We start from the raw sequence: 273,344 nt of genomic DNA on the forward strand, positions 1-273,344 counted from the left end.
AGAAGGGATGGGGAACATTATCTCATTGGCATGTGTGGAAACTGAAACCCAAAGTGGCCAAGGTTGAGTGACCGACCATCCTAACACCACCCTCAAGATGTTGAATGCTTTGGAACCTCTCTCCCTAGGAAAAAAAAGTACATTCTCAGAGTTCCAACAGCACAGTAAGAGGTAGTGTAATAAAAATAATAGAATAATAGTTAACACATACAAAGTGCTTACCATGTGCCAAGCTCTACTCAAAGTGCTTTGCATATATTAAATCGTAAATACTCATAGCAAACTCATAATAGGTACAATTATTTTTTTATATTTTGCAAATGAGAAAATCAAGGCATTTGAGTGAACTACCAAAGTCCTCTAGATAATAAGAGACAGAACCTGATTCAAACCCAGAATCCTAAAGCTCAACCACTGCAGCCTACTGAGTTATAGAGAGGTTATGAAATTTGACCCCAATCCTCCCCACACATGGCCAGGTAGGCATGGAACCAGGATCCAAATCCTGATCTAACCAACTTAAAGGACTTTATTCTAAAGAACCCAAGACTCCCTGTCATTGTAGATAGTGGCCTACAATGCCAGGATTTAAACCCAGATCTTCATATTCTCAAGCTAGTGCTAATGCCTTCTTATATACTCATTTAATACATATTTAATGCACACTTACTATACGTCAAACCCTTTAGAAATTGTCTTGGGATGAGGAATGGAAATGATGCACAGCGTGACTTACTGAATTACCAGTCTATTCTTATCCTTGATGAAGATGAGATTCATACTCAAACACAGCTTTGTGGATTTAGGAGCTTGCAGAGGAGAGCCATCTGCATTTTTATTAGAGGACAAGAAAGCTTCCTTCATCAACCTCAGAAGTCAAGTTTAAAATATGCTAGTTCACAGTTCATAGCAAAAATTGGACCCATCACACCCAAATCCTTTGTGTTGTAGGAGCACGTGAGGTGGGGATGGTGAGACTTGTTTATTTTATGGGTTACTCGGAGTAAATGTGGGCTGAGGGGTTTGCGTCTGTCCCTTTTTCTATCCTGCCACTAAAACACATACACACACACACACACACACACACACCCCATCTTTGGGTTCAAAAATGATGGCTTTTATAGAGATGAAGAATTTATGTATCATTATTTTTACAGAAAAAGACAATATTTAAGGATGAAATGAATTTCAAAATCTTTAGAAATATGATAGGAGAGAAATAAATATAAAATAAAGATTATTTCAAAGCTTTCACACACCTCAAAATTCTTTCTGGATCACCTTTATTTCTCAAGGCTTCTGAATTTTTCGATGTGGATTCTCAGCAGGAGTGTCTCCACCTCTGGGACCTTCACATTGTAATCTGTCATTTTGATATTAAGATGAAGCAGAAAGAACATCCCACATGACACACATGAAACCCAAGGGCCAGTCCTACAGGTGGGGGATTTCCCGAGGCTTAAGATGACCAACAGAAGCAGAACCTCGGCTCAGAAAGGAACATTTGTCAGCTTTCAGGATAGAAGTTCGTTCGTTTGTTTCCTTGTAGTTACTGTGAAGAAGGTACAAATGGAAAGAGTTTGATAAAAGCAACACCTTGAGTTCCTTGAGCAAATTTATCTTTCCCCGAAAACTACTCATTATTTTCCCATCCTCAAGTGAGATGAGGAAGTTGAGGCTCAGGAGATTAAATCATTTACCCAAGGTCAAAGAGCTGGTAATTGATACAGCTGGGAGGATGAGTTTTCAGCCTCCTCAAGGCACGTCAAGTTCATTGTTCCTAAAGCTAAGCATACCGTCTTCCTCCGAAGTGGCCACCCCTCATGTGCCCCCTGTTTTGTGGTTGGCAGCCACACCTACCAGTCATGGTGGTTAAACACCTGGGATGGCTCATCTCCCTGTGTCAGTCAAGCACCAACCCCTCCCAGATCCCATTTCCATACTCGCCTTGGCACCCCCAAGAGCCCCATTCCTCCTAAGAGCCTACCTAGAATACTGTTAATACCTCCCATCTGGTCTCATCTTGTTCCCTCCTTCATGCAGTCGTGAGAGCAGATGAAATGTTAAATCTCCAGTGTCATTACCTGCTCAGAGCCCCTCCCAATCCTCACACCAGAGACTACAGGATAATTTGCAAGCTTCTTGGCCAAGCACATAAGACCCTATTCCTTCTGGCCCCACCTCACCTGCTCAGCTCCTCTTTCCCCACTCCTCTCTGCCTCGTTGGCCTCCAGGATCACAAATTGCTTGTGGTCTCCCCTCGTGAATGATGGTGTTTCTCATCTCTGCCCAGGTTGTTCCTCTACCTGGACTGCTCTCCTCCAGGCTCTTCCTCTACATGGTTGACTCCTCCTCATCCTTTAAGGCTCAGCTTAGCTATTTCTTTCCAATGTTGTGTGTGTGTTTCCGGAAAGTTCTCCTTGAAGCCCTACAAGCTCCATCTTGAGGATCCAATACTAGCCAGTACTCCTCATTACATTTACCTTGTTGATTATTCTGATCTCTTTTTGCATCTGTCTTCTCAACCAGAATGTTAACTCCTTAGAGGCAGCAATGATCCAAATGCTTCTAACAGAATAAACCCATCACGAGATACTGAGAATTGCAGTTTGTCCACTGCTGAAATCTCTCCTGTGTTTGAAGCAGTGGCAAGTCATGTTCTATGTGAATGGGAAAAAGAAAAGATAAAGTGGCAGGGACACCTCAGCCTCTAGCACTTACTTTAAGTATATCTTTCCTAAAGTCACTTAGGGAAAAAAAAAAAGAATTGCCAAGAGAGATCTTTCTGGATTTTGCATTTTTCTGAATCTCTTTGCCTGTCATTCCTTAAGTAAGAGCTTTTGCAAATAAAATGTCAAATCCATTTTACAAGGTTCTCTATTTTTTATTCTCTCTGGTTTTAACTTTCTATTGCCTAAGAAATAAAATGCAAAACTCCTTAACAGGTCATTCAAGGATTGGCAGAGTGTGACTCAAAGCTTCCTTTCTAGTCCTATAATCTGCCATTCTTTCCCTAGGAATACCTCATATTGTCCCAGCCCTGTGCTTTTGCTTCCAGCCTCCTTATTCCCTGCTCTTATGCATATACAAATAACAGAGTTGTACAAATAACAAGACACCTTCCAGAAGCCAGGTAAACTCGGGGGAGGGAAGTCAGTCCACAGTCAGAACTCATCTGATGATAGTATCACTCTCGCCTTCCTGTAGGAATAGATAAATAATTCTCCTCCACATAGCATTGCCCAGATTTTAAACCTTAAGTCCTTTCTTATTATAATATCTATTATATGGCTCAGGCTAAGCTTATATAATGCTTTGTCCTCCTTTCCCCATAAATGTATAAGAAAAACACCACTCTTACATGGGGAAGGAGAACCGAGATTTACCCTGTCCTACTATGTGTGGATGCAGCAAGTACCTTGTGTCATTTAATATTCCTAGCAATCTTTGGAAGTAGTTATTAGTCCTCTTAAAATAGAGGAAAGTCAGGCTCAGGGGAATTAAGTAGCTAAATTTTTTCAAGTTAAATTACAGTTAGGATTTAGATATGATTACTTGAATCCAAAAACCTGTTCTCCTCCTAACAGTGTGTCAAAGAGGTTGTAGATGAAAAATAATTGTGGCTGTATGAAATTTCACTGTCACTATTATAACAGGGTGCTCTTTACACAGTAGGATCCTAGGAGAAGAGCATAAAAGTTAGAAAGAGATTCAGGGACCTCCATCCTGCATCAGAATGAAGGGATGAGCAAAAGCAATGGAAAATGAAGAAGGAAAAAACTGAGTCCGGAGATGGGACGTGTCGAGTCATGGCGTTCTCTTCCCAAGGAAGGGGGTGATGACACGTGGGGCAGTGACACATGGAGAGAGGCAAGCCTGCAGGAACAGGGTGTGGCTGCACAGCAAGGGGTTTGGCAGGGTGGTCTGAGGAGCAGCAGATGTTGTAGTAAATGGCTATGTTTCCAAGTATCTGAGCCATGGGATCATCTGTCCCAGAAGATGTTCTTGGAAGCAGGGACTGCAGAAAGAGGCAAAATAAGGAAAAGCTAGAATAAATCATGGGCTCCCTGTGTACCGGCTTGCAGGAATGCTTTGACTTTGGAGCCACTTTTCACACTGGCATCAGAATTTTCCACCAAAGTCCTATCCCAAGCTGCAATTTCTTACTCAAGAGTTATTGGGAATCAGGCTGGAAATGGGTTACAAAATAGGAAGACTGTGTTTTGCCACATTACCTTGGAGGCCAACTCTGCTTAGTCTCTCCTTACTGGAAGAGTCTATGTCAGTTATTTACCCAGTGTCTCTCAGCCTCAAGGCTCCCCACCCTCCTCTACACTCTGTGTTGCTGGAGCTGGGAACTGCTCCTGCAAACTACATTTCCCAGACTCCTTGATGGCTCACTTCCCATGAGGGTTCCTCAGCCAGGAGGACTTGACAGGAGACTACAAGGTGGCAGGATGAAAGAAGACTCTTCCTATTTCCAGATCCAGCCAGACACCTTCCAGAAGCAAGACAGCTGAGGTTCCAGCCTCAGCCTACTCCAGCACTCCCGGTACCCACCATGAGATGCCTCATTAGAGGTACCAGCGCTGAATGGCCCATCAGGTCTGAGCTCAAGCGCTGAGTTCACACTCCCAGAGTCCTGGCACTGGCCACAGTGTACCCCCCACTGAAATCTGAGTACCAGCCCTTGGGGCACCTCCCCAGATGTCTAAGCATTGACTGCAGGGTGCCCCCTCCCCAGAGGTTGAAGCACAGTTTTAAGACACTCCCCCCACCCACCCAGCCCCGCCTCAGAAGTATGAGAATCAGCCATGCAGGCTTCCATCTCCTCCTTCCTAAGTTCTTCTAATACTATCTTTCCATTTTTGTTTTCCCTGCCCGAGGGGTAGTAGTTACTTCCTGCAGTTACAAATGTCTGGATTATCTCATGTCCTCTGTTTGTTAGTTTGGTTTTCAAACACATGTGTAGTCAATTTCCTATATTAAATCCCTCTCTTTGAAATTCCTGATATGCTTTCCGTTTTCCTGACTGGAACCTGATGGATACAAAGGGCATCCATAGCTTTAAATGTAGTGTTGTCAAATCTCTTACAAGGACAATTCTATAAAAAACAATATGTTAACTGCTTGAAAAGGAAACTACTCTGTCAAGTGGTCATCTCTGTCAATAAGAAGAATGTACTTGCCCTGTAGGTACAAGGGTTCTAATTCTTCATTCACCCTTGAACAAACTTGATCTGCATCCCAGCAGTAAACCAGATAAAGTATCCTAGGCTCTAGGGACCCACCTTTGAATGAGTTCTGATCTCTACCCCCTGGAACCCCCTCAGGGGAGGAGAGGTCAGTTACAGTGCCATAGAAGAGGAATCCACTAGAGCAACCAGAGGCCAAGGAAGGACAAAGGTGGAAGCCTGTGAACTTTGCAGGGAAGGTCACTGCTTATCTGAGTCTCCAAAGATGTATCAACCTTGTTATTGCTGTTGCTTTTCCATTGCGAGAAGCAGAAGCCCATTTTGGATGAGAGTCTCAAAAAGCATATGTCAGGAGTGTAAGCGTAGACTCTGAGGTCAGGGGAGAAGGCTAAAGAAAGACACTGGAATAGATGGAGACTGAAATTGGGACCTGGAACAGCTGCTGGAATGAGAGAATCCATACGTTTCATGCATTCTCCTGGAGAGAGAGTCCAGTTGGCCTAGAGTAAGTCAATGCCCATTCCATGACTGTACCAAATAGGTGAGATGAAGGACCCAGCAGGGCATTCCTGCCTGCAATAGGGGAGATATAATTCCCCAAAGGGAAATCAAGGTGCTCTGGGAAGAGGAAATAGAGGAAAACTAAACAAAAAAAGGGTGGGGGGAATAAGACAGAAAGAGGTCCATTACAAAGAAGAGTAGGAATTTTCTACTTGGACAAGACAAAGACGGTCACCCAGGCAGGAAGAGCAGCATGAATTAAGGTCTGATGGTGAGAAAGACACACTAAGGGAACAGAGAATCCTGAGACAGCAAAGTGGGGGTAAGACTGACGGCATAAACAGACACCAGAGAATGAAAGGTCAGGTGCACGGCACTCAAGAGCCACCTTACAGTCTGCAGGATCCAGGAGACAACACCAGATGGACATCAGCAGCCCATTCTACCACTTGATGTTGTTGAAAATGTGCATTTTTGCCCTTCTCTTGTGGAACGAAAGACCTACAGCATTGTAACCTTGACAAGAGAATTTTCAGTGGAACGGAGGGGACAGAGCCTGGTTGGAGTGAGCTAAGGAGAGAATGGATGGTGAGGAGGTGGAAACGGAGGAAGAAGATGCTGTATGGTTTAGTACTAAATTATTGGCACAAACGCGGGGCTGGGTAGGAGTTCAGGAAGGGTGAGTCCAGTGCGAGCACTAAGGAGAGGATGTCTCACTGAAGAGAACGTGAACGATACACACTTCGTCATGAGAAAAGGAGCTCCAGTGCCCTTTCCACGTATCAGACACGGAGGCAAGCCAGCCTCAATGCAGAGTAATTACTTTGTGAAAAGCTTTTAAAAATAAATCATAAGTCCCCATAAACTCCCTAGACTTCAGACCCTGCAGGACAATGATTCTGTTTTCTTTATTTCTGTATCCCAAATGTCTGATATCAAGTAGGCCCTTGCAGCCTTTGGAATGAATCGATTATTTAGTGGAACGATCAACTTACAAAAGATTACTTATAATAAGTTGTTATTTTAACTTTCCAAAACAACACATGCAATGCAGACATATGTATTTAAACAAATGTGGGATACTTTGATGACTGTTTTCCATCAAAACAGTCTTCTTCTACTTAATATATGTTGGGCACCATCCCCTGTCAGTTCAGAGTGGCTTTAAAATCACACAATTAAAAAGCCAGAGGGGGCACTTGAGATAAGATTACACTGCATAGCACTACGTAGCTGAACCATTCAGTTAATGGTTCAGTAAGCTGTTGTTCAAAGAGGTGGAATGACTTTCCCAAGGTCATGCAGCAAGTTTATAGCAAGACTGGGTCCGCCAGCTGGGTGTCCAACTTCCACCGAGGGCCTCTGATATATGTCCCATCAAGGCTGGGAAAGGAAGGGCAACTGCTTGTAACCATCCAAGGGTCAACTCTGTGGAAGATTAGGCAGGCCCTTCTAAATGGTGTGTATAAGAGGGCTCACTAAGGCAGAGGAATCTACTCTGAGCTTTCCAGAGGAGACTGAGGGGAGACAGAGCAGCTCTTTCATGAACAGAAGTCCAGCTTGTGGAGCTTTCAGTTGCCCAAATAGTTTTGGCTGTGGTTTTCCCCTAAATCCACTGCAGTGAGCTCTGAGGATGCTAAGACAGGGTAGTAAGTGACTCTGCAAAACCGTAACTGCTGAGACGGTAGGTGACGGCATATGGAGATCAGTCAGCAGCCCCACCAGCTACCTAAGTGCCAGGGTGGAAAGAACCTGGCACCAGTGCACCCAGGATTTAATCCAATACCTTTTTATTTTTTCCCCAAAACAAATCATCACCAGCCAGTCATGAATGTCCCTCTATTTCCTTTCTTATCTAACTATCGGCAGCATCGAATCGTGTTGCCAGGAAACACTGCTCAGATCAGACGTGGGTGATCTCAGGAAAGGGAGAAGATCAACACTGAGGCTTAGCCAGGTAATAACACTGGCTTCCGTCAGCCGCTTCCCCAGACGATACCTGGAACCAGAGCCTCAGGGTCTCTTCCTCTTCTGAGGCTCGACTTCTGATTGTGGCCTCCTTTCTGGGAGGTCAGAAGGGAAGCTGTTAATTTGAATATGGCCAATAAAATTCTCAGGGGATGCCAGCTGCGTGTCCTGCACCGTTGCTGTGGACAGGTGTTGAAAAGAGGAGAAAGTGTAGAGTGAGGACAGAACACTTCTTCTGTCTTCTCAACTTGACCAAGTCACTGCTCTCTCTGAGCCTCAATTCCCACACCCAGAGAGTGGAGTCAGCATTGATTCCTATTGAGGGCTTTCTGAGAATAAGAGGAGAAAATGTAAGCAAAATATCAGCACTTAGCAGGCACTCAGCTAGTGCTTCCTGTGATGTAATTTATAAGATGAAATTTATATTTGGTCTCCATCTTCACTTCTGGCACAGAGCTTCTAAAGCCTTTGGAATTTCCTAAGTGATGAGAGCATAAAGGTGTCTTTTGTTGCGTGACTGAGGTGATTATTGGAAAGCATCTAAGGTTGGAGGATGGTTGCCAGGAGGACCAACCATGGGATTAGAGTTTTAGAAGGCAGTTTCACCTCCCTGACCTCCAGGGAAGGGAGAGGAGCTGGAGATTGATCTCAATCACCAATGGCCAATGATTCACTCAATCATGCCTACATAGTGAAGCCTCCATAAAAAATCTGAAAAGGGTGGCCTCCAGTAAGCTTCCAGGTTGGTGGAGATTTGGGGAGAGTGGCATGCTTAGAGAAGGCATAGAAGCTCTGTGCCCCTTCCCCATGCTTTGCCTGATACATCTCTTCCGTCTGGCTGGTCCTGAGTTATATCTTTTTATAACAAACTGATAATCTAGTAAGTAAAATGTTTCTCTGAGTTCTGAGATCTGCTCTAGCAAATTAATCAGACCTGAGGAGGAGGTTGTGGGAACCTCTGATTTATAGCCAGTTAGTCAGAAGAACAGGTAACAACCTGGACTTGTGACTGGTTTCTGAAATGGGGAGGGGAGCCGTCTTACAGGACTGAACTCTTAGCCTGTGGAATCTGATGCTATCTCTGGGTAGATAGTATCAGAATTGAGTTGAATTCTTGGACACGAGCAGGGTCCAAAAATTGCTTGCTATTCTGTGGGAAGCCCCCAACACATACACATTGGAATTGGGTCCAGCAACCCCAAATAGTTCCTCATTCTCATCCTTGAGTGAATTAACCCAGAGGACAGCAGGGCGACCACCTAGGAAGCACCACACAGTTTTAGCAAAAGAATACACAGTTTATTCTGTGTTTTTAAAGCCACTGAACTATTCACAAGTAAACTAGGTATGGCACGTGGCAATGTACAGGTTAGAGGTTTTGCCCATAAGAACATAGTCAAGGGAAGAATGACAAGTTAAGAGGCAATGAGACTTCAGCATCATACATCCTCTGTTTCTCAAAGTAGCAACTGCTAAGGGAACACAGATGAGGGCCACCTAGCTCATTTTCCAGGGTCACAGAACTCTTCCTGGAGGAGATGATGTCTAAGTGAAGTTAGACACATGAAAGAAGGGAAAGGATGATGAGAGATGTTCAGGCATTCATTCATTCATTCATTCATTCAACAAACAAGTCCTGAGTGCCTAATATATTCTGGGAACTATTCTAAAAATTAAGGATACGGTACTGAACATGACAGACAAGGTCTTTGATCTTATAGAGTCAACCTTTCAGCTGGTCAATCAACAACAAATAATTAACAAAACATCAGGAAGTGATCCATGACATGAAGACTGCAATGGAAAGGAGCTATTTCAGACTTGATTGACGTAGAAGACCACTCCAAGGAAGTTCCATTTCAATTGAAACCTGAGAGAGGAGAAGAGTCCAGCCATGTGACCATGCGGACAACTAAAGTATAAACAGAGAGAAGCACTAGCACCAAGGTCTTAAATTCAGAGCAAGCCTGGCATGTTCTGGGCACATAAAGAAGGTGATCATGGCTGCCTTAGGGAGTAAAAAGAAAACAGGAAACATAAGAAAGAGGACAGGGCCAGATCTTGTAAAACCATGTAGGGAACGGTAAGCTGTTTGAATTACATTCTAAGTGTGATGGGAAGCCATTGGAGGTTTTAAGAGGGGAGGGTTGTGATCTGATTTACATATGTAAAGATCACTCTAGTTCTTGTAAAAGCAATACAGTTGACCCTTGAACAATGTGGGGTTTGGGGCTCCAGCCCTACACGCAGTCAGAAATGCACTTACTTCTCTCTCTGCCTCAAAAACAAAGGAAGTGATAAAGGACTCACCCAAGGGCAGAAAGCTAAAACAGTTTGGATAGAATCCGGACTAAAACCCTAAGTTCTTTCAATTCAAATATTGTGATCTAACCAATCCACACTTACTTAATTCAAAGATCTGTAAAATGAAAATTCAGCTACTGTATTATTGAAAAAAATCTGTGTGTAAGTGGACCCGCACAGTTCAACCCCATGTTGTTCAAGGGTCAACTGTATACGCAAAAGTTCCAGATGAGAGAGGACATGGTCTATAGAAGAAAAAAAGAAAAAAGGGAAAGAAAATCACCTAGTCCAGCTGAGGGACGGAGTAGCCAGGGATGATCCTGGAGAGGTTGTCTGGGACCCACGCTCCGGGGTCTTGGGGGCTGCGACAAAGATTCGGACTTTAACCCAGTGCAATGGATGCTATGGAAGAATTCACAGAGGGACGTCAGATTTCTGTTTCAGAAACACATCAGTGACAGTGATGGCTCCAGACACCGGAGTATGGCTAAAAGCCCTCCTCCCTCAGGCTCAGCATCTTGGTTGTATAGGTAACACGTGTACTGTAGGAGAGCATGAGTGAGCAGAGGAGAAGCTCAGCATGTAGAAAGAGGGGGAAGCTGAGTGCACACAGCAGCAGGAAAAAAGTCAGAAACCCCCCAGCAGGAACCCCATGGCAGCCCTGTGGCCCTCTCCAGGCTCCCCTAGGCCCTGGGGGCCCTGGGATCCCACATCCCCCTCTGTAGGGTTTCTCAGAGAAACCACGGGGCAGAGCTAGGAAGGAGAAGAGTGATTATTATCTCATCCAGGCCTATCATTTTACAGATGAAATTAGCCTCCTCATTCCCATCAGCCATATGGCTCTGAGGTTATTTTCTCCAGGGCTCAGCCACAAAGACTGGCTAGACATTTTTTTTAAAGTCTGGAGATACTGGCTAAAATGACTGTCTCTATTCCCACCACGAATAATCTGGTTTTGTCCCTCCATCTGTGAAAGGCTACAGGCTCTATATTTGATTTCCCATGACATGACTTTCCCCTGCAGCAAACCCAGATCCTGGAAGGCTGAGTCTCTGAAAGGCCTTACCTTTGTGCAGTGGGGGGCAGGCGGAGGCAGTCTGCCTGCACGAGGTCATACCTTTTTCCAAGAAGTTAGGCTGGGAAACAGGTCTGCAAGGCACAGTTTCCTTGGATGGATCTACTCCAATTCACTGTTGCTCATATTTTTTGGGGTGAAATTTATGGAGTATTGAGTTCGCATGTTGACACAGAGCCTAGAGATCAGTTTTGACACCTTTTTATATCAAATACTGTCTATGTAGTCATCTGCAAAACAATAATGAAGCACATTCTAAGTGCCAACCCCTCTGCTTGTCACTGAAGACACGATGATAAAGATACAGCCCTGCCTTAGGAAACTTGAGATTCAGCGATTTTTATTGAAACTGAGAAAACATGAAACAAACACTAAAATCCTAAAATACATGAGCCTCAACCTCAATCTTTCCTCAGATATCCATAAACTTTTTATAACTAATTGTATATCCAGGAGAACAAGTGTAGTTTCTTTTAATTTCAAAAGAAATGAAATTTTACTTGATACAAAGAAATTCTTGAGCAGTGAGTCCTTTACTCTTGGTTACTGGTACATTTATTAAATGCCCAGTGATTGTCTATTGTTGCAATATGTACGGCAGGCCTGGCAAAGGAAGGTTGCAATGGGGAATTAAGTTTACATATAGGAATAATGATCACATCCCTGATTTCATTTTAACCATCACTATTAGCCCTGTTTTATTAACAAAGGAACTGAAATCCAGAGAGAGTCAGAAACCTAACCAAGCTCAATTAAGCAGTAATTTCCATCATCCTCAATACTGTCATCTCCATCATAATTAATGTAATAGTCAATTATTGCATATTATTATAGTAGTACTATACTATATTATAGTATAGTAGTAGTAGTCATTCATTTACTAATTGACCAAACATTCACCTAATACCTGTTATGTATAAAACATCGAATAAGACACAGTTCCTGCCATGAGGGAGCTCCCAGCTCCATAAATTTAAAAATCCATTCATTAATTGCACAACACTGGGTTGTTTCACCTTTTGGTTATTATGAGTAATGTTATGCTATGAACATTTGCACACAGGTTTTTGCGTGGACTTGTTTTCACACAGTGGAATGTCACTGAGCTATGAAAAAGTACTGAAGTACTGATACATTCTACAACATGGAAAAACCTTGAAAATGTCATGGTAAGCTAAAGAAGCCAGACACAAAAGGGCATATATCATATGGTTCCATTTGTTTAAAACATCCACAATAGGCAAAATCTATAGAGTTAGAAAACAGATTACTGGATTGTCAAGGGCTAGAAGATGACTAATGGGAGTGACCGCTAGTGGGTACAGAATTCCTTTTGTGCTAATGTAAATGTTCTAGAACTGGATAGTAATAATGGTTTCACAACTTTGTGAATATGTTAAAAACCACTGAATTGTGCACTTAAAAAGGAAGAATTTTATGGTATGTTACTTGTATCTCAATGAAACATGTAAGTACACTTTACAAAATAAGTGTGCTATTGAGTTGAGCTCTTTACATGTTTTGGATACTAAGCCCTTATCAAAGACATGGTTTGTAAATACTTTCTCTCATTCCACAGGTTGTCTCTTCACTCTGTTGATTGTTTTCTTTACTGAGCAGAAGGGTTTTAGTTTGATTCAATCTTACTTGTCTATTTTTGCTTTTGTTGACAATGTGCTTTTGGGGTCATAACCAAAAAATTCATAGCCCAGACCAACGTCAAGAAGGTTTTTCCCTGTTTTCTTCTAGTAGTCTTATAGCTTTAGGTCTTACATTTAAGGCTTTAATCCATTTTGAGTTGATTTTTGTCTATGGTGTGAGATAAGGATTCAATTTCGCTCTTCAGCAATATGGGTACCTAGTTTTCCCAATACCATTTATTGAAGAGATTATCCTTTCCTCATTGTGTGCTCTTGGCATCCTTGTCAAAGATCAGTTGACCAGAGACGTATGGATTTATTTCTGGGCTCTCTATGCTGTTCCATTGGTTAATATGTCTATTGTTATTCCAGTATCATACTGTTTTGACTACTATAGCTTTGTAGTGTATTTTGAAATTAGGCAGCGTGATGCCTCTGGCTTTGCTCTTCTTGCCCAAGATTGTTTTTACTATTCTGGGTCTTTTGTAGTTCCATACGAATTTTAGGACAGCTTTTTCTATTTCTGTAAAGATCATCACTGAGATTTTGATAGCGATTTTATTAAATCTGAAGTATGGACATTTTAACAATGTCCATACTTGTTAACAATGTCCATACTTGTCCATAATTCTTCCCATGCATGAATGTAGGATGGCTTTTTATTTATCTGTATCTTCTTTTGTTTCTTTCATTAATGTCTTAGAGTTTTCAGTGTACAAATCTCTCACCTCTTTGGTTAAGTTTGTTCCTAAACATTTTATTCTTGTTATTGCTATTGTAATTGGGAATGTTTTCATCATTTCCTTTTCAGAGCATTCATTGTTTGTGTACAGAGTTACCACTGATTTTTGTACGTTGATTTTGTATCCTGCATCTTTACTGAATGTGTTTATTAGTTCCAACAGTTTTTTGTTGAATGTTTAGGGTTTTCTACATAAATAATTATGTCATCTCCAAACAGGGACACTTTTACTTCTTCCTTTCCGGTTTGGATGCCTTTTATCTCTTTTATTTTCTAATTGCTCTTCCAGTCCAATGGTGAATAGAGGCTAGCCAGAAATTATTAAATCTATTTTTATAGGTAAAGAAAATGAGACGTTCAGATGTTTAGTAAGCTCAAACATTTAGTGTAGGTTGAGACTAGAATTTACACTAGTCTCTGTCTCAAACTCCAGGGCTCATCAAACTTAATCCACGTTCCACTTCAATCCCATTAATAGATGAGACTGCAACCCAAGCTCCAACCTTGACTGGCTCCCCAGTCTACCCACTGAGAGGATCCATTTCTGCTCTCTTCCTCCTCAAGGACATTGGGCAGTCCCCCTCTGTTGCCATGGCAAACCCCATGCGGCCCCACTAACAAAGGGCTGCTGTGCCCTCTGACTAAATCCTGCACACAAGGTCTGATTACCACATGCAAACCCAGCTTGGAAAACCTCCCTCAGAACGCAGCTGGCGGTCTTCTTTTTAGCCTTCTAATTTAACATTTTTTTCTATTACCAAAAAAAAAAAAGGCAGGGGGCATATTTCCATATTCTGGTTCTCATTGAAATTCTCTTAGAGAATATGCTTCCCTCAGCTCTGTTCTCACTTCCCACAATCTGCTTTCCTGGCCATGTGGTACCAGCCCCTGTCATCCTCCCTAGCCCTTTTCTGTGGCTTAAGAAAGATATAAAGTTGGCATACTTAGGGAGACAGGAAAGTGACAGGAGGTTGTGAGAAATGGTCAGTGCAGGATATAGTTTGCTGGTACAGCGGCCAGGGCCTGTTGATGGAGTGGATGTGGGTGAGGAAAGTGAGCAACCAGGCGGAAAGAGACGCCAAGTCCTGATAAAGGAAAGCTTGGGAGAAGAGGAAGTTTGGGGCTGGTAGGAATCAAGAGATCTGTTCCGTGCAGGTTAATTATGGCCTACTTATTAGACATCCAAGAAGAAACATAGAATAGACACTCCAGGTCTATGCAGCTCAGAGTATCGTGTGAATTAAAGAACATCGTCATGAAACACATGCAACTTTGAAGGATTATAAATATTTTGGTATGCCAAAAATGTAAGGTGTATTATAGGAACCAGGGAGAGACAAGGCAGAGACCAGGTTACAAATAGTCCTCCGTGTTCAATGGAAATCTACTGAAGGTTACTTTTGAGTCAATTTGTAATTACATCTGCAATTCACAATTATATTTTCTTTGAAATGGTCTAAAACATCTCTTCTTTGTCTCCCTAGAGCAGCAGGGCTTCTCAGCCTTGGTACTATTGACATTTGGGGCTGGGCAGTTCTTTGCTAGAGGTACCTGTCCTGTGCACTGGAGGATGTTTAGCAGCATCCTGACCTCCGCCTGCTACGTGCTAGTAGCTTCACTTATCTCCTAAATCAGAACAGACAAAACTGTCTCCAGACATTGCCACATGTCCCCTGAGGGTAAGACCACTCCCAGGTGAGAACCATGGACCTAGCAGTAACCAGTGTTATCTATTTGCTGTAGAAGTTCCTGGACCTATTTCTATAGACTGACCTGTGCCTGTATTTACCAATAGTACATGTTCTTTTTATCTTTTTCACATACATTCTTTTATGTTATATGCATCGACTTTTAACTTGCTTATTTCACATGCCTTAGTATTTGGGATAAGCTAACTATGCTGGTACATAGGAAACTGCCAGGTTTTTTTTTTTAATATGACATAGTATTCTGTAGTGTATGTATATATATAAATATATATATATATATATATATCACAGTATATCTGTATCTATGTTAGCTAACCTTGAACTTGTTTTGTATTTCAAACAAATTTGCAATGAATGTCCTGACATATATTTCCTTATGCACATGTGTAAATTGTCTCTCAGGTAGACAAACGTGGAATTGTTGGGTCCCAGAGTATATGCGTTTTTAATTTTAATAAAACTGCCTCAAATAGATTGTTTCTAAAAGTAGTGGCAAAAATTCCCTCCCTGTATCCAGGCTCCTTTGCAACATGAAATCTGTGGCTCCTCCCCTCGTAAGGCAGTGTCCTTTTCTCCACCTCTTGAGTTTGAGCAGGCTCCATGACTCACTGATCAGTGGAATGCAGCACAGTACACAGAGATGAGAACATGAGGCTGCCTTAGATACAGTCTTGCCCTCAAGGTATTGGAGTCTTGACCCAAGGGATGGTCCAGAACATAGCAGAGGAAGCAGTAGAGGTTCTAAGGTACACAGGGAAACTTATTATAGAGGGGAGAGGGTAGGAGGTGCTAGGGTTTGGGAGGCAGCAAGGAAGTGAGTCAGGAGGGCAAGGGGGTTAAAATATTTCCCAGGGGAAGCCAGGATGGGAGGAAGATCACTGATCAGGCATGTCGAGGGCACATGCAGAATGGGAATCTTCAGCTTCAGCTTCTCCCAAGACAGAGCTGATTAATCCCAAAGGCTCTGGCCCTCTACCCTTTGGATAAATTACAGGGAAGGCTATCAGATACTGAACACCCACTCATGCGGTGAGATGAACAAGGGCAAGGTTATGAACTAATCCCCCTTGGAGGAGTCCAGCCCAGTGCCAGCCTATCAGCCCACGAAGGAAGGGGTCTATTAAAAGCACATGATATTTTTTCAGAATATAAAACATATCTCAGATAATTGGCTTAAGCAGGAATTAAAGGGACACATTTCTTTGGGATAAGGAATATGAGAGGCCTGTTGGTTTTGGCTGTGGGTCAAATCAGAGGCTGAGAGGCAAAGTCTTGTGAAGCTTTGGGAAAAATCTGGAAGCATCATTTTTCTTCCTCCCTCCTGCTGCACCAGGATGTCTCCTTTGACATTTGAAATACCCTGTCGTGCTATTCATCTTCTCACCAAAAAAAACTTTTTTTCTGAACTAATGCTCAGTTCTAATCACTGGAGTAGCCGGGAAACCCTTCTTTGTTTTCTTCGCCCTTACTCTCTCCTCCACCCTTCTCTTCTTTGCCCCCCTTTTTCTTTTCCCTTTAGGGCTGTTTCCAATAGAAAAGAATCATTTCCCTAAGAAGCACAGAGATCCTAGTTAATGGTTTAGTCATTTTGGAGATGAATAACAGCAAGGCTGCCTTGTCTTCCTGGTACAGACTTCTGTGTATATGAGGTAATATATTAGGACATTCATCGCCAAATTGTTTGAAATACAAAAAAGAAAAAAGAAAGAAAGAATAACAAACTAAAGATCCAATAACATAGATACAGATAAATAAACTGTGCTATAACCTTACTACAGAATATTATGCTATTAAAAAAACCCTGATAGCTTGCTATGTACCAGCATATACCTAGGTATCAAAAAACACAAAGATGTATGAAATAAGCAAGTTAAAAATTGATGCATATCACATAATAGCATTTGTGAAAAAGAAAAACAGAACACGTACTAACAAAATACTACATACGTGAAAAAGAAAACACAACAGAACCAGAAAATGAACAGAACATGGTAAATATATGTATAGGTAAATGTATAGAAATAAGCTTTGTCTAGAAATACAGCAAATGGAAGATGCTGGTTACTGCTAGGTCATTGGTTCTCAACTGGGGGCAACTTTTTTGCCCCCAGGGCACATTTGGCAATGTCTCAAGAACACTGGTGGTGTTGGGAGGAGGGATGGTGCTACTGGCACGCAGTGGATGGAGTCCAGGGTGCACAGGACAGTCACCCCCAGCAAGGAAATTATCCAGCTCAAAATGTCAGTAGTAACAAGGTTGAGAAGCCCTAGATAAACAAAGAGGGCCTAAGGATGACACAGATGTCAAAGAAGTTTATCTTTCATGTTTAGACCTTTCGATTAAAATGCAATTGTACATTGCTTATGTAATTATAAATTAATTGAAAATTAACTTTCAGTAGATTTCCACTGACAATGGAGGACCCTTTGTTTCCTGATCCCTGCCTCTCTCTCCCAGCTCCCTCTCATGCATCTGACATTTTTGGCATACCAAAATGTTTATAGTCTTTTAAAGTTTCCTGTGCTTCGTAATTGCCCTTTTTTTCCCCACATGATGCTCCTTCAGCTCAGAAAACCTCCCTCCTCCTTCTTTGTCTAGTGACATCCTAGTCGTTCTCCAGAACCCAGCTCAAGTACTATTTTCTCTGCTCTTCCTAGGTGAAGCTGCTCGCCTCCTCTTCTCTGACATCTCTGCAGCACCTAGACATCTGGGATTATCATTAGACCTCAGCACCCTGATATGGGGAGGCTGGCTCTGTAAAGCCCTAACCCAGCCAGTCATGAGGGACATTCTGGCTTCCTACACACCCCATCGAAACACACAAAAGGACAGGTCACACGTCACATGAACTGTATTGTGTGACCCCTACAGAGAATGAGGCACACACCTCACGTTAGCAGGGGTCACACACTCAAACATCCACTGGGGTGTTAGATACTGTGAATGTGTGAGTGGGCACGGAGGGAGCTGGAAAACTGGAAAGAACAGTCCCCGCTAGAGGGGCAAATTTGGCTACCTCCTACCGATTATTTCCATGTAGGCCCCATGTTGCCAGATTTTCCAAGATAAGTTGGAAATTTGGAATTTTATTGTACAATTTCTCAATGCTCAAAGTTTAATATCCAATTCAAAACTCCATGATTATTCTACAAGTGAAACAATAATGCATCAAAGGATTAGATCTGTCGTAATGGCTACTGATTTTTCAACTCTGAATGATAACGATTCATAAATGAAATTACTGAACTGAATAAAAAAAGAAATGGAAATTATAGTCTAGTACAGAGGACAGGCACCAAGACACATGAGAACCTAAGATAGCTCACCTATCACACAATCGTTAACATACAGACCCACCCGACAGAGAAACATCAACCCTTGCCAACACCAAAGTGACACCTTCTCCTGTGAGGATGAGTGAGTGAAGTGGCTGGAAAGAAGAACCAATTCTTTCTCCCTGAAACTTCTCAGATGACAGAGGATCCTATTCTGTGAACTGAGGTGGGTGGGGACAAGAGAATAAGAGAGAGAATGTTTCTCCTACAATAGTGGTAATAAACTAGATTCCCCTTGAATATGATTCGATGATCCCATGAACTGTTTGCAAACACCCAACTCTCAGGTTTGTCGAATGACTAGTAGACAGACATCACAGAGGACAATTATTCCAGGCTCATGCAAGGAGTTCTCTTTGTTACCAGCTGCCTCATGAACTGCACTCCTTGGAGCAGAATCACGATGGACAATGTCCAGATGATCTTTTCATCTCGCGGCCCTCAAAACCCAGCCAAGGCTGGGAGCCAAGTGAGAGCAGGAAAGGGGCCTGGGCCTCAATTTCTGATCTGCCACAACCTTGCCAAGTGTCTTTGGAGCCGACTCCATTCTCCTATGTCTCCAGTGGGATCCATGTTTTAGGATCTTGGACATTGGCCTCAGGCATTTGTCTCTGCATATCACATGGAAAGAGAGACTGGCTCCTGGTGGAGCCCATGCAGACAAGTAGGAAGGAAGGGACACATGATCAGACTTCCCCGACAAGGGGAGACTATAAGGTACAGCCCCTCCACATGCAACACACCGAAACATGCCCCTGTTGCCATGGAAACCCCATAATGCAGGGTGAGTAAATGCAGACTGAATAGATCCCATCCAAAATGCTTGCTGAAGCCGCTACATTCAGCCCCTTTCATCACCAGAGCTGGAGTCCAGCTGGAGCCAGAATTAGTGATGGGTAAAGAGCTCAAAAGGCTGCTGGTCCCCTTCCAGGGAATCTCCGATTTATGTAAAGTCTCTTGGGTTTGGAAGACTTGAGTGGCCCAGCGGTCCCGTGAGAGTTGTGGTTCCCTTCTTTCTCTCATCCGGGGCCACAAACTAGCATCTCACTCTGTGCTGGGGGAGTGGTGAGGAAGCTAATCAAAGCAGCTTTTAAAAGGCTTTCAGAGTTTGCAAAGAAAGGATGTTTTGGGTAGAGACCAGAGCACAGTTTTGCTTCCAGCCTGTTTCCCCTTCTTTCTTAAACACACACAAATTGAGTTAGACTCTACAGCAACGAGGTCGGAACGAGCAAAAACTTTTAACAAAGCTATTAAACATGATTTTCTTTCCACACAATGCAGCAGCAGCTATGGGTCATATGTAAATCCTGAATGCCCAAAGTTCTATTCTGAAGAGTTTACATTAATTAGAGTAAATAAAAACATGCCCCACCCCTCTTTTCTACAGATGCGTCCAATCAAGTTACATGAAGACTTTAATAGCTAGCCAGAGCCCACCTATATAGCTGAACTATATTTCTAGGCTCCTAGGGTAAAATAAATAAATATAGAAGTGGCAGAGGCCATTTAACAGGAAATATCTCCGGAGATTTTATGGACCACGTGGAATGATCCATCCCATGGGGACAGCTAATGTGTCAGATCAACTGGACTCAGAGAAAAGTGAGTTTGTAAAAACTTTACGTCTTCAAAGCTGTAATGGTTTCCCACATCCCCTCCTTTAAATGTCACTATGCTCCTCACCCAGCTCTCACTGCTCCGGCCCATCCGGATGAGGACAAACAAGGGGTAACATTAGCAGAAAGTCAACAATCATTTCCTTTCTCCTGAGATGTCTTACAAATCTTAAATTTATATAACAGAGAAGAGAAAGGAAAAATTCTTTGCTTTTCCCATTTAGAGTCTTAGGGAAGAGGGTATTGTTAAATTCTGGAGGTGTATTTTCTTAATGAGGCTTTCCAACTCAATTAGCTGGGAATAAAATGAGGGGAAATTCATAATAAAGCCAATACGTAGGTGTATGATTTCCCATAGGATTCTGCCTTGACAAGGGCTGTCAAGCCATTCTGGGATCATGTTGCTGGGATGCCAGAAGGAGGCACAGAGGGATAGGGAGCAAATCCAGCTCGGGGCACTGGTGAAATAGGCTAGGCTCATAAGCAGTGTTTTCTGCTCTCCCTTCAGGGATAACTCTCAGCTCCTAAAGATGCTCCACCACTGTCTTTGCTGCCGGGAACAAAAAGCTCAGAGGACTCACCAAACCCACCTACACAGCTCCTCAGCTTCTCCTACCTGGCCAGAGTCTCTTTCCTGGTCCAGAGCCTGGCAAACGGGAGATGCCCAATAGATTCCAGTTTTCTTTTTCCTTTGCATAAATCGCTTATTCATATCTGGTTCAAAGTACTTTCACAGCCGTTTTATTGAGAGACTTTCACCCTAATATTTTTGGCTAAGCTAGGCAGGGATTAGAATTCCCATTTTAAAAGTGGTGATATCAGTTTTTCAATGTCCCCTCAAAACTTCCAGGATAATGTTCATCTTGTTAGGATGACCTACGTATTAGCCACTTCCTGGTCTGGCCTCTGCGTCCCTCTCCAGCTTCTCTTTCCTTAACTCTATCCCCTGTGATGCACTAAAGTTATGTTGAACTACTTGTACTTCCTTGACCTATGGTTTGGTTTCACACCATACCTTGACTCTTGCTTTTCCTGACCCCTGGAATGCCTCAGCCTGACCCTCTGGTCGGTAGAGGCATCCTGTCAACTTCTAGGCATGCTTCAAGATTCAGACCAGGCTTCCTGCAGGGAAGCCTTCCCTGACGCTTTTTCCTCTCCCAGGCTGATCAAAAGTCTCTGGTATTTACCTGCATCATACCAACCACTTTGTAGAGTGTTTGCCTATTCCCATGTCAACTTTTCCCCACCTGACTATGAGTTTCTAAAAATCCAGGAATATCTTGTTGCAAACGATAGTAAACACGAATCAACGTGACCTTACTTTTTTCAAAATAGGAGAGGGAACGTATTGGCCCAGTAACTCAGTGTAGTACTTAGGGCACAGCTGGACTCTGCAGCTCAAGTGATATCCCCGGAATTCTACCTCCCCTAGTATTCAAGCTCTACTTTCTTTCTTTCTTTTCTATATGGACTTTATTCTCAAGAAACATTTCCCTCCACACAGCAGCTCCTAGAATAGAATAAGCAAGTGTGAAGAGGGCACAAATAAGTTTGGAGGGAAAGCCAAGGGCTAGATCAAGCAGACGGTAGTGGTCATGTCAAGGACTTTGGGTTTTATAAATGCATCAGAAAGCCTTGGGGGATTTAAACACGAGAAATAGATATACACTAAGACAGTCACTTTTCTTCCACTGGAGAAAATGAATGGGAGAGGCAGAGCGTGGGACAGGGTCAGCAGCTATGAGGAAATATCTCAGGAGATTTTATGGACCACGAACTAAGATGCTGGCAATAAAGATGGAGAAGAGTGGACAGAGCCAGGATATACTTTGGAAATGAAAATTGGAAGATTTGATCATGGATTGGATGGAGAAAGTGGTTATGGAAAGGGAGAAAGCAAGGATGACTTCTTTACTTAGGACTTGAGCAATTGGTGATGCCAGTGTCTGGATAAAGAGACACTGGTGGGAGGAGAACAGCAAAGAGAGGAGGGGCAAGTTTGGAGGGCAGAGTCAACAGTTCCATTTGGATATGTTCATTGTTCGTGGGACATTTAGGTGGACTTCAGTTTGGTTTGTGCACAGATTGTCTGCCCATACCTGTCCCAGACCTGGGTCTAAAATATGGTATCTAGTAGCTGACCAGGGAAGAAAAAATGTAGAAAAATTTAGGGAATACAGACACTGTGATTGACAAATAGAGATCACCTTTTAAGTCTTGAAATTTTCACTGGAGAAATTTGCACTTACGGTAAGCAGATAACCGGATCTGGGTTCTATTACCAGCTCTGTTACACTCTGGCTGTGTGATCTTGGTCAATTCACCATCCCTCTCTGAACCTTAGCTTCCTCAACTATAAATGGGGATAATTCTACATCCCTCAATTTCAGAGCTTTTTTGAAGATCTGCATGTTAAAAGGTATTGCATACAGTACGGTTCCACGCAGATGTGGAATATAAAAAACAAACAACAAACAAAATGAACAAACCAAACCAAACAAAAACAAACATGTAGTTACAGAAAACAGAGTAGTGGTTACCAGAGGGGAAGGGGCAGGGGGAGGGCAAAATGAGTAAAGGGGATCAACTGTATGGTGATGGATGGAAACTAAATTTTGGGTGGTGAGCAACTTGCAGTGTATACAGAGTCAAAATAGTAATGTTGTACACATGAAACTTACATAATGTTATAAACCAATGTTACCCCAATTAAAAAAAAAAAAACTCATGGTAACAAAAATTTGTTTGACTTAGGTTATATCTACAATGAACTATATTAAAATGTTTTTGACTAAAAAAAGGTATTGCAAACTGTAGAACAATAAATACCTATAAATCAGAATTATGATCATTTTAATATATACACAGACATCAGAACCAAAGGACTTTTTATATGAAAGTGAGCTGTGTAAGAAAAATTGGGTACATTCTTTCTTCAGGCCCTAAACCTTTGAAACAATACCAAGAACAATCTCAGCCTTCTGGAGTCAATGAAACACTTTGCTTACTTTGTGTTTTAAACTCTCCCATCACCCCCAGTTAGTTACAGCTTGTCCCCTGTGGCTGATGCTAAAATGTATTTCGCCCCCTGTATGTCCCAGTTTCTCAGGCTAAATCCATTCCATTTGGCTGAAGGAAGAGGCCAGGCAAGATCCCACATGACTTCCCTCCCCCTGGCCTCCAGAGAGCTGTGAGATGAGCTCCAGGATTTTGCCAACAAAGGACTGCGGCTGAAACAACCACCTGTGAACTGAACTTTGCAGGTTTTATTTCTTTCTTTTTGAACAGAAAAGCCTGGGAATGCCCAGGAAGGGGATGAGATCATCTGTCTGGTCTGTCAGCAGCATGCTCCTTAGGTCTTCTCATTCCACATTACATCATGCTGGAAAGAGAAAGCGTCTGGATATTCCTTACACAATCTGCAGGGGTGTGAAGCCAAGGAGATGCTGCTTGCTATGTCGTGATTCCCCAACTCTGCTCACACAGGAGCACGCACTCCCGTTGTTAACTCTGCCAACAGTTATAGAATGCCCACCGTGTGCCTGAGATTTTCAACATAAAGATAACCTTGCACATTCATTAACTTATTCATTTACTTAATAAACGTTTATTTTGAGTGTTTACTACGTAACAGGTACTATTATAGGTGCTGGGGATAGAGAGGTGAACAAAACACACAAAAATCCCTGCCTTCATGTGGCAGGCATTTTACTGCAAGAGATGGCCAATTAACAAATCAACATCTGACTATATAATACATGGTCAGAGAAGTGCTCCGAAGTAAAAATGAAGCAGGATGAGAAAATAGAGCGTATAGGATGGCTATTTTGGATAAGATAATCAAGGTAAGTCCCTCTAACAAGGTGACGTTTGTGCAGAGGCCAGAATGAATTGAAGCATGTACCGACAAACGTCTCTGGAGGAAAGCAAGAGATCCAAGCAGAGAGAACAGCAAGGGCAAAGGTTCTGAGACTACAGAGTGTTTTAGTTAGAGAGGCTACTGTTTTTCACATCCATTATCTTGGAGCACCTCTATAATCCCATAGCCCCATGCTAACCCCAGGAGAGATTCGTCCCATCATCATACAGTCATACAGGTGATAAAACTGTATATCCAAGATGGTGTCATACACCTTCTCTGTAAACAAGTCTATATATATATATATCTTATATATCGCAGATTCAGCCCTCACTCAGTTCTGCTTTTATTTAATTCTCACATGTGCTTTCTGTTAGACGTTCTTTCTATAGAAGGAAAATTAAAGTAAGAGTTTTGTGATTGAGATTAATAGCAAAGAAAAGCAAGAGGAAAGAATTCTCCCACTTCCTCTCTGGTTTGCATATGAATATTGAAGGTCTTGCTACTTTTGAAGAAAAAGTTCTAGACAGTCTATCTAGCTACGTCTTTGGTCACGTGTAATGCACCAGCTGGTTGAGAGTTATTCCATTCCATTCCATTCCATGCTGGTGCCCAGGATGACAGAAAACCGCCATTCTTTCCGTGGACCGAAGGGATAGGCTGGCTGTTGCTATGGGCACTCGCTTTCAGTGCAAAGAGTTGCTCCAGACCAACTTGTGTCAACCTTTTGTCTTAGCCCTTCATAATCATGAACAGATATTATTACTCAAACTGTCACTGAAATCACTTTCAAAAGGTTCTTTTACAGATAAACACTGGGGAAGCCTTCAAACTCATCCATTTTGCTAATAATGAGGACCCAGTTTCATGAAGCTTAGTGTGTGGAGGCTCTGACTGGGTCTATTTTTTAAAAAAAAGGAAGAAATGGTAACAGAAAGCAAAGGAGAGTTAAGAATGAAGGAAATGGGGAAATGAATTAACATTAATTATGTACCAGGCACATTTAGTACTCATCATAACCATATAAGGTAGATATCTTTATTCCTGTATAATGACAATGTGAAGTTTATGAAGATTCCAGAAAGAGCTAAAGATCAAATAGCTGGTGAATGCCTCAGTTGAGATTCAAACCCAGGTTTAGCTTCTCTCTACTAATCTATCTGCTAAGGCCTTCGTTTTCTCTCTGAAAAGTCAGAGATAGTCAAAAAGTCCATGATTTCTGGTGTCTACAGCTCTATTAAAATTGTTGATCATTAAAAAGTCCAAGAGACTGAAATTTTTGCCTGGTACACCCAAATATCTAGCAGTTCCATCTTTAAACAGAGGATAATATCCCTTTAAAATAAGCATTCCAAAAAGTTCTGGCCCCCAGCCCCTGGCTCCCATTTGAGGATATTCAGTGGGGCTCCCATAATAGACATAAAGAGCACTGGGTAATCCTCAAGGCTCCTCGCCGAGTGACCACTGATGCAGTTTGAGGTTTGGATGACACTGTCACAGGAAGTACTGGAAGCAACTAGTATTGTGACGCTTAGAATGATGGCTTCTTTACAGAGGAAGTAGAACTATTCCCACTAAAATTATTTCACAAGTTACTTTGATTCATCACGTAACTTGTCAGGTGGTGATTATTTGTTTACATGGCTGACTTTCCATTGGGAATGCTGGCTGACCCTGGAGGATGGGTACCATGCCTTAGTCGTGTCTATGTCCCCGTAGCATGCCACAGGGTTGGCACTCCATCAGATTTTAGTAAATGGATGTCAGTTATCAGCTGCTGCAAAACAAACCACTCCAAAACGCTGGGCTTAAAGCAAAAACCATTTCTTTAGCTCACAATTCTGCGGGTCAGCAATTTAGGCAGGTATAGCTGGTGGCTCTTCTGCCGCCCGGCTCCCTCCTGAGAATGAGGTTAGCTGTGTACAGTCAGGCAGTTCAGTTTCTGAGTGTGGCTGCCCACACGTGTCTCTCCCCCCTCCTGCACTCTGGCCCAATTCTGTTCCCACGGCATGACAGGGATGGCAAGAGCAAGCGAGAGAAACAGAAGCACACCGAAACAGAACTTCTTACAGCCTAGACTCAGACTGGCACATTATAACTTCTGTCACATTCTATTAGGTGACTCAAGATACAAGGGCAGCCAGATTCAAAGCCTGGGGAAATAGACTACCCTTTGATGAACGGGAGGCAATGTCACGTGGCAACGGATGTGGGATGAGCAGAGAATCAGGGCCATTCTTCCAACCGACCACAAAATATTTGTCACAAATGAAAGGCACAGCATATCAAATTATAATATGAGATCTGTTTTCTCACCAAAATCAATGCCCCCCCTCATAAATAGTTTACTTTCTAACCCAGAAGAAGGAGATAGAGGTCTCCAATCGCAAACGTGAGATAGCCCATATTCCACACGCAGCAAAGACCAGGACACGAGACACGAAAGGTTTGATGTTCCAGATTAGAAGACTGGAGTTCATGGTTTCTGTTTTGGTTTGGTTTTTTCCCTTGGGAGAACAAGAGTCTCCTGACCTAATTGTCTGCATGGATTTAAGTTAATAGTGCCAATTCTCTGTTTTACCCCGAGAGGCAGTGTTGGATGAGTTGGTGAAAGAACATGCTTTGAAGTCAGGCAGACTGAGTTTCAAATTCTGGCTCCTGCATGGTCTAGTCACATGACCTGGTATAATTTACCAGTGACCTGGTAAACTCACTCTTCCGGGTTGGTTTCTTTATAAGATGGGGATTAATAATAACCACTATGCATGTCTATTATGATTATTAAATGAGATGGTATATGCACAGCACTTAATACGGTGCCAGACACAACATAGGTCACAAATAAATATCAGTCCCCTTCAAAGCTTTCTTCCCTGAGCCTCTCTGCACTGCTGGAGGGTACCCTCCCATAAATCCAGGATAGGAAGAAGCTTCTTGAAACATCGTTCTGGGAATACTCAAATCCAATAGTAAACATTGGGCATCATTTTCACTGAAAATTAGAGTAAGTTAAGTAACTTAACTGAACAGCAATTTAAACAAGTATTTCATATAAAAAACATACGTGTGAATTCGTACCTGGCCAGTATTTAATTAATAAAACATGTGGCTTCAAAGAAATTTCCAATGGGCAGGAGTCCACTTTAGGCTATACTATATATATGTCCCTATAGTTGAGCAGATTTTGGAGGTCAAAGTTTAAGAATCAAATGTAGGGTAATACCCACCCAGAGCCCATCTTGCCATTAGGGATTCTTAGAGATATTGATTTCTCTACTTCCATGCCTGCAACTGAAAAAAATCCCCTCTGCTTTTTCTTCCATTGCCGGTCCTTCATTCCTGAAAAGAAAACTGGCTGACATAAATTTCCCCTTTGCTCTAGTTCATGTTCTGTCTTCCAGCTGAACCTCCCCCCACCTCTCCACTCACACCCAATACTTACTTTTCCCCCTTTTCCCATATTCCAGAAGATTCCAGTGTGATTTGTTCAGCCTTTAGATAAGCTTTGACTACCTGAACACTGCTCATAAAAGAGCCTGGTGGGAGGGGAATCAGCCACAGTCTGTGATGACTTTTCCTGCCTAGCTCCAGCTTTCCGACAGAGCGATATATTTCTTGCGGGTCACCTTCGTGTGTCATTAACACTCAGTCCAAACTCCCAGACATCAGTGCAGATCCATCTCAGTAACTACGATCGCCACTGACATGGCATGCATCACGTCCTGTCCTTTCGACACAATGAGGTCACCAGAGACTAAAAGAACTGGATGAGTTATGTAGTTTTAAATGCATTCACATAGACACCTGTCCAGAGCAAAGAGGTTCTGAAATCAGACAATCGGGCAGCAGGGGGTTGGTTCCAAGCTCTGAGTCAGGAAGCCGAGCTGAACTAACTGATTCACAGTCAAGCCCCCATGCACCACTGACTGTGCGGCTTTGAGAAGTGAGTTCATTTCTCTTTGCCTCAGTTTCCTCACTTGTGCAATGCAGATGATAATGCAACTTACTTTAGAAGGTTGTAGTGGGAATTGAATGAGTTAACTGGGTGTTGGCATACACAAACGTTTGATTTCTGAGATTGACATATACACACTACTATTTATACATAAAACAGATAACTAATAAGAACCTGCTGTATAGCACAGGGAACTCTACTCAATACTCTGTAATGACCTATATGGGAAAAGAATCTAAAAAAGAGTGGATATATGTATATGTATAACTGATTCACTTTGCTGTACAGCAGAAACTAACACAACATTGTAAATCAACAGTACTGCAATAAAAATTAATTTAAAAAATATCTGCAGTTCCAATTAATTGATTGCTGTGTGACCTTGGGCAGGTTAACAAACCTTTCTGCATCTCAGTTTACAAATAGAGATAACATTTGCCTCAAAAGATTATTGTAAGAATTCAAGGTATGGTATGTGATTAGCAATACACTCAGAGACTAGTAGCCCATATTTTTAGTGATAGCGAGAATCACCATCACCATGAAGTCAATAAGCAGGATAATGATTGCCTGAGGCAAACGAGGAGTTATTTTAAATATCAAATCACACTTGAAAATTAAGTCTTAGGAATATATTATGTAGAGAGACAAACATGAGAAGTGAGGGTATTGGAATTGACCAAATGGATTTGAGTTACTGAATTCACCACTTAGCAGGAGCAAGACATGTTATTTGACTTCTCTTTGTTTCTTTTTCCTCATCAGAAAGACTGGAAAAATACCACCTACCTTGCAAGACTATTGTAGGATTAAATGGGATCCTACGTAAAGCACTTGGCACGTTGTCAGAGCTCAATAAATGTTGTCTATTCTAAATCAAAGGTCTCAGACAGAAAAAACGACCTGTAATTTTTATTAATATGAAGTGAATTTTTTAAAAAAACATGATTTATCCTTGTGAACTTGGCTCGGGCTAAGTTAATGAAGACGGAAGAGAGAAGAGAAATGGGGGTTAGAAGGACTAAGTATACAGAGCAGGGAGGGAGTTTCGCTGAGGTTAGCTATAAGGAATTTGTGGTTTGATTCAAAAGACTTCGGCTTTATGAGGTTTGAAGGCCCTTTTCAAAAGGAAAACCAGATGTATTAATGGAAAATTTATGCAAACAGTGCGATCTTCAGCAAATGCTGCTTTGAGTCTAATTCCGTTATACTGGGTAGGCGGTGCAGTGGAGAGGGATCCTGGGGTATTTTTAAAAACTCATTTGATCCTGTCTTGCAGACCTTTGGTGATGTCCTCAAACGGGGCAGGTCATGAGACCAGTACTTTGTAAGCAAAAAGTCCCAGAACCACGAACAGATGAATGATTACACTATAGCCAGAAAGCTGTAGGGTTTCCCAGCTCAGACTCCTGCTTTAAATTGTTGAAGAAAGCCAGGCTTTTTTCCCCAGGAGTCCTGCATGTTCAGGCCCAAGGCTCTCCCAGCACAGTCAACAGGGATGAGTTGCTTTTCAAAGTGCCCCTGTCACTTGCCCCTAAGTCCCAGAGGTAAAGGGGAATCATGAGATAATTAATAGTACTTAAGTTACATTTCTTCGGCACCTAAACTGCAAAGACAATAAATTTTCTACTGAGTTTTTGAGAATTAACTGGCAGGCCTCATGAAAAGGCTCGGAATGCTTGAAAATATACAAGGAAAAATCATCTCAAGATAACGAGACAAATGTATATAGTGTGGGTGCTTACTATAAGGTGTGGTGAGTAAACTGGAGAGGCCAGGACCCTGGAAGGGAGGGGGCATAAGGACATTAGCAGAAAAAGTGAGATACAAAGTGAGAGCAGGTAGCTTGGGGATGATGAGTACTGGGTGAGCCAACATTGGGCATATGCAGGGCTCTTCCTTTTATGGGTCCCTAGACATACTTGCTGGGGCAGGAGTTGATTTTTAAAGGGGCTGCATGGAGGTAGGTAGCCAGAGGAGTGCAGTCAGGGACCAACGTTAAACTCTTGTATCTTTAAGTCCATCCTGCCACCACCTTCTAGGGATACTCATCAAGGCTGCCGAGACTGTTTCTCTCACCTTACTGGAAGGAAGTTTAGGGAAGGGGCAAAAGTAAACAAAATGCCAGAGAGGAGGCAATACAGTATGGTGATTAAGAAGACTGACTCCGAAATTAGACAGCCTGAGACGCTGACCGCAGCAGAGTTTTGAATTTAGTTTTTTGCTTCTGAAGTACATGCTCCTAACTAATTAACTCTGTGAACATCCATAGATAAAATGTACTAACTCTGCTAACCCGAATAATATGTATAGAGACTTCCTCTTCCCTATCCTGGCTCTATAAATGATCAGAATAAGAAGTCTGATATATCCATTTGAGGTCAGAGGTACAGCGAGCAGTGTTTCAAGTCAATGAAGGATGCGGTCTAAACCAGGTTCATATTATGGTCCATTCTGTGTATCCAAACAGGTTTGCCCAACCTTGAGTATGACTCATTTGCTGAAGCAGACGTATATCACCTCTGACTCAACAGTGGGGAAACAAAGGTAAGAGCAATTTCCTTAAATGGGCAAAGCTTAAGTAATTGGGAGCGGGGAGGGGAGAGCATCTCCCAAACCCACTGATGCCCACTGCCTTAGTCCCAAATCTTCGGTCATGTCCCTGTGTCTTTGTCCATCTACTACAAGGATATTGAAGTGATCTCTAAATTTCAGACCTATTTGTAGCATAGATTGGTAAAATTTCTAAATATCCATTCTCCAGTTCTAGTAGAGAAACACAAAACCTGGTTTTTATGTGGGCCCAATGGTTGTCCACGTTAAGATTACATTTTTCGATCTTCTTTGTAGCTGGATATGAACCTGTGGCTAATTTCTGATGGATGAATAAAGTCGAAGTGTGCTGTGCAAGCTTCTGAGACTCTTCTTTAAGAGACTGTTGAAGACTTCCTGCTATGGTCTGAATGTTTGTGCCCACCCAAAAATCATATGTTGAAATCTTAATGCCCAATTTTATGATATTAGGAGGTGATTAGGTAATGAGAGTGGAGCCCTCATGAATGAGATCAGTCTTCTTATAAAACAGACTCCACAGAGTTCCATAGCCCTTCCACCATGTGAGGGCACAGCGAGAGGTCTGCAGTCTGCAACCTGGAAGAGGACTTTCCCCAGAAGCCCATCATCTGGTCACCTTGATTTTGGACTTCCAGCCACCAGAACTGTTTACAAGCCACCCAGTCTCTGACATTTTGTTATAGCAGACTGGATGAACTAAGACACTTCCCATAGTTCTATTCTTATTTATCACCATTCCCCGCTTGCCACCTGGACTAAGAATTTGGAATATGAATCTAAAGGTCAAATACAGGGATGGTTGGAAAGATTTAGATTTCCTTAGAAGAGCCACTATAGCAGTCTTGGACCACTTAACTCCAGACTTTTGCATGAAAAACAGACTTCTGCTGCCTTAAAACCAGTATTAATTTGGAATTTTCCATTACTAGCAATCAAACCTAATCCATAAATAATAGGTCAGTCACGTCACCTATCCATGGTTCCCAACTGATCTCAGAGAAAATTCCAACCCCCTTAGCAAAACAGTCAAGGTCCTAACAAACTGTATATTTTTAAAACTACATATTTTAAGCTTCCCATTTATGTTTTAACAAAGCAGCAATACCTAATGATTTGCATGTCCCTAAGTATTCACAGTTTGTCCTGTGAATGTCTCTACACATATTGTCAACTTCACTCGTTTGACAGAAAAGTGCCACTTTCTCTGACAAACCATCTCTTACCCCTTGGGCAAACATGTATGCTCCTTCTACCTTATTCCAGTTGTACCTAATCAGTCATCCCTTTAACCATCACTTCAACACAAACTAAGAGGTTGTTTTTACATCTGACTCCACCACTGACTGCGTTCCCAGAGGGATGGAATGGTGTCATATGTATCTCTGAAGCCACTTATGCTGCCAGGCACAAATAGCTGCTCAAAAAATTCCTTTTAACTGTGTAAATGTTGATTACCCAGCCATCTGCCAGGGCTGATCAACTGAATGCCTCAATATGACTTTATTGATTCCTTTAAAGGAAGCCTTTGGAGTCCATCTTGATGTGAATTTAGGCTGTACCACCTACAAAAGCTCTGTGACTTTGAGCAACTTTCTGCTTCTGAGTATCAGTTTCCTCTCCTTTTAAACAGGAGAGGGACAACAATCATTGCAGCTCTATTTACAATAGCCAAGACATGGAAGCAACCTGAGTGTCCATCGAGAGATGAATGGATAAAGAAGATGTGGCACATATATACAATGGAATATTATTCAGCCATAAAAAGAAATGAAATTGAGTTATTTGTAGTGAGGTGGATGGACCTAGAGTCTGTCACACAGAGTGAAGTAAGTCAGAAAGAGAAAAACAAATATCGTATGCTAACACATATATATGGAATCTAAAAAAAAAAAAGGAAATGGTCATGAAGAACCTAGGGGCAAGACCGGAATAAAGATGCAGACCTACTAGAGAATGGACTTGAGGATACGGGGAGGGGGAAGGGTAAGCTGGGACAAAGTGAGAGAGTGGCATGGACATGTATACACTACCAAACGTAAAATAGATAGCTAGTGGGAAGCAGCCGCATAGCACAGGGAGATCAGCTTGGTGCTTTGTGACCACCTAGAGGGGTGGCATAGGGAGGGTGGGAGGGAGGGAGACGCAAGAGGGAAGAGATATGGGGATATATGTATATGTATAACTGATTCACTTTGTTATAAAGCAGAAATTAATACACCTTTGTAAAGCAATTATACTCCAATAAAGATGTTAAAAAAAAAAAAAAAAACCAGGAGAGGGAAAAGCCTACTTCATGGTATTTGAGCATTTTTATGTATAACACACTACATAGAACATCTAGCCTAATGTAATATTAACCCTCATTAAATGGCATTAATTATCATCATTCTTTAGAAAAGTTTACTCAGCTAGGAAAAGTCACCCCAAAGGCCAACGGGATTCAAAACAAAAGAGACTGCCCGTGGAGGAGTCCACCACAAAGCCAATGGCACAGGCAGCCTTACATAATGAAATGAGTACTGGACTGAATATTTTGATTTTTGATAGAGCCCTGTCTGAACCACTAGATTGCTACGAGATCATAGGAAGTCACCTCCACACCCCAAACCTTAGTTACCCCTTGAGTACAGTGTTAAAAGTGTTCAGATGGTATCACAGGACAAGTTTGAGTATCTATCATAACTTTGAGCAGCACTTCCTTTGGCCCGATTTCACCATTCTTATGCCTTTGACCCATACAAATTTGACTCTTAGATGGATTGCTCTGACCCATCTCCCCATACCCCACATGCCCTACTCACCCACTGTTTTATGGGAAGCAGGGTGAGTTGGGTGCATCTTCAGACTTTGGCCTGATGATGCACGTTTGTGCAGAGTGGGTGATTGGTTTCATATGGTTGCACGATCTGGCAGCTGGAGACATCTGCTTACACTTAGACACAGGCAAACTTTCCATAGTCAGGAGTCAGCGTGCTCCTGGACGAGCAGGGGTTGGCTCCTTTGGGTTGTATAAGTACGGGACTTAGACTTGTGTCCTGGATTCACACGTCAGGAAGGATAACCTAGACGTGAAATGATGGGGGTGAGAATCCGCACTCTGGCATAAACTGCCTACGGAAATGGGGCAGTTGGCCAGGGAGCAACCCATTACACTAATGAGCATGATTAAGGGAGACCCTGAAGGATGCTTTGTTCCCAGAGGGAGGTGCAGGTCTTGGGGATACTGAGTCACAGAGAAAGGGGTGATTGTCTCAGAAATAGCCTCAGCATGTGGGCCATGCTCCTCGTGGGAAGGGACGACCCCATCTCTAAGATACTTCCCCACAGACCTGGATTTTCATTCCATTGCATAGACAACATGCAGAGAGGAAGGAGCACTGAGCTTGGAATTATCTGATCCAGGTCTGTCTTCTGAGTCTTCCATTCACTCTGTGTAGCCTTGGGCAAGTCATCCGGCTTCTCTGAGTAGCAGCTACTTCGTCCCCGAAAGGAGGTCACTTGGGATTAAATAAGAAGCTCCATGTACGTGTTATGACTAATGTGAGATATTATCCAGATGTCAGGAACTGCTGTTACTATCCGAAAAATAACTCAAGACTGCAAATATGGAAGTAAATATCTTTTATTCTACCCGCCAGAGTAGAAATTATTCTACAGATTCCCTGAGAGATGGCTGTCTACCTCTCACATCAGTGTCTCATCTCCAGGGACAGGTGGCCACAGCCGTGCAGAAAAGTCAGTTCTGTTCTCTGGGAGCCGTGGCGGTCACAGAGTCCTGCCAAAGCCCTTCACCTTCCCAACAAGGGAGCCCCCTGATCTGCTTTCTCTCCTCTGGGGCCAGGGGTACAAATGTGCTTCCTCTTTCACAAGAAACAGCAATAGGAGAGAAAAGGCATGGACTTTGCTGCCAAGTAGACCTGGGTTCATATCCTGTCTTTCTATTCTTCATCTGTGTGACCTTGAGAGTGAACTCAGTCAACCTCAGTGTTCCCCTCTGTGAAGGGGGATAGTAATACTGAGCAGTGAGGGGAAGGGAAGGTTGTCAGATGATGTCTAGACAGCCTGACACTGTGCCGTAGCTTAGACTAGGTCCCCAGTAAGTGGTAACTATTAAGCTGTTGCTCTAGTGCTGTTAGTGACCTACTTTTGCTGTCATCACTGGTATTCCACATATTTAACACACACGGCATTCACTAAATACTCAAATGGGTCTCGCACTGCTTGGTTTGGGTCATTAGCAAGCCAACGTTTTGCATATTTAACTGGGCATCTTCTCTGTCCCAGTCACTGTGCCAGGCACTGCTGAGGATTCAAAACAGAAGTGTTCCAAACAGAACAAGAAACCACGTCAGACCATGGCCATGTTTCCAGGGTAACACATAGCATGGAAGTATAATAGAGAACTTTTCATTTTTGAAGGTTTTTCTCCTTTCCTTTTAAAATTATCTGCAAGATTTTAGGTTGGGATTATTTACTTGATCTAGAAAAGGTCTATGAAAGGGCTACTCACACCGTTAGGACCAGCAGACAAAGAATTAAGTGGCTTCCTCACCCTCCATAACCTGTAACCATTTACTCTAGGCCTCACTCCACTGAGATAATCCTTGCAAAAAAATTGCTCACATAGTAGCAATTATTCCATAAGAGGCCAATGCAATTTCTAAAATGTTGGCCAGATACTTTCAATTTAAAATATGGTCATGGTTCCTTATACCTACCAGCATCAAATCCAAGTTCACTCTAGTGGTCCCCAGACTTCTCATGACCTTGCCCCTGAATGCTTCTGAGCCTCAGAGCTGACCCCTCTTCCCCCAGCCATTCCCTCCTCTCAGCACCTGACCACATATGCAGACTAGACTCCAGCTATGCCAGCTTCCTATGGTTCCCTGGGGAAGTCTTGCTCTTCTACCCTTCTGTGCCTGTACACAGGCTCACAGAATTTCCTCCTCTTGGAGAACTTCTCACCTTCTCTGCCTGAACGATTCCCACACATTCTTCTTCAAGGATGAGCCTCATCATTGATGTTTATGAGAAACTGTCCCCACGCACCCTCATCCTGTGTAAGATCCTTTCCCCCACTGCCAAAGCATCTGATCCCTGCCACCATCTTGCATTTCTCCACTTTTGGGGGGTAATATCCTTTTTGCTTTTTGGTCACTAGCCTGTGAGCTTTTTGGAACAGAGGTCATGACTTACTCATCTCTGTGTCATTCATGATATTGCATAAATACCTTCTGGATGGATGGACAGAAGCATGGATAGACGTACAGGCAATTTCCAGAACAGGTCAAAGGCACATCATTCTTCTCTGAATAATAATTGCAAAAGATCCAGTAAATCACCTAGCACTCTCTGAAATATCTTGGCCATAGCCATAAAGAAACCCAAGATGGTTGGAATTGATCTGTGAATTGTCAGATTTAATCCTGAATAGATTATTCCACCTGACAACCATAAAAAAAAAAAAAGAATTATACATTTTAATTTTTCATTCACGTCTAGACAGTCCAAAAAATCAATATGACAAATGGTCCTTTGCCACTCACCTTATACTATAACAGCTAATCCTAATCGTGTTCAGAATTCTGCTCTGTATTACATTTTCCAAGCAACAGTAATTCCATTCGGAAAAAGAAAAAAAAATAGAGAATACAATGACGAGAGCGGAATATGGCTTAATCTTCAATCTTTTATGGGGATATAGTGTACTTGTCAGACCCAATGGTAATTAAACGCCAACATTAGGTTGGATTCTTATTGGCTGTTGCTGGGCTCATTAATCCCCCTCACTCTTTTATGGAAGTCTGCTCTTGAATGAGCCAAAGGAATGTTCTACTGAAAATGCCATAATTGTCTCTCCAGGTGTAACTGATTCCCGATGTGTGGACACCAAAGGCTGCATTTCCTTATGGCCCAAACACACGCGAACTTCCATCTGGCTACGTCTTGTCTTTTTGTGAACACTGCCTCCATGATTCTCTAAACCTAGCAAAATTTTATTAACATGAAGCCTCCAAATCCTCCTTGTTTATACAACCTAGGCTGACCTTTCCTTGCTGGCTCTGGTCTAGGAAAAAATTTGACCAACACACACACACACACACACACACACACACACACGTCATAGTGTGTGTCAAACGACTTCATGAGGACAACCATGTTCTTCTCCACTTTGAAAATGCTCATTACAAAGCTCTCTTAGCTGCAGAGTTGATGGCTGCTTCCTCATGAATTCATGCCTCTGCTCAGAGGTATCCTTTGTGTAAGGCACCTTATCTAAAAGAGCCCCCCCCTTCAGTCTATATCCATTTTCCCTGCTTTAGTTTGCATCATTGAAGTTACTGGAAAAAAGAGCCATGAGAATAGGAACTCAATCACATATCTTGAGCCTAGAATTCCTGGCACATACTTGCTGATGGAGAGAGACAGAGACAGAGAGAGAGAAAGAAGAAGAAGAAGAAGGAGAGGGAGAAGGAGAAGGAGAAGGAGGAGGAGGAGGAGGAGGAGGAGGAGGAGGAGGAGGAGGAGGAGGCGAAGGAGACAGACTGATGAATATTTATATACTGATGAGAGAGAGAAAAAAATCCCCGTTTGGCTCTTCTGTGCTTTAGTTCTTATAAGCTATGTGGCCATGGAAAAGAGACTTAAGGCCTCCATGACTCAGTTCCCTCATCTCAATTCCCCCCAGAACCCACAGGATTCTATATTGGGTGCCAGGAGGAGAGGCAGGACTCAGAGAGGAGATGTGAATGTCCCTGGTCAATCTGGCCCCTCCTGACCTCATCAGCCTCACTTCTTATCACTTCCTCCACCATCACCAATCACATGGACCCTCTTTCAGCTTCCAGAACATGCCAACATCTTGCCCCCTTCAGAGTTTGGTCTGGGACTGTCTGCAAATTCACCATACAGAAAGATGCCTTCCCTCTGTATCCTATCTGAAGACTCCCATTCCCTCATTACTCTCTTTCTCATCAATTTGTAACAGAATCATTTTGTGGTTAATGTTTTCTCTCCACAAGACTGTAAGCACCATGACAGGGGGGCATATATGTATTATCTAACTTTTTTGGATCCCAAGGGCCTAGAACCACCCCTGGAACATAATAAACACTCAACAAATATCTGTTGATAATAAATGTTTCTGAAGATGATCACAACTACTTCATAAAATTGCCTGAAAGTTTAGACAAAATAGTTTAGAGTTGCAGGAACCATGGAGGCCACAACCAAGCAAAGTAAATTTCTCAGCAGTGTGGCTGGAACATAGCACGGTCTGTGCTGAATAAATGCCAGCTGTTATAAATGTATTATTTTTGTTATTATTACCACCTCTTCATAAATGTCTCTGGTTACATTTAGCTATTTAGCTCAGATATTCATATCTGAAATTGAAAATATTGCATTAAAAATGGTACTCTCAGAATTTTTGCTATTTTTGACTTGGATTGTTACTGACAAGAGCTATTTTTCTTGATATAGACTGTATAATGGAGTAGTTGAAGAAGACCCATACTTTAGGATTTGGCCTGAATTTAATGACTCAACTTTTTCCTCTGATCTATGTTGAGATAAGTTTGTGTCAGGCAAAATGTTATGGTCTGAACCAGCTTTTCTATTGTAAATTGTAAAAAAAAATTACAAGGAATAGTCCCACTCTCATACCCTCCCTCTAAACCATTAACTGATTAAGCATCAGATCAAACCAGAAAGCAGAAGCAGCCTGTAAAAGATGTCCCTGGGTCTTTGTCACTGCTTTGGGTTCTGGGAAACGTGTGCTCATTTGAATTCCACATCGCAGCGTGCCTGGGGTTCTCCTTGCTCACGACCATCCCTGGCTGCAGGTACGGAAGCCCTGCCCCTGCTCTCGTTCAGCCACTGCGTTTTGCTGACTCACTGGGCCTGACACTTGACAGAGCAGACCCATGTGCTGACCCCAGAAAGTAATGAGGAGACTGATAGGTTGCCAGGAATGACCTGTGCCTTTGGGTGCCAGGAGGAAAGGACGGGCTCAGAGAGATCTGAATGTCCCTCTAATTGCACCAGTTAGCATTTGACAGCATCAGCCTTTCCATCATCAGGCCAACTTGCAGAGCTATACAAGCAAGTTGTAAAAGGGATTCAAGTCTGAAGCCTGTAGCAAGTCCTTTTTCACCAGATCTCTGCCTCCCTGGAATATCATTGGTTTCCATACTTGAAGCGGGGTGCAGTGGTGGGGGGAAGCCATTTAGCAGTTTAAAACTAATTTTTTAAAAAAGAGAAAGATATCAAAATGTGCTTTCTTTATAACAATGTGACTTCATTTATAAAATCACCTAGTCCCCCATCTGCTAATGGCTCACTCACTAAGGTGCCTCGTGCTGTGCCTTCGTCCCCGCTGTGCCTTGGTCTCTCCTCTGGTAGGATGAGAAGATCAGCACCTTCCAGTGCTGCAATCCTGTGTTCCAGGACCTGTAAAATGTCTTAGGAAAATACAGCTAATTAGAAGTTCTGACAGTCAGTGTTTAAATAGGACAAAGAACACAACTGAAAAAACAGGAATATTTTTAGATCTAGAATTCGCCACCAAACTATTTCATCAAAATACTTTAAGATGTTTGCTTTCTATCTTGTTTGAATGTCCTGTCACCCCATACTCATAAAAATTCTACTCTACTGGGTAGAGAGTCACAAGATTCCAAGCACTCCTGCACATTAAAATAAACCTTTCTCTCTTTAGTACTGGACAAATCCAAGATGCACAAAGACTCAGAAGTGTTTTTTTAACAGGAATTGAATTCAAACAGCCAAGCTGGGGGGCTGGGGAGTTAGCCAAGGAGTTGAAGAGACTGGGTGTTCATTTGAGCATCTCGTGGGATCCGGAGCATTGTCCGGGGTGCATCTGATACCACGTGGGTATTAGAATGTGTGTGTGTGCCACTCTTTCTTTAGGCCCTGATGTGTTACAGCTGCTCAGGGATCCAGCTGGGGTGCAAACCACACCTGTGAAGAGGCTGGGGAAGTGAATCTGTGTGGGCAGCATAGGGTAGTACAGGGAACACAGGAGTCAGGAGACCCAGGTTCTAACCCAGCTCTGCTAACTCCTAGTTGAGTGATTAGGGATGCACTATGTCCCTTCTCTGAGCTTCCTGAACCGTCACTTTAGAGATGATAATCCTTGGACAGGTCTACTCTCTTGGTTGCTACAAGAGCCCAGTGAATGCCACAGGGATATATAAATGGTACATCTCTCAATAATCAAAAGGTATTACATTAGTAGTAATGCTTAAATGCTGAGGCAGCCCTACAAGATGGTTTGGGGACATAAAGAGAGAGGGCATTTTGACATCAAATCTCATTGTGAGAAAGTTATTTCCTGCTTAGTTTCCTTTCAACTCTTTTGTTTACTTCCAGGAGAAAGTCTCAGTTTGATGCCAACTTGCTTTCAACATCCCTTAAACACTTGTTCATCTCCCTTATTAACAAAGAAACAAGATGCCCTAGGTTTAAAGCTTTCTTCAGGCAATGTTATCTAGACAGGAGTTAGATGGCCTCCCCAGCCTCCAACAGGATGCTGATGCTGCAGCCAATTACCAGCATCTCAGAATCCCCATCTGGGGCTGAGTCAATGCATGTTTCCTGATTTTGAAGACAGATTGTGAATCTAGGGTCAAAGATCATTTGCCCCCGAGGTTGCAAACTGACTGTCCACACACTGTGTCCAGCCCATAGATATGTCTGTTTGACCTAAACAGGGCATTGCTAGTTTGTTCTATTTTTTTAATGAGTTGCTGATTAGATGTGAAATTAGGATATTTCACATAAAAATCTAGATCCGGGGCTTCCCTTGAAATAATCAGAAATGCTGATAATGCCTGGTCTATTTTTCTGCATGGTAACCATGTACCGGGGTTACATTTTGGTTACACATGATTCCTTGTCTGCCAGGGTTCCTGCCTCCCCTCTGCTTGCTTAAATTCCCTTCTTATTTTCCACAAGCCATTTAACTGACTACCCTTGACTTAACCCAACTCTCCCATTTATAGATAGGCAAACTGGGGTCTTGACAGTTGGTGGGCTGACATCTATTCAATGACTTGCCTGAGGCCAATTGGCTGGTAAGTGGTAGGGCAAAGACAGTGGTGGGTTACTTTCCTGTCTCAGTTGACACTCTTCCCAAAACACTCCTCAGCTTCTTTCACGAATAGGCTTCAAAATAACCTCAGGGCATTCGCTTGCTCAGCTCATGTCTCTCCTCCCCTCAACTGCACTTTTAGCCTGAACAGCTGTCTCATGTCCCAAATCAGAACAGGGGATTTCAGGAAAGAGGAACTGGGTAGTTCAATTCCAACCCGTTACCACAGTATGAAGAAGGAAATTTTAAAAATTTACACCTACCTCCATTCTAAAGAAAGATAGCACACGAAGGGTAGCAGACAGAGAAAGTGCGAAGACAAAACAACTCAAGTCCTGGGAAAAGACTGGAAACAATCCCCCAACATCACAGATTTCAACCCATCCAAATACCAGGCTCCTCATCTTAAATCTTTCAATTTACCATTTATTATTTCTATAAATAATTTACTTTAAAGCTTTCAAGGAATTTTTTTGCTTCCCCAGTTCCTGACCTTTGTGAAGTCACCATCTTGGCCTATACATGAAAGGCGAGTGCTTTAACTAAGATTGCATATAAAAATGGTGGAGGAAAGGGGGTGAGAGAGATTTTGGCACTCTAAAGCCTCCCTGTGAGGGAGGGCCTTGAAAGCCAGGCTCAACAGCTGCTCTGACGATTAATACCAGAACTCAGATTCCCCAGCACCACCTGGCTTCAGCCAAGGTCACAAGATTGTGTCCAAATGAACAGAACCACGTCTGCTTCAGAGTGGAGAGGGGTGACCTTGCTTCCCCAGGGCCCCTGAGTTCAGACCAGCTTTCACTTGTGAATCTGCAAGGATCAGCAGGTTCAAGAGGTGGGATACACCCTAATAACTACCACAGAGCCACAAGCCACAGCAGTTCTGGAAAGTCTGTGCGTCCCTCCCCAGCAACATGAAGCAGTGGTGAAGGGATGTCTTTGTCATAGAGCACTGGACATTCTGACTCACCTCCTCTGGACCCTCCCAGTTCCACATCGGAATTCCACCTCTTCCCCCTCCATCACTTCAAAAAGCTCCAGATTTCCTTGACGGAATTCAAGGCTGAATTGTCAGACAGCTGAACTTGTCAGACAGCTGGTGATGTAGATGGAAAGATTCTCTCCTCCACATCGCATGCAAGTCAGGGTTCCCTCTGGACAGCAAGGAAGAAATGAGGTGCATGAAAGAATTGTGCTTCCTTTCATTTATCTGCTTTCCTAACATTTACTGGGTGTCTCTGTCATGCTAGGTGCAGTGGTTAAGGACTGAATGAGAAAGACTCACAAGGAGCTTCAGTCTGGGAGGAGAGACTGATGAAACAGTAGTTACAGGAAGGAGACAGGTGTTATCATAGGGAGGTGGGGGCAGGAGAATGAAAGTATGTGGAATGAGGAATAGTGGAAGAAGTGACATTAGGGGGAGATGAGAAAGATCGGGGGGATTAAATACAAACAAGACAGAGGGTCGAACGTGTATCAGGTGGAAAAACAGCCTGAGTTAAAGCCTGGTGTAAGAGGAACCAAGGTGTATTCAGGGAATTAAAAGCAGCTCCATATAAATAGCAGGCAGAGGCCAGGTGAATAAAGATCTAAAAATGTCTGGTAATGCTTTTTCACTTATTCTACATTTAATGGGGACACAAAGAAACATTATAAACAGGGGGATGACGTGCAGAGAATTTAGGGAATACAATTTGTCCTGCCAGCTAGGAAACAAAGGGAGAAATCCAGGCAAGATGGCATTGCTCCAAAGACACAATAATGACAAATAACAGTCGCAAAGAGAACATTCAAAACACATAGCTGGGCTCAAGCCCACCATAAACATCTCTGTGGATGAGAAACAGAATAAAAACAAGGTAAGGAATGGGGTGAAGCTACAGGCCCCTGGGCTCCCTGTCCAAAGCAGGCAGAGGCATTCAGGATTTCTGCTCCTGGGAAGAACAGGGAATAAAATTCAATTCACTTCACATGAAACAAGGTTGAAGATTCCAGTCAGTCTCCCTGCTGAGACTCAAGATGGAGATTGAGATCCCCTGTTAATAAGAAGAGATGGAAAATTAAATGTTGCTGTGACCACTGTTTGGGGCTACAGCCACCTGACAAAAGAGACCAGTGTATGCAGACTCATTCTTGTAGCTAGGAATCAAGCTAAACCAAGCCATATGCTCCCTGAAGTAACAGCATCAAAATAGTCCCACTGTGCCCATGGAGCAGGAATCTCAAATGGTTGACATAAAACATAGATCTGGATGGCAGACCCAGAGTCCATTGGAGGAAAATATAAATCTTCTAGAGAAGTGGGGAAATATATCAGAACAAAACAAAAGTCCTTCTATGTAAGATTATCCTGCAAAACAAAATGACAAAACACATGAAGAAGCTAATCTTAAAAAAGAAAGCCCACCATCCAAACAAACTGCAAAACCAAAACCAAAAAAAAAATAACATCAAACCATATAAAAATCAGGAATCAAAACAATGATCATGAGATAAATTAACTACAAGCAGAGGAGAATTTTCTAATCTAATAAAAGTAGCAAGTAAGGTTGTAATTCTCAAGGAGATAATAAAGAACAAGAAATTGTGAGCCAGAAGTAGACAAAATGGCAGCAGGAATACTGAAGAGGAAAAAGAATCTCAGAGAAAATGTGTGACTAAAAACTATAATTAAAATAATTTTTAAAAACTCAAAGGATAAATCAATATCACACTAGAAGAGTACAAAAAAGAAAGGAAGAGAGAAAAAAGTTATTATAATGTCTTATCTACAGACTAATTGTAGCATTTCTATACATTAACAACAAAAGATCAAAAAGAGAAATTAAAGAAACAATCCCATTTACCATCACATCAAAAAGAATAAAATACCTAGGAATAAACCTATCTAAGGAGGCAAAAGACTATACTGTATTCCAAAAATTATAAGATGCTGATGAAAGAAATTGAAGATGACACAGACAGATGGAAAGATATACTGTGTTCTTGGATTAGAAGAATCAATATTATTAAAATGACTATACTACCCATGGCAATCTACAGATTCAATGCAATCCCTATCAAATTACCAATGGCATTTTTCACTGAACTAGAATGAAAAAAATTTTAATTTGTATGGAAACACAAAAGACCCCAAATAACTAAAGCAATCTCGAGAAAGAAAAACGGACCTGGGGGAATCAGGCTCCCTGACTTCAGACTATACTACAAAGCTATAGTAATCAAATCAGTGTGGTACTGGCACAAAAACAGACATATAGATCCATGGAACAGGATGGAAAGCCCAGAAATAAACCCATGCACCTATGGTCAATTAATCTGACAAAGGAGGCAAGAATATACAATGGAGAAAAGACAGTCTCTTCAAGAAGTAGTGCTGGGAAAACTGGACAGCTACATGTTAAAGAATGAAATTAGAACCTTCTCTAATACCATATACAAAAATAAACTCAAAATGGATTAAATACCTAAATGGAAGACCAGATACTATAAAACTTCTAGAGGAAAACATAGGCAGAAACCTCTTTGACATAAGTCATAGCAATATATTTTTAAATCCATCTCCTAGAGTAATGGAAATAAAAACAACACAATAAAAACCCACAAATGGGACCTAATTAAACTTAAAAGCTTTTGCACAGCAAAGGAAACCATAAACAAAACAAAAAGACAACCTACAGAGTGGGAGAAAATAGTTGAAAACAATGTGACTGACAAGGGATCAATTTCCAAAATATACAAACAGCTCATACAGCTCAATATCAAAACAAACAAACAGCCCAATCAAAAAATGGGCAGAAGACCTAAATAGACATTTCTTCAAAGAAGACATACAGATGAACAACAGGCACTTGAAAAAATGCTCAACATTGCTAATTATTAGAGAAATGCAAATCAAAACTACAATGAGGTATCATCTCACTCTAGTCAGAATGGCCATCATCAAAAAGTCTACGAATAATAAATGCTGGAGAGGGTGTGGAGAAAAGGGAACCCTCCTACACTGTTTGCGGGAATGTAAATTGGTACAGCTACTATGGAGAACAGTATGGAAGTTCCTATATCCCAAGTCACACAGCTTTTTAGTGATAGAGTCTAACCTCAAACCCACTTGACCCCAGAGCTTACATTTTTAACCACTATGCTGCATGGCCCCTCTACAATGGAACATTAGAAATATTTCCTTGAAAAAAATCTGGAGGAAGCGAAGGAGGCCTTGTCTTATTCAATATTGTCAAAGAGCCCTGGTTAATGCAATAAGAAAAATAAACATGTGATTTTAAAAATAGATAAAAAGAGATTAAATGGTCTCCACTTGCAGACAATGTCATTAGAAAATCCAAGAAAATTACAGATAAAATATTAGAAAAGATAAGAGAATTCTGCAAGTAACAAGATCAATTCACAAATCCATTAGTGCTCCCAGAAAACTGCTCCATCAATTATAAAATGTAGTGAACATTAAAGATAATTTCATAATAGTGAGAAAAACTTCAGGACTCCTAAAAATACTTCTAATAAAAGTGGAAATAAACTTTTAGGAAAAAATTTTAAGAAATTTTTAAAGGACATAAAAGATAGCCTGAATAAATATTTATGGAAGAGAAGATTCAGTTTTAGAGCAGTCTCTGTTCTTCCACAGAGATGATCTATACATTTATTGCACTTACAATTAAAATCTCAATAAGTTTTTCATTGAAATTCACCCGCCAGAGCACATACTTTTCATATAGAAGCATAAAGAAATAAGAAAAGTTTGAAGAAGAGTAACAAAGATTACCAAAACCAGATATCAAGGTTTATTCTAACAGAATATTCAAGACAATGTGTTATTGATATAAGAACAAAAAAGTCAATGTAATAGAACAAAGCACCTTGAAACATACCCATGGAAACTTGGTATAATCAGATATGTCATTATAAATAAACAGAAAAAGGATGGACTGTTCAATAAATGGTACAAGGACAACTGACTTTCCATATGGAAACAAAACAAAATAGAACACTACAGCAAAATAAATTTCAGGTACATTGAAGATCACAATATGAGAAGTAAAGCCTTTTTAAGAAAATGATTGAAAAATAACTCTTTGATCACAGAATCAAGAATTCATTGAACCAGGTAGAAAAGCTCAAATCATAAAAAGCAAAAAGTTTGATAAATTTGACTACAAGACTAAAAATCTTCTACATGATAAAGATACCATAAAAAATATAAACAATATGCCACAGACTTGAAGTTATTTGCAAATTTTTGTCAGTTCTTAACTGACAAAGTATTAATATGCAAACTACACAGGGTAAACATTTCTAAAAAACAATAAACTAAACAATAAAAATGCAAGACAGAAAATAGTAAAGACATGAACAGGCAAAAATTAGTAAAGACATGATAGAGAAAAATACCAGGAGCCAATAAGTACATAAAGAGATAATTATTCTCACTAATAAATGCAAATTTAGGAATGAGACACTTTGTCAAATCCATCAGATTGTCGAATATCTGACAATATCAATTACTAGTAAGGGTGTAGGGAAATGGAAACTCTCCATTCTCCATAAAATGCTGTTGAGAGGGTAAATTGACACAAGAATTTTGGAGAGTGATTTGTTTGATATTACCTAGTAAATATAAATATGTGCATATTATGTGAACTGGAAATTCCATATGTAGGTATTCACTCCACAGGGACTTATGCAAATATGCACAAGGAGATGTGTGTAAGAATACCTACTGCAGTGTTGTTTGTAATTAGGTACAATTGAAACCAACTAAATTCACACAAATAGGACAGTGGAAAAAATTAAATTGTGAGATATTCCCACATGTGTGCTCCATAGAGCAATTCAAAATGAATAAATTTTATCTAACAACATGACTAATTCTCAAAACACAATGTTGCACTGAAAAAAGCAACTTATTAAAGGATATGTGTAGTGTGATACAATTTATGCCAAGTTTAAATGCATGGAAAGCAATACCTTAGATTGCTTTTATGGATGCATACATGTAATTTTAGAAGTTGCTAATTCTAAGTGAATTATAATATAATTCATTATATTACTCAATACTTTTTCATATGTTTGTATTATTTTATAATACAAAAACCTTTTTATATCTGAAATGAATTAGAGGAAGCAAAGCTCTAGGCAGGGAGAACAATCAAGTCATTCAACATTTAGGTGAAGCACAGTGGTAGTTTGGACCATGATGGATGGATGGTGGGTGGTGGGAGTGTGGGGGAGGGTGCCACATCTCAGGGGACATTGAAAGCCAAGACCAAGGGCAGAAAACCCCATCCCCAAACTTTGGGCTTGAGATCACACTGGTAGCAACAGTCAACGTCAATCAAAGTCAGATGGAAACATTTCTGTTCCTCCCTCCATCAAAACCAGGGAAATAAATGCTCAACAAACATTACTATCAATTTAAAACCACGTCCTGGGCCTCGCCGGTACTGAGTTTTGTAAGAATTTGGTCAAAGAGGAAATTTACTCTCTAGTCAAGAGCAGGCAGACAAGTAACTTCTGACTTGGTAAAATCAATGCTATGCTTTTGAGGCGAGGCAGTGGTTACAAGGGATCCACAGACTAGGAATGTAAGAGCACCTTATTTGGAAGGACTCATGAAGATGTATAACATGTCCAATTCAGAAAGATGTAGGGAGCCTTAAACTACCAAAATCTTGGCTTTCCAAAAGATCATTTGATCCACTGCTCAGCCTTTAAGCAAGCAGATCAGTGGCTGAATCATTCATATTAGTTGTTATAAGTTCCCTTTAACAGTTTCACAAAAGTAGTCCAGCATCAAATAGACCTGTATTCAAATTCTGGATTGCATTTATGAGCTATATGGCTCTGAGCAAGTTATGGAAACTTCCTGAGCCTCAGTTTCCTCATCTGAAAAATGGGAATAATATAAAGCCATCCAGTAAATTACAATTGCTCAATAAATGTCAGTTGCCATAATTACCACTGCCTCTGTTCCAGCCAGGAAAGAGCTAAATCCAAAGAGGAGCTATTTTCTGCCCTTGGCAGTTCTCTGTCCAGTATATTCTTACTGCCCCAAGCTTTCTGAATTTTTGGTTGCATCTGGAAGAGCCGAAAGTTGAGTTAAGTCTACTGCTATTTGATTCTACTCTCAAGGTCAGTCTGAGCCAGAAACCAGGGCACAAGACTCACCTCTGCAGTCCCTTTTTCTGATATTCCACATAGAAGCAGTGGCTCCACAATATTTTAGTGGGTCCGAAGCCAGAAGTCGTGCCTTTATCATTTAATACCATATGTCTAAGTCCTTAATAGATCTTTTGAAGATTATAGCAGCTTGTTGGGTTCATCCTTTTAGCTTTTTAAATTAAATGTTTAACATGCATTTGGGTAGCCAACTATAAACCTCCTCTTTGCACTAATTATTTGCAGACATTGAGGCTATGAGATAAAGGGCAGAAGGCACTAGAAAAATCTGTGCCACTTGTTCTGCATCAGGACATAGTTTAATACACATATTTACAAGTGTGTGAGCTCAATATAAAACCTCAACTTTACCCAAAATATTAAAATGCTTCCTGACACCTTTGAAAATGGAATTAAATTCAAAGCATCCTAGAAATGCTAAAGAAATCCATCACAGGAGAATGACACCCAAAGGGAGCAAACACTTTCCATATGCCAGACACTCTGTTAGGAACTTTACATGTATTATCCTATTAACTCTCATCCCCTGATTAAGAAGTTGTTATTATCGGGAGATTGCTTCAAGATGGTGGAGTAGAAGGACGTGCACTCACTCCCTCTTGTGAGAGCACCAGAATCACAACTAACTGCCTTACAATCATCAACAGGAAGATAGTGGAACTCATCAAAAAATACACCCCACATCCAAAGACAAAGGAGAAGCTGCAATGAGACGGTAGGAGGGGCGCAATCACAATAAAATCAAATCCCATAACCATTGGGTGGATGACTCACAAACTGGAGAAGACTTATACCACAGAAGTCCACCCACTGGAGTGAAGGTTCTGAGCCCCATGTCAGGCTTCCCAACCTGGGGGTCTGGCAATGGGAGGAGGAATTCCCAGAGAATCAGACTTTGAAGGCTAGTGGGATTTGATTGCAGGACGTAGACAGGACTGGGGGAAACAGAGACTCCACTCTTGGAGGGCACACATAAAATAGTGTGCACATCAGGACCCGGGGGAAGGAGCAGTGACCCCATAGGAGACTGAACCAGACCTACCGACTAGTGTTGGAAGGTCTCCTGCAGAGGTGGAGGGTGGTTGTGTCTCACCGTGAGGACAAGGACACTGGCAGCAGAAGTTCTGGGAAGTACTCCTTGGCATGAGCTCTCCCGGAGTCTACCATTAGCCCCACCAAAGAGCCTGTAGGCTCCAGGGCTGGGTTGCCTCAGGCCAAACAACCAACAGGGAGGGAACTCAGCCCCACCCATCAGCAGACATGCAGATTAAAGGTTTACTGAGTTCTGCCCACCAGAGCAACACCCAGCTCTACCCACCACCGGTCCTTCCCATCAGGAAGCTTGCACAAGCCTCTTACATAGCCTCATCCGCCAGAGGGCAGACAGCAGAAGCAAGAAGAACTACAATCCTGCAGCCTGTGGAACAAAAACCACATTCACAGACAGAGAGGCAAAATGAAAAGGCAGAGGACTATGTACCAGATGAAAGAACAAGATAAAACCCCAGAAAAACAACTAAATGAAGTAGAGATAGGAAACCTTCCAGAAAAGGAATTCAGAATAATGATAGTGAAGATGATCCAGGACCTTGGAAAAAGAATGGAGGCAAAGATCGAGAAGATGCAAGAAATGTTTAACAAAGACCTAGAAGAATTAAAGAACAAACAATCAGAGATGAACAATACAATAACTGAAATGAAAACTACACTAGAAGGAATCAATAGCAGAATAACTGAGGCAGAAGAACGGGTAAGTGACCTGGAAGACAGAATGGTGGAATTCATTGCTGCGGAAGAGAATAAAGAAAAAAGAATGAAAAGAAATGAAGAAAGCCTAAGAGACATCTAGGACAACATTAAACCCACCAACATTCACATTATAGGGGTCCCAGAGGAGAAGAGAGAGAGAAAGAACCTGAGAAAATATTTGAAGAGATTATAGTCGAAAACTTCCCTAACATGGGAAAGGAAATAGCCACACAAGTGCAGGAAGTGCAGAGAGTCCCGGGCAGGATAAACCCAAGGAGAAACACACCGAGACACATAGTAATCAAACTGGCAAAAATTAAAGACAAAGAAAAATTATTGAAAGCAGCAAGGGAAAAATGACAAATAACATACATGGGAACTCCCATAAGGTTAACAGCTGATTTCTCAGCAGAAACTCTACAAGTTAGAAGGGAGTGGCACAATATACTTAAAGTGATGAAAGGAAATAAACTACAACCAAGATTACTCTACCTGGAAAGGATCTCATTCAGATTTGACAGAGAAATCAAAAGCTTTACAGACAAGCAAAAGCTAAGAGAATTCAGCACCACCAAACCAGCTTTACAATAAATGCTAAAGGAACTTCTCCATCTGGGAAACACAAGAGAAGAAAATGACCTACAAAAACAAACCCCCCAAAATTAAGAAAATGGTAATAGTAACAAACATATCAATAATTACCTTAAATGTGAATGGATTAAATGTTCCAACCAAAAGACACAGGCTCACTGAATGGATACAAAAACAAGACCCGTATATATGCTGTCTACAAGAGACCCATTTCAGACCTAGGGACACATACAGACTGAAAGTGAGGGGATGGAGAAAGATATTCCATTCAAATGGAAATCAAAAGAAAGCTGAAGTAGCAATATTCATATCAGATAAAATAGACTTTAAAATAAAGAATGTTACAAGAGACAAGGAAGGGCACTGCATAATGATCAAGGGATCAATCCAAGAAGAAGATATAAAAATTATAAATATATATGCACCAAACATAGGAGCACCTCAATACATAAGGCAAATGCTAACAGCTATGAAAGAGGAAATCGACAGTAACACAATAATAGTGGGAGACTTCAACACCTCACTTACACCAATGGACAGATCATCCAGACAGAAAATTAATAAGGAAACACAAGCTTTAAATGACACAATAGACCAGACAGAGTTAATTGATATGGACATTCCATTCGAAAACAGCAGATTACACTTTCTTCTCAAGCGCACACAGCACATTCTCCAGGATAGATCACATCTTGGGTCACAAATCAAGCCTCAGTAAATTTAAGAAAATTGAAATCATATCAAGCATCTTTTCCGACCACAACGCTATGAGATTAGAAATCAATTGCAGGGAAAAAACTGTAAAAAACACAAACACATGGAGGCTAAACAATATGTTCCTAAATAACCAAGAGATCACTGAAGAAATCAAAGAGGAAATCAAAAAATACCTAGAGACAAATGACAACAAAAATACGATGATTCAAAACCTATGGGATGCAGCAAAAGCAGTTCTAAGAAGGAAGTTTATACCAATAGAATCCTACCTCAAGAAGCAAGAAAAATCTCAATAAACAATCTAACTTTACACCTAAAGGAAATAGAGAAAAGAACAAACAAAATCCAAAGTTAGTAGAAGGAAAGAAATCATAAAGATCAGAGCAGGAATAAATGAAACAGAAACAAAGAAAACAGTAGCAAAGATCAATAAAACAAAAAGGTGGTTCTTTGGGAAGATAAACAAAATTGATAAACCTTCAGCCAGACTCATCAAGAAAAAGAGGGAGAGGACTCAAATCAATAAAATTAGAAATGAAAAAGGAGAAGTTACAACAGACACCGCAGAAATACAAAGCATCCTAAGAGACTACTACAAGCAACTCTATGCCAACAAAATGGACAACCTGGAAGAAATGGACAAATTCTTAGAAAGGTATAACCTTCCAGGACTGAACCAGCAAGAAATAGAAAATATGAACAGACCAATCACAAGTAATGAAATTGAAATTGTGATTAAAAATCTTCCAACAAACAGAAGTCCAGGACCAGATGGCTTCATAGGTGAATTCTATCAAACATTTAGAGAAGAGATAACACCCATCCTTCTCAAACTCTGTAGGAACACTCCCAAACTCATGCTATGAGGCAGCCATCACCCTGATACCAAAACCAGACAAAGATACTAAAAGAAAATTACAGAGCAGTATCACTGATGAATAATAGATGCAAAAATCCTCAACAAAATCTAGCAAACAGAATCCAACAACACATTAAGAGGATCATACACCATGAACAAGTGGGATTTATCCCAGGGATGCACAGATTCTTCAGTATATGCAAATCAATCAATGTGATACACCATATTAACAAACTGAAGAATAAAAACCATATGATCATCTCAATAGATGCAGAAAAATCTTTTGACAAAATTCAACACCCATTTATGATAAAAACTCTCCAGAAAGTGGGCATAGAGGGAACCTACCTCAACTTAATAAAGGCCATATACGACAAATCCACAGCAAACATCATTCTCAATGGTGAAAGAAACTGAAAGCATTTCCTCTAAAATCAGGAACAAAACAAGGATGTCCACTCTCACCATTATTATTCAACATAGTTTTGGATGTCCTAGCCACGGCAATCAGAGAAGAAAAAGAAATAAAAGGAATACAAATTGGAAAAGAAGAAATAAAACTGTCACTGTTTGCAGATGACGTGATGCTATACATAGATAATCCTAAAGATGCCACCAGAAAACTACTAGAGCTTATCAGTGAATCTGGTAAAGTTGCAGGATACAAAATTAATTCACAGAAATCACTTACATTCCTATACACTAACAACGAAAGATCAGAAAGAGAAATTAAGGAAATAATCTCATTCACCAGTGCAACAAAAAGAATAAAATATCTAGGAATAAACCTACCTAAGGAGGTAAAAGACCTGTACTCAGAAAACTATAAGACACTGATGAAAGAAATCAAAGATGACACAAACAGATGGAGAGATATACCATGTTCCTGGATTGGAAGAATCAATATTGTGAAAATGACTATATTACCCAAAGCAATCTACAGATTCAATGCAATCCCTATCAAACTACCAATGGCATTTTTTACAGAACTAGAACAAAAATTTTAAAATTTGTATGAAGACACAAAAGACCCCAAACAGCCAAAGGAATCTTGAGGGAAAAAAGCGAAGCTGGAGGAATCAGACTCCCTGACTTCAGACTATACTACAAAGCTACAGTAATCAAGACAATATGGTACTGGCACAAAAACAGAAATATAAATCAATGGAACAGGATAGAAAGCCCAGACATAAACCCATGCACCTATGGTCAACTATGACAAAGGAGGGAAGGATATACAATGGAGAAAAGACAGTCTCTTCGGTAAGTGATGATGGGAAAACATGTAAAACAATAAAATTAGAACATTCCCTAACACCATAAACAAAAATAAACTCAAAATGGACTAAAGACCTAAATGTAAGACCAGATACTATAAAACTCCTAGAGGAAAACATAGGCAGAACACTCTCTGACATAAATCACAGCAAGATCTTTTTTGACCCACCCCCTAGAGTAATGGAAATAAAAACAAAAATAAACAATTGGGACCTAATGAAACTTAAAAGCTTTTGCACAGCAAAGGAAACTATAAACAAGACAAAAAGACAACCCTCAGAATGGGAGAAAATATTTGCAAATGAATCAATGGACAAAGGATTAATCTCCAAAATATATAAACAGCTCATGCAGCTCAATATTAAAGAAACAAACAGCCCAATCAAAAATGGGCAGAAGACCTAAACAGACATTTCTCCAAAGAAGACATACAGATGGTCAGGAGGCACATGAAAAGCTGCTCAACATCACTAATTATTAGAGAAATGCAAATCAAAACTACAATGAGGTATCACCTCACACCAGTTAGAATGGGCATCATCAGAAAATCTACAAACCACAAATGTTGGAGAGAGTGTGGAGAAAAGGGAACCCTCTTGCACTGTCAGTAGGAATGTAAATTGATACAGCCACTATGGGGAACAGTATGGAGGTTCCTTAAAAAACTAAAAATAGAATTACCATATGACCCAGCAATCCCACTACTGGGCATATACCCAGAGAAAACCATAACTCAAAAAGACACATGCACCCCAATGTTCACTGTAGCACTATTTACAATAGCCAGGTCATGGAAGCAACCTAAATGCCCCTCAACAGACAAATGGATAAAGAAGATGTAGTACATATATACAATGGAATATTACTCAGACATAAAAAGTAATGAAATTGGGTCATTTGTAGAGACGTGGATGGACCTAGAGACTGTCATACAGAGTGAAGTAAGTCAGAAAGAGAAAGACAAATATCATATATTAAAGCATATATGTGTAACCTAAAAAAAAATGGTACAGATGAACAGGTTTGCAAGGCAGAAATAGAGACACAGATGTAGAGAACAAACGTATGGACACCAAGGGGGGAAAGTGAATTGGGAGATTGGGATTGACATATATGCACTAATATGTATAAAACAGATAACTAATAAGAACCTGCTGTGTAAAAAAATAAATAAAATTCAATTTTAAAAAAAGTTGCTATTATCATTATCCTCAGTTTATAGATGAAAAGTCCTGAGGATCAGAGGGTTGAATTGAGTGGTCTACTGTCATGCAGCTGATGGCTAGCAGAACTTAATAGAAAAGCCAAGTGGTTCTGACTCTAGAGCTGAAGTTCCTTTCTCTACTAGAGCTTCAATAAGAGTGATAGGGAGGCATGAGATGAGCATTTGCTCAGAACTGAAGAGTTACCAGTGCTTTTCTAGCTGTTGTGCAATCCCCATAACAACCCTAGAAGGAGGGCAGTATAATTATCATTATCTCCATTTTATAAGTGAAGAAAGTGAGATTTGCCCACCATAAACGCAACCAGTAGGGGCAGAGCCGGAATTGTAATGCAGAGTCCAGGCTCTTAGGCACTCTATACTTGTTGAGAAAGAGTGCAGCACGTGGCGAAGTTATCTCCATATGCATGCTATCTTTCTGATATTGTCTGTTCCATTGAGAATGGTACCCTTTGGCTAAGCAGTGATACTCTAAATTGTCAAGGAAGAGAAGGCTGCAGACATTTAGTCTAGGGAGGACACAAGACTCAGAGAATGGATCAGTCAAAGGACAGGTCAGTGGTAATGCTGACACAAGCGTCCAGGTCTCTGGGCTCCAGTCTGGGGCTTTTTCCAGTGCCCTGTTCACACTGCTTCTAACTCAGTCAGATGCCTGAGGCTCTATAGTCATGGGGAGGAGGATCAAAGGACGACATTGCTGTTCTCGGCAGAAATACTGTAATGGAAACTATTTCACCGGCTGGGGGAGCGGAATCCTTCCCTCCTCATCACATTTTAGCTCTGGGCAGAGTCTGTGACTCAGCTGGGGCATATGGGTGTGTCTCTTCCACAAAGCCAGGGTATCCTGAGCAGAGTCTCAGAAGAAAGACTGAAGGAATCAGGGATCTCCCCTACTCCAAGGACAGAGAAAGTGGCTATCAAGAAGTACCAAAAGGCCCCTTGAGTATTCCTCTGTAGCCACCAAGAGAGAATGGACATGACATTTCTCGGCATTTTTTGTCTAATCATTTCAATCATGAGAAAGTAACACCTTTAGAGATGGAGTATTTGAAGTTGTAGGGAAAGAGCGACTTTTTTTTTTTTTGGCTGCGTTGGGTCTTTGTTGCTGCGCGCGGGCTTTCTCTAGTTGCGGTGAGCAAGGGCTACTCTTCGTTGCAGTGAGCGGGTTTCTCACTGCGGTGGCTTCTCTTGTTGCAGAGCACGGGCTCTAGGCATGCGGGCTTCAGTAGTTGTGGCACGCGGGCTCAGGAGTTGTGGCTTGCGGGCTCTAGAGCACAGGCTCAGTAGTTGTGGCGCACGGGCTTAGTTGATCCACGGCATGTGGCATCTTCCCGGACCAGGGCTCGAACCCGTGTCCACTGCATTGGCAGGCAGATTCTCAACCACTGTGCCACCAGGGAAGTCCCAAGAGTGACTTTTTAAGCCAGACCAATTTGCACTCAAATCCTATCTCCATCTCTTACAGAAGGAACAGGTAGTTTAACATATGCCACCCTCATCTCCTCATTTATAGAATGGACATAATAAATACCTCTCTTACAGTCACAATGGGGATTCACTTTAAAAAGTATGAAAAGTTTCTAGCAGAGAAAAGGTATACAGCAGGTGCTTAATGAAGGTTGGATTTGTGTCCTCTTGATAAGGTTGAACCAAAGCCAATGAAAACTATTTGGAGGATATAGTACGCTGAATATGTGGCAAAAGGGAGTTTGCATGCGCGATTAAGCTAAGGATCTTGAGATGAGGATATTTTCACAAGGTCCTTATGAAAGGGTGCAGGAGTGTCAGAGTCAGGGGAAAGAGACTGAAGGATGCTACACTGCTGGCTTTGATGATGAATGAAAGGCCATGAGCCAAGGAATGTTGGTGATTGCCAGAATGTAGAAAATACAAAAAAAAAAAAAAAAAAAAAATGACCTTTCCTCTGGAGGCCTCAGAAGAAACATAGCCAGCCGACACCTTGATTTTAGCTCTGTAAGACTGATTTTGGACTTCTGACCTCCAGAACTATAAGATAATAAATGTGTGTGTTTTTTAAGCCACTAAGTTTGTGCTAATTTGTTACATCAGCAATAAGAAACTAATACAGAAGGGTATATCACAAGCAAAACATTCACCCCAAAATTGAGGGCTTACCTGTAGGTGTGCCCCAATGCCTCAGGGTCCAACAACCTGGGAATATATATGAGGTCATACATTCATCAGTGGATAAATGATAATGATTCTTAACTGCTCCCCAACACCACCATCAATTCTTAATAACTTAGTCTTTATCGTTTTGTTTTCTCCTGTACTTCAAATAGCCTCAGGAACAAGCTCACCCAGTCTCTCTTTGAAATCCCCTATGAGCAAACAGTTTTAGGAGGAAACTCATGAGTGCCACAGACACGTGGCACCCTTGGTGAGAGCCCTGCTCCTCTCTCTGACCCTCCTCTTGTCAACTTCGTGGTCCACAAGCCTTGCCAAATACTGTCACTGAGTTCTGGAACCAGCGGGAGGAGAAATCTTTTGAGCAAATTGCCAAATTTGGTGCCTATTCCCAAAGCTGCACTGCTTCTTCCCTGCGTGTTACAATTTTTCATAAACAGGACTCCTGCTTTAGATATCACCCCTCCACATCCCCACACACACACACTCTCTCATGCAGCCAGGCTGAGTAGAAACAAATCATGACATCTCCCCTCTCACCTTTGCCTCACCTTTCTCTCCCCACCCACCAACTCCCCCCCTACCTCCCATCTGATGTGTCCCTTTTCCTCCGGTTAAGAACTGAGGCACCCTCCAGGTATAATAGCAGATGCAAATAGATGCTCTCGGTAGGGAGAGGTATCACTGACTCCACTTGTCAGAAACGTATGAATCCCAGGCCTGGCCTCTGCAAGGCACCCTATTAAGTAAGAATAGACGTGTTCTGCTTTTGAGCACATCCCTTCACAAGGACCCTCTGGATGCCATGTGTACTGGCCAAAATCGGTGTGAATAGTCAGGTTTCAGGATTTTTCCAGAGGGTCTGCTTTGAATGAAAAAGGACAGTGTTCACTACAGATGTCCCCCCGTGGCCATTTCCTACAGTGCTCTGATTTCTGATTGTAAACGAACCATGTTGGCCCAGGGTGAACAGAGAGTCCTTTGTAGAAGACGATCCTGGGGCAGGAAGCAGCATGTTAGATACTGTGTTTCAGAATATCAGTCTTTCTTTCCCCCCTGGAGAAGTTCTTTAAGTGAACCAATATTGACAATAGCAACACTGGAACCTCTCTTCTTGTTCCCGTGTTCCCGGGAATAAACACATCATTTTTGGAGCCTGATATTTCTGCAAACTCAGGTATTGAGGCACTAGAAGAGTCTCAAAAAATTACACCCTCTTCCTCATCCAAACTAGAAACCAACTGAGAAATAGGACAGAGGAATAAGGAGCAGGAAGACCAAAACATCACCTTTGTTACATGTACACCTGATATCAGAGAATGTGGCTTCTACCAATGAATAAACGGGACTTCAGGATTAGACAGACCTACCTACCAAGTCATAGAAACTCTGGACCGGAGAGTCTCTCCCCCGATCCCTGAAAGGGCAAGGTAGAAAACACACGCTCCTTATGGGCAATTCATGCCCAATAAGAAAGGTTGGGGCAGATGCCAAGCTCTGTGGGTCCAGTTCCTGGCTCCAAACCCACCAAGTGGATGAGCCCCCCTGGCACCACCCCAGGGTCAGAGTGAGTGTGGGTGCACAGAGACCCAGAGCATCATGCCAGTAATGCTGGGGTATTACCACACATTGGAGCATTACCCCACTGTAGCAGATTATGTTGTCAAAATACCCACTGTCCCTCTCTACTGGGCCCATCCCTATGAGAGTATTATCTTTCCTGCGGCTGTAACACTCGCTTTGGTCAACAAGATGTGAGTTGAAATGATATGAGCCATTTCTCCCCAGAGCCATTGCGTGCCTCCGCCATCTTTCCTTTTCTTCTATCGTAGACTGTCATGTCCCAGTGACCGACATCAGTCTTGGTCCCAGAATGAAGAGAGAATAAAGCAGAATTGTGATTGCCCCCCAGTGGACACGAGTTTGAATGAGAAACAAATACTTGTTGTTTAGAATCAATGAGATTTGGGAATCAATTGCTATCTCAACCTAACTTATCTTACACTTAGAGATACATGCAGGACCCTCCCTGCCGCACACACCTACAATAGCCAGGAACTTCCCTTTCTACCTGGGTCTCTGTCTTGTCATCTATCCATCCATTTCCTGAGTGCTGACTGAGCACCAAGCCCTGGGAGAGGCATTGGAGCTGCAATAATAAATAAGACATGCCTAGCGGGGGAGCCGGTCATGTCAAGAAATAACTCAAATGGAAAGCGGTGCTATGCTAGAGGGATGTGCAAAGTGCCAAGAGGGCCCAGAGGAGGAGGGATGATTCAGACCAGCTGAAGGGATCAGGAAAATCCACAAGCAATCTCTGCAGGAGCCCTTCACTCCAGGGGCCTCCCCGAAAGTATGGCTGACACAATGGGCCTATCTCCTTATTGTCCCTATTCTCTGGAACACAGACCCAGCTGAAAATGCAACCAGGACACTGGGTGAACTGCCTAACATGTCAAGATATATGCCCAATTCCAAGAAACACACATAGGAATTCAGAGGAGGGAGGGAGTCTTTTCACCCTGCACAGGAGATCTTTGGGGAGGAGGCTGGGTTTCAGCTGATCAGTGAAAGGTGGGTTGAATTCTTCCCAGGGAGGGTTGGGGGCAGGTCACTTCAGCAGAAGGAAGAGAATGTGTGAAGAACCAAAGGCAGGAGAATAAGCTCTATTCCAGAGACAGCGTGTGGAGCAGGGTTCACGAGGGGAGCAGAGGAAAAAGAGACTTGAAGGGGACCTCGGAATCAGATCCTGAATGCGAGACCAAGGCCTACAGCCCTGAGGTGACAGGAGTCACTGAAGTTTTCTGCCTATGGACATGGCACGATAGAAAAGGCATTTTAGAATAGCAGGAAAATGGCCCTGGCATTATGGAGGGGGAAATGGAAGGGCCAACTGGAGATGGGACAACTAATTAGGAGGCTGCTAAATGTCCCCGGCAAGAAGTGAGGGGTCCTGAGCTAGGGTGAAGGGAATCAGACGGAGAGGATGGAATTAAAGGGAAAGGTCACAAAGGAAGGACCCATAATTAATGGTGTAGGGGTGCTGAGAAGTCATGGAAGATGGCCCCAAGGAGGCCAACAAAACTCTGATAAGCTGAAGGGAAGAAGGAGGGCAGTATGAGGAAGTACAGCGCTTCAAGGTGACCAGACACATTTGATACATGGAGGTTTTCTATAGAGGTACTACTGAAGATGAGGTCAGCAAGCTGAAAACGATAGTTCTATTTAACATATACGGCTCCTTTGCCTTCCTTCTTTTCATCTTTTTAGTGCAGAGTTCTGCACTATTAACCCATTTTGCAGATGAGAAAATGGAGGCTCAAAGAGATTGTGTGCAGAATGGCTACATAATTTGCGGGGCCTGGTGCAAAATGAAAACATGGGGCTTCTTCTTCAAAAATTACTAAGAATTTCAAAACAGCAGAGCAGTGAGCCAAGCACAAGGCCCCCCTGTGCACCGGGTCCTGTGTGACTGCACAGGTCACACACCCAGAAACCAACCCGCGTGCTGTGACTGTCCCAGGTTCATGGCTGGAAGTCAAACTGCTCTCGAAGCAGTGGGGGAAGGGGGTTGACGAGGAGGCTCTGGCAGCCTGTGTCCCTGAGTCACTACAGTGCATAGTGCCCCAGATGTAGATGAGAGGGAAACATCTTTTTGTATTAAGACCTCCAAGAACCCATGGTCTTTCCTCCGCATGTATATTTTCCAACTGCAGGTCACGACCTCTTGGGGGTCATGAAACCAATGTATTGGGTCACAAGCTGATTTTTACAAATGAAGTAACTTAAATATAATAGAAACTGTCCTTGGGTATTACACATTGCTGTGGCATTTTCCATGAAACCTTTTTCAGTACATTTGTATGTTTGGAGTCACAATATAAAATTTACCTCTTGCTATGGATCACTGTCAAAAAATATGAAAAGCCGCTGCTCTACATCATGCTTTTCAGCACAGGAAAGGAAAATAAGTCTTCACATGTCACCCCAACGACTTGGAGACTCATCATTCCTTTTAAAATTAGCTCAATGGGAGGAAACTTGGGTCCTATTGCCAACATGGTTAATGCTTTGGATTTTACAGTCTCCCAGATAAGAAACATTCTAGATTTTATCCAGTATGAAACTCAAACTTTGTAATGTGTCCCTTTAACTCCACCAATCCCCCGCCTCCTCCATCCTAACTGTTATTCTGCCTTAAAAGAACCATGAAGTCATCATGTCAGATACAGGCAACAAACCTTCATTGTCTTTTGACACAAGCCGACAAATTCCGGGCACAGATGTGCCCGCTGGGGCAAGTACTAAAAGGCGGGCATAGAAGCCAGGATGTCACCAGCACTGGGCCTGGTGCCAGGCCTCTTCCTTTCTTCCAACCCCTGACGGGGCTTGAGCCCCTCAGAAGTGAGTCATCAAGAAGTGCCAGCATCTGCCCTCAGAGAAAGGCCCACTTACTCAGGGAAAAAAAATCTGCCTGCAGTACTTACACTTCGCTGTGCCAGAAGCTGTCAAGCCGGCTTCTCACTGCTGCAACTGTAGGACCAAACTCCCACTTAGGACCAAAAAATCATAAGAAAAGAACCAAAAATAGCTTATTTTTAATTGCTTACTGAAAACTCCCAGATGTGAGCTACAATGGCTGTGTGGGGTACACATCTGGGTTTTGAGTGTAGATATTCTCCCTAGACGTCTCCTGCTGCCCAGCAAACTGAGGCAGGAAGGACATTATTAATCATTGACTAATCTTTACAGGAACAAGGACAATATTTTTTCACCCTCTGCACCTGTGTCTTAGCACAGTGCCTGGTACATAGTATCTAGTAAATAAGTAATTGTTGAATAAATGCTAAAGCTTCTTGAAAAGAATTCTCTGATATCTAAAGGCTTGCAAAAGATTTCTTTGGCTCAGGAACTGTTATTTTCCTAAGAACAAATGACTAAATCTATCTCCCTTGGATAGATAGATATTTCTTGGGTGCTGAGAAATCCAAAGCCCCCAGTGAAGCTCAAGCATTCCAATCCTGGGGATACATGGGGTTTGCTATTTGTATTTTCTCTTCCCTTGGTCTTGATTTCCTACTTTTTTAAAACCATTTTTAAAGCCGAAGTATAGTTAATTTACAATATTGTGTTAGTTTCAGGTGTACAGCAAAGTGATTCAGTTATACACACACACACACATATATCTATCTTGTTTTTCAAATTCTTTTCCATTATAGGTTATTACAAGTTATTGAATATAGTTCCCTGTGCTATACAGTAGGTCCTTGTTGTTTACCTACTGGGTTGGCCTTGTCGATTATCTATTGGGTTGGCCAAAAATTTCATTCGTAACATCTTACAGAAAAGCCAGAATGACTTTTTGGCCAACCCAATATTTTATATATAGTAGTTTGTATATGTTCATCTCAAACTCCTAATATATCTCTCCCTCCCACCCTCTGCTATCTCCTTTGGTAACAATAAATTTGTCTGAGTCTATTTCTGTTTTGCAAATAAGATCATTTGTACTATATTTTAGATTCCACATATAAGTGATAGCATATCATATTTGTCTTTCTCTGTCTGACTTACTTCACTTAATATGATAATTTCTAGGTCCATCCATGTTGCTTCAAACAGCCTTATTTCATTCTTTTTTTATGGCTGAATAGTATTCCATTGTATATGTTGTATATACCACATCTTCTTTATCCATTCCTCTGTAGATGGACATTTAGGTTGCTTCCATGTCTTGGCTATTGTAAATAGTGCTGCTATGAACACTGGGGTGCATGTATCTTTTTGAATTAGAGTTTTCACCTTTTCTGGAAATATGCCCAGGAATGAGATTGCTAGATCATATGGTAGTTCTATTTTTAGTTTTTTAAGGAACCTCCATACAGTTCTCCATAGTGGCTGCACCAGTTTACAATCCCACTAACAGTGTAGGAGGGTTCCCTTTTCTCCACAACCCCTCCAGAATTTATTATTTGTAGACTTTTTAATGATGGCCATTCTGACTGGTGTGAGGTGATACCTCATTGTAGTTTTGATTTGCATTTCTCTAATAATTAGTGATACTGAGCACCTTTTCATGTGCTTGTTGGTCATCTGTATGTCTTCTTTGAAAAATGTCTATTTAGGTCTTCTGACCATTTTTTGATTGGGCTGTTTGGGTTTCTGTTGATATTAAGCTGTATGAGCTGTTTGTATATTTTGGAAATAAATTCCTTGTCGGTAGCCTCATTTGCAAATATTTTCTCCCAGTCCATAGTTTGTCTCTTCGTTTTGTTTATTGATATCCTAATTTTAATTACATTTTCTCAGGGTGGGTTTTTGCCATCTTATTTCATGGTAAAGAATACCATATGCTACTACTATGGAATATCATTGTAAACCTTCTTGGTAAAATTCAAGACAATAAGGTGCATTGAATTCTTTGAGGAAAGAAATGGAGGCAAATATCTATCTCATAAGTGTCTGAAGACCTTTCAGCTTCAAGGCATGACAAGGGAATAGGCCAGGTGCCATAGAAGTCAGAAGGCCAGGGGCATATGACCTTGCTGCCAGACTTGGGTAGGTCGCTCCTTAAACCCTAGAGTCCTCATTAACAAATGAGAGGAACGCTATTGTTAATACACAAAGCTGATGAAACACTGTGTGACAGCACTTTGTAGTCTGAAAAGCACACACACACACGCACACACACACGCATGCATTCACACACACACACATGAATATATGGCTATGATCAAGGGGGAAAGCTTTGATGAGATCATATTTGATTTCAGGACTGGCGCATGGACAACTTTTCAAGTGAGTCAAGTTTTTCATTGCTACATTCCTTCTCTCCAGCCTCTCCTCCTGCGTCTTACTCAGGAAGTTGTCTAATGCTATCAGGTTCAGAGACCCCCCACTGGGGCACATTTCCTTTCTGCTTTCTACTTCCCTCCATTAAAAGTTGTCAGTCCTGTGAAAGGTTTCTCTTAAGTCTCCGAAGTCCTATAGATGATAAACTCATCTGATAAACTAATTAAAGCTAAAGATGACTGACAATACAGAAAGATAATTGAACAATTAATCTGTAGCATGATGACGGCTAAGACGAGAGAGGCCCAAAGAGGGGATACCTGAGGGTACAAAGGCTTCCCAATGGAAGACGTATGCTGAGCTCAAAAGGGCAGTAGGAGTTATCAAAGGAGAAGAGGAGAAGGAAAAAGAGTCTGTGAGCAAAAGAAAACAGTATATCCTGAAAACTGAAGGACAGACGTTAACTTTGGCTTATATTTCTACCTGGTAGTTCTGAACCACACTGAAGTCCGTATCTCTGATAGCCCTAGAGAGGCTGCAGGATGCGAATATCACAAGGAGCTGCCTGGTTGCCCAGGGAAACATCACGTAGGAAGCATGGCAAGGTGGGGACAATGCTCACGGTATATCCCAAGACCCATGGCTGCAGGAGCAGGAGAAACTCACCACTACACAGAGCTGGCGGGAAAGCTCAGGACTTGTCCAACGCCTCTTTCCTCTGAGACCCAGAGCTTGTTATCCCTCTGCCAGAAAGCTGACAGGGAAACAGTTCCCAACATCACCAGACTGGATCAGGGCAATCCAGCCAGCAAGGCAGATGTTCATTCCTCACTACAAGTCTGTGGGAATAAGATTCTTGCATTTGCTATGTACCAGACAGTGTGCTATGGAGAGAGCATGGCAAAGAAGAAAGATCCAGCCTGGCTCTCAAGGAGCTCACAGCTAGCAAAGCAGCAGTCACATAAAGTTCCAATGACAAAGCAGTGAGTGCGGAAAGGAGGGATGCAGGAAGCATGGACCTGGGCATCAGGGAAGACCTCTCACAGAAGGGCCACCTGAGGTGACTCCTGGGGTTTATAGCAGCTCCGCACTACCAAGATTGGGCGACCTTCCTTCCCCTACGGCAGCTCCTGCGACTCTGCCAGAATCTCCAACAAGCTCCTCAGCCCTTCTTGGAAGCTGTTTTGACCACGTGACCCAGGAATCACTGTCTGTTATGTTTGTGTCCCCCTCAAAATTCATAGGTTAAAATCTTAACCTCCAATGTGATGGTATTGGGAGGTGGGGCCTATGGGAGGTGATTAGGTCATGAGGGTGGAGCCCTCATGAATGAGATTAGTGTCTTTATAAAAGAGACCCCAGAGAGTTCTCTTGCCCCTTCCACTGTGTGAGGACACAGAGAGAAGGTGGCCATCTATGAACCGGGAAGTGGGTTTTCACCAAACATGAAATCTGCCAGCTCTTCCATCTTGGGCTTTCCAGGCTCCAGAGCTGTGAGAAATAAAAGTTTGCTGTTTAAACCACACAGTCTATGGAATTCTTGTTATAGCAGCCCAAACTTTTAAGACACTGTCTGTGATCCTAGGATCCCCTGGGGTCCAGAGCACTCATGCTGTATTTTATACTCCCATCAATCTTCCTGTCCTTCATCCTCAAATAAACAATGAACTGCGACCAAGGATCAGGACATCTACTTTTCTTCATCTCTTACACCACTAGGCACATTACTAGGTCTTCTAAAAATATTTGTTCTGTCTGAAATGAATTCGTTCCATTTGATTAGTCATTCACTGTCTGTGTTTGTCAGGAAAAGTCAAGTGTCATCTGGTCAATATCTTTCTATCAGTAGAAAGATCATCATAGGCGCTGGCATCAAAGAGGCCTCAGTTTAAATTCCAGCTCTGCCACTTACCCCCGGTGACTCTAGGTGAGTTACTTGAACTCTCTAAGCCTCATTTTTCTCACATTCAACATTACGGTAATATCCCATTTGCAGAGCTGTTGTGAGGATTGAATGTGATAATCATGCAGAGGATACTGAACATGGTAGGTTCTCAGTGAGTAACTGTTACTAATAGTAATGGAAGCAGAAGTGAGCTGATTCCTTAGTATGTACCAGGCAGTCGGCTAAAGCATTTACATACATTATCTCATTTAATCCTCCCATTAAAGACTGGGATGCCCATTTAATAGGAGGGAAAACTGAGGTTCAGAGAGATCAAGTAATGCTCCTGATGTCACGCACTGGTCTGTGTAGAGCTGCACTCTAAGCCTGATTCTGTCCCCTGTCAGAACCTGAGCTCTAATCATGACCTTGAGCTGCCTCATATATGGTCTCCACCCCTCCCCACAGCGGGGAACATCAAGATCGTGCAGAGTTATAGACTTACGCAAGGTTGCACCGCAGGTCACTGGTCACCGTGCCATGTTGAGAAACGCATTCTGGTAAAAGGGCGTTCTGAACACTGTGGTTAGGCAACAGGGTCCAACACCTCCACTCTTTTTTTGTAACTGGAAATGATGTGTAATTGGAATTCATGGTAAGTCTTAACAATGCTGACACCATGATTTTTCTGTTGCCGGTGATTTAGCTTTTCCGTTAAGACCCACAAGAGAGGGAGAACAACAAAATCCCCACATGTGCCAGCACCCGGCACAGAAAGCCCATACCCAGGAAGGTTCAGAGGTGTCAGAAAACACATTTGGGCTCTGCAGTTGGCTTGAGAATAAAGTGATGCGTGGTCTGGTTCTTGTCTCACCACATTCTGTCAGAGTATAGAATTTTCAGGTCATGCCCAGGAGGGCATCTGGACTCTGTCACTGCCCCTAAGATCTATGCCAGTCTGGGCCAGCTGTCAGAGTTAAAGAATCTCAGAGTTGAAGTGCAGCTTAGCTGTCCAAACTGATGGAATGAAGGTGGGTAATACAATATTATTGTCACCAAAATTGACTGAGCCTTCCCTATGTGACAGCGCCTCGGGGAAGGACCTTGCATTCATTCTCTCATTTAGTAATCGTGACACCCTCATAGAAATCAAAATATCTCAATTTTATACATGAAAGCAATGAGGCTTAATAATTTGCCCAACAATTCTGAGAGTAATATGACATTTTTCCTGAGCCGGTGGTTCCAACTCCCCACCTTCTCAGTAGATAATATCCATTAACTTTTATTTTTAATCCCCCTTCTGTCTCTTTAGAGTCTTCCCCTGGCAGGGTGGGTGTTGGGTGAAGAACACAGGCACATTTTGGGAGAGTCCATTCTTTTTTTTAATAAATTTATTTATTTATTTTTTGGCTGCGTTAGGTCTTTGTTGCCGCGTGTGGGCTCTTCTCTAGTTGCGGGGAGCAGGGGCTACTCTTCGTTGCGGTGCGTGGGCTTTTCACTGCCGTGCCTTCTCTTTGTTGCGAAGCCCGGGCTTTAGGCATGTGGGCTTCAGTAGTTGTGGCACACGGGCTCAGTAGTTGTGGCGCACGGCCTTAGTTGCTCCGCGGCATGTGGGATCTTCCCGGACCGGGGATCGAACGCGTGTCCCCTGCATTGGCAGGCGGATTCTTAACCACTGTGCCACCAGGGCAGTCCCAGGAGAATCCATTCTTTACCAAGCACTGTGTCAGGTACTTATTATACATCTTCCAAATTATTCCTCACAGCACCACATATTAGCATTTCCTTTTTATAGATAAGGACAATGATGCTCAGTGAGGGTAAATGACTGGTCCAGAGGACACATCCATAAGCAGGAGCACCCGAGCCCCTTGGACTCTATGCCCATGTTTTTTCCACTACACAGGAGAACAAGCTAACAAGACCATAAAACAAAATAACAAGCTAGATTAAGATTAAGGGCCTGGATGATTCACCAATTAGATGATATATCCTAGAAAAATGCGGCAGTCTATTTCTGTCAACGGCTGAAACCAGAAAAAGAGTAACAATATGAAAAAAAAGTAAAGGTCAGAAAAACTGTTGATCTTCCCGAACCTCCACATGGCTTTAGATGGGAGAAAGGGTTGAGCCTGTTTGAAGCGAACCTTTGATTAATTGGTGGGTTCATTCCATCACTCATATTGCTTGCTTTGTGTCTGGCACCCTATTAGGCTTAAAGATGTGAGTATCTTCAGAACACAGTGTCTGACCCAAAGTAGGAACTTGTGCACTACGTAAGGAAGGCAAGAAGTGAGGAAAAGAGAAAATAAATGAGATTTCGTCCTGGTCTTCAAAGAGCTCAAAGTCAGTATCAACCTGAAAAGGAAACACAATGCATAACGGTGAGTCCAATCATTAGATGTCAGTTGTGAGGTAACCTATGAAGGAAGAAGGAAAAGACAAATGTCATGCAAGGCTCCCCAGAGGAAGTTGACTTTCTTTTTTTTTTTTTTTAATTAATTAATTTATTTATTTATTTTTGGCTGCCTTGGGTCTTCGTTGTTGTGTGCGGGCTTTCCCTAGTTGAGGTGAGCGGGGGCTACTCTTCGTTGCGGGGTGTGGGCTTCTCATTGCTGTGGCTTCTCTTGTTGCGGAGCACAGGCTCTAGGTGCACGTGATTCAGTAGTTGTGGCTCGCGGGCTCTAGAGCGCAGGCTCAGTAGTTGTGGCACGCAGACTTAGTTGCTCCGCGGCATGTGGGATCTTCCCGGACCAGGGCTCAAACCCATGTCCCCTGCCTTGGCATGCGGATTCTTAACCACTGCACCACCAGGGAAGCCCGGAAGTTGACTTTCAAGTTGAGATCTGGAAGACACATTTTAGCTGAACCTAAGTCATAATTTATGAGAAGAAAGATGGTGCAAAGGCTCAAGGTGCTGGGACCTCTTTCAAGGGTTTGAGTATCTCAGAGAAGCTGCACGCACGGTTGTGGGTCTATGTGCGGGAAGGCACAGGACAGCACTGCTGGCGCAGGAACAGGTGTGTCAAGAGGTGACCCTGCAGAGACGGACAGAGGCTAGGTTTGTAAAAATATGGAAAGAGTATCTAAGAATGTGGACGTCTTAGAAGAGATGAAATTCATGAGAATGTTCTCAGCAGGAGTGAAATGTCTTTAGACTTGTCTGCTGTACATAGAAAGGATTGGAGCAGTTGGGAGCAGAGAGACAAGAGGCTACTGTCATAAGCCACGTGGGAAATGTTGAGGACTTAAGTTAAGGCAGTTTCTGTGCCAGAAGGTTCATGTTCCAAATTGGACAACTGGAGATTGTTCAGAATATTCTGAAGGCTTAAGTAGAGATTCTGATGCCAGAATTAATGGTGTATCTTCCATAATTATGTACCTTTTGTGGGTACAACTACAATTTTCTCAAATACAGTAACTACAATAAAAATTCCTTACACTTACATAAATATTATAAATGACAATGTGTTCCCACTTAAACCCTGATAAGTCTGCTATCCAGTAGGTATCCAATACATGCAGGCTTTCGCTAGATTCCCCAAATAGTTCTTTGAGGTAAGCAGGAGAGCTGTAATCAGCATCTTTCTTTTACAGATGGGAAAACTGAGGCTTGGAGAAGTTAATGAGCACTTGAGGGTCCAAGAAAATTCCAGAGCTAGGAATGAAACTAAATTTCATGTGGTCTTAGCTACATATTTTATGTACCTCCATGCTGGAGTCCAAGGTCACAATTCTTGGCACCTACGGGCAGGACTCTGAGTTTGTGAGTGTCCTAATAACAATTGATCTTAAAATGTATTGTCTAGACACGTTTTTAAAGGAGGATTTGAATGCAAGGTACACAAATGCAGCTGAGAGGCAGAGGGAAGGCAAGGGAGCTTGAAACACCTTAAGGAGGCAAAAAACCTAAGACAGTCTCTCCTCCAAAGCTGAATCTTAACCTGGCTCTTTGTGTGCTGAATCCATATTTGTGCATGTTTATCCCCACCGACAACAAGTAGGGGTCTGGTCACTGCCCCCATGCCTGGCTCGCTTCCCCTGGCCTCTGCAGACACCAAGCCCCACACAGGCCATCAGACCATCCCCATGACTGGCACTTGCTGAGCCGGTGGTGGCAGCCAACAAAAATTCCTCAGGAGTCTGGGCCACCAGCCTCTATATCCTGGGAGAACTCCCCTCCAAACAGCGATGGGAAAGACAGAGATGGTGAAATCTATCTTTCTACCTCCTGAAAAGCCACATCCTGCCAGGATCTTCTTGACTCTGGATATAGTCTTTTTCTCTCAGTCTCCCTTTCTGGACCAGGTAGAGATGAAGTCAGCCTCCTGGCTCCCTCAGCTCATTCCTGGCCACTCAGCTCAGCCCACACTCTCCCCCACTAAGCAAGCTTGATGACTAGCCGCTAGGAAGAGGAGAAGTTGGGAGAGGTAGACCAGAAGGCACAGAAGGCACATGGTGAGGCCCTGCCCTGGCCCCCTGTGGTTGACAACATTACCGTGCATCTGTCTTGTTCTTCTCAATGGAGGATCATACAACCTTACACTGTTAATTCTGGCAGAGACACGTGACTTGCTTTTGCATGAGCAGAACTGACATGTGTCACTTCTGAGAAGAAGCTTCTAAGAGCCAATGGGGGGTTGCCCCGTTCTCTGTTCCTGCTGTTAATGCTCCAGATAGAGGCTGCTCACTTGGTTTGGGTCCCAGGCTGCAGCTGAGGTGGATCAAAAACCACAGCTGAGAATGGTGGCCATCTAGCATAATGGAGAAATAAACTCTGTGGTTGCACACTGAGATTTACGGGGTCATCTGTTACCTGAGCATAACCTAAACTATCCTATCTCTGACTCCCTTTTTGCCTTTCTTCTCCAACTCACTAACATGGGCCAGGTGCTTCCTCTCCGGGTTCCCTGAAACAGCCCCCTATGTGTTCCTATATCCTCACATGTGCGTATCTGTCCACCGGTCCCCAGGTTCTAAGTCTTGATCTGTACCTATAGAATTCCTAACATATGGACCCCACTTAATAAATGCTTATTGAAATAAACTGAATTTATTTATCCCTGCAATTAATGTTTTGGTTAACCCTTCTTTGGGTATAACACTGTGCTGTACACTTGGGAAAAATAATGTAAATACCAATGTTGCCTTCATAAAGCTCCCAGGAGAGCAGGGATGGTGCGGCAAATATTGTCAGTTAGCTAAACTAACATGCATTCCTGGTGACATTCTCCCTTACTCATCTCCTCTGTAGTAGCTGGAAAAACTACCAAGAATGGTCATGTAACTTGGTTCTAGGCAATGAAATATAAGAGGAAATTTTCTGGGTAGTCTAGGAAAACTTTTGCTTTTCTGATAAAAGGATTGAGTGTAGATAATGCCACCCAGCTCTCTTCTTGCTGATCTGAAGGTGAATGAGACGCCTGGAGCTGTGACTGCCAACATGGTTATGGGAAAACAAACAAACAAACAAAATTTAAAAAGTAGACACCAGCCTTGACATTGTTAAGGCCGGACTTCCTGATAGGTGAAAAAATAAATAAATTCCGAGTTGTTTTTCCCATTGTTAGGTCTTCTGTCACTAGCAACCAAATACATCCTAACTGATACAGGAAATGGGTTGTTTATTTTTGGAACACCTACCTTTGCCATTTGCCTTCATTGTTTAACTCCTACTGACCTTTCAAGACTCGGCTTGGTCATATAGTCCTTCTAAAGTCTAGTTTGTATAGCAAAGCACAAACCCTAATCTATTCTGCCTGGATCAGTCAAACAAGCTCATTTCTAAGTGGATACATTTGCCACGTGAATTTTCGATGAAGAAGAGCTAGTTGTATTATACCTACACTTGTTCCTAATGACAATTCTGCTCAGATCTTTGATGTCTGCTAGGTGTCCCCAACTAATCCTTTCTCTCTGGATTGCACATTTTAGCTGGATAGATTCAGACCTGAAGATGTCCGTGAGGATGGGTCTTAGTTGTGGTACACTACTGGTGAATTCCTGAATATTTCCCCAAGAATCATCTAACTCCAGTTCTTCTTGGCATGGGACTTGGACTAAATGTGCCCCCTGTTTGACTTCTGCAAAGGCTGTCAATTACACTGCTCTCTAGCCCAGCAAACCCTCCCCCAACTGGGTCATCCCAGAAAACCATCACATCTCATGGCGTGAAATTGTCTTGGAAACTCAAGCCCTAGGCTCAAACCCCTACCAAAGCAGAACAAAGAAAAGAGTGACACCTCAAAAAGGGGGGTTGGAGTGTAAAGACATCTTCCAGATCCTTGTGCATGGAGATCATGGTATAATCAGGGCTAAAGCACAACCTGTGGACTTGGATAACCAGGGCTCAAATGTTGGGTCCACCACTTAATAGCTGTGTGACCTTGAAAAAGTATAATAACCTCACTGTAGCTTAGTTTCTCATCTAAAAAGTGGGCATTATAACACCACCTACCTCGCAGATTGCAGTGAGGGTCAATTAAACTAACACATATAAAATGTTTAGCACGTTGTCTGGCACATAGTAATTGCTCAGTAAATTTTAGCTGGCACACTATCAAGCTACAAAGATAGAGGTAAACTAAATTGGTTGGTCTCCAGCACCAAAGCCAGGAGCTTCTGTGAACCTTTGAACATGAAAATTGCATGAGAGTAGACAACCAAGGAAAGGAATCAGAGAAGTGAAAAGTATAATATCAATAAAAATTAGACTGGCCAAAACACAATTCTGAAAGCCAGATTTGTTAACTCATAGGAAATGTCTCTGGCAGGGGACCGAGTAACCCAGTTTGGAGAAATAATTAGACTGCAGACTGGAAACGACAATGACTAAAAGGAAAAGAGTGTGGCAGAGTGTCGTAGCTGAGAGCACATCCTCTCTGCACTGCAGTTTTCCCGGGAATGAGCTCAGTTTAGGATTAAGAATTTGGTCCCCTCCATGGAGATGCTGAACAGCTGCAATTCATTTTCAATTCCTGTCAAGACACTTGGATGCAAGAAGCTGGGGCAGGAATGCAAGGACGTGACATCCAGAGAGGCCACATTCACCAGGGGACCATGGAAATGAGGTAGATACAGACGCATCCATGATTCCCATGCTGAAATGTAAATTAGGAAATCTTCAACATGGTGAGATGAACTTCTCCAGATATGAATTTCTTCTGTTTCAACTTGGAACTGGTTAAGTTGCCTCGTGGTTGTGTTGGCTTCGATGTGTGGGTCTGAGCCCTGGGCTGGGAGCCTGCTACCTCCAGCTAACTTACTAAGCGACCTTGGGTAAATGCCTTTCCCTCTCTGGGTTTCATTTACTTTAAGTGTAAAGTGAGTGAGTTGGACCACTCCAAATCTCCTTCAGCTTTAGATGGACATGACATGTGGCCATAAAGAAACATAAATAACTGACTCTTGTTGTGGGTTCAAGGGATCCAATAAATGACACACCATTCCTCTCCCCAAATTCAGAACCAACTGCACAATTGAATTAGAGTCATATTTAAACAAGGGAATCCAAAAGTCAGATTCATCAGATAAAAGTTTGGTTTGAGAACATAGTTTAGGTCTGTGAAATCATGGGCTTCCTAACGCTGCACCTGAAAGTCACATATGGGCGCACCCAGTCAAGGGCAGCTCTGCATGACTACGTATCCTCCCCAGCCCCATGCGGCCAATTTTTTTTAATCACATGGCAGAAAGCAGACCAGAACATTGCCCGCCTGCAGGCAGAGAGATCCAAAGAGGGAAAGGAGGAATCAGCTAACCAGTGGCTCTCAAACTTAAGTGGGCATCACAACCACCTAGTGGGCTTAACACACAGAAGGGTGGGCCCATCCCAGGAGTTTCTGATTCAGTAGCCTGGGCTGTGGCCTGAGAATCTGCACGTCTAACATCTTCCCTAATGATATCAATGTCGCTGGTCCTGGGACCTCATTGAGAACCACTAACCTAAGCTAAGTATCCTCAAGAAATTCTCTCAAACTCAGCAACCTGATCAAGTCACTGTTCCCCTGCTGGCGGGCAGCAGCGAGCGGGGAGGACATCCAGAGGCTCCAGGGACCCCAGGCAGACAGCTCTCCACATGGAGTGAGGGATGAGTGCCCCCAACACCAACTATTACATCTTTAGTGATTCTTATTCACGGAGTGCTTATTGATTTACTGACAAAAAGAAAGAAAAGCAATGCTGCTATAATTGTGCTTTATTACATTAACTGTAAGAATTGATCCTTCGTAAGAATACCAGTATAATTCTTAAGAATAGTTGTATTACTCTTCTGATTAAAAATAAAGTTTCATAATTTTCAGTGTGTTGGCCTAAAACGAAACAGTATAACGAACAGACAGAGCGGGAGGAGAATTCTTATAATTCTTTTCTTTGAAATTATAAGCAATGGTGAATTAGATATTGCCCTAGACTTTACACTTGTGCTACTGATTTAAACAGTTGGCAGTCTTCATTAAGGAAACATCGAGGAGCTTAGTATCTCCTGCTACACTGCGTGCTGGCAAAAGTCGATGTACTAGGAGTTCCAAGATCAGGATTATGGTGCACCTTGGCTGTTTTTTCAGCTGGGTGACCTTCAGTGTGTCACATCCCCTTTCTGACCCTCTTTCCTCATCTGTGAAAGACAATGAAAAGGTTTGTACCCTCTTACCTTTCTCTGTTCAGCTTTGAGTACTTTCTATTTTTGCACGATACAAGTTCATCTGGTGCTTGTTGATTGAGAGCCCTGAAAATCAAGTAACTCATCTCATTCAGTAAAGCAGAAAAAAATCATGGATACTTAGAGAAGTAGAAGGCTGGTGAAATGCTGGCTGTCAACTTGGCCTTCTTTTCAGCCTGAATTGATTTGATTAAAGGAGAAGATAAGAGTCACTCTCACCCCCAGGTCTAGAGAAGAGCTCTTTATGCTAAACAGGCAGCTGGAAGGAGTTTAAACATTCCTCCAGCTTTAGAATTTCTCCCAAGGTGGAAAAAGCTAAATCAAATCAAAATGTGTCATCATCAAACATTCGAGAGGAATAATTGTCATCATGCAATTACTAGGAGAGCGTGGTCTCTGCCTTCTTAGGAAATATCTGCTAGGAGGATTTGGATACAGGTAAAGAGGAACAAGTAGATGGGTCTACTTTTACCTGATGAAGCTGACATCTGGATTCTCTTGTTTAAATATGGCTCTAATTTCAGTTATACTCTTGGTCCTGAATTTGGGGAGAAGGAAGGGGTATCATTTATTGGGCCCCCCTTAAAACCACAATAGTTATTTATGTTTCTTTATGGCCACATATCAGGCCCATCTAAAGCTGAAGGAGATTTGGAGGGGTCCAACTCACTCACTCTACACTTAAGGCAACTGAAGCCCAGAGAGGGGAACGTATTTACTCAGCTTCACTCAGCAAGCTAACTGGAGGTGGAAGGCTCTTAGCCCTGGAATAGAAATATGAAGGTACATCAGGGGTTACTTTAAAACCCATTCATCAGCTGAGAATGCGGGTTGGCTGAGATTTAGCATTCCAAGCCCACAGATGGGAGTCAGCTATTAAGTCTGGGCAGGGCACAGAGGGTTGGAAGCTATTAGAGCTGAAACCCAGGCATGGCTGAGAGTTAGAGAAAGAAGATGGCGAAGACACAACCCACGGGAAGCCAAAGATTTAAGAGACAGAGAAGGAACAGTCAGAGTTGCCCAAGCAAAAGAGTGGTGCGAACAGATGCCGAAAGAGATGTGAGCCTCAGCAAGGACCAATTAACACTATCCATGTCGGTGATGAGTTCTAGTAAAATAAGAACTAGAAAGATGGCCACTGGGTTTAGTAATATGAAGACTGGCTTGACCTCAGTGGGAACAGACTCAGGGAAGTGGGGGCAGAGGGAGAAGCCTGAACAAAATGAACTGGCAAATGACTCTGAGAAGAGGGGAGGTAGTGAATACAGACTCTGTAAGGACACGTTTAACAGAGCCGGACATACAGGATATGATCAGAAACATGGGAACAGAGAAGAAAGTGATGAAGGTAAAACAGAGGAATGTATATTCCAGGATGAGAAGAAAATGCCACGCAGGGCACAGCAGAAGGATGAGAAGCTAAGGTTTCTGTGGAACTCTTTTAGGTATATTGATGCTTATGTATTATTCAAAGACACACATCTGTGAATTAAATTACAAGCCTGAAGAGACAACAAAGAGGAAGGTCTCTTCTCCTTCTGGACAGATTCTTTGCATCTTTGGCACATCTTCTATTCAGTCTAAATATTTATGGAGAGAGCTTTACTTGGAATTGCACCATATCCTTCAAGGGATGTTAGCAACATGACAAAGAGCCAGAGAGAGATGATGAATGCGGGATGCATGGTGAGGTAGGTGGGAGTGCCCGAGGCAGCGGTTCTGAGTGCTACATTTTCCAGAGAGATGTTTTGATGGAATTTGGCCTTATGGGCAGGAATGCATTAATCATAATCTGTAGGAACATCTCAAGATGGGCAATCAGAATGATTCATTTGCTGTTAGCTCTTATTTTTCTTTGTGTTGATATTGTGATATTGTCAGTGATGCCTCCCAGGAAGGAAAAGATGGAAAAGCCCCTCTCCATCTGACTGCCATCCACTTATCTATGACCTACACAGCCCATGACCTGGTCCTTGCCTACACCTCTATCCCCATCACTTCCAGCAGTAACCCTCACCAATGCCACTCCACTCACACTCGCTTTCACTGTTATTGAAATACACCCAACTGGGCCTGCCTCAAGACATCAGTCCTGTTTTTGCCTCTGTCCGGAAAGCACTTATCGAAGATATTTTCAAGGTTCTTCTCCATTTCTTCTCTGATCAAAAGACATCCCCCTGAAAAGGCCTTCCCGAGCCACTCTTTTTAAAATAAATCCCAAACCCATATCATTTTCTAGACCTTTGCCTTGTTATATTCTCCCACATTACTTCTACTTTGAATACTTATTTATGTGTTCCATCTCTTCCACTAGACAGAGGAATATTTTGCCTTTCTTAGTGCTGTGTCCCCTAATATCTGGAAGAGTGCCTGGCACAGAAGAGGTGCCCAATAATTATTTGGTGAATGGGTGAAATTGTGAATCAGTTTAATTCATTCATTCTCCAGTAAGGCCCTTCTGGGAGCAGGCTCGGGTAGGTGCCCTTCATCTCTGCTTCTACACCTTCCAGGTGTCTATCTAATATGATTATATAATGTATTAGAATAAGAAGTTCTCGTGTCTGGCTCTCCCAGATGTTGGTAAGTTCCCGAAGTTCCTGAGGCATGGCTGATTTATCCTTGTCTCTGGTGTCTCACACAACATCGTTGTTCACTGGACTGAAGGCAAAAGGTTTTACACACTAAATACCAATAACCAAGCAGTGGGACAAAAGGTGGACTCTTGGGATTTAGCAATGACGCGTCTAGAAGAAGGAGAGATGGTGTTGCCATAAATTACATTGAAATCAATCAACAAAATATATTAAGTAACCATTCAGAGTGACGCACCTGGTCAGCAGGCATTTTTTAAAACTTTTAATTTTATATTGGAGCATAGCCGATCAACAATATTGTGATAGTTTCGGGTGCACAGCAAAGGGACTCAGCCATACATATACATGTATCCATTCTCCCCCCAAACTCCCCTCCCATCCGGGCTGCCACATAATATTGAGCTGAGTTCCCTGTGTAGGTTATCCATTTTAAATATAGCAGCGTATACGTGTGGCTCCCAAACTCCCTGACTAATCCTTTCCCCCATCGTTCCCCCCTGGTAACAATAAGCTCATTCTCTAAGTCTGTGAGTCTGTTTCTGTTTTGAAAATAAGTTCATTTGTATCATTTCTTTTTAGATGCCCCATATAAGGGATAACATACGATATTTCTCTTTCTCTGTCTGACTTACTTCACTCAGTATGAGAATCTCTAGGGCAGGCAGCATTTTGAACTGAGGGGCAGCCAACCTCTATTCCAGCCATGGCCTTTATGTGAGTCTGAACAAGGCCCTTCCCGCGCTGGGCCATTCCCATCTGTACAGTGAGAAGATTAGACCACGGGATGGCTAAAGGTGTCCATGGTATTCCAGGATTCGACACACCCAGGATAGTGAATACTGCAAATGGAGTAAGCAAAATATGTAGAATGCATACCCTGCTCTCAAAAAAGGCAACCACGCAGGATTTAGAGTCAAACCCAATTGGGTTTGAACCCAGACGCTGGAACTTACAAACTCCGTGAATTTAGGAAAAATGCATTCATCGGTCTAAGCATCCATAAAACGGAAATAGTAATTCCTAGCTCAATAAACAGTACCTTGCTTTGCCCCTCTTCATATATCCCATGACTAGCCTTTTAAGTCGAGCTGACTTAAGAACCAGATGATTCTTTTATAAACACCACCCGGCAGTTTGGATATCTCAAGCGCTGTTGCAGCTTCAGCCGACCCCGACACAGGAGGAGATGGCCTCCCTCACAAGGCTAAGGTTTTCCAGGACTCCCCTTTGAGGCCTCTGGGCAGACTCCATTTGTATTACCCAGGAAGGTTCTGGAGCCGTTTCTTTTGCTAGAATTCCATGGTAAACATTCTTACACGTGACTTACTGCCTGTCATATCTCTGCAGCTCCCTTTCCAGAAGGGATTCCTACCGAATGAGGTCAGTCACTCACTTTCCGTAACTCCCATTTTTTTTTCACCCCTTTTGGTCTTGGCGTTAAGATGCTGAGCAACTGTCTCTGGCTACATCAAGGGGCTGCTTCCAACAGCTGTGGGAGCAAAACGTTCCAGCAGCCTAAGACAGAGCCAAGGAGATCCAGGGAGGTAAAGCACAGGCTCCAAATCCATTTGGGGAAACTCCAAGTCAGTAGATCTAGTAGTCTTGAAGTACAGGTAATGAGAAGTTCTTAGATATGCTTCTAGAGGATTTGGAAATGGATAAAATGTGAAAGTACTTGTCCTCTCATAGACACCTTCATCCATCAAGGGCCCCCTGATGCCACGAATGATGTTTCTTCTCACTATGCTTCCAAAATGTTGGGAACCCTTAAAAAAACAGAGCTAAGCACACTGTAGAGTGCATGTAACTCCTTACTTGACAGACTGGCAGCAGCTCCCTCCCCGTAGGCATGGGGGCCTTCAGGTGAACATCCCCGCTACTCTCTTCAAGAGGACCACCAACGTCTCAGGGGACCTCAGGCATCTACTCGCCCTTATGTTCTCATACTGCTGAATTAAGAATAAGTTTGATAAATCACTTTATCTTTCATCTCATAGAGCTAATGCTTGATGCGTGATGAATGCAGAGGTAAGAGCTGAATAGATTAAAATAAAGACTCTTGGCCCACCTGACTTAGGAAACGGCTCCTATTTCTCTCTCTAGTAGATCCTAATTCGCCTGTGGCTTCTTATTAAAATAACACTTCAGAAACAGCAATAGAAGAGCTCAATTTGATTCAGACCATGAATCTTCCATCAGTCACTCACCAGGCCTTCGCGGAACCCCTGGAGAAGCAAGGCTCGGAAGCCATGTTACCTGAATTTCAGTCCCAGCCTCCTGAGCAGGTTTTCTAATATCTCTGAGCCTCAGTTTTCTAAATCATAAAATGGCAATAATAAGAGAACCTATCTCCTAGGCTTGTTGGGAGGATTAAGGGTCAACACGTGTAAAGTAGTGGTCAACATTGAGTAGCATCTCAATAGGTGTCAGCCGTTATTGCTGGGAGTAGCAGTAGTAGCATAGAGATAGTGGTTGGACAGCAGTACTGATAGTACTAGTAGTTAGAACTGTACGGTAATAGAGGAACATAGTAGCACTAGTAGTATAGTAGTCATAGTAGCATGACAGTAATATTAGTAGTAGTCACGTTGTAGTAATGGTGCAGTAGTATATTAATAGCAATAGTTAACAGTATAGTGGTGATAGTAGTAGAATGGTAGGTATAGTTATATAGTATTAATGGTAGTAGTAGTATCATACTAGTAAAACACTAGAAATAGTGTTATAGTAGTACTAGTAGAAGTAATTGTATTGAAGGATAGCAGTAATAGTAGTAGTATTTGCTAGGCACCAGACATGGGCCCTTGCACTCAAGGAGCTCCTACTCCCCCAGATTCCTTGACTGTCCAAGATGAAAGTGGGCTTTGGGGGTCATCTAGTGCCCAGCCCACATTATAGAGGTGAGAACACTAAGGTCAAGAAAAGTGAAGTGACCCACGTGAGATCACTTGGAGTTAATGTCAGAGTTTGGGCTCAAATTCTAGTCCCCTCACTCTCCCCCCAGTACTCTTTCCACTGGACCATAGGGCCACTTGTAGCTCATTTACAATCTCCTCTTATCAACTACCCACTCACACCCACCCAAATCCACTTTCCTCCAACCCATGAGAAAGCTGAAGTCCCCCAAACAAGTCATGCTCTCTGCTACCTTTGTGCTTTTACACGTGCTGTTCCCTCTACCTTAGAGACACTACCTCTCTGCTCATCTCAGTAACTCCTATTCATCTTTGGCACCTATCTTCTCTTTAAAACGTTTCCTAAGAGCTCCTTCCATCCTGGTTCCCAGGCTGCATTAGAGCAGCCTTTTTTTTTCTTCTATAATTCCTTACAACAAGGTTTATCCTAGCATTTATTATACAGAGTTCGAATCCATTTCTTAGATACCGGCATTATTATAAGTAGTTTAAAAATATTAATTCTCTTAATTTTCATAAGAACTCCTATGAAGTTCTTTAAATGTATTTGTCTCATCTGTTTTCCAGTCCACTTGCTTGTTCCATAAATAATTATGGAGCACCCACTATGGCCATGCGTTAGGCCATAACGCATACTATTGTTCATAGTATCTGTGAACAAGATATCATTGCTTCTGTTCTCAAGGAGCTAACAGTCTAATGGGAGAGGCAGGCAAGGAAGCAGCTAATTACAATACAATATACTAAGTCTTATAATAGGGGGGTTCCTGAGAGCATATGGAAGGAGAGCAGACCCAAGTTGGGAGGGGGTGTAGGAGAAGGCTTCCTGGGAGATGTGACATCTAGGTTTGGACTTGAAGAATGGGTTATTTAGATGGAGAAAAGTTGTAAAAATGTTCTAGGGTGGAAAGAGGTGCATGATGGAAAGACAGAAGGAGAACATAGGTAGGAAAAGTTGGGGAGTGGGACGGGGAGTAGTACCAGGAGAGAAGGGCCGCCAAAGATGAACTGGAGAGGTGGGGTGGTCAGCAGGGCAGGGCTAGTGTCAGAGCCCAGGAGCTCCTGAGGAAGGGATGCTAGCTCATTTACTACCAAGTTCGTCATACCCAGCACAACATCTAACACAGAGTAAGTACTTAACAAGTATTTGTCAAATGATTGCTTGAATGAACAAGCTATGGATAAAAAACAGAATGCTCTTAGGAATTTGGAGAAACTCCTTTTGTTCCTTTTTTTAAGGATTTCTACTATTTGAGAGGGACAATTTCATCCCCAGATACTCTGAATACAGCCTGTTTGGTCACACTGTGTCCAAAGCACAATTCATAGCACTTTTTCTAAAGAGTTCCCCAAAGATTTCCAGTTTCATGGAGCCAGACTGGGGACATGTGTTTGGTGTTTTATAGATGGAAGAAAAAAAGGGCAGATTCCAGAGAAGCATCAAGCTGAGCCCAAGTGATAAGAGAAATGACTAGAGAAGAAACAATAGTAAAAGAAACTTTTTGAAAATACAAGTACATAAATCATCCTATAGCAATGCTGTCCTGATTAGAAACCCAAAATAGAAAAGAATTATTTTCTTCTGTGCTAATATTTCATCATAACTGGTAGTTCAACACCCCTGGGAGCCTGGAGTTTGTGGTTCTTTGAGCTGGCAGCTGGAAGGACTGACCTCAGAGCACTACCTTGTAGCCAGATCTCGGGAAAAAACACAGCATTGAGTGTGGGCTTCCGGAATCCTACGGAAACCTCTTGTTCCAATACAGGGTTTCAAGAAGGAGACAAGGCTCCCTTAGGGGGTTGGCTGACAGAAGAAAGAAACTATTAAAGCATAAAGTCATACCAGGCATGGTGCCAGACCCCAAGTAGCCCTGGGGGTCACTGGCTAAGGACCAGGAGGTCAGGGGTCTGCCAATCAGTCATTTATGCAGCACCCTCTGTGCCTGTGACTGTACTTAGTCAGCTGAGACCGCAGTCCCTGTTCAACACTCAGTGGCATGGTGGGTAGAAAGACAAGAGGCCCTACAGACATGAAGATGTACCTCAAATGCTGGTCCTACCATTACGCATTGCTTACCCAAGGTAAATCTTCCAATCTTGTCTGGAAATTAAAAAAAAAAAAGAAGGAAAGGATGGAAGGAAGGAAGAAAGGGAGGGAGGGAGGGAGGGAAGCAGGAAGGGAGGGAAGGAGGAAGGAAAGTGAGGGAGGGAGGGAGGAGGGAGAAAGAGAGAGAGAAGAAAGAAAGAAGGAAAGAAAGAAAAGAAAGAAAGGAAGGAAGGAAGGAAGAAAGAAGGGAGGGAGGGAGGGATGGAGGAAGGAAGAAAAAGAAAGGAAGGAAGGTAGAAGGGAAGGAAGAAAGGGAGAAAGAGAAAAAACAGAAAAATGCTGTTGTAAGAACTAAATGAAATCACCTATTTAAGGCACAATTCCGTGCATGCAACGTGACTTTATTAAATATTAGTGCCCTTCCTTATACTTACTCACTGTCAACATAAGGGCTTTTTAAAATCCCCTTGTTACTCAGTTCGGAGGTTCCAAAATTTGTACAAATGCACATAAATTAGCTCTACTCTTGTCCCCAAATGAACAAGGATTTAATAAACAGAGCATTCAGGGACTTGCCCATGTTGGGAGGGCAAGGAGGAACATATGCTCCTGGTGGACGCATACGCTCACCTGGAAGGGTCTTAATGGCTGCACCTCGCATTGCTTGCAAAACCATTAATATTTTTCAGTTTAAACTTTGAAAAATCAGAATCAGGTCTAGAAGATAGGATTGGGGTCAGTCATGCCTAAATGAAAATCTCAGTTACCATTGTGTGGTTCTGAAAGTGTTATTTAATCTCTGAAACCCCATTTCCTTTGTCATAAATGAAGATAATATCTATACCTCATAAGGTTTAAATATTAGAACGTATCATATATATGAAATTGTCTAATACAGGAGGTGCTCATCAACTTCCTTCATTCATTCACTCATTCATGTGACAAATATGCATCAAGCACCCCCAACGTGCCCGGAGGTACCCTAGGGATCTGTGATGCAGTGGTGAGCTAAATGATGCCTCTGCCCTCATGAAGATTTTACTCCAGTAGAGAAGACGGGCAATAAAAAGATAAGCAAATAGATTTCTCCCAGCCATAAAGTGTGCTATGAAGGAAAGGATGTAGAGCAATAGGATGAACAGTGGTAAGAGTGATGGTGCTAGAAATAAGCACAGGATTTTTTCCCCTTTGCTCACACAGTTCTTCTCCTTTTGAATTCCAAACTCTCCCACCCTCCAATCCTGCCTCCAGGATGCATGAATAAGAGGTTATAGTCTGTTGAACTGAGTCATCTGACATCTTTTAAATAAAGTAGTAGACACCAATAGAAGAGTGCATGGTCAACAGGATGGACAGTTTGGGTGTCTCTTTGGAGACCCTTGGAGACTCACAGCTATGCTGTCTCCAGGCTTGTCATAGCTGACTTGACAGAGGCAACTCTGGGGGAATGAGACATCCCTCCAAAGGAGGCTGTCCTCAATAATGCCATCTTTGTTGCCACAGAACATCGGTGACCTTGTTCTGAGCTGGGTCCAAGTCTGGAAAGAAGGGAACGGCCAGCTGTGAAAAGATCAATTTGTTTCCAATCCACTTTTTCTTACCGTCAGAGAGGCTGGCTCCCCACATTGACTGGGTCTGTCAGGGACAGATGCCAAGTAGGGCACAGACTAAAGAAACACCCCCTGTTCCCACTGAAGCAGGAGCATTCAGCCTTCTGAGCAGAGTCTGTGGCATTAGCCACCACCCAGCTGTATTGTCTTGGGGAGACATGGGTTGGAGTAGTCAAGAGAGATGCCTCATTTCTAATTCAAAACTGTAACTATTCAAATTCCCCCCTTCTTCACATTTGAAAATACCCAGTGTTAGCTGGAGGTGGGAGAGCCAGTACTCGCATATACCATGATTAGGAGTAACCTCTAAATTGAGGTAACCTCTTTAGAGACCCATTTGGCAGTATTTATGGAAACTGCAAGTTTGTTATAGCAGTCCATTTCCAGGAATTCATCCTTCAGATAAATTCTCAGAAGTGCACCAAGATGAATGCAGGAGGATGTTTATTGCAGCACTGTTTGAACTAGTAAACATTTGGAATCAACTGAATATTATGTTGTAGTTAAAAAGAAGGGGGTAGGTGTAGATTTGTGTGGAGAGAGGTCCAAAAGAAAAAGGAGTAAAGCAAAATGTAATTTTCTATGTATGTACAGTAAAATCCATTTGTTATCTATAAAGTTAACCCCTCTATCAATGTATACATCCTGCTGTACTTCTGCTTATACTTCTGTCTAGTCCCACCCCACTCCCAAGATGTGATGATCTCACATGGCAAAAGGGCTCATGCCATAGGTGGACGGAAGAATAAGAGGTCTTGCAAACCTCTATTAACTTTACTCTGTAGGTCTGTTTTCCTGGGCCAGGGTGAAGTAGACTCAATAGCCAGATAGGTGGTAATTTGCTTAGGTGGTTTATGATTTTTTCTGAGCTCTGTTTGAATGAGCAACTAAAACCATACTGTCAGTATTTTCAGGTTTTCAGTCTCTTCATAATGGATGACCCATTTCCTTCTTTCAACAAACAGCACAGAGAACAAATGTAAAGGAACCTAAAAACTCCCTAAACGAAAACAACAGTTCATATTGGCACAACCAGAATTTGCTCCCTTTTAGCTCTAAAACATCCAAAAGTTTTTCTAGTTGCAAATGTTACCAAGTTTATGGTGAGCACCAAATATTGAAGAAAAAATAAGTAATTCTGCCCATCCTACCCCTGGTGAGCTGTGGAATTTTGATCAAGCTTCAGCTGGGCTTCAGCTTCTCCCCGGGCTTCAGCTGTCCCTGTGGTACCTATGACAGGGACTATGTATACTCAGATCAACTCAAGGACGGCAAATACAGAGCACCGGTATCACTTCTCTCCTTGCCTCCTCCAACAGGCATGATTAATCACTCACACCATTCCTTCCTACAGATCCTCTGAATCCTTCTTGATACAGAAGCGCTATACAAGCAGTTACTCACAATTAATCCAAGTTGATACAAAAGATAAGGCTTAATCACCTTCTCCAGACTACATGATCTCTGAAGTTTATTCCAGATTTGACATTCTGTTTCCATAATTCAAGGATTCATTTGAATCCTAGCTCATTCATGAAGTCAAGCTAGATTGCTAAAACACAAGTTAGTTTTTCCCACTTCTGAGTTATAGAATCTCGTTCATATAATTCAATATGGACTTGACTTCTGGCTGCTCTGCATTCCTGCCTTATTGTTGATACCTGTACAACTATGCTGCCTCTCTGGGGAGACTGAATATAATTATTATAATTAGAGAAAAGATATCTCATATAGCAATTTTCAAACTGCTATGCACTGTACAGCCAGAGGTACCCAAGGATTCCCCAAGGGCTCCAGTTGGCAGATAGCTTTAGGGAAATTTTCAGATTCTCAGCTTCCATTTTCACTATTTCTCAAGAATCTGAGGATTAGGAGGCTCCTTTTATAAATGCCTTTCTCCCACTTTACAAAAGGAAGCCAGGAGTCTCACTCATCCTGAGTTGCCTTAGGGTATAAAAATCTCCAGGGCACCAAATAAAGGTACAATTCACAATTCTGTTTTAACTGTTGAGAAAGTGAGTGACTAATGATCCAGTAATAAATCATTTTGCAAATCAGATGACTTCCAGTGTTTTGGTTACAACAAAACTGGAGGGGAATCTAATTAAAGCATCAGTTGAGAAATCATTTAAAAATGCTTTTTTGATGATTATCCCTGCGTAATTTTGGCATACAACCTGGTAGGTGGTTATAACTCTGCTCTAACAAAAATCCTCCTTTCTCATTTATTTATTTCTGTGAATAGGTTTCTTAGTGATTACAACCAAAAAGTGAAAACAAGGAGTAGAATTTATATAATACCATCTCGTGTTAGCAATAATAAATATTTCTTAACAGATATATGATCTAATTGAAACAAATTCATCTCATTCAGAGAAACATTTCCAATAAAGCTTTGTGTTTCATGTCATAAGTATTTATCAAAATTTCAATAAATATATAGCGAATTGATCCGTTGAGTACTTCTAACAATTGTTACGACAATTCGATCCAGAGGAAATCATTTTGTGCTAGAACCTTATACTTACAGAACATTAAAGAAATTTTAATATCAATTTATATACATGTTTTGTTTCAGAGGAACATAATAACATGATCACTGAAAGACTTTCAACTACAAAACACATACTAGATTAGGATAAACTCCTGTGGAGGAAATGTAATGGAAATACACATTTAAGGAGAAAAATGAACTACATAAATTTTCAATTGTTAAGGAAGATCTTATTCATATACTTTTAATGGGTAGATGATAGTATCAAATCACCATGCAATTTAGATTTCATTAAATCTATTTAAAACAGTGATATGACAGTTTTATTTTTAAATGACTATATTTTTAATATACTTGAAGTTATATCGTTTGCAACTATTTAAATGTACAGTAAAAACATTTGTAGACTTTAAAAGGTACATCGTTTTCCAAGATTATTTTAGAGGGTACAAAAGCAAACTCTTAAAGACTACTGTATTTTACCACAGTGAATTCTCTTCAATAATTATAATAGGGCAGGTCAAATCATCAAAATGAGTTGCTAATGAACTAGTCTGTGTAAAGAAGGTGAGGATGACACATTTTCTAAGTATAAATGTTACCTGTCAAGCTGGGCTGAGATTGGACTAGATCTGAGCCTATTTTTCCATCCCAGTCCACTGTTTTCACCCGTGGACCCATGCTACCCTTTGTAACTGGGTGCCCTAACTTGCATTAGGAAAAGGAAAGATTTTTAAGTCCTGGGTCTTTGTTGAGAGGTTAAAAAAAATCTCTTTAGTTACAGTAAATAATGTTGGTATCTTGGAATCAACACCTTATCTGGGGAACACAGGTAAAGCAGTAAATATTTGTATCATATCTTAGGATAGTCTTTCCTTCTGAGGTCAATTTCAGATGCTCTTCTTTCTGGGCAGATTGCTGAGTTGGGGTGAAGGCAAGGTAAGATAGTGGGAGGAGGGGAAAAAAGCATCCTGTCTACCTATCGTTGCTTCCATTTTTAAGTGGGGTTTATTTATCCATTGACTCACGTTCAGTAAGCCTAACCCCGACACCCACTCTGTACCAAGTTCCAGGTTAGGATCTGGGGCTTCAAGGCCAAGAAGACATAGGTTCTTCCCTTGAAGAGTTTACAGTTTACTAAGGGGAAGACAAACTCATGAACAAATTATTAAGAAACTCTGTAGTAAGCATTGTGTTGGAAGAATTGTCAAAATGCTAGGGATCAGAGAAGATGGGGTGATCAATTCAACAAGAGGAGGTGACATCTGAGCAGGGTCTTAATTAAAAAGTAAGAAGTAAGGGCAGTCCCAGCAGAAGGCACAGCACACACTTTGACATGGAAGCATATATGGTCATGTCATTTGAAGAGTGCAAAGTACATCGTGGCTAAAGTAGAGGGTAGAATCAGCATGCAGGGGGCAGGAGCAGGAGACGAAGTGCAAGAAACAAGTTGAGGATACGTCACGACGGGCGTTGAAAGCCCTGCTGAGGCATTTGGAGTTTGAACTTGAACTTTTGAACAAGGGGAAGGAGCATGACTAGATCAGAATTGGTGACTGATAGATATTTCTGGGTGGCCCTGGGTTAGAACATGTGAAAAACACCTAGCCCAGCACTGCATACAGATTCTCCAAAAAAACCCTTAGTTGATCCCTCAACTCCTTTTCCTTTCTCAAAGAAAGCAGAGCTCTGAATCCATGAAATACAGTGCATCCAGTATAAAATAAAATAAAAATCCATGTTTTATACTGAGAAGAAGCAGAAATGAGCCAAGAATAAGGTCAGAACGATTCCTTTGTTTTATCGATATTTATCAGGTACCTACTCCCTTACATGTGGTTCTACACATTTTTTTCTCTACTACAAATCTGCCAAGTAGGAACTATGATCCCCACATTACAAATGTGGACACTGGGTTACAGATGGATTAAGTAACTTGCCCGAGGTCACATAGCTATTCACAAGCCCAAGTAATCTGGCTTACATGCCCTTAACCACTGTACTGTCTCTCTGTGACTATCAGGATGACTGTTCTGCACTGTGAGGAGGAAAACACAGCAAACCAGTGGGGAGAGTGGGTGCCTCTAGGGATACATTTGGCCTATCCTTGGCTCCACGTCAAGTGAAGGGGTCCTACGTACACGTGCACACAGGCCTCGTCTGGAGAGGAATGGAGCGTGGGCACTGTGTCCTGCTGAGGCCAAGCTCACCAAGAAGCCCTTGTGCCACCCATCGCCTCTATTCCTGACCTGGAACTACCAGGTCCACCCAGAGGCCATCCTCACTCTTTCCCTGATCCCATTTCTGTGAATGGCATCACCATCCATGCGGCCCCCAATCCAGGACGCTGCTTCTCTCTACTTCATTCCCCACACCTGCTCAATCACCAAGCCCTGGCAAGCTTGTCTTTAACATCAATAAAATCTTCCCAGTTCCCTCCATCCCCACAGCTCCCACCCTGGTCCACACAACCATCACCTCTTGCTTACATGATTATGACGGCACTTCACTGGTCTCCCTGACTCTGATTTGCCTGCTTCATGCTGCAGCCAGGATGATATTTGTAAAGCCTGACTCTACCCTTGTCCCTGTCTTGTGGACACTCTGGAATGGTCTCTCATCATCCACCTAGAGGAGAAGAGTTCAAAATCCTTCACATGGCTCTCAAGGGCCCTGCATGAGAACGTGCCAACTAGCCTCTCTCACCAGCCCTCCCCCCAGCACTCCCTCTCTCCCCCACCTTCACTCCTCAAAGCTTCCTAGAACACGTATGCTGTTTCTCAGCTACACACCTGGTAGGGCAGATCCCTCTGCCTCTCTCTGCCTCCCTCTCTTCTTCCCCTCTCCTCCATAACTCTAAATCATATTCAAGATTCTGTTCAGGTGTAAATCTCTCTAGCAAGGTTTCCCCCGCTTGCATCTGGATCCTCTACTTGTTCTCTCATGGCCCCTGTCATATTGGATTCCAATTGTTACTTATTTATCTCCTCTTCTGGGCTCTATGCCTCTTAAGGCCAAGCCCCCTCATTCATCTGAATTCTTCCCTGCCTAGAACAATACTAAACACACAGCAAGTGATCAGCAAATATGCATTAAATAAACGGATAAATATCTTCATCGTCAAGTTCACCTCATAATGGATGCTATATGTTCTCACAATAGATGCTGTGCGTTGTTAGACATTTATTAACTCATTAGGGCCACCCCAGCTTCCCTCTCGCAGGGATGGTAAAGATGGCTTCATCACCTCTATGGGACCACGTTCCCTTCGCAGGGGAACCCCTCATCCAACTAATTGAAAACAGGGACTGAAAAACTCCCCCTCTGCAGTTTTAAAGGTCTGAATAGGCCTTCCGACCATGGATGAGAACATGATGGATTTTTCACACCCACTTTTCCAAAAACAGAAAGGAATCTACTCCAAGCTCTGGAAAAGAAGAGCTCTTGTAACATTTCTTTTTTGGGGGGAAGTTTTCCCATGAAGTGGGCCCCAGACTACCGAGTGGAAATCATGTCCTCACTCTTCCCTCCTTTTCCCGAACACACACACACACACACACACACACACACACACAGACACACACACACTTAGAAGCAGATGTTTGAGGATTTTCCAAAATCAGGGACGGGTTTTGTTTCATGAGCTGTTTCATCGAGGGAAAGACACATTGAGCTTGCTAAAGGTCGAGAAAGGAGATGATCAGGGGCAGAGCATAAGATAGTCCAGATGTCCAAGCCCTACCCACGTTTTGACACAGAGCTGTTGGGAGAAGTTTTGCAAATCTGATTCTAAAATCTATCATGATGTCACTGAACATTCCTTCTATCATGATGAGACACAGAACAATACATGTCCTGTGGGAAATGCCCTGGCAGAAGCCCAAGGTATTGAATGCTCTGACTCCTTGGTTACACCACTGTTGAGCTTTCCTAGTACCTTTTTCTAAATATAAAATGAGCCTGGATGGACCTTGTAATACTTGGGTAGGAAAAAGAATTCCAAGGGTTTCAGTAAAACATATTTTGTTCCCACCATTTTGAGGGCCTGTTATTCCCAGGCTGGTGGTGCACGCAGAGCTAGATGAAGACATACATTTTTAAGCCTTTGAGGAGCTTAACATCTAGGAACTTCCATTTCCTCATTTTTAATATGGATCTGGTAACATCTACCCACAGTCAATTTGAGAAGATTCCATGAAACAGAATGTGTAAAACAATTATCCCAGTGCCTGACACATGTGGGCTCGTAATAAATGTTACCTTATTTTGTAATCTCATGAGAGACACACATCTGGAAGCAATTACTTAAGATCCAGGCAAGGTGGGTCATCAAGGAATAGAGATACAAGTAAAACAGAGATATTCTGAGCCGAATTTTGAGGAATAGTTTACAGAGCAGGTGGCATTTGGCTTGAGCATTAGAAGGTGAAATGGCATTTTAGATAAGATGAGAAAGTTTTCCCGGAAGTCTGTGTAACTGAAGCCCATCACTTGAGTGTGGAAAGAAACATTTCCTGGCTCAGCTAGTTACTATTGTGTCATTTATTAACATTATCAAATCTTTTCCATGTGGCTCTGCTTCCTATCCAAAAATAGATTACAAACGAGAAACTGAGATTCTAGTTCCCAGAGCATCCTCATAATTTGTCTCTCCCGTGAATGCTGACGGCTAGACGGTGTTAAGTCTCTGTATGGGGAGGTACTCTACAGTGATTCAATCGTCTTCTCTGAAAAGTGGGAACAGCCATCGGTTCTCCAGGGATGGAGGGAGGAAGGACATCATTTATCGGAGAGCCCGTGGGAAAACAGAGAGTCCTCCACACGTGGGTAGAGATCAGTGCTCTCTCTGGCTCACATCGTTGCTATGAGGGACTAGAATGGGTAGCAGAGATTGTATGTGGACTGCAGCCAGGAGGGCACGTGATTAGGGGGTCCCTAGCCTAGTGACACACACACGGGGGTGCTGGCTGGTGCTCAAATCACCCTGGATAAGCAGCATGTTCTCATCCAGGCCAGGCACGGGCCGTTCCGTGATGTGCCGTGAAACTCCCTATTCCCAAGTGGACACGGTCGTTTTTGGAAGCTCAGAAAATCTGAATAAATGGACACTCCATAGGTGAGCACACAGTACTCGTTGTGATCTGGTCAGCCCTATCTCTCCCTCGCAGAGCCCGTGCCCATCCCTCCTGAGCTACTCGCCGCAACTGAATGCTCTTCCGTGCCTCCTGGCCTTTGCACACGCTGTGTCTTCTACCAGAACATTCTTCCCCAGCTGCTTTGCACTGAGGACGTTTCAAAATTCAGTGTAGAGATAAATCAGCTAATCCTCCCTCCAGCCTAGGTGAGATGACCCTCATCCCGCAGGTACCTACCTCAGTCATAGGATTCATGTCACTGGATTGTAACAGTCCTGTTTCTCCTCTTCTTTTTTCACACTTGCCTGGAAGCTCCTCAAGAGCAGAGACTGGAAGTTTAGGTCCCAGCTGCACACATTGTACCTCGTACACTCAAATGGATGTCTGTGGAATAAACAAATCAACGAAGCAATTATAATATGGGCAGATTCACATGGAACAGAGATAAAAGGGCCGCATGGATCCTTCTTCCAAAAGAGTTCTATTTTCACCCAAATTCGTTGACCTAGTCCAGTGTCGGGGAGGAAGAAAATTTCCTCTACCCTTCTAGGTTCTTCTGGCTGGTCTAAGAATGAAATTGACATAAGACAGACTAACAGGAGAAAAACAAACAAAAGTTTAACATGTATACATGGGAGAGACCCAAGAAAACTGAGCAACTCGCCAAAATGGCTGACACCCTCACCTTAAATACCATCTTCAGCTAAATACAAAAGATGACGTTGGGGTTAGTGGTTTGGGACAGCAAAGGGGAGGAAGGCAGTTCACAGAGATGGAAAAACAAATGCCTGGTAAATGAATGTTTGCTGAGCCATGCAGAGACAATGGGACACGGAGCGGACCCTGATTTCTAGGCCTCCACCACGGTTAGCCTGTGTTCTTCGCAGATATCTCTGGTGATAGCCCTATTCTGGGAACAGGCCTTCTATGTATATTCTTTTAGGCAGTTAGGGGGAAGGTCAAAGTTTCCCCCGGAGTCCTTTGGGCCTTGATTTTTTTCAGCTCGAAATAATCCACATGTCAAAGAGACATTTCGGAATGGCACGTTTTGCTCCCTTACACCAGCCCCCAGGGGAGTTTTGCTCACCACCTTGTCCCTAGCCCATCACTGTCACCAGGACGGAAGATTATATGTAAAAAGAATTAGTCATCCATTGAAAAGTGAGATCTGAGGTGCACAGCCAAATCTGTTACCTAAATTTGGGATTCCCCCAAATCCCTGACCATCTCTTCCAAATTCAAGAGAAGCTCTTCATAAAACTCATTTCCTCACTTTCCTAAGACAACTACCCTGGCAGTCCAGTGGTCAGGGCTCTGCACTTCCACTGCAGGGGGCACGGGCTCGATCCCTGGTCAGGGAACTAAAATCCTGCATGCCACGTAGCACGGCCAAAAAAAAAAAAAAAAAAAAAAAAAACATGAAAACCTAAGATAACTAGATAAACTATATTTCCCAGCTTTCTTTGTGGTTAAATTTGGCCATGTGATTGGATTCTAACCAACGGAATGTCACTACTGTGTCTGGTCCATAATCCCACCTGTGAAATCTCCTTGTTCTTTCTGCTTCTGCTGGCTTACTGCAGGAAAGCACAGTCTCTGTGGAAGCCAGGCGGGTAGACCCATAAGATAGGAAGATTCTGGTAATGCTGCTTCAAAGAAAGCCAACCCCCTGTAGGGCTTCATATGAGCAAGCTATAAACTTCCATCTTGTTAAGCCACTGAAAACACTTTTTCTGTGACAGCAAGTGTTCTTACCCCAATCAATACACTCTCTATCTGTACACATGTCACCCTTGAGCCCACGACACTATGAATCGGATACCCACAAAAGCAAGGATTCTGAGAGGATGGGCCCCAATGATGGCAGGTAACATCCAGAGCTTGAGACAGAAGGTGAGAGCAACACAGCCTGGTGACAAGTGCAGGCCCAGGTGAGAGATGGGAGGCCCTAGGAACTAACTTTGCCTGTTTGCCAAAGAGCAATGCCAAGAGGGGTCCTAGATCCTTCCACCACTCCACCGTGGCAGGGAGGTCTTGGGTTAGCCGTGCTCTCTGCCAAAGATTAGCTCTCTTCTCACTAGTGAGAGGCATCTAGCTAAGTGGTTAAGACCCAGGTCTCGAAGGAAGTGAGGTTGGAATCTGGGCTTTGCCCCTTAGTAGCTCTTGCCCTTTGGGTGAACCAGCTTTGTTCACCCTCTATTATATCAGCTCTCAGGCGGAGATGCTAATCCACACACACATCACTGTCTTAGAATTACAGGAGATGATACTTGTTAAACACATAACACAATTCGTGGAATATTATAAACGCTCGATTTTTAGTACCCATTCTTACTCTTTCATATGAAATACAAAACCTTCAAGACTTCTATCATTTATATACTTCTTTTAAAAAAGTTACTGAGTACTTACCACCTGTCATGGCAAACACAAAAAAATACACAGAGATATCCAGTCCCTCAAAAGAGGATACCGATATCTTTTGGCTTTTTCTATTGCTCAGCTTTCTTCCTTTTAACAGACAGAATTGCAAATGAACTCCTCTCTCCTCGCCTGTCTTGCAATAAGTTTGGGTCTTGGAAGGTGAAAGTCCAGCCCACAGAGCACCAGGCAACTGTGGGTCTCCGAGCCAGAGCTGCTGTTGATGTAATTGGATCTAGCCACAGAGACTGTGACTAAGTGAAACCCCATCTGCTGTGAGGTTTCCCTCTGGTCCCAGGAGGGACCAGAGCAGGATATGAGGCGGCAGCGCCAGCGAGGTGCGTGGTCTGCGCGGAAATGGTGAGATTCCCCCACGTGTACTGTGTCTCACCACAGGCCTGTGTGGGTCTCCCCAGCATGACATCATCCTGGAGCTCCCAGGCAGGAGATGTGGGTGTGTGTGAGCGTTCACATGGTGGGGGGTGTGGGGGGGAGGGGCGGGGCATGGAGGGCATAAATCAGGGTTTCTCAGTCTCGCCACTGTTGACATATTTGTGTGGGATAATTCTTTGCTGTGGGGGCGGCAGGGCTGTCTGTACATTGTAAGATATTCAACAGCATCCCTGGCCTCTACCCACTAATTTCCAGTAGCACTTCCCCCCAAGCTGTGGTAGCCAAAATGTCTCCAGTCATTTACAAATGCCCCGCGGGGGGCTAAATCACCCTCTGTTGAAAAACCACTGGCACAGACCAAAGAATGAAACAAATCAGGCCTCTTCTTATTAAAGGCAGGGGTAAGAATTCAGGGGAAAAATAAAATACAGTAACTCTCCAACTCCTTATCTAGTTTTAGAAGTGAAGTAAAAAGCTGGGCATTAGCTTTGTTTGATCGTTCAGATGATATTTGTTCAATAAAGAGGCAAATGTATTGATAGAAGTAATAATAATTACCAACTATTTAGCAGTTCTATAAGCTTAGCTCTTCTAAGCACTGTATCTCACTGACTCTGAATGACAGACCTGAGTGTAGGTGTTCTTATCTCCATTTTACAAATGAAGACATTGAGCCCCCGGGAGGTGAACAGTCTTGCCCAGGAGCCTACAGCTCAGGAGTAACTGAGCAACTGAGCTGGGATTTGAACCCAGGTCTGCGTGATTTAAGGTCCAAACTCAGTGCCATTGCGTTATCTTAGCCCACGATTGTGGAGTCTGTATGCAACGTTATAAAAATTCCAAAACCTGTGATTTAAACCAATGAGTATCTAATTAGAACGTCTACCTTCAACATCAGCCTAGACAAAAGGTGGGTGGATTTGAGTGAAAGAATCAGACCTCCATGCTCTTACTTAAACAAGACTAACTAACCCACATTTATAAATCAACATGAGATAGTACATAATTAACCCTTTAATTGGTGGCACATGTTAAAGGTGTATAACCAGAATGCTTAAAGAGAAAGAATATGGTTTAATGCCTGTGTCCCTGAATGGGGTGGCCCATATACCGTGAGGCTCCTCAGTGAGGACTCGGAGCTGAAAGCATGTACTTGGCATTGGACGGTCCTGGGTTCTAACCCCCACTCTGACACTTTACCAGCTATGTGACTTTGGGCAGAGCACTTTACACCTGGGAGCCTAGCTAACTCCTCAGTAGGATGGAGATTAAAATACTGACCTCTCAGAACTGAACTGAGACCAAGTAGTGGGAACCAACATACAGTGTCCTGGGCTTCCCTGGTGGCACAGTGGTTAAGAATCCGCCTGCCAAGGCAGGGGACATGAGCCCTGGTCCGGGAAGATCCCACATGCCGCGGAGCAACTAAGGCCGTGCAACACAACTACTGAGCCCGCACACCTAGAACCCGAGCTCTGTAACAACCGCAACAAAGAGTAACCCCCCGCTCACCACAACTAGAGAGAGCCCGCGCGCAGCAATGAAGACCCAACGCAGCCAAAAATAAGTAAATAAATAAATAAATTTATTAAAAAAAACAAACATACAGTGTCCTACAGCCACGTGGCTTTTCTTTCATCACACCCATCACTTTTGTAATTATATGCTTGTTTGTATATTTACATGTTTAATGGATCTCTCACCCAGGATTTTGAAAGTTCTATAAGAGCGGGGACTGTCTCTCTTTTATTCATTGCCTCTCCAGCACCTGACATAGTACTTGGTACATAGATAGTCATTTTAAAAATGTTGAGTGAATAGTAAATGTTAATGCATTCTTTCTCCCTGAATTTTCTTCTAAGATAATGAGTTTCCTGACACTGGAAGTATTCAAGCAATGGAACATTTAGAGTCTCTATTCCTCTGTGTCCCTATCATCGTCTCTTCTGGGGCCTTTCACCACAGCACACATCACACTGGTTTGCAATTACCCGTTTCTGTGCCTGTCTTCCCCATGAGTCTATAAACTCCTTCAGAGCTGAATGGATCACCTTTTAATCCCTGTGCCATGGTTCCAAGTCTAATAAATAAAATTTGCAAAGTAAAGACATTGATACCTTAGAGGGTATCCATCGACCAAATTAGAACTCAGACAAAGTTACCACTCTGTTTTCTTCCAAGTCACCAATTCTAAGCCTCAGCAACTCTAACTGCTGCCAGCTCTGCTCACACAACATCCAACAACCAGGAACAAAAGATTGGGGTGTTATTTCTATTGTTTCAGACAAGCATAGACAATCAATAACTCCGTATTAAAGTAAATTGGCCTCTTTCACAAAGAAAAATTGTGAGCCAGATTTTCCATATCAAACTCTGCACTTCAAAGATGATTAAATTCAAGCATTCATAAAACAAATATCTATAGAGTGCCAGCCACTGTACAAGGCTCTGGTTAAATCCTGTTGGGTCATTCAAGATGGAAAGGATGATTTTGACATTGGGCATTCTTCTCATTTCCCCAAAGGAAACCAGATGTTCCTATTGGATTGTTTGGGTTAGACAGCAAAAATGGAGCGCAGAAATCTTGGAGATAAACTCTTCATCCTCCAGTCTCAGCACCTTTGGAGAAGGGAACATCTGATGCTCAAAGGAAATAGTTAATTAAGCCACAAATACTTCCTAGCCAAAGGGAAGGATCCTCCAAAGCAGAATGCTTAGGCATTGGAAAGGCTGGCATACCTGTAGATCTCATCTCTCTAATCACCATGCAACTTCCCTGAAAACAGGAATAGCTATTACTTCATCTGTGATTGTTCTCCATGGGAAGGAAGAAGAAAATAGCATTTTTTGTGTCTGGGGACATAAGCTGATAGCTTTATGTATATAACGCAGTAGCAGTTACAATACTCTACAATACTGGAGGATAAGAAACATTTCATTTCTTTCTCTTCATTTCTCTCAACCATGCCATGCTGCGCTAAGTCCCCACCAAAGTAACTGGTAAAATAAAATAAAATAAACCCCAAATAATTGGTAAAATTTAATCTCAGCTGTGTTGGAAATTGTTTCTCTTGCAAACTGGCTTATTCAAGAGTCCAGGGGTCTTACGTGGCCCAGAACATCTGGGAACCAGTTACATGCCTCGTTCCTCTCTGGCCACGGCAGGTATCCTCATTGTGCAAGCCTGCACCCCTAGAAGTGGGTGACTCTGCTCTTTCCATACCCCACCATGGTGCTGGGATCTTAGTAAGGCCTAAGCTCATTAGTTGAACTAATATGTAAGTGCCATTTTTGTAGATCAAATGTAGTCAAATACCAGCAATTTTATATAAATCACCTATTGACTAAGTGTGCAAACAAGATTGCAACTTGCTAAAGAGCCAAAGCACTTCTACTTCTTTGGAAAACAACCATGTGCTACTAATTTCTGCTCATTAAACAGAAATTTAATCTTCTGGGATCTTCTCCCAGAAGATCCCGCGTTGGCAATACTATACTAGCTTGGAAGAACTACTGGCAGAATATACTTCAAAGTTAGCACCCCTCAGCTGGTCTCCTACAACGCAGCTGTCTCACTGATTCATCCTGGCCCCCGCCCCCCCCTGTCTATGGGGATTATCAAGTCTTCACTGTAATTTCCTTATAAAGTATTTCCATGGAGGAAATCGTCTATCATCTGCCTTAAGGAATGAGTCATGTATCTATACTCTCAGAAGAGTACTCTCCCCATATCCCATTCATCTGCAAGCCGAATCCAAGCCTGGCCTGGGCAGGTGTTCCAAAGCATTTAGAAAGCCTTTGAACTTACCCTACAGAGGCCGCTGTCTGAGACAATGTCTGAAAGACTTGCTTGACATATCACTAAGGGGATCTTTTGGTCCCCACACACCACAACTCCCTCGGATGAGATCACTGAGCCAAATGGAAACCAGAGGGAAGCAGAAGAGAGAGACAGGGTTTGTAGATCGTGCACAGAAGCACAGACGGAGTGGGGAGCCTGGCATGTGTCTGCTTGCCCCTCTCAGTCACCTTTTTTGTCTTTTCTAAGTAGAAAAAGCTCGATCTATGTGAAGGATTTTTTTAACCTATAAACTCCTCTGGTGTTTGTGGGTCTTACAGAAATCTCGACAAGTTGCTTCCTCCATGTGAAACATTACAGAATGAGAAGATCTGGATTTTAGCCTCAGCTAACTATGATTCATCATGTGTGGGCAAAGCAGGCAATGCTCCGGGCCTCCTTTTCTTATCTCACATTTGAGCACGATGACCTCTTAGCTCTTTTCAACTTGACAAAGTGTGCTGTGGATGAACCCTCAGAGTTATAGATGAGCAGCTACTCAGATAAGCTTGACACTTATTAGGGTCAGGCTGACTCTGGAATGATAAGGATGCAGTGTTTTAAGTCCAGTTTCACTCCTCTCCCTGGGCTAAATCACTCAACACTACAGAGCTCCCACATCAAGAGGCCACTTCGAAACTGTCAGGCTAATGGTGGAGGTTGCAGCTCCCTCTGACTTCCCTTTCCCGGCCTGTCTTCCAGCCAACACCTAAAAAGTCATATTAAAGGAGATGGAACAAGAAGGTATTTGAGGTATCTTTGTCTGGTTTAGGTATCAGAGTGATGGTGGCCTCATAGAATGAGTCTGGGGATGTTCCTTCCTCTGCAATTTTTTGGAACAGTTTGAGAAGGATAGGTATTAACTCCTCTCTAGATGTTTGATAGAATTCGCCTGTGAAGCCATCTGGTCCAGGACTTCTGTTTGTTGAAAGTTTTTAAATCACAGTTTCAATTTCATTACTTGTGATTGGTCTGTTCATATTTTCTATTTCTTCCTGGTTCAGACTTGGAAGATTGTACCTTTCTAAGAATTGGTCCATTTCTTCTAGGTTGTCCATTTTATTGGCATATAGTTGCTTGTAATAGTCTCTTATGATCTTTTGTATTTCTGTGATGTCAGTTATAACTTCTTTTTCATTTCTCATTTTATTGATTTGAGCCTGCTCCTTTTTTTTCTTGGTGAGTCTGGCTAAAGTTTCATCAATTTTGCTTATCATTTCGAAGAACCAGATTTTAGCTTCATTGATCTTTTCTCTTGTTTTCTTTGTGTCTGTTTCATTTATTTCCACTCTGATCTTTATGAATTCTTTCCTTCTACTAGATTTGCGTTTTGTTTGTTCTTCTTTCTCTAGTTGCTTTAGGTGTAAGGTTAGGTTATTTATTTGAGATTTTTCTTGTTTCCTGAGGTAAGATCATATTGCTATAAAACTTAAAACTGCTTTTGCTGTGTCCCATAGGTTTTGGATCATTGTGTTTTCATTTTCATTTGTCTCTAGGTATTTTGTTTTATTTCCTCTTTGATTTTTTCAGTGATCTATTGGTGGTTTAGTAACATATTGTTTAGCCTCCATGTGTTTTTTTTACAGTTTTTTTTCTTGTACTAACAAGAAATTACAGGCCAATATCACTGATGAACATAGACGCAAAATCCTCAACAAAATATTAGCAAACTGAATCCAACAATACGTTAAAAGGATCATACACCATGATCAAGTGGGATTTATCCCAGGGATGCAAGGATTTTTCAATATCCACAAATCAATCAGTATGATACACCACATCAACAAATTGAACAATAAAAACCATATGATCATCTCAATATATGCAGAAAAAGTTTTTGACAAAATTCAACACTCACTTATGGTAAACACTCTCCAGAAAGTGGGCATAGAGGGAAACTACCTCAACATAATAAAGGCCATAAAAGACAAACACACAGCAAACATCATTCTCAATGGTGAAAAACTGAAAGCATTTCCTCTTAGATCAGGAACAAGAAAAGGATGTTCACTCTTGCCACTTTTATTCACAGTTTTAAAAGTCCTAGCTATGGCAATCAGAGAAGAAAAAGAAACAAAAGGAATCCAAATTGGAAAAGAAGTTAAACTGCCGCTGTTAAGCTGTTTGTAGATGACATGATACTATACATAGAATATCCTAAAGGCGCTACCAGAAAACTTCTAGAGGTCATCAGTGAATTTGGTAAAGTTGCAGGTTACAAAATTAATACACAGAAATCTGTTGCATTTCCATACAGTAACAACGAAACATCAGAAAGAGAAATTCAGGAAACAACTCCATTTACCATCACATCAAAAAGAATAAAATACCTAGGAGTAAACCTACCTAAGGAGACAAAAGACCTGTACTCCAAAAAATATAAGATGCTGATGAAAGAAATCGAAGATGACATAAACAGATGGAAAGACATACCATGTTCTTGGATTGGAAGAATCAATATTGTCAAGATGACTATACTACCCAAGGCAATCTACAGATTCAATGCAATCCCTATCAAATTACCAATGGCACTTTTCGCAGAACTAGAACAAAAAACCTTAAAATTTGTATGGAGACAAAAAAGACCCCGAATAGCCAAAGCAATCTTGAGAAAGAAAAACGGAGCTGGAGGAATCAAGCGCCTTGACTTCAGACTATACTACAAAGCTACAGTAATCCAAACAGTATGGTACTGGAACAAAAACAGACATATAGATCAATGGAACAGGATAGAAAGCCCAGAAATAAACCCACGCACCTATGGCCAATTAATCTACAACAAAGGAGGCCAGACTATACAATGGTGGAAAGACAGTCTCTTCAACAGACGGTGCTGGGAAAACTGGACAGCTACATGTAAAAAAATGAAATTAGAACACTCTTTAACACCATACACAAAAATAAGCTCAAAATGGATTAAAGACCTAAATGTGAGACCGGACACTATAAAACTCTTAGAGGAAAACATAGGCAGAAAACTCTCTGACATAAATCACGGCAATATTTTTTTCAATCCATCTCCCAGAGTAATGGAAATAAAAACAAAAATAAACAAATGGGACCAAATTAAACTCAAAAGCTTTTGCACAGCAAAGGAAACCATAAACAAAATGAAAAGACAACCCACAGATTGGGAGAAAATATTTACAAATGATGTGACCGACAAGGGATTAGTCTCCAAAATTTACAAACGGCTCATGCAGCTTAATATCATTAAAACAAAATATATCATTAAATATAATTAATATATCACTAAATATCATTAAAACAAAAACCCAATCAAAAAATGGGCAGAAGACCTAAAAATTCCACCAAAGAAGACATACAGATGGCCAAGAGGCACATGAAAAAATGTTCAACATTGCTAATTATTAGAGGAATGCAAATCAAGACTACAAGATATCACCTCACACCAGTCAAAATGGCTATCATCAAAAAATCCACAAACAATAAATGCTGGAGAGGGTGTGGAGAGAAGGGAACCCTCCCACACTATTTGTGGGAATGTAAATTGGTACAGCCCCTATGGAGAACAGTATGGAGGTTCCTTAAAAAACTAAAAATAGAGCTACCATATGATCCTGCAATCCCACTCCTGGGCATATATCCAGAGAAAAACATGGTCTGAAAGGACACATGCACCCCAACGTTCATTGCAGCACTGTTTACAATAGCCAAGACATGGAAGCAACCTAAATGTCCTTTGACAGAGGAATGGATAAAGAAGATGTGGCACATATATACAATGGAATATTACTCAGTCATTAAAAAGAATGAAATAATGCCATTTGCAGCAACATGGATGGACCTAGAGATTGTCATACTGAGTGAAGTCAGTCAAACAGAGAAAGAGAAATATTGTATGATATCGCTTATAAGCAGAATCTAAAAAGAAATGATTCAAAAATGAACTTACTTACAAAACAGAAACAGACTCACAGACTTAGAGGACAAACTTACGATTACAGGGGGTGGGGGGAAGGGTGGGAGGAAGGGATAGTTAGGGAGTTTGGGATTAACATGTACACACTGCTATATTTGAAATGGATAACCAACAAGGACCTACTGTACAGTACAGGGAACTCTGCTCAATATTATGTAACAACCTAAATGGGAAAAGAATTTGAAAAAGAAATGTATGTGTATGAAAGAATCACTTTGCTGTAGACCTGAAACTATCACAACATTGTTAATCAACTATATGCCAATATAAAAGAAAAATTAAATTAGAAAAAAAGAAAGTATTCTAGAATCTAGTGAGATGGAGTTACCATTTTTAAGCCCCTGTTATGCACAAGGCAGGCCCATTTAGCCCTTGTTATCAGTTTCCTACGGCTGCTTTAACAAATCACCACAAACTTAGTGGCTTAAAACAACAGAAGTTTTTTCTCTTACAGTTCTGGAGGGAAGAGTCTGAAATGAGTTTTACTCAGCTAAAATCAAGTTGTCCACAGGGCTGGGTCCTTCTGGAGGCTCCAGGGAAGAATCTGTTCCTTGCCTCTTTTAACGTCTGGTAATGGCCAGCATTCCTTGGCTTGTGGCCACATCACTTCGATTTCTGTTCCCTGGTCACATTGCCTTTTCCTCTCCTGTAAGCAAATCTCCCTCTGCCTGCTCTTATAAGGTCGCTTGTGATTGCATCCAGGATAATCTCCTCGTGTCATAATCCTTAAATGGCATCTGAAAAGTCCCTTTTGCCGTATAAGGTAACATTCACTGGTTCTGGGAAATTAGTGTATGGCTATCTCGGCAGAGCCATTATTCAACCTACTACAGTCCTGTCAGCTCTATGAAGGGAGTACCCTCACTCCCATTTTACAGACAAAGACACAGATGGGGCTCATAGGAGTGAAGGAATTTGAAACATTTCACACACTAGTAAATGGCAGAGTGAGGATTAAACCTAAGTCTGTCTATTTTCCAGTCACGGGCTTCTTAGTTTATACCATTGTACCCAAAATACAGTCAGGGAGGAAGAATTTTTCTCTCCCCTTCTAGGTCCTTCTGGCTGATCTAAGAATTAAATTGACATGAGGCAGATTAACAAGAGAAAATCAAACAAAAGTTTAATAACATGTATACATGGCAGAGACCCAGAGAAACCCAGTAACTCTCCAAATGGCTGACACCCTCACCTTAAATACCATCTTCTCTAAAGACAAAAGAGCATGCTGGAGGAGCTGGGACTTGAAAGGGGAGAAAGGAAATTCTTACGGAAATGGAAAAAAAAATGTTTGGTAAACAAATGTTTGCTGGGCCTCAGCAGAGACAATGGAACAGAGAGTAGACTCTGATCTCTAGGCCCTGCTCAAGTTTCCTTCACCACCATGCCTAACCTGTATTCTTTGCAGATACCTCTCCTGATAGCTCTATTCTAGGACAGGCCTTTTACCTAAATTCTTTAGGCAGCTAAGGCGTAGGTAAAATGAAAGAATTCTTGAGTCTTTTGGGCCTCGATTATTTTCAGCTCAAAATAATCTCTATGACAAAGTTTGGGGATGGCAAACTTTGCTCCCCTACGAGACTGATAACACAAGACCCTTCATAAATCGTTTCCGCGGTGGAAACCAAAGAGCCCAGTATTTTGCACATGGAGACTTCTGCCAAACCATGCATTGGCTCTGTGACTTTAAGCAAGTCCCTTGACCTCTTCTCACCTGTAGTATGGGGGAAGCTTAGGTGTGAGGATTGCAATAATGTCACTGCTTTGTAACTGTTACTAGAAATATAAGTGAGTATATTTGCCATCAATCCTGCCATTGGAAGGCTGTGGGGTAGGGAAGGAGTACAGGTGAGACTGCTCCGTCAGGACCAAGACCAGCCCAGGGGAACTCCCCAGGGAGGAAAGTGATTCCCATACCTCTGTGATAGCTGTACATCAACCTCTAGGCCCTGCTGGGGGAGCTTCTAGCTCTGAGGCAAGCAATACCATCCGGCTGACCCTGACTAGGGGAGAATTTTCCAGCACCACCTGAAGACACAGAATGTGTAAAGACTTGGAAAACGACGGAAGAACAGGACCCTTAAAGCCTGCTGTTGATTGCATGTGCACAGCAGGATGGAGGGGGACCTATGAAGGATGTTTAAGTAAACAGAGTAACCAGTACACTCAGTTTGGTCAACCTGGGAATCCCAAGGCCTGTAACAAAAGGTGCTATGTATTTCTTTACACGCTTACACATTTTTTTTCCTTTAACCCTTTTTATTTTAGTGAGCTCATTTTTGGAACATAGCTTGAGGTTATCTTTTCCATCATTTAAAAATGAGAAAATAAAGGCCCAGAAGAGAAAAGCGACTTACCTAGAATAGCCAATAGGCATCATTTTGAGATTATTTTAGAGTGTAGCAAGCATAAACATTTGATTAAGTGTATTTCCTTTAATCCTGAGAATAACTCTAAGAAGTACCAGTTATTAATGTCCCCATTTTACAAATGAGGGACCGATAACAAAGAAGTAAAATAATTTGTCCAAGGCCCCACTTCTTTTCCTAACTAGTTAGTGGTTGAATTAGGACCGGAACCAAATCCACGCCAGTACTTTCACAACTCCAGCGTTAGCACTGACAGACATGGACTTCTCATGGCCTCTTGCTGCCACAGTACCCGAAGAAACACAAGCAAAGCCCCTCTTGCCTCATTAGACTGTTATGCACAAACTCCATAATCACTCAGGGTGGTTCATCCGAGTCCAAGAATGTCATTTTTGCCTTTGGGTACCTGTTAAATTAAGTACATGAGGAATCACCCCCAATCACAGGAGGTTGGGGATACAGCCCACAGCCTGGGTTTGGATCTTCTTGCTGTCATTTATTACTCACGTGACTCGGACAATTTACTTAAGCTCTCTGTTCCTCACCGCTCCCATCTGCAAAATGGGAATAATGATAGTATCAACCCAATGGGCTCACTGTATAGATCGCTGAACTTCATATATGCAAACTACTTAAAAAGTGCCTAACAGGAACAACTCAGTCAATGTGAGCCACTCTTATCCATCTTTGTCCACAAAAGAAATCTAAGAAAAACCAAGAAGAGAAATAAAGAAAAGGGACAAATTAAACATCCTCACAAGTATCTAACTCAGTTGTGACAAATCAGTCAAAAAAAAATTCAATCTGCCTTGGCTTCAAAGCTGTGTATTCCCTCTGCAACCTGCGTTAAGTCCTGAGATCCTTTGACTACTCATATTCATCACAGCAGCCTGCGTGCACACCAGTAAACATGACCAAAACCATCCCCTCAGCTCTTCTACAACTCCAGACCTTCCAACTCAGCACTGGTCAATGCTCATCGTTTGAACCCTTCCCTCTTCCCCTTTGGCTCCAGCTAAGAGGTCATCCTTAGAAAGTGTTAGCAAACAAGACAGCACCTGGTGGTTTCAACTCCCTTCTCTCCCCTGCTAACCCCTGCAGAGCCCAGAAATACTTTAGGTGGAAGCTGGGATTCATGCACAACACAGCCGCGCCAAGTGTGAGCTTTTGACTGCAATTTGGGGCGGATGGGATCATTCATCATCAAAAAAATCTGCATAAGGCATCACAGGTTACTGAGCACTTTCTCTTCCACTCTCTTACTTGGTCTTCACACCAACTCTGGGAGGTACTCGAGGTAGGGATTTTTTATCTGTCTCACGAATGAGGAATCTGAGTTTCAGAGAAGAGATACGATTTTCTCAAGATAATTCACCTTGTAAATGGTCAAGATGATTGGAACCCAAAACTGCTTGTGCCAGTCTTATGCCTTTTCCATCTTCCCCATCATTCGGCCAATCACTCATTTCATGGGAACATTAATTGGCTTCCCGGTGCTTTGAGAAGGAAGGCACAGTTCTTGGCCCCAGGGAACTCTCACAGTCCCTTTGGGGAATTGGGTGAGTAAATCAGTGATAACAATAAACACTCTAATCATCTAATAAATCATTTCAAGGAAGTTTTATGGTTTACCTAAATTCTGCCACAGATCACATGCCATTCTAAAAACCGTGATATGCAGGAACGAGATTAAAAATAATTAACTAGTGGCATGGCACAGGCGCCAACAATAAACAGACACTGGCTCTAAACAGATCTGTTAGTAAGCACGTGAAAAGTGACAGTGCCTACCCTCAAAGCGTTCATGGCCTAATGAGCTAAAAAGGCAATTATACAGTGTGCTAAAAATAAAAAATGGAAGTCTGGGTGAGCATGGATGAGGTGCCCTTCTCTCTGAATGTAAGGTTGTGGAAACTGTCTTAGAAGTAAATCTTGAAAATAATATAGGAACTTGCCATGAGGATAAAGTCCAGGGAGGGTTATTCTAGGGACTGGGAATGTACAAAGGCTTAGAGGTCTCTAAATTATTCTTTTGATTTTTTTACTTAGCATTTTTAAGTTGCTAAGATCCTTAGGAATCGTTCATTTTGTAACCAGTACACCAAGAGCCAGAGAAGAGAAGAGATTTGCCCAAAGTCACACAGTAAGTTATGCATCCTCATGACTCAAACCTACTGTAAACCAAAGTTCTTTCCACTTTTCCACGCTGACCAGAGAGCCTACTTATTGGTTGATTCACCCTATTCCAGCCGGCAGGGAAGCTCTCCTCTATCTTGCCACTCATTCAATGACCAATGACGTCTTTGAGCTTTTTTGTCCTTTGTTGTCTAAGGAGAAGTGAGAAGAGATGGAGAAGAAGAGCACTGAACAAAGCCTTGCAGACAGCAAGTCGGGGAAACTTGACCCTAAACAAATGCATCTAATTGAATGACTAGCCCACTGTGTTGGACCCGAGCTCCTTCATTGCTTTGGGAGAGATTTCTGGCAAATATAGAGTCACATGGGAATTTTGGACGCAAGTTAGCACACTGGATGAATCCCAAGAAGAGGAGGAAGAGGTTGGGAGCAGTGGGTAAGCAAGGGGGGGGGCGGGCTGGAAATCAAGGGGTCCCGTGGGAAGTAAATGCTAGACTTCTCAAAGAAATGGACGCTCAGCTTCCCCAGAGAGTGTCCGTCCTGGCCGATATTCTACTCCCTGGCTGATCTATCTCGGGAAAGAAAAAAAAGTATTGCATCTAACAGACCTTCAAGGTAAGGAGAGTGATCTCACCTGAGGTGAACCTCCACACTCCCTCGGGCCTCCAAACCACGTCGTCCTCTGGCAACCTGTGAATGAGGATAGCAAACGAGCAACGACAAAACCAGGCTTTGGCCGAGAACTCCGTGCAGAGGTGGAGTTCACAAGCATTCACTCTGCCCTTTCACCTTCCTGCTAAGTTGGAAGGTCTGGAGCTGTGGAAGGGCTGAGGGGCTGGTTTTGGTCATGTTTACTGGTGTGCGCGCAGGCTGCCGTGATGAATGCAAGTGAGTCAAAGGATCTCAGGACTTAACGCAGGTTACAGAGGGAATACACAGCTTTGGGGAAAAGTGTTTACCGTACTGAGCAGAGGGCCACCATAAGACACCGGATGCCAAGAGGTGCAGCCTCTGCCAGACAGGAGGATGAATGGGTATTGATTCCATAAGCAACCTCCGCTGTAATGTCTAATGTGGTTTGGTTGCTCAGTTCTGACCTTGAGGACCATCTTGATGGAAAGCAGCCGAGGTGGCCTTGGGTAAGTCATTTCTCTGCTCTGGGCCCCCTCTCCTCACCTGTGAAATGGATGTGTTGGGGAATCTAGTTTCCCCCTTATGTTCTAAGGGTGAAAAAAGAAGAATTTAATTATAAAGCACAGCATGTCAAACATTCACTTGTTCCTCCATTACTTCTTTCATTCAATAAACATTTACTGAGCTCCTACAATACGCAAGGCTCTGTGCTAGGCAAGGAAAAGCAGGTGTGATCACTGCCCTCTGGAGGCCTAGCATGTAGGAAGAAAAACAAGACATACGTATAATTATACCATGTAGAGGCAATGAATGTCCTAACAGAGTTACAACATGCATGGAAGCATTTCTTGTGGAAGACATCTAGGAAGCAACATGGTGAAGTTAGATCAGAATTGGATGCCAAGTGGATGTGAGAAGGTGGAGGTGAAGATTCCAGGTAGAGCACAGCGTTAGCAAAGGTTCAGGTATTGGAGAGCACAAGGTGTACGCAGACCCATTTGCCTGGAAGGGAGGCTGAAAAAAGTCCAGAGATAGATGAAAACAAGTGCCTTATCTGGGCTCCTCTTACTTAAAGGCCAAGGTATGGCTTAAGATGCCAATAGGTTTTGGAGAAAACTCCTTTTACAAGCAGCCTCTGCTAAAAATACACAAATAAAGCTAATCATCTCTGGAATATACTTCTATGATAGTTAACTTAACGCTTAATAATATTCTTGTTTGTTTGTTCCACTGGCCTGTTTCCTGCCTTGAGGGCCAGCCTGGTCATATTTGGCTTTGTTTTCCCTGTGATTGGCTAAGCCACTTGTAGTAGGAATACTACAAGGATGGGGGGCTGGGTTTGGGAGGTTCCCAGAAGAAGCCATATGTTATCACCCAGCTTTCTAGCACGTACTCTTATTCCATTTAAATATACATACGACTGCAAATATGTATTGATTATGCATTATATGTAAATGTAGTCTATATGCCATATGACATGTATAATATACTATTCTAATATTTCTATTCCCTAACCCAGGAGATAAACTCAGTAGACTTTGAGAAGCCAAGAGAAATGGAATCACTCACTACCGGTAAAAAGACACGGCCTCATGCTACTACAATATGCTTTAGCTAAAACACAGAGTTAAAAACTTCCAAAACAACCAACATTTGAATCAGCCAAAACAGTTTGTAAGTCCAAATGAGTTGTCTTATGACATGACTATTTATGGGCTTTCTTGTTGTCTGGGAGGGTCACTTAAGCAGAGAATCCTAGGATCCTGGGGCCAGAGAGACCATAGGGATGACCTAATCTTGTCCCACTTTTTTCAGATTGGGAAACTGAGGCCCACAGCAATAGTAATAAGTATGGGGGTGATACCATTCAGTACTGAAAAGAGGCAGATAATTGAAACCTCTGTTATTCATACTTGATTTTTTAAAAAATCAAGGATCTCTGAATTAGCTCTATGGAACAAAGAAACATATCTTCCATATACAAATATGGCAGTGATTTTTATAGAAGCAGTGTTACAATCTAATAGGGCATAAAACATTGTTTAAATATCATCTTACAATGTTCCTGGGCAGTAATGTGTAATAGAAAGAACTGTGGAGCCCAGTGTTGTCATTTAAATGCTCCCCAGGTGTATTCCCTCAGTGAGCTTCCATTACTTCTCTGAACTTCAGTTTCTTCGTCTGTAAAAAGGGGACAGCACATGTGCCTATCACACTTTCTGGTTGTGAGGATGTAATGAAATAACGTCTATAAAGTACCTTGCGTGGCACCTAATATAGACTTAATAAAGGAGGGTCCAGCGGTAGCTACAGGTTACATGATGCCTCATTTCCCTCCAGGATCCCAAAAAGTACTAAGTGCTGTGACAAGCTCAAGCGTGGGTGCCCTGGCCTGGCCTCTTCCCCCCCTCCCTCCCATGCCTGTGTGTGCCCTGAGGGTACCCAATGCATGCTAACCACCAAACTCACCGATGACTCAGAGCTTGGAAAGAATCCACAGCAGGCTGGAGAGCAAAGGCGCAGCTTATGTTTCAAAGATTAACTTGTTACTTTTTTTTCTTATGGTGGGCACCTTTCAGCATTGAGAAGAAACCTCGGAGACCTTTCTTTAGGAGAGGCAGTTTAGAAGACAGGACCAGGCACAGGGCATGTTCAGTGTCAAAAAGCTGCTCCCCTGTAGTGCACCGGGGCTGGGATAATACCGCCTCCAGGCAGCTGGACACGACTGTGGCTGTCTCCCCAAAAGAGACTCCGGACTGATCTGTGTTGCCAGTGCTTTCCCCACCTGCTGAGAACTAATCCCTTATCTCTCTGCTGGCCCTGAGAAACCCCAAACACCCCAGGCTTTCGAAAGGCTTTATCTCCTCTTTCCAGGAATTCGGCTCAGCCCCTCTGCCCTCTCCGAGGTGCCACTGAGCAGCTGCTGCCCAGCGCCCGGGCGGGCTAGCCCCCGGTCTCGTTTCCATGTTTCCAGCCTGCCTGGTGAGAGAGCCGGAGCTGCTGAGTCTTCTCCCTCTCGCTCCCTGGGCTTCTGTCTCACAGTTAGAAAAACCGTTTGCGGAGCAAAGCAAAAACCACTCTTTACTAACAGCTGCTCCCAGTCAGGGGCAGGAGGCGAGGGGAGAGGGAATTCCTACTTTTGCTATAAATTGTATGCAAATAGGTTCTTTTCCTGGCAGAGAGCAGGGAGTGAGTGCGTCTTTCATGAGCTAACCCCGTTCCGCTGGGAGGGCTGTTCCTTTAATTCACCAACTGAAAAAGTGGGAAAGGATGTCTGGAGGCGAGGCGTCCCATTACAGAGGAAGGAGCTCGCTATATAAGCCAGCCAAAGCTGGCTGCACTGGCCACAGCCTGCCTACTGTCACAAGCTCTCCCGCTCGCGCAGACACACGCCCCCCCGCCTGTCCTCCACACAAAGACAGCAGGCTCGGGGTGACACTGGGGCAGCGCACCGGGAGCCCGGCTGTTCACGTCCAGGTACTTATTCCATGGAGCTGGTTCACTCAAGGATCTAGGTCTTTCCTAACTCCAAAAAGGTAAGTCTGCTTCACCCCATTTCCAAAGATGTGATACACTGTCTGCATTTCCGGGAGCAAATAGGTTGTGGTGTCCTAATTATAAAACTTTTGCTTTATCTTGGCTGCTGGCAAAATGGGGTATTTGCTGTGATCGGATGCACCTTGACTTGTTTTCTACTTGCCCCCTTCCAGTCTGGTAGATTTCTGTCTGCTTGTTTTAGTTCTATGAATAGTTCCACGTGCAAGGAACTTTTTAGGAAGTTTTTATCTCTGTCCTTCTTCTGAGGGAAAGTAAGAATTTACTCTTAACTCCCTACCGGGCTGATTCACCTGTGAATATTTTTGTTTGAGGGTTAAGGAAGTAGAGTTTGAAAGTGGAGTTTGCTCATGGCCTTACTTTGGGGTGGGTTGGGGGAGATTGATAGACGATGGTAGAAGAACAATAAAATTTTACATCTCAACAGCCCTTACCTTACAGTTTACAAAGAGCTGTGTATCCATCCCCGTGTTCCACAATATCCACCTTGTAGTCAGACGTGGAAAGGGATGAGGGCTGGGGGACAGAACAGAGAAGGTAACTCCTAGGGCCAGGTGGACAAGTGCAGACTAGGAGACGGGAGTGGCGGACACTGGTTTCTGTTCTGAAGGGCCGGGGGACTCCCCATGGATGCCTCCTGATTCACTGATCCCTGGGCTGGGTACCTGGGCATGTCTGGGGTGCTTAGAGCCAGCAGTATCCCCTATTTTTCTAGAATCACCACTCCGTCCTCATCTCTCATCGCAGAAAGCCCTGAGAAACAACTGCCCCTAGGGATGGGAAGCACACCTCCCCTGGCCGACTGTGGAAGGAACACAGGGGTTTCTTGTTCCCAGCAGTGCTGTAAGGGGATTAGGAACTTGGGTTTTGAAGCCAGGGATCCTTTTAGTGTCCCCACCACCACCACCACCACACACGTGACCCTGATGAAAATATGTGACCTCTTCGAGCCTCAGTTTTCACTTCTCTAAAATGGGGACAATAACTTCTGTTGTCATTATGAGAAAATGAAATATAAAGAGATTGGAAGAGCGAGGGCTCAAGAACTGGAAGTTTGGGTAGTCGCTGTCATTGCCCCAAACTGCTACCACTTTGGAAGTTAAAAGAGGCACTTAGCCAATCTTGGATTGTTTCTTGTGTGTTCCTCACCCCCCATACCCCCGCTCCCTGTCTTTTTATCTCACCAGGTCTGAGGGCATCTCACTACCTGGCAGGTCAGATTCTTGGCTGTATTTTACAAGCTGGAGGTTATGTTAGCACAGGTTGGGAGAAAAGGGAGAAGCCTGGGTTGGATGTAAATGTTTGAGTTTGGGCATTTGCAGATTCTGAAGCTGTCTCGGCTATAAAGTACCATGCTGCCGGGGGAATCTTTGGAAATGCGTTCCGTCCAGAGGGAGAGCGGGACAGGGAGCCCCATTTGAAGAATGAACACCTCTTTTTCATGTTTTTGTGAACCCTTTCCCCCTTTTTTATGGAGTTTTCCCATATATGCTTTAGAAATAAAACCTGCTGCCCACCCCAGCCAGCTTCCTGCCTCGTCCTGCAGTGTGGCAAGGCCAACTCAGGAGTGGGGAGAGCTTTGTTCGGGGCTACTGAAACCTGTGGAATGTTTGCTAGCCTTGTGTGCATCCAGCCCTTTGCAGGAGACGGAGTGAGTGTGCTTTGAACCTGTGCGTTGCAGGGAGGTGATGGCATTTGGGGAAAGAAAGTGAATATGAATATTCTCTGATTTGCTCAAACAATGTGAATTGGAGAAGAATTGAGAGGGGGGTTGCCAAACTCTACAGTTGTTAAAGATTATTTTTTTCTATGCTTTGCAAAACCTAGCTTCCTTATCTCGTCTCCCACTAACTGCCTCCCCCGCCCAAAGTGACCAACTTTCCAGCCGGCAGCTTTGTCATCCATATAAAGAGGATGACCATCTATAGCTCATAGGGTGTTTGTGACACTCAAGTGAGATAATATGTATATCAAACTTCGCACAGAACCTGGCACATAGTAGGAGCTCAATAAATGGAGATTTTCCTTGGTTTTCCTGCTTATCAATTTACTAGGACTTGTCCAAGATTAATGTTCTAAGACAGTGGTTTTCAAAGTTACTTTTAGCAGTGGAAATATTCATTAAATGAAATCGAAATGAATTGGCAAGACCCTAATATATGGCAGGTAAATGTGGGCCTGATTTGATTGAAGCAGGGGGTGGAGGGTCTAAAACTCACCCCATGGCTCCCAGCCTCTGGGACATTTCCACAGAATCCTGAACACACAAAACACAGTTAAAAATCATGAAGCCAGGTGGTGTGCATTCAGGCTGCAATTTTGCACTTTGACAAGGATTTGTGCCCCTCCATGTCCAGTGGAAGTCCGAGCAATTTCCCAAGTAGTACGGTAGACAGACATATATGTGGGGAGTTTAAAATGCTTAGCAAAGGCTGATTCTTTCAATTAATTGTAATGATGGCAATAGACAAAACATACGGAGAACCCACGCTCTAAATCTTTGTATACCTCATCTCACTAAATATCCACATGTCTCTGAGAAAGGGACCATACCTATTTGACAAAGGTTGAAAAGCAGAGAGGATGAAAAACAGAACTCAGAGGGATGGAGCTGGTTTTCAGACCCAGGTCCCCATGACCCCCAAATCAGGGCCCATTCCGCCACGTTCCTTGTGAATGCTGCTGCTTCTTGAACTGCCTTTAGAAGGGAAGAAAACGTTCTTTCTGAGTAAATCCGCCCCTCCAGCCAGACTGTGGCCACCCATAAATGCAGCGGTAGCCTGATCATATAACCAGAATGGAATTTGGAAAGGGAATTCAAGCTGACGGAATGAAAAACATATCCCCCTAATCTTACCCTTTCTAATGCTCACAAGGGACTATGAACACCTATTCTCTCCTTCCCCCTGGATTTCTACAAACAGCCATGTTTTCTTGTAGGAAAACATATCCAGCTGGCTTCATACGTAAGTCATGCTGAAGTCACGGCAGTTTGAAATGCAGAGAGTAGGGAACAAACATTTAGTTGACTCAATACACAACCCCTCTGTGATGATAATACACGCACACACACACACACACACACTCTAAATTGTTAACGTGGAAGGTTAACTACATAATCACATATGTGATAGGATGGTTTGCCTATGGTTTCTCATCAAATTCTCACTCTCACACCGCAAGTTATAAATTACTAGCCCCATTTTATGGCCAGAGAAATCAAGGCCCAAGGAGGTGAAATGATGCGTCTGAGGATTTCCATAAGAGGGAAGCAGAGTTGGCTTTGAACCCAAACTTGTGGACCAAAACCCTACTCTTCTTTCCCTTATGCTGCATTGTCTCCTGATGTCAGGCTGGGCGGACCTCTACGGGACCTTGAACGATGTCTTTCGGTGGCTGGCCGAGATGGCAGAGAAGCCCTCAGCTGGCATTGGTGTGTATTGATTTTGCAGAATAGCCCTGTGTATATCACTTTTCATGGTGCTCAGAAAAGGTCAGCTCATGGTGGTAAAATTCACTGCCTGGAAACAGAAACGTTCAAATTTCAAGCCCCGAGAGAGAGAAGAATGACACTAGAGGCAGCGGTCAGGTCATCACTGCTGAGTTTCATCCCACCCTTGGCCGAGCTTGACAGGTGAGAGCTCTGACTGGGAAAGCAGGGCTGTACCTGTGCCTGCACCCTCTCTAAAAGCCAGGTGAACGGAACATCTGGTTTTAAAAGAGCTGATTGGGAGATAAATTGAAATCAGGGTGCCCAGCCTCGGGGCAGTGAATCCCAGGATGGCCAGGAAATGGTTGTAAGCTCTGAGCCACAAGTCCCCCTGGGTTATGGTTCAATCACTTCTCACTTTAACATCACACGGAATCCCCTTGAATTTAATCCCAGGCTAGTACGAACACCTTCAACATGTGGGAAGCATTAGATGAAGGCTCCTTTCCAAGAAGGAAACCCCTCCAAACTCCTGCAAACGATAGGCAATAATTCCATCCGAGACAAAGAGTGGTGGCCTTACCTACCATAAGGGGTTCTACACACCCTATGACCTTCTTTGCAGAGGAGAAAAGCCTATGCGCCTACCTGATTCTAACCCTGGTGACCAGACTATTTTTTTCAGTTCTGCCCTGAAGCCTTGTTCTGTTTCCTCCTCTGTTGTCTCATTTTTCCCACCTCTTCTTAACTTTAGCAACAACCTAAGTTCAACACTTCATCACTCCCTTTGACCCTCCACCACGGAAAAAAATTCAAATGCCCACACTGAAAGCAGATTGTGAATGGAAAATCCCTTCCATGTGTATTTTTAGTCTGTTTGTGAGTGAAAATGAAAAAAAATCATTTCACGCCAAGTTGTCTCAGATTTTTTTTTTTGAAATATCCTGAAATTCACAGGCCCTTAATTATGCAGCCATGGTAACTCAAATAGCTTTGGTTGGTCCTTTAACTTCCCCTATCTCAACAGCTAGAGATATTTCATAAACTCTGAAAGTAGACAGCTTGTTTCAGAATTAACCACTGACCAACTCTTACCCTGGAGGAGGTGAGTTGGCTGCTACTGACTTCTACATGAACGTGTCTAAAACGTTTTTCAGGGAGGGGCTGAGGGGATGATGGCAATAACTAATATTTACTGAGTACTCTACAGGCATTGTGCCATTTAATCAGCAACAATTGCTTCCAGCAAGGGTAACTGCCCCCACCAACTCAAACCTAGGGGACCTGGGGCTGGAAAAGTTTAAGTAGCTTCCCCAAGGCCGCTCAGAGGGTGATTGCCGGAGCCAGAACTCAAACCCACTTCCAAGTCCTGAGCAAGTGGTTATAACCGTCACGCTCCACACTGAAATTCTGTTCATCTCTGACAACAGACGGGGCTAGACAGAGCAGAGCCCGGAAAGAGTCAGAGGCGTGTCTTTCAGACCCTAGTGTTATCTTCAGCAGGTGGCCACTGCTGCTCTCTCCAACTTGCTCCTTCAGGGCCCACTTCCTGCAGAAACTGTAATTAAATAAGTAGTGTATGATTTCAAGTGGAATATGTTTCCCCTGCTGGGGTGGAAGCTGCAGGAGGGTGAAGCCCTCCTGCCAGCCTGAGACGTGAAGCATGGACGCACAGATAAGCAAGTGCTTGCCCTGCAGACGGGCTTACACACCCCTCTGACAGTTCCTGCAGAGGCTCTGCGCTTCCCCCCACTGACCTCTGCACATCATAACTGCACTGATGATGTCCTCCCCTGCCCCACCTGACTGCACGCCACTGAGGCCAAGATCATCAGTGAGGCAGGAACCCTGTGTGCTGGAGCTCATTCTCCCCAGAGGTTAGCTACCTGCTGGCAGGTATCAGGCCCTCAGAAAGGTATTGTTGAAGAAACTCTGCTGTCCTCACGGAAATGAACAATAGCGCAACACCGCTTGGCTTCTGAACTGTGTCCTATGGTGAATGAAGCATTTTCACGTGCCAGATAGTTTTAATAAAGCAGGATTCTCAGGAATTTATAAATGTATAAAATAACTTTTCTGTGCATCACTCTCAGATTTTCCCAGCAACCAAATATTATTTCACAGTTAAGTAAACTGAGGCCACAAAAGGTTGTCACTTGCACAAAGCAGAAAGTGGTGGCGTTGGGATTCCTCTCCAGGCACTCCCCAAACTGCCTAACTCCCAGAATTGCACTTCTTCCGCTGTGTCATTGGGTATTCAGGTATTATTCCCATTTTCCAGATGAGAAAAGAGGTTAGAGGTAGCAGGCTACTTGCTAGAGGAAGAGTCACATTTTTAAAGGGTGGTTCAGTAGAGAGGGTGATGCTTAAAACAAATACGAGAATTGCCAGTGATAGACATTAGGCAAGGGGATACTTTGGAGAGCTTAAATTTAATCACCCAGGGATGTGTTCCGGGTAAAATATTTGGTAGGTAGAAAAAAAGATGGCAGACTGAATATTGAGTGCAAGTCAGTATATTTTGGTTCAAAGCTCTATGCCTACGGATGCCGCACAGGGAAAGCCTGGCTAATAGCAGTGCCCTGGGGAACTCTGCTAGGCACTTCATGCAATATGCCCATGCGTAACCTCACTGCAGAAGCGACACACCGCAGCCAGCGCAAGAGAACCTAGAGCAGCACTGGACTCCCTGCCAGCCAGAGACCCTCAGGAACACTGCATCCAGGGTAGGCACCAAGATACAAAACAACAACAACAACAATAATAAAGCCCGTGAGTACAACCAGACGAGGAAGCCATGACTTTCCAGCTAGGGAAGAGACAGTCCAGTAGAGGCAAATACCTAAGGAGCTCTGATGTAACAGAAGGAACCCACCTGCTGGGGACGTGGCTCATGGTGGGCAGAGACACCTTTAGTGCTGCCCCCAAGGAAGTGGCCTGCTCTCCGAGGCACTTATGCCCTGGGTCCTGGGATGGTCACAAAGAGGTAGCTCTATGCGGAGATGTCACAGAAGAATGCTCCAATTTATAGGTAGGGTGTTTAAAAAAAATTCCCTTCAACCCAGAGAATGTTGAAACTGAAAGGGCTCATTGGTAACCTCCAAGCCAGGAGCTTGGAGACTAGATTTAAAAGGCTCTTCCGAGGTATTAGGGGGCTGCTGTGGAGAGATGGGGAGGCCAAGCACTCAACCTCATTTCAACTAAAGCCCCTCCTCTTTTATCTGTTTTATGCACTGAGCCTCCTCGTGAAATGTCATTTGATGAAAGAGTTCTGTGGCCAAAAAAAAAAAAAAAAGTTTTGGAAACTGCTGGCCTAGTTTGTCTTCCCTCATTTTAAAGATGGTGACACAGAGACACAGAGAAGGGAAAAGTCCTTCTAAGATCTCATGCCATTTGGCAAAAGGATCAGCACTGAGTCCTAGGTCTTCTCTTGTGCTCTTAGAAGATGGGGGCAATGTAAAAAATATCAGAGTTAATACATTCTTTAGAAAGGAAAAATTAGCAGAGTTTTATTCTCTGAACAGCTTTAGCACCCATGAACTGAGCCAAGGAGTCCTCTGTATTAGTGATCTATCGTTGCACAACAAATTCCCACAAAACTTGATCATTTAGAACTACACACATTAATTACCCTACAGTTTCTGTAGGTCAGGATTCCAAGCACAGCTTAGATGGATGTCCTGCTTCATGTTCTCTCATGAGGCTACAATCACAGAGTTGGCCAGGATTGGGGTCTCATCTGAAGGCTCAACAGGGGAATGATTAGCTTCCAAGCTCACTTGTGTGGTTGTTGGCTGGATTCAATTCCTTGCTGGCCGTTGGCCTGAGGCCACCCTCAGTTTATTGCCACATGGGCCTCTCCAACATAGCCATTTGCTTCATCAAAGCCAGAGAGAGAGAGAGAGAGAGAGCTTGCAAACAAGACAGATATCACAATCTTGAGTAGCCTGATGGTGGACGTGACATCCCATTACCTTAGCCATATTCTATTGGGAAGAAACAAGCCTCTGAGCCATCCCACACTCAAGGAGAAGGAATTACACAAAGATGTGACTATCAGGAGGTAGGATCGGTGGCGCCAATCTTAGAATTTGCCTGCTATTGCCTCCAGCACTCCACTGTCACCGATTCTGACAACTTCTTATCAATCAGTTCATCCAACCCAACTGCACTCGTATTGATTAGCAGTTGGTACTTATGGCAACCACTAGGGTGGACTGTGTCTTCTTTAAGCTTCTTATCCATTTATGAGGTGGAGCCAGGTATCTTGCATTAGATGTCATAGTTCACTGGGGAGCCATGATTCCTCTTGAATATAACCCCAGAGTAGGATCTTCCAAGGCAATGACTTCAAATGTATTTTATTCAAGGGCAAGACAATTCAAAGGGACCAAAACTGAAACTCACCCATTGTTCCCCCCTCCACAACCTATTCCTCTCTTAGCAGATATTACAATGAAGACGACGCTCTAGGATTAATTCCCTCTCCTTTTCCAACTTTTGGTTACTACCTCATCATACACCAAACCTGCGGACTCTACTGCCTTGACAAGTAAAACAGTTCACTGCCTCTCACCCTCCCCATCATCAGGCTAGTTCAGGCTGCGGCATCTCACAGATGGACCACTGTAACAGTTTCCCCACTACTCCCCATCCGCCAGCCTTCCCTTCCAATCTGTCCCTCAATGTTGGGTTGTAGAAATCAACGTTCCTAGGCATAAAGTTTTCCAAATGGTTCTCTTTTGGCCATAGGAAGAATTCAAATCCCCAGCCTGGCATTCAGTTTTCTCCATGATCTGGCCCTGGTCTCCAAACAGACCTTGTAACTTCAGCTCTCATTCATGCTTTCCACACCAACCATTTCATGCTTTTTATGCCCTTCCAAATGCCATTCCTTCCTTCCTAGAATGTCTTTCCCTGTGGTTTCACCTACTCATATCCCTCTTCAGTTCAGGATCTACCTCCTGCAGCAGAGTAGATGGCCCTTCATGTCACCCCTTCCCACCCCATGTGTGTCTCTCATCACGTCATCATTCTAGAATTGCCTGTCTGCTCACAGGCCAACTCCTCCTGCCAATAAAGTTTTAAAAAGGAGAATTTGTATCTAGTTTATCTAAAGTCAAGTACAACTGGAATAAAACCCATTGTCTTCAAAAACGGGCAGGAGTCCTTGCTGTGTCCTAGATTTGGACTTCCCCTTCCTCACTAGAGTTTGTTCAGAAAGCCCGGAACTTGACATTGTTTTCATGCCTAGCCCTCTAGGCTCTCAGCTGTGCAAAGTGCTGTCATAATGCGTGACGGGGAAAGGCAGCCCAGCCCTGAGACAGGAAACCATCTCAGGATGCAGACTTCAAGGAATGCCCTTACTTTCAGAGGTGGCCCCTAGGATCAAAGTTTGAACTGCCTGGAATTTTGAAAAACCAGTACCAAGGACAGAGGAGGCCCGTCTGGGGAATTTGAGGCTGAGTCACACGAGACGGCGGAAAATCTGGCAGTTATAACAAAGATCTGTCTACAACTAGTGGGAGGAAGGAGAGGGTAAAGGAGGGATGAAGATAAGGAGTTCTCTACCTTAGGGCACGGAGAAATTCACAGCCCAGGAAAAGGATTGGGTAATGGTTAAGAGTATGGCTCTGGCATCAGAAAGCTCTGGGTTTGAGAGCTTGCTATTTGCTCTAAGCCTCATTTTCTTCATCTGTATTAAAGGCAAAATAGTAACACCTACTCCATAAGGTTATCGGGATGATTAAATGACATAGTGCAAGTGCATTGCTTCGCACAGAAATGCACTCAATATCAGTATTCTATTGTTATTGCTGCTGTTGTTATCTGTTGTTGAAGTAGTTCTTAGCAATAAGACTCCACTAGAGAAGCAGTTCCCAAAAATGTGTCCTGTGGAACAGCCTTCCCATGAGATGCACCTAAAAAAGTGTTCTGTGGCTAAAAGAGTGGAGAACACTTGACACTGTGTCCTGTTCTTAGAGATTCATAGCTCATATGTTCACTCAATATGTAATTCTAAGGGCTAGAGATACAATGGAAAACAAGACATGCAAGGCCCTTTTATTCATGGAGCTTAACGGTGAAAGAGGTAGACAATAAAAAAGGAATCAAACTTACAATACAATCTCCGGTAGATACTTGCTAAGAAGAAATCTAAAACGAGGTAAGGGATCGGTCAATGGCTGGTGGTGAGGGGCGTGCTCTTTTAATTAGGATGAGACATGGAGATGACCTTTGAGCAGAGATCTGAATGAAATGAGGAAATGAGCTCAGTAGGGAGTGGTGAGGAGTTAGGATTTTATTCGGAGTGTGATTAGAAGCCAATGGGAGATTTGAGGTAAAAGAGTGCATGATCTGAGAAATCCTACAGCAGTTAGTGTTCAGCTTTGTTTAATCCAGTTCCCTCAAACTTATTTGAACACAAACACCCTAGTCCACAGAACATCTACCTAAGAACGTCTTGGAACATAGTCCGGTAAATTCTGCACTGGAGCACAGGGCTTCATAGGTTTTAAAAGGACTGTAAATTTGCTCTCTAGATCTATGGTAAAAAGCCAAGCAAACCATTTGGGCTGAAACGGGCATGCCCAGAGTGGGAAAACCTAGCTCCAGAGGTAGAGACAAGGAGAGCGTCACCCTAATTAGCAGCTCTTTTTGGCTAAGATGATCAGTGAGCACAGCCAGTCTTCAGCAGACTCTGGAACTCCATCTCGAGCCAAATAAAACTTGCCAACATCTGCCTAGAATCTAATAAGCATTTGCAAACAATACACCTTGGCTTAAGCATGCTCCAAGGGGCGAGTGTATGAAACTTGAGGTCCAGCCAGAGGCTCTGGGAGAAAGACAGAGGTCAAATATTTCTGCGCTTACACATGGACAGCCACCAGATTGCTGCTGAAGCTCTGGGAAATGGAAGCTGAAGGTGTCTCCTCTCTTTATCAAGAAGTGCTCATTTAAGTTTTCACCTTATATGAACTGCGGGAAGTTGCTTGATGAGTCACCCCAGTGTAGTAGTTGAGAGCACACATTTTAGAGTCACAAATCAGGGTCCAAAAGCTGCCTTTGCCTCTTATGTCAGTCGCAAAACCTCCCTGAGTCTAGATTTAACTTCCAAATAGGCATAATGATACCTGTTGTCATGACAAATGACAAGATAAATGATTACATGTATAAAAAAGCATCTGGCATAAGGCTTGGCACTAAACAGGCATGCAGTAGGCTTTCAACAAAATGTTAGTTTCCTTCCTGTCCATTTCAATCTGTATTTGCTTTTATAATAAGGTCATCATTTACTAACTAACTGCTATATTCCAGCAAGTGTCAGCAAACCATGGGGTGGCAGCCTATTTTTGTAAATAAAGTTTTATTGGAACACATCCATGCTCATTCGTTTATGTCATGTTTAGGGCTACTTTATCTACTATTGTAGAATTGAATGGTTGTGACAGACCATCTGGCTGCAAAGCCAAACGTATTTACTGTCTGGTCACTTAAGAAAAAGTTTACTGACTCCCACAAGTCAGTGTGTTAAATTTATGTATGTAATTTCCAATCATCACAACTTGGCAAGTTGTATATTATTATACTTATATGTATGAAGAGATTGAAGCAGAAATAAAGGTTCATCTAGTAAGTCTTCCTCCAAAAACATGAAGCCAAACTCTATACCTAAAGGAAGCTTAGAAAAATGATAGAAAAGTTATTCATTTGTATGATTCAGCCTCGATTTGCTCTTGACTACCTCTGACTTATCGCTCTCGGGCTAAATTTCTTGACTTTCCTGCCATATGCTGAACTAAATCATCCTGTCTAGAAGGGATTCCCTCCCCCACCCCTGCTTCCTTATTTATTTATTTGTTTGTTTGTTCATGTAAGTCCATTCTTTCAAAAATGAGAGTTGTAATTTCTAGACCCTCTAAAATGCTCTCATGTCTTAACTAATTTCTTGGAAGCCATACATTTATTTTTAGACAGCACATAGCATGATGCCCAATTTTCCATAAAGGAGAGATTTTTAAGCTCCCGTCTGCTACTTCTCACTTTATCTCCCTCTCACTTACTCACTTTCTTTCTCTCCAGGCCAGACTCACGGAGAATAGGCTGTTTCCAGGGGCTTTACAGATTTGCCTGACACATAGATATTGTAGCACATTTGGCTCCGTGCCTTCCCTTCAAGTTCAAAACTGTAACTAAAATGGTTACGTGAACCCCAACGTCACCTTCCCAAGCGGTCCCATTTTAGAAATCCAATAACTCTCTTTATGTCAATGATGGTGGATGTCCTGCTGATGTTCATTGCATAAATATTAATTTTTTAAACTGAACAATGAATCTTGTTCCAAAAGATAACTTGGTATAGCAGAAAAAGCATAGGGTTTGGAATTAGACTGGGTTCTTAATTCTGAGTCAAATGATTACTGACTAGGCAACTAATTTAACCTTCTCAAGCCTTCAGTTCTCTTAACAGTAAAATACAAACAGTGCTTCCTAACTCATAACGTTGGTGTCAAAGTTAAATGGCATCCCTAAAGTTCCAGGCACAGGATACATGATCAACCATTTGCCTCACTCTTACTTTAAATTGCTAGAGAGGCTCCATCCTGGAGCCTCACACTTATCGCAGACCAGGCATAGTTGGGTATACCATTACTCTCATCTAACATATAAGGAAATGAAAGAGGAAAGGGTCTAGGATTTCTTCCAAATCTGCACTTTCCCCATTGTGTGCCATCAAACCTAATCCTGTGACATACTGCAAACACAGAATAATCAGGTAAGTTTGGGAAACACTATAAACTCTCCCTTTCTTGGAGATTTCGGATAAACACAAACATATTAAAGACCCTAGAAAATCCTGAAGTAACGAAAGCTGGGTAATTTGTTTGGTATAAATAACATTTGGTTCAAAATATCATTTTCCAAATATGTTGAATTAGTAATCTCTGCCCCTTGCATTAATACAACATGTTGTAACTTACACCCTAGGAAAGGCTGCTTAAAGTTACCCAGCTAAATTAAGCCCAAGGCAAGGGTTGAAAATAATCTCTATTTTTCAGGCTCATGCGCAGCTTCTCCTGTTCTCTCTGTAAGTCATAAAGGTCTTTCATTGCCGATAGTCATTCTGGACCCTGATCACTGAGTCCTTCTGAAATTCGGCCTTTTAACTCAGTCATGCAAACCACCCCCTGACATCGTTAAAGGACGGCAGCAAAGCCGATGGTTAGGAATGGGGTCTCTGATTCCTGAGTCAGTCCACCCAAATTAAATTCCTGCTCTTCCTTTTCAGCTCTGTGACCTTGAGCTGTGCGAGCCTCCCTTTTCTCATTTGTAAACTGAGGGAAAAAAGGTAGTTACCTCAGAGGTCTTGAAGAAGATTCAGTAAGATAATCCACGTTAAGATACGTAAAGCAGTTCCTGGCGCAGATGTGTTCAATCAATGTTAGTTATTATTGTAGCATTTAAATCGCCCCTTTTTGAGAAAGAAAAAGTAGACAATGAAAGTATGTTTGCCTTGCCTGGGGTCACACACATTAATTACTGGACTAGTCTCAGCTTTCCCTGAGTGTCTAGTTTCCTGCTTCCAGTCTTAGAGGCATATTTTCATTTCAGGAGTCAACTTTCATCAAAATGTGTCAAACTTTATTGAAGTTGATTCATACAGGCTTTTATAACCGTCAGTGACTCCATCTGGCTCCCTCAGACCCAGGCATCAGTCAAGCCGCATTCCATCCATTTAAATATCAGCACATTGGGTTGGAAAAGATTGCCAAAGCTATCTAGTCTTGCTATGCCAAATATTTGGCACACATACCAACACTTCTGTACCCATAGCAGACATTGCTAATCCATCACAACACCTTTCCCCTCGAGTCCAAGCATGGCCACAGAATCTTTCTCAAAGCAGCTCCAGGCAGCCATTAGCAGCTAATTGAAGTTGACACATAAACTGAAACTTGTCATCCCAAACCAATCCAACCTCTTAACCAATACTTGAGTGACCTCTACAATATTATTGTCTATTTTTTAAAATATGTTCAGTGTTGTAGAGCTTCCTGATAAGGGAGGACAAGAAGGAAAAGGAGAGAGGAGGAGAATATATACTAACATCTGGGTAGCACTTATTATTAATATGCCAGGCATTTATAACTCCTTATCACATTCACCGTCTCCAACAAATCTGGAAAGATCTCTATTTTACAGTTTAAAGAAGCCATAGTTCAGAGAAGTTGCAAGACTTTGTCCAAGGCTCCCAGCAGGTAAACAGGATTTGATTTCAGGCCTTCCTGACTCTAAGGACTATTTCTTCTCTCTCCCATCACAGTGCCCCTTCTCTGGTCTTGGGTGGCTGATAACAGCTTCACAAAGGCCACCATGTCATACCGCCTTTTTCAGAAAATCTCTTTTTTTAGGGTTGAATTATGAGTCCATCTATAACCTGTCCTTCTTAGATAAATCTCTTTAATTTTTTAATCTTGGTTCAAAAGTTCAAGAATCCATGTTCCAATACTTGTGAAAGAGTCAACTAGATTTCTTAAAATTCTGGATGAAGGCCAAAAGAGAGGAGGTCATTGTTTCACTGGGAAATGAATTCAAATCTATTTCTGAAACAATTTTCCAGAATTTTACAGGAACCTATATTATTGCCACTTGGTCAGGCCCACTTTTTTATTTTCTTTTCCATCTAGGCAAAGAAACAGAAGAGAGAAAGCAAGTGCTCTGCAGAATTTTTATCTCAAAAATTGAAACCAGACCACACCAGGGCAGTTTGTGGTCTGAAGGTATCAGTGGATCTAGTCATATTTCATCTGAGCTTTTCTTAGGTATACTAAACCACAAATATGAACCTCATTACTGTGTCTGGGTGGAAATATTTTATGGATTAAGATTTGTGGGCTTAATTTGGTTGGTAACGAAACGTATGTTTGAGGGATGGGAGGGAGGAAACCATGAAGCACTACTGATGCTTAAGGCAAACACTAAAGAAAGAAACACTCGGTACTGCGCGGGGAGCGGGGGTGTTCTTAATATCGGCCACGTGACTTGGGTCTAAAATGAAATCCAAAATTAAGTTCAGCAGAAATAGTGCTGAATCAGCAATGGACCACATGTCACTAGAACGAAAGAGACTCTAGAACTGAAGCCATAAACAACTGCTTATGTTACAGGAGAATCCGAGGCCCCAAAAGTGGATGTGACTTGCCACAGTGGTTGGCAGAACTGTGGCCCACGGCTCCTCTTAGAGCTCTTCAATCTATGGCATGTTCTACTACATGGCCCCATGAGAGCCCCAAATCTCCAGGAGCTTAAAAATAAGTAATGAACATTCAGAATACAAAAGGAGAAAGAGAGTGACCTAAATTTAACAAACAAAAAACACTACAATGCAATTGGAAGGATTCCTGACTAACAACCCAGGATGCTTCCCTTGCACTGAAACCAGAGTTTTACACTGACTATCTCACAGGCCTGGTGAAGTCCACCTCCTGCCAAAGGTCCAGCTGAGTATACTTCAGTCAGACACAAAGCTTGTCTCAAAGCAGACAGTACTGGGCTCTCAGGAACTCTTGGGGTGTTGACTAGAATCTCATAGGAAGGAGTAAGTTCTGTCTTGGCCATTTTTGTAACCCCTGTGCTTATGGCATCTGGGACATAGTACAAACTCACTGAAGAGCTGAATAAGCAAAAATGAACTAATTCCAGGAGTGGGGCAATGATGAATTCCTTGATACATCTTGCCTTAGAAGAGATCACAGGAGAGCTAATTACATTAAGGCCATCATGAAAATAAGAGTATTTGTTCATTCATTAATTCCATGAATATGAGCACCAGCTATATGTAAATTCAAATCAAAAAATATATTTAGCTTTATTTTATTCAAATATAAATATATTGTACACTTACTATGATCAGGTTAGAGTGCTTGGTGTTGGGTATTAAGAGATGAATGACTCAGATATGGTTCCTGCCCTCGTGGAGCTTACAGTCTACATACAGTCTAACTGTGTGAAGATGAACTGCTTACAGTTTAACGTAAATACAAGATAGAATTTGCTTATTGCTCTCAAAGAGGAAAATATACATACATGATAAAACCACCCCAAATCATTTTTAGAATGACATGTGATGAAAATAATATTAGATCAATACTCAGAGAATTCAGAAGAGGGACAAAGTAACCTGAGAAAACTTCTAATGTATTATTTTTTTTGAACTGTATGTTGAAGGACAGAGAGATTTGCCTGCTCACATGGCAAAAGGGCTTTTTGAGGAGACTTCAAGGCATCTGGAATCCTTCCTCAATGATAACTGAGCTTTGACAGCTTCTCCAAGGTGTCTGTCAGCATGCTTCATCTCTATAGCACTCACAGGATATCTGGCTCCTTAAGGCCCTAATTCCAGAGTACTGATAGTATTCCCTCTTGAGCCAACTGTTTGGAAGTTATATAGACAGAGCTTGGGTCTGGTCTTGAATCATAACTCCTTTCCTTGGCCCTCCAGCACAAAAGGCTTTATAAGGTGGTGGCTCAGAACACTTACTTTGGACTCTGATAGACCTGCGTTCAAATCCTAACTCCACTAATTAATGGATATCTGAACTTGCACAAGCCACTTAATTATCCCATGCCTCGGTTTCCTCATCTGCAAAATAATAAAGATACCATCTCATATCACTTTGTAAGAATTTAAAATTGGAGATTTAAAATGCTTAGCACAGGCTCTGGCAATTAAGCACTGAATGAATGATAGGTAATGATGTCTTCATTACTTTTATTATCCTTGTTATTATTTCAATCTTTTCCTGATCTTCCAAGGCCTCTTCGATCAGTATTTGGGGATCCTAAGCACTTCCTCCTCCAGGAAGCTCTCCGTGAACTTCCAAGCTCAGAGTGACACTTCTCTCAATTCCTTCATTCAGACTAGCACTGCTACTGAACCTTGCTTGTGTATGTTCTAGTTTCTGAGATTTCTGGAAACAGAGAATAGGTCCTTACTCTGCCTTGTTTTCCCAACATGCAGTACATAGTAAGTAAACAGCAGGTAGCTCTTGAAAGAACCTTAACATTTGTATGCCTGCTATTGGCTTAGAGTGTGCAGGGACACTTAAGTATACCACAAATATTCAATCCACAATACATGGATTTAAAGTCAATTCTATTTTGTGACCTTTACAGGGGAAACTGTAAGCTTTTCGATAATAGAGAACATGCTTATCCCCTTCATTTTTGTATCCCTCATGCTTAACTCAGGGCTTGGCATATGCTAGGTATTTAATAAATACGTACTGAAAAGATGCATAGTTGGATGGATGGATGGATGGATGGATGGATGGGTGGGTGGTAATTGAAGAAACCCTATAGCACAAAGAAATCTGGACATCTCTTAACACAGATGCTCTCCAAGATCCCATTGCTGATATTTCTTTCTAGGGACCATTACAATGACCACAGACTAAGAATTACTAGAAACCTTTCATATGCACTTATTGTTGAAGGCCTCGCAGTGGTTTCAGGGAAGAGATAAACCTTAATCAAATTCACTGACAAAAAAGGTAGGATATCTGGGTTTTAATATTTGCTTTACCACTAATTAGCCGGTGACCCTCTCTGGGTGTTTCAGTTCAGATATTCTCTTTCATGTCATGTACTACTTTTACTCAATTCAATGTGGCTGCCTGAAGCGATATATTCGTAATAACTCTCAGGTGGGGGCATGGAAGCATGTAGGCATCAATTAGCAATGTCTGCCATGTACACTGGAAGGATGTATGTGGGTGCCACAGGCTTGCCACCCCTGGACTCGATCTTCTACAGTTGATTCCAAGCCTGCTCAAGTCTGATGTTGATTCTGTAATCCGATATCTGTCTGTGTCTATCGAAAGTACTGAAAAACTGAGCCAAACATTTCCCGTCAGAAGCAATGTCTTGAAAAACTAAACCACAGGCAGCCTGTTCTGGAGAAAGACCTGGCTGAGCAGCATGGACAACCATCCCAGTAGCAGCACCGCCTCTTGGCCAGGGGACTGACCTGCCAGAAAAGAGCTCCACCCTGGGCTCACAGGCTTGTTTTTCTTGCTACTGAATGAGAGTACGTAGGCTAGGAGGAAAACCAGGACTATAGACATAGCCTCCTCTTCTCCTAAGGATTTCAGAGTGTCTCTGTCACTTGACAAACTGAAACACTAAGAATTTTACACTTCTATGGAAAAAGCAACAGTGGGCAAAAGGGGGCTTCCCAAAATTCTCTTAGGAATCCCTCATCCTTCAGAGACTAGCCTTCCACGAACTGCCTTATTCAAACAAAAGACACAAATCATCACACAATAACAATACACCAGTTACTAAGACCTCCCTCCTGTTAGGCACTGTCCTAAATATTTCCATGTGTTATCTCATTTGATCTCATTTTTTTCTCACTTGCAGTTGAAAGAACTTTATTGTGGGGTTTTTATGAGTGTTGCCATTTTACAGACAAGAAAGCTGAGGCTCAGAGAGGCAATGTTACACATCTAAGGTCAAAGCTTCTAGATGGAGCTATATGAAGTTGCCCCTATCCAACCATATTTGACCTATGAAAATGGCAATGCCATACGATTCAAACTAATAGCAAGTGGCAGGACCAGAATCCATAGTATTTGGCTGATTCTAGAGTAGATATTCACAAACATTGCACAGACTCTCCTTGGAGATTTGTCAGTTTTAGCATCCATCATTCTTCCCTATAAGTATTTGTTTACCTGTCTGTTTCCTTTACTGGACTATGAACTGATTGAGAACAGGAACTTACCATCATTGGTCTCTGAAACACCTCACTACCCCTTGATCTATCCCATAGCCTGGTCTTTTTTTTTAATATATAAATTTATTTATTTAATTTGGTTTTGGCTGTGTTGGGTCTTCGTTGCTGCACGCAGGCTTTCTCTAGTTGCGGCGAGTGGGGGCTACTCTTCGTTGCCGTGCATGGACTTCTCATTGCGGTGGCTTCTGTTGCAGAGCACGGGCTCTAGGCGTGCGGGCTTCAGTAGTTGCAGCATGCAGGCTCAGTAGTTGTGGCTCACGGGCTCTAGAGCACACGCTCAGTAGTTGTGGTGCACAGGCTTAGTTGCTCCGCGGCATGTGGGATCTTCCCGGACCAGGGCTCGAACCTATGTCCCCTGCATTGGCAGGCAGATTCTCAACCACTGCACCACCAGGGAAGCCCCCATAGCCTGGTCTTAACACTCATTCAACTCATCTCTGTTGAATGCAAGAATGAATGATTTTAAAAATGACTTAATTCCCAGGACTCTGAAATGACTGCTGGCTCTACAAGCATCTGAACTGGGTGCCAGCTACGCCACCATACTACCTAAATGGATAAGTGCTTCTCAGTGCTGCAATTCCAACACCCAGGGCTCGGAGGGGCTTTGCTTAGGCAGGCAGTGTTTGCTCAATTCTTTTAAGACACAGGTGGTGCTGGACTCAATCAAGTGTAAGGCTCAGATATCCTCGGAAAAAATCTACACTTCAGGCTGTTTCTTGGCTCCTCTCTCTTCCTGACACATTCCAACAAGGAATTTATGGATGTTGGGAAGGACAAGGGGTGAGGAATTCTAGAACCTTTAAGAACGTCCATGTAAGTAACTCCATGCTTAACTGACTGTGCACAATAAAATTCTCTTGCCTGCAGGAAGAAAAATTTAATGTGGTCTGTCTCAGGTGTTGCCAAAATGATGTGGAAAGAAATTCATCTGCATTTCTAAACAGTAGGAATCTTCCTTGGCCCCCGAGCCAAGGCTGTTTGACGTAAATGCCTAAGTCAACAAGATAAATATATTCCGTGAGTTACTAAAAGTGAAGTCATAAGTATTCTGAAATATGATTCTAGCCAGTTGGAAATTTTATCTTAATCTAAAAATGAAACTTTATTCTCCAGCTGTGAACCGGGAAACATTCAAAGATTGTTGATTCCTTCATCTAAGCAATGGTCTTTGTCCTGTGGTGAAGTGCCTAAAAATAACCATCAGTTTGTTTATTCCATGCTGCTTCCAAAAGGTTAGCTATCAAACAGCTCTACTGGAAGAAAAAAAAAAAAAAGGAAGATCTGATAACAAGCCAAGAGGCACCTCAGAGTATACAACTGTAAACCAAAAAGCTCTTGGGACATGGCTGCCATGACACTGACCTGACCGAGGTTTCCCCATCTATTAAATGAATGTTACTTCACAGTAATGTTCTGAATAAAAATCTATAATGCCCAAATCTGGAGATATCATCCTACACTGGCCACAGCTAATATCAAAGGAACTGAAACAAGAACTAATTTTTATCTTTCATCAGTGATGAAGACCTAACATTATTTAAATTTTTATTTCATATTGGAGTATAGTTGATTAACAATGTTGTGTTAGTTTCAGGGGTACAGCAAAGTGATTCAGTTAAACATATACATGTATCTATTCTTTTTCAAATTCTTTTCCCGTTTAGGTTGTTACATAATATTGAGCAGAGTTCCCTGTGCTGTACAGTAGGTCCTTGTTGGAAGTCTTAACATTTTAACACCTCCCCCCATCAAAAAAAGAAAAGCAAAAAAGGCTTCAAGACCATTGCTTTATCTTTTTTTTTCTTCCTTTTTTTTTAAAGGGCAGGCAACATAAGTTTGCCAGGTATTTGCAGACCAAGGGACTAAATACAGAAACCTATGTTTTCCCTAATCTTCTCCACAGATGACACTGAGCAATTAGGCACGTGGCCTTAGAAAGACACAGCAATGCTTACTGGGCTCAGCACCAGCCCTTCACATTGACCATTCATGCTCTCCTCACTGGCTGTACCAACTCCACGCGCTCTCTCCTTTCCACTCCCCTACACACCTCATACACCCCAGTAGAACCAGGAGATCAGTATTCCGTACGTGTTACCCCACTTTTGCCTACATCAGGCAGCTGCAGAGGGAAGCTGCTGTTATTACTGTCTCCTTCCTCATTCTCCTCCTCACCCACACATTCCTTGCCTTTTCTCATGCTATTCCCTCTTTCTAGACGCCTAGTCTAGAAGGGTAGGCGGGTAAGGTGCAAATTCAATCCACCTACTCAGTTGTAACCAACCACTTTTTAGAATCCCACCCATCCTTCAGGCTCATCTCAGGTGCCACCTCTTTCGAGGTGTCTTTCTTCAGCCCCTCAAAAGAATGTAGCCACCCTCCACTTTGAACCTTAAAAGACCTAGGTTAGCCAATCTCTTTTGTTACCTATTACATCATTGTCATAGCCATGATGTAATTCCCTAATTCTCCCATGCCTTCTGGATGCAAACTTTCCTTTCTAATCTACTCTCTATTTGACCAGTGTCGTTATTATTGTTTCTATTATCATTAGCTACCATGTTAAGTACCTACTATGTGCCAGGCACTGTGCTGGTAGCTTAAGATACATCTCATTTTATCCCATCTTCTCATAACTTTATAAAATAAGCATATATATATAGCCATGCAGGAGATGAAGCAAGTGATACTCAGAGGGGGAAGTGAATGGCCACAGGTAGCAGCTACCAAGTGGAAAAGCTGGATTCTAACACAGGTCTATTTCTCGGCAAAGACCAGGCTCTTTCTCCCATACCTAGCCACTTCATCAATAGAACTGTTCAGACTACTGAAGAAAATGGACTGAGTCCCCTCAAAAAGTCTGCAGCAAAGTAGCACAGAGTCAACAGAAGCAGGAGAGCCATGAGTTAATTTCAACAAATCTACCAGCTCCCAAGAGAAAGGTGAGGCATGGCAGAACAAGATGTTAGGTGTAGCCAGAGTGGCTCCTGGGCAACCTATCTTCGGTTTTATTTGAGAAGAATCTCATGGAGAACTTGGGGTTCTAAGGTATGCAGAGAGAAAAAGAAAAAACATTTCATATCCCAAGTGTAGGATGGGGGAAAGGATGATGACCTGGGGCAAGCTCCATGTCCCTTCATATCTGAGGAGGACAACAGCCATAAAGACCACTCCTCGCTTGTACTTGGATATGTTTGAACATGTAAGGTATGGAAATTACAGTGCACATAAATATTTGCTTAGGTTAACTAAAAAGATGTCATCTTCTCTAGTCTCCTGGCACCTGCAGGTGAGGTACTCACTAATCTTAATTAGATAGGAGACTTAACAATATCCTACCTTTCTTTTTTAGACTCCCTCTGACCTCTCTGAGCCTCAGTTTCCTCATTTGTACCATGCGCTTAACATCACCAAGCAGACTTCTAAACTTGCACTGCTAAATAGAATTTCCTGCAATGATGGAAATGTTATTTATCCACACTGTCTGAATTATAGCCACTAACCACGTTGCTATTAAGCACTTGAAATGTGAACAGTACAATTGAGGATGGAATTTTTAATTGTATTTAATTTTAATAACCACTTGTAGCTAGTGGCTACCATATTGAATAACGCAGCTCTGGACCAAAGAATTCAAAGTTTTCTTCCTCTTCTTAAACCTTCTCTCTCATGAAGAAATCTTTAAGGTAGTTTTTTTGTTTGCTTGTTTTTTTCTCCAGATTAATTATGCTTGAGAAGTTAACAGGAATGAAGGCACCTAAAGAGTCACAAACACAATCACAGAGTTAATTTGGCTCTAAAAATTTCTTTTGATAAAAATAGAAAGTAGAGTCTGATCCACACGTGTATTTTTCTGCACTTAGCATATATGCCAAGGCAGGTTACAGAGCAAGGCAGCATGCATGGCTTGGATATAGCCACTTTGTCCTGGATGTGTGACCCCAACAATCTATGTATTGAGCCAATACAAAGGCTGTGTCTCTTCCTGCTGCCCTCCTTTCACCTTTGCAAACATTGTCAAACAGATCCTTTAATCTCTCCATAAAAGATAGAAGATAGATAACTAGGTAGATAGAGTGTAGATAGATAGATAGATACAGGTATAGACGTAGACAGGGATATGGACATAGGTATAGGTAGAGATGTAGATAAAGATAAAGATGTAGATACAGATGTAGATGTAGAGATAGAGATAGAGATAAATATAGAGGTATCTCCCAGGACATATTTGCCTGGGGGCTCTGAGACAGAGATTCCTTCACTTCACTGCAGAACTCACCCTTGCTTAGAAAAACAGAACTGCATATGCCAAGGTAGGAGTTTCAAGAGTTGGAGGGAAGAAAATCCTGGAAAAAATACTAATTGAAGTCCATGTTTTTAAAACAAAAGCTCCCCTTTATTGAGCTCTTGCTGCTGCCAAAGACCGTACCATTCCCACCACACACATTATCTCATGCACTTTCCACAGTAGTCCTACGGGGACACTCGTAGCATGTTTTATTGATGAAATGACTCTGGCCTGTGGTATAGATAGTTTGCCCAAGGGAGAGGAAGTGGTTGAACAATGACTCAAGACAGTTTGTCTACAAACCTGTGCTCTTCAACACTCTTCTATTTACATTCCAGAGCCTTGGAGCTTGCCATATTCTCAAAGAAGCCCTTTCTATTGGATAATTCCAATTAGAAACATATTTCTTCTGTTGTGCTGAAATTTGCCTTCTTGTAACCAACCCTCCTCTCCATCCCTAACGTACACACATATTGATGTTTGTTTTGTCCTTTGAGGCCACAAGGGACAAGCCAGCTCCTGCTTCCCCAGCATTTATACATAGGAATCCTGTTCTTCTCAATCTTGGCTTTCTCAGCTACAGAATAAACATGTACAGGTCCACACTCCTTCCCCCTACAAGACATTTTCCAGACCTTCCATTGCCTGATCACTTCCTATAAAGATAAGAATCTGCTTGTGCTTTCTAAAGAATCTCTACAGAATAAGTTGTTCATTCTCCGATTTTAAAAGCCCTACTGTTCGAACATGATCCTTCATGTCTAACCTAAATATCACAAACTGTAATCTAAAGTAATTTTCCCTAGGTCTATCCTCAAAGGAGACACTAACCAGCCAGTTGTCTGCATGAGAATATTTTACATTCTTTTTTTTTTTTAATTTTACATTCTTAAAGGTTACTATTTGCTTTGTATGTTTGCTCCTCTGGTGTAAGTATTTCCAGTTCTAGTAAATTTATCTTCATAAGGTTTACCCCCTCACTCATCAGTGATTCTGCAGCTCCTCTTTGATCTACATCCAAGTTGCTGTTGGGTTTAGTACTGGATTCAGTGAAGAGGTCAAGCTTAAGCAAAAGGAGGCTATTGGCCTGGACTCATGCTAGGTTTTGTTCTTCAGAGCATAACAAAATAGCAGCTACTTTTTAATATGTGCCTATTACGGGCTTGACACTATGTTGGGTGTTTTCTGTGCAGATCTTTAATTCATAATTCCCTCTGGAAGGATTTTGACCCCATTGCAAAAGTGAGATCGTGGTTTAGAGAGGATAAATATCAATAGCTTGCCCAAGTCACAGAGTTAGTGAGTGGCATTTGTACTCAGGTGTGTCTAATTCCAAAGTCTAGACATTTTCCACCATGCTGAAGGTATAATGGGTCTTTCCCAAAGTGCAAAAACATCCGCCTGCCCTCAGACCACCATGAGCCAATATGGAAAATACACAACCCTCAAGAATCACATTTCTTTCCTCCAAACAATGCAGCATTTGGCTGTGCCAGTGCACATACAGAGTGAAAAATCCTCACTCAACCCATACTCTGGTCATTATTTCCCTAGATTTGTTGCCTTAAAGTCTCAACCGACAATTCTAACAGCCTTTTAGATGGAAATTTAAGTCATTTAACAACACACACAAAAGTGTTGGGTAAAAGTCCAAAAGCATTTCAAACTTGGCCCACGGCCCTTTCTCATAAAAAAAAAAAAAAAAAAAAAAAGAAAGAGCTAAGAGTTGATGGGAAGAGGGTGAGAAAGAAGGACTTTGTGGAAGGCAAAGAGAGTTAAAACAATTGCAGTAGAATACGCAATCAATAAATATTTGTCCGGTAAACAACTAAGATAGGCTATGGTAGTTTGAAAGAAGAGAACTTGCCAAGTTCTCCTCTTCATAATAATTTTCATTCAGTGGGCTTGCCTACATCACAGATCCACAAATTCTTATTAGGAAACTAATTTGAATGATAAAGCGTACAGATGGCCACCTTCTCACTGTGTCCTCATACGGCCTTTCTGCTGTGCACAAACAGACACAGAGACAGAGTCAGAGAGAGATCTGGAGTCTCTTCCTCTTCTTATAAGGACACCAATACTATCATCAGATTAGGGCCCCACCCTCATGACCTTCATTTAACCTTGATTACCTCCCTAAGAGCCCTATCTCCAAATATAGTCACACTGAGGGTTAGGACTTCAAGTATGAATTTGGGGGGGAGGGGAAGGTATGATTCAGTGTACGACACTCAGTTAGAATAGAATAAGTACTTGTTGGGACTTCCCTGGTGGTGCGGTGGTTAAGAATCCGCCTGCCAATGCAGGGGACACAGGTTCGAGCCCTGGTCCGGGAAGATCCCACATGCCGCAGAGCAACTAAGCCTGTGCGCCACAACTACTGAGCCTGCACTCTAGAGCCCACAAGCCACAATTACTGAGCCCGCGTGCCTAGAGCCCGTACTCCGCAACAGGTGAAGCCACTGCAGTGAGAAGCCCGTGCACCACAAGGAAGAATAGCCCCCACTCGCCGCAACTAGAGAAAAGCCTGTGCGCAGCAACGAAGACCCAACGCAGCCAAAAATAATTAATTAATTTAAAAAAAAAAAAAGAATAAGTACTTGTTGATTGCAGAAGACATCAAGGGCTCATGGACATCTTTCTGAGTCATCTCTTGCCCTTGGTCATAGTTTGGATAACTGGTTCAGGAACATTCTGTCAGGCTCTTCTAAAAACTTGACCTTTTAAGGTTTTAGAAATAAATCGAAAAGAAGAGGAATTGAGGTTCAAAGAGGTAGAATACTATTCCAACAGCCACATAACTAGTTAGATGTTCAGTTACAGTAAAAACTCAGTTTGCTTTCTAAAGTCTTTCATTTTCACTTCTGCCTCTCACAGCAGAGGAAAACCAGCAGATGGAGTTAATCTTAGATTGGAGGGTCAATAATAAAAGGGAGGAGTTACTGGACATCTATGGGACTACGGCCTTCATACCACTCAATGTGCTCAACCAGTAAATAGCAAAGGGCTTCATGACTATATGAATGATTTCTACTTACTGTTTTCACTTTCATCATTACTTTAACCTTGACATTATGATCTTCACTGTACAGAAGTGAAATAAGACAAATAAAAGTTATACAACTTACCCAAAGGCCCAGAACTAGAGCTGAGATCCAAACCCGCATCTGATCTGTCTTGTCCTTTCTGCTGTCTCCCTATATTTCCAAATATTGAATAGTGAGTGAAGTCATTCCTTCAAGATTGCAAAATTCTTTTAGAGACCATTTTATATCCACACTGCAATGCACACTGAAGGAATAAAAGGAGACCTTCACACACAGGAAATACAAATCAAAATTCACTTGGAATTGCAGATATCCAATAGATTCAATGAACAGTAGATACTAACAAGCTTATTGTTTTCCTTTGTTTACTTGTAGAAGAGAATTCTTTCAAGAAGATCAGGAACAACTGATTTGGATTCTACTCTCAGCTTCCAAATCCCCAATTCTGCCTAAGAGTGAGATACCCTAGGACCGTAGAACCCCGGGAACATTCAGCCAAACCCACCTCCACCATGGGGGTCGTGACTCAGCTGTTGGCAGGCATCTTCCTAGCTCTGCTTGCCCTTCCTGCCGAAGGTGGCGTCCTCAAGAAAGTCATCCGGCACAAGCGACAGAGTGGGGTGAATGCCACCCTGCCAGAGGAGAACCAGCCGGTGGTGTTTAGTCATGTCTACAACATCAAGCTGCCTGTGGGGTCTCAGTGCTCGGTGGATCTGGAATCAGCCAGTGGGGAGAAAGACTTGGTCCCACTGTCAGAGCCCAGGGAAAGCTTCCAGGAGCACACGGTAGATGGGGAAAACCAGATCGTCTTCACGCACCGCATCAGCATCCCCCGCCGGGCCTGCGGTTGTGCCGCTGTTCCTGATGTCAAGGAGCTTCTGAGCAGACTGGAGGAGCTGGAGAACCTGGTGTCTTCCCTGCGGGAGCAGTGCACCTTGGGAGGAGGCTGCTGCCTCCAGCCTGCCGAAGGTAGGAGCTGGTGACCGGCCCAGCCCCTCGCTGTACATGTGGGAGGAACGATGAGCAGGCCAGGATCCATCAGTTGTTTTCCAGAGTGGGCTCCCTGGGGAACTAGCCTCACAAGGTGTTCATTCAAAAGAGATTTTATGGACAAATGATTGTGCGGAACGTAATCATCTCCGTTGTGCTCTTGGAGAGTCTTGGTGGCGAATGTTTCTCAGAGGAATTTTCAGGCCTCTGAGAAGTCCTGCTTTGAAAAACCCTATTTTAGTTTAAGTACGAGTTTCTAAAACTTACTTGACAATGAAATCTACTCATTCTCTACCCTTAAAACCTATGAATTTATTTTGAAATCCCTAACCCAAAGATCATTCTCTGAAAAGTGGTGATGTAGCCCCATCACTTCATTGTACAAATAGGGAAACTAAGGCCTAGAAGGAAGTTGGGATTCCTCAAGGTCCTGCCATAAGTGGCCAAGTTAGGACTTTTAAACTACAGTATTCCACACCCCAGTGTTCTTGCAATGTTACAATGCTGCCTACGGTGATGCAAAATCTGTGGGAAATAGAAAACATGTTCCAGTTTAATGGCAGCAACGATGATGATCACAATATGAATTGAGCCCCTTTATGTACCAGGAATTGTAATTCACTATCTCATTTAATCCTCCCAACAACCCTTTGAGATAAGGTTTAATACCCCCTTCCTACAGATGTAAGAAATGAGATTCAAAAAAGTTAAACAACTGGCACAAGATGACTCAAAGAGTGATAAGAGATAGGAGCTTTGAAGGTGCCTGTGTGTCTCCACAACTCATGCTATCCCAGTGATACCCTGTCTCCAGGTGCATCTTTTTTTTAAGGAATTGTGCCACTTTGGAATTTTGTCTTCATCTTCATTCCCTAAAGTTGATAGAGCTACAGGGGCTTCAACAGCTTCAAATCAGAGATGAAAATCTCTATTTCTACTGCTCATAAAGAATATTATAAAGTATTTTGGCAGATTATTTCAAGAGTAGCCCTAATTGTTGTAAGTGGAGAGTACTATAGGACATCCTTTAGGTTTCCAAGGTAAAAGCAACAACAACAAAAAAGTTTTCTTTATGCACAAATTACTTTATCTTCCACTTCCGTCAACTCCCTGGCAAAACGCAGGGGGGAGTTACACAATAGGACTAATGCTAAAGAATGGGTTTAAAAAAAAAAAATGGTTAATGCAGTGCTGTCCATCAGAACTGTAATCTGAGCCATGTATGTAATTAATCTTAACTTTTCCAATAGTCACATTAATGAAAGGAACAGGTAAAAATGATTTGAATCATCTAACCAATACAAGTAAATAATCTTTCAGCTTGGAATCAATACAAAAATTGTTAATGGATATTTTACATTCTTTTCTTTTATGCTAAGTCTTTGAAATCCAGTGTGTATGTAGTTCCCATTTAGAGCCCATCTCAATTCAGACTAGCCACAATTCAGTTGTTTAGAAGCCACGTGTGTCTGGTGGCTACCATACTAGACAACATAGGTTTAGATTCTCACTTTCCAAGCCAACTTTTTTCTTAAAATTGACTTCCCTCCTGCTGTCAGGAAGGAGATAAAGTGTATTAATTCAACTGTATTTAGATGCAGAGAAAATGGAGTGAGTTTTGTTTGTTTCTTCTCCTTGGCTCCATGGAGACCACACCAGCCACTGCTGCAAGTTAAGCCAAGACATTACAGAGACTTCAAAGAGCCAGAGTCACAGCAGCCCTGACCACGTATTCCTCGTATTCACCCACCACCGCAGCTTTCAGGATAGAGAGGAAAAAAGATGGAGGCACATGAGCTTTGTGAGGGCTGAGCCAAATGGAAAGTGGTCCTAACAGAATTAGAAAGCCACTCCTTAGCTGCCTCATTTCAGTTACAAAAAATTTAGAAAGTTTTGGTCACATAAACACATATAACAACTTGAGTCGACCCAAAACACTCTGCAAAAGGAAATCACAGTAAGCACAACAGCAGGTCCTTAATGTCCTCGTTTAACCTGATTTACCCAGGGAAGTGGGCCATTGGTCCCACCTGACCGATGAAGAAACAGCTCCAGAGCGTCTAACTTTTTTTGCAAATGCAGCACAGCTATTGAGTTGAGGCATCAGAACTGAGTTCAGTTCGACAATTATTTCTTGTTGAAACACTTATTCTCCTGTATGTCTGACCTTGGCTAGGTACGGGAAAAGTAACGACACAGGCCAGCATAATGCATTGCACAGGCCGTGATTCGTAACCTTTGGGTCACGGGAATACTTGAAAATTTGATGAAAACTATGGGAGTTCTCCCCAGGGATGGAAATACACACACACACACACACACACACACACACACACACACACAATCTGCATATGAACCTACAATTTCAGAGAGTGCAGGTTAAGAATTCCCACCTAGTATCATTAGATGAGGCTCCAACTGATTTCACACAATAAGCAAGTGGTTTTCAAGCCAGATGGGGCCTGAGGGTGCAACCGTGCTCTGGCTGAATTTGAATCTGGGTTTTGTGGCTAGAAACCAAGAAACTGGGCTGCTGGTGCTCAGTGGAGAGCCTCTGTTCTCTTCCCTCCCTGCAGGCCGCCTGGACACCAAGCCCTTCTGCAACGGCCGGGGCAACTTCAGCACTGAAGGCTGTGGCTGCGTGTGTGAACCGGGCTGGAAAGGCCCCAACTGCTCTGAGCCTGAATGTCCAGGCAACTGTCACCTGCGAGGCCAGTGCCTGGACGGGCAGTGCGTGTGTGACAAGGGCTTCATGGGGGACGACTGCGGCCAGCTGGCCTGTCCCAGCGACTGCAATGACCAGGGCAAGTGCATGAACGGGACCTGCGTCTGCTTCGAAGGCTACTCGGGGGTGGACTGCGGCCAGGAGCCCTGCCCGGTGCCCTGCAGCGAAGAGCACGGCCGCTGCGTGGATGGCCGCTGTGTGTGCCGGGACGGCTTCGCCGGCGAGGACTGCAACGAGCCCCTGTGTCTGCACAACTGCCGCGGCCGCGGGCGCTGCGTGGAGAACGAGTGCGTGTGCGATGAGGGCTTCACGGGCGACGACTGCGGCGAGCTCATCTGCCCCAACGACTGCTTCGACCGCGGCCGCTGCGTCAACGGCACCTGCTACTGCGACGAGGGCTTCGTGGGTGAGGACTGCGGCCAGCTCGCCTGCCCCCACGCCTGCCACGGCCGCGGCCGCTGCGACGAGGGCCAGTGCGTGTGCGACGAGGGCTTCGCGGGTGCGGACTGCAGCGAGAAGCGCTGTCCCTCTGACTGCCACGACCGCGGCCGCTGCCTGGACGGGCACTGCGAGTGCGACGACGGCTTCACGGGCGCGGACTGCGGCGAGCTCCGGTGTCCCCGCGACTGCAGCGGCCACGGCCGCTGTGTCAACGGGCAGTGCGTGTGCGACGAGGGTCGCACCGGGGAGGACTGCGGGCAGCTGCGGTGCCCCAACGACTGTCACGGCCGCGGGCGCTGCGTGCAGGGGCGCTGCGAGTGCGAACTCGGCTTCCAGGGCTATGACTGTGGCGAGATGAGCTGCCCCCATGACTGTCACCAGCACGGCCGCTGCGTGAACGGCATGTGTGTCTGTGACGACGCCTACATGGGTGAGGACTGCCGCGAGCTGCGCTGCCCCCGGGACTGCAGCCAGCGGGGCCGCTGCGTGGACGGGCGGTGCGTGTGCGAGGACGGCTTCGCCGGCCCCGACTGCGCAGACCTCTCCTGTCCCGGCGACTGCCACGGCCGGGGCCGCTGCGTGGACGGCCAGTGCGTGTGCCACGAGGGCTTCACGGGCAAGGACTGCGGGCAGCGCAGGTGTCCCGACGACTGTCACGGCCAGGGCCGCTGCGTGGACGGCCAGTGCGTGTGCCACGAGGGCTTCACTGGGCTGGACTGCGGGCAGCGATCCTGCCCCAACGACTGCAGCAACTGGGGGCAGTGCGTCTCCGGCCGCTGCATCTGCAATGAGGGCTACACCGGGGAAGACTGCTCCCAGGGTGAGTACCAGCGCTCCAGCGAACTAGCGTGATGACGGCCACCATCGAGTTGGCATGTGCTGGAGAACTCTGTGTTATACCAAACACACACACACACACACACACAGACTCTTTGACTCACCTGTTACAGAGCTACCTATTTGAGGGCTCAGAAGCTCAGAGAGGTTATGGAATTGTCCCAAGGACACACAGCGTATATATCACAGAGCTGGTACCTGAATCTGGGTAACTCATCTACGCTGAGTTTAACACCCAGTGCCCACGAAGAGGGTAGATGAAACGCTCACCTCCCTTTTGCTAAACATCAACCTTCTTTCCTACTCTGTGTTGACATGGAACCAATAATGAACTAAATCCCTCATTTGGATGGAAGTAAAAACTCAGCTAAATTGAATGGACAGTGAGATTACATAAAACAAACTGTTTTAAATGCACATTCAGCTAAAGATGAAGTGCTGATCACCTATGAAGCAGGCCCGTCTCTTAAATCACCTTTTTGTTGCTGTCTTTTATCCCAAGGACTGTGAGTGCCTTAAAGGAGCATTATCCCAGCAGTTAGCACAGGGCATGTATTCAGTAAGTAAACACTGGTTGAGTGAAAACACAGCAAAGACCGATAATGCTCATGTTTAATGAGGGTCTTCTTTGTACTTCCCTTATCCACCCTTATATACCTGTCGTAATGGAGACTTTCTGCCTTGATTAAAGCCATTGGCACATAAAAACAAACACACGGCTCTGTGTTTGACATGGCCAAGCCAGGGAAGCCTGGTTGGAAAGAAGACCAGGCTGGCCGGGAGGAGAGGTACGTTCCAAATTTGATGAGTAAGCAAAGTTGAGCGAGTCCCTCTGCCTCACTCACCTCTAAGAAAAGGAAAGAGTTGGACCAGATGAGCCCAAAATACCCTTCCAGTGCTAAGAATGTATGACGCGAAGTTCAGAGCAGAAAGCCAAGCCTAGGCTGCACTTTCCCATGCAGATGGCCTGAATCTGAACTAAGGTCCAGGGAGTGGAGAAGTCGGAGGGGCCAGTTCACAAAGAGCCCTGAAGGCCACACTGCAGACCTGGAACTTTAGCCTGAAGGCAAGGGATGGCCACCAAAGGTTTTGAAGATGGGTCACAGCAGGAGGGTCCTTGATGAGTCTGCATTTTAGAAAATGGAAGCTGGATTTCAGGGCTCCGTGACTGGGGGAAGAGACAGGTCCAGGGAAACAAACCAAGAGAGAATTCATAGAGTGCGTTATGACACCATCTGACCCAAACTGTCCTTCCTTATTCTTGCCAGTGTCCCCTCCCAAAGACCTCATCGTGACAGAAGTGACGGAAGAGACCATAAACCTGGCCTGGGAAAATGAGATGCGGGTCACAGAGTACCTCATCGTGTACACGCCCACCCATGAAGACGGCCTAGAAATGCAGTTCCGCGTCCCTGGAGACCAGACGTCCACCACCATCCAGGAGCTGGAGCCTGGCGTGGAGTACCTTATCCGCGTGTTCGCCATCCTGGAGAACAAGAAGAGCATTCCTGTCAGCGCCAGGGTGGCCACTTGTGAGTGACCAGAGCACCTCTCGGCAGCCTCAACTGCCCTCCTCCTGTCCAGTACATAGCCCCCCCCCCCCATGAGTTACTGCCTCACCTTTGCCCCTGTAGCTCTATGGCTGTCTTTATGCAGTTACACTAGTTAAAACTCTGGAATCCAGTTAAGCCCAATGAATTTTTAAAAAATTTTATTGACGTATAGTTGATTTACAATGTTGTGTTAATTTCTGCTGTACAGCAAAGTGATTCAGTTATACATATATATGTATTCTTTTTCCTATAACCCATTGAATATTTATTAAAGAAAGTCTTCACATACTAACTCATTTAACTCACAATAACCCTATGAGACAGGAGCTACTGTTAACCCATTTTACAGATGAGGAAACTGAGACTCTGAATGGTTAAGCATCTCATCCCATATCACACAGTTATAAGTGGTAGAGATAGGATTTGAACCCTGGCAGTCTTAAGTACTCTATTCTACTACTACCTTTCTATGGAGCTCACTGTCTATATAGTTAAAAAATATAAAAGTGGAAACATCAAGTTTCAAGTTATTCTTCCTTTAAGAGTCCAACATCAGAATAATTACCTTCACTCCTAAAAAGCAAGCTGTGGCTAGAAATTGGTTCTTTTTTGCTTAGTAATAGTAACATTGGCTGCTTTTATTAAACTTGTGCTTCAGGTCAGGGACCATGGCCAGCAGTCACTGTGGGACTCAGCAGTCTCAAAACATTCCCAAGGGGTAGGCATACTTAGCTCCTTCTCTTGGATGATGAAACTGAGGCTCAGGGCATTTTGTTAACTCAACCAAGCACACAAAAGTTGTGATGATGGAGCTGAGATTCTAGCCCATCTGTCTGATTTCAAAGTCTATTGTCATATTAGGTTTAAGCATATGAAATTGCCAATATTCAATCATATGGTTGGTCCTTATATTGTTATTAATTTCCATGATGCCTCACAGTAGACGGCATCCCAGGAGAACCCTTAAATAGACTCCAGCTCTGACAGACAGCCCTGTGGGGTTTAGTGGAATCATGTCTGTCCCCTCCACCACACATGTAGTCATCTTTACCTCTTCTCTGTGCTCTTCCTGACAGACCTGCCTACACCTGAAGGTCTAAAATTCAAGTCCATCAGGGAGACATCTGTGGAAGTGGAGTGGGATCCTCTGGACATCGCTTTTGAAACGTGGGAGGTCATCTTCCGGAATATGGTAAGGAGCACAGAGGAGTCGGCACCTTCGACCACGAGCATCTGAAAGATGCTCACAGGGCTCTGTTGACTTTTCTATCAACTCACTTCCTTGGCTTTTGGTGGGGGACAAGGCTCTAAGTAGCCCCTGTGCATCTGCATCTATTTTTAAGTGACTTAAGAAGTCAATAAGCACGGCACTTAGGGCTGAGAGCCTAAGTAAATAGATGGCAAGTCATCTCTATGTTCCGAGTACCCATTACAGTCTTACAAATCTCCACTCAGAGGCAAAGAAGATAAGAAATGGTCTCTGTCTCAGAATGCCTCCAGGCATATCTGAGATTGAGTATCCTTTCTCTCTGTGCCTAAAAGCACATGTGAGGCAGGAAAGTGGGTCCCTGAGTTCAAAGTCAGGCTCTGCCTCTTACTAGCTGTTTGGAAGATGGGACAATGACCTGACTTCTGGGATGCTGGCTTCCTCGTCTATGAAAGGAAGGATTGATTTGGTGGCTCCAGAGTTCCTTTGGTTTTCATGCCCGTCATTTGACTTGAGTGTCAATGGGGTGAGTAGAGAGGTCTGTGGGAGGGAGAAACCAACTTGAGAGATATATTCATCTCTCTATATCCTCAGCACCTGCCATACTGATCAGATGCTTAGTAAGTGCCTAGTGATAGATGAAAGTATGAAAGAGGAAGGCATGAATACAGAATGAATGAATCGCATAAATGAAGGAGCTGGTACCTCCTTAGGTCTTACAAAGGTGCCTCTATATTTCAGAATAAAGAAGATGAGGGAGAGATCACCAAAAGCCTGCGGAGGCCGGAGACCACGTACCAGCAAACTGGCCTAGCTCCCGGGCAAGAGTATGAGATATCTCTGCACATCGTGAAAAACAATACCCGGGGCCCAGGCCTGAAGAGGATGACAACCACCCGTGAGTATCGCCTTTAATACCACTGACACGAGGATAAAGCTGATTGTACTGCAAAGCATCTCTGGTTGATAACATGCCCTCTTACAGAGCATCTGTATCAATTAGCTTTTTTTTTTTTTACAAATTTATTTATTTTATTTATATTTATTTTTGGCCGCATTGGGTCTTTGCTGCTGCGCGCGGGCTTTCTATAGTTGTGGCGCGCGGGCCCCTCATCGCGGTGGCCTCTCTTGTTGCAGAGCACGGGCTCTAGGCATGCAGGCTTCAGTAGTTGTGGCACACGGGCTTGGTAGTTGTGGCTCACGGGCCCTAGAGCATAGGCTCAGTAGTTGTGGCGCACGGGCTTAGTTGCTTCGCGGCATGTGGGATCCTCCCGGACCAGGGCTCGAACCCGCATGCCCTGCATTGACAGGCAGATTCCCAACCACTGTGCCACCAGGGAAGCCCTCAATTAGCTTTTGCTACATAAAAAACAAGCTCCAAACTTTATGGCTCGAAACGATACTTTTGCACATTGGTGATTTGGGGTTGGACAGTTTTTCTGTTCTTGACTGGACTCACTTATGCATCTGTATGGGCTGGGGGCTGGTTGGCCTAGGATGGCCTCAGCCAAGACGGTGCCCTTCTGCCTCACATGGTCCCTCAGCCTCCGGTGGGCTAGCCTGGGCCTGATCTCACGGCGGCTGAGCAGGCTCACAAAAGACACTGGGTCACTTCCATCAAAGCAAATCTCAAGGCCAGTCCAGATTGAAGGGGTGGGGAAAAGATCCATCTCTTTATGAGAGAAGCTTCAAAGTGACATTTCAAAGGGGCACTGATACAGGAAAATAAATAAGTGAGACTCTAGCAAATAATCTACCATACTATCTGATTTAATATTAGTACCCAGTCCTATGGAAAAGGTAGGGAAAATATTAATGCTATTATTTTTCAAGAGTCAAAACTGAGGCTTACAGAAGCTGAATCAGTTTAACTAACACCACATGGTTAATACTATCAGGGCCAGAATTTTAAGCCTGGGTTTAGTTTTATGACTTTAACCCCATTACCAGTAACATTGACTAGGCTCTGGGTTATGTAGAGTGTTGATTCCATGTCTTCAACAGGAACTTAAATAAAATGTGACTCAGTGCTAAAGATATCAGAACTTCTTGGGCGTAGAGTAGGATTTGGCACTGCTAGATCATTTGGTGGGGGGAATAAAAATCCTGAATTTGGAGTTGTTCTATCAAGAAGCAAATTTTTATAAATAAATAAACAAATAAAATTGTTTTGCACTGACATTTGGCAAAATCTCTTTATCTTCTTCAAGATAGCATATGTGCCAACTATTTAAGGTATTGACTCTTCTTGGCAGGGGGTGATTGGAAAATTTAAATCTGTTTACTAATGACAAGAAAGAACATCTTGCATTTAAATATTTGCACATTTTGTTTAACTCAGATCCAATTCATAAGATTGTCTTTTTTATAAGCAAGTGTTTTCCATCATCCTGACAACATCGCACTGTGGTAGGTAGAAGGCGGGTACCAACAAGAAAAAATCATTAGATCACCAGAAAGGCATAGAAAAGATTAAGCAAATGCTTATTTGCTATAGAGACGGCCCATTGAAAATACAAAAGACATTTCTTTCATCTGCCCTTTTCTTTTTAATCTAAATTTAGGGATTGGCTGCTTTATTTTCTTCTTCTTGAAGGACAAACATCCCAACATTTGAAGTTTCATAATCACATAAATATCAACACTGAGAGGCAGATACTTACCTGTTTATTTTGCTGATACCTGCTCTTTTTCCAGATTTAAAGGATCTTAAAAATTTCATATTTAGCTCCTTCCCTCTCAGCTCTATATAGAGATTGTATGACAACCATTTCTGATATGTAAATATTTTTGAGAGGCATCATTTAAAGGAGAAAGAGCCTGGGCTTTGGATCTAAACAGTCCTGAACTTGAATTCCAGCTTCACCAATAACTATCACCTTGGGTAGATCCACTTCTTTAAGCCTTAGACCCACCATCTGGAAACCGGGTTCATATATCTTCCTACGGTATAGTCATGAGAGTTAAGACTTAAACGACAAAGCACTGTGCTTGGCATATAGTGAGCACAAGACAATGTTAATCTCCTGTATTGAAGGGTTCTGAACCTAGGGCGAGATCGGTGTCCTTGACTGAATCTCTACTTCGTTAATGAAAGGGCTGTTAAGAAAGGTAGTAGGTATGGTTCAGGTGTTTCCTAGCACCTTGAAGATCATAGGACGGGAGGCTTCACTGCTGAACTGCAGTATCATTTTCATTGTGGATTTCACAGCTTCAACATTTGTGAGCTGAGACTAATGTATCAACTCATAGAGTTCAAAAACTATAGACTCTGCACGTTTCTCACAATCAGCTATGAATTATTCCTCCTTCTCATTCCCTTTATAAAACCAAGTTCCTTTCATTTGATATTGTTTCCTCAATCAGTGCTGAAAACACAAACTTAACTATTTTAAAAAATGAAGAAACATTGACTGAATCCTTTAATATCTTAATTTTCAGCCTGGTATGTTTTACTGTATAATGTTTTAACGCATTAAAATTATTTATCTAATTAGAAAAAAAGAGTAAAGACATAAATGGCAAAGCCTGATGCTACACTCAGGATTCAAAAAGGTCAAAGACCGACTCTCTGAATGACCCTATCTAGATTGTATAAGACGGTTTGAATAAACTGTAGAGAAATCTGTTACAGAAGAGTGAGAAAAGCACAATACTAGGAAGCTCTTATTTTTGATGGTGGTAAGAACACTTAACCGGAGATCTACCCTCTTAACACGTTTTTAAGTGCACGATAGAGTACTGTCAACCAGAGGCATAATGCTGTACAGCAGATCTCTAGAACTTAATCATCTTGCAAACTGCAACTTTATACCCCTAGGGGAAGGAGTATGTGTTTATCTGTTTGCAACAGGGTCAGACAATGGTTCTTGTTAGAAAGTGACATATGAGTGGGATTTTGAAGGATGAATAGGAGATTTTTAGAGGGAGAGGAGCAATCTCAGGAAGAAGAAACAGAGGAACAGCAAGTGTAGAGGCCGGGGGTGAGAAACAACACGGGGTGCTCTTGGAGGAGAAGTGTGCTGTCAGAGCAGGAAGCCCAGAGTGGGTGGGGCAGGAGGTGAGCAGCAGGGCAGGAGGCAGGCCAAGATGAGGCCTCAAAGACAGGCAAGGCTTGAGATAGCCGTGACTTTCTTGCTTGAATTATTTTCATCAAAACTAACTTTCCATACATTGTCAAGCCAGTCATTACCTCACTTTTCTGTTTCATTATTTGGATAGAGAAGTTACCAATTAGGGAGTTTTGCCTAATTAAAAAACCATAGAGACTAAGTCAATGTTTTTCAAGTGAAGTAGCCCCTAAGTGTGTTTCTTCAACTTATGATGATGATGATGATGATAATAATATAGTCACAACCATTTATCATATAACTACTACATTGCAGGCTCTGTGCTAGATGCTCCACATGCATTATTTCCTTTAATGTTTGAAAAAACAAAAACCCTACAAGGTAGTTGTCATCATCCCTACTTATAGCATATCAAACAGGAAATTGAGGTTCCGAAAGACAAAATAAGGTCAGTTGGCCAGTATGCACCTGAACGTACACTCACGGATCTGGAAGGCTACAAGCCCTCTCTCTGCTCAGCCCTTGGCACTGGCCCTGATCTCTGAAACCCCTCTGTCCTCTGCCTGTCACAGGCTTGGACGCCCCCAGCCAGATCGAAGTGAAAGACGTTACGGACACCACCGCTCTGATCGCCTGGTCCAAGCCCCTGGCCGAGATCGACAGCATTGAGCTCACATACGGGATCAAAGATGTGCCAGGCGACCGAACCAGCATTGACCTCACACACGAGGAGAACCAGTACTCCATCGGGAACCTGAAGCCAGACACAGAGTACGAGGTTTCCCTCATCTCCCGCAGGGCCGACATGTCTAGCATCCCCGCCAGAGAGACCTTCACAACAGGTAACGGGCCTCCCCCTGCTAACAGCCCCAGGAAAGGAAAGATTGCCAGACTCCCATTCCCCACTCCACGTCAGGGTGTCTTCCAGGCTCCTTTTACAGTGGAAACAATGGAAAGGGGATTTTCATTCCTTTAAGTTTTATTTTAAAATACTGTAGCAATTGATTGATTAATATTACCCCAAATAACCTTCTAAGGCAAAAGAAAATTTTTGCCTACATAGAAGTTGCTGGTCTGAGATTCTCAGACATTTTGGTTAAAACAAAATTTAAATAAATATTTTAATAATAAAATGCAGTATATGCAAAACATAAATGACAAAGATGCCTTCTAACCTCTTAGCCTACAGCACTATCTTAAAAGTACCAAAGTGTCAATCATTCATTCACTAAATATTTTTTCAGAGCTCGGTAAGCTCCGTGTGAGTTATTAAAAATCCAGTGATGAATACAGCAAATACAGTCACAGAGCTTATTTGCAAGTTTCTGTACAGTTTTTATTAAGCACGAAATTGGTGGAAAACGTGAATGATTGAGGTATCATGCGCTTTAATAATGAGGAAAGTGTCAAGTATGTAGTATTCGTTTAGATGTGCGCATTAGCTATTGAGCCAGAGGAGTGTGTGGGCAATTTTGTCATTTCTCTCCAATGGCAGGCACCTTTCATGTCTCACCTTGAACTGTCAAGGACTCCCTCTCTCCTGGTGCCTGGTGTTCTCAATACCAATGCCCCTTCCTCTCCCAAACAGGCCTGGATGCGCCCAGAAATCTCCGCCGCATCTCCCAGACAGACAACAGCATCACCCTGGAGTGGAGGAACGTCAAGGCGGCCGCCGACAGTTACAGAATTAAGTACGCACCCATCTCTGGAGGTGACCATGCCGAGGTAGAAGTCCCCAGGAGCCAACAAACCACAACCAAAACTACACTCACAGGTGAGCTCCGCATCCCTGACCCAACCGGCCCTGGGGGCAGTCCCCATGTTGCAACCCTCCAGAGAGTGAAAAAAAATGGTTCCCAGCTATCCATCTCACCTGGGCATCAGTGAGTCAGGCTGTGAAACAGTCCAGACACTGAGAAATCATAGCCTTCAGGGACTAGTTCAGGGCCATTTTTATGGCCTTCTGAAAGTCTGTCCAGTTTTGGGCCGATTCTCAACCTGTATGTTCTCTCTTAGGTCTGAGGCCAGGAACTGAATATGGTATTGGAGTGTCTGCCGTGAAGGGGGACAAGGAGAGCGACCCAACCACCATCAATGCAGCCACAGGTGAGGCCCGCCTGGATTCCCACCTCCACGGCACTAGCACCAGCAGACACAACAGGGCCCAGGAGGCAGGAAACCTACTTAAAAAGAAATAGTAGATGCCCAGAGGAAAGTGGGGCTTCTAGGATCATCCAGCCCAGATGTCCACGTTCAAAAGTAGCATAAGCACTCCCCATGTGAATGATCCTAACGCTACTCTCTATGCAGGAAGGGGGACAGGGGATATTTTACAAAAAATTGGAACCAGACTTTATAAGAGATCTACAAACTTTTGAAAGTTGGCGACCGATTCCATTTTTTATAAACCACTGACTAATCAAAACACATCTGGGGGCTTTTCTCTTAGCAAACACTTAACGTATATTGCATACCCCCATCATATAGATTATAAGCGGCAGGAGCATAGTTTAAGGCAATCTTTGCTCTTACTCATTGCATCCTGCAGCTCCAGCCTCTGAGTGAGGATGCTGAGGGGCTACATGATTTGAGGCCACTGATTCTTTCTGCAAGTTTGTTTGTTTTTTCTGGAAAATTTGTAAAAAAAAGAAAACTCGTCCCTTTACCTCTCCACCAGCCTCCTGCTTGTCTCCCCCTGGGACTATGATGATAAGGGGTGGCTGGTGTGGGGAGATCATTATGCAGGATCCAATGCTGAGCACTTATACATATTCTTTTTTATATTTTTATTTGGAGGTAATTGTAGATTCACATACAGTGTAAGAAAGAATACAGAGAGATCTGTACCCTTTGTCTAGTTCCCCCCATTGGTAACATTTGTGTAACTACAGAACACTATCAGAACCAGGAAACTGACATTGATACCGTCTATCAACTTTATTCAGATTTCACTCAACTGTGTGTGTGTGTGTGTGTGTGTGTGTGTATGTGTGTGTGTATTTAGTTCTATGTTATCACTTGTAGATTTTGGAAGCTACCACTTGTTATCACTTGTAGATTTTGGAATCTACCACTACAGTCAGACACCAAATAGTTCCAATCACAAGGGTCGCTCTTGCTACACTTTTCTATAACCAAGGCAACTCCCACCCTCCCCTTCACCTTAATCCTTGGCAATCACTGATCTGGTCTTCATCCAATTTTGTTATTTCAAGAATGCTACATAAAAGGAATCATACAATATGCAACCTTTAGAGACTGGCTTTTTTGCTAAGAATAATTCTCTTGAGATCCATCCAAATTGTGTCTTGTATCAATAATCAGTTCCTTTTAAATGCATTTAATTGAGTATCATTTCATGGTATGGATATACCACTGTATTATTTTTAATCTTTCAAAAACACAGTGAGGTACCGTACAATAACAGCATCTCACAAAGGTGAAGACTGAGACTCAGACAGCTGAGTCACCCGAAGCCACACAGCGCTACGGCAGACCTAGGACTGTAGCCCACAACCAGCTTTCAGCCGCAGAAGCAGTCCTGCCCTCAAGCCTGAAGGGTGTTCAACTCTCTGTTTTCCTCCCAGACCTGGACGCGCCCAAGGACCTTCAGGTTTCTGAACCTACGGAGACCAGCGTGACCCTGCGCTGGCAGATGCCACTGGCCAAATTTGACCGTTACCGCCTCAACTACAGTCTTCCCTCGGGCCAGCCAGTGGAGGTGCAGCTCCCCAGAGGCACCACCTCCTACATCCTGAAAGGCCTGGAACCTGGGCAGGAATACACCATCCTCCTCACAGCAGAGAAGGGCAGGCACAAGAGCAAGCCGGCACGGGTACAGGCATCCACAGGTGAGGTCAGCTTCTGAGCTCTCGCCACGCCCTCTGTTGATTCTGAGGTTGCAGACCCATCAGCCAGATTGTCTTCAAATGAGAAGACCAGATGGGAAGACATGGGGATTTCTCTACTCATGACTGCTCTAAATCCCATTTGAAAGAGTTACTTACCGATCTTTTCCTCTTGTCAACTGACTCATCAACAGCAAAGTTCCCTAGCTGGGCAATCAAAGTGGTTTTTAAATATTTCTTCCTAGGAGAACTTAAAGCATCAGAGTTTGTGTCTGTCTTTTTTTTTTTTTTTTTTTTAATTTTGTGCATTTCACAGACTCTTTAAAATTTTTCTCATTTTCCTCCCTCTTTAGCACAATTAATGAACTTTTCATTTTATTTCTTTTCGAGATGACCAAGATGTTGGGAATAATTCCTTGGTTTTTTCCCATTAATTGTTTTTATTCCAGGTCTTTTGCTTTCCTCTCAGGTTACCTGAAACATTGCACACGGTCCTTTGAGCCTTCCACGGGGGCCTTCTCATTTTCTCTTGGTCATTAAGAGGTGAACTTTGTTTTTCCATGACAGCTTAATCCTGACCTCCAGTATCCCTTCTAGCCCAAGTATCCTGTTCTTTGTACCTGCTTCCATATTTTCTCAATGGCTAAACTGAGAAAAAAAATCAGTTCTTCCTATATGAAAATATACATATTTAACTTTGGCCCCCCAAATATTCAAGAGGTACAGGGGGAAAATGTTAATTCTTCAGGGTATGACAAGTAATAGTCTTTAGTAAGTATGTATTGAGAACCCACTGAATATATTGTAGTATGCTGATATTTGAGGGGAAAAAAATGGGTTATGTACTTAGCACTGCTATTCTGACTCATGTGCACTTACTCACCGTCCCTGGGGGAAGACCAGATGGTCAGAATGTTAGACAGCACTCCAGCAAGGGAAGGGAGTGACTGGGCAGCACTCAAGCAAGGAAAGGGAGTGACTGGGCAGCACTCAGCCAAGGAAAGGGAGTGAATGGGGGAGTCAGGAGCAGCCAGAGACGGTGTCTTGGCAGAGATGCTATTCCAGCTGAGTCTCCATAAGCAGAAAATGTGTGGCACTGATGGGCATATTTGGAAATGCCTTGAAGCGTCTTTGTCATTTATGGATACTTTCACATGCATATAACAGAAATCTCAAATAACAGTCACTTAAGCAAGATACAAGTTGGTTTCCTCTCTCATAAAATAAGTCTGAGGTTAGGTGGTTCAGGGATGGCACAGCAGTTCCAAGTGATCAGGGATTTGGGCTCCTTCTAGCTTTCTGTTCCACTAGTCTTAGTCCTTGGCTTCCATTCTCAAGGTCACCTCCATGTCACAATATGGCTACTTCAGTACAGCCTTCGCATTTGTGTTCTGGGCAGCATGAAGGAGGAAGAACCAAAACCAAAAAAAAAGTACCTCCTAGATGAGAGTCTTTCTGGATACCTCACCAATGACTTCTACTTGCATTTCACTGGCCACTTCTAGCTATAAGTAAGTCTAGGAAAGGTAGTCTTCTGGCGGAGCATGTTGCTGCCCACATAAAATTGTGGTAGTTTGTAAGGAAGAGAGAGAGAAGGGGTATTTAGTAGACAAAGAGTAGCCTCTTCAGAAAGTCTAAAGTGAGCTCAGGTGGTCAGTTCTGTTGACTCTGTGCATGGACTGCTTCCCACGCAGCTATGAGATGATCATCAAGGATGCTCGGCGGGGGGTAGCTTGATCATAGATGAGGGGGGAGGGGAGAATAAATGGGGAAGAAATAAATCTACGGTAGAGATTTGAATGGTTCAGCTTCATAAACATGAGCTTGTTATAAGATGCGAAGGGACCACAAATGAATCAGAGAAACAAGAGAGGGAATTTCTTCTTCTCTTCCCTCCTCCTCCTCTTCCTCCTCCTCCTCTTCTTCTTCCTATTCTTTCTCCTCCTCCTCCCTCCCTCTCTCTCTCTCTTTGCCTCTCTCTCTCTGCCTCTCTCTCTCTCTCTCTCTCTCCCTCTCTCTTCACTTTTCCCTGAGTTTTACAAATGCTAGATTAAAGAGAGTTTCCTATCTCCACTCAATCATCTTACCCTCCGGCTATAGCCACTTTATCTCCTATCTCCAGCAGGGAATCCCCAGGCTTTAGCTGCTCAGGGAGATGAAAGCTTTCAAGTGAATCACAGGCTGGAATTACTTTGTCTCTAACTAAGAGCCCAGTTTTGGCATCCCAAGGGCTCAGTGGTTTCATTTCCCCAGCCGTGCCTCTTTAACACTGTTTTCAAAGAAATCACGTTGTATATTTAAAGACATTCTTCATTACAGGAAAAATGTGCCAAGTCCCTTTTATGGGCTCTTCCCCCACTGTCTCTAGAATATTTCTCTCTATGGCTTTCTCCATAGAACTATTTTATTTTATTAAAAGTGAGGTGGGCACTTCTCTCCATCTCCTGAAGTCTATCTTCCCAATAAATATCTCCTACAGTATCCTCCCAGTAAATATCTCCTTCATTTACTCAGTCAATAATGCACCACAATCATGCTCCGTGCTAAGTCCTGGGGATACTACAGCAATGAAGACAAGTCTGTGCTTCCAAGGAGGTAACTGTCTAGTAAACAGATGCCTTCACTTGCTGTAACTAGGGGTGTGGGGTGCGGTGGGAGCACGGGATGCCTTCTGAGCATCAGGATAGGCTTAACGTGGGAAGAAGTTTTTGGACAGACACGGAAGAGGCAAGCAGGACTATGTTGTAGAAGACGTAAAGAAGCAGAAGTCCAGGCACCTGGCCTTGGGAAACACATGGGGAGAAAAAAGAAACAGGAAAAGTGGGAGCGCTTAGAGGAATGTACCATGTGGTTATGAGTCCTGAAATGTCGAAGGGTTGTAGGTTCAAACGTCAGAAGAAAGGGATTCCCAGCTCTGCATTACTCGATTCTTAATAGCAGAAGTCTGCAAAGTGTCGCTCATTGTCTGTGGGTTTTACAGAGAAGATGTGAAATTGGCTGCCCCAAAGCATTCTTCCCAGAGAATTCCAGGGCTCTAGCCATGGCATTGAGCCAAAGCGCAAGCCTTTTCCTTGATGCAGCACCAAGTTAAAAGTATGCATTACCTAGCTGCCCGTCACACCTGAAATACAATGCAAAGACCCTATCACAGGCTACACAGCCCTACAGAGTCTGGTCCTTCCCATCTCTCTGACCTCACTCCCACTACTTGTCCCCTTGCTCATTTCACCGTGGTCACCCTGGCCTTCTCGCTGTTCCTTAAGTATGCCAAGCCTGCTCCTGCCTTAGGGCCTTTGCACATGCTACTCCTGCTGCCTAGATACCACTCTTCTCCCAGTTCTACACCCAGCACCTCCCTCATTTCATTCAGCTCAAGTCTCATCTCAAAAGACCTCTCTGTCAACCAGTCTAAAACGGTGCCCTATCCTGATTTACCCCTTCATGCTGCTCCAGAGTTCCTCATGACACTTGCCTGATATCACTCACTAGTTGGTTTACTTACCTATGGCCTGCCTCCTACTTCTAGCCAGAAAGGACTCTGTCTCCTTCATCCAGGGCTGCAGCCCCAGTGCCTTGAACACAGCCAAACATGTGGCATATGTTCATGAGCATCTGGGGACTCCAGCTCCTCCAGAGGCAGCATTTCCACTGAATCTTCTGGTCTTTTTCTTTCACCTCTGAATCAAAGGCCCAAATTCTCTCTCTTAAGGATTAAAGGAAGGGAAGTCATTCTCCTGGAGTCTTTAATTAAGCTTACTCTGGATAAAAATGGAAGGAAAGAAAGAAGGAAGGATGGGGGAAGGAGAAAGGGATGGGGGGTGGAGAAAGGAAGGAAAGAAAGAAAAAAGGTACTATCCCTGTTAGCATTGAACAAAATGAGTATGGGCCAGGCATCTCCCCCTCCGGCCCCATATTTGTATTCTAATAAACTCAGCAAAACCCTGCTTGAAGTGGAGGCCATGATTTTCTTTGAGCAGTAAGGGACATAAAGCAGGGAGGATATGCAGAAACACAAGGCCAATAAAGCATCCTCCCACACCGTGTAAGGCTTGACAGTGATACCCCAGTAATTCTCAAGGGTTTGGGAAGCAGAGAGGTGGAATTTTGCTTTTAGCCACAGCTGCAAGTAATAGAAGACATTCTGCTCTGATTTTCCATTTTGATTTTCTCATGGAGCAAACTGAAATTTAGTCAAATATTTATCCATCCAACAAGTATTTATTTCTTACCTGCCATGGGTCAGGCAGCGCTGGTATAGAGAACAGAAAGACACAACCCCTCCACTCAGGAAATGATGCACATTGCAGTGAGAATGAGAGGACCAAAACCAAAATTATAGGAATGTAACTAGTCTGCTTAGAGGAAAGTGTGGGAAGCTACAGGAGCACAGAGGCAGATACCCATCCCAGACCTGAGCAAGGTGAAGGCAGCGTATCAGAGAAGGCTTTTTGGAAGAGGTGATACTTGGCTGAAACCTAAAAAAGGAAAATGAGTTGGGCAAGTGGAGAAGAGAGTAATGACATTTCCAGCTGGAGGAACAGTAGGTGAGAAGCTCAAAGGCATGAGAAACTTTGTTAGTGAAACACCAGCTATACAGTCCTGCTGTATGATGGAGCTGGGGATAACAGGGTACAAGGTTACAGACATTATCAGTACCATCTACAAAGGGCAGTGAATATCATGCTGAGGGGCTTGGGTTTCATTCTTGATAGTGTGAAGAGTCACCAGAAAGTTTTAAGGCAGGCGAGGCTTTTAATTTCAATTAACTTTACAAGATGAGATCCAAGCAATTTAATCTACCCTCAGGGGTGCTGAGGCTTGAATTTGGCCATCCCGCTGCTGTTGGAGAATCACTCTCTCTGCCATCGGTGACCACTAAAAGTGGATTCCTCATCAGTCAGCACTTGGTAATTACCATCTACGAGACGGTGGAAATCCAAAGATTTAAAGTTGGCACAGCCAGAAATTCCCCCAGGCCAGCTGGTCAAATCACCATGAGCACAGAAATGGGATTTTGAAATTCTGATTTCCCAGGCCCACTGGCATTGTCCAGAGGGTAGATGCCAGTGCACAGCTGGAAGAAAAAGACAACAGCCTTTTCATAAAGAAAGGCCAAGAAATTCAGTACGGAACTATACAACGGAAACACGGGGCTTCTGGGGCAGTAAGCCCACAAGTGTGTCATTTGCTGTTGAAATGCAGAGTCCGCATTGATGTGAAGCCTCTGGTCTCGATCTCGACTGCTGTCTGCTGTATTTTTATTCACGTTTTTCCCTCTCTTTTCATAATTCTTACCCGCCTCCCTTTAATTTATCTACTGATTTTATTCATTGAAGTTACACCTTTTACTTATCTGTCTAGCATTTGTTTAGTGAAGGGTTTTGGGTCGGGCACCAAAAGCACCCACCCAGCAGTGGTCATGGTCACAGCACTAAATATAACTGATTTTTTTTTCTTGATCTGCCTAACCCCCTCCCCACAAAAAAAAAAAAAAAAAAAGGAAGAATAGCCAAAAATTTTGGTGGAAGTATCATCACCATGACTATTACCATTTACTGAGCCACGTGACATTTTATGAAAATTACTCTATCCACTGTAAGAAGAGATGAAGCAGGATGTGAAGGACATTGTATAAAGTATCCGTGGCATATAAAAAAGCTGATTTAAAGAAAAAAATGGTTCTCATGAGGAAGAGACATTTTCTAATGTGGATCTCCTCCTCTCTCCAACCGTCTTTACTACAACAGCTTAATAGACAATCTGTAACCCCTCCATAACCCCTCCCTCGCCCAGACAGGTAATTCTCCCCACATCTCTTGCAACCTGGTACCTGAAATCTCTTTCATGGAAAAAAAATATGCTTTATGTCATAATTAGAGAAAGAACTTAAAAGGCAGTTACCTGAGAGGAAACACTGACTTAATTCACACAAGGGGGGTCAACTATCAATGTCAGCTAAGTTCTTGACAAGAAGCTTTGACGGCAGCAGGAGAAAAAAAATAAGAAAGTGGGATAAAAAGGAGAGTTTATGGGCCACAGAATTGATTTCCTTAACTTTACAGTTTGGCTTAGATTGGTTTTTGTCTGATGTCTCTTCATGCATGAGGGCTCTTGGAATATTTGAAAAGGACACACTCCTGAGTTTAGCTGTGCTAAAATCCCAAGGTCAAGGAGATAATTGCTACAACTGGAGCACTGCTCCTGGCCTCACAAGGGCCACTGGGTTAAAAGATAGCTGATCTTTTTCCCTTTCTTTCCCCACAAGTAGATACATCAGTTGGAACTTGGGGTCCTCTTTTTCTCACCTAGACCACGTTTGTGTGGTTAAGAACTGCTATGGGGTCTTGGATAAGGGCTCCGGGACACAGATTTGGGTTGAATGAGGACTCGTAGAATGAAGGTCAAGGTCAGGTATGGCAAACATTTTCTGAAAGGGCCAGACAGTAAATATTTTAGACTTTTCAGGCCATATGGTCTCTGTCTCAACTCCTCTACTGCGCCACTGCAGCACATAAGCAGCCATCAGCAATATGTAAATGTGCAGGCACGGCTGAGTTCCAATGAGATTTTACTTATGACATCAAAATTTGAATTTCATATACTTTCATCTGTCATGAAGTATTCTTCTTTGGATTTTTCCAACCATTTAAAAATTTTAAAACTGTTGTCAGCTCACTTATTACCAAGAGAGGCAGCAGGCTGGATTTGACCCTCAGATTATAGTTGGCAGACCGCTGTTCTAGATCAAACAAGATTTGAAGGAGTGTCAGCTTTGCCAAAATGGAACAATTAGGAAGAACCTTCCCCAGAACGTAGAAAAGTCTGAATCAAACAGATTCTTGAAAAGAAACATTTTCCCCTCTGAAAGGATATCTTCTATCCAACTGCAAGCTAAGATTTTCAAGTGAGATGTCTGCTTTAATGGACAGATAGGACTGATTTGAAATGAGCAGCCAATGTGAGGCATATAGAGAGAAACAATTTGTTCACCTAAATGAGCTCAAGGCAGTTCTTACTCTGTTGTTTAGAGGATCTGTTTCCAGAGAAAATCCTTTCTCCCTAGGTGATGCAAAGTCCATTTAGGCTCAGCCCTGGGCAAATTATCACCTTGAAGCCATATTCAGACAAGTGAGTGTTCTGTGCTTTGCTCATCCTAGAGATGAATAAAGACGGCAAGTTTTAATTGAGCTTAATAAGCTATTTCTCCCAGGGCCTCAGTCGTTCTTTCTATCCAATGAGGGGCAGCTTTGCAAAGACTCAGTGACTTCCTCAGGACAGCCTTACTTGTACTGTGTTAATTTATCTCTGATCTTTCTGAAGTGGTTTATGTAAACTGATTTGAGCCCCAGAAACTGACAAAAATCCCAACATAAAGAGACTATAAAACATGCCTTCCAGGAGAGATTGAGGAAACACGGAAAGGAAGAGAATCTAAGAGGAGCCAATTTCCTCAAAATACAGAAGGCTGGACGGCTCAGACCAAGAATCCCGAGAGTAGCCGAAGGCTGTTCCTATGATCTCACGTTTAAGATGAGAGCCGCTTTCCAAAGTGGAAACTGCAGCCCAGAGCAGTACTAACCCAGACGTGTAGCATTTTCCAAATCCACAGGACACTGGTCAATAGAAAAACACCATATTCAAAAGACAAACCCAAATACACAGCAAGGCAAAATAAGTATTCTGTTGATTTTTCTGTTGGTGTTTTGATGGCGACAGCGTGGCTCAGGGATGCAGGTGGCCCTGGGGCCCCCATGGTCTCGCAGCATTGGCAGCGGGTTTGCCATTTCTGAGTTCCCAGATGGAAAGCATTTCAGGAATGATTTAACTGACCCCGTCTCTGTCATTATTCAGACCACGCCCCTGAAATGGAAAACCTCACCGTGACCAAGTCTGGCTGGGATGGCCTCAAACTCAACTGGACCACAGCTGACCAGGCCTTTGAGCACTTTGTCATTCAGGTGCAGGAGGCCAACAGGGTGGAGGCGGCTCAGAATCTCACGGTGCCAGGCAGCCTGCGGGCTGTGGACGTCCAGGGCCTCAAGGCCGCCACCCCTTATACAGTCACCATCTACGGGGTGATCCGGGGCTATAGGACACCAGTGCTCTCTGCTGAGGCCTCCACAGGTACCTCTTACCTTTCTGTCTATAGCTTCTGTTTTTCCCAACAGGAACCTGCCCAAGGATAATCAGACGCAACTCATTTTTGAATAGACTTGAGTAGCTTAAGTTATAGCACTATGGTGCCTGATGATGGGAAGAAATCAAGCCGCACAACTCCTGGGGTAGCTTTCACACTGCACCCCATGTGCACCACAGCCTCTGGGGCTGTGCCTAGCCCAGCCTGGGGACTATACACACAGCCTCAATGGCAGGGACCTTTGGCTTCACAAACAGGCTCCCTCCTGGTGAGGGATGTTAAGGCATGATATTCAGAAGGAAAAAAATAATAATAATCTCTTTGTCTGCCAGAGGCTAGGGCAATTCCTTAATGAAATAAGATCACAAATGTTTTCCTACGCCTCACCCCCTTGGCTCTATTTCTCAAATTCAGGAAGCTGCATGGTTATCTAAAGAAAGTCACATTTTTTTAAAAAAAAAAGTAATATAAAGCCTATTCTTTCATTAAGGAGTCCCTGGATCTTGGTGTGTGATTTGATCATTAAACTGGTTCTTTGTCCTTCTCCAGGAGAAGCTCCCCATTTGGGAGAGGTCACGGTGTCCAAGGTGGGCTGGGATGCCCTCAAACTCCACTGGACGGCTCCGGAAGGAGCCTACGAGCAGTTTCTCATTCAGGTGCAGGAAACTGACACAGACGAGGCAGCCCAAAACCTCACTGTCCCGGGAGGACTGAGGTCCGTGGACCTGCTTGGGCTCAAGGCAGCCACTCACTATAGCGTCACCGTCCGCGGGGTGACTCGGGACTTCAGCACAACCCCTCTCTCTGTTGAAGTCTTGACAGGTATTCTAGACGACTTCATTAATTTTTTTCCTCCCACTGTCTCTGCTCAGGAGGGATCAACGCTCTTCCCTGCTCTAAACTGGGTTCAGCCCCTACCCCAGTGGGGAGTACCGGAGAATCATCCCTGCTTCCATACAAAAGTCCTGTCCCTTATTTGGCCGAGTCCTAGTCCTAGCATGGTAGCCAATTCCATGGAAAGTTCCACCTACTCTTCTTTTATATAAATTGAGGTGACTTTTCTTTTAAAGCAAGTTTCAGTCGTAATAGCTAAGAAGTTGGAAAGCATACTCTGCGAGTGGGGAAAAAAAAAACGTTGATCTGAGCTCATTTTCAGAATGCATCAGAGGACTCCCCAAAGCACCGTCTGTATGTCAAGAATGGAAGCTGTGAACAATTCTGAGAACTATGTCTCATTTCCAAAGGCTGACTAGGAAAGCCCTGGCTTTAGTGCCCACAATTAGTGTCCTCAACACCTGCTGTAAATCACGCATCTGTGATCAACACTAACCAGACAACTCACCCCAACCTCAGCCAAAATGCCATCTCACCTGAGTCCCAGCATGCAACTGCCTTTTTTAGTAACTCAGCAACTCTGTCTTCTTATGCAGAGGAGGTTCCAGATCTGGGGAACCTCACGGTGACTGAGGTTAGCTGGGATGCCCTCAGACTGGACTGGACCAGCCCAGATGGGATCTATGAGCAGTTTGTCATTGAGATCCGGGAGGCTGACCTGGCCCAAGAAGCTCGCAGTCTCACGGTTCCTGGCAGCCTGTGCTCCGCGGAAATCCCAGGCCTCAGGGCTGGTACCCGTTATACAATCACCCTGCGTGGCGAGGTCAGGGGCCGCAGCACTCAACCCCTTGCTGTGGAGGTCATCACAGGTATACGACCCTCCTCCCAGACCAGGGACCTGATGGTGTCAGCCAATTCATTGGAATAGAGAAAATTCCCCATGTATCAGGGCCCTCTCTCAAAGCTGTTGGCAGGCAGCATGAACACAAGCTCTAACTCCGGAGGGTGTGGGTTGGAATTCCACCTTTCTGGCCGAATATTCTTGGGTATCTCATTGTACACCTCTGAGCCTTCATTTCTCACCTTCAAATCAGAGATAATACTCCTACCTCAGAACACTGTCATGAGCAGTAAATGAGATAATGAACGAAAGTACATAGCAAAGCACCCCTCCTGTAGTAAATTTTGAATGCCAAATAGCTAAATTTATCAGATAGCAACATATCATAATATAAATAGCATAAACAGTAGGGCTGTGACACAAGAATAAGGTCAGAACTTTCTAGAGAAATCTTATCATGAGTGGCCTCAGAGTCACTTACTGCCATCCATCTGGTGGTCAGACCTCCACATAATAACCTTTGAAATGATCTATCATCTTCTGCTCAAGTTAGCCAAGTCTCTCTCTCCTTAACACATCCTCAAGGCAGGGCTATTTCTAAGAAAGGAGAGTCATGTTTGACTTCAAAGTTTTTGATTCAGTTTGGAGAGGGAAAACAATTCATCTCAATTTGTCCCCTGAAGATGTGCAACTCCATCTGTTATAGAAAACTCTGTGCTGGTCATGTGGTTTCTAGAAACAACTTTAAAAAAGGCCATGGGAAAATGAGCCTGATTTGGGGGAACAGGGTTTTTATGCTGGGCCCTAAGCCCATGCCCTTCTCTACACATACTGTGTTTTGAAAATGCCGCCCAAATAACCTAATCAAATGAATTGTTGTCCTTGCTCATACATACCAAATAAACCTGGTCCTTGCTAGAAACTACACACAATACCCCAAATAAGAAAAGTAATGTTGCAATACACCTAAACTGGCCAGATTATCAATGGCCTGTGTTTCCCAGAATATTGTCAAACCAAACAAGAGCAAAAGGGGCTTTTGAGACACGTGGGATCTGGGAGCAGGGTGCTAATGATCCGCATCTGTAGTTTGTAAACTTTTTGTTTTTAGCAGCAAATTCCTTTTGCACATGAAATCTTACAAGGAACCCCACTATATGACAGATAAATGAACAGCTATTCTTGGTGAGCTGGGAAGGAGGAGAGGGCTGCCCACACCCATGTCCCCAACCCAGTTCTTCCATAAAAGGACCAGTTCTACAGTTTGAACACAGCCCCTCTAAAAGGTCAAGTTTGCCCAGACTCTCCTTGTGCACTGAATCCTGGAATATCTCATACTCTTTCTGGGGGAAGTCTTGCAGATATTTTCTTTTCTGACTTCAAATCCATGGCCACTTCAGCCTTAAAAAGAGAGGCTGGGAGATTGCACTTAACCCTGAGCAGCATTCCACTAAGTAGTGAGTGTTTCCATATCTGGAACCCAAACTTTCTAAATCAGCAATGACTACATTAAATTTCCTTCCTACCTTGTAGAAAAATGAATAGTGGGCCCTGCTCTGCACCATTTGCTGAGCAAAACATAATCACTTTTAATGAAGAGTAGGCACAAACGGCCTTGTTTGTGACGCAGACATTCTTCAATCAGACCCAAAGTGCTATCAGGAGAAGGGGGGAGGGAAAATGCGAAGCCAAGAATCCAGTACAGTACGGAAACTTTGATCTCTGAAAGATGAGAAAAGTCCAGAGATAAAACATCGGACTTGTCCAAACCTGATTCAGCACATGCTTTATACACCCAGTCAGACAGCCTGTGGCCAGCAATGAGATGATCTCTCCAAAGTCCAGTAATGAGACGAAGCAGGTAATTCTCTCCCACGTGACCAAGAAGTTCCAAGGAGAAACATCGAAACAGTGATACACAGCTCTGCATTCTCAGAGCCAACCAACTGAGGATAGAAAATATCAGGGAAAAAAATTCCAGGAAGCTCCAAAAGGCAAAACTTGAATTTGCCATGTGCTGGTAACTACACACATAGCATTTACATTGCATTAGGTATTATAAGTAATCTAGAGATGAATTTTTAAAGTATACAGGAGGGTGTGCATAGGTGATATGCAAATACTACACCATTTTATATGCATCCTCAGCTTGTTATCTATGGGGGTCCTGGAACCCATCTCCCAAGGGTACCAAGGAACAGCTGTGTATCTGTTAGGCTGCCACTTACCAGGTCCTCACTATGTATCAGGTGTGATGTCAGGTATGTGTCAGGTATAAACTCAGAGGTTTATAAATATTATCATCCAATCATCACACGTTCCAATGAAATGGTACTGTCAGCTCCAATTGAAGATGCGGAGCACAAGTCTCAGAGATGACCCAGGTGACATGCCCAAGATTACGCAGCTAGCGAACACCGGTGTTGGAATTCTAACCAAGGCCCCTCTGCCTCCAAAGCCTGTACTTTTCACCAACTCCTATTTCTCTTACCCTGACCCACAATCCCACATTTTCCATGGGCCTTGAGGGTGCTAGTCATGCATGATCCTCAGAGACCTCCCAGCAGTGGGTTGTCAGGGGTCGTGACGGCACTGCCATCTCAAGCATGAACAATGTAGATGTTGCCCTTTCTGACCATCTTCAACTCCTGAAGAAAGCTGTGGCCAGATTACCGCAGTTCAAACAGGAAATTCCCCGAGACCAAGAATGACCACACACACAAACACAAGAAAATCTCTTGCCCCTTTCTTTCTTCCCTAGAGCTGGGCTGTGGGACGTTTGCTTTCTTCATTTTCCGTTTGCAGAACTGACAAATTCCTCTCTGTCCTTCTTCAGCGGAGCTCCCCCAGCTGGGACACTTAGTCGTGACTGAGGCTGGCTGGGATGGCCTCAAACTCAACTGGACCACAGCTGACCAGGCCTTTGAGCACTTTGTCATTCAGGTGCAGGAGGCCAACAGGGTGGAGGCGGCTCAGAACCTCACGGTGCCCGGCAGCCTGCGGGCTGTGGACGTCCAGGGCCTCAAGGCCGCCACCCCTTATACAGTCACCATCTACGGGGTGATCCGGGGCTATAGGACACCAGTGCTCTCTGCTGAGGCCTCCACAGGTACCTTCCTCTCCCTGTCCATGATGCTTTCTCTCCAAGAGGCGTGTGGGGAGCCAGCTTCTGTCCATATCTAAATCCTTTCCATGTGCCCATCGGCTACTGAACTTGCATGCTCACACACCTCCCTATGGGCTGTGCCTTGGTCCAGATGCCTTTGACATCTCAAGAATGAACGTGCAGACGCTGCCTTTTCTGACCTCTAGCCTCTAGCCTCTCCCAGACCTTACCTATCCAATCCTATAACTACATCTCTTCTAAAGGATGGCTTTCCATTTCACAAGACAGCCTGATGGTCTTAACTCTTTTCTCCAGTGCTTGGATATAACTAAAAGCCGACCCTTCCGATGTGTGAGTTCCGGTGGAGCACAGATTATTTACCTTAGAGAGTCTTTTTGCTAGTTGCAAATGGTGCTTTACTATCCCAGATCCCTCAAGGGTATGGGCACGTGGTTCTTGCATTTCAAAATGTTTTAATTTAAATGTTTCTTTAAAATGCACTGAGTATAATAAGGGAACTGAATTACCCTCCTCCTCCGGGCAATTCTCTCAGATACTCAGTCACTGTTAGAACATCAAATTAGCAAATAGCTAGACCAAAAAAGAAAAAAAACAAAAAATCACACAATTATGACTGGAGACAGTACCAAAGAACAAGCCATTCATTAGCAGAAGTACACACAGCAGCATTTGAAGCAAAGAATGTCCCGGGCTATGAATGTCAAAGATCTGATGCCCTTTTTGTTCTTTTAATCGAGAGTTGCTCCCTGGACTGTTGGCCTTTGAATGGCACACTCTCAGCCCGGACCCAGGAGGGTGCATTATAGTTTACTCATCACTCTGCTCCAGTGACAGGGCATTCAGTGTTTCCCTGCAGCCTGCTCAAGAGCCCAGCCCTCCCCAGCACTGCTTTCCATGTTTCATCTTCCCATGTGCCTCCATTGGTTTGAAGTTGAGCAGAGGCTGTCAGGTTTGGTTTTGCATATGCCTGCCCCATTTTCCTGTAATTATTGCAACTAAACTTTTCTGCAAACCTGTGTGTCCTAGTGGATTCTAGCAAAAACGTAGCTCTGCATTTTAGCCTCAATCATTTCAGTAACTCTCGCTGAGATAAACACACAGCACAGACAACTGCTGCAGGAATGGTGACCCTGAAATGCCTAAAAATTGCAGCTGAGGCTGCCCTGGATGGACTCAGGGCTCTTTTATCTAACATCCATAAACAATCCCTTCTCAGAAGGCAAAGAAATCACCCGCCACTTTTGATCTTTCCTGCAGATCTTGCGGTTTGGGTGTTCTTAGTATTTTTATTATTTTTTTTTTTTTTCTTTATAATGATAGCAACATTCTTGCTCCTGACAAGTCGGTCTGTGGGGAAGGAGGGCCATAATTCCATCTGACCTGCGTTTCACCAGATCTCTTGGGATGGGAAGTCTTCCTCCTGCCTTGCTAGAGAGACAATACTAGCTTTTCAAATCTTGCTTCTGCCTGCCCTCTGCATGTTTTATTCCTGTTGCTCGGAAAACCACTGGTAGGATCATCTCTGAGACAAAATGTTACTTCTTGGCCGAACAGGGTTGCCTGACGGCCTTGTCCTGGCTCAGCTCTCTTGGTTGGCAATGCAGTACTAGCTTTCTTGGCCCACGTAGAAGCAGTTAAGAAAAGACAAGCTATTTTAACAGAATATGAGAACAGCTGGCCCTTGTCAGAAGTATGATGAAAATACCAAGAATTACACTGACCAATTGCCAATTCCCTTTGAGTCACAAAATCAGAAGCCTCAAGGTACCACCTTGGGAGGGTAATGGCGTCAGAATTATTTAGTCGTCATCTGAACAGATGGGAGCTCCCTCAAAGCAAAGGATGTCTGCTGGCTGGAGCCAAGTACTCGTGGTCTCCTGAGTGCAATTTAAGAGACTAGAAGCTGCCAGCACTCGTATCTTTTGACCGATGGCCAGCATCCCTGAGGTGTGGCTCCCAGAAGCATCTGGGTTTCGACAGAACAGGTCCTGCTGCCGTCACTGGGCATGTCTCCTCACACACGCCAGATCTCGGCCAGGCCCTGATCTTGTGTGGCAGCTCCAGAGCGGGGAAATCTAATTGCCATACCTTCCTTTTTGTATTTTTCTTTTAATAAATCCCCTTTTTCTCTCCTATTGGCACTGATTGGTAACATCGCTTCATGTCACCCTAAGCCTGAACTGTCGGATCTTTCTAGCTGGCTATGGTTCTGTTAACAACTGCAGTCTTAAAACCCAAACGCAATGATTAACTCAGATTTATTTGTTTCTTCTCTCCTACCCCTCCTTTTTCAGCCAGAGAACCTGAAATCGGAAACTTAAATGTTTCCGACATCACTCCTGAGAGCTTCAATCTCTCCTGGACAGCTACCGATGGGGCCTTCAAGACCTTTACCATTGAAATTATTGATTCCAATAGGTTCCTGGAAACGATGGAATATAACATCTCTGGTGCTGAACGAACTGCTCACATCTCAGGGCTCCGCCCTAATAATCGTTTTATTGTCTACCTCTCTGGACTCACTCCCAGCATCCAGATCAAAACCATCAGTGCCACGGCCACCACAGGTACATGCACGTTCGCCCGCTCCTAACACCCTCTCTCCAGAATCTTTTTTGCAGGGCAAAGCCACACCTTCCTGCCCATTGAAGCACAGGCCACAGGGCACTAACTGTTCCGTGACACTAGGCTGGAGCGCTATTTAACATAACTCTCTTCCAGCAGCAGCCCAAATGGTGACTTTCCTAATTTATCCCTGACCAGGACATTTGCAGCATAAAATGTAGTTTGGTCCAGAATGACAAGTTGAATCTGGAGAAAAGAATTCTCCTCATCAGTAGCCAAAAAGCCATGATGAGAGCTGTCCTTGACTTGGAAAGATGTCTATATCGGTTAGAGAGGTCTTAAAAATTATATTGTGTGTTATCCAACTGTCTTTGTCTTCCTAGTGCCTTTGACTTCCTAATACCCAAATATTCCAATGATTTAATGAAACTGAATTGGGCAAGTGATGAGAAAGGGCAAAGATTATTCATCACATGAGTGCACGAGGAAGTCATGCCATTCAGACCACTCCAATTCCAATGCCACCTCTAGGAGAAAAGACCAGAACATGCTGGCTTGCTTCCAGAACAGTGAATGGTAGATGGCAAAAATAAAAGTAGAGTAGAGTTTAAATAAGGAACTTGGTCAACAAAAGAGTGAACTGCTTTCACTAAATCCGCGGTATCTGTGACATACGCGCTATGGGAAATGCTCTCTGGAATGCAGCAAAAGAGAATTCTATGTGAATTCAGAAAGGAGAGCCTTGTCCATTCAAAATAGCATTCTTAGCACATTTTGGACAATGCCTTCTCTTGAGAGATAAAGTTAGACATCACACACTGAAATTTAAAGTTATTTGTGGAGTAAGCACAGGAGAGTCTTTTCTTCTTGATCACAAAAAGGGGTCCCATATTCTAGGGGAATTCAAGAAAAGGGTTAACATTGTAGTATCAAAAGCATCTATCATTTAAGTCACTCACAGTTGAGGGAGAGTCTGTCCTCATAACACTACAAAGTGCTATCAGCGTGGACCACAGAAAAAGCAGTGAGCCAGCAATACCTAGTTCTCATCCCAGCCAGATGAAAGTATACCAAAATATACCTAGGGAAATTAGTCAAACACATATATTTCTTCCTCATGGCTCAAGTTGGTTTTCAAAAAAGGGCAAGTGTCTTTACCAGAGGGTAAAGGCTAAAACTTTATGGATTTAGTCTTACATGTTTTGATTTTGACCCTCTAATAGTGTTTTTTTTTTGTTTTTTTGTTTTTTGTTTTTTTTTGGCTGCGTTGGGTCTTCATTGCTGCGCGCGGGCTTTCTCTACTTGCGGCGAGCGGGGGCTACTCTTCGATGCAGTGCACGGGCTTCTCATTACGGTGGCTTCTCTTGTTGAGGAGCACGGGCTCTAGGCATGCAGGCTTCAGTAGTCGTGGCACACGGTGTGGCATGTGGGATCTTCCCGGACCAGAGCTTGAACCCTTGTCCCCTGCATTGGCAGGCGGATTCTTAATCACTGCGCCACCAGGGAAGTCCCTCTAATAGTGTTTTGAATTGACACACTTTCGTATTTTTTTCTTCTTGCTTTAGTAGCTGAACCTCTCCTTAGCTGCCTCACTGTCTCAAATGTGACCTCGGGCAGTGTGTCCATCTCCTGGAAAGCTCAGGAGTCTGTCTTTGATAGCTTTCTTATAGAAGTTAGGAATTCTGACCACCTCCAGGAAATGGTGGTACTTTCTGTGCCTGCGGCGTCTCGCAGCTTTGTCATCGCCAACCTCAAAGCTTCTTCTGATTACACTGTCCACCTTCACGGGCTGATTGGCAGGCAGTGTGCTCAGACCCTGATGGTCCAAGCAACCACAGGTATTTCCCACGATGGGTTCTTCACTCTCCCTTGAACTTCTCCTGAAGAGCCTTCCAAAAAAATCAACCTCTACCCATGTTTCACCCTCCTGGTTCCTCCAGATCCTTCTCAAACTTGAGAGAGACATCCAAATCAGAGCTTTAAAACTTCAAAAAGAAAAATTCTCACCCCAAATTAAGGAACTTCTGTGTCAACCTCTTTTTTCTAAATACCCACTCACATCTGGAGTTGCTCTGTTTGTTTGTATAGAGTTAACCTGATGTGCTTTGGTTGAATTTCCAAACCATCCTTTCATCTGATCTGGAATAATCTTTTCCAGTTCCCATTATTGTCTACCTGTGGTCTTTCTAATCAAAGTTTGCCCATGTCTTATTCAAAGGGGTGTGTGCATGCCATTGTTGTTTCCTCGGTCAGAACGATCTACATTCTCTTTCTCTCCACCAAGATTTTAAAAGTAGTGTCACTAGCATGCAGAGAAAAAGACCCCAAAGCACACCCCAAGTCCCACATGAGAGGACCCAGTGGTCTCATCTTGTTCTTGAGACTTCTATGTGTCTGCATTCCCTACAGACTGCTCTTTTTTGACATTTACTCTATCAGGCATGTTTTGTCATCCACTAACATCTGTCACAAAGTGTCAGAGTCTTCCTTTCATCTATCATCTTGTTCAAATCTTGGTGCATGTGGTGAGCATTCAGAGTATTAAGTTTTTGAAAATGTCTGTCTTTCCTGGAAGCAGACATGTCAAGAAATTGTTTCAAAGGGTTAGAAGTGGTAAAAGAAAAACACCCCTAGCTTGCATGCAACACTGACTGGACCCTAACTACCATTCTCTGAGTTTTCTTCTTGCATCTCGCTTTTCAGCTTGGTTGCATCCTTTGGGAGACAGCTAGAGGTTAAGGTGACCTTGAAAACCCAGGTCTTATTGGGTTTTCGCACTGCCAGTCTCTGTCTGGTAACATGAAAAGAGTCCTAACGTGCGTCCTTAATTCGGGAGATTCCTTCCACAGCAAAATATAAGGAAAAAGCAGACAGAGTCCCATTTGAAGGATTTCACTTTTTCTGGGGTTGAGGTAATTTGCCAATGCTGTACCTGAAAATTATAGCATCATTAGCTTTTCAAACTAATTGCTAAGGAGGAAATCCCATGCCATTACTTACGGCTATCCTCTGCTTCTGAGCCAGATTCATTTGTCCTTAGAGACTTTATGGCATTGAGTTATACTGTGCAGTTGTCCAGTTAAAGTTTATCCAGATGAGCTCCTTCTTCCCTCCAAATACTGGAGCTGCAGCAAAACAACACCCGAGTCCTTGGAAGAAAGAGTCTGCTTCTTCCCAAGCCTAAATCCTGATCCTGGTATCTCAATCCTCCAGGACTGTTGCCTCTCTCTAAAATACAGTCTGGGTTGAACTTATTTTAATGTTAGTATTATTTGATAAACGTGCATTTAGGTGGCCAGACCATATACATCCCAGTTGAAACTAGCAGTATAGGCCCCCTACATTAAAAATGAGTTGTTCTCATCACTGATTATCTAGATTTTAAGGGACAAGAGAAACTTAACCTCAGTGGAACCATCCATCTTTCCAAATTATCCAATAAGTGAATTTCATAATCAGAAAATGCGAAGTCCAACTTCAAGTTTTCCTTTAACTTCTACATATACCAGGAATTTTTAAATAGAGGACATTTTCACCTTTATAGTGTTTAGAGTGAGATGTAGATTTTCCTATGGTGCATACATTTGGGTTTTTGACTACTACAAAGAATTTCTCTTCTGTGGATATTAACCTTTAATTTCTACAATCCAAATAGATCATAGAAGACTAAATCGGGAAACTCCAAAGTAGCATTTTCTAAGGCATGCTCAGTGGCACACCAGCAACTTGACATGTTCAGAGAATATTCCTCAGAAAAGGTATCCATTGATAAGTTTATGAAGTGCTGGGCTAAACAAAATTAAGTAGGATTCTTTACAGAACCAGCATTCTGAGGCCTTTAAAATGCTAGTATGCTTCGTGAATCTCTAGGGTGAGATATAATATTCAATATAATGTGAAGCTATCTTTTCTTGGAACATCTTACAGAGCTAGTGTCCCATCACAAACCTCAGAAAATGTACTCTTAATACATCTTTACAATAATTCATCTACTGCTATAATGGCTTCTTCACTTTTCTTCATACATGACCAGCAAGTGGTCACGTCTCTACTTAAAAAAAAAAATGCACGTCCACACCTGCAGAGAAAGCAATATATTTTCTAACATTATAACCAGCGCAGGTGTGGACACAGCCTAATACGCTACCTTTCTGCAAATATTTGGAGGGATTGATACTTTCATATTCTATGGCTACATTTTGTAGAAATCCTCTGCTTCCTCTCATATAATGTGTCTCTCTTTCTCTCTGCCCATGTTCCTTTCCCTCAGAGCCAGAGCCACTGTTGGGCAGGCTAATCCTTAGCAATATTACCCCTGACAGCTTCAACGTGTCATGGACCACTCAAGCCGGGCCTTTTGCAAAGATTGTTATCAGTGTTAGGATTTCTCCCTCGCTGCACGAGCCCCAGCAGTTCACAGTCTCAGGAGACGCACAGCACGCTCACATCACGGGCTTGGTGGAGAGCACTGGCTATGACGTTAGTGTGGCAGGGACCACCTGGGCTGGGGACCCCACCAGACCCCTCACTGCCTTTGTCGTGACAGGTACTCATTCAAAGGTTCTCGCTTGTCTCTTCAGAATTCTAAAATGGGGAAAAGAAAGAAAGAGGATAGGCATTCTAAAGGGAAATTCAACCCCAAATATAGTCTTCATTCCATATGTAAACTTCTACATGAAAAGAAAGCAAATACTCTTGCAAAGAGAGACCTTTCACTGCCACTTTTAGGAAGTGGAGCCAGTAGACTCAACAGTTGTATAAAACTGCCGAGGAATTCTGTGCCCAGTTTTATAGGCTGTCTGATTCACGGTTTGGAGATTCTGGCTGAAGAGTGAGTTCTAAGTTAGAAATGGCCCAAGGCAGGATTTTGTCCATAAGTCATGCTAGGTAAAGCAGCCCATGAACTACCTGCCCCGGAAATAATAATATATCTTTTTCTTCTAAAAAAGTTACTTCTTAAGATTGACATCTACAACAGATTAATGAAGGTTCAATCTAAGATAGCAAATAGATTTCAATTTTAATTAAACCTTAACCATTCATTAAACTCGACTTCTTCTCTTTGAATTACAAAAACAAATGGTTTTCTATTTCCTTTCCTGAAATTATCCTAAATCAATGGCAAAGGCTGCAAATGGTGTCAATTTACCAAATCTCTAGCCTGAAAAGCCTCAGAAAATATTTAGAAGTCTCTTGCCTTCCACTAATGATAATTTTTAGGAGACCAACTTTGCTGGCTGATTTTCACTTTAAACCAGGCCTCTCTTGAGGTCTGAATTGCTATAAATTGCTATTTATCTACATAAGTAAAATACATTAATAAGTTCAATTACATATTTAACTAGAGGCGGCATGGTTTCCTAGAAGAGTGGGGATCTTGAGATCAGGCTATGTGGTTTCTAATCCTCTCCCACATCTTTTTAGCTACATAATCTTGGCCAGTTCTTAACTTCTCTGAACCCCACTCCTTTATGTATGAAGAGAAAATATTCACAGGCACCTCTGGCAGCCTTTTCTCAGGGATTAAATGGATGTGGTGCAATTTAACTGCCCGGCATCCCGGAGGCATTTTACAGTTGCTGGGTCCTTTCCTCTATCTCCCAACAATATGAGGAAAGTAGTGTTCTTAAAAATAAGCAATAAGAAAAGAAAAAAAAAACGAAAAGAAAAGAAAGAAAAAAAAAAAAAAAGCAACAGCCTAGATAGAAACAAGAGACCTCTGCAATCATGACTTTCCTATTACTTTTAAGAGAACACTACATGTTTTCATGTAAGATCAGAGAGTAGTTATGCTTTCTGTCCGGTTAGCTAATGTGAATTCAATTGTTCAGTCTTCAGATGCAGAACAAGTAATTCCTTAGTGGGTTGAGGCGAGGAGTAGCCATGACTAAGAACCTCAGTGCCCAGAAGGGGAAGCATGGCCGGCCACGGATCCCATCAGGCCCTTATTTGTAGCCTCTTGCAGGACCTCCCATAGAACAGATAGAAGAAAGGGAGGCTGGTCTTGGGAATCCTAGATCCAGTTACAGCATTGTCTCAGCTAATCCTTGATGTGAAAAGACTCCGCATTTTAAAAGAAGCATATTTTAAAAAGAGAAAAGAAAAAAAATAAAAAACTGAACATAAGGGACTATAAATAACAAGCCCTTGATGGACCAATTAGCCTGAACGCCCTCCTTTTCATCAGAAGTCTCTGCTTTGATGGCATGGAAGTGCAAGGAGGCCAGTTATCAGAGAAAGGCGCCACTTATCTAAACAAAGCTCTGCAACAGAATTTGAAACCCTTGCCTTGCAGACAAAGAGGCCTGTTTGCACAGTGTATGTGATTTCATCTTTGTCTTTGATAGAGTTATGATTTGGGGGAGATCCTTATTTGGTTAAAAAAAAAGAAAAAAAAGCTTCAAGACAAACACCAAGTGGTTCAAAATAAGTACAGGAAATCCAAGCCACAGCAAAATTTAAATCTCTGCTTAGGGGGTTAGGGCATTCATTCACTCGTTCTTTCAGTCACCAAACATCTCTTTTTAAACATTTTTCTTTACATTCCATGATTAGACTCTGGGCATTAGTGTAAGGTCATTTATCTCTTTGAATGCTTCCATTTAGCTTCAGTGAAAAAGCAGGCTCTAACCTAGATGCGGCTAAAGCAGCCTTGGCCAAGGAATTCCCATCCCCATGCCCACTTTGATGAAAAATAAACACATTCACCATGACTGTGTTTTGTTTTACTAGAGGGGAGCCACTGGACCTTCTCCACTAACCCTGCTTATGCCTCAGGTCTTGCCAGCACCCATGGGCTTGACTAATTATTAGACTTTGGCTTAGGGTGTGGAAAGAACATTGAACCCGGAGTCAGATGATCTGGGTTGGATCCCAGCTCAGCCACCTAGTGGATATGTGACCTTGGATAAATCATTGACCTCTCTACTTCCTTTGCTGCCATGGGGGAGAAGTGGGGGTAGTAATATCTACTTACAGTGTCATTGTGAGGAGTCAATAGGATGATGGATGTGAAGCCTTGTCAACTGGGAAGTACTGACAGAAACCAAGCTGATATAAGGTCATTCCTTTGGGGAATCCCTTGGCACCTACGAAATAAGAGTGCCTGAGACACAGATGTCTGGTGAACGAATGAACAAATAGTGACAGAACTTACTGAAGAGCCTAACTTTATCCAGGAAAGTAAACAGCAAAAGAATTAGCAAATCTTGGTATTCCTTACTGGGCCATAATCATAAGTGGTTACATTCGGACACATGAAAAATCTTACCTCGTCCCTTTATCTCAGCTGGTGAGGATGTATGTCACTAACTGGCCTATTCAACTTAATTCAAAATAGGAACTAGAAGTGGAATAGAAACATATGAAGTATACCGAAAAGGAAGTATACTTTAAAAAATAAAATAAAAAAGCTGATTTCCTTCAAGACTACAGGTTAGTGGGAAACAGACAAAGGAGTCCAAACCCAGCACAAGATATTTGATTTTATTGGGAAAAATTCATGGCCTTTGGAGTCAGACCCAGCTAAAACCTTGCTCTCTCACATACTAGGCTCTGTGACTTTGGCCAAGTCAATCAACTTCTTTGAAGCTCAGTTTTCTTACCTGTATAATGGGAATAACATCTATCTCATAGGCTTGCTGAGAGATTTACACAAGACAACATCATCTGGCACCCAATAAGCTCTTACGAAATATGCACTTTCTGAGTATATAACATGTTTAATGATTGATTGGGTATCTATCAGTGTTCGTGGAGACTTGTGCTTTCCCAGCAGAGTCAGTGCTGCTAACCTGAGTTATTTTCACCCCTCCCTTCTTTCAGAGGCCCTGCCCCTTCTGGAAAACCTAACCATTTCCGACATTAATCCCTACGGGTTCACAGTTTCCTGGACGGCATCGGAGAATGCCTTTGACAGCTTCCTAGTAACGGTGGTGGATTCTGGGAAGCTGCTGGACCCCCAGGAATTCACACTTTCAGGAACCCAGAGGAAGCTGGAGCTTAGAGGCCTCATAACCGGCATTGGCTATGAGGTCATGGTCTCTGGCTTCACCCAAGGGCACCAAACCAAGCCCTTGAGGGCTGAGATTGTTACAGGTATTTTGGCTCAAGTGAGCCATTTTCTCCTCTTCCTGGTTCCCTTCCATGTAATCCATCTACGAGATCACCATGGTTTTAACACCCTTGTCCATGTTCCCTACTTAATCCATAGATGTGGCCTGTTCTTTATGTCACCCCCCCCAACACTCTCTCTTGTCTTATGTCTCTAACAAGCACTCCCCTTCTCCCACTCCAGATACGAGAAGGTCGAAATGTTTCCACTAGGCATCCCAAATCCTTTAGGCCATGTCTTGTCTGTAGCTCTTGTGTGCTTACTCCACGTCACCCTCCTCTGTGTTCATCATGGCTGGTCCCCAGCTACATTTCAGCCTTCTCAAAAGAAATATACCAATGAGTATATTTCAAAAACTTATTTACCACGTTTGTCACCTCAAAGCCTCAACTGTGATCTTGACAAACTTCCCAGGTGGGCTTGTCATTGGAAAACCAACTGTGAACTTATACTGGTAAACACTAATATCATCGAGATTCTTCGACACAGACTAAATCCATAATTTTCTCAACACTAATAATTCCTAGAGAAATATAGCATGAACAACTTTAACAGTCAACAATCTGTATTTCCCAAAGTCTTTCTAGAGATTACTAACTCCATATTCAAAGGTACTACTTAGTGAAGAAGTTCCATGTTCAAATGAAGTTTTGGAAACACCGAGTTAAACATAGTTTAACAGGATCCTTGACCACAAGGCTTTAGAGAACATTCTAATGTGCATGCTTCTCTCCAAGAGGGACTTACCCAGGCAATGTTTCCCAAACTTATTTTACAATGGATGATGATCAAACAGGAATAGTTTGCTCTGAGTATACTTTGGGAAACTCAGCTCTAAATTTACCTTGACATTGAGTTTTGTCTACTTAAGGCAATCCAAGATAATACCTTGGGTCTGAAGTATGTAGCACAAGAGGTTCCAAGTCTTAGTTCTACCATCTGAACACTTCCTGAATGGTTAACAAAAAGCAGGCCAGTCAAGAGTAGGAGCCCTCTTTAGTAAAGCAGCTCTAAGAAAAAAACCAAAAAGAACATTATAACATTTTAAAACCCATTTTCCTCAGGATCAAGGGAAATATAATCAGTAGTATCATCACGGGCAGCTCTACAGATCATTAATGCTGGTTTATGTGTCTTTTCAAAAAGAAAAGAAGAAGGTCTCACAGAGCATGGGCACTCAGCCACTGGCGGACAGAGAGCAAATGTAAACAAGTTACTGACTTTGAACTTGTTTAATAATGCATGGGAGGGGCCACTGCTGAGTCCAGATGTGGATTTACAGAATTGCTTTTAGACAAAACTCACACATGCAAGCAGCCACTTGGCTTGTATGGAATGTGTCAACTCCATCCTTCCCCTCTCCTAGATCTACTAGACATGTTCGTGTTGGATAATTTTATTTTCGGTATCTCAGGACACTTCTACCTCTGAGAGCTGGGGCATCACTCCATATTGATACCCTCACTGGAGAGAAGATTGCACGGGCTGCTGAATGATATTCTCTCTCCTCCTTCCACCATTTTCTCCCCCTCTAGAAGCCGAGCCGGAAGTTGACAACCTTCTGGTTTCAGATGCCACCCCAGACGGTTTCCGTCTGTCCTGGACAGCTGATGAAGGGGTCTTCGACAGCTTTGTTCTCAAAATCAGAGATACCAAAAAGCAGTCTGAACCACTGGAAATAACCCTACTTGCCCCCGAACGTACCAGGGACATAACAGGTCTCAGAGAGGCCACTGAATACGAAATTGAACTCTATGGAATAAGCAGTGGAAGGCGATCCCAGCCAGTCAGTGCTATAGCAACAACAGGTACCGTATATAAATGGGAGAGAATAGAGAAAAGTTCCCTGTTCCTCTTCTCACAGGGCTGGGAAATTACAAGAGCTTCGGATGCAGACAAGCTTGTGTTTGAATCCTGACTCTTGAGTAGAGACTAGGCGACCACGGCTAAGTCTTGACGCAAAAAGCATGAGGCCACTCACTTAATAGTGTTATGAGGATTAAATGAGATAATTCATGGAAAGCCCATACAGAGGCCCTGGCACACAGCAAGGGCTGAGCAAATGAGAGCTATTAACATCTTTATTATTATCATTAAGATAGTCATTACAATCATTGCTTTTTTTTTTTTTAATTCCAAAGGCCCTTCCTTCTACCTATTATCATGTTTTATCCAGAGATATACTTCCTTGTTCTTTGGTCAAATGTTCAAACTATGCAGGGAATAATGAAGAAGTGGTACCTCCACCTATAAAGATTAATACTTATAAAATGCTATGTGTGAAATAGTCAGTACCCTGATCAAGAAGGAAAAAAGAGGAGGCTGGCAAGGTTGGCAGGCTGTTCTCCATGAGGCCCAGTCATTCTATGTGATACTCACAGCAGCTCTACATGGCACTGGAAGGAGAAATGAAAATCCTTTTCAATATGAGTTGTTTCAAGGAGAACGAAAAAAGATGGTTATAACATGACTGTTTATAATGATAATACTAAGACTAATATGGCTCTTTAAAGAGAAAACAAATGACCTTCAACAGGTAGGGTGAATTCCTTCAGGAAACTGAGGCAGGTACAGAAATGGAGCACTTGCTAGAGACCACTGCTTCAGAGGAACCAGGGGAAAGAATCACAGAACCACAGGCAGAGGTAGAAGGGACCTGAGAAATGATGTAGCCCAGACTCTTCTGTTTGTGCATGAAGAATCGTGGCCCAAAAAGGTGAAGTGATTTGCCTAAGGTCACACAGCCAGATTTGGGGTAGAACCCAAATGCCAAGTTATTTTAATAGTATTGAATATAAGCAGGCTAGGTGACAGATAACCAACGAATATACACACTTGCCATCTCTGACAGGCAAAGGGCATAACACTAGCCAAAACCTTCCCTTTGTCCAGAGGTGAGTATTTTTTGATGCCAAATTTCAGGACCTAATGAGCTCCGAGAAGCCACCTGTAGAAATCATACTCAGTATTTGTAGACGTGGAGCAATTCAGCCAGAATAAATACTGTTTCTTATTAACACAGACCCTATCCCAGGGACGTGGGTCCTTGTCTCCTCTTCCCTGTGGCTTCCCATAAAAGAACTTCAGATCAGAGGCAGAGCCTGATTCTGACCTTGGTTTATAAACACTGCTTTTCAAAGTTTACTTCTCATCACTGGTTTTCTTTTGCTGATCTTTTTTTTCTAGAGGTTCTGCAGTTCTAAAGCAAAAATGAATAATCATGAGCTTTTTTTTTTTTTCTAAGAACAAGAAAAAAGAAAGGCCCTCTAGGATAGCCCTTTCTTTGATTTTTTTTCTCTGGGGCCTTGTGTCTCACAGCCGAAGAGAAGTGTGTGCGTCGGTGTGTGCGTGTACGTACACACGTGTGCTCCGGTACTTGGCAAGGACGGGCGAGGTGACTCTTGATCACGGCAGATGTCCAATTTACCTCATCAGCTTCGTAAAGTTTCCCTTTTGTGTTTTCATTCTTTCTCCTTGTAAACCCTTCTCTCTGTTCCTCTTTTTCCCTGTAAAAGCCGCCGCAGGTTCTCCTCTCATTCCCTGAGCATGAGCTGGCAGCCCTGAGTGCCCCAGCGCCAGGGAGCGTGGGTAGAAGCAGTGTAGCTGAATGGCTAAGCCTGCAGCCTCTGGGCAGATCCCCTGGAGTCGGATCCCTGCTCTACCTCTTCCCAGCTATGTAAGCGTGAGCAAGTCTCCTTTCCCCTCCGGGCCTCAGTCCCCTCATCTGGCCAATAGCATTTAACTCCAAGGTCAGCCATGAGGTTCATGTCACATCATAAATGTCAAGTATTTACTTTCCTTGCCCACTGTAACAATATTAGCTAATATTATGTTTGGGTGATTTAACATACATTTTATTTTTTAATGGCCCAGTTGGTTCAAAATTCAAAAGTTAAAAAAAAAGGATATACAGTGAGGTCTCTATTCTACTGTGTCCCTGACACCAGTTGTTCTATCTAGAAGCAATCAGTATTACCACTTTCTTCTGAATCACTGCAGAAATATGCTCTATAAACAGATAAGATTAGACATAAGTCTATGTTCTCTTTTTTTTTCACCTTTTTCTTTTGGCGTGGCGGTTAACATACCCACTCTTCCACACATTGGGGGGGGGTGTGTGTGAGTGTGTGTGTGGGTGTGTGTTCCTTGCTTATTAATAGATCTCAGAGATAATCCCATACAACTTATTTATTTAACTATTCCCCTACTGACAGACCCTTAGATTATGGGTTGTTTCTTCCTCTGTCAATCTCTGCATTTGCAGTGGCTCCTCTTCCCCTCCGTGGTTTGAGCCACTTCTTCACAACAGCCTGGGCTCCGCTTTGGGAAGCCCAGAGTTGCCAGGAGCTTCTTTTGCCTCTGGGGAGTTAAATGCCAACATGCCTCTGTATACCATCGGGACGGTCCCCAGAATAGACAGAAAATAGTTCAAAATCCCAAACCAGAGTAAGATGACTTTGTCATTCTCTTCTGGAGGTTCCTATTGCTCACCTCGGGGGTAGTGAGGACCCTGAAATGCTTCTTTAACCTGCCCCATCACCACCCCCAAACATACACCCTTTCCACCCCCAAAGCCAAGGGGGCAGCCCCTCTCCCGACTCCCAGAATGTGCCCCCTCCCGCTCTACCTCACTTCTCCCTGCCAGACAGCCTCCCAGCTCCCCCGCTCAGTTGCAGCTCAGATGGACTTAAAGCCACACACCACGCAGCTGCAGTGGCATCGTGTCTGGGGACCCGGGTCAGCGGGTCTGCAGAGACACGTGCTCAGCAATCCTCCCTTCTACGTGAAACAGGCTCTTTATGCCTGGTGCCTTTGCCTCTGACTCTCATAAAGTGTAAACTATCGATTACAGAGCACGCACTTCATGTCACACACAGCAGGGCAACTGACACACTTTACCTCACTGATTCACGTGACACAGACAGCCTAAGTGCCACATTCAGCCCCATTTCACAGAGACCTAAGGGGCTAAGGTGTTTTTAGCTAGTAAAGCCAGAATGGAATTCAAACCCAGGTCAGTGTAACTCCAAAATCCTTGCTCTTAAATCACACTGGCTACAATAATCGTCCCCTGAGCTTATCACGATTCACATATTAAGTATTGAATAAAAATATGTTGGAGGGAGAATTTTTTAAATGATTGTTAATGGTCACATTATTAAAGACATTTGCTCCAGATTTGGGGAGGCAACATTTTATGCAGAGAACAGACAGAAGTACTCTTCATCCTCCTTGAGAATTTCTAGCAATTCCAAATGTTTTCCTAATGGAATTTTTATTGAAAACCAAGAGTCTTCTTGGAAAGAGAGACAGAGGCATTGCCTTTCCTGGGTCTCCCTAACTTTTCAATAGGTGTGAGTTAGTTGTTCTCTGAGGCTCAGCCTTCAGGTTCCTATTGACCATCTCTTCCGCTGTGGTGCTGGAGACCTGCAGGCCCTATTTATGGCAGAAGGACACACGCTAAAATAACAAATTGTCTTCCACACCTAGGAAGGTCTGTTGCCTAAAAATACCATTGACCCTGGAATTCTACCACTACTGTGCCATTCTTCAGATGACACATGGCTATCTATCTTCCTACTGTCACTTTCATCAAGCACATCCCTCAGGAGGGCATGACAGATGAGGTCACTAATTCTTATGGTTTTTCAGCCAGGGCAGATAATATTGCCATTTTGCAGATTAGAAAATTGGGATCGAGAGAGGAAAGCTGTGGCCACAAGATACACTTTCTACAATGTGCCAGGACCTGCCCCAATGAGGTTCACAGTCAGAGTGAAGGTCAGAGTGGACTAGCCTGGCAGAAGGAGAGCCCCAGTGCCTGAGTTTACACACCCCACGGGGGTTTTTTCTCATTCTGCCTCATCTAGATCTTTCCTGGGGGCTACCGCAAAATTCAGGTGGCCCATGGAAAAAAGAATCACGTGGGAAAGAAAAAAAAAAGAGAGGGCAAGCATGTTTACTGAGTTCTTACTGTGTGCCAGATTCTGTGCTAGGGTTTCACATCCATTATCTCTGCTAATCCTCAAAACATTCCTGAAGGTGGGCACCACTTTTCCCAGTGGAAAGATGGAGACGGAGCAACTCAGGCTCTCGGAAGTGAAGGGAACTGCCCCTGGTTGCCCAGCCTCTCTGTGGTATTTGGAGAATCAAGATCTTCCAGGCTCCAGAGCCCCTGTGGCTTCCAAAGCTTTCTAAGGAGAGGGCAAAACCCCAGGCAGCCACAGAACCTGAGGGTGGCTAGCAGGTCACAGGAGAACGCCGTAGGAGGAGAGAAAAAGACAGAAATGGAGAGGAAAAAAGCTCCCCAAAGTGGGCTGTGGGTTTCAGAACTTAACAATCAATGTGGGATGCAGAGGGGAAAAGATGAGGAAATGAGTTCCCAGGAGACCTGAAAATTGTTTCCTGAATTCTATGGTCAAGCATGGTCAGCTGCAGAGGGCAAAAAGCTAAGCCAAAAAATACAGAGAAAAGCCAAAGGAAACTGGGTTTGCGGGGGAGGCATTTACGTAGCAGGAACTGTCCCTCAGGCATGGCTTTCCCCCAGGCAGACCCAATATCCAAGGGGTGTTTGCTTTGGTGAAAGGTCTGAGGTTGCTCCTCTGGCTCTGGACCTCCATCCAGTTCTGGGAATGGGTTTGTCGAGGTCAGTTTCCACGTGAACATTATTTCCAAGATCCCAGGGCTGTGCTCAGCTCTGCTCCTGGGACTTAGAAAGGTCATATCACAAGAATGTTCACTGGAGAACTTAGCCTCAGTTTAGTCCTCTGTAAAATGGCTACAACCACACCTCAGTGGTTTCTAAATGAGGGTTAATCCTTATAAATTGCAAAGAACTGTACAATTGTCAAGTCTTGGTATCATTTAATAAAAGGAACTAAAAAGCAAAGATTTGAAAAAATGCTAAACATCAAAACCTAAAGGAGGGTGTATTCCAAGCTGTGAGACCACTCATTCACCCTCACTTCCTTAGACGTCAGCTATGGTGCGAACGTTCTTGAATGAAACCAAATGGCAGCTCTACAGCTCCGGGCCCTGTACCTGAATGAAAGAACAACTGTTCCCATCAAGTCGTAACTTAATCACAGGTCACCACATTCTCCATCCCAAAGGCTTGGCTGGAACATAAACTAGGGACTGAGTTTTCATGGATCAGGAATTCAGGAAGGATCGCTGATGAGTAAGATAGTTAACCGTATCTGGGTTTCTCCTGTGCTCTTTCCTCGACAGCCATGGGCTCCCCGAAGGAAATCGTTTTCTCAGACATCACTGAAAACTCAGCCACTGTCAGCTGGAAGGCACCCACTACCCAGGTGGAGAGCTTCCGGGTTACCTCTGTACCCACTGCAGGAGGTAGGGCACTTGGGGAGGGGAGAGGGAGGAGGATCTGGAGGGTTTGGGTGGAATAGTGAAGAGACCCTGATAATCCCATCATCCCAAACATCATGGCCAAAGAAAACTACTTCTTTATATTTGAGACCATCTGGATAGACTTCATTTGTAAAGTGCTATGAGACCCTTGGAAGAAACTATTTTGTGAAGGGTCATGTCATGAAGATCGTTTCCAGGCTCATAGTCTGGGAAGCTGTGACTTAGCAGAGTTGGGAGTTCTAGTTCAGAGCACACGGGCTATAATAGAGACCAAGGGGGTGGGGGGAGCATAGTCAAATATGTCTAAAGACATTCTGGGAGGTAGTGAGCTCCCCGTTAGTGGAAGTGTATACAAAGATGATAGTTGATAACCTCTTCAGAGAAATGCGGTAGCATCTCTGTGGGGAGTTTGGCCAGCTGATATACAAGCTCCTCACCGGCCCCCAATTTCTAAGAAATATAAACTTTGGACTTTTTCATAGATGTAAGAGTACAAGCTTGACCATGACCATTTTCTTCAACAGTAGAATCTCTGCTAGTAAGGGATGAGTCTATATATTCTTTAGCTAATACAATGGATTAAATATATCAGATATACATTACATAGCAAGCTTCCCATATTCTTTGTGGGAAAAATAGGTAAATAAAATTTGTGCAACATGGCCAGCTCTCTACTGAATGGAAACTTGCCATTTTTAGCACATTGTGACCTCATGTTTTTTCCTCCCCTGGCTCAGTTTTTGGCATCTTCATGGATGGAAAAAACATTATACAAAAAGTAAAAGCTCTTCTCTTATGCCAGAGGGTAGGAGCAACTGAGAAGTCAAGAAAATGGTGTTGAATGAAGATATAGTTTCACTGCCAAATCGGATACACCCATTCTTGAGACAACTGTGAATAAGTTTCAGTGAGGTTCACCTTCCCCCATCTTGCTTTTACTGTGTTCTAGGTACACCCTCAGTGGTAACTGTGGATGGGACCAAGACTCAGACCAGGCTGCTGAGACTCTTACCTGGAGTGGAGTACCTTGTCAGCGTCATCGCCCTGAAGGGCTTTGAAGAAAGCGAGCCTGTCTCGGGGATGCTCACCACAGGTGTTTTTCTCACCTTCAGCATTATTTCTCATGATTCAGAAGCTAGAAAAAAAGATTTTATTTAGGAAATTCTTGGGGAAAGTGGGCTGGATTTGGCGCACCAGCGGTCTCATTTCTGGTCCATCTGTAGCCTCTTCTGAGCTGCATCCTCAACCTCCCTGGGCCACCGTTTCCCAGGGTATTGTGGGGAAAATAGCACAAGTTGGGGAGTCATGCTGACCTGGTGGAAATCCCACGTTCTGCCACTTCTAGATACATGAGCTGTCAGTGAATTTCTCGAGGGTCTAGTTCCCTTCTCTGTAAAATGGGTGCAATTCTGCTTCCTTTGCAGGAAGCTGTAAGAATCACGTGAAACTGTATATGTAAAGCGTCTGCAAATATAAAAAATGACTGTACACATTAATCCACTTCCTTCCCTTCCCCGATAGTGCCAGGACCAGTGTGAGGATCCTTCCAAGCAGGTGCTTCACACAGACACTATAAAGTAACTACTCTGGATCTGGCAGCTACTGTATTTCAGGCCCTGTTACTAAACCCTTCACATGTAAACCCCATAGCTATTATCCTTCCCATTTTACAGAGGAAACAACTGAGACCTGGGGAAATTAAATGCCTTGGCCAAGTCCATATAACTAGTAAATGCTGGAAGCAAATTTGAACTTAGGTCAGTCTGACTACAAACTCTGTATTCTTCTAAAATAAAGGATGATTTTCCTGTTATAACCTGATTTGTACAACACACTGTAAGGAGGGAAAAATAATGAATTGCATTGAAGGAGAATGAAGTGGAAAATTTCTCTTCAGGCAGCCATGTTCCTAAACAATTTATCCTTTGATATATGAGCAATTATCCAGCCTAATCCGTTAGGGGATCTAAAGAATGGGCCTCACAGGAAATTTTAAAAATATCCTAATAGTCTTAAAAGGGTTGCTAATATGCAGTTAAAACCTCCCGTCTGAACCCAGAGTTCTGCCCACCCTGCCACACAGACCCTCGTTTCCCCCCTAGAAATCTTTCATTCATGGGTTCTCCACAGCAACTGGTTGCGAAGTCTGGATCTGTTTCCTCCGGAGGCCCCGTTGTCCTCATCCGTTAAAGGAGATTCTGTATGTGAAAGATGAAACAGGAGGGACCTCAGAGTGGACGGGGTGGGCCCCAAATCACTCTACCACTTCCTGACTCTCAGGCCAGTGATTTCATCTCTTGGGGCCCAGATACCTCATCTGTAAAATGAGCTGATGATGGCTGCCGCACCCCCCATCCTCCCAGGGCTGTCGTCCTGGAGTAATTGAGTCACAAATGTGAACAAAAGTGGGACCTAGTCATATTTAGGTTGGTTTCTAAGAAAGGGATGTTGGGTTGTAGCAGTGGTGAGTTAAAAGGGCCAAGGCCCTGGGACTATCCATCCCTTCTCAGTACAAGTCATTTGGAAGTCATATTGAAAACTCCAAATAGCTTTAATAGTCATGTTAATAACAACTGCAGTTATTGAGTGCTGCCCCCAACACATTTCACACACATCTTCTAGTTCAGCGGTCCCCAACCTCTTTGGCACCAGGGACGGGTTTCGTGGAAGACAGTTTTTCCGTGGATGGCGGTGGGAATGGTTCAGGCAGTAATGGGAGCGATGGGGAGTGGCAGATGAAGCTTCGCTCGCTCGCCCACCGCTCGCCTCCTGCTGTGCAGCCCGGTTCCTGACAGGCCGTGCACCAGTACTGGAGTCCAGGAGCAGTGTAGACAGCAGAGCAGCTGTGGTCTGATGTCCTACCCCATGACTGCCCATCTCTCCAACACATCACCATCTTTCCTTGCAGCTCTGGATGGCCCATCTGGCCTGGTGACAGCCAACATCACCGACTCAGAAGCCTTGGCCATGTGGCAGCCGGCCATCGCCCCTGTGGACAATTATGTCATCTCCTACACAGGGGAGAGAGGTAAGGTCGTGTCCAAGACCCTCCCCACCCTGAGGAGTGTCTGTCCTGCTGTAAACTCTTCCCGTTCTCCCTTCTTTGTGCCACACTTGGTCCATGGTAGCAAAAATGCATGGGTAGACTGGAGAGTCCAGCAATGTCCCTGTGGCTCTCAACTGCCACCTCAGAATAGACTCATGGGCTGGGACTGGGGCTGGGTGGGTGGGGGTGGAGGGACCAGTTCAGGAGGTGGCAAGAGAGGTCCTACCCATATCCCCTGCTTGTTGTCAAGTGAAAGAGCATCAGCCCCATGGTTGTATCAAGGGAGGCCAGCAGGCCATTTAAGGAAAAGCAGAGGGTGCGTCTCCAGCCTGTTCCTCCTCTCCTGCTAGGCTCTCTGCCGTCAGAGTGAGTCACCCTCTCCAGGCAGCAGCTCTCACCTCTTACAAAGAAGGAGTCCAGAATCTGAAATCTTAAACAGACCATTTCAGGTAGCTCTGGGGAGCCCGGGCTTCTTGGATGCCACAGACGAGGCCCATTAGAGCAGACCTGATTGAGAAATCAGAAATTATTTTTCCTTGTCTTTGCAACCATCTGTGCTAATTTACTCAGTTGGAGATTAAACACTTGTTTGGGGCACCAGCAAATCAAGGCTACCAGAAGGTAAAATTAAATACAAATAAGAGAGAAGAGAAAGAAAGATTCCTTTTCAATGAACAAATCCATACTTTTGTCATGAGCTAGACTAGAAAAAATATGTTGTTATTTTAATCTCAAAGTATATGTGAGTTTCATATTTTATGGTTCAGTATTGTTTTACCTTCAGTAACAATATGAGAGGGCACCACAAGCTGTGCTGGGGCCTCTGAAAATCTTAATTCAGCCCGGGCAACCACTTACGAGAGTTCCTTGCAAGGACAGAGCAAAGATGGGGTGGGGCTAGAGGGATGCTTGGGTTTATTCTTTCTACTTTTCTATTTTTAAACATTCCCTGTGAGCAAACTCTTCCAAGTCAGGGGAGATGATGTTGTCTCACCTAAAATGAATCAGAGTATAGTTCGTGGGAATCATGGAAATTGTGGATGCAAGCGTGGAAATTTCCTACAGTCCAGAAGTGTGCGTGAGGCTGGGGGCGTGGGCTCGTGACTGATGAACAGAGTGGCCAGCTCATTCCACTCTGCCCTGGACCTTCCCAGTTTTAGCCTTATAAGCCCCATGCCCTGGGAAACCTCTTAGTCCTTGGCAAGCCAGGACAGCTGGTCACCTGTGATTGAGAAGTAAGCACATATACCTGGGCACCATGGTTTGGGGTCCACCGTTGGTCCTGACCCAGTGGGACTGAGAGCCAGTAATCAGGCTCTGGTGTGTCTACGCCACCTGATTTTTGTGATCCCCCAGCCTAATGATTTGACATTTGGCAAATAAAAGGACATGAGAGTAAGTGAAGAAAAGGGGAGGGCAAGCAATGGGACAAATTAAACGTGAGTAGCCCAAGCCTTGGAGATGTTACCTGCAGCTCTCCTGTAACTGGGTCCTGTGCCTCAGCTGCAATGCTGTCCCAGCGGCACCCTGTGCAAAAGTCTCCTGACCCCCAGGGCCCCTTCCTTCTGACTGGGTGCCTGGAAAACTCCAGTACCATATGATAAATCCTTTGCATATGAAGTGATTGCTCAAGAGAGAGAGACAGGAGTGTGAGTCATCTCAGAAACCAAACCTGCTTTTCTGTAGGGTCACTGAAAGTTTCTATGTTAGAAGGTGTGTGTGCTCTTGGCCAAGTCCGCTGATGGCCCAGACAGCGGACTGGTAACTGCCACGGTGTGTATATTTCCTGTTTAGAGCCAGAAATTACCCGCACGGTGTCCGGGAACACGGTGGAGTATGCGCTGACCAACCTCAAGCCTGCCACGGAATACACGCTGAGGATCTTTGCAGAGAAAGGGCCCCAGAAGAGCTCAACTATCACCACCAAGTTCATGACAGGTACAAAGACATCGAGAGCTGGAAGATGCCCACCCACAGCCTCTATCTTTAACAGTATCCCTCTCCAACTCTTATTTCCCCAGTCAGCTTCCTGCAATGTGATGACATCAGCATCAGCTAAAGTCACCGGTGCCCACTCAGTCAAGACCTTAAGAAACACACCATTTTCTTTTGCACTGAAATGACCTTGCTGTCCCCACGAATTTTAAGAGGAGGGCTTTTTAAGTGGAAAACCAGTCCCCGCTGACCCTAAACCCAGTATTTAATGATCCGTGTTCTAGGCAGGGAAATATTTTTAAGAGAAAGATTTTAAAGGCAAGTTTTCCTGGTTGTCCATTGGGTTTTTATACATTGAGATCTTTTTACAAACTGCAGCAAGCAGAGAAACAGAGGCAATGTCCTCTGAGTAGGGGTGAGCGCCAATACCATCATTCATCTGTCCTCTTCTTCAGAAACAAGGGGGGTTCTAATTACGTTCATGGCTGTGTCTTTCTTCCCAAATCCAACTAAAGCCGGTCAATATCCTGTTGGGCTCAGGAAAACGTGGCCCTTGGGATGAGATGAACCACAGAGAATGTACGCCTTTGGAGGTCATCTGGCTCAACCTCTTCATTTACAGATGGGGAAGGTTTTGGCCAAGGTCATATAAGTCAATGGTAGGGAAAGGACTTGAACCCAGGCCTCCTGATACCCAGCTGGGGACTTTGTCCTACACCTGCTGACTTATTTGATATTAAATTCTTATCTTCTCCAGACCTCGATTCTCCAAGAGACTTCACTGCTACTGATGTTCAGTCGGAAACTGCCGTTCTCACCTGGAGACCTCCCCGGGCATCTGTCACTGGTTACCTATTGGTGTTTGAATCCGTGGACGGTACAACCAAGGTATCTTGAAGTATATAAACAACTCCCCACTGCTGGTTGAAATATTTACGTGATCCTCCAAGTAGGGAAGAATTATCTGGATGCTGTTTCTCCTATCCCAGTGCAACTGGGGAGCTGGAAAAAAATTAGTAGGAACTGGACACCATACCAGACCTTCTGAATCATAAGCCCCAGCCTCCCTGTCTCATTTTAACCAGACTCCAGTTTTGACAGCCAGCCAAGGTCAAGAACCACTGCTCACAAGACTTGAGGACATTTTAGGAGCTGGACTCTTTGTCCTTAAATGTTTTATTGAGCAAAGGCCAAAAGCTTCTTCTGCATCTTTGTCATGTATCTCACAGATGGCATCATTCCATTATATAATGAAATATATATCACCATGTTCTTATGACATCAACTGTTTACAGCAATTTTTATTTATATTCCCTACCCATGATTATTTTTCTTCTACTTTTTAATTTGAAATAACTTTAGACCATCACACAAGCGAAAGAAATTTTCTAACCTTTACCTTCTAAACTTGTTTTTGACTTTTTAATTTTGGTCACCATCCTTTACATTTCCAAGATCTTTTACTTATTTTCTGCACATTGATCTTTTGCTAGCATATCATTTGCATTTCCTGTTACCTTCTTCTCTTTATCTCTAAGAATATATGTTCTTGGTATTTTCTTCCACAGCCTACATAGTGTTTCCTCCAAGGTCTCTTTTCTGGTTTGCTGCTGTTTGGTTTGGTTCGGTTTGGGTCTCCATCTTTCATGTTGGAGACTTCCACCTAATGCCTGTTGGTCTTTTTGTACTGGAGCCAAGAATGAAATAGCCGATTGGGAGGTCTAATTGCACAGACAGGTCTTGTCAACTATGGGGCTCGCTGTAGAGTTACTGGGCAAATACCCCAGCAACTTTCTTGGGGGACTCCCAAGCATCAGGACTGTAAACTATTTCTCTCGAGCTCATCAGTCTCCTTGGAGGATCCTCCACCTCCTTCGAACCAGGCTGCCAGAAGCCTTGCTGGAGAAGGAGCCTGGGCTCCCACTGTGTACACACCTTCACTTCTCCTGTTTCCAGGGCAGCACCCGAGCCTCCCTTGCAGCTGGGCCTGATGGACTTGAATCCAGAGTCTCCTCTCTGGCTCAGCCTGTCCAGGGAGGAAACCTCAGCCTTTCATCTGGGCCGGGAAGGACAGTCACCCAGACTGTTGGGGGATCTGTTTATTATGCAAAGTTTTAAACAAACCTTTGTTCAGCCATGCCCCACACTGGCCTTCAAAGGCATCTCTGCTTTTGCATACATTTCATTCCTGAACTTGACGGGCTCTGCAGCATTGTGGCTGCACCCACTAGTCAGTTAGCTCCTGGCTTTCTCCATTCTGTCACTTCAGCTGTCACTCCACCACTCCACACTTTCCACTGATCAAGATTCTGGTGACATCAAGTACCTGCTACTGTCTCCTCTGCCATTTCCCTCATCCTTGTGAGTTTATACTTTATATCTCTTTTACTTTCATTTTAGTGGGTATCAGAAGCAAGTAGAGATAAACTGGCTTGTTCAATATGCCATGTTTAACCAGGAGTGGACACACATCTCTAGTTACCATTACGGTCCTTCTTGGAGTCGCTATAACAATGAACTAACTCACTGTGCGAAGAGAGGCAAGTCCCTCGCCTTCTCTGGGTGTCAGGGTTCACATCTGTAAAATGAGTGCACTGAACTCCCCCGTTTCTAAGGGCCCTTCCTGGTCAGGCATCCTAGGATTCACTGTTTACCTGAAGTCATGAGTCTCATTTCTATCTATCCTGATTGCCTAGGAAATAACTTTGAACAGCAGCTTAGAAAGCTGATAGGTAATTGTATCCCCAAGTAATTCAAGGAACCCAGCTTTGTACCTGATTCTTCCCCAAGGACCAGACCTGGGGGCCACACGAAGGTCACTGGGTCACTGGTATCAAATAGGCGCTCACCCGGGTTTACTTCCCTGCATGTCCAGTCCCCAGCTTAATCTGTTTCACTCAAGAAAGTCAACCTGGTAGAGGAGGAAAGAATCCTGGACAGTATGTTAGGAGACAGGATGCAAGACCATCCTCTGCCACCAACAAATTATGGAGTGAGTGCAAGTCTTTTAGCTTCTTTGAAACTACTTACACCTCCAACACCCCACCCCCTCAAACCCTGCCGCATTGGAAAAATCAGGATAACTTCACCTTCCCAGTTGTGAGGATGCCAAACAACCTTCCAGGGGCCTCCACACTGATTCATTACTGCCAAAACCCAGTGGGCTGTGTTTGAAGGTGGTAGAAAGCACTGTTGTGTTTGGTTTGCTAGCACTGCAGGTTGAATTCCAATCCCTGACACCAAGGTCACCTGCTAAAAAGGTGATTTCACAGGCACTGGAAGGTAAAAAGAGGATTTGAAAAGAAAGAGGATCTCCTGCAGAACTGAAACCGATCCCCCTCATCTGGACAGCAGCACAGTGACCAGTCACAAACAGCAGGTGTAGTTAGAATAGGTCTACAGCAGCTGTACACATCTGCCTCTCCTGGACATCTCTGTTCTAGAAAAGAGACATGCTGGGTCAGCTTGCGCTGTCATCATGCCGTGCCTCCTGAGCAGTCGTAATCATCTCCTGACTCAAGAGATCCCCTGAGTGACTATGCATCAGAATCATCCAGGGAGCTTCTTAAATAGACACCTGGTCAGGCCCCACTTCTGGCTCTTATGATCCAGTCACTCTAGGATGAAGCCCAGGCATTGTTTTATTTTAAAGCTTCCCAGAGATCTATGAAAAAGGGCCATATTAGGGACCACTGACTTAACTGGTCTCAAAGTCTAAACCTTTGCCCTTTGTGTGATGCATCTTCCTACCAGATTAAGCTGAAGATCACGGCATTCCCTTTTTCAAAAAACTTTCAGGAACCTCCATTCCTTATCATGATAAACTTCAAATTCCATAGCTTGGCACTTAAGGCCCTTTGTAATCTGGTCTTTGCCCACCTCTTCCACTGCTCCCCTAACTGAAGTGTGGCTGAGGTAGGTCGTTGCCTCCTCGTATTACTTGAATTTGCTCTGCCCCTTCTGGCCCCAGGAGCTTTCCTCAGGCTGCACCCTCTCCATGTCTGCAGCCCTGAAGTGAGCACGGAGCCTGGCACAGAGTGGGACTCAGCGGATTCTTGTTGAATGAAGAAATTAATGGATGGGTGAATAAGTGAATGCATCATCTGTACTCTGAGGATTTATGTGGCCAAAAGCTATTATATTTTTCTTCTGCCCTTAGGAAGTTGTTGTGGATCCAGACACCACCTCTTATAGCCTGGCAGAGCTGAGCCCATCCACCCACTACATGGCCAAGATCCAGGCACTGAATGGGCCCCTGAGAAGCAAGATCATCAAGACCACCTTTACCACAAGTAAGGGGCTCGGGAGGAGACTGAACCAACCCTCCACTTCTCCTCTAACTGCTACTTTAAATGTTCCCATCAAATTTCTGAAAAGAATCAATTCCCTGCTATTACCGGAAAAGCCAGAGGATTGTGGATGCAGGAGGTTACAGGCCTCGTGGTGAAAGGGAAGGAGGGCCAGCAGTGAGAATAGCTGGATTCATTCCCCATCTCCACCACTTGCTCTGTGTGATTGAGGAAAGTTACTGCCATTCTACGAGCCTCAGTTTCTTCCTCTGTATAATGGGGTTAATAGCTATCCCTTCTTCATAAGGACCTTGTGAGAATTGTTGTATTGTATTTGAACTCCCAGCCCAGTGGGTAGCCATTGTCGAGGCTCATTATAAGCTCAGTGTTCTCCTTCAGGCATTTACAAAGCCTGTTCATATTCAAAATCACAAACAGTCCTCCCACGAAGCTGGTACGTTGGGCCAGGATTATCATGCCCAGTTTTCTGGTGGGAAAACAGAGGCTCCCAGAGACTAAATGACCTGCTCAGGGTTATACCATGAGTTAGAGTCAGATCTGGGTTCAGGTGTCCCAGGATCAGGGAACCACCTCCACACCCGGCCACTAGATCTCCTCTGCAGGTGGCAAACGGGCAAGCTGCACAATTGGTGAAGAGGAAGCATCCTTCTCTGAGGAAGGGAGGAGGGGGTCTTTGCAGAGCCCTGAACCTGGGTAAATGGAGTGTATCCAGGGCTGTCTCCTGCCCTTCGCACTTCACTCTAGCCACTCTACACACACCTGCTGAGGGAGGGGCAGAGGCAAAAGCACCTCTTTGCCAGATCTCACGGCACGTGCTAGGAGCACAAAAAATATGAATGTGCCCTAAAGACGCTCTCAGACTAGGGCTGTGAAACAGACAAGAAAACAGCTAATGATACAACCTCAGGTGAAGGTAAAGTACAGTGAGAAGGTCGGATCAGAACAAAGAGCTGCTACTACCCGTCAGTTCTCAAGCCCACCTGCTAAGCATAGCCCCAAGATCATTCATTGCTATCGAGTTTTTAATTTTTGCACCACATTATTACACGTGGAAGTTCCCCAGGCATTCTTGGGTTAGCCCTCTAAGATCCCCAGGCTCAGAAGGCAAGGCAGTGGCAAGTTCAGGACTAGACCCTTGTCTTTGGCTTCAGAATCCTCTGTGAAGAGCCTGAGATGCATCCAGCCTGACAGGGTGTCCTCACCCACAGTGAGCCACGCCACCCGGGTGCTAGAGACCCAGCCATCTTGGCCAGTACTGGGTGTTCACCCGGTGCTCCCATTAGGTGCCGCCGCCTGGCTGCTCCCGGTCGATCGCGGTCGACCTGACACGTGGCCCTCCCAGCGGTTCAGCTCTCCTCCCGCTGATATCACTGGGGGCTTCCATCAGTGTAAGAGACTGAACTGGGTCCCTTTCATCCATAACCTCTAAGCCTCACCGCACCCCCCGCAAAATAGCTTTAGTCCCCGTCTTGCGTGTGAGAGAACAGAGCCTCAGAGAGGTTGAGTTGCTCGCCCATAGGCGTCTAGTCAGTAAGCACTTGAGCTGCAGCCTGAAAGCTCCTGCTCCAGTCCTGCTCTGAGAGAGCCACTCTTTCTCCTTATCCCGCAGCTGGAGTCCTGTACCCATTCCCCAGGGACTGCTCCCAAACCATGCTGAATGGAGACACGACCTCTGGCGTCTACACCATTTATCTGAACAACGACAAGGCCCAGAAGCAGGAAGTCTTCTGTGACATGACCTCTGACGGGGGTGGATGGATCGTGAGTATCATGGAGACAGACTCCAGAGCTCTCCGGCAGGGGGATGGGGGCAGAGGAGAGGCCGAGGTCCTCCCCGTGCCCTCTGACACTAACGGGCATGAGGTTCTCCAAGATAGTGCCTGTCACGTGGAGACACTCAGGAATTCTCTCTTAAACAAAGCAATGGGAAAGAAGCTGAGGATAAAAACCAGTTCCCCTGTTTTCCCATAACTTATCTCATTTGATCCTCAAAAAACTCTGTGATCTATAAATGACAGTGGTCATCGAGCCCCTTGCGTTTACTAATTAACATTGGCCATCTACCAGGCACTGTGCGAAGAGTTTTACACGAATTATTTCCATCCCATTACCATATGAGCTGGGTAGTATTTTTTTTAATTATTAAACTTCCTTTCTTAGAGCAGTTTTAGATGGGCAGCAAAGTTGAGAAGAAGGTTTGCTGAGTTCCCGTGTACCTCCTGTCCCCACGGGCACGGCCTCCTCCGCTGTCAGCACCCCACACCACAGGGGTGCATGTGTTACACGTGACCAACCTACACTCGCACATCACAGTCACCCAAAGCTGGGTGGTAGCCTTACTAATCTGTATTTTTCGGGTGAGAACACTGTGACTGGATGTTTCTTCCTCTCAGAAAGAGGTCTTCTCTTTCCTTCAATAGCTTAAGCGCACCCAGATTCATTGATTATGTTTATAGGTGTTCCTGAGACGCAAAAATGGACGTGAGGACTTCTATCGAAACTGGAAGGCCTACACTGCTGGATTTGGGGACCTAAAAGAAGAATTCTGGCTTGGTAATACAGCCTGCGTGTTTGTGCCCCAAATGTCCATTTCTGTCCTCCTTGTCATCTGTCCTAACCCACAGCGAACTGTGGGAGAGGAAATGGGTTAGGAGGAAACAATAGCTCTGGTGGTTGACACAGGATATCAAATTCTCTATGGAAAGACTTTAAATTCTCTGGGTCACTAAAAATAAAAATCCAGTCAAAGGAGAGCCAACAGCCAGGCCTTAAGAATAAGCCTAGCCTCAAGTCAATCACTGGGCCATTTAGAGAATTATCCTCACTGATGTCATTCACTGCTTCCGTCCTATGCTAAGTCCCTCAGGGCCACAACCTCTAAGTCTCATAGCACCCCACAAGGTACAAAATTCCTATCTTGCACCTGGGAAAACAGAGCCTCAGAGAGTTTACGCTGCTGGCCGTAGGAATCTAGCCAATAAAGAGTTGAGCTGCAATGTGAACTCTCCCAAGCCAACACGACAGTGCCATCATCCATCCATCCATGCAGCCCACACTGCAACAACCGACCGGCACAGGGCACTGTCCTACGTTCCAGCACCCAGGCCGGGGACTGTCCGTCCCTATCATCCATTGCCTTTCCCTCGTAAGGAGTTTAGAGTTTAAAAGGTACGCGCTCCACCTTATCTCCTTTATCTTCATAATACATTAGGAGGTTGGCAGGGCAAAGATGTCAACACAATTTTAGCTGAGGCTCAGAAACCGTATATATCTCACCTGGTGTTGCAGCAGCAAAGAGCAAACCAAGCTGCAAGCCCAGGCGTGACGCAAACCTCTTTAGATCACACGCAGCCGCTGCTCTTACGGGGTGAGTAGGAATAGGGGCCTCGGTCACTGTGCTTCTTAGGCAACCCCTTGCCTGTCGTCCACAGGGCTGGACACCCTGAACAAAATCACAGCCCAAGGGCAGTACGAGCTCCGGGTGGACCTGCGAGACCACGGCCAGTCAGCCTACGCCGTCTACGACAAGTTCAGCGTGGGAGACGCCCGGACTCGCTACCGGCTGAAGGTGGAGGGGTACAGCGGGACAGCAGGTATGGACAGCCACGCTCAGAGCCCAGGGAACTGCAAAACCTTCTCGGGTTTTCAGCCAATTCCTCCACTCCTCATTCCTTCCTTCATGGGTCCATCTGTTTATCGACAAATATTTGAATCCCTACTAGGTGCCAACCAGCAGAACTACAGTTGAACAAGGTTGGGTAGATATTTTGGTCACCAGAACATAGAGTAGGTTGGGAATTAGGACAATCAGGATGGACTTGTAGCTACCATCACTCAAAATATGTCTTTTTCTTATCCATGTTTAGATATCCGTTTTAGATTGAGAAAAAAGCAGTCTCTTGGGAGCCTTAATACTCATCTACTCCTGTGCTTCTCAATTTATTACATATATATGACCCACTGGGGGATCCTATTCGTGTGCTGACACAGTATGTCTGGGGTGAAATCAAGATGCTGCATTTCTGATAAGTGCCCACATGATGCCACTGTTGGTGGCTTTGCTGGTCTGTGGCCTGTACTTTGAGTAGCAGACAGTCCACTCCATCACCCAGCTGGATGAATCCCTTCTAAGACATTCCTGCCACGTGGCCGTCCAGCCTCAGCCCGCATACCCCCATGACCAGAAGCTCACTACCGCTCCAGCAGTCCTTCACTCCTTGACTGGTACATAACCTAGTTTGGGTTTTGAAGATTTCTTTGACTTGAAATGGCCTTTGTGTGGTTTTCTGGCACCACATTATAGGAGAAACAAATAAGGAAACAATATGCATTCAGGCCCACTAGGTAGCAGCTTCTTTTGCAGATACTTCATATGCATTACCCTCTTTTAGTTCTCACCAAAAAAAAAAAAAAATATATATATATATATATATATATATATCTCCAGGAGATATTGCTATCATACAGATGAGGAAACTGAGGCTCAGAGAAGTTTGGCGATTTGTCCAAGATGTAACAGCTTGTGGACGGTGGGCTCACGGTACAAGCCTGGCTGCTGATGAGTATTCTTGGTAACAAGGGGGATCAGGTGTAAGACCGTGACCACCCCATGTCACCCCCTGCCCACTTTGGGGAGGTTTTCAGTTACGTTTATTGAAACAGAAGAGACAGATGCTATAGCACATTCCCAACCTCTCAGCCCTGAAAGAATATATCCATAATGGGAAAAGCTTCCACATAAGATTTGCCAAAAGCCAGGCTCAACCTAATGAAAGACTGAGCTCTTTAGAGATCAGTCTGGTGGAAATGAAGAGAGAGACCCAGGGCAAAAATTGTTTTCATTCTTGCATCCCTCAAAGATTTCTGACATTTTATTACCTGGCAATAAATACCTCTTTTGTTGAGATGGCTTCAGGCAAGGAGGATATTGTTACAGGGCAAGCAAAGGCACCGAGTGGCAGGAATGTGGCCTCCACCCATCTCTCTCTGTATTTCCAACAGAAAACGAGCCATGATATGCCCCTTCACTGAGTTAACCCTTGGAGCTACACCCTCCTGTGTGTATTGATGGCAACCAGCCCCTCCACAGGAAAGCATCTTATTTCATCAGTATCGAGCTGCCATCCTCATGCTCTTGATAGCTTCATCAGTTACCAAGGCACCCAAGTCCCTCTGACAACTTGCTCCAAAATATCAGGATAAAATGCCTTGATGTCTTGAAATTTTTCTGCACTGCATTGACCAGGGTTGGGAGTGAGGGGACACAGAAAGAAATGGCACTTAAATGCTCCTAAAATTCAATATATTCAATTACAAACTAGATTCCCATATAGCACTATATATACATGGACTTTTTGTCTAAGAATCAGGGAAAACGGGTCCCATAAACACTTTGAAAAATAACTGTACGATATACAAGCTATTCGGTGACATCTAAAACCCGAAAGGTTTGATTATAAGTATGGCTCTGTAGGCTGAGACTCAAGATAGACTGTCTCAGGATAGCTCTGGAAAACCAGCAGGGCAGAGTGGAAAACTAAACTCATACTAGAACTTGATAAATATTAGATGGGTGAGTGAATAAGTGAGTGAATGTGAGTTAATGAATAAATAGACAATAAATAAATAAATATATGAAAAAAATTGTTTTAAAGTATGGCTCTGAATACTCGCATTTGAGGGGAAAGCACACCATTATTAAATACAAATTTCCCACCTTACTCTCTGAGTTCCTTTACGTAAAGTGAATGCAAAAACAATCATAAAAATAGCAACAATCATGACCGTTTGCACACCATACTACCTGTTTAGTGTACACCTTCATATCCATTGCTCCAACAGCCCTCTGAGGTGGATCAAATCAACGTGCTAGTTCCATTCTACAGATGGGAAAACTGAGGTTCAGCAAGAGGCTTGACCTGTTGTAGGGTCACAGCTAAGAGTGAAAGAGATGGGACTGGAGCTGGACCCTCCAAAGCCACCTGTAGCCCTCCTTCTACCACTTTATGCTGCTTCTATCAGAAACGAGGCTCGGGGATGACACCCATGTCCTATCCAGGCCCACGCTGGATCCTAATTCGGGGTCCAGTGTTCGAGGCCGGCCCACCCCAGGGCCCTTCAGTCGTCACCCTGGCGCTGCCCTGCACAGCCCACAAGGAGCTCCAGCTGGGCTCTCAGTCTGTGCTTTCTCTCTCCCAGGTGACTCCATGGCCTACCACAACGGCAGATCCTTCTCCACCTTTGACAAGGACACAGACTCGGCCATCACCAACTGTGCCCTGTCCTACAAGGGGGCTTTCTGGTACAAGAACTGCCACCGCGTCAACCTGATGGGGAGATACGGGGACAGAAGCCACAGCCAGGTGAGCAGACTGCGAGGCCCCGGGCGGGGCTGAGGCCAGGAGGCAGGGAGGACCTCAGGTCTAAGACAACAGGGTTTTTCACAGCAGGGAGAAATCTCCGTGGCACCGCAGGCCAGGAAAGACCACAGAGACAGCATGTCTTAACCCACGAAGATCCCAAGGAGAACCACTGGCCAGGGAGACACCACACATAGCAAGCTTTCCTCACATTAAGTCTTTGTCTGAACCCCAGAAGGAAACAGGTGAAAGTGGAGGCCGTCCAGGTGAACCAGGGGTGATGCAGGCCCAGGGTGCTGCCTCCCCACCCTGGCCTAGAGGCACCTCCAGCACCCCAAGAACATCTCAGAGCAAAGACCACAGATTTTAAGTCCCTTCCTTTTCTGATTCCTAAGATCGAGGTCCAGAAAAAGGTGACTTCCCTGAGGTCACAGAGCAAAGCTGGAGGCAGAGCCAAATCTTCCAGCCCTCCAAATTTCCCTGCACCACACAGGATGCTGTGACACAATTTCTGCAATCATAGAAACGGATTTTTTAGATTCCCGGTGGAAATAAGTGAGCAAAACCAAATTCAACCACTACCTCACACTGAGTCCTGCCTGAACTAGCAGGTACCTGGGAAGTGGGCAAAGTCTAGCGGGCCCAGCTACTTAACCATGATGGTTCTTCTCAGCGGCCATCCCTGCTCCAGGGAGGAAGGATGGGTATTCACCCAGATCGATCACCCTGGGCTGGGCCTCGGCCAGTCTTACCCAGTCTGCAACCTGGGATCCCTTTGTAAAAAGGCAAAGGTACAAATCACACCAAACAGCCCCAGGAATTCTGATGGGTGGTCCCGGGTGGGATGCAGCATCTCGTCATCTTGCTTATTTACACTTTTGTTGTTGGGTTTTTTCGTTTTTTGTTTTTTGTTTTTACCTGCTGCTCTCTGCTATTAATGATTGTGATACATGTGTTTATGTTGATTTAACTACCAGCAAATGATTGTCGTGACCTTAAATGTAGACCTCACCTTGACATAATTTCTGACACTTTTCAAAGCATTCTCGCCTTGTCTCCCTTGTGCATCACTTTTACTCTGCACGGGGACCAGGACATGGCTTTTCACGCCTATTTTACAGAGGAGGGAAGACTTGAAGGACACCTCTGGACACCCGTCCTGTGTTTTCTCCATCTTATCCTGTGGCCTCAATAACACATCCACTCTGAGAGCTACTGTATTGCCTTTATCTCCTTGTTCCCTAACACCAGTGTAACACAAAGTCCTTTGGGAGGGGGAGAAAAAGCTACATGCCAAAAGGAAACTTCTTTTTCCATCCAATTTTGGAAGAAGGAGATGACATAAAAGGCCACAGAACAATTATGGGAGTTCAGTCCCAGCTCTGGCTCTGTGTGGCCTCTGTGAAGTCACTTTCCCTCTCTGCCTTCAGTCTCCACCATAGTACGAGGAGGGCTTGCTTCCAGCTCTGAACCTCTATCAGAGGGGAGAACGGGGGGAGAACGAGGGCAGAGGAAGGCAGCACAAGGACCAAGCTGAGTAATTACAAACACATTTGCCCATAAAATGAGTCAGCTCTTCTCAAATCCCATCCCCCTGTCAGATACAGAGACTGTCCAGTATCAGTCAATGCCAAAAAATTAGAATCAAACAAAACATCTATATTTTCCCTCATTTCACCAGCCATTATCTTCTCTGTGGACATGTTTCCTCCCAGCTCTATGAAGCTTAAAGAGAAGAAGTGTCAGTGCGCAGGGTGGAGGCCTTATAGGAGGACTCTCTGAAGCTGACCCCCACCCCTAGTAAGACAAGGGGTCTGTGGGATTCCATGGGCAGATTCTACCATCTGTAGACTTTGCTAAAGAGTCAGACCTGGAACTAGGAAGCCCGGAAGCAAATATAGTCTTTTCTTGAGGAAAATCTTTGGTCAAAATTCCGAGAATATCTCTCCCTTCTTGAGATTGGGGAAGAATATTTACTGAGCACCTATGATGTTTCCAGCACTGTGGCAGCTCCTTTACCGACTCATTTAATCTTCACAGCATCCTTCCAAGGTTAGCATTATTGGGCCTTAAGAAAAAAATAATGAAACTGAGGCCCAGAATGTTTTGATAACTTGTTCATTTATCTCTCACATAAGAGCACTAAGATTTAACCTTATATGTCAGGTTGCAAAACTCGTGTCCACGTATGCTCTTTGTGCCGTGCCATAGGAACCCCTATTAAAACACTCCATAGGAATCCTGTGAAGTATAGACACCCCTGCATATAGCTACTCAATTCTGTAAGCTCCAATCATGATCCGAATTCCTGCAGCACCTAATCCTAATGATGGCAAGTTTCATCAGCCACCACTTTATTTCAAGATGGCAGATCAAAGCTCAGTGCAAACTCAGATGACTTCTGCCTAAAGTAAAAAAACTGAGTCTGATTCAGCCAGCCCCTTTGAAAGTTTTCACTACACAGATCAATAAACAGATCGGCAAGAGACAGCTGTGAACCACCAAACGGTCAGGTTGAAACGGAACTCATCTTGTTCCGTCAACTCAACAGCAGTGGTCAGTGAACACCTTGCCTGATGGAAACCAATCTGAAGGTCTTGTCTTTTTCTCTTTTTCACAGGGTGTTAACTGGTTCCACTGGAAGGGCCACGAGTATTCAATCCAGTTTGCTGAGATGAAGCTGAGACCCAGCAACTTCCGAAACCTTGAAGGCAGGCGCAAACGGGCATAAATTCTGGGGACAACTGGGGGAGAGAAGAGTAGGGCCCAGAGAACGAAAATAATATTACCAAAGCATCAATGTGAGCAGTCTGACCATTAAGCCACACCTGGGCACCTGGCAGGAGCTAAAGTTGACCACGGATCACCCAGGCCGGCGGCAGCAGCGCTGGCCTCACCCACTCTGCGATGACTTCCTTCACACCAAAGACCACAGTGTCCAACAGGTTTCCATTTTGTTGTTTGATTCAGCAAAAGTCTTCCAGTGACAGCATGACAATGATTTTCCTTCTCTTGGGTGGCTCTGGGAATGAGAGCGGGGTAGGCTGTACAGTGGTAGTTTGTTTTAGAACCAGCTGTATTTTACACAAAGCTGTATAATTAATTATCATTATTTTTGTTAGCAGTGATTCAGTGTGTGTCTTGAAGCCGTCCCTTTTTTTACATTTCAGAAAAGCAATACTGTTTCGATTTTAAGGATATGATTAATATTATTAATATAATAATGATGATGATGATGTAAACTAAGGATTTTTAAAGAGACCTTCCTTTCCAAAACACATCTGGACAGTACCTGATTGTATTATTTTTTTTGTTTAATAAAAGCACAAGTACTTTTAAATTTGGCCATTGGTTTTCCTTTCATTGTCGAGCCTGAATTCCACCAAAGCCACCAAATTCCACCAATATATTTGAGCAAAGGAGGGATGCTGGAAGGGAGAGAAAAGGAGGGATGATGGCCAAGCAGGAGGGGAAGAAGGAAAGGGAGACTACAGGCTGGGAGAGAGGAAAACATTTTTGAACAAAGCTGAATAAGTTTGGGAAAAGCTTATAACTTAAGATACAGCTTCCTGCTCAACACTTCCAAGACTAACAGTTTATCGTTTTAAAAGACACTTTTATAACCATTTTCTAATGCAGTCTCCTAAAAGTTCTATGACATAGATGAGGTGACAATTGTTATCGAGCAAGGGTTAAGGTCCCCAGAGGCAGACTGCCTGTGTTCAAACCTTGGCTCCACCATTCTTTAGCTCCCTAACCTCTCTGTGCCTCAGTTTTCTCATCAGAAAAGTGGGGATACACGGACTTCTTAATTTCATAGCATTTTTGTGGAAAATAAATGATATCATCCCCATGAGGCCCTTCGCATGGTGCCTGGCAGATATCAAGCACTCATAAGCATGGGCTGTCGCTACTATCACTTGATAGATGGTGGACTCGGGGGCGTCATAGGATGGAATGACTTGCCCGTGGCTATTTACCCAGTTAATAATAGAACTAGGATTTAAACTCAGGCCTTCTGGCCCCAGTGTTCTTTCTCTCCCCCAAGCCTCTGGTGGAAATCTCTCCTTCCCTGAGCGTACGTGTGCCGTGGTGCAGAATGAGGGGTGTGGGAAGCTACCTGAATCCTTCATCAGGCTCCTACAACCCCGAAATCTTAGGGAGAAAGTCTGTTAGGAATGTCTCCTTCTCCCCTGCTCAACGTCCCCCAAAAGGAAGAGAGCCTGGGTCACCCAGTCTGGTCCGCCTACATCTAGTGATGGAGGGAACTCACTGCCCAGAAAAGCAGACCGGTTTGTACTCAGAGAATGTGAGTCAGGACCACACATTATCTTTTAAAACAAGGATGGTGGTGGGCGTTGCAATTCTCAGTTCATTCTCTTGGGGATTTTCAACAAATCGACTTATTTAATGAAAATGTTTGGGCTGATAGACCTCACTCAAATGGAATGTGATGGCTCCGAAACGAGGATCAGAGGAATTTATGGCTCCAGCCAGATCCTTTGCTGCTGAGTTCATCTTGCTTTAATAAATGCTGTCATGTTATATACACAATTTGCTGTTCCGGATCATAAGACTTGTTGCCTACAATCCAGCCATAGCAACACTGGCCTTGCTGTGTAAACTCAAACAAACTGGCTCCCTGTAACAACCAAGCCTTAAGTGAGGGGCTTAACCCCTTACTGGCTGCTGACTTGGGAGCCCCCGAGCCCCAACTTAACCCCTCCCGAGAGAGAAAGATGTAACTAAGCTGGTAAGGTATTCCCCAGAAGCCACACAAGAATCAAAGTCTCTTGGTGAAGACGCCGCATCAAACAAGAGTCCTTAATCATGGCCTTCAGAAGATCGCAGACGCCTCCACATGGAGACTGGGTAGGCAGAAGGCCCGAGGCCATGGCATTCAAAACCACCACAGTGGGTTTCAGACTGTCTACACTCCACAAGTTCTGGTCAGAAGTGTGGGCTCGGTATTCCTCAAACACATCTTTCAGTGGCTGGCTCTGTGGCTTTGTTCAAGCACCCTCCTCCATCTTGAAAGGTCTTGTGAAATTCTACTCCCCCTCGAAGTCCAAGCCCACTTCCACCTCCATGATGCACTCTGTAGCTCTCCACTGAAAGTGCGTTTCCAGGGTGTTTGGTCCCCCCTTTGCCCCTCCCCTATCTGCTCTGCTCCCCTCTCCGTGCTCTGTATCCTTAAGACCACCCTTTATGAATTAGACCAATGGACTCCCATGCCCCCAGGCTTCCAGCGGGCAGCGCAGGGACATGGAAGGGAAGAGACTGATGGAGATGGAGCGGGGGGTGAGTCGGGGAGCTCCTTTTCCAGCTCCATCTCTACAGCATCATGGCGGGCGGGCCATCATGGTGGGAGAGTTTCCCTCAGAGGAGTTACACTGCTTGTCAATTGACTGTCTCCACACAACTGCCCCCCCCCACTTGCCCCTTCAGGCCAGGGGTGGTCTCTGCACATCAGCTGCTACTAGACCTGGGGAACCGTGCTGGCATTTGTGGTTCTCCTCCAGTCTGCCCACCCCTTTGGAAATAGGCACTCTAGTTAAACTTTTCTCAGGGACCCTGACAGGCGTGCCCATTCTCGGGGATACCCAGGCACTAGGTACCACTGTTACAGTTGCCTGCTGGCCTTATCCCATTATTTCTGATCATGCCTCTCTCCCTGTAGTGCACGGTGGTCATTTATTGGCTTCCTTGCATCCCAGCTCCTTTCTGGTTTTGGAGAATTTCCCATTGGGTGAGGGCCCTTCCTCCCACCATGGAAGCCACAAGGGAAAATACTCTTTCCTCTTCCCCATGGTAGCTGGGCTTGGGCACACAACTTGAGCTTGGCCCGCTGGATACCTGCGGAGGGACTTCTAAACTTCAGCAAGGAATGCAGACCAAAGAGCCTCTGAGGCTGCTTCCCCACACCCACCATCACAGCATCTACCCACACAGCCCCGTCCTTTCGGACTACAATCCATCCCACCTGCTCCCTTTCTCGGCGTGCCCCTCCCAAGCCTTTCTCCTTCCCACCGCACCTCGCCAACTCCAGAGTATCCAGGGGGCTCCCTGTGGGCTGTGCTGATCGGCTCTCTTCTCTCAATATTCTCATTTCCCTTTTCATTTGAAAGTCAGTACTGAGTAACCCCCATGTGCCCAGCACTAAGTGAACAAACCTGCCCTCATGCAGCCCCCACGCCAGGGACAGGATGGCAATGTGAGTTATACATTCACAGCAGACAAGCGGGTGTATACCTGCAGACTGAAGGCATGCTTTGGAAGCAAATACGAGACGCTAGGAGAACATCTAATGAGGATCTGACCAGGATAGCTTCCCTGAGGAAGCGCACATGAATTGGGATTTAAATGGTCGATAGGAGTTAACCAGTGAGCAAGGCAGGGGAGGCAGAGGGCAGAACATTTTTAGAGGCCCTGAGGCTGCTAGCCTGCTCAGAAAGAAAGTCAGAGGCTCAGGAGAAAAAGAGGCTGCAGCAGCAACAGGAACCCTGTTCTCCAGGTTCTTTTGGTCCAGAATGAGGATTTTCATCTTTTTCCTAAATGCAATGGGAAGCAACTAAGGAATTCTGAGCAGAGAAGTATTATGCTCATGTCTGTTTTTTTTTTTTTTTAATCTTTTTGAGAGTGAAATAATGCCGTTTGCAGCAACATGGATGGACCTAGAGGTTATCATACTAAGTGAAGTAAACCAGACAGAGAAAGACAAATATCATATGATATCGCTTATATGTGGAATCTAAAATAAATAAATAAAGAGACAAATGAACTTATTTTCAAAACAGAAAGAGACTCACAGACATAGAAAACAAACTTATGGTTACAAAAGTGGAAAGTGGGGGGTGGAGGGAGGGATAAATTAGGAGGTTGGGATTATCATATACATTCTACTATATATAAAATAGGTAACCAACAAGGACCTACTGTATAGCACAGGGAACTCTACTCAATATTTTGTAATAACCTATAAGGTAAAAGAAACTGAAAAAGAATATATATGTAAATGAATGAATACAGGAATGAATCGTTGTGCTGTACACCTGAAACTAACACAATATTGTAACTCAACTATACTTCAATTTCAAAAAAAAACCACCTTTTTGTTGCAATTTGTCTTTGGGCCGGGAGGTACAGACAGGAAAGAGCCATAAGGAGGTCACTGCAGGAGTCCAGTTGAAAGGTGACTGAGTTTACATCTGTGGTCCTGGAGATGCAGCATATAGCTCTGAGAGACGTTTAGAAGGTAAAACCCATAGGGCTTGAGGTCTCAGAGAGCTTCTCCATGTCTACACCCCATTTTTGAGCTGCTCTCAATTCCTACAGGAGATTTTCCCTGTCGTCTCAATTAAGCCAGACTAATTAGGGATGCGGGGAGCTGAAGTCAAGGCTCCATTAGCCTCCGGAACAGGGGGGGCTACAGGGTGCCGAGGAGCACTAAGGCATTGCTCTTCAGAATTTGGGTAGGGTGAACAGGAGAATCAGGGGGGCCCCTGGAGGTTACTGTGGCGATGCCAGGGGAAGCTGCGGCTGGACACCAAGGGTGAAGGTGGTGCAGTGCCTGGCCTTGAAGGCTTTGCATCCTCTGAGCGCAGCTGAGAGCTGGTGATATTGAGGCCAGGAGACACCAGCGTTGCCCTTTAGAAAGCTCACTCCTGCACTAGAAAGGCATCTGCCTGTGCACCTGTGTCCTCCGGCCCGTGGGGTGCTGTACTCCTCACACATGCGTCTTGCCAGGATTTGGGCTGGTGTGGTGTATTAGTGGCCAGCACAGGGCTCACTCCCTCGTCCTCCTCCCTCCCCAGAGAGCCCTGCAAAAGAATTTAGAGCTTGGAAGGGAAGCAGGGAAAAGCTGTCCTCTTGAGAATCGCTCCAACCCCACCAAGACTGGAAAATAGATTTCAAGACATTTCAGAAAGAAAACAGACACACACAGTCAAAATAAGTAGCTCCCACGTTAGCCCAGTTCGTTTGCAGTTACAGGCAAAAAAGTTGTGTATCAGAGCGATGAGATGACTTCCCCAAGTTCACCGGCCCTGAAGTGCCAGAGCTGGGACTAAAGCCTAGGTCGGCTGACCCCTCGGGCTGCAGCGCCTTGAGGAGCAGCCATCCATCCGCAGATCTATTCCTGTATCCACTTTTCTGTTCAGCACACACGGAACACCTGCCATTTGCTGGTTCCCTCACAACACTCACAGTCTGCAAAGCTGATGTGATCATACCAACTTCTTTAAGTAATTGTGTTTGTAGTCAGAGCCAAGCTCGAATTCCAAGTTTTCCAATTACTGAATGATCTGGGTCTAGTCACTTAATTTTTCTGAGCATCCCTAAAAATGAGAATGAAGAGGACCTATGCTGATGAGAATTTGTGATGATTTAAAAGAGAATATGGGCAGCGCCTGGCCTTGAGAAAATGCCAGCACAGATCTGTCTTTGACGTTGAAAGACCTTTGTCCAAAGCCGAGCATCTGGGTGAAATACTGAAGTCAACCAGCAGATGGCAGCCTACCCCGGCTTTAGGAGAGCACATCCTTGCGGATGTGTTGACGGAACGAGGGGCTCCCAGGCTCACAGACGCTTTCAGGAAAACACCTTCTCTACTGTCACTCTAATACCTCTTTCGAGGAGGGGCTGACACCCAGCCCAGGGCAGTAGGGCATGGCAAGCACCTCTTCTGCTCTTTCCTCCCCCTCTGCTACACAAAGCCTCCTGTCAACAGCCACAAACCCTCTTGCTTATCACCTCTTACAAATGGTACGCTGTGTGGGGAGGGGAGAGGAGCACAGGGTGGGGACAGGGAAGGAGGGTTTCTGGCCCACGTATCCAGTCCCCACTCAGATTCTGCAAGGACCCCTGGCGAGGACCCCCCTTGCTCCACTGTATTGATGTCCCATCACCAATTCACTTTCACCTGTTAACCCCGATTGCTGCTTGTGAAGGCCAAGCTCACACATTTTCTCCTGTCCTATGGCTGTTCCTTTGGCTTGTCCCTGGCCCCGCAGCAACAAGACCTCTGTCCTCCTTCCCAGTTGCTTCTATCTGCAGACAGAGTGAGGCACGTCTAGAATTGGGGGCTAGCTCCTATTGCCGTTGGTCGCTGTTGTTTTACTTTCCCTTCACCTCTAAAGCCTGGTTTAGATGCCGATCCCTCCAGATTATCCTGAGCAGCTTGGACAGCATTGAAAATGAAGCCAAGGACCCTCTGTCCCCCCAGAGCTATCCTCCTGAAATGCTGAGTTGTGTCATCTCATTCCGCTGCTTAAAGGCCTCCAAAGCTCACCTTCTGGCTTAGAGCAAAGCCAAGGTGTCACAGTGGCCTTTGAAGCCCCGAGTGATCTGTGCCCTGGTGCTTCCCTGACCTCAACCCCTCTCTCATGATGCGCTAACACACTGGCCTCCTGCCGTTCTTCAAACCCAGCAAGCACTCTCCCACTGCAGACCCTTGGCCTGGGGCACTCCGCCACGCCAACCTCCCCCCCATGCATGGCTCCCTTGTTCATGTTCTTCAGGTGTCCTCCCAGTGTCACCTTTTCAATGAGCCTTTCCCTCACCTCCTGCATAAACACACACTTGCATACTCACATGTGCAAAAACACATGCACACATGCCCTCCCATCCCCAGTACTCTTCTTTATTTTTCTCCATAGCACATAATTTCACCGGACAGACATACTACTGGTTTACTTAATTGCGTGTATGTTTTCCAGAAATCAAGCTCCGTGACAACAGGGACTTTAAATGCATTTCCCCTCTGCTGTATCCCCACACCTAGAATGGAGCCTGTTCTGTTTTTCTCAATCATTACGTGTTTACAGAATACATGATCAGACCTGGGAGGAGAGGTCTATTAGCCTCACCTTATTTTTCTATTCCATTCACTGAGTATTGACTTTGTCCCCAGATCATCATTGTAAGTGGAAACAAACAAACTCAGAAAAGAAGTGACTTCTCCAAAGTGGCCATGCAGTCAATATGGATTCACACTCAGTTCCCGTTCACCCACCTCATTGCCTCAACAGGTCAGAAGCTAATGGTGGGATTTAAAGAAACAGGAAAGGAATTGCTCTATCAAGAGCCCCAGACAGCAGCCTCTCCTAGGGAGGGACAGGCTATGGGCTGAGATTGTCTCACAGCCAAGGAGGGAGAAATCCAATAGGACATTTAGAGGAAAAAAACACCATAAGTATCAGTCATTTCAAAGACAGAGGATAATACGTGGCCAGTGAAAATTACTTCTGCAGGGACTTTCCACACATGTGGTCTCTTGGAGAGCATCCTCCAGTTTTGGACAGAGGTCCTACCACTCCACCACACAGAGAACCTTCATTTCTCAAGGATTGATGGGAAGTAAGCAAAAGCAGCTGACCGCTCAAGCCTTTTATTTGCAAGCGTTAACTTTGAAAGGTTACTAAAATAATAGAGAAAAAGAAAGAGAGAAAGGGAATTTTCCAGGTATGGTAGGAACATCACTAAACTGGATTCACCTAGTTGTGGGTTCAAAAGCTTCTCCAAAAAGTGCCTCTGTTTTCCAGTGCAAAATGAGGCCTGAATTATCCCCAGAGGCATTTAGCTTCTCCGTGTATATATTTCTCCACAATCAAGGTCTTCTAAGCAATTAGCAAAAGAGAGAGTAGACCAGGCCCCAGGTGTGCAAATGAAATCTGGGAGAGAGGGACATAGTAGACCCAGCTCAGTAGAGGCAGAAGACCACACTCCACCTGGGCACCTTTCAGGTGAGCATCAGAGTCAGGTATGAAAAGGCATCTATCTCCACCCAAAAGCCCAGTTCAGGGCAGCAAAGAGCTTCCAACCCAGTGCAACACAGGGTTAGCTTCAGAGTGGGCTACAAATGCCATGAGGGCATGGACTGTTCTCCTGTGTTCACATCCACAGGACATGGAGCTTGAACACAGTAGCTGCACAATTAATGTTTATTTATTAAGAAATCAATTTATAATAGCTGCCTGGAAGTTATTGGGAAGGACAGTGAGGTCACAACCAGGCCCATTCGAAAAGAAGGTTGCACTCAATTAACAGACGTTTCATTAATATATTTGTCATTCTTTGAACGGTGCATATTAGACAATCAGGATAGTGAGAAGACTAGAATCCCCAGCTCTTTAGAGAGAGAAAAATGGAATAATAAGCAGGTACATAACCTCTGTCTCAAAATCTCTGAAGGTCTGTCATGAAAAGGAAAGAGCAGACATTCTGTTAGGCGACAGAGGGAAGAACGAGGGTCCAATGGTTAAATCTACACGGCGACAAATGGCACTCAAATAAGAAAAGAAATTGTAGCGACCAAAGCCATCCAGAGAACAAGCAGTCACAGAAGCAGTGAGCCCCTGATACTGCAGGGATCCCAGGTCTTGGTAGTGGTTAGACATTAAACAGAGTGGTGTAAGGTCCCTTCCAGCCCCAAAATGGACTTACTCTGTACCTCTGGTTCAGTCAGTTGTTTCATACAAGGCGTCCAGAAGGTAGCTCTACTCCAGGCTTTTAGGCTCCATCCTGAGTCTGTAATACAACACGAGGAAGGGCTGTCAAGAAAGAGTTAAGACAGTGAAGTAAGTCAGAAAGAGAAAAACAAATATCATATACTAACGCATATATGTGGAATCTAGAACAATGGTACAGATGAACCGGTTTGCAAGGCAGAAATAGAGACACAGATGTAGAGAACAAACGAATGGACACCAAGGGGGGAAAAGCAGCGGGGTGGGGGGGGGATGAATTGGGAGAGTGGGATTGACATATATACACTAATACATATAAAACAGATTACTAATAAGAACCTGCTGTATAAAAACTAAATAAAATTGAAAAAAAGAAAGAAAGAGTTAAGACACTACGAAACACAGATATTGTTCTTAAGAAGAAAGTGGCTGTCTGGGAAGACAGGAGGGGTGAAGGAAAACCAGAGTGCTGCCTGTCTCTCTGCTCAGACAGAGCCCTTCCTCCGGGGGACACCCTGGGGAGGAGCCATATTTGCAAGCTGGCAACACCATGAACCTCCTAAGATTTCTGGGTTTAATTAGTTTCTCCGAAGCAAGCTCCTTACAGAAAAAGAAATATGCAGCCTCAACCATGACTTATTGCAGGAGAATCTCACTGCCTTGCCTCCCTGGGCCAGGATTTGCTACAAGAGACTGCTCAAGGCCAAATTTCACTTTCTAAACTTCTCTTAGGAAATTATAGGAGGTTTGCTCAAAGACACAGTCTCCATAAAGGAGATCTTAAGTGTAAAACATATATAATATTATCATTCAGCTCCCTAACTCAGTCACCACGTCATCCTTTCTTCCCCACTTAAGCTAAATACCACGAGCATTCAAATGGAATTTAAATGGCTTCATGTACAGCATATAATACACATTTTTAATACTAAGTCTTGAGATCGATCATAACAAGACCACTGGGCAAGGAGCTAGAAGAGTGCCTCTCCAACCAGACTGCAGGTGTGGAGAGGGCAGGAATCATTCCCTGACAAACTCTGGCAAGGAAGATAGAGATATGCTCAACCAGTGAATGATGGCTTCAAGCTCTGGCTCTGCTGCAGGACTAGCCGTGTGACCTTGGTTAAGTTCCATAACTTCTCTGAGCCACAAATGCTTTCATCTATAAATCAGAAATAATGGGCTTCCCTGGTGGCGCAGTGGTTGAGAATCTGCCTGCCAGTGCAGGGGACACGGGATCGAGCCCTGGTCTGGGAAGATCCCACATGCCGCGGAGCGACTGGGCCCGTGAGCCACAACTACTGAGCCTGCGCGTCTGGAGCCTGTGCTCCGCAACAAGAGAGGCCCGCGCACCGCGATGAAGAGTGGCCCCCGCTTGCCACAACTAGAGAAAGCCCTCGCACAGAAACGAAGACCCAACACAACCATAAATAAATAAATAAAATTTAAAAAATAATAATAATAAAAAAATAAAGCAAATAATTTTTTAAAAAATTAAAAAAGAAATGATAATAGCTACCTCGAATGATTACAGCAAATGCAATGATGTGTTTGCAATCATGTGTATGCAGTAAAGTGTCCCAGAAAGCGTCTCGCATAGACTTAGGGCTCAGCAAATGGTATCCTCCTCCTACTCCCTAGATCCACACCGCACACAGTGAGTGACCGGTGAATCTTTGCCTGGCTGATGTATAGACGGAGCTGATATGAATGCTTGCAGTTAATTTAGGAAGAGCAGACAGGTGAGTTCATGTGCCTTGGGTTCAAGTAGCTGCTCCATGGAAGAGTTTGGGGCAGAGGGAGAGAAGGAAATCTAAAATTTAAGTATACCTCTGCTAACTGTGCGAGGCAGCTAACAATCATAATGTGTTTTTCGTCTACAGGATGAGTTTTAATTTAGCGTTTCAGCTCGAAAAAGCAAAGTCCCTGGATCTGCCAGAGGATTCACATATGATTCACACATCTGACAGCTTTTCATTAGTAAAACTGGGTACAGAGCCACAGGAAATTCCACTCAGAGTCACTTATACTTAAAGGAACCACATAATAAATTCCTATTGTGTCTGGTCCGCCCTCCCTGCCCCCGCTGAGTTTATTTCTGCAAATGAATGTGTATCTGATGCTGTGATCAGGAGGAGAAACATATGTCATCCAGCATGTTCCCTCACTGCCTTAACTGCAAGGAAATTAAAGACAAATTCATTGGCCACTATTCCAGTCATCACAGCTCAGGTCTGGGGCATAAACTATTCCTTCTAGATCCTTCTAAGGGTCTCTGTTCTCTTTTTCATCCCAGTGATTTGATTTTGCTTCTGTTTAATCCATAAACCATCGCAAATCTTTCTGCAAAAAGGTAAGATAGATCTTTAAAATAAGAAAGTGCACACAGGTTCCCAGTGTGGGTTCCCCTAGTTTGAAAACAATATCTGATTTCTCTCCCTCAGAGTCACCATCTTTAAATGAGTGATGATACTAAAAAATAATAACATCAAACACTTAAAACAGCTCCAGATATATGCGAAGTACTGTTATAAGTGCTTCCCATGTAGAAACTCATGTAATTTTCACAAAAATCCTAGGAGGTAAAAAATGCCATTATGTCCATTATACAAAGGAGGAAACTGAGGCACAGAAAGGTTAGATAACTTCAAAACTACACTCTTGAGGAGGTGCTTTACTTAATGCAATTAGGATTAAATTGAACACGTTAATTTAGAACCTCATGATCTGGGAACCATGAAGACAGCTGTGGACACAGTCAGGCTGCCCTCCATATCCACGGTTCCACATCTGCAGCTCCAGCCAACCACAGATCCAATAGTACATATTTACTGAAAAATATCCGTGTATTCATGGACCCGCACAGTTCAAACTCGTGTTGTTCAAGGGTCAACTGGACACTTAACACACTGCAAAGGCTGGCAGTGGAGGCTGCCCACACAGTACAGACACTGATGATAAAGGTAAGGAATAAGTCTTTCCTCTACCATTCAAGTTTCACTCTCAGGAACTGCAGAACCTGACTGTACAAACAACAAAAGCCAAGAGGTTGTTTGCTGTAACTGAGTCAGAAGGGAAGAAGATCCATACACATAAGGGCATGTAACCTAATGTTTTCTCTGTCTACAAGGCAGACACATCATTCTGCAGGCTCTTCCTGACTTGATGCTTTTCCCCCAGTGTGGAGAATTGAGACAGGGTTCTCGAGGTCATTGTAAAAGGAACACCTGCATCCCCAGCTTCTGACCACAGTCCGTGACTCACGCTGTATTCAGGCAAGCTGGTCCTGCTGAGCTGGTCTGTAGAGAAGTGGCTGCTGTCACCTGCAGCTCGGAAAACTATGGTCAGTGGAAGGCAGTGTCCTGCTGGTCTGCATTCCAGAGTTTCCAGAACTCTAGGGGTCGCTTCAGGCTGCTTCCCCTTTGGACCAAGACTCAAAAAGATATTCTTTCCTGGTCTTAAAATCCCATCACCTTCAGGGTTTCAAAATGACCTACATGATAGAAATGCATCTTCATTGAGGTGTGTACACAAGTTGTCACTTCTCCCAACTTTAGTGACATCATTGGTGTGGCCACACTGAGGGAGAGAAAGCCAGAGACAGGAAAGTGCTCTTTAAATGACAAAGCAGGACCAGGAAGTGCATCTTGTCCATTCCCAAGAGACTCCTGCTAGCCTGACATTGTCTGCAGAAATAACACTGGACCTTCCTTCTGGTCTCCTCCTAAGTCCCCACTTCCTACCGCCTGGTTAGTTTCTGCTGGGTGCTTACCTTGCCTGCTGTGCCTGACTCCTCTGACATTTTCTACCCCAATATCTGATCATCAACCAAAGTTTTAGCATTCCTTTGGCACCTGCTCCCTGGACCAGCATTGGCATTTGACCCCTAGTCTTCTGTAATGACCCCAACCCAAGCCTGGTGCAGGTCTTGTTTGAACCTATCCCAACACCCAGACACATGTACCGGCTGGTAGGTTTTAAGCTACACTGTCCGGGCTGCCAGAGAAGAGTCATGGCAAGAAAAATATTGGGATGGAGTAATCACAGGTAGGTGTCTACAGATAGGATGCCAGGAAAACCCCTTTGGAGAAGGCGACATTTGAACCTAGACCACTAGTGCGGGGGGAAGAGCGAAAGGCCCCGAGTAAGAAGCAGCCTGCAGCCTGCTGAGTATGGGTCCAGCAGACACTTCCTGTATCCGACATCATCTCTGCCATCAGTGTGGCTGCAGTGGACAGGTCATCCTTCAAGCACGTGCCTCTAAGTCTCTCCATCCTCCGCCTCAGGGCTTTCTTCAGAGCCTGGAAAGCCCACTCAGATCTAACTCAGGAACGTTTCCAAAGTGGGAGGTGGGACATCCCTGGGACCCCTCAACTAGTGAGGGATGGAAGGCCTGGATGAAGGCCCGGGCTCCTCTCCTTCCATGGGACAACTCCAAGGCACGTTCCGCAGGCCTTCTCGCAGGAACCCCAGTGGGATGGAGCCATGGCTGCCCACGGCAAGAACTGAATACCAAAGCACACACTGGCCCTGCCCTCCTCCCTGCCTCACCCTGCCCACGCCCTCACTCCTGCATCCTAGGAATACCTGCCAAGCTCTTGTCTCAGGCTGTGCTTTAGGCCTGATAAGCTGAGGGGGAAGCTCATCGTGGCTATAGTGAGAAACAGGAGGGCTATATAAGACCAGGTCCGTGAGGTCAATATGAGCCAAACCATGAACGGGCCATGGAGAAACTTTAGATTTTAGACTGCACTGTCTAGTGGTCAAGATGGTGGAGCCCAGCCTGGGAATCCAGCCCTTGGGCCTTCAGGTGGCAGTGGTGGCCGGGGATCTGGCCTGACTGGATCTGGCCTCCGTGAAGCCCGCAAAGATTCAGGGAAGTGACTGGGAGAGGCAGGGAGGGGACACTGAGGCAAAAGTCCGCGTATTGAAATGGGGCCACCTGGGAAGCCGCAAGGTAACGTTCTGACTCAACCCTTATACAAGTGCCCAGAATTCATCTCTCTAGCACATTGGACATGGCATGAAAAGAACCGCAGCTTTCCTGACTGCTGTCTCTTTTCAACCTGCTCAGCAGTTTTCATAATGAGCTCTTTCGTTCTCAAAACGACCGTGTAAGGCATTCTCCCTATTGTATAGGTGAGGAAAGTGAGCCCACTAAGCACTAGAACCAAGACTCGAACCAGACGTACTAGATTCCAAATTCCATGCTCTTGGCCAACCAACTACCCTGCCAGGCTCCAGTGGTGCTGCAGCCCGGGTTCAATGTCAACCATTGACCCTGCGGCTATAAGCTTGATAGCTGCAGGTGGGAGGGGTTGGGAGAGGTGGGAACTGATTCCCAGTGTCAACACGTACACACAGCACGTGTTCACCACACCATCTGGGGAGAGATGCTCCCTGTGCCTTAAATCACAGCGGCAGTGACCGTGTCCTAGGCGGTCACACTGCAGCTGTCTTTCCATCCTTGAGGAATGTTCCTCAGATTTGTCATCTACTTTTAGGGCCTTAAAGAAAAGGATTCCAGGTCGGGGTGGGCAGGCTGCTTAGTTCTTTGTCACTTAGAAAAGAAACCACCGCCATGCTTATATCTGCAGGGCACACGCCCATTTATAAAACATATTCCAGGGTGTGAAGTCTCAGTGCTGAGCATGCGCGGAACAGGCCGCATGATTCCCACTCCTGAGAGGAGAAAACAGGATCAGAGACGTTGAGAGGCAGGACAGTGTGGTAGAAATGCCAGCCCCCGGCCATAGAGCGAGGAATGCCCGCTCTAGCCCAGGCTATGCCCCTGACTGGCCCTGACTCACAGCTCCCTACTCGCCTTGGACACTGACTTTGCAGGCTGCGGGTTGAAGAGGGAAGAGTCTGCAGATGGAAGGAGGCTGACTCCCCCAAACAAGCCCAGCGAGCAGAGATCAAACCCAAGAGCACTGGGCCGTGACGTGAGCAAGCAATCAATTGGTATAGTGCTCTGCCACAGAGTGTCTGTTGCGGCAGTTAGCCACCCCTGGCCAATACAGTCCCATGCAGCCAAGACAGCTTCCTCCTCTGACCTGAGTCCAGCGGATTCAGCATCTCCCTCTGGTACTTACCAAGCTGGACTTCACTGAATGCGCGTTCCTTGGCTTCTGGGATGTTCGTTCCTGCCCCCAGTCCTTGCGCCATGCCCTTCTGCATTGCCCCTGAAATCAGTTAGACAGCAAAGCCATACCCCACCCAGCTCTCCTCCCTGTCAGAGAAGAGCCGAAAGCCAGATGAAAGGGCTCCAGACACAGGCACAGGAGACCTGGTACTGAACTCAGCTTGGCTTCCAATTCACTATGTCACTTTGAGCACGTTTCCTCGGCTCCTTGGTCTAGCTTTCCCATTATTATGAGAATTACAGGGTCAGCCTCACTGATACCAAAGCATCCCGCTCACATTTTAAAATCCTAAGTAGATCTCTCAAGGCCCAAGAGAGAAGGATGTAGGTTAATTAGTCAAAGCTGTGGGATAATTAATGAAGGTGATTTCCCCAGACTCTGAAGGAAAAAAGATTTCATTGAAGTGGAGAGAACTGTCAAGCTGATGTCATGTTTATGAAGGCAAAAGATCAGACCAGTTCCATATTAGCAAGTCCCAGTGTTGGAGAGGAAGAGAATGGAGAGGCCGCAGGCTGTGGATCTGGACAGACCTGGGTTCAAATATTGCCTTCACTCCTAATTGACTGTGATGGCAGGAATTCACTTACGTTTCTAAGCCTCTGTTTCATCACCTGTAAAACAGTATATCTCAGAAAGTCGTGGTAATTAAATGAGCTAGTTTGAGTAACACATATTGTTAAGTCGTGGCAGGGACTTCCCTTTACTCTTATGCTAGGGTGAGGGAAGAAGCTAGTTTGGGGAAGCAGGGGGAGCATTTCATTCGTTCGTGTGTCTACTCACTTATCTCAACATTATGTGTCAGGAGCTGGCAATACAGAGATGAATAAAGCACAGACCCCAACCTCAAGGAATTCAGCTTCTAGGTGGAAAGACAGACACACACATAGCTTATTGATCCCCTAGTGTGAGAACTACTGCATACAAGTACAAGAAATACAGCAGTCCACTTCTAGAAGCATGCCATAGAGAGATAAACATGTGTGTCCATGAAAAACACAGACAGCGGTTCCCCCCTTATTTTCGGGGGATACATTCCAAGACCCCCAGTGCATGCCTGAAACCGTGGGTCATACCGAACTCTCTATACACTATGTCTTGTCCAGCATCATTACTCTTGCACTTTGGGGACATAAGGGTGACTTGAACACAAGCACTGAGGTACCACAACAGTCAATCTGATAACTGAGACAGCTACTAAGTGACTAATGGGTAAGAAGCGCTGGACAAATGTATGATTCACATCCTGGTTGGGAAGGAGCAGAACGGCACGAGATTTCATCAGAACAGCAAGCAATTTAAAACTTACAAATTGTTTATTTCTGGAATTTTTCCATTTCATAGTTTTTGGACTGTCATTGACCACAGGTAACTGAAAGCGCAGAAAGTGAAACCATGGAGAGCAAGACCACAGATAAAGGAGGACTACCATACAGAGATGTCCACTGAAATCTGGCTATAAATTTAAAAATTAGGGAAAGAAAACTAAATGCCTTTCAACAGGAGAGTAAATAAAATGTAGCAGATGAATAACTAGAATCATTAGCATGTAGTCTCACGAAGATTGAATGAAAAATGCAGTTATTGGATTATATATACAGTTGGGTACCACCTGATTAGATTTTAAAACACACACAAAATATTTTGTATTTTTCACGGATGTGTGCATTTGTATATATAAAGGTATTTTTCCAATGGACTAGAACACACATCAAACTCATGAACCTGGTTGCTTCTGGGGAAGGTAGGAAGAAAACGGGTCTGGGGATAATGGTCAAAGGGGACTGTAATTTCATCTGTAGTGTTTCACTCGTGTCTAAAAAACTAGAAACAAATATGACAAAACCTTAGCATTTGTTAATCTGGATAGTGGTAATGTGCATGATATTATTCTTTATACCTTTCTATTTTTTTTTTATTTCTCAAAATAAAAGTAATGAAAGCATAGCAATGCATTGTACAAAGAAGAATGTTAGAAGCGCCCGTCCTTCAGTTAGCCTAAGCTGACCTTGGAGTGAATATTAGAAGGCCATGGCCAGAGGGCGGGATCAAGGCTGGTAAGGGTCAGTCAGTGGTAGTGGAGGACCGTGGAGAGTTTTGGTGCATCATGTTAACACTTTCTGGAAGTCAGCAGAAAACTTTGAAGAAATGAAGACCTAGTTTTCACTCCTTACCACTTCCTAATATAACAAGGTCACAAATGCAATCACACATCAACTTTGAAATGTATTACTTTCTCTAATGAATCTAGAGACCTAATCTTCTTGCCAGTTAGCAGATAAAGTGTGGACTTTAAATTTTATATAATTTATACTTAACTTACGCAAATAAACCCTTTAGAAACTTCTCAGTTTCTCTAGGAGAATAAGGTCCAATCTCTAAAGCGATGGTTTTCACCTGCCCCCCCCCAACTCCTCTTCGAGATGGCACCTGGGTGTGGCTTACGGAACCTTAGCATGGAAGGGGAAATGTTGGAGCCCTGAGGCACAAAGCCAGTTGGAGGCTGGTGTCAGAAGTAACAACCTTGATCTACCTAATTGCAGACTGACCTGCTAGTGCTTGCAACTGAAGTCTGCAACAGGTGAAATTTGAGGTCTGCTGTGTTTCTCTCTCTTTCTCTGCTTGGGCAAAGTCTGGGTGCTCCCTGGCTAACTCAGCCCTGCCACTTCTACACCTTTCTGAGGTCTGGCTGTGAGTCCATTTGACCTCAGACCAACTGGTTTGTTATCTCTGCAGCCTTCTCCACAGAACTACCTTGGTCTTGCTATGAAGGATCTTCTAACCAGTACCCCACCCCAGCACTCGGCTGTGCACAGCACATGGGAACCAAAGGCAACTTGAAAGGACTAAAGCTCTTGGCCTCACAGATGCTTCCCTGCCATGTTTACTTTTAGATAGCTGCCCTTACATTTGTATGATAGCTTGTGAAGCAGTTCTGCCTGGCAGCTCCGCAACCACAGAGTGGAAATAAGAACCACCTTCTGTTCTAGATGTTTCCTTCATTTATCTAAACTACTTCTCTTTTCTTGGTCAAATGCCCACACAGGATGTTTCAATCCCCTCTCCTTCCCACCCAGTCTCCTTTCCATAAAAGCCTTAGCTGATGTGATGGTTGATTTTATGTGTCAATTTGGCTAGGCCGTGGTACCCAGATATTTGATCGAGCATGCCTGGATGTTGCTGTGGAGGTATTTTTTAGATGAGGTTAACATTTAAATCAATAGACTCTGAGTAAAGCAGATTGCTCTCCATAATGTGGGTGGGCCCCATCCGATCATTTGAAGGTCTTAAGGAAAAGACTCACCCTCCCTCAAGGAAGAGGGAGTTCTGCCAACAGTCTGCCTTCAGACTCAAGCTGCAACACCAACTGTTCCTTGGGTCCCCAGCCTGCTGATCACCCTTTTTTTCCTCTAGTTTTCAAGGCTATGGTCTTACTAAGGAAGACAAGTACCTGTAATCTGAGATAATGAACTTGAAGGAGGTAGGAGACTACAAGGAAACCATGGTTAAAGGAGAAACATGTGAATTTGCTATTACAAATTTTCATCGCTATTACACTATGTGACCTTGGACAAGTCATTTCACATCTCTGAGCTTCTATTAGTCTCACAAAGTTCCTCAACTAATCAAGATATTATCATCCTTAGTGTTAGTACTTGTTTTTGGAGGTTCTACCAAGCACCAGTCACAATGCAAAATTTAACTGGGATCCTGGGATTGTGAGTGTTGGAGTTTGAGGTTTTGCAGAGGTGGGGATCAGATGATGAAGTTGGCACTCAAGGGTCACAGTTAGGGTTGTAAAGGCCAGATGTACACAAGGTAAGTGTTAGATGACCAAGTCATGGCTGGATTATAAGATCCAGGTGGAGCATAGAGCTGAGACCAGCACGTGGTCAGCTGTGATAGGACCAGTGATGTGGAAGCAGTGGGATCACAGTTGAGAGACAGAGAGTAACAATGGCTATTTCTTCCCACATCTCTTGTCCTAGAAGATGGGATCCTAGTAAGTTTGTCTTTGATCCAAAAAAACCCATCTGTGCTAGAGTCAGATTTACCTTCTGCCCTGCCAGGTAAGGAGCGAATGTTCTAGCAAATTCACCCATGGAGTCTGAGGATGGGAAATTCCCCTGGAAGCCCAGAATGAACCCGGGCCAAACTCTGGGCTTTTTCTGAGCAAACATTTTGAGAGAAACCAAAGTGATGATGATGTGGAAGAGCAACCGGGGCTGTCCCCTTTCACAGAAGCAAGGCTGATGAAAACACAGGGATTAGTACAGATGAATCATTGCCAGTCCTCTCCCTGAGAGCGTTTGCTAGTGGCAACCCAATAAATACCGGATCTCCGAAAGCGCTGACGAGTCACCCACTGGGCCTGGGAGTTAGAGAGCTCGCTTCCGAAATTGGTGGGAGGAGAAAGCGGGAGTGGAGACATGGGGGCGCATCCCCCTTCCAGAATTCATGTTCCTCCTTTTGGTAAGATAATTTCCTACTCTTTCAGAAGTGTGGGTGATTCTAGAATCTAGATGAATGGTTCCTGCAATCCCAACCTTCCGTCCCTCCGGTGTGGGTGGGAATTCATGCGCCTCTATGACTTCTGCCCTTTGATGGCAAGAAGGAGTATGCTTGGAGGCAAGGGGGCATCTGCTCTGCTTTGGGTTATTAACAGTGAGGACAAACTAGAGGTCTTTACAGCACGTCCTCAGACAGAATCTAAGGTGATCAGAGCTTTAAAAGAGGCGATGTTCCGTTTGGTGTCTTGACTACAGTGGTGGATACACAAAGTGACATTCGTGGTAAAATGTATAGAACAATACACACAATACACACATGCACAGAGGCAGAGGGAATGAGAAAAAGAGACAGAGACAGAGACAGAGAGAGAAGTACAAGTAAATTTGGGGAAATCTAAATAACATAGTGGGTTGTATCAATCTCAACATCCTGGTGTCAATATTCTATCATACCATAGTTTTGCAAAATATTACCATTGGGGGAAACTGGGTAAAGGATACACAGAATCTCTCCATACTATTTCCTTAAAAAAAAAACAAGTTTATAGAGATATGATTCATGTAACATACAGTTCACTCATGTAACATGTACAGTTCAACAGCTTTTAGTATATTCACAGAGTTGTATATCCATCACCACAGTTTTAGAACATTTTAATTATCCCCAAAAAAGAAACCCTGCCTCTGTTATATATCATTCCCCAACGCCCCCATACCCCTAAGCCATAGGAAACTGCTAATCTACTTTTTGTCTCTACAGATTTGTCTGTTTTGGATATTTCATATAATTGAAATCATACAATAGGTGGTCCTTTGTGACTGGCTCCTTTCACTTAGCATTTATTGTAGCATGTATCAATATTTCATTTCTTTTTATTGATGAACAATATTCCATTGTATGGATATACCACATTTTATCATCTATTCATTAGTTGATGGACATAGGGTTGTTTCCACTTTTCGGCTATTATGGATACTTTTACTATAAATACTCCCTTAAATGTATACCTACCAATGGAATTGCTGAATTATATGTTTACATTTAACCTTTTGACAAACTGCCAGACTGTTTTTCAAAACAGCTACACCATTTTACATTCCCATCAGCAGTGTGTGAAGGTTCAAGTTTCTCCATATCCTCACCAACACTTGTCATTTTCTCTCTTTTTTTATTATAATCATTCTAGTGGGTGTGAAATGGTATCTCACTGTAATTTTCATTTGTATTTCCCTAAAGGCTAACGAGGTTGCCCATCTTTTCATGTGCTTATTGGCCATTGTATATTTTCTCTGGAGAAATGTCTTTTCAAATCTCTTGCCCACTTTTTGAGTTCTTCATATTATTATTATTGATCTCTGTATTATTTCTAACAATGGCATATGAATTTACAATCTACAAAATTAAATTTTTTGAAAGAAAGAATATTGGGGAAAATGGAAGGGTATTTAGGGGAAAAAAAAAGCAGCAAAATTTCAACAAAGAGGATATACAGATGGTAATCAAGCACATAAAAGACGTTCAACATCATTAGCCATTAGGGAAAAGTAAATTAAAACTACAATGGGATATAACTACACACCTGTCAAATTGGCCAAAATAAAAATTAATGACAAAACCAAATGTTAGTGAAGATGCAGAGAAACTGGGTCACGTACCTTGTTGGTGAGAGATGTAAAACAGCACAGGCACTCTGGAAAACAGTCTGGCAGTTTCTTGTAAAAAAAAACATGCAACTGCCCTAAAACCCAGTAATCACATTCTTGGGCATTTATTCCAGAGAAAGGAACATTTTTGTTCATGCAAAAACCTGTGCAAGGTTATTCACAGAAGCCTTATTTGTAATAGCTGAAAACTGAAAACAACCCATTCAAAAGCTGAATGGACAAAGCACAGAACACTAGTCATTGGTAAGAGGAACAAACTATTGATACACTGAACGACTTGACTTGTGTGAATCTCCAGAGGATTAAGCTGAGTGAAAAAACAACCTCAAGGTTATATACTGTATAATGACATTTATGTAACATTTTTGAAATGGCAAAATTATAGAAATGGAGAACAGATTAGCGGTTGCCAGGAGTCAGGAATGGGATGGGGTGCAGGAGAGGGAGGTGGATGTGACTATAAAAGGGCAACACCAGGGGACAGACCCGTGGAAATGCTCTACATCTTGATTATATCAACGTCTGCACCCTGGTTGTGACATGGTGCTACAATTTTGTGAGATGTTACCAATGGGGAAAAGTGATAAATCCAGTAATACACCAGATCTCTTGGACTGGTCTACCTTATCTCTAATAGTAGTGAATCTACAACTATCTCAAAATAACAGTTTAATTAAAAAAAGAGAGAAAGGCAGTTCCTTCACAGATCTACTTACAGTTCTACCAGTTATTAATTGTGAGATTTTTGGGCAAATTAACATTGTCAGTTTTTCCACCTGTAAAATGGGGATAATATCTACTCATGATGGTGGTAAGAATCAAATAAAAATAAAGGTGAAAAAAACTCATAACTAACGAAGCATTACTACTATTACTACTACTGCTACTACTACTACCTCCGCTATTACTAGAATATTCTCTGTCCTCAATATACATCCCTTAGTGGATGCCTCAGTATCAGAAACGTCCACTCATCATCATCTGACTTCTCTGTTGATAATGTAGCCATTGTGAGAAAGGTACCAGAACACACTAATTCATACTCAGGCGGGAGTGATTGTGGTTGCTAACATGAAAGCATTCAGGTGCTTTGAAGGACTCAAGATTGGGAGGAAATGGCCAAGATCCAGGCACTCCTCAAGACCTCTCAAAAAGGAGGGGCAGGAGAGAGCCACCCTGGAATCAGGTCACAAGTTTGATGGACTCTTAGGACCTGGAGGCTGGGACTTTTGACGTACCTGCCTGAATATAAGTTTACTCTTAACCTTGTGGCCTGGGGAAGACCACTTCTCCTCCCTGCCTGCTAAGCAGGAATAACCATGCCTGCCTTACAAAGCTGGTCTGAGGACCACCCACGTGAGATAATTCAGTGTTTCCCAAACTTCAGTCATTCCTGCACCAGCATCCTCATTTCTACCAAATTCACTTAACTCCAGAACTGTCAATTATTTACTGTTCTTTTTTTTTCATTAAATCAACCTTCCTGTTTACCCAACTACCCTTGTTTGTTAAAGAAAACAAAAACAGATGCATGTCTGTTCACATTTTAACATCTTTGAAAGCAGCATGCTTATACTCAATGGTGTATGATGGTCAATTAGTAGAATGATATTTCTTTCTTACTGGAATACACAATAATGATGTTTGTATAACCAGCAACATTTAGATTCTATTATATATGGAATGTCACTTCTTTAAGTAAAAAACTAGGTTGCTTATTAAAAATAGAAGGAACAATTTAAATGAATAGATTTTATTAAATTACGCTTTAAATGAATTTCCAACAGAATTAAATTTCAGCTAAAGCGTACTGCCTGCAAATATGTTAGCCTGAGGCCTGCTCCTAATCTACTTAAAAAGAGAAATTTAGTGAGCAAAGAGGGTTAGCAATGACTACTAGCACTAAACTGATAGGAGCTTCATGATGAAATACAGTATATAAGTCCATGTTGCTGATAGTTATGCTATGCAGCACCTAAAGCTGTCTCTGTTAGCAGCAAGTATCTGCCTTTAAAAAGCACCTGGGAAAAAGCAATGAGTACCCTAGCAGACAAGACTTGCCTCACTGCTTCTGGGAATTGGAGGCGATACACTTAGCACCCCTAGCAGAATAGAAGAGTACAGTGTAGTGGGTCCACAGAGATACTATGTAGCAGTTAGAAAAGTCGACTACAAGTACATCCTTGGAGATGGATAGAGTCTTGAAATAAAATATTGAGTGAAGGGAGAAGAAACTGAATAAAATATATATCATGGCACCATATATGTATAAATTAAAAGCTTACACATTCACCGTGAATACCACACACTTTAAAAAATATACGCATATCCTTATGATGGGGTGGGGGGAGGATAAGGGAGGGGACCAAGGGTGCAAGGAAGAAACTAATATTAATAAAATAAAAATGCAACAAGAGGCTGTTGTTCCAATGATGATACTATGCTCTGAGACAGAGTATATAACTCAACTATCCCTCTAAAAATATAACTCTAAATGTAAAACTCCTATCAGTATCATACGTGTATACAGTAGGTAGGCAATGAATGCTAATTGCTTGACTTTAGGATAATCTACAAAGACTGTCTGGCGTGCCTTCAAGAATTCCAAGTGGTAATGAATTCCAAGTGGTACTGAATCCTCAGTGGCTGTTTCTAGGTTGATGTCACACATCCTCTGAGTAGCCCCCTGGATTGGTCCTGGTCCCCCTACTCCTACATACACACACACACACACACACACACACACACACACACACACATCCTGGACTCCTCTAGTTCAGGATGACCCACGACCAACAATCACCCCTCCCCAGCACCAAGGGGTATCTGAAGCCAAGCTGACTTCCCTGAAACAGACTTCCAGACCTAAGAGTTGAGCCAGGTGGACCCTGCTTAGGGACTGATGCCCACTATCAAATTTTACAGGTGTGAAACCGAGGCCAGAGAGGGGCAGAGACTTGAGAAAATCGCACAATGAGTAAAAGGCAGTTCCATGACTAGAACCAGGCTGTTTTCCTTCCATACGTGCACACATCCTCCCCCTTCCACACACGGCCTGCAATGCCCTTTATCTGACCTACCAATATAAACCAGCGGCAAGGCTGTTGAGGTAGAATTTCCATGTTGATGGGGCAGATATTCATGTCTAGGGTGCTGCTCACCAGCCCCTGGGGAACTCAGACATCAGGAGGCCAGGAAATTGCTATGGGGGCCATGAGTACCCTTGCAGACTAGACAGAAGTGCTAACCGCCAAGGGTGTCATTTCTTAATGCATAATCACTAAGATGATCACTAAGAGTGATAGAAAGTCAGGCCCGTAGGTTGCCTAACATCTTTGCCTCAGAGAGAGGGTGGGTGGTAGATGTAATAAAAGTGGTGGTCGGGGGAGGGGCAGGGGCATAAGTCATTTTATGAGAGTTGTCTCATATTCCCGAAGTGTATACTACTATCTCCTTCTTACAGACACTAAGAGACTTCAAAAGGCTAAGTAACTTGCCAAAATTATTCATAAAGCTAGTGAGAGGCTCAAAAGTGATTTCACAGAATGTGTCTGTCTCCAAAGCCTTAGTTTCTCACTCCCCACCACCCCCCCCATTCCTTAGACCCCAAGAAGACAATACGAGGTTCCACGGAGGTTTAGAGAAGGAGGAGCTAAGGTTTGAAAAGGGGGGTAGATCCAGGAGGATTTCATGTGCCTCCAGCACTTGACACAGGTCTTAAATGAAGAATATGATTGGTACAGGTGGACTGGGGAAGGGCGTTTCAGCTGGAGAGAACACAGGGATGGGAAAGCACAGTGCATGCTTGGTCCACCAAGCAGTGGTAGGATTAGAACCTCACGTGAGGGAAGTGGAGCAGAGACAGATCGGTGTGAAGGATGGCTCCCTGCAGATGGAAGGAAGCACCACCAGCAGGATGAGCGTCAGTGTGCATCACAGGGGGCCCTGCAGAGTTCGGTTCATGGAGGGATTTTAAGGTGGAGAATGGCTGGGGCAGTTCCCCATCCTCCCCAGAGCCATTGTGGCTGAGAGAGAGAAGGGTCAAGAACACAGCTTTTGGGTCAAACTGACTTGAGTTTGAGTCCTAACCTTGCCAGGAAGTTAGTTAGCTATAATCTTGGGTGAGAGGCTTATCCTCTTATATAACACTTAGAACAGGCCTAGCACATAGTAAATACTCAATAGGATTTAACAATGATGAGGGTAATGGTGATGATGAAGAAGAAGAAGGTGATGATGATGAAGAAGAAAAAGGTAATGATGACAACAAAGAAGAAGGAGGAAGGAGAGGAGGAGGAGGAGGATGCAGTAAAAATGTGTTGTGATGTAGAAGGGAGGGGGCTCCATGAGCCAGGACTTACTGAAGAGTGGGGACTCACTACATCTGTCCAGCTGGTAGGATTCTGAGAAACAGTCTGGAGACATGGTCAGGAATCTCTCCATGCCAAGACTCTCGTCTTCTGCTTTGCCTGTTCCGTGATAGTTCCCAGCACCTTGCTGGATCTATATACAACCACAACAATAACCAGGCATTGAGAAACCCCATGTGCTATCCACTATGCTGGGCACTAGAAATCAAAGCCTAAAATGAACTAGACCCCATTCCTGCCCTCAAGGAGTTTGCAGTCTAGACGGTGGGGTTGGGGAGAGGCACATACACACAGGCAACCTCCTGGAGCAGAAAAGCCGAGCACTTGACTGCTAGGTTGAGCTTCACGTGGAGAGCTGGATGCTGGATGCTGGATGCTGGATGCTGGATGCTGGATGCTGGATGCTGGATGCTGGATGCTGGATGCTGGGGCGGGGGGGGGGGGGCGGTGCGAAGAGGGGGTAGGGGCAGGGGAGAAGAGAGCACTAAATAAAAGGCATTCAGGAAGAAAGAACAGAGGCTCCATGAGTTCAGCTCCCTGAATCTGAGAGAAGACTAGAAAACCAAGTGTGAAAAGAACAGAAATTGGGCAGTTCCGGGGTCCTAGGTAGCAGGAAATAACCAGTAGTTTTGACCATACCTTGCAATAAATGTACTCCAACTGTTTTTCCATTTTTGTCTCTTTTGCTCAGGATTCAAAGTCCTGAAGGTCCATTGTTTGGTTTCAGGAAGGCAGGACATGAGGAACTTTCATCATGGAAGCAGGTTCATTTCCAGAAAGAAAATCCAGTGGGTGTTGCCAAAAGTGAGGGAAAGATATAGATGACCAGAGAGAAAAAATATTGACTATATCTTGGGCAGGCACAGCTAGTTTACCAACCAGTGTCCTCTGATTTGGTTCAATGAGGCAAAGTGCCCAGTTCAAACTCCCCCCGCCCCCTCCCAGACATTCTTGCAACTAGAAGTAGTTGTAAGATCCAGTTCTGACCCATGAAACATGGGCAGGATCCAATGGCTGGAGCTTGTGGCTAACCCCTTTGAAAAGAAATGCCCCCTTTGGCATTTGGTCTTTCCTTTCTTGGCACCTGAAAACAGTTGTGACGCCTATAGGAGCAGCAGCCATCCTGTCACCTGAAATTGAAAGCAATATTCTAGAGCTGCAGATGGGAGGGCAGAAGGAAGGAGCCTGGGTCCTCGATGACTCTGTAAAACTACTTACTTTATAGTGGAGACAGATGGAAACTCAAGTAGTCTGACTCCAGAACCCACTTTACAATTAATTTGACCAGTGTCTGTGGTAGGGGGTTGGGGGAGGGTGGTCTCCTTTCATTGGAGCTCAACTCTCAAATGACTCTATGTAGGAAGCCTTGCCTGAGCCCCAGAAGAAATCAAGAGGCCCCCATTTTGTAGGTTTGTGGCTCACCAGTCTTTTCCCCCAGGGCAGTTACCACAATTATTGGTGCCACTGTTTGTATAATGCCTGTGTCCATTACCAGATTCTGAGCTTTGCAAGGGTCTAGTCAATATCTCTATCTCTATTTCTCTATATCCGTATCCACATCCCTATCTATATCCATATCAATATCCACATATCTATCTCCTATCTATCTATCTATCTGAAACCATTGTGTCCCTGGTGCCAGCACAGTGCCACGTATGGCATAAGTTCTCAAATCTTTGCTAAGTAAGTGAATAAATGAATGAATGCATTGAATGAAAGCCATGAGTAGAAACCATATCTTCAGGCTCCTCCATCTCCTTTATTTCTACTGAGAAGAAGACGTGGATAAACAAATTGGGGAGTCCTCGGTTCTTTATAAGAGCACAGAGAGCTCTGAAGATTCGGGGGCTGATTATTCAATGTGTTGTCTCTCCAGGGACTTCCTTTGAGCATCACCTGCCTTCTTAGGGTGCAAACCGATTCTAAGGGCGTGTCTGTTTCCCTCTTTAGGAGAGCTTTGGTGGAAAAAAGGCTGGTCCTGCCTAAAGTCTGGGGATCAGGTGGGTGTGATTACTGAGATTCATGTTCTCTGCCATTGCCCTGACTGTCCCCCACCACTGTTCGATCCCTGGGGCTGGTGGCAGAAAGCAGCAAGCCTTTCTGCAGCTCTGAATCAGGGCTGCTTTTGTATCATGCCCTGTCAAAGCCACATCAAAGGCTCGAGGTGGGTTGCCGGGTCTACACTGAAAGTCCTTGGGAGCCACAGCTCAGGGAGGCTCGGGGTTCCTGAGGCGGCCGCTGGCTACCTGGGGGACCAGGTACTTTCCTGAAGAGAACACATCATTTAGCTCTTCCTGTGATTTTACTGTAAACTCTTGGTTTATTACGCATCTAAGAGGAAGGACGGGGAAAAGAAAGAGACACAGAGATACAGGGGAGGTTTGATCTGAAAGAAGCACAGCAAATAACACCGGGTTCTTACATGTTCAGAGCAGTGAGACACAGCCCCCTTCTGAGAAGTGGAGACCAAGGCCCAGAGAGGGAAAGTGACTGCCCGTGGACCGGGAGGCTGAGAGGGCAGGAAGAAAAATCCAAGCCTCGTGATGCTTTGCCCACTGCTCTTTCCACACATCTGGACAGCCGCTTTTCCTGAGACCCCCCAAAGAAGGAGGGGAGGCAGTTTCACGCACTGAGGGCCACGTAGCTCATGGCAAAGTGCACTTAGATGTCCTCCATTCTACCAGGTGCCAGTCACTGCATCGGGCATCTTAGAAAACACAGAAGTGAAAAAGTCAAGGGCTCTACCCTCACAGAGCTCCCAATCCAGTGGGGGAGACAGCTGCATGCACAGCTCAAGCCAACGCCAGGTCCACGGGGAGAAGGGTTAGAGGTGCACGGAGGGTGAGGATGGGAGAGGTGCGGTGGACTGGGAATCAAAAGAGGCTTCCTGGCCTTTGGGGTGAGCGTGTGTTCACTGGAGGAAGAAAGGTCGCTGCAAGCTGGGGGATACGCACGGCCAAGGCCTCAAGGCGGGGAAGTACGCGGTTACATCCTGGTGAGTCAGCGCTCAGTGACTCTCAGCTTGTTTGCGGGGGACAGTTGCAGAGAACTAACTAGGAAGGTAACTCCAACCAGCCCTGAAACCTCCAAAGCCAGGACCCTGGCCTTGTTCATGTCCGAGTACCCAGTACAGGGCTGGGCACAGAAGAACCAGGCACTGAACGAACGGCATCGGGGCCTGATTGTGGAACCTTTGGGCCTCAGTGAAATGTAAAAGAGTGTTAACAACGTCATCTACTACTACCTTGGAGTTTGTGTAGAAAACCCCGCCAAAGACCACTTACAAAGCAGTACCTATCAAATACCTTATATTCTGAAGCATGAACATTCTGTGTCAAGACTTGAGGGCAGGTGGCCAAATTGACCCCGTCACTCACCTGCAGGCTTTATGAAAGGGCTTGCAATTCATTCTTCCAGAGGATGAAGAGATCAAGGAACTGGGGCCTTTATAGAGAAAGAATTTGCCGGGGTGCTTTGGTTTCCTTCATCCTCATCCCATCACAGGGGAGGGGAGGGGAACGCACTTCCGCCAACCTCAATCCAAATGAAGGGTCTTTCCAGAGGCTACACAGAACGCTCCACCTGAGGCCCCTGGAGTGTGATGGGTTTGAACTCTGGTAGGGGAGGGAAAACTACCTACTGGATCCTTCAAATCTCAACTTATTTTATACTTCGTATGTCTGAAATTGAACATAAATAGAACATATTTACATTCAGCACGTATTTGCAACATGGTTTTTTCACTCGGTGGAGTGATTTGTAGATTTGCCTTTGCTGTCGTATTTAGATCTAGTTCATTCAGTTTTAATTGCTATATGGTATGCCATCATGTTTCATTTATGCATTCCTTGCTTTATTTTTTTTTTTTCTAAACTACAGAAGGAATGGATGATCAATACAGAGAACTTGGAATATAAAAGAGGGGATTTTTTAAAGCCTATTACACAGAGCGGTGATTTAGACGAATCAATCCTAGAATCAGTCTGCAGCCTGGAGGCTGGATTGGTGAGGCAGAAACAGGAGGCAAGAGAGAGAATCCTGGTTTGAGTTAACAATAACCTTGTCACACAAGTGATGACTGGGAGCCAAGCTTCAAAGCCCAATTTTGCTCAGACTGCAAACCCCAAGCTCTTTTTCAGGATGTCATGTAATACATCAGCAATAGGGTGCCTGTCAAGACACCAAACAGGGTATCTGTTGAAGGGATGGATTTTAAAGTTATGCTAGTCATTCTTCTATTTAGATATGGAAAAAGAAATTGCTTAGAAAAAACACCTTCTGGGATCCCTGAGTTACGTAAATGTAGGTGACACTCAGGGGCAAGGAGAGTCAGGAACTGAATCTTGTATTATTGCGCCAGAGCTGTTACTTCCACAGACCAATTGTATACAAGGCAGCTTGCTGAGAAAGAGGGGTCAAGTTATATAAGGGGTACAGGGTGGGTCTCCTGGGAGAGAAGTGACAAGAGGACTCCACTGCTGCTCACTGAGATTTGATCAGAGGTCCAGGGAAAGGCAACAGACACCAGGAATAAAATTACCTTTAGGAAAAGGAAACACAAGCTAGCATGCAACACAGGGAAAGCTGGTTCAAGTGCAGTACTCAGGCAGAGTGAAATGAGGTGGGCAAAAATGCCCGGGCTTAAGAATGTAATTAAAAAGAACCATTACTCTGGAGACCAAGTAAGATTTTCAGCCTGGACAAGGACCTGGGACCAGCAAGCACATTACTGCAGACAGGAAAACCAGCCACAGGGCTCTGCAGGACTGATCTACAACAGCTCCACTGTGTGGCAGGAAGAAGCAGGTGCTCAGAACCCAGTTTTCTCTCTGGGCTTGAAATTTAGAAAAGAACTGATTCTCCTCGAACTGAGTAAGTATCTAAGGTTCCTAGAAAATCTGGAGAAGTGGCAAGAGTCTTAAAATGAAAAGGAAATGCTTCCTTTCCTTCTAGTGGGAATGTAGGCTAACAAGCAATAATGAGTGTGACCTTATTCATATCCATCACAGGTTGTAGGGATTTTAGAAAAACCTTTTCACGTACTTTCCCCAGTTCATATTTCAAAAGTCAAAAAAAGTGGGAAGACCCAACACAGCCAAAAATAAAAAATAAATAAATAAATAAATAAATTTAAATCCACTGTTTAAAAAAAAAAAAGTGGGAAGCCATTGCCTAAAGCCATCCTCACCCACCACCCAAAGATAGCCTTAAAAAAGAAAAGAAAAAAAGAATATTTACCTATTTTTGTGAATTTCATGCACGTCTCATTGAGTTAACATTGGATTACGACATTCTTAGATTATTTGATCCTTGGAATCAAAGTATGGAAGTGGCAGAGGAACAAAAAAAACTGAAAGCATTTAGGTCTAGGAACTGATACTCACGGAACTCACTTCTAGTACTGATGCTGTCCTTCCCCGACGGGGCTAATCTACAAATTCCAGAAGTCTTTCCTTGTTCAGATGGAGTAAAGCAGAATGGAATTTATGCAGCTGAATGTGAATTCTTGCTCTGCTATTGATGAGCTCTGTGACCTGGGGCAAAATACGTAAACTCTTGAAGCTTGTCATGGGTCCAATCACACAGACTTTATACTAGTAATATCAGTTCTGGGTATTTTATGAGATAACACTTCCTAGAAGGTGGGGGGAACACAGTAAATAGTGGATGCAGGAGATGTGTTTATCCATCTGTTCCTCCCTCATTCCTCGCATTCCTCTGACTCCACCCTGGAAAATCCAATTTGTGGATTACAGGCTAGGCATGAGGGATGGTGAGCAGCTGTGGCAAGCATTCCTACACATTCCCCCAAGGGATGCTCTCAGCGAGTGTACCTATCACCCACGCAGCCCTGGGGGAACTAGGCTGCAAGTTGGGGTCTCCAGCCAGGTCCCTGGTGCTGTGCGAGGCCACGGTACTCTAAGATAAGGTGGAGATCCCCAAACGCCTATATCTCTGCCTCAGGCAATCCCATAGAGCTGAATAGCTCCAGCATTCTAATTGGGTGTGGGAGTTTATGTTAATAGATGCTAATATCAATCTGAAAACTTGAGAGGTATTCTCATAATACCATGTATTTGAACTGTTTCCTAAACATGCATATATCCATTATCTCTTTTGGTCTTTACAACAAACTCATGAGGTTCACTGGGCAGGTACAGGTATCTCACCTTAGCAGGTAAAGAAACTGTAGCTCAAAAGTGAAGCATTTTGCTCACGGTTACAAAATTAGTAAGTAGTAGAAGTGAAGCCAAACCCAGAGGGTTCATCTTTATAGAGACATATTGGGTCAAGGGTATCCTCAGTTTTTATATCCATCCATGTCTCTGGGTATCAGCAATATGACTTATTTTAGTGCCTGGTCATTGTGTCCTGTCATATGCCCCACAGGTTACCCATCCCATCTCACTGCTAAGTGCATTTATTAGTAGCCATGAGATTGTTAAAGAAATGCAAAGGGAAAAAAAAGGAGAAGTAATCACAATTCTTTTCATTCATACTTCATGTTAACACTTGCTACAAATGATACACTCCCAACTCTGTAGTAGTTTTTGAAGCCAAGATCCTGGATATCCCAGTATATGCTAGGAGAGAATTATATTAACTTATGATTTCATCTGAAATTATAACAGCAAGTATTCTGATGAACAGGAAGACATCTTCATTAAGAAAAACATGTTAAATATGGAAAAGTATAAAAATGAAATATTCCATAATTCCAAAGTATGTATGTGTGTATGTGTGTTTCTGTGCTTTCCTTCTTTTCTCTGCTTATGAAACTTGTGACCCTGACTCTATTCCACTTACACTCACACTCTGTGGCCAGGAGAATCATAAATCCTCCTGTTACCTCCTTTCTACTTATAGAGTGCAATGTGGGGACACCATGACTACAAATCTTATCTGGCCAAAGATGCAGAAAAGCTGCTGTTTCAAAATTTCCTCCTGGTCTTTTCGTAAGCATCACTGGGTTCATGCTTTATGATGGTACCCCTTTCTTTAAAAGTAGACAGGCTCTGGGGGACTGCCAGTTCCCCAAAGAGACCTCCATTTATCAGGCAAAGTTGAGTTTTTACTCATCACATAAGGGAGAACATCACCTTGAGAGGGTTTTAGTGTATCTCAGAAAGGGGAGGTCAAGGGTGTAGTCAACAGTGTAGGATTGGAAAATCCTGAAGGATGTGTTCATGAGTAAACAGTTGTTTGATGAGCAAGAGGGTTTGTGCTGTTGAGTAATCTACTGTCCTGAGAAAGGTGATATTTGCCCAGGTGAACATTCAATCATCCTGAGCAGGATAAATGGTTTTTATGTGCTGCCTGAGGTTAAGAATGAGGTTATTTACTGGTTTGCAGCTTTATCTTTCTAGGGAAAAATTTTCTGGAACAAATTGTAAAGTCACGTTGGGCCTCAGCTTCAAGTCCTGATCACGGAGCTCTTGAAGTGCAGGTATCTCCATCCACCCCGGAAACCAGAGGATGAACTAAGAGAGGAAAGACTGCTCTCCATCCGCACCGAGCCCTGCTCCCGTGATGGGAATGCTCCCACAGTGGGCTGTCTTAGAGAATTAACATCTGTATTAATATGAGAGGATGAACATGTGTTTGAGTGGTGCGTGTGCGTGTGTGTGTGTGTGTGTGTATGTGAAAGGAGGAGGGTGGAAATCAGGAAGAATCCTCAATTTCTACTTCTCACTGGCAACAGTAATTTAATAATCATCAAATTTGGATATTCACCAAACTGGAGGAGGGGGTGCATGGTTTAGCTCCCAGAGGGACATTTGGCAATGTCTGGAGACATTCTTGGCCATCTCAAGTGGGAGAATAGTGCCACTGGCATCTAATGAGGAGAGCACAAGGGTGTTGCTCAGCGTCTTGCAAAGCCCAGGACAGTCCAGCCCCTGCCTGCAACACAGGACTGTCCAACCCACGGTACCAAGTGTGTAGAGGTTAAGGAACCCTGAACTATAAAAAATAAAGGTTCACTCAGGACATACAAAGAACGAGGGCAGAAGCAGGGACCAGAAGACAGGAAAGCAAGGACGGGGAACGAGGACCCTCTGGAAAGCAGTCAACTTAAAAAGTGGGTTAGAACAATAGCGTACATATTGTTAGTCATCTTTTATTATGGTTCAGCATTGTAGTGAAGCACCATTTCTGTTTAACATTCTAATATTATGGGACAATTATATATCAGAGAGGACTGGGGGTACCCAAACTCACACAGCAATGTAGCATGAGAGCTGGGTCTTGAACTTAGGACATCTAATTGTTTACTCTTCCATACCATGCACTGCACTCAGCTAGCTCATCCAATTACAGTCTATAAAAATACATTCCAGGGGCTTTCCTGGTGGCGCAGTGGTTGAGAATCTGCCTGCCAATACAGGGGACACGGGTTCGAGCCCTGGTCTGGGAAGATCCCACATGCCGCGGAGCAACTGGGCCCGTGAGCCACAATTACTGAGCCTGCGCATCTGGAGCCTGTGCTCCGCAACAAGAGAGGCCGCGATAGTGAGAGGCCCACACACCGCGATGAAGAGTGGCCCCCGCTTGCCGCAACTAGAGAAAGCCCTCGCACAGAAACAAAGACCCAACACAGCCATAAATAAATAAATAAATAAATAAATAAATAAACAAACAAACAAATAAATAAACCCAAAGTTTAAAAAAAAAATACAGGCGGAGCTAGGGAGCGGCGCCGGGCGGGGGCGCACACGACGCGGGGCCGGGTGGGCGCGGCGGCGGCGGCAGTGGCGGCAGGCGGCGCGCGGCGCGCCCCGGACTCTGTCTCCCGGGCACTTGCCTGGCTCTGCGCGCTCCTGTCGTCCGCTCCGCCGCTGACACACGGTAGCGAGGACACCCGACGCCGCTAGCGACAGGCGCATCCCAGAGGGACGCTGCACCTGGGGACTCCGGCGCGACCGGCTAGAAGAGGAAAGCCGTGTGGATGAAAGGCTCTTGGTGCTCCAGCCAGGCATCAGGGCTGTGCCTCTGAGGTGGGAGAGCCAACTTCAGGACACTGGTCCACAACAGACCTCCCAGCTCCACGTAATACCAAACGGCGAAAATCTCTCAGAGATCTCCATCTCAACATCAAGACCCAGCTTCACTCAACGACCAGCAAGCTACAGTGCTGGACACCCTATGCCAAACAACTAGCAAGACAGGAACACAGCCCCATCCATTAACAGAGAGGCTGCCTAAAATCATAATAAGGCCACAGACACCCCAAAACACACCACCAGACGTGGACGAGCCCACCAGAAAGACAACATCCAGCCTCATCCACCAGAACACAGGCACTAGTTCCCTCCACCAGGAAACCTACACAACCCACTGAACCAACCTTAGCCACTGGGGACAGATACCAAAAACAACGGGAACTACGAACCTGCAGCCTGTGAAAAGGAGACCCCAAACACAGTAAGATAAGCAAAATGAGAAGACAGAAAAACACACAGCAGATGAAGGAGCAGGGTCAAAACACACCAGACCTAACAAATGAAGAGGAAATAGGTAGTCTACCTGAAAAAGAATTCAGAATAATGATAGTAAGGATGATCCAAAATCTTGGAAATAGAATAGACAAAATGCAAGAAACATGTAACAAGGACGTAGAAGAACTAAAGAGGAACCAAGCAACGATGAAAAGCACAATAAATGAAATTAAAAATACTCTAGATGGGATCAATAGCAGAATAACTGAGGCAGAAGAACGGATAAGTGACCTGGAAGATAAAATGGTGGAAATAACTACTGCAGAGCAGAATAAAGAAAAAAGAATGAAAAGAACAAGGACAGTCTCAGAGACCTCTGGGACAACATTAAACGCACCAACATTCGAATTATAGGGGTCCCAGAAGAAGAAGAGAAAAATAAAGGGACTGAGAAAATATTTGAAGAGATTATAGTTGAAAACTTCCCTAATATGGGAAAGGAAATAGTTAATCAAGTCCTGGAAGCACAGAGAGTCCCATACAGGATAAATCCAAGGAGAAACACACCAAGACACATATTAATCAAACTATCAAAAATTAAATATAAAGAAAACATATTAAAAGCAGCAAGGGAAAAACAACAAATAACACACAAGGGCATCCCCATAAGGTTAACAGCTGATCTTTCAGCAGAAACTCTGCAAGCCAGACGGGAGTGGCAGGATATACTTAAAGTGATGAAGGAGAAAAACCTACAACCAAGATTACTCTACCCAGCAAGGATCTCATTCAGATTTGATGGAGAAATTAAAACCTTTACAGACAAGCAAAAGCTGAGAGAGTTCAGCACCACCAAACCAGCTTTACAACAAATGCTAAAGGAACTTCTCTAGGCAAGAAACACAAGAGAAGGAAAACACCTACAATAACAAACCCAAAACATTTAAGAAAATGGGGATAGGAACATACGTATCGATAATTACCTTAAATGTAAATGGATTAAATGCTCCCACCAAAAGACACAGACTGGCTGAATGGATACAAAAACAAGACCCATATATATGCTGTCTACAAGAGACCCACTTCAGACCTAGAGACACATACAGACTGAAAGTGAGGGGATGGAAAAAGATATTCCATGCAAATGGAAATCAAAAGAAAGCTGGAGTAGCAATTCTCATATCAGACAAAATAGACTTTAAAATAAACACTATTACAAGAGACAAAGAAGGACACTATATAATGATCAAGGGATCGATCCAAGAGGAAGGTATAACAATTGTAAATATTTATGCACCCAACATAGGAGCACCTCAATACATAAGGCAAATACTAACAGCCATAAGAGGGGAAATTGACAGTAACACAATCATAGTAGGGGACTTTAACACCCCACTTTCACCAATGGACAGATCATCCAAAATGAAAATAAATAAGGAAACACAAGCTTTAAATGATACATTAAACAAGATGGACTTAATTGATATTTATAGGACATTCCACCCAAAAACAACAGAATACACATTTTTCTCAAGTGCTCATGGAACATTCTCCAGGATAGATCATATCTTGGGTCACAAATCAAGCCTTGGTAAATTTAAAAAAATTGAAATCGTATCAAGTAGCTTTTCCAACCACAACGCTATGAGACTAGATATCAATTACAGGAAAAGATCTGTAAAAAATACAAACACATGGAGGCTACACAATACACTACTTAATAACGAAGTGATCACTGAAGAAATCAAAGGGGAAATCAAAAAATACCTAGAAACAAATGACAATGGAGACACGATGATCCAAAACCTATGGGATGCAGCAAAAGCAGTTCTAAGAGGGAAGTTTATAGCAATACAAGCCTACATCAAGAAACAGGAAACATCTCGAATAAACAACCTAACCTTGCACCTAAAGCAATTAGAGAAAGAAGAACAAAAAAACCCCAAAGCTAGCAGAAGGAAAGAAATCATAAAGATCAGATCAGAAATAAATGAAAAAGAAATGAAGGAAACAATAGCAAAAATCAATGAAACTAAAAGTTGGTTCTTTGAGAAGATAAACAAAATTGATAAACCATTAGCCAGACTCATCAAGAGAAAAAGGGAGAAAACTCAAATTAATAGAATTAGAAATGAAAAAGGAGAAGTAACCACTGACACTGCAGAAATACAAACGATCATGAGAGATTACTACAAGCAACTCTATGCCAATAAAATGGACAACCTGGAAGAAATGGACACATTCTTAGAAATGCACAACCTGCCAAGGAAGGTTGAACCAGGAAGAAATAGAAAATATGAACAGACCAATCACAAGCACTGAAATTGAAACTGTGATTAAAAATCTTCCAACACACAAAAGCCCAGGACCAGATGGCTTCACAGGCGAATTCTATCAAACATTTAGAGAAGAGCTAACACCTATCCTTCTCAAACTCTTCCAAAATATTGCAGAGGGAGGAACACTCCCCAACTCATTCTACGAGGCCACCATCACCCTGATACCAAAACCAGACAAAGATGTCACAAAGAAAGAAAACTACAGGCCAATATCACTGATGAACATAGATGCCAAAATCCTCAACAAAATACTAGCAAACAGAATCCAACAGCACATTAAAAGGATTATACACCATGACCAAGTGGGGTTTATTCCAGGAATGCAAGGATTCTTCAATATACGCAAATCAATCAACGTGATACATCATATTAACAAATTGAAGGAGAAAAACCATATGATCATCTCAATAGATGCAGAGAAAGCTTTCGACAAAATTCAACACCCATTTATGATAAAAGTCCTGCAGAAAGTAGGCATAGAGGGAACTTTCCTCAACATAATAAAGGCCGTATATGACAAACCCACAGCCAACATTGTCCTCAATGGTGAAAAACTGAAACCATTTCCACTAAGATCAGGAACAAGACAAGGTTGCCCACTCTCACCACTATTATTCAACATAGTTTTGGAAGTGTTAGCCACAGCAATCAGAGAAGAAAAAGAAATAAAAGGAATCCAAATCGGAAAAGAAGAAGTAAAGCTGTCACTGTTTGCAGATGACATGATACTATACATAAAGAATCCAAAAGATGCTACCAGAAAACTACTAGCGCTAATCAATGAATTTGGTAAAGTAGCAGGATACAAAATTAATGCACAGAAATCTCTTGCATTCCTGTATACTAATGATGAAAAATCTGAAAGTGAAATTAAGAAAACACTCCCGTTTACCATTGCAACAAAAAGAATAAAATATCTAGGAATAAACCTACCTAAGGAGACAAAAGACCTGTATGCAGAAAATTATACGACACTGATGAAAGAAATTAAAGATGATACAAATAGATGGAGAGATATACCATGTTCTTGGATTGGAAGAATCAACATTGTGAAAATGACTCTGCTACCCAAAGCAATCTACAGATTCAATGCAATCCCTATCAAACTACCACTGGCATTTTTCACAGAACTAGAACAAAATATTTCACAATTTGTATGGAAACACAAAAGACCCCGAATAGCCAAAGCAATCTTGAGAACGAAAAATGGAGCTGGAGGAATCAGGCTCCCTGACTTCAGACTATATTACAAAGCTACAGTAATCAAGACAGTTTGGTACTGGCACAAAAACAGAAATATAGATCAATGGAACAGGATAGAAAGCCCAGAGATAAGCCCATGCACATATGGTCACCTTATCTTTGATAAAGGAGGCAAGCATATACAGTGGAGAAAAGACAGCCTCTTCAATAAGTGGTGCTGGGAAAATTGGACAGGTACATGTAAAAGTATGAAATTAGAACACTCCCTGACACCATACACAAAAATAAACTCAAAATGGATTAAAGACCTAAGTGTAAGGCCAGACACTATCAAACTCTTAGAGGAAAACATAGGCAGAACACTCTATGACATAAATCACAGCAAGATCCTTTTTGACCCAGGTCCTAGAGAAATGGAAATAAGAACACAAATAAACAAATGGGACCTAATGAAACTTAAAAGCTTTTGCACAGCAAAGGAAACCATAAACAAGACCAAAAGACAACCCTCAGAATGGGAGAAAATATTTGCAAATGAAGCAACTGAGAAAGGATTAATCTCCAAGATTTACAAGCAGCTCATGCAGCTCAATAACAAAAAAACAAACAACCCAATCCAAAAATGGGCAGAAGACCTAAATAGACATTTCTCCAAAGAAGATATACAGATTGCCAACAGACACATGAAAGAATGCTCAACATCATTAATCATTAGAGAAATGCAAATCAAAACTACAATGAGGTATCATCTCACACCGGTCAGAATGGCCATCATCAAAAAATCTAGAAACAATAAATGCTGGAGAGGGTGTGGAGAAAAGGGAACACTCTTGCACTGTTGGTGGGAATGTAAATTGATACAGCCACTATGGAGAACAGTATGGAGGTTCCTTAAAAAACTAAAAATAGAACTACCATACGACCCAGCAATCCCACTACTGGGCATATACCCTGAGAAAACCATAATTCAGAAAGAGTCATGTACCAAAATATTCATTGCAGCTCTGTTTACAATAGCCAGGACATGGAAGCAACCTAGGTGTCCATCATCGGATGAATGGATAAAGAAGATGTGGCACATATATACAATGGAATATTACTCAGCCATAAAAAGAAATGAAATGGAGGTGTTTGTAATGAGGTGGATGGAGTTAGAGTCTGTCATACAGAGTGAAGTAAGTCAGAAAGAGAAAAAGAAATACAGTATGCTAACACATATATATGGAATCTAAGGGAAAAAAAAAAAAAGGTCATGAAGAACCTAGTGGCAAGATGGGAATAAAGACACAAACCTACTAGAGAATGGACTTGAGGATATGAGGAGGGGGAGGGGTGAGATGTGACAGGGTGAGAGAGTGTCATGAACATATATACACTACCAAATGTAAAATAGATAGCTAGTGGGAAGCAGCCGCATAGCACAGGGAGATCAGCTCGGTGCTTTGTGACCACCTAGAGGGGTGGGATAGGGAGGAAGATGCAAGAGGGAAGAGATATGGGAACATATGTATATGTATAACTGATTCACTTTGTTATAAAGCAGAAGCTAACACACCATTGTAAAGCAATTATACTTCAATAAAGATGTTTAAAAAAAAAAAATACATTCCAGAAGATCTATCGCATAAATTAACTATTCTCCTTTGAATCCTGGAGATCAGAATCTCCATTTCCCCACATAATTGGTGTTTTAAACAGCTTCCATAAAACTCCAGTGATTTGGGTAAACTACCCATGATGCAGTAGCAGTTTACTTGAGCAAGAGACAGACAGTCATAAAATAAACGTATCAATGACATCTTGCTGGTGGCACCAAAGCAATAAAATATAATCCTAATGTCACTTGCTTCCTCCAGCCCTTTAAAATCCAGATAAAGTTGACTCAAATCACTAACTTCATGCTCCATGGAAAAGCAAAGCCTGTAAGATTTCTGCAGATTTCCAGGGAGGGATTGCATTCTGATGTCTCCAAATCTGGGTTCCTGATTCTTCAAGTGCTGTTTATTCCACATTGCTACAAACCAGACAAAAAATCCAGCCCTTCCTCAATTCCTACATACACATTCACACACATGTGTGGCATCTTGCACAAAGAGCTGATAAGTATAGTATACTTACTTGAAGATTTACATAGGAGATAGGAAAGGGGTTGCATATCAACAACTTCAAATTGAACATTAAAGATGTTCCTTGTGAAACTTTCTTTTGGCCACCCTGCCACAAGGGAATTCCCATGGGATGTTTTTCCCAGGGTCACCTGGAAGCGGTAGAGGCACTCCCTCCATGTACTCATAGACCAAGGGACTTGGAGAGCAAAGCACTGGTTTCATTGCAGCCCTAACCTGGCCCCTCAGCCAGCCAACCTGAGCAATGGCAACTTTCAGAACCTGCATACAGTGGCTCTGGCTTTACCCCATGTAGTCCTCAGTCACAGACCATCTCTCTAGTCCCTCCTTCCCCGCACCCCACCCCCGACTCCCTTATATGTCCCTGATTTCTCCTTTTCCTCATTGATACAGAGATAGAGACATATCTCTAAATTCCTCTTAGGTTCCCAAGTTGGACAGCTTAGCCAGTTTTTCTTTTGCTTGAGCTCTTACCAACCCTCTTAGAGTCTTACCTGCCACTCAGAGTGACTTGACATGTGAGCTTTCCAAATAAGAAGAATCCCTTGATAGATGAATTCTGGCACCAGCTATTAAGACAATAAAAATTTTACTGAGTTAGAAAACAAAAATATATAATACCTCCAAGACATTTTTTCCACAGAGGAAGATACATAAATATACCTCCCTGAAAAGCTGAGGCCAGGGGTGGAATAGATCATAAAGTCCTGTCAAATGCCCCATTCAGTAGTTGTCACTCTTTGATGCACCTCCAAAAAGGGCCTGACCAGCCTCTGCCTAATGGAGAGTCATTCTTTGCCAAGGCAGTTCTGACCCACTGTACCTGCCATCATTGGATCTGGTTCCATCACAGGATGAGGGAGAGGTGACACTTTTTATGGCTCCCACAGCACAGGTTCAAATGTTTTAGCATAGAATTTGAGATTCTTCACTCTTTGGAAGCCACCTAAATCTCTAGTCTTCCCTCCCTCTTCTCTCCCCTACACACTCTGGTTTTCATGCCTCTGGCCTTTGTATATGTGGTTTTTCCTGCCTGGAATTCTCTTTGTCATGTTTCTAAACCTGGAAAAGTTCTGTTCATCTCTAAAATCCACTGCAACTTCCCCAGGTAGAGTAGTTCAATTGCTCCTCTGTTTTCCTGGAGCTCTCCTACATATCTTTATTATATAGCACAGAGCAGACCATATTGGAATGTTCTGTTAAATCCTCAACCTTCCCCTACTACATAAAAGAAACTTCATCATCTATTTCTCCAGCTTTTAGCACAAGGCCTAGGCCACTGTGCATAATATACATTGGTCTGAATTACTGTACAAAAACTGTATCCCCTCTTTGACAGCCTTCAAATGCATGAAGACAATGACCTTGCCCATCCTATTCATCTCTTCTCCACCTAGACTCCTGGAATCTTTCACTAATCCTTCCTTCACATGGACCCTGGCTCCCTCTCCATCTCTGTCCCCCTCCCTTGTACACGCTCCCATTTCCCAAGGTCACTCTGACAACTGGGACACAGTGTCATACTTTCAGGAGAGCCCTGCAGGTTCTCAAGAACTGGCACCTGGAGGAAGAAGTGATTGCGCTCATGTAAATATTCAAGACTGCACTTCCCTACAAGAGCAGGGATAGGGTCCCTCAGATCAGGCAGGGCCAGGCTCCTAGACCTACCTCAACATTAGATGGGGCCCCTGGGTACCTTTGCCACACACCTGGCCAACTCCAGAGTCCTCACAGCTCTGAGCTCTATCCTGTGCACTCTACTTGCCAACTTCCAGATTTTTTTCTGCATAGCTGGAAGGATATTTACATTTTTTAAATAAAATTTTGTCATCTCACACATGTTATTTTGTAAACTGTTTTTTCATGTAAAAATTATGCTGTGCACAAATACCTTTCCAGGTTATGAAAGATACATCTAACATAGGGATTCTTAACATAATGTTCCATGGACTGACTTTAGGAAAATTGAGATTTCTAAAATTGAAAGTTGACGTTTATGTGTATGTGCATATATGGCTTTTTATGGGGAGAAGATCTATGGTTCTTGGAGACTCAAAAGCGTCCATGAGCCAAAAATTAAGAACAACCCATCATCACTTTTATTGGACACACAATATTCCATTATATGATTGTGCCATGCTTTATTTTAAAAATTCCCTATTGTTGGACATTTAGGCTGTTTCCACTGCATTGATACTACAAGGAATTCTTCTCTGGCTATTCTTGCAGATACAGGCGCTCATTCATTCATTCCTTCAGATGAATCCCAAGAAGAGAATTGTTTGCCTAAAGCACATGAACCTTTTTAAGGCAATTCTCTGGTTCTTATTTTATTCCTATTTGAAGGTTCTAGCCCTTGGTTTTTCAAGTCCAACTCTGGACCATCTCAAGCTCTACTCTGAAGCTCCCCACAATGCAGCATCATCTCAAGTCTGCCTTCATCCAACCACCCTTCGCTCCAGTCAAGTGACTTCACAGTGAGCTCCTTTGGCTTCTCTCAGCTACAGGCAGCCTCCTTGAATGGATCTGGGACAGAGCATTGGACTTAGTCTCAGTAGACTTTTGCTCAAGCTACATCTCTGTCACATACTATCTGTGTAATCTTTGCCAATTCACTCAACTCCTCTGTGTGACTGGAGAAGATCATTTTTGCCCTGCCTAAGAATAAGTGTCTCATTTTACAAGTGAAAAATTTGACCCTGACTTGATGTGACTTATTCAAATAATGACCTTCTTTGCACTCCGGGCTCTAGAAGGACAGGTGAGGATTTAGAAACCGAGGCATCCCTTGGAATTTCCTTAAGAACTATCTTGCCATTTCCCTACTTTCCACCAGAGGCATAATGAAAAGCTTCAAATTTCCAAAGAGGCATTTAATGATGTGAAATTAATTATGTGAGTCACACACTCACAAAGCAATTCAATTCTGGATTAACTGATTGAGAGATTATTTCAAACCTTCTCAAAAAGGGGCGGGGGGTGGGGGAAGACTAATCGTTTTCAAACTGAAACCTGAAACCTTTAGGGAAAAATCTCCATGTGCTCTTTTCCACCTTCTTCTCCACAGTGACTTATGTCTGCCAAAGCGCTCGGTGAAAACTATGGGGTGAGCCCTGAGCCACAGGAATGCATCTGCAGAGACAGGTAGCTGGGGAGACAGAGGAGAAGTTATGAGTCTCTAGGCAGAGCTTCACTCATAATGGCAAAGCTCTAGCCTCACAGCCTGGTCTCCTCTAAACAACCCTACGTGTCCCAACATGACAATGGTATCACCTGCTTTAGGACTGCACTAGATAGATAGACTATAGGTTTGGCTGATGTAACATAGACCCAAATTGGCAATGGTACGAGCAAGGTTATGTGTTAGTTCTCTTTCCAGGGCTGGGATGGTGCCTCCATAATTATCAAGGCAGCATATCACAGCATCCACTGGAGTCCACTGCCTGTGCTGCTTGGACCCACTTCTTCATATTAGTTCTGGAAACATTCCTTCAGGATTCTAAAAGGTTTATAGGGAAACTACAGCCCCGACCATACTGCTATTTGTCTTGGGGCTTTAAGTCAGTCATCATTCACTGCTCCACTATGCATTCTAGATTTTCCCTCACCCTCAGCTAGAAGTTAATGCCATGACCCATTCACCCCATTCATCCTGGAAGAGTCTGAGGCCATGGTCACCTGCCCTCCTTAGACTGTGACTGCTGCATTTGTCCATTTACTATCAAGATGGGGTAGAAGAACACCAACAGAATGCCAAAGTGGATCACCTGGAGACCAAACATTACTTCTTACCGTTATTGAGCACTTTCTCCTCCTTATCAGAAATAATTATCTTCATCAGGATGGTGACTCCTCTTCTTGCATGATGTTCCCTTGGGACAAGGAGCTCAAAGCTCCCGGGAAACAGTAATAAACTATATTTCAATGGTCTCTCTCCATGTTCCCTTGAAAGTATTCTCTTTTGTTAACCAAGACCTCCAAACACTCAGCGTTCAGATTTTCCACAAAGGATGCATAAATTCTCCAAGTGAGGACACTCCCACTGCTACCTCCCTTGGTTACCAGTCCGTATATTCTACCTTTTGAGGGCACAGTGACATACAAAGATCATTGATTTAGAATACACACTGCATCCTGGAAGATGACACATCATTCTAACACTAGTGCCTCAGCTGTGTCTTCAACAAGCCATTCCATCACTCTATTAGGTTGGCAATTTCTGGATGAGTGGAATGTGATATGATAAGTGAATCTCCAAAGCCTCTTTAACTGTAAAGTGTGTCCCCCTCCCATCTGACTCAATGTTACATGGGATCCACTGGCAGTGAATGGTACAGTCTTAAAGCTCCCAGATAGTGATACCAGGTGAAGCCCTGCAGGCAAGAAAGGCAAAGCCACACCTGACCTACGTACCTATTCCTGTCAAAAGGAATCACTGCCCCTTCAAAGTGAATCTTCCTAGAGTTTATCTCCTACCCCCTAGGAAGGGTATGTATGTGTTGTTAACACCTCTAACGTACTTGACAGTTCTTACACATATGGTCCAATTATCACGACATCATGAATATAAGTGTGACATTCTTCCTAATGTTCAGACAGTTCAGGTTTCCTCGGAATATATTATGACAGAGGGAAAGAGAGCTAATATAGCCCTGGGGCATGACTAATGTATACTGTTGTATGTTCTAAGTGAATACAAACTATATCTCACTCCCTTTTCTGATAGGGATGGAAAGAACACATTTGTCATACAAGTGGCCACATTCCGTGTATCTAAGACCCTGTTAATGACCCTATTAAAGGTACCACGTCTTGTATAACAGCTGCAAGTAGAGTTCCATCTAGGTTGAGTTTGCAGTAGACTCGATCATCCTCCAGGAACCATCTGACGTTTGTAGGGGCCACACTGATGAATTAATGGCGATAAGGACAACCAACCCTATGTCCTAGGTCTTTAAGGTGACACTGATCTCTGTCACTTCCCACAGCATGCAATATTGTGCTGACAATACAAGGGAAACTAGAAAACATTTTGAATGGAATGACAATAGTACAACATACGAAAATTTGTAAGAAACAGCTGCCACAGTGCTTAGAGGTGAAAGATTACAGCATTAATTTTTAATCCTTTTAATTTTCTAATGTAAATATGTACAGGTAAAATTTCCCTCTATGTTCCAGTTCAAATGCTGTCTAGTTTACTTTGTATTATCTTTTTGGACCTATGGATTATTTAGAAGTATGTTGTTTAATTTCCAAATATTCAGGAATTACCATTTTGTTTCTGATTTCTAATTTAGTTCTGCTATTGTCAAATAATGTACTCTGCATGATTTCAGTACTTTTAAATTTATTGAGAACTGCTTCATGGTTCAGCATACAGTCAAGTCTATCTTGGTGAATGTGCCGTGAGTTCTGAAAAGAATGTGTATTCTGCTGTCGTGGGTAGAGTGTGCTAGAAATGCCATTTAGGTCAATTTTGTTGATGCTGTTCAATTCTTCTACACCTTTAGTAATTTTCTGTCTAATTTCATAGGAAGAGCATGAAGAACTCTTTGTAGGAAGAGCAATGTTAAAGTCTCCAAATATAATTGTGGATTTATCTAATTCTTCTTTCTGTTCTGTCCATTTTTGAGTCATGTATTTTAAAGCTCTCTTAATTGGGTAGTTTAGGATTATGTCTTCTTGATGAATTACCCTCCTGTTCCTATAAAACATCCCTCGTTAGTCTTGATAATATTCTTTGTTTTGAATTCTACTTTGTCTGATATTAATATAGTCAATTCTTCTTTCTTAGGATTAGTATGTGCACATCTTTTTTCAATACTTTGAATTCTAACTTATCCGTGTCTTTGTGTTTAAAGTGATTTCCTTATAAGCAGCACACTGTCGGTCTTGCATTTTTATCCAGTCTGGACTGATTTCTGCCTTTTAATGGGAATGTTTACCATTTATATTCAATATAATTAATAATATAATTAGGTAAATTTACCTTCTTGTTATTTGTTTTGAATTTGGCCCAAATATTCTTTGTTCTCTCTTTTCTCTTTCCCTGTCTTCTTTTGGATTAATTGAATATTTTTTATCATTCTAGTTTAATTCCACTATTGGGTTATAAGCAATACTTCTTTGTTCACTAGGGTTCACAATATGCATCTCTAACTTATCACAATCTACCTTCAATTAATATTATACTACTTCACATATAAATTAAAAACCTTGTAATAGTATACTTCCATTCACCTCCTCATGTACTTTGTGCTATTTTATCATAAAATTTATTCTCACATAGATTAAAATCCACAATATATTGGTTTGATTTTGCTTTCAGTAATCAATCATTTTTACAGAAAGGTAACATACTTAAATTTAAAAATTATGTTACATTTACCATTTCTGGAGCTTTTCATTTCTCTCTGTAGATCCAAATTTTCATCATTTATTTTCCTTCCATGTGAAGAACTTCTTTTTTAACATTTCTTGTAATCCAGGTCTGTTAACCAAAAATTCTCAGTTTATTTTTCTGAAGAAGTCTTTGTTTTGCTTTCAATATTGAAGAATATTTTTGTCAGATATATAAATCTAGTTTTACAGTTTCTTTTTTTCTTTCAGCACCTTGAAGACGTTTTTCCATTCTTCTGGCATGCATAGTCTTTTTTTTTTTTTTTTTTTAAATTTATTTTTGGCTGCATTGTGTCTTCGTGGTTTGGTCTTAGTTGCTGCGCGGGCTTTCTCTAGTTGCCGCCAGCGGGGGCTACTCTTCGTTGCAGTGCACGGGCTTCTCCTTTTGGTGGCTTCTCTTGTTGCAGAGCTTGGGCTCTAGGCGCGCGGGCTTCAGTAGTTGTGGCACGCAGGCTCAGTAGTTGTGGCGCACGGGCTTAGCTGCTCCGAGGGATCTTCCTGGACCAGGGATCAAACCCGTGTCCCCTGCATTGGCAGGCAGATTCTTAACCACTGCGCCACCAGGGAAATCCCTGGCATGCATAGTCTTTGATGAGAAATCGGATTAATATATTTATTCTTCTATACATAATTTTTTCTGGCTGTTTTTAAGATTTTTCTCTTCATCTCTTGTTTTCAGAAATTTAATTAATATGCTTTTTTTGTGTTTTTCCAGCTTGAGATTTGATGAACATCTTGGATCTGTGGATTTATATTTTTAAATCAAATTTGTAAAATTCCTTGTCATTATCCTTCAAATGTTTCTGTATACATATGAATTTAATATATGACCAATGTGTTTTTTAAGTCAGTGGCAAACATACATCCTGTGAAATAAATAGTTTGGAACCTTTATTTTTTTCCTCTACTTCACTGCATTCACAAAAATAAATTGCTTTTATTAACAACCTCACGTAAAGAACAGAAATATAAAAGCTTTCTGTGAAAATAAAAGGATTAGTTTAAGAACTTAGTGTAAAATATTCAAGTTATTGCCCTAGCAAAACCTGTATGTATTTATACAAAAATTACTGGCCCTGATAACACTTAAATATTGGCCAGCTGGGTAGGCACCCCCCAGCCATCCCCCAAATCAGATCTGCCATATGTGATTGCGTGGTTTATGGCAACCATGTTCCAAATATTTTTTTATCAGCTGTTCTTTGAAATAAAAATGATGAAAATCATGTGTTTCTTTTAAAAAAATGTTCCCTTGTATCTGGTTCAACTGCAACATATAGTAAAACAATAACAATAATGTTTTAAACAAAATAGAAATCTATTTCTCTCTCATGTTAACATAGCAGTTCAAGGTTTATATAGAGGCTTGAATATCATCATGTACGCAGACTCCATCCCTCTTATTGCTTTGTGGCTTCCAGCTTGTGATCCAAGCTCCATGTATCTTACCCATTTATCTATTTTATCTTAGCCAGCCAGGAGGAGAAACAGAGGAGAAAATCACGTCCCTCCCTTTAAAAATATTTCCTGAAAAAATGTCAACACTAATTCCATTTATACCCTACGGTCAGAATTTAATAACATGGCCATGTCTAACTACAAGGAAGTCTGGGGAATGAGGTTTTGTCCCGGGCTACGGTTTCCAGGTAATTTTCAGGTGCTGCATTATTGAAGGAGAAGGTGAAGGACAGATATTAGGGGACAAATAGCCTTTCCGTATTGCTCATTCTTTCCTTCAACAAAACTGTCTGGTCACCAATATATAAGGCACTAGTAACAGACTCTAAGAATGAACTTACAGTCCCTCCCACATGAACTAAGAACATGTATCTTTTATTCCCTGCCTACAGCCTATTTTCAACCAGTTTTGTGTGTAATTATATTTTGTTGGTTTAGTTCCTACTAATCACCATTACTAAGCTCCACATAGAACTCAGCACTGCATTACGCACCATTAGAGATCCTTGGGTGTTAGAACGAAAGAAAACTTCAGAGATCATTTAATCCTTTGTGGTTAAGAAAACTGAGGTCCAGAGAGAAGGGACTTACCCAAGATGCCTGCTTCAATCTCTTTGTTGGCAGGGACTCAGATCTCTATCTGCAATCACCACAGAGTTTGTCAGGACTCTGAAATTCAAGAAGTAGAGGCTGAGCTTCCCTCAGGATTCCCCTGCTGTATGAGTCATAGAGAAAAACCCCTGGGGACAGCCAGCAATTCACAAAGCTGTTGCTGTAAGAAAGTAGCTTGCTAGGCACTTGAACTTCTCACTATTTAATGGGAATTGATCCCACCTAGACTGCTAAAATATCTTTCATACCAGCATCTGTACCTGGAAAGAAACCAGTTAGCTGAACGTGCTGGATTTAACACCCTAATCCAACACCAGCTGTGTGTCCTTGAGCACATTGCTTAACCCCACTGAGTTTCAAATTTCTTACCTCTAACTTGGAGGTGATCATCCCTATACTATTGTACTAAAAGGATCTAGTGAAATACCATAGATGATACCTTGAGCACAATACCCGGTACTTGATAAATGTAACTTTTATTCAATAACATTCATGTATCATTGCTTCCAGGAAGAACTTCCTTTACCAAAACCATTTTGGATGATTCACTACCTCAAATCCTTCAATGGCTCCCAATCACTTACAGAAGAAAGTCCAAACCCCCAGCCTGATGTTCAAGGTCTTTTCTTAAAAAAGGGAAGCTTTGATAAATCCAAGATGGAGTTAAAACATAAGTCAACTGACTCTTGTTCTAATAATCCCTGAACAAATTACTATAGTAAGATGTAGAAGGTTCTATAAGAGAGATTAATATAGAGCCCTGGGGTGGAAGGGAGGACCATTTGTCATAATAATGCTTACATCTTCTCAGCCATTCTCGTCCAGGGATTGGAACACATCCTAAAAGAATAACTGTAGTCATTTCTAGGTGGCAGAGTTGTGGGTAGTTTTTAATAATTTTGTTATCAGTTTGAGTATTTTATATCAGCAGCAAAACATTTTTCATCGGTGTAATAAAAGTAATCCGAAAATGACAGTAATATACGGTGCCTATAACTGAAGGAAGTAATGAAGGGGGAAGTTTGTGAATGAAGTCCGATATTAGGACATTTAATGACAAGATAACCCCAGTAGTCCTTGGGGTCATAAGAAAGTATATGTCACACAAAGGATCACTGCCAGTTTACTCTATCTCAAGTCCCAAGGTCATTTTTCTCTGTCTGAGACTCTATGGCTACATCTTGAGGCTAGACTTGCAATTGAAGGGCACTCCTCAGCTCTAAGATAATCAGCCAACAAGAGATTCAGATCTAAAATATAACAGAAAATCATGCAAATCAATAAGAAATAGAAAGCCACCCCAATAGAAATATGGTAACAGGATACAAACAGTCAATTTCAGAAGAGGAAGCCTCAAAAGCTAACAAGCTTTAAAGAGATGTTCAAAATCATCAGCAATTAGAGAAATGCAAATGACATTTTGAACCTAGGAAAAATTGTAAGCATTTTGCACTAGCAAAAACAATTTAAAAAAAGAAAAAAAACTGTGTCATAAACTTGGTTGGTGAGGTTGTGGAGAAATTGGAACCCTATACATTGTTGGTGGGAATGCAAAATGGTGCGGCCGCTATGGAAAACAAGATGGAGGTTCCTTAAAAAATTAAAAATATAGCTACCATATGATTCAGGAATCCCACTTCTGGGTATATATCCAAAAGAATTGAAATCAGAATCTTGAAGAAATGTCAGCACTCTCATGTTCAATGCAACACTATTCACAATAACTAAGGTACGGAAACAACCTGAAAATCCATTGACACATGAATAGATAAAGAAAACATGGTATATACATACAATAGAATATTATTCAGTCTTAAAAAAGAAGGAAATCCTGCCATATATGACAACATGGATGAACCTGGAGGACATTATGCTAAATGACATAAGCCAGTCACAGAAGAACAAATACTGCATGATCCTACTTATATGAGGTACCTAAAATAGTCAAACTCAGGGAATTCCCTGGTGGTCCAGTGGTTAGGACTCCATGCTTTCACTGTCAAGGGTGTGGGTTCAATCCCTGGTTGGTGAACTAAGATCTCACAAGCCACGCAGTGTGGCCAAAAAAAAAAAAAGTCCAACTCATGGAAGTAGAGAATAGAATGATGGTTGCCAGAGGCTAGGGAGAGGGGAAAATGGGGAGTTGCTCAATGGGGATAAAGTTTCAGTTATGCAAGATGAATATGTTCTGGAGCTTTGCTGTACAGCATAGTGCCTATAATCAACAGTACAGTATTGTATATTTAAAGATTTGTTAGGAAGGTAGGTCCCATGTTAACTGTTCTTACAAAACAATCAATAATAATATTAATAATTACCCAAAGAGGCTCAAGGAAACTTTTGCAGGTGAAAGAAAAACAAAAAACAAAACCGAACTAGTAGTGATGTGGGAACTAATGGCCCAGTGGGAGGATATCCTGGAAGGCAAACTAGCAACACTTACTCCATTCTGGTCTGGGGCTGGCACCTAGCAAATACATGCATATAAAATAATATGCATTTTGAGAGAACTCATGCAAACAGAGAGGGAGACATAAACCCAATAGCATCTCTTTGGCCTCTCCTCCTCCCACGCTCCCTGTGTGTCTACACTTTCCATGCCAACAATACTGAACTGCTTGTAGTTCCATGAACTCAGCATGCTGTTTCACTATTGTCGGCCTCTGTACATGCTGTTCCTTCCCCCAACCCTCCTGTCTGGTTCACTGAGGGATGGGCACACTGAATCTTACTCACTACTGAATCATTGGAGCTTACAGCTTGCTATTTGGCGCAGAATAGCTGCTCAGTAAATATTGTTGACTTAAACTCAGTTTAGACAGCTTCAGCAGGCCTCCCCTGCACCACAAGCGCCCTCCTCTCCTTTCCCAATCTTTTTGTGTAATAGCTACCTGTTATTGAGTGCCTTCTAAATCCCAACACCATACTAATATGCGGAAGGCACACACGTGAAGGTCAAGATTCTGGGAGCTCAGTATGGAAAGAAGACTGGGGTATAAAGTTCCATGTGTTCATTCTCATTTAATCCCCACCACCACACATTTTCTGTAAGATAATCCTTACCACTGTACCTGGCATCCACTAGACCAGAGCCCCTCTGGTTCATTCCCATCAAGAGTAAACTTCCAGCCATATACCAGGGCATAGGAGAAGATGTCACCTGATGCAGTTGCTTGGGGCGATCTAGAAGACCCTTTGCTTTTACAGATATTCAACCAGTCCTCCTCTTGGAAGGCCCAACTTTGCCCTGTTCAGAAGTTCCAGAATCCAGAACCTTTCTAAGGCTCTAGGCTATAAATTTCTTTGCTCTCTTTGTTCTCCAGAACTTCTCAGGTCTGCTAATACCAATTGGACCAGTTGTCCATCTGCTTTCCAGCTTTCAGTATCCTTATCATCCCTTCTTCCCTTCTTTTTGTCCTTGAGTTTATGCCATGCATTATGCTAAATTTCAGTTACTGTCATTTTATTGGTGTTTCGGGAGAGAACAGGGATAAATGAGTATGTTCAATTTATCATCTTTAACCGAAGGCTGCCCATTCTCAGACAATTTAAATAGTTAAAATTGTTTTACTTAGTTTGAGGCAAAACAGGCAACTTGGTAAGATCCGTCTCGCATTCTTGTTTTGACACAGTAAATCTTCAGATATTAGAGAACACCTTCATTGCCCCTTTACACTTTGATTCCTCTCTTCTCCAGGATAAAAACAAACCCCCCTCCAGTATTCATTAAAATTATTTTATTTGTGTGTAATAGAAACTACGCCCAGCAAACATACAAAAAAGGTTGAGGGGAGACGGGTGCGCTGGAAGGAAGAACACTGACCTAGCTCACAGTTGCCTACGCCATAGGTCACTGGTTTTCAACATGCGCTCCCAGATCAGCGGCAGCGTACTTGGGAACTTTCTGAATTGCAAGTTCTCATGCCCCACCCTAGACCTACTGGACCAAAAAGTCTGGGGCTGGCACCTAGCAATCCATATGTTAACAAGGAGATTCTGATGCACACTCAAGTCTGGGAGCAACTGCCTTAGGATCAGCTATGGCCAAGGACACAGGGACCTCAAGAACAAATCTGGCCACTGTGTTACCTGAGAAAGAGCGATTATAAACTGGAGAGCCACTCATTTGATACTATACACTCCAACCTCCCAGTAATTAATAGTACTCCTACAGAAGAGACAGTTAACTTCCAGACGGTCGGTGTTGAAAACGACTCCCAGGACTTCCCTGGTGGCGCAGTGGTTAAGAATCTGCCTGCCAATGCAGGGGACACAGGTTCGATCCCTGGTCTGGGAAGATCCCAAATGCTGCAGAGTAACTAAGCCCGAGAGCCACAACTACTGAAGGCGGCACGCCTAGAGCCCGTGCTTCGCAACAAAGAGAAGCCACCGCAATGAGAAGCCCACGCACCGCAACAAACAGCAGCCCCACTCACCGCAACTAGAGAAAGCCCGCACGCAGCAACGAAGACCCAACACAGCCATAAATAAATAAATAAATAAATAATTTTTTTTAAAAAAAGAAAAAGAAAATGACTCCCATCCATTCACACTTTAGTCTCATGCTTTCACTTGCTCTCTCTATTGTACGTGAGTGTCTATTCTAAGAGAGCTGACCCAGGTCTACAGCATCCTCTCCACTGGGTATTCATGGTGTTACTCATACTACAGGCTTGAAAACAGCTTTGTGCTGAAGGTGTGGCTGATAGCCTTCTGGAGAGCTTTGCTCTCAGGAGCTAATGGTTTCAGGTTTTTTCACCAAGAGGTAATCTACAACAAAGACAGTGAATCTCCTATCCTTGGTTTGGTTTCATTCCAGCCTTAGAAAACATAGAGGGAGATGCACCCCGAAGAAAAAATTTGATTTTGATTGATACTTGAGTTATTATGATTCAGAAAAGTTTCTGAGAAGTTTCAAGAAGAGAGTTAAAGAATCATAAATAAAAAAAATAATAATAAAAAATTTTTAAAAAGAGTCATAAATAAAACAATCTATTTTTTTTTAATTAATTATTTATTTATTTATTTATGGCTGTGTTGGGTCTTCGTTTCTGTGCGAGGTCTTTCCTAGTTGCGGCAAGTGGGGGCCACTCTTCATCGCGGTGCGCGGGCCTCTCACTATCGCGGCCTCTCTTGTTGCGGAGCACAGGCTCCAGACGCGCAGGCTCAGTAGTTGTGGCTCACGGGCCTAGTTGCTCCGCGGCATGTGGGATCTTCCCAGACCAGGGCTCGAACCCGTGTCCCCTGTATTGGCAGGCAGATTCTCAACCACTGCGCCACCAGGGAAGCCCCAAAACAATCTATTTTTTTGTCACAGGGGCATTGTTTCTCACCCCTGACCCAACTTGCTCAGAGAGTCACTAAGATTCTAATATACCAAGGATCCAATATATTGAAAGGAAAATAATGGTTTCAATTTGAGGGTCTATTGTATGCCCAACAAGGTACAAAGCTTTTATATGTAGTATGTCAACTCACTTAAAGTTTAAAGCATTCATGAGTTTTATCCTTCTTTTTTTTTTTTTAAATATTTATTTATTTATGGCTGTGTTGGGTCCCCGTTTCTCTGCGAGGGCTTTCTCCAGTTGCGGCAAGTGGGGGCCACTCCTCATCGCGGTGCGCGGGCCTCTCACTATCGCGGCCTCTCCTGCCGCAGAGCACAGGCTCCAGACGCGCAGGCTCAGCAATTGTGGCTCACGGGCCTAGCCGCTCCGCAGCATGTGGGATCGTCCCAGACCAGGGCTCGAACCCGTGTCCCCTGCATTGGCAGGCAGATTCTCAACCACTGCACCACCAGGGAAGCCCCCCTCCTTTTAAATATGATGAAGTTAGGGCTCAGAAAGGATGAACAGCTTGACCAAAGGCACACAGCTAGTAAATCAAGATTAAACTCCTATCTATCTGCCTGCAGCATCCTTGATCTTAACCACTTGCCACACTGGCTCCATGAACACACAGAGCTATGTTTCAAATAAAGCAGTTCCCAGTTTGGACAGAACTGGGTCAGTCCAAAAGGTATTCAGAGTTTTACTCTGCCCAGAACACATCTTAATCTCCACCACCACCAAACAGTCTTATCTGCCTAACAAATGATTGCATTTTCTTCAAGACCCAGTAATGGATCACCTCCTTTATGAAGCTTTCCTACCACCCCAAAACTGAGTCAGTCACTTATTTGATCCTGCTGCTATTTGTTTACCTGTATGTCTCTCCCACAAAACTGTGAGCTCTTAGAAAACAAGATTGGCTTGATCTCTTGCATCACTACCACCTAGGGCAGGGCTAAACACATAGGGTGTATTTAGTAGTTGCTTGTTGATTCAAAAAATAAATTAAAGAATGATGGATAGATAGATGGATGGATGGATGGATGAATGGGTCTCAAAGGGAAATGATAGTAGCAAATACATGACTTTAGTATGGATAGCTCAAGTGTCAATTAGGGCAAAACCAAAGCTATTTATCTAAAAACACTGGTGCTTCAGTCCAGTGAATCTTGCCCTTGGTATTTCTTTATATCTCTACCAATTTCGCATGTCTCCTATCTTCCCCCTTTCCCCCTTTCCTTTACTTCCCTTGTCTTCCTTCTCTCTCTCTCCCTCTTTCCCTCTCTCTGTCTCTCTCTCTTAAATGCCTATAATATAGAACTTAAGTCATTCATATAATATTTTCATTTGTTATAATATATGATTCAGATATAAATAACGTTCCCCATTCTTAATTTCAAAATACAATGGATGGAACATTTTTATAATGTCTAAAAATAAGATCCAAAACAAAAACACCCACAACTCTCTCCCTTGAGTTAACAGCATACAGTAAATTGATTTTTTCTTTTTTTTGGTGAGTCAGTGACTATCAATAGGGAAAAAATTATCCAACTCTGTTCAATGGTAAGAATTAACACAGTTTCAGCACCTACTAAGTGCCAGCAATGCATTAATCATAAATATACAATAATTAATCATATATTATATATATTAATTATTAATTATATATTAATAATTAAGCAAATATCCTCCATCTTATTATCTGCATTTATAGGGAGACAACTGAGGCTCAGAGAGGTTAAGTGACTCTTCCAGTACTACCCAGTAAGGAAGAGGAGGTGAGATTCAAATTCAAGACACATACTTTCTCACTCGATTAAACATTTTCTCACGTGAAATCAAAGAAGCCATATTGGTAGGAGAAAGGAAGAGGAAATTCCCCTAGCCAAAAACAAAAAGGATTAAGGAACACTTTTTCAAGGAGAATACCAAGGTTACTCGGCCATGGTTTTGTAATCACGGGTGTAGAGCTTGCATGCTGACACTTCCTATGATTCAGCTCTGCCGTCTTACTCGGCTCTTTACAAAATTAAACCACATTTTAGAAAAGGAAACAATATCAGACTGATAATAATTTCTGTTTAAAATCTGATAATTTAAAACAAAGGTGAAAGCCAGTGGAATGACAGAGATTTTTATCTCACCTTCTAGTCACAGAAATGTTGACTGTGAAAAAAGTTTGAATTCCAAATTCCAGAAACAAAACTTTCTTTGCTAACTCTGGAGGTTTGTCATATTATTTCACAACCTACACTCCCCACGCCCCCACTCTCATGAGTCTGCTTCCCCTTCCTCCCTCAGTCCATGCCATGAACCCAAAGACAGGCTACAGGAAGGGGGCCATTAGGGAGGAGCCCAGGAGTCATTCCCTGCATGTGGCACTTCTGAGAATCTCTAAATACCACCTCCCCGTGATCCTCTCAAGCGGCTCGGGGCTGAGCAAGAAGGAGGAGGAGACCAGGCAGTATGTTAGCCCCGCTTGGGTTCTGAGAATTGCTACTTGGCCATAGTTTTCTCTGGTTTGAACCATAGCAGCAGGCAAGGTGGACAGTGTAAGAAAAGAAAGTGTAACTGATGTCCTCGGGGAAGCCATCAGAGTGAAACCAGTGGGGTCTGCGGGAGACCTCAGTTCTGGCCAAGGCCAAGGTGGCCTGCCAAGTGTGACTGCCAGGCGTGCCTCCCGTCCAGACTTGGGGGAGCCTTGTAGCATCAGCGTTCTTCTCTCGCACCTCATTAGGTTCCTATTGCATTTTGCACCTTCATTCTTAAGAAGTCACATGTCCCGGGCTTCCCTGGTGGCGCAGTGGTTAGGAATCTGCCTGCCAACGCAGGGGACACGGGTTCGAGCCCTGGTCTGGGAAGATCCCACATGCCGCAGAGCAACTAAGCCCGTGAGCCACAACTACTGAGCCTGCGCGTCTGGAGCCTGTGCTCCGCAACGGGAGAGGCCGCGGCAGTGAGAGGCCTGCGCACCGCGATGAAGAGTGGCCCCCGCTCGCCGCAACTGGAGAAAGCCCTCACACAGAAACGAAGACCCAACGCAGCCAAAAATAAATAAATAACTTAATTAATAAATTAAAAAAAAAAAAAAAGAAGTCACATGTCCCATTAAATGTGAGTCTTTCCCAAGGCCAATCTGAAGCCTCTACTCTTCTGGGCTGTATCTTGACAAGTTAGTACATTATTGTGGTTGAACATGGTCTGTGGATTTAAGCAGATCTGACTTCAAATTCTGGGTCTGTCTATTGCCACCTATGTGCCTTCATGTCATTTGGTCCTTCGACTTCTCTGTGAGAAGAAATCCCTAATCTATGTTTTCATTCCCTACCTCTAACATAGCCAACTGTCTGCTAAACATTTCCACTTAGATGTTCCTTTATTGCCTCAAATATGACAAACAAAAAGCATTATCTACTCTTCCCCATCCCCTCACATCCTTTGTACTGTTCTTTCTTTCTGCTAATGGAACCACCAGCCATTGAGATCCATTTTTAACTCCCCATATTGAGTTAGAACATAAATCTTTTTGATTCTTCCTCCATATAGTTCTCTGTAGTCCAACTCTTCATTTCTCACAGGTTCTGGTCAGTTCATGACATTTTATTCCCCTATATGTGTACTCCTTTTGAAACAGGAGGGAAAGGGGACAGGGCACAACCTTTAAAAGAATGACATAGCCATAGGACATGACAAAAACTGGTTAGAACCAGCTAGGTCCAAGATGGCAGAAGATTCGACTTCCAGTGGACCTTGAGCCTCATTATATGCTCACTGTAATACATGAGCATCTAAATAACACACCCACCAGCACCATGACAGTTCTGAGGCTAACCATAAAAGGCCAAAAAGCAGGCAGTGGCCCAATTCCTGGAAATCCCCACCCCTTCTCTGAAATAGTTGGAATAATCCTCCCACTCATTAGCCTATGAAATTACCCAGCCCATAAAACCTAACCACGCCATATTTGGGGGCCTCTCACCTTCTGAGATGGCCCACACTCTGTCTGCGGAGTGTGTTTCTCTCTAAATAAATCCACTTCTTACCTATCACTTTGTCTCTCACTGAATTCTTTCTGCAACGAGATATCAAGAACCTGAGCTTCATTAAGTCCTGAGACCAGGTGTGTGATCTCAATTAAAAGACCATGGGTTTAAGTCCCAATCTGGTTTTGGCCAGGTTCGAGTTCTGGCACATGGGTTCAAGTCCCAGTCTGAGTTGCACAGTTTCACTTTCAAACTAGCCTTTATTCCACAGCCAGAAAAATTCTTTCTGAAATCACCTTGACCAAAATACCCTTCCATCACCACCTTCACTGCCATTAAAACCATCAACAAACTTCCAACTGGAAAAGTGTATACTCCTTGACCTGGTGCTCAAGGCTCTTCATATCCAGGCTCAGCTTCTTCCAGCATCATCTCCCAGGGCTCCCCACCTAAGGCTTCTGCTTCCATCAAACCATTTCACCCAACATGTACTCATTCCATTCACTAAATTTAGTAGAATGCCCACATTAAGCCAAGTATTAGGGATACAGGGGGTGAATAAACAGACACAGCCTCTCTGTAGCAGAACAGTCTTTAGACACATAAACACATGTATGATGACAAATTGTGAACTCCTGGTTAAACATGGCAGATTGACCATAGCATTTATATCTTTTCTTTCCTCCAATGAAATAAACGACAACAACAACAACAAGAAACTGTTTAACGTATAAGTGGACAACACATCATGATGAAACTTTGGAAGACAGGCTATAGATAGATGAGCAATGATCAACTAAGCAGAGTGGAGAAAATTTCTACCTTAACCACCTGGAGAGGCATATTCTGACATAATCAGTCATGGACCCTGTGGAACCATCTGCAAGGCAAGGCTCTCATGGCCCTGATCTTCCACAGAGGCATGAGGCTGCACATCCGGACACAGACAGGATTAAACTCTTAGATTCCCCCTTGGCCCTGCAGAGCCTGACAGCCACCCTACAGGCAGAAGACAGAAGAGCTAGTGTCTGGAGAAATTGTTTGAGGAAGCTCCAGACTCATGAACATCAGGCACAGAGCAGAACAGAGATGCACGGGTCTGAAAATGATCGTGCCAGGGCCCATCACCGTGACATTCCAGAACTCCATGGATAAAAAGATGATCCTAAAAGCTCCAGCTGCAGAGTGGTAGGGAGACAGAAGATGATCGTATGCAAACAAACAGGAATCAGAAGTTCAATCAAGCTTCTACCAGAAATGCTAGAAGTTGGAAAAGAACTGGAGAAAGCCTTCAGATTTCTAAGGAAATTTTTAATCTAGAATCCATTACTTAGCTACACTATCAGCAAACATAGGGGGAAACATATAAACATTTTCAGATATATGAAGGCTCAGAAAATTTACCTCCCATACACTCCCTCTTTTTTAGGAAGTTAATTGAGAACATCCTCCTGCTAAGCAAAGGAATGAAGCAAAAAGAGGAAGATGCAGAGACCCAAGAAATAAGGGGTCCAAAACAGGAAAGCAATGAAGGGAATTTCCAGGATGCCAGTGGGGCAAGACACAAAGAGAACTCGCTGTATGGTCAGCACAGGGTGGAGGGCTCCAGGACAAGGGCTGTAGGAAAATTTAAAATGACACACATTAATATCTGATATATTTTACCAATCAGCACAGGGCTGGGCAAACTCCAGCCCATGGACCAAATTCTGCCCGCCACTTTTTATTGGCACACAGCCATGCCCATTCATTTACATATTGCCCATGACTGCTCCCTCTGTAACAGCTGAGTTGAACAGTTGCGACAGAGACTGTCTAGACTGAAAAGTGTAAAATTTTTACTATGTAATCCTTCACTAAGAAAGAATTTGTCAATCCCTGATTTAAAAGGGAAAAAAAAAAATACTGATTTGATGGACTGGGTGAAGAAAGAATAAATACAAGGAAAAAAATTCACACCAACTGGAGGTAAAGAAGCAACTGTGAACTCAGGAAATACAAAGTTGTGCGAGAAAAGAAATGATCATAGGAAACTACTTAAACTCTGCAGTGGACAATACTTGCATGATCATAAAAACATAAACTCTGATTCTGATTTATCAAAAAATTATGATATGCATATCAAGGGAAGAAGAGAGAAGAAATGAAGAGATGTATAAAAGATCTAAATTTTCATCTACTATAGCAGGAAGTCAACAGAAGTCTGTCACCGATAAATCAATAGATAACAATATAAGCATATTTGCTAGAAATACAGAGGCATATGCCGTAAGAAATAACTAAAAGAGCTAAAAGATGATTTGTCTGGTGAGCAGGACCAAATGAGGTAGGGATTAGTAAACAGGCACTGCTATCTTCATTATAAATCTTTTGACACTGTTTTTTTGTTTTTAACTGTGTATACATATTATTTAATAAAGTGGCAGTTAATTTTCGAAAACACACAATCTCAAAAATTACACAATAGGTGTTATGAAGCCCCAAAACAAGATGCCATGATAAAGAATAATGAAAGTGGATAAACTATAAATTTACTTTTGTCTTCAGAGAAGTGGGTTCTAAGGAGATAAAATTTAAACTGATAACTTGCAAGCTAGCCAGCCAGCCAGTTTAGGCAAAGGGGACTCCCAGGCAAAGGACCAGCATGTGCAAAGGCCTGGGGTGAGATCAAGCATGATGATTTAAAGGACTTGAAGTGGACTGGCTGAGGGTGAGAAGTGTTCAGGAACAAACTAGCAAAGACAGCAAGAAAGAGACCATGATGCCACCATGAAGCATGGCAAAGGGACTGCTGACTGACTCACTGGCTGAGGATACCATCAACGTGTTCATAACAACGTGTTGCAACACTGTGACCAACATTTGCAGCACATTTCTTCTTTTCATGATTTTTTTTTTTAAGTATAGAACTTTGTACAATTAACCCCTTATAGATACACACTGTTATTTTTTTTTTTTTTTTTTTTTTTTTTTTTTTTGGCTGTGTTGGGTCTTCGTTTCTGTGCGAGGGCTTTCTCCAGTTGCGGCGAGCGGGGGCCACTCTTCATCGCGGTGTGCGGGCCTCTCACTGTCGCGGCCTCTCCCGTTGCGGAGCACAGGCTCCAGACGCGCAGGCTCAGTAGTTGTGGCTCACGGGCTTAGTTGCTCCGCGGCATGTGGGATCTTCCCAGACCAGGGCTCGAACCCGTGTCCCCTGCATTGGCAGGCGGATTCCTAACCACTGCGCCACCAGGGAAGCCCCTTTTCATGATTTTTGCAGTAGAAACTGACTCAAATCCACAACCCAATAGAAGGAGTTACTGTGTAGTCAGAAAGTTGAGCCAGACTGTAGCTGTTTCTTTCAAGATGACATGTCAGACTCATCCATAAGCAGTGAGGTGACCTCCCAATGTCCCTGAGGGCTCTGCAAGTGACATGCCTTTCTCAAATAAACTCCTGCTCCCATACCTTCTTACTCCATCCCCTCAGTTCCTCCAGGAATTTTGGATGCAGGATTCCCTGCAATCTCTTCTCAGGCTCCTACTTGCCCATCTTTAATCAAATTCCAAAGTCTTGGTTTTTGCCATCACTTGACTGCCTTCCTAAGTGCCCTATTATCCACCCTCTCATAATTCTGTGCCAAATGTCTCAAAACAGATTTGGATCTTCCAAGGAAGGACCCAAGAGATGCTTTCTCCATACTTTTATGAGGAAAAATGGAGCCCAGGGTCCATTTCCCCAACATCAGGCAGCAAGCTGATGACAGAACCAGGGTCACAATGCAAACTGCACCACTTTCGGTTTGTGAGGTCCTCCCTTCAAGACTCTGCAGGAAAAAAACCCAAAACACAGCTACTACACATCTACAGGCAGAGGCCTGAGACTTCGAATTTCCAAGAGGAGAAATTTCCTTTTCGTACCCTCTATTAATAGAGTTTTTCCATCTATTAAAGAAATTATGATGAATATTCGGGAAATATGTTCTAGTTACATTTTACAATTCATGCCCTTCGGTTAATATGTACCCAGATTTAAATATTTCCATGAAATAGCACTTATTCTCTGTATATTAACTCTTGCTTCCTTAGAAGCATCAGGAAGCCTCTACATTATTGCTGCTCGCATTTTCTTGAAGGCATTACTAAAGATTAATTACAAATTATTTTTATTGTACTGGGACAAGACAGCACTGAATTAATAATGTGTCCTAAACATTAATTTAGTCAGTGGCTCTCAGTCACTTGGTCTCAAAACTCCTTAGCTTTTTAAAAATAAAGGACCCCAAAGTTTGAGTTGGTATAGGTTTATTTATAGATATTCTTAGAAATAAAAACTGAGAAACTTTAAGAATCTTTACTTATTAATTTATTTTAAAATACCAACAATAAATCCACTACATGTTAATATAAAGGACATTTTTTATTTTTTAAAAAATCTATATGTAAAAAAAAGTACTAAGAAGAGTGGCATTTGTTTTGCATTTTTGTAAATCTCTTCCATGTCTGAATTAATAGATGACAGTTGGATTCTCACATCTGCTTCTTCATTCAGATGTAGATAAAACAGACCATGAAGCCTCTGGAAAACTCCATTTACACTGATGAGAGAATGAGCTGGGAAAAGGCCAAAATCATTTTGGTATTGTCATGAGAATAGCTTTGACCTCATGGGCACCCTAAAAGGGTTCCAGGGATCCTCAGTTGTCCCTGGACCACATTTTGAGAACCGCTAGCTTAATTAAAATTAAAAAGCAGAATATATTTATTTATTCGAACATTAGTGTTTCACATGAGAGGTTTCACTTAATCTTCCCAATCAAGCAAGCAGAAGGTATGTTTACATCCTATTGCATATAAGAAAGTGTTTGTTAGGACATTGGTAAATTTGTTTTTAAACATTTCGACCCATAAGCCATGACTTAGGGTCTGTGGGACTCCTTGGGTGTACACCCAATGGCCAAAGTGATGACACTCAAAGGTGCTGGACTTACCTTAAGAAGTAGTTCACCCCGTTCTTGAATAGTCATTTGTGGGCAATTCATTTGGATCCATCATTCATTCAATAGCTTATCTCAATACTATTTCACTGTCTAGAGTATAGATTCCTATTTAAGGAAGCAGAGTGTCTTATTTGGGTGCCCCTTTGGGGGGAAAGCACTGCCCTAAACCTGGCATCTGCTGAGCAAAACGATAATCATAGTAAAAATCAGCTGAGCAAACAGGGATTTGCACTTTGCTGAGTGTTGGAGTGGAGGGGGAAGAGAGGACCAGGGCAAGAAACAATGCATTCAGTATAAGGACTGAGGTTGTGCATTAAGATGGTATTGGTTTCTAATCCCTTTCCGCCACTTACTAACTGTATGACCTGGGCAAGTCATAGGATTCTGTGAACCTCAGTATCTTCACTGGTAAAATGGGGAGAACAATGCCAATCTCCTGGGGTTTGAGGGGAAGTTCATATAGGATAATGTATAGAAAGTACCTACCACTGGGCCTGACATAGTGAGAGCTCCCAAAATGGCAGCTGTGATGATGTGGACCATAGTAGTGATGAGGCAGCAACACCCTGATGTTGGCACAACCAGTTGACTCCAGGACCCACAGAGGGGCTTCCATGCAGAAGCTACAGCTTCCCTCCCCTCGCTGTATTCCAGCCACAAGAGCTACCTTTCAGATTCTCAATGATGCCAGGTTTCTCCCAGCCTTAGGGCTTTGCTAATGCTACTCCCTCTACTCAGAAGCACTCTGAACCACTCCAAATTCACAGTCACCCAGTCTGTCACGTATGTTCCATAGCTAAACTCTCCAGATCTTCCAGAGAATCCATAAGTAACAGCAAAGGTTTTCTTTGTCACCCCTACCCAGTCTCTTCAAGGATACAGTTCACACTGAACTATTTGCTTGATGCCAATGAATCAGTTTACCCAGAAAATGTGCCCCTGAGTTCACTTTTCCTAGACTACCTGCAGTTTTTTTGTTTGCCCTCACTTCTTCTCTTCAATAAATCCTATTTGGGACCTTTGTTAATTAAAATGATTGATCTCTTTTATCTACAAATAAACAGTGTGCTGATAATTCACCAAGTTTCTCTGCATAATTCTTTGACATTGCTCAGGAAGTGATGGGTCCTAGTACAATTCTGTAATGTGCCCAAGTTCACACAGGTTACAGGATAGAGAGCTATACCCTCCTCCTCCCCACCAAATCAACAACATAAAAATTAGCAGACTGCAATTCACTTTTGCCCTCAAAACTCTTGTTTTATTTCAGTGAAGGCACCTCACTTTGTTTCAGAATATCAAAAATTAGCATGGAAAGGGACCAAGTAAATAACACCATATTTTAGACCACAGCCAACATTTCAAAGATAAAACAACTCTTATTAAATTAATAAAACCTGATCAATGAATTCAGCAAGGTAGCAGGATACAAGATTAACATACAGAAATTGGTTGCATTTCTTTACACTAACAATGAAATATCAGAAAGAGAATGTAAAAAAAAAAAAAATACCTTTGAAAATCTCACCAAAAAAATAAAATAAAATACTTAGGAATAAACCTGACCAAGGAGGTAGAAGACAGATATGCTGAGAACTATAAAACATTAATAAAGGAAATTAAAGATGATCCAAAGAAATGGAAAGATATCCCATGCTCTTGGATTGGAAGAATTAATATTGTTAAAATGGCCATACTACCCAAAATGATATACAGATTTAACATGACCCCTATTAAATTACCCATGACATTTTTCACAGAACTAGAACAAATAATCCTAAACGTTATATGAAACCATAAAAGACCCAGAATTGCCAAAGCAATCCTGAGAAAAAAGAATCAAGCAGGAGGCATAACCCTCCCAGACTTCAGATAATACTACAAAGCTACAATAATCAAAACAGCTTGGTATTGGCACAAAAACAGACATATGGATCAATGGAAAAGAATAGAGGACCCAGAAATAAATCCACACACCTATGGTCAATTAATCTTTGACAAAGGAGGCAAGAATATAAAATGGAAAAACGTCTCCAGCAAGTCGTGCTGGGGAAGTTGGACAGCTGCATGTAAATCAAGGAAGTGAGAACACACCCTCACACCATGCACAAAAATAAACTGAAAATGGCTTAAAGACTTAAATATAAGACATGGCATCATAAAACTCCTAGAACAAAACACAGGCAAAACATTCTCTGACAAATATCATACCAATGTTTTCTTAGGTCAGTCTCCCAAGGCAATAGAAATAAAAACAAAAATAAACAAATGGGACCTAATCAAACTTACAAGCTTTTGCACAGCAAAGGAAACCATAAACAAAACTCAAAGACAACCTATGGAATGGGATAAAATATTTGCAAACGATGCAACTGACAAGGGGTTAATTTCCAAAATATACAAACAGCTCATACAACTCAACAACAACAACAACAAAAACAACCCAATCAAAAAATGGGCAGAAGACCCAAACAGACATTTCTCCAAAGAAGACATACAGATGGCCAATAGGCACATGAACAGATGCTCAACATTGCTATTTATTAGAGAAATGTAAATCAAAACTACAAGAAGGTACCATCTCACACCAGTCAGAATGGTCATCGTTAAAAAGTCTACAAATAACAAATGCTAGAGAGGGTGTGGAGAAACGGGAACCCTCCTACACTGTTGGTGGGAATGTAAGTTGGTGCAGCCACTGTGGAAAACAGTGTGGAGGTTCCTCTAAAGACAAAAAAAAGAATTACCATATGATCCAGCAATCCCACTCCTGGGCATATATCCAGACAAAACTATAATTCAAAAAGATACATGCGCCCCTCTGTTCATAGCAGCACTATTCACAATAGCCAAGACATGGAAGCAACCTAAATGTCCATCGACGGATGAATGGATAAAGAAGATGTGGCACATATATACAATGGAATATTACTCAGCCATAAAAAACGAACGAAATAATGCCATTTGCAGCAACATGGATGCAACTAGAGATTATCATACTAAGTGAAGCAAGTCAGAGAAAGACAAATACCATATGATATGACTTAAATGTGGAATCTAAAATATGACAAAAATGAACCTATCTACAAAGCAGAAACAGACCCATGGACATAGGGAACAGACTTGTGGTTGCCAAGGGGGGAGCGGGGTGGGGAAGGGATGGACTGGGAGTTTGGGGTTAGTAGAGGCAAACTATTATATATAGAATGGATGGACAACAAGGTCCTACTGTACAGCACAGGGAACTATATTCGATGTCCTGGGATAAACCGTAATGAAAAAGAATATAAAAAGAACGTATAACTGAGTCACTCTGCTGTACAGCAGAAATTTACACACCATTATAAATCAACTATACTTCAATTAAAAGAAAAAAATAAATTAACAAAACCACACGAGAGAGAACTGAGTCTCCACAGTGATTTTCTAATCACTGCCTCACATTTTCCCCCTTGGAGCTATCCAGCCTTGTCCTGCTGGATTATGTTTCTAAACACAGCTCTAAACTAACCATTCTTCTCAAAAATGTCCAGTGGCTGTCCTACCACTGCCCACAGCCTAAAATCCCAACCCTTTACCCTGCTATTTGCATCCTTCTGTGATCTGGCCGAAGCCCACTTTACCAAACTCTTCTTTCTCTCTCTACCCCTCCTCCTCTACCTGTAAATGGCAGATGGCCCACTGCAAAACTCTCTTGATGAAGGAAGCAATGTATTGATTTACATTCAGATGCAAGTTTCTTATGTCATTGGTACACAGACTAGCTACTTTGAATAGTGCTGCCAATACAGTTCTCTTTCCCTGGAATGCCTTTCCATCATCAATATCTAACACCTATCTATCCTTTAAAGCCCCACTCAAATGCTGCCACCTCCAGGAAGTCTTCTCTATTCATCTCCACCGAAAACAATCTGTCATTGATGCTCCCTCTTATACTACTTAAATCATGTCTTGTATTAGCATTCTGTACACCCATATCCTGACTCTTCCAGTAGGCTGCTATTTGATGGAAGGGCTATGTCTTCATGCCTCTACATCTGCCTCCCTCTCCCCCATACTCTGCACAGCTCCTGGCATAGAGTAAGTGTCAACTAATGGCCTTAAGCAAACATAGATAAATAGATCAAATCTGATATTTACGCCCTCCTGCCTAAACTCCTTCGATGGCTTCCACTGCACTCAAATTAAACCCAAATTCCCTAATAGCAGCTATAAAGCCATGTTTGATTGTCCCTGTTCACTTCTCCAGCCTCATTTGGGGTTACCTCTCCTTTTCCTTACATGTGTGTCTCTCCCCTATATGTCCCTTGAACACATAAAATTCTGTCTGGCCTCAGGGCTTTCACACATGCTCTTCCCTCTTTCTAAAACCCACTTCCTCCCATTAATTTTCTGGTCCACAATTTCTGACATTTCAGTTTTTAACTTAAAAGCCACATCCTCAAAATGACCCTCTAGGTTATCTATCAGTCAGGGGCCTGGCAGGAAACAGGTGTCATATGCCAAGTGGGCTAAAATGATGATAAAGGGGCTCTATACAAAGGTATGGCCAGGGTTTAGGGACACCAACAGGAGATAACACAGCACCCCATGGCTAGCAACAGTAGGGATCCATTACCTCTCTCAGGCCTGAAGCAGGAGGGAGGGAACATGTAGCAGAACCTGGAGAGAGTAGTGTAAAAGAAGGCTACCTTAAAGTATTGGTGGCCACCAGTAGAGGGTCACAACTAAGCAGGGGGATCTGTAGAGAAAGGAACAAAGGAAGTAAATACCCCAGCCTCATTCTTCTCCCACCATCCAAACGGCCAATCCCCAACTGGGAGCAGAGGAGTCTTTTAAGGCAGTCCCTGCAGGCCAGCCTCCCAGGAAAGATGGAGAAGGGTAGGAAAAAGGATGACAGGGGTGAGCAGAAGCTACCCAGCCCACCATCCATTCTCAGGTAGACCCTCCTGTTATTCTGTCTCATAGCAATCTGTTTTCTTCTTAGTATTCAGTAAACTATTTACTTTCATATCTTTTTGCTGAATGTCTATAAGCACTTTCAGATGGTCAATTCCATGGACATGTAAATCCCACGTGTTCACTGCAGCACTCTGGATCTAACATATAGTAGGTGCTGAATAAATACTTGCTAGTTAATGTGTGAACACATGCATCAGTCAGAGACATAATAGTACATATAATTATGCACGTACACATTTCAATTTCAAAGGGAGAAACCTCCTCTACAGAATTAAGAAATGCCAGGAAATTTCACATCAAAGTCAATTCGATGAAAACAAAATGCTGCCTAGCATAGAAAATCACTCTAACTTCAAAAAGAGCTGATCATTTTCTGAGAAGACAAAATGTCCTTCCTATTAACTTGCTGTGAAAACAGGCTGAGCCAGACTAGATAAGCTATCACTGTGTAACACAAAATTGTTATCGTCCCCAATCCACAATGCAGACTGAAATAAGGTCAAGTGGAAGAATTCCTCCCTGAACTCTTTCTTCTCAATAAAACCTTGGTAGCTCCCACAACTAACTTTATAGCTTCAAAAGAAGAAAAGTGCTAGCAAGCCCTAAATTCCCTCCTCCTGGTCTTGGGGTTTTCTGCATCTTCCAAAAGCCCCGATTTCTCTGAGCTCTTGTGGTCCCATTATGAAGAATACAGACAACACTTTTAAGTCTAGTGCTACATATTACCTGGTAAGTGCATTTTACTGATAGCTGAATCTGATACCCAAACACAAACTTTCACACTTGCTTCTCTCCTCTGTCCCCCAACACATTTGCGCTTTGGTGAGAAGAGGCGAAATCTTTTTCCTGGTAGCATGTAACACAATATGATTCCAAACACTTCATCTTTCTTTCAGCTCCTCAGATGACTCATTTGCCTTGTTCTCTCCAACCACAGGACTCTTGTATTTGGGGCTCCCTCTTACTGGAAGATGCACCCCTCTTTTCTACAGTTTGTTCTGTGAAAATGGGCTAATATTAATGCCTAGATCATAAAGTTGTGTGAGGAAGAATCAAGGTAGTAAGATAATTGAGATCATACATATAAGGCACGTAAAACAGCACCTGACACACAGTAAGAGCTCAATAAGTGTTGTCATCATTATTAATGATTACTTCCAAATTGCCCTTCAGATCTGTAATCAATATCACTTGCTCCAGGGAGATTCTATGTTCCCCCAAATGAGACTGAGTGCCCCAATCATGGCATTCATGTGTCTGGGTAACTTCCCTTCATAGCGCTAACTACAATCCATATGATTCAAATACCATTAACCCTTGAACAGTGCGGGGGGTTAGAGGTGCCAATCCTCTGTGCAGTTGAAAATCCAAGTACAGCTTGTGGTCCACACTCCAGTATCCACAGTTCCTCCATATCTGCACTTCTGAATCCTCGGATTCAACCAGTCACAGACCATATAGTACTGCAGTATCTTTAAAAATCTGCATGTAAGTGGACCATGCAGTTCAAAGCTGGGTTGTTCAAGGGTCAACTGTCATCATAAAATAACGTATGTGTCCCTAAATAGGCAAAAAAAAAAAGTGAGGATTTGAGCAGCAAGGGAATTTGTTGTTGACCACCATTGTATTCCTAGTTTCTTGGAAACTGTTTCACACTTAGTGCTCAAAATACATGTTAAATGAAAAGATGAACAGACAACCTCACCTCCTCTGTGGCACAGTAATCACCACCCCTTTCCATACCTTTTTTTTTTCATGTTCATTACTTCAAGAACTCTAAAGGTAAATATTTGAGGAAACTGATGCATCAAGAAGCCACATGACCAGAGACTCCAGTTCCCAGAGTCACAAGTGGGCCAGAACACAAGTATCCCTATTTCCAACCATACAGTATCCTGGGTCTCGGCAGAAGATGGCAGAAGGTCTCTGTTATGGACTGAATGTCTGTGTCCTCCCAAAATTCATATTTTGAAGTCCTAACCCTCTGTGTGATGCTATTTGGAGATGGGGACTTTGGAGGTAATGAGATTTAGATGAGATCCTGAGGGTGGGGTCCTTATGATGGGATTAGTGCTCTTGTAAGAAGAGAACAGAGAGTTGGCTCTCTTTATCTCTGCCATGTGAGGCACATCAAGAAGGCAGTCATCTGCAATACAGGAAGGGAACTCTCATCAGAACCCAACCTTGGTGGCACCCTGATCTTGGACTTCCCAGCCTCTAGAGATGTAAGAAATAAATGTCTGTTGTTTAAGCCACCTAGTCTATGGTGTTTTGTTACAGCAGCCAGAGCAGACTAATACAGTCTCCTATGGCGGGCAGGAGTGGAGGTGGGGGATACTCTGCTATACTCATGAGGTCTTCAGTCTTATTTATATAGTTTTGTATGCACTTGTTAACATCAACTGTTAAAGCATAGTTCTGAGACAGTGTGTGGAGAAAATGCTTTATGTTCACCACACTATTTCCTGGACACACGGAAAGGCTACATTTCTCAGCCTCCCCTGTACTTAGACTGGGGTCCTATGACTGCGTTCTGGCCAGTAGAATTGCAGGCAGCAATGACATAAGCCATTCCCAGGCCTGACCCATAGGTATCCCATGTGCAATCCTCCAACACTTGGAGGCCACAAGGGCTACCTGTCGCTCATAAGACTTCACATAAGTGAGAAATTTTGATTTTATTAAGTTCCTGATAGTTCAGGACTAACTTGTTACTGCTGCATATCCTAGTAGTAACCTGACTAACACAAAGAGGCAGAGTGGAACACTGGGAAAAGAAATGAAGAAAACAAGAGTTTGAAGCCCAACTCTGTCATCAGCTTACGAGGTGACATTGGAAATTCACCTGTCTGGCTCTGAATTTTCTCATCCGTGTTACTCAAACATGAACAGATCACTGTGGATGGCTCTTGATTTTGCATACTACCTGGAAGCTGATCTCATACTTCATTATATTCCTCTCTCCCACACATATTACACAGCTCCAAAAGCAATGGTAAACCACATTGTTTTACTGAAGAATTTGTTGGGTGATAACAAAATGGATTATATCCAGAGTGACCATATGTGTTAGGGTTTGGCTGGGACAGTGCCCATTTAGACCTACTGTCCCAGTGTAATTCAGTGTAATTACTAATAGAAGAGCCCCCTTTGCCTCTTAGGCATGCTGGTTTAAACAATACATTACAGAATAAGCTGGTTATATCACACATGACATATAGCAACTCTTACCAGACATCTTTCAGTTCATACTTTTATTCTCCGTTCACCTTGAGACTCCACCATCCCCCCCAACATGTTCCCTGGAGTCCTTTACTGGATCCTCTGTCCCCAGCTCAGTAGCTAAGAGGGAGCTCAGGGAAATATGCCAACTCGTACCTCCTCATCATTGCTTCAAACTAGCCAAGCTTCAAACTCCACCCTTACTGCAAGGGAAACAGATAGTTGTAGACTTCATGGTGTTCTTCAGAAACAAAAACAATTTGGGGAGTACGAGTAGAGGTTTAACAAAATGCCTTTGCTTTCTCCACAGGAAAGTGACTATGCATTAACCTCAAAGCACTATTCCCTGACAACGGTGGAATGACACTGTGAATGGGGAAAATGATCTTTAATTGATAAACTGCCTTTAGATTGGGAAACCGTGAATGAGCTATGAATACCTGGTAGAAAGCCATAGATTTGGGCTTCTCACCGTGTGGGACCTAGAAGCTATGAAAAGAGATACTGGTTCCAGTGGAGCTTGGGGCTTTTAAACCAGAGTGGCCCCTATGCCCAAGTGCATAGTCTCATTACAAGGACAACACCTGTGTTGCTGGGGACAGGGAGGAAACAGCTCTTGGACTGCCATGAAGAGACACACTTGGTGCCTCCTCTTGGTCTGCTGTATTTCCTCTGCTGTGCTCTAGGTGAGGCAGATCTCTGTGGTTGTGTAGGTTTGGTTGTGCATCCTTGCTATTCAAAGTATGGCCCTTGGAGAGACAGCACCAGCATTATCCAGAACTTTTTAGAAATGCAGTCAGCACCAGCCCAGACCTACTGAATTAGAATGGACATTTTAACAAGATCTTCAGGCAATTCGTATGCATAATTAAAGTTCGAGAGGCAGTGGTATAGATGAACCCAGGACCAGAACCAGTCGTCACATAGAATGGTCATAACTGTGGACACCAGCCAATTTCTGCCACTCTTAAGAAGCTCTCATTTCCAGATCAAATCAATATCCGTGCATATTTTCCCCTTGTTTCTACTTTTTACTTGTAATTCTTTAATCACAACATTATGATGTTCTCCAGAGAACTCTATAAGAGCAATGAGGTCCTCTTATTTTAACCTACAATTAATCAATTAGCCCTTAATCCCAATGCAGCAGGGGCTACAACTTCTACAGTGTTTTTAATGTATTAACATTTGAGCTTTATTTCCTCTCCCCAAAAATACTTATCAAGGTCTATCACATCAATGCAAGAAAAAGAGGAAAGAAAGGCAAAGCCATATGGCCTCAGGGGTGGCGTTTCCCCTGGTCCCATGAAGTCCAGGAAAGCTGGGCCAGTTTTTCAGCCTGGATGCTCCAAGGGGCATTCACAGGGAAACCAAAGGCAGGACCTCACGAGAGGAGCTCGCCACCAAGAGCACCTTGCCAAGCCACGCCTGGGTTCGAGTCCTCTAAGGCGGCGGAGTGGGGGTGGGAATCATCTTCTAAGGTTTTG

At 43.3% G+C, this 273,344-nt stretch overlaps 1 protein-coding gene and 1 long non-coding RNA gene across 5 annotated transcripts; one reads left to right on the forward strand and one right to left on the reverse strand.

Annotated features, from left to right (window-relative positions):
- Nucleotides 1–109,529: 109,529 nt before the first annotated feature.
- On the forward strand, nucleotides 109,530–200,933 carry TNC (tenascin C). Of its 3 annotated transcripts, XM_061200036.1 has the most exons (28): nucleotides 109,530–109,752; nucleotides 135,718–136,311; nucleotides 138,909–140,318; nucleotides 141,604–141,867; nucleotides 142,965–143,080; nucleotides 143,837–143,993; nucleotides 147,738–148,007; nucleotides 148,754–148,939; nucleotides 149,182–149,271; nucleotides 150,753–151,016; nucleotides 158,865–159,137; nucleotides 159,700–159,972; nucleotides 160,581–160,853; nucleotides 163,662–163,934; nucleotides 166,247–166,519; nucleotides 174,342–174,614; nucleotides 176,166–176,438; nucleotides 181,861–181,983; nucleotides 182,951–183,094; nucleotides 184,910–185,029; nucleotides 186,842–186,985; nucleotides 187,740–187,870; nucleotides 191,142–191,274; nucleotides 192,902–193,053; nucleotides 193,749–193,845; nucleotides 194,724–194,885; nucleotides 197,491–197,654; nucleotides 200,272–200,933. In XM_061200036.1, exons 2-28 carry the CDS (start codon nucleotides 135,855–135,857, stop codon nucleotides 200,380–200,382), a joined length of 6,606 nt encoding a protein of 2,201 aa, XP_061056019.1. In that variant the 5' UTR covers nucleotides 109,530–109,752; nucleotides 135,718–135,854; the 3' UTR covers nucleotides 200,383–200,933. The 3 variants fall into 3 exon arrangements, with proteins under 3 accessions (XP_061056019.1, XP_061056021.1, XP_061056020.1); XM_061200037.1 differs by lacking the exon at nucleotides 174,342–174,614 and having other exon boundaries at nucleotides 109,532–109,752; XM_061200038.1 differs by lacking the exons at nucleotides 174,342–174,614; nucleotides 176,166–176,438 and having other exon boundaries at nucleotides 109,531–109,752.
- Nucleotides 175,601–231,355, reverse strand: LOC133097797 (uncharacterized). Of its 2 annotated transcripts, XR_009702063.1 has the most exons (5): nucleotides 226,445–226,482; nucleotides 225,797–225,938; nucleotides 209,094–209,177; nucleotides 183,014–183,136; nucleotides 175,601–175,640 (listed from the first exon to the last, which is right to left on the reverse strand). It is a non-coding gene; the product is annotated as an uncharacterized LOC133097797 (long non-coding RNA). The 2 variants fall into 2 exon arrangements; XR_009702062.1 differs by lacking the exons at nucleotides 225,797–225,938; nucleotides 226,445–226,482 and adding an exon at nucleotides 231,199–231,355 and having other exon boundaries at nucleotides 209,094–209,200.
- Between the last annotated feature and the right edge of the window lie 41,989 nt (nucleotides 231,356–273,344).

The sequence above is a fragment of the Eubalaena glacialis genome, chromosome 9 (genome assembly GCF_028564815.1).
Source record: "Eubalaena glacialis isolate mEubGla1 chromosome 9, mEubGla1.1.hap2.+ XY, whole genome shotgun sequence".
Lineage (NCBI taxonomy): Eukaryota > Metazoa > Chordata > Mammalia > Artiodactyla > Balaenidae > Eubalaena > Eubalaena glacialis.

Bases quoted from the DNA above. Each gene is read 5' to 3' on its own strand.
- TNC (XM_061200036.1), top strand. From the start codon at position 135,855: ATGGGGGTCGTGACTCAGCTGTTGGCAGGCATCTTCCTAGCTCTGCTT. The intron at 159,138-159,699 runs GTACCTCTTACC...GTCCTTCTCCAG, and splicing joins CTCTGCTGAGGCCTCCACAG to GAGAAGCTCCCCATTTGGGA. The intron at 187,871-191,141 runs GTATCTTGAAGT...TTCTGCCCTTAG, and splicing joins CCGTGGACGGTACAACCAAG to GAAGTTGTTGTGGATCCAGA.